This window comes from Mixophyes fleayi, chromosome 2 (genome assembly GCF_038048845.1).
Source record: "Mixophyes fleayi isolate aMixFle1 chromosome 2, aMixFle1.hap1, whole genome shotgun sequence".
Lineage (NCBI taxonomy): Eukaryota > Metazoa > Chordata > Amphibia > Anura > Limnodynastidae > Mixophyes > Mixophyes fleayi.
The window spans coordinates 18,322,293-18,592,877 of record NC_134403.1 but is presented as its reverse complement, the minus strand read 5'-3'; the positions used below and the strand labels follow the sequence as shown (position 1 = coordinate 18,592,877).

General features: G+C 42.7%; 2 protein-coding genes across 3 annotated transcripts; one reads left to right on the top strand and one right to left on the bottom strand.

Annotated features, from left to right (window-relative positions):
- The first annotated feature begins 32,713 nt into the window (after nt 1-32,713).
- GDPD4 (glycerophosphodiester phosphodiesterase domain containing 4) lies at nt 32,714-93,117 on the top strand. 2 transcript variants are annotated; one of them, XM_075198594.1, is made up of 17 exons: nt 32,714-32,999; nt 33,691-33,765; nt 55,727-55,936; nt 59,458-59,561; nt 59,957-60,050; nt 61,892-61,951; nt 62,978-63,076; nt 65,800-65,893; nt 67,645-67,790; nt 73,206-73,288; nt 78,140-78,290; nt 79,238-79,462; nt 79,878-80,035; nt 82,582-82,729; nt 83,507-83,589; nt 84,335-84,414; nt 88,752-93,117. In XM_075198594.1, exons 3-17 carry the CDS (start codon nt 55,754-55,756, stop codon nt 88,853-88,855), a joined length of 1,812 nt encoding a protein of 603 aa, XP_075054695.1. In that variant the 5' UTR covers nt 32,714-32,999; nt 33,691-33,765; nt 55,727-55,753; the 3' UTR covers nt 88,856-93,117. The 2 variants fall into 2 exon arrangements, with proteins under 2 accessions (XP_075054695.1, XP_075054694.1); XM_075198593.1 differs by lacking the exon at nt 33,691-33,765 and having other exon boundaries at nt 32,715-32,999.
- Nucleotides 93,118-94,998: 1,881 nt separating this feature from the next.
- Nucleotides 94,999-224,175, bottom strand: MYO7A (myosin VIIA). The gene is made up of 48 exons (XM_075198591.1): nt 223,948-224,175; nt 194,175-194,288; nt 191,656-191,808; nt 185,496-185,680; nt 183,940-184,061; nt 183,692-183,834; nt 182,685-182,798; nt 181,392-181,545; nt 180,707-180,783; nt 177,734-177,853; nt 176,622-176,764; nt 175,154-175,364; nt 173,226-173,361; nt 170,792-170,898; nt 152,026-152,163; nt 147,564-147,722; nt 146,367-146,459; nt 141,121-141,215; nt 139,664-139,748; nt 138,834-139,052; nt 138,306-138,413; nt 137,711-137,920; nt 137,202-137,405; nt 135,897-136,073; nt 134,309-134,398; nt 133,784-133,911; nt 132,261-132,387; nt 131,802-131,921; nt 129,582-129,755; nt 127,546-127,773; nt 120,159-120,329; nt 119,706-119,823; nt 117,897-118,023; nt 117,245-117,414; nt 114,875-115,065; nt 113,507-113,631; nt 111,057-111,214; nt 108,223-108,376; nt 107,479-107,634; nt 106,742-106,847; nt 105,857-105,970; nt 104,531-104,618; nt 102,171-102,277; nt 101,569-101,754; nt 99,142-99,258; nt 97,419-97,502; nt 96,310-96,429; nt 94,999-95,989 (listed from the first exon to the last, which is right to left on the bottom strand). Exons 1-48 carry the CDS (start codon nt 224,041-224,043, stop codon nt 95,900-95,902), a joined length of 6,612 nt encoding a protein of 2,203 aa, XP_075054692.1. The 5' UTR covers nt 224,044-224,175; the 3' UTR covers nt 94,999-95,899.
- Between the last annotated feature and the right edge of the window lie 46,410 nt (nt 224,176-270,585).

The following is a 270,585-nucleotide window of genomic DNA, read 5'->3' as shown; positions in this document are numbered from 1 at the left end:
TAGGGCAACCTATGACTGTATCGACCGAGACTATGATGGTTTTCAGACATTAGACATGCAGAAATTAATTGAAATGCAAGATTTGTGTTCCCTGCAGGAGAAGGCGGTCTGGAAGGCGAAGGGATGTGGTCAAGAGTCCTCAGGACTCTGGAGGATGGACAAGGTAAGCCTGTAGCTCCCCGAACATACTATCCAAGCCTGCTGAAGCAGCACACGGCCTGACTCACCTGGGTAAAGAAGGTATGTGCAAAACTGGTGAGAGCATACTGGTGTGCTCCCGGATTTTCCTCTCAAGCTGGTAAGAAAGCAATGTCATGTCTTACTTATTTGAGGAAAAATGTTGGGAAAACTATTCCAACTGAGCCATCCCACATCCCTCCTACAGACGGACCTTTCAGGTAATACAAATTGACTATATCCAATTACCACCGTGCAGGAATCTAAAGTATGTGTTAGTGTGTATTGATGTGTTTTCCGGTTGGGTAGAAGCATATCCGGCAGCCACTAATACTGCTGTGTTCACTGCAAAGAAATTGTACAAGACTTTGTGTGTAGGTTCGGTATCCCCTAGAATCATTGAAAGTGATAGGGGTACCCATTTTACTGGTGATGTCTTCCAAAATATGTGTAAACTCATGGGAATCAGTAGCAGACTTCACACCCCTTACCGACCACAAGCCAGTGGTAAGGTGGAGAGAGTAAACGGTACTATCAAGAACAAACTAGGTAAGATAATGGCTGGAAACTGGGTTGGCATGGCCTGAGGCTTTGCCGTTGGTCCTCCACAGCATTCGAACCACTCCTAGACCTCCTCTTAATCTGTCCCCCATTGAGATACTGTTCGGACGACAACCTCATTGATCGTGAGTCCACAAGACGACTTAAAGTGTAATAATGAAGTGACTGTACAATATCTTATAAGAATGAGTAGACAGCTGAAACAACAACAACAAAAACTAAAAATGCTGTCACCTGGTATGCCAGAGACGAACTGTCATGATGTTGAACCTGGAGACTATGTTATGATCCGCAATTTCTTACGTTCAGGTTGTTTAACAGACCGTTGGGAAGGCCCGTACCAAGTGCTGGTGACCAGTACCTACATCACTGAAGGTTGCAGAGAGAGGACACTTGGGTCCATTCCACCCACTGCAGGAGAGTCCATAATCCGGAGAAAGTGCAAGACAAGATTCAGACCGACGACATAGAACTGTCACTTGTGAGCCTCTTCCGGGAGACCTAAAGCCTGCAGTTGAGACACCTGAACCAGAGACGTTGCCTCAGAACTATCTTTCCAGCGATGGAGTGGCGGTTTTTGTTTTTCTTTTGTTCACAGGATTTCCTTGTTTTTACTTTTTCTAGGACATTCTATTTTTGTAAAGGAGGATGGAGGACGGAGGAGAGTTCTGGGAGTGATACGGATGAAATTGAGGACGAAGAAAAGTTAATAGGATATCCTGAGCAGCCATTATCAAACTTGGTCCAGGGGTTATGAAAAGGTCTGCTAGCTCAGGAACTCGGAGGCAGTGTGAGGGGCTATTGTCTGATGAGTATTGTATCTGCAAGTTCTGCAACTCCCTAGTTGAAGAGAAATGCATCCAACGATGCCATTCCCCCAGTACTCTGAATATAGGCGGGCATCCTTTGGAGGATTATCACTCCCTGGTGGGTAAGGTGCTAAACCAAACCGAGTGTTGGGTGTGCTCTCACGTGCCTCAAGGGCAGCATAACATAGGACTAGTGCCATTCCCTCTAAACATATCCGAAGTACTCGAATTAAGGGGTGGAGGCCCATAGAAGGGAGGTACAATAACACTAGGTCCCCTAGTCTAAACGCTTCGACAATACTCCATAGGCAGATCTTTGCTGTGCCTAAACATATCCCATGCAAAGCGCCTGGAGAATTGGGAGGCTGACCTATCAGATCAGACAATGGCTCGCCACACTCATTTTAGAGAGAGACTCACAAGGTCACTACTAGGGCAGGAATGCTGATGGAAGTCACAAGTTAGGGCGTATAACCAAACATAAGAAGGTATCCATTGGAAAAGTTTCTACAGATAAATGTGAAAATGTGATTAATGCCGACACATGTCTAGAGCAGATGGAGACACTAGGCATGGGTAGTTTTATCAAAACTCTGTGTGACATAATTCATGGGCATACCGTCCCTTATGTTCTCCCTGAGGATGTGTATTTTGTTTGTGGAAGAAAAGCTTATTCCTTGGGTGACTCCGAGTTCCAAGGGGCTTGTGTTTTCTAGCTAAACTGGTTCCTGAAATCATGACTATTACTCCATGAAGAAATGGTAGATATTCACAAGACTACATCACCACCATACATACACACACAGTATGAACACCGTGGCAAAAGAAATATGATTCCTGGTGAGGAACCCATAGCTACAAAATTGATTAGTGAAACTGCTGGTTTCCAAGTTATGGTTGCTCTAGATCTCACCAGGACCGCTCGGGGAACATTAAACTTTAAATATATCCAAGACCTAGCTAAATTAATAGATAATATCACGAGATGTATGATGACACTTTCAGGTATACTGGAAGGGAGCTACAAGCGTACAAGAAGGAGTTGGTGCAACATAGACTGGTACTAAATTATCTCACCTCTATTACTGGTGGGTACTGTGTGACACTGGCCACCCAGTTCGGTGTCAAATGTTGCACGTACATTACTAATAATACTGATGACCCTAAAGAGGTTATAGACCGGAAGATGGATGAAATTTTGCAGCTGAAATGGGAATTTCGAAAGAGCCATAATTCTTCGTTATATGAGGTCGGGGAAAAGGTGGCGGGTTGGTTCTCATGGTTGAACCCAGCAAAATGGTTCTCCGGTCTGGGGGAGTGGGTACAGGAAATGATTGCGAGTGTAGGTGAAGCTCCTTCTCCTTATACTGGTGTCATCTTAGCAATTGGTTTAGTTGTCAAATGTGTTCCTACTGTGTTGAAGTGTGGAAAACGGTCTCATAAGAGTAACACTGAGAAAGAGACTGAAAGGGTGGTACCAGATACCGAGATCATGGTCTGTGGAGAAGTACAATCCTGAACTTGAAACGGTGATTGGGTGATAGTTTATTACACTATCAAAGGGTGGAACTGTCGAAGTCAGTAAATTGGATAAAGTCATTTCAATTAAAGTCTAGCAAACTTGGTTGTCTTTGTTTGAAAAGATGCGTACGGTATGCATCGACGTACAAGGGCACGCTACGGCGTGAAAGGGCGTACGCATCCACTACACGTGGCAGCAACAGTAATTGGTCTTTTACCATACATTCGCACAAACACGCATACTTATAAAATAGTACACATTAATGGTAGTTACACTGTTTGGTTCACTCTGCGAGGGAATCGCAGAGTGCATACACAAGTTATGAATAATAGGGAATTATGAACTACTTAAGACTAAGGAATCCTGGCGGGAAGAGCAGAGCATACCCCCTGCAGAGATGACCCCCTCCTTTGGATTCCTTAGGATGAACCAGCCAATGATTGACGACCCCTTGGACATTCCTGAGACCCGGACCAATAGATGCAAGCCATACCATCTTCATTGTATTACTGTATTTGATTGTGTATATAAGCAGCAGCTTGTGATCCAGAGAGCAGACATCTTGTCCCCAGACTTCAGGATTGAATGACTGCACTGGATCCAGAGCGCCTGCGATAAGTAACGGCTGTATTTACTATTACTTCGCTTGAGCATATTTTTCCACTTATTGCGAATAAATCTTTGTGCTTTGGAAACACAAATCGAGGTTCAACAATCGTTATTGGTTAGCGACAATACGCACATAACAGTTGGCAGAGGCACTTCTTGAGCCTCGATGCAATAATGAAGCACGTGTTGCATTTGAAAACAAAGCAGATCTGTCATATATTTGGGTGTCAACAGCTGCAAAGGCATCAAAATAGCACATGAGGAGGCAGTCAAAAAGTTGCTGCCTTTTGCAACAACCTACCTTGGCGAACAAGGATTTTCGACTCTAACGAACATAAAAACAAAGCAGAGAAATCGATTGGACGCTGAAGACTGTATCCAAATAGCTCTGACATCAAAATACCCCAATACTGATGCTCTCGTATCAAAAATGAAGCAACATCATTTCTCCAAAACCTGAAGTTTTGAAGTTGAAGCTTTCAAAGAAATTTTGAATAGATTCAATAAAATTTTGAATTCCAATAATTAATAATATATGATTTCCTTCCTTTCAAATCAAGGGGGTAACGTCGGCGTATCTAAATATATTTGGGGGCAAAAGGTAAAAAAAGTTCCCTGACCCCTGCTGTAGAAGCACCCAACGTGATTGATCAAGGCATCTGAACCTGGTCTTCAATCACACACCAGCCCCTCATTACATTTGCGCTGGACAGGAGTGTGTCGATGCAACAGAGGTGTCATTAACCTTAAGCCACCTTCATATTCTAAATCAGGATTTATTTAACAAGCCATCTCTCCAGAATATCCCCCTTATCTCAAACTTTGCATAGAGGGATGACCGCTGCAAGATATATGAGGCTATGTATGAACCAGGATTGACAGACACAAAATTCCTATGTATGTTTGCATCACAGGTCACCTGCACATTCAGAGAGCGATCGTAGTGGCAGTTGATATTCACCTCTGCCCTGTGTATAAGTCCTCTCAGACCAATATGTGTACAATATATAGCACCAAGATATTAGGTAGTCCTGGGAGTGTCGAAGTCGTATAATTGGATGAACGAAAGTATATTGGTTGATATTGTTTTATTGGTCGATTGCACTCAGTATGCCACGGTACACGTGGCATATTGCGATCGCACGGTGAAATACGCACGTACACACACGCATTACAACATTTAGTTATTTATGTAATTCATATTCATATTGGTTCCGTTACACAGTCATTTATGAGCAGATAGTATTTAGTTTATTATCAGTTTATATAATATGATTATATGTACACTTCAGTGTTATTTAAGGTTCAGTTTATAAGAAGGGTGTCATGTCTAGTATCATATTAAACCCCTTTTCACCAGCAGCTGTCCGGTCCATTCAGTGAAGAGATCGCACATTGCATACTCTAGTTATTGATGTTAGGGAATAAACCTTTAATATGATACTGACCATAAAATGCTAATAGACTAATTGTAACTAGAGAGTCAGGCGGGAAGAACAGAGTTCATCCCCTGGAGAGATGACGCCCACCTTTGGATCCCTTAGATTGAACCAGCCTATGACCTGTTTACCCTGGACCCATCTGATGTCTGGACCTATAGAAGCAAGCCACGTCATCTCTATTGTTCACTCTGTAACACTGACTGTATATATAATCAAAGTTGCACCCCCACCAGTCTCAGTCTACTCTGATCACAGTATTCAAGGGTGAATTACTGTCCACTAGTCCCCGTGGTTAGCGCAGCGTAGCGCAACGGTATGTATGTATCTTTTGATATTGGCTGTACTGTACTGTATCTTAATATAACAATGTATTGAATTGTTAACTATTTACATCTGCTAAAATAAATAACTTTGTGCGTTGGAAATACAATACAATCGCTTGGGCAATGCTTATTTGGAAACGATAAAATTACTTTAATAGGAGCCTATAGAAAGATGCGTTTAAATTATGTGCCTCCTGGCTGGGGAAGCAAATATATGATTTAGAGCACTTAACACTTGAGAAAATGCCGGATATGTAAGGCTACAACTTGAGAACACACCGATGGAAATGAACCTGTGGCCATAAAGTTTAAAGCACAAAATGATTTGTGCAGCCCGGACACTGCACTGGAGTGTGATGTTAAAGGCCCCAAATCATTTCTCACATACTCATAAAATCGCTGGTGTTTTATGAGATGAACTTAAATAGGCAATTTGAAATGTGGTGCCGGCAAACCTATGATTTGCCAGTTGTATTACAGTGGTTTAGACGTCAGTAAATCTTGCATTATCAAAACCACCAAATAAATCACCAAACAGTGGTTTCACTAAACTGCACTTTAGCCTTGACCCCCTTGGTGGTTGTTTGGACTATATAAGTTCACCTGTTACTCCACTCTGGAGCTCTTGTCTATACTCTGGTATCCTGATACCCTGTACTCCTCAGATCCTGTACTCCTGATATCCTGTACTCCTGGTATCTAGTACTCCTGATATCCTCTACTCCTGGTACTTCTGGTATCTAGAACTCCTGATATCCTGTACTCCTTGTACTTCTGGTATCCAGAACTCATGATATCCTGTACTCCTGGTACTTCTGGTATCTAGAACTCCTGGTATCCAGTACTCCTGACATCCTGTACTCCTGATACTTCTGATATCCAGAACTCCTGGTATCCAGTACTCCTGATATCCTGTACTCCTGATACTACTGGTATCCTCAACTCCTGATATCCTGTACTCCTGATACTTCTGGTATCTAGAACTCCTGATATCCTGTACTCCTGGTACTTCTGGTATCTAGAACTCCTGATATCCATTACTCCTGATATCCTGTACTCCTGATACTTCTGGTATCCATAACTCCTGGTATCCAGTACACCTGATATCCTGTACTCCTGATACTTCTGGTATCTAGAACTCCTGATATCCTGTACTCCTGATACTTCTGGTATCCAGTACTCCTGGTATTTCTGGTATCCTGATACTTCTGGTATCCAGTACTCCTGATAATTCTGGTATCTAGAACTCCTGATATCCTGTACTCCTGGTACTTATGGTATCCAGAACTCCTGCTATCCTGTACTTCTGGTAATTCTGGTATCTAGAACTCCTTAAATCCTGTACTCCTGATACCTCTGGTATCCATAACTCCTGGTATCCAGTACTCCTGATATCCTGTACTCCAGATACTTATGGTATCTAGAACTCCTGATATCCTGTACTCCTGATACTTATGGTATCTAGAACTCCTGATATTCTGTACTCCTGATACTTCTGGTATCCAGTACTCCTGGTACTTCTGGTATCTAGAACTCCTGATATCCTGTACTCTTGGTACTTCTGGCATCCAGAACTTCTGATATCCTGTACTCCTGGTACTTTTGGTATTCATAACTCCTGGTATCCAGTACTCCTGATATCCTGTACTCCTGATACTTCTGGTATCCAGTACTCCTGATATCCTGTACTCCTGATACTTCTGGTATCCAGTACTCCTGATACTTCTGGTATCTAGAACTCCTGATATCCTGTACTCCTGGTACTTCTGGTATCTAGAACTCCTGATAGCCTGTACTCCTGGTACTTTTGGTATTCATAACTGCTGGTATCCAGTACTCCTGATATCCTGTACTCCTGATACTTCTGGTATCCAGTACTCCTGGTATCCAGTACTCCTGGTATCCAGTACTCCTGATATCCTGTACTCCTGATACTTCTGATATCCAGTACTCCTGATACTTCTGGTATCTAGAACTCCTGATATCCTGTACTCCTGATACTTCTGGTATCCATAACTCCTGGTATTTCTGGTATCCAGAACTCCTGATATCCTGTACTCCTGGTACTTCTGGTATCCAGTTCTCCTGGTATTTCTGGCATCCAGAACTCCTGATATCCTGTACTCCTGGTACTTCTGGTATCTAGAACTCCTGATATCCTGTACTCCTGGTGCTTCTGGTATCTAGAACTCCTGATATCCTATACTCCTGATACTTCTGGTATCCAGCACTCCTGATACTTCTGGTATCTAGAACTCCTGATATCCTGTACTCCTGGTACTTTTGGTATCTAGAACTCCTGATATCCTGTACTCCTGGTACTTCTGGTATTCAGAACTCCTGATATCCTGTACTCCTGGTACTTCTGGTATCCAGTACTCCTGGTATCCAGTACTCCTGATATCCTGTACTCCTGATACTTCTGGTATCTAGTACTCCTGATACTTCTGGTATCTAGAACTCCTGATATCCTATACTCCTGATACTTCTGGTATCCAGCACTCCTGATACTTCTGGTATCTAGAACTCCTGATATCCTGTACTCCTGGTACTTATGGTATCTAGAACTCCTGATATCCTGTACTCCTGATACTTATGGTATCTAGAACTCCTGATATTCTGTACTCCTGATACTTCTGGTATCCAGTACTCCTGGTACTTCTGGTATCTAGAACTCCTGATATCCTGTACTCTTGGTACTTCTGGCATCCAGAACTTCTGATATCCTGTACTCCTGGTACTTTTGGTATTCATAACTCCTGGTATCCAGTACTCCTGATATCCTGTACTCCTGATACTTCTGGTATCCAGTACTCCTGATATCCTGTACTCCTGATACTTCTGGTATCCAGTACTCCTGATACTTCTGGTATCTAGAACTCCTGATATCCTGTACTCCTGGTACTTCTGGTATCTAGAACTCCTGATAGCCTGTACTCCTGGTACTTTTGGTATTCATAACTGCTGGTATCCAGTACTCCTGATATCCTGTACTCCTGATACTTCTGGTATCCAGTACTCCTGGTATCCAGTACTCCTGGTATCCAGTACTCCTGATATCCTGTACTCCTGATACTTCTGATATCCAGTACTCCTGATACTTCTGGTATCTAGAACTCCTGATATCCTGTACTCCTGGTGCTTCTGGTATCTAGAACTCCTGATATCCTATACTCCTGATACTTCTGGTATCCAGCACTCCTGATACTTCTGGTATCTAGAACTCCTGATATCCTGTACTCCTGGTACTTATGGTATCTAGAACTCCTGATATCCTGTACTCCTGATACTTATGGTATCTAGAACTCCTGATATTCTGTACTCCTGATACTTCTGGTATCCAGTACTCCTGGTACTTCTGGTATCTAGAACTCCTGATATCCTGTACTCTTGGTACTTCTGGCATCCAGAACTTCTGATATCCTGTACTCCTGGTACTTTTGGTATTCATAACTCCTGGTATCCAGTACTCCTGATATCCTGTACTCCTGATACTTCTGGTATCCAGTACTCCTGATATCCTGTACTCCTGATACTTCTGGTATCCAGTACTCCTGATACTTCTGGTATCTAGAACTCCTGATATCCTGTACTCCTGGTACTTCTGGTATCTAGAACTCCTGATAGCCTGTACTCCTGGTACTTTTGGTATTCATAACTGCTGGTATCCAGTACTCCTGATATCCTGTACTCCTGATACTTCTGGTATCCAGTACTCCTGGTATCCAGTACTCCTGGTATCCAGTACTCCTGATATCCTGTACTCCTGATACTTCTGATATCCAGTACTCCTGATACTTCTGGTATCTAGAACTCCTGATATCCTGTACTCCTGATACTTCTGGTATCCATAACTCCTGGTATTTCTGGTATCCAGAACTCCTGATATCCTGTACTCCTGGTACTTCTGGTATCCAGTTCTCCTGGTATTTCTGGCATCCAGAACTCCTGATATCCTGTACTCCTGGTACTTCTGGTATCTAGAACTCCTGATATCCTGTACTCCTGGTGCTTCTGGTATCTAGAACTCCTGATATCCTATACTCCTGATACTTCTGGTATCCAGCACTCCTGATACTTCTGGTATCTAGAACTCCTGATATCCTGTACTCCTGGTACTTTTGGTATCTAGAACTCCTGATATCCTGTACTCCTGGTACTTCTGGTATTCAGAACTCCTGATATCCTGTACTCCTGGTACTTCTGGTATCCAGTACTCCTGGTATCCAGTACTCCTGATATCCTGTACTCCTGATACTTCTGGTATCTAGTACTCCTGATACTTCTGGTATCTAGAACTCCTGATATCCTGTACTCCTGGTATCCAGTACTCCTGATATCCTGTACTCCTGATACTTCTGATATCCAGTACTACTGATACTTCTGGTATCTAGAACTCCTGATATCCTGTACTCCTGATACTTCTGGTATCCATAACTCCTGGTATTTCTGGTATCCAGAACTCCTGATATCCTGTACTCCTGGTACTTCTGGTATCCAGTTCTCCTGGTATTTCTGGCATCCAGAACTCCTGATATCCTGTACTCCTGGTACTTCTGGTATCTAGAACTCCTGATATCCTGTACTCCTGGTGCTTCTGGTATCTAGAACTCCTGATATCCTATACTCCTGATACTTCTGGTATCCAGCACTCCTGATACTTCTGGTATCTAGAACTCCTGATATCCTGTACTCCTGGTACTTCTGGTATCTAGAACTCCTGATATCCTGTACTCCTGGTACTTCTGGTATTCAGAACTCCTGATATCCTGTACTCCTGGTACTTCTGGTATCCAGTACTCTTAGTATCCAGTACTCCTGATATCCTGTACTCCTGATACTTCTGGTATCTAGAACTCCTGATATCCTGTACTCCTGATACTTCTGGTATCCATAACTTCTGGTATCCAGTACTCCTGATATCCTGTACTCCTGATACTTCTGGTATCCAGTACTCCTGATACTTCTGGTATCTAGAACTCCTGATATTCTGTACTCCTGATACTTCTGGTATCCAGAACTCCTGATACTTCTGGTATCTAGAACTCCTGATATCCTGTACTCCTGGTACTTCTGGTATCTAGAACTCCTGATATCCTGTACTCCTGGTATCCAGTACTCCTGGTATTTCTGGTATCCAGAACTCCTGATATCCTGTACTCCTGGTATCTAGAACTCCTGATAGCCTGTACTCCTGGTACTTCTGGTATTCATAACTCCTGGTATCCAGTACTCCTGATATCCTGTACTCCTGATACTTCTGGTATCCAGTACTCCTGGTATCCAGTACTCCTGATATCCTGTACTCCTGATACTTCTGGTATCCAGTACTCCTGATACTTCTGGTATCCAGAACTCCTGATATCCTGTACTCCTGGTACTTCTGTTATCTAGAACTCCTGATATCCTGTACTCCTGATACTTCTGGTATCCAGTACTCCTGATACTTCTGGTATCTAGAACTCCTGATATCCTGTACTCCTGGTACTTCTGGTATCTAGAACTCCTGATATCCTGTACTCCTGGTACTTCTGGTATCCAGTACTCCTGGTATTTCTGGTATCCAGAACTCCTGATATCCTGTACTCCTGGTACTTCTGGTATCTAGAACTCCTGATAGCCTGTACTCCTGGTACTTCTGGTATTCATAACTCCTGGTATCCAGTACTCCTGATATCCTGTACTCCTGATACTTCTGGTATCCAGTACTCCTGGTATCCAGTACTCCTGATATCCTGTACTCCTGATACTTCTGGTATCCAGTACTCCTGATACTTCTGGTATCTAGAACTCCTGATATCCTGTACTCCTGGTACTTCTGGTATCTAGAACTCCTGATATCCTGTACTCCTGATACTTCTGGTATCCAGTACTCCTGGTATTTCTGGTATCCAGAACTCCTGATATCCTGTACTCCTGGTACTTATGGTATCTAGAACTCCTGATAGCCTGTACTCCTGGTACATCTGGTATTCATAACTCCTGGTATCCAGTACTCCTGATATCCTGTACCCCTGATACTTCTGGTATCCAGTACTCCTGGTATCCAGTACTCCTGATATCCTGTACTCCTGATACTTCTGGTATCCAGTACTCCCGATACTTCTGGTATCTAGAACTCCTGATATCCTGTACTCCTGATACTTCTGGTATTCATAACTCCTGGTATCCAGTACTCCTGATATCCTGTACCCCTGATATTTCTGGTATCCAGTACTCCTGGTATCCAGTACTCCTGATATCCTGTACTCCTGATACTTCTGGTATCCAGTACTCCTGGTATTTCTGGTATCCAGAACTCCTGATATCCTGTACTCCTGGTACTTCTGGTATCCAGTTCTCCTGGTATTTCTGGCATCCAGAACTCCTGATATCCTGTACTCCTGGTACTTCTGGTATCTCGAACTCCTGATATCCTGTACTCCTGGTACTTCTGGTATCTAGAACTCCTGATATCCTGTACTCCTGGTGCTTCTGGTATCTAGAACTCCTGATATCCTATACTCCTGATACTTCTGGTATCCAGTACTCCTGATACTTCTGGTATCTAGAACTCCTGATATCATGTACTCCTGGTACTTCTGGTATCTAGAACTCCTGATATCCTGTACTCCTGGTACTTCTGGTATCCAGAACTCCTGATATCCTGTACTCCTGGTACTTCTGTTATCTAGAACTCCTGATATCCTGTACTCCTGATACTTCTGGTATCCAGTACTCCTGATACTTCTGGTATCTAGAACTCCTGATATCCTGTACTCCTGGTACTTCTGGTATCTAGAACTCCTGATATCCTGTACTCCTGGTACTTCTGGTATCCAGTACTCCTGGTATTTCTGGTATCCAGAACTCCTGATATCCTGTACTCCTGGTATTTCTGGTATCTAGAACTCCTGATAGCCTGTACTCCTGGTACTTCTGGTATTCATAACTCCTGGTATCCAGTACTCCTGATATCCTGTACTCCTGATACTTCTGGTATCCAGTACTCCTGGTATCCAGTACTCCTGATATCCTGTACTCCTGATACTTCTGGTATCCAGTACTCCTGATACTTCTGGTATCTAGAACTCCTGATATCCTGTACTCCTGGTACTTCTGGTATCTAGAACTCCTGATATCCTGTACTCCTGATACTTCTGGTATCCAGTACTCCTGGTATTTCTGGTATCCAGAACTCCTGATATCCTGTACTCCTGGTACTTATGGTATCTAGAACTCCTGATAGCCTGTACTCCTGGTACTTCTGGTATTCATAACTCCTGGTATCCAGTACTCCTGATATCCTGTACCCCTGATACTTCTGGTATCCAGTACTCCTGGTATCCAGTACTCCTGATATCCTGTACTCCTGATACTTCTGGTATCCAGTACTCCCGATACTTCTGGTATCTAGAACTCCTGATATCCTGTACTCCTGATACTTCTGGTATTCATAACTCCTGGTATCCAGTACTCCTGATATCCTGTACCCCTGATACTTCTGGTATCCAGTACTCCTGGTATCCAGTACTCCTGATATCCTGTACTCCTGATACTTCTGGTATCCAGTACTCCTGGTATTTCTGGTATCCAGAACTCCTGATATCCTGTACTCCTGGTATCCAGTTCTCCTGGTATTTCTGGCATCCAGAACTCCTGGTACTTCTGGTATCTCGAGCTCCTGATATCCTGTACTCCTGGTACTTCTGGTATCTAGAACTCCTGATATCCTGTACTCCTGGTGCTTCTGGTATCTAGAACTCCTGATATCCTATACTCCTGATACTTCTGGTATCCAGTACTCCTGATACTTCTGGTATCTAGAACTCCTGATATCATGTACTCCTGGTACTTCTGGTATCTAGAACTCCTGATATCCTGTACTCCTGGTACTTCTGGTATCCAGAACTCCTGATATCCTGTACTCCTGGTACTTCTGGCATCAAGAACTCCGGATATCCTCCTAGTACTTCTGGCATCCAGAACTACTGATATCATGTACTTCTGGGATCCAGAACTCATGATATACAGAACTCCTGATATCCTGTACTCCTGGGATCCAGAACTTCTGATTGATGTGAATGAGTTATCTGTACAGCGCTGCGGAACCTGTGGCGCTATATAAATAAATGATGATGATGATGATGATATCCTGTACTCCTGGGATCCAGAACTTCTGATATCCTGTTCTCCTGGGATCCAGAACTCCTGGGATCCAGAACTCCTGGGATCCAACACTTTCTTATATCCAGAGCTCCTGATATTCTGTACTCCTTGAATCCAGAGCTCCTGATATCATGTACTCCTGGTATACAGAACTCCTGATATCCTGTACTCCTGGGATCCACAACTTCTGATATCCTGTACTCCTGGAACTTCTGATAACACGTATTTTTGTCACTTCTATTACTCTGCTAGTCCTGGAGTCTTTTTATAATTGAGTTCACCATTTGCTTGTCGCTATCACCAGACTCTGGCTGACTGTTTTGTGAGCACATCTTTAAATAAAAGCAACATCTCAAATCAGGGGTCTGTCAGCAATTTCCTTAATATGTAACAGGTTTCTGTGATTTCTGCCCTCATGTTAGTGGTTTGGGTTCATACTACAAATCCTGTGTATTGTGCTATTTATTTTATGGCTGTTACCTTTATATAAACATCCCAGAGTTTAGCTTATTGTGGAAGTTAAGGCTGTCTAGGGAGGTTCTAATGCTTTGGACTCTTGCTCCCTTGGCACATTCCATTGTGTTGTAAAATAATAATTGAATGATCTCAGGAATTCCATCATCTTTCCGATTTGTAGTTAGGAGGAACTGAGCTCTTACTGAGACTAACTGAAATGATACTGACGGTTAACATTGCCCACACTTTTGAGAATTTATGTGAGAAGTCTCTGCATTGTTTTCTCCTCTGTGTCACTTGCCAATCAAAGTCACCGTATGCTGGTGATTGGAAGGAGGAGCTGGGTCCCACCCGCTCTCTTCATTCACGTGGTAGGTAAGATCTTATTCAGGTGGTATTTAAACCCTGACATAGTCCACAAGTTCAGGCAATTGATTCCCCATTTTTTCAAATGTTCCATTCGAAGCTCAATGAGAAACCTCTGGTTGGCCTACCCTATAGCAAAGGCATTTTGGCTTGATGTTGACTCTCTGATCAATAGCATATTGGAATCTGATTCATTACACCCTATTTGAAGCTAAATGGACAGCTAATGATTTAAGCCAGCTCATGGTTAGAAGTCAGTTCTAAGAGGCGATGACACATGAGAAACTGGTGGGTTTCATGGAGAATGGTCACTTTTCTGTCTGGAATCCTTGGATACAGTGGAAGCCTGTGGTCTACAGGAGCAGAGACTGACTAACAATAGTATAACAATCCAGCATTTAATCTTGTTATTTCTGGGTGGCAGGGGGACGGGTGAGGGGATCGCTGCCTCACTTCAAAATTATTTTAGCTTCTGTTATTTTACCCTTTCGCAGTTCTCTGTCCCTTCTGCTTCGATGTACAGATTATTCTGTTAGAACACATGTCTAGGAGTGATGCAAGATGTTAGATGGACCATGAAATGAAAGCTGACGTACCTGCTGGATACTGTCGGAGGACAGTTTTGAACATAATAACACTCTGCTGCTTGGGACAAAGCTGAAAATGTGACAGGTACCGATGGTCACTGGTGTACATGGTTTGGATGTTGGGGAGTGTATAAACCGAGCACATACCCACTATTAATAGGAAAAGTATATATATATATATATATATATATATATATATATATATATATATATATATATATTAAACTGTTATATATAGATCAGTTTGTTTAAGTCAATCCATGTTAATCAAAAAGTTATCAGTGCTGTTTCATCCCAGTACAGTGGTCACTTTATTAGTTATACCTGTACACCTGCTGCTTAATGCAAATATCTAAACAGCCAATTATGAGGCCGAAACTCATTGCATAAAAGCATGCAAGCGTGGTCAGCATATCGTGAGTTCTGGATACCAGAACTACAGAATATTAGGAGCTCTGTATACCAGGGGTACAGGATATTAGGAGTTCTGGATACCAGGAGTACAGGATATTAGGAGTTCTGGATACCAGGAGTACAGGATATTAGGAGTTCTGGATACCAGGAGTACAGGATATTAGGAGTTCAGGATATCAGGAGTACAGGATATTAGGAGTTCTGTATACCAGGAGTACAGGATATTAGGAGTTCTGGATACCAGGAGTACAGGATATTAGGAGTTCTGGATACCAGGAGTACAGGATATTAGGAGTTCAGGATATCAGGAGTACAGGATATTAGGAGTTCTGGATACCAGGAGTACAGGATATTAGGAGTTCTGGATACCAGGAGTACAGGATATTAGGAGTTCTGGATACCAGGAGTACAGGATATTAGGAGTTCAGGATATCAGGAGTACAGGATATTAGGAGTTCTGGATACCAGGAGTACAGGATATTAGGAGTTCTGGATACCAGGAGTACAGGATATTAGGAGTTCAGGATACCAGGAGTACAGGATATTAGGAGTTCTGGATACCAGGAGTACAGGATATTAGGAGTTCAGGATACCAGGAGTACAGGATATTAGGAGTTCTGGATACCAGGAGTACAGGATATTAGGAGTTCTGGATACCAGGGGTACAGGATATTATGAGTTCTGGATACCAGGAGTACAGGATATTAGGAGTTCTGTATACCAGGAGTACAGGATATTAGGAGTTCTGGTGTCACGATGAGTGGTTTGACTATCTCCAAAACTGCTGATCTCCTGGGATTTTCATGCACAACAGTCTCTAGTGTTTACAGGGAATGGTAGCAAAATAAAAAAACATCCAGTGAGCGGCAGTTCTGTGGGTGAAAATGTCCTGTTAATGAGAGAGGGGTTCAGGAGGATGGCCAGATAACCATGTGCTACAACAGTGGTTTGCAGAAGAGCATCTCTGAACGCACAGCACGTCCGACCTTGAAGTGGATGGGCAGCAGAAGACCTCAACGAGATCCACTCCTGTCAGCTAAGCCCAGGAACAGAGGCTACAGTGGGCAAAAGATCACCCAAACCGAACAGAAGAAAAATGTTGTCTGGTCTGAAGAGCCTTCATTTTTTCTGTGAAATGCAGATGGTAGGGTCAGAATTTGGCGTAAACAACATGGATCCATACTACCTTGTGTCAACAGTGCAGGCAAGTGGTGTAACGGTGTGGCAAACATTAGGCCTCTTTATACCATCATTCACATGTCACAGCCTACCACAGTATTGTTGCTGTCCATGTGCATCCATTCATGGCCACAGTCTACCCTTCTTCTAATGACTACTTCCAGCAGGATAACGCACCATGTCACAAAACACGCGTCATCTGACGCTGCTTCCACCAACATGACAATGAGTTCAGTGTACTACAATGGCCTCCACAGTCACCAGATCTTGTATAGGATTTATCTATTCTTCTCTTTGAATATAATATTTCTATTCTTTATTAAAATATATTATGCATAGATACAGCCATTACTGGACGAAGCAGACATACGCCCAGGGTCTCAAATGCCAATTGACAATCTATATTTGATTAAGTCATTCTTTTATAGAAAAATGTTACTTATCATTACCAAAAACATTACCAAAAACATTACTTGTACTTTGACCTAGGTCAAAGCTGACATTCCATCATTAAAGTGACATTTTCTTGGAGGGGCCTTTTGGAAGGGTCTTTTTGACCTTATTTTGAGCAAACATGTTCTTGGCTTTGTCCGGTCATTGTGAAGTAAGGGAGATTTACAAGAAGTGTGTCTCTCGTCCTCTGTTGTGTAATATGTAAAATAAATGTCAGTACTTTTCCTCTTAACAGCACAGGCACATAAACTTAGATTAGTTCTGTATTAGTAAAATATATAAGTTTATATTTGATTTATATATATTTTGTTAATTATTACTTCGACAATCGCTAACTAGTAGAGCACCTTTAGTATGTGGTGGAACTGAACATGAATCCGATAGATCTGCAGCAACTGTGTGATATCATGTCACCATGGACCAGAATCTCTAACGCACGTTTCCAGTACTTTGTTGAATCCATGCCATAAAGTATTCAGGCTGATATGGGGGCAAAGGGTGATCCTACCCAGTACAAAGTATATATAGTTTTATATAAGTCATATTAACCTTCAAGCTATCAGAGCAAAGTTCTGTTTCATCCTTATCTTTTTTTTTTTTTTATAAACAGTTTTTATTGAGGTATACAATATCACATATACAATTGAATGCATTATGAAATAAATACATATTTTCACATTTTTTAAACAATTCAATAAGTCATTAACATCCCCTATCTCCTATTCTCAAATAATCCATCTTGCCTAGGACTTAACCATTAGAAGGTGGAGATAAGTCAATCGGAGGGTCCGCTGAGACCATTCTTAACCCGTACCACTCAGTATTGTGGAAGCTATTCCAAAGTTGTGTACGTATGATACGGGGTAAGAGAGTTAAAAAGCTCCCCCATGCGTCAAAGAACTGCTTTACTCTAACCTCTTTCTGCAAAGACGTCTCTCATCCTTATCTTTTATGCAGTTGTTGATGCCTTTTCTAGAAATGCTTCCACCAGGTAGTTAATATTTCTATTAGGAACTGTTACAGTATCTGCAGAAGAGCTCTCACAAGTTGCATCTTCGGACGAACTGCTCACTTATCTACAACATTAACACTGAGCCTAGGATACGGTGAGAACACAATCTGCAACGTCGAGAAAGAGACAAATCTAACCAAAGTTCAGCGCGATTGTGTCGTCATTATCCGTTGACTCGAAAGGTGAACATGAGCGTGCACTTGAGTGGAGATGCATACGCTGAAGAGTTTGAAAAAATTCTACTCGGTATGTGATAATGAAGCAAAAACCAAATGGGCTACATAATAATTTGAATCATAGGAGAGCTGATTATCCAATGTGTTCCCCGATATGCCCAAGTTGAACCAACTGTCCCAGGCATAGAATTGCAAAAGAGCCATTTTAACGCTAAAGAATGATGCCACTAAGTGAGCACCTGCTACATTATTTCCCTGGTAAGGAGATGCCACTCAGTGAAGACCCACATCATAGAAGCTACCATAATAACGGGCCTTGCCAAAGGGCAGGGCATGCCACGTATACCATGTATTCACAGAAACTATTCCTTTGAGTTAAAGCACCTGAGTTTCCCTTTTCCACCACCCTCTTAATTAATATCAACTTTTCTATCTTTCTCCTTAAATACTAATCCATCGATCCTCATTTATGTCCTAATAAGTCATGAGAGTAAGGTGACATTGGGACTGTATTTTCAAAGTCATATTTAATATTATTACCTTTATAACACTGCAATCACTCAGCAATCTTCGTTCACTTGTAAAAGGCGTTGGAGAGTGCTGACAAACCACACAACATCCGTTGAGCAGTACAAAAGCAGTTTTGGACCTGCTACACTTTGTGTAAGTGCGCCTATATGTACACCAATGCACATGGGTGTACCGGGCAAGAGGGAGGTGCTTGCGGACAAGCGGTAGTGTGCAGAGAACAGGAGTTGGGTAGAGTGAAACCAGAGGGATGCGCCGTCTTTTCCACTCCATGGAAGGACTTTTTGCACCAGATCACGATTGGCGGTCTTTGGGTCTTGCCCAATACTGTTAATGAGGCTCATTTTAGGCTATGCTACACTTTGATGGAACAGCGCATAACTGGGTGCAGGTAAAAAAAACAAAAACCTCAAACACACAAAATCGCCACATGCACTGAAGTATGTACCAATGACCCCTCACTCTCATGATTAATTAAATAGTAAAATGGGTCTAAACCGATGCGTCAGCCAAAGAGAGGAGGCTAGCCGTGCGAAACTTGATGTGCACTGGGTAGACCATCCAGACACACTAGATCATAACCAAGCTGTTTTTGCGGATTGCATCAAGTGCATTTTATAGATCATCTTAATTCTGTTGAGGAAAAAGGCTTCTGACTCCACCAGCTTAATCAGAAATGTCCACCTAAGGGTGGTCACTGACGGCCCTTTAACAAAAATACCAGTGACTACCACACCTAGACAATGGGTCATGTTCCTTGGCACAATTCTCAGGAAATTACTAACATATATACATGCTTTCGCCAGCATGATATCCTTAATAATGATCAGTATCTTGTAAACAACAAGAAGCAAAAGTTCTCAGAATAAGAATTTATCCTGAAAATTACAGAATGTCCAGCATACAGTACAAGAGAGTTAGCACTGTGCGGTTGTCCTACATATAGGTCAATAAGAGCAGATTTTAATACATAACAACTTTTAAACTTATAGGGCCTGATTCATTAAGGAAAGGAAATCAGAAAAAAGAGTAACTTTGCACTTTGGCAAAACCATGTTGCATTGGAGGGGGAGGTAAATTTAAAATGCGATGGCAGATTTATAGTTGGTGTAGGGCATGTCCTAGATCAACTTTAAATTTCAGTGTAAAAATTGAGCCCTCAAGTATTTGTGTGCTACATGACAAAACAGTCAGTATTTAACTTACGGGCAAAAATAATAAACTCATTTGCACCCCTTGCATTGTAACATGGTTTTGTCCAGGAGAAAAACTCATTTTTTTTGCCTTACTTTCCTTTATGAATCAGGCTCATACAGTGCAGCAATCACCATCTTATTGTAAGACACAATCACTGCTTTGGTCGGAGACGCAGAGACTTCCAGGTACATAATCTTCCTGGGGGCAGAACCCCTGATAAGGGGTATTGACCGTGAAAAATGGGGACATCAGGCTCATCTGGATAGACCAAACTTTTTTGCTTTCCCACGTACAAAATGTTTACATATATATATATCTCTTGTGGAAAAATAAAAGGACACAAGGCTCCTCCTAGTACAATACTATTGGGACAAGAAACTGTGATATTGCTGTTCATGATATCTGAAGTACTGTCCGTCAGCTAAGTGCTTGCTCCTATATGCTTTGATTTTCCTTCTTTCTCCAATTGATGGAGCTGAGATCTGTATGTGAAGTAGAGGATCATCATTACAGACGGACCATATATGATGATATACGCTGTATGCAATTCCATATATGCCATAAAAGATTCAGTCTATACAGGTTCAGGGGTGGGAGCCTGAGGAAGGACACCTGACCCCACGTGGAAAGATGACGCCCACCTCAAGGAACAATGACCAGAGGAATCAACTAATGGGGCGTCAAGTTCTTGGGAGGTCATGACCCATCGACCTATGGATGTGGAACTTAATACTGTATCTGTGTGATGTCACTGCTTTTTGTGACTGCACAGTGTAAAAATTGTTCATCTCTGGCCTGGGCTGTCAAGAGGAATTCAGGGCTCTGGTACAACAACTTCATTTGGCCCCCTTTATAGTTGAGCATGGGAAAAAAAATTGCGCTGACACAAAAGTAGCTGTAGGTGTCTTCATGCGATTGGGGGCGTGGCTATGCATCATTGGGGCGTGGCTAGCAGGAGAAAAACGCTAAGCCACCCTCCTACAGAAAAAAAAACCTGCATTGTTGTGCACTCCTGACTTTCAGGACATTTAGCACCATAGTGTAGTATATAAAAAATGCTGTGTGTATATAAAGAGTTAACAGTCTTGGACTGCCCTTTACATTGGGCAGAACAGTCGCCAAAAATTGGGATTGTAGCACTAGAATTAGAATATTTCACAGACTGTCCTGCTCTCTCCTACCTGTTCTTGTCACTTTCACCACCTGTGGCTGCTGGTTTCTTTAGTTGCAGCTTGTCTGGATCCTGGAATGTTGGGGGCCCTAAATGGCTACATTTAGAAAATTCCAACCAGCCCCAGCGTTAAATCAATAGCACCCACACATAATAATTAAGCCTTCCTCTAGCCCCAGCAATAAATTAATAGTAGTAACTGCGCCTGCCCCCCTTCTTCATCACACTGTACCATGCTGCTTCCCCCCCTTCTTCATCACACTGTGCCTCTCCCCCTTTTTCATCACACTGTGCCTTCCCCCCCTCCTTTTTCATCACACAGTGCCCCCTTTTCCATCACACCATGCCCCCCCTTTTCATCACACTGTAACCCCCCTTTTCATCACACTGTGCCTTCACCCCCCTCCCTTTTCATCACACATGCCCCCCCTATTTTCATCACAACATGCCCCCCCTTTTCATCACACTGTGCCCTCCCTTTTCATCCCACTGTACCTCCCTCTTTTCATCACACTGTGCCCCCCCCCTCCTTTTTTATCACACTGTGCCCCCTCTTTTCATCACACTGTGACCCCTCTTTTAATCACACTGAGCCTTTCTCTCCCCCCCTCCTTTTTCCTCACACTGTGCTTTTCTGCTTGCCTCCCCTTGCCTCCGTTCCTTTACTTGCCTCTGTGCTGGCTTCTTTCAACTCCTTTCTTTTCTTCTGTCTTCTTGCTGGATCCTCTCTGCGCCACTCCTCACTGAATGTCGGGCGTGTCTTGATGACATCACGCCCAACATTCAGTGTGAGCGGAGGAGGGAGGAGGGACGCTGGCGCCACGATCATGTGAGTATATGCTTTCCTTTTTTTTAACTAACCCCCCCACCCGCAACCCTCCCCCCGCAAAAGCAGAGAGGGCCCGGGTAATTAGTACCCCCCCCCCTCACCCTTTCGGCAGCCCTGTCTCTCGCTTTAGCAACCAAAGCGTTCTCATAGAAGCTTGTTGTCGGAGCTGACCGCACAGGCGTATGCATGTGATACTTTGCCCTGCATCTAAAACTTTTGTGCTTTAGAACCACAGTGATCGCATCAGAAAATCTTTATCTCATACGATACAATGGACATATCACCATATACGTTAAAAGAACTGACTTCATTATAACATTGATGATGATGATTCATTAGACAACACTCCAAGACTTTTAAAAAACTGTGGTATAAGCTCAGAAGAACTGTATCGTCAGTCACATTTCTTGTTATTTATATATATTTTTGTACAGTTTACTGTAAACTTCTTTATGTAATGATTTTTTTGCATTTAAAATGAGAGGTCGACTGCGATGAATACCCTGTGACTGAGCAGCTCTTTAACAGTCCTTCCCAATTCAGGCTCCAACAACAGTAAGGCTGGGTACACACTACAGAAATTTCAGACCACAACGATTGTACAAACGACTGGGGAAAAAAAAGTCCCGTTCAGCAGCCGATTCATGGGTGCACACTATACACATATTAAAAGATTTACCCTCAGATCTGAGATCAGAGGCAGCACAGTGGCGTAGTGGTTAGCACGTCTGCCTCACAGCATTGGGGGTCATGAGTTCAATTCCCGACCATGGCCTTATCTGTGTGGAGTTTGTATGTTCTCCCTGTGTCTGCGTGGGTTTCCTCCGGGTGCTCCGGTTTCCTCCCACACTCCAAAAACATACTGGTAGGTTAATTGGCTGCAATAAAAAATAAAAAAAAAATTGACCCTAGTCTCTCCCTCTCTGTCTGTCTGTGTGTGTGAGTGTGTGTCTATAGTAGGGAATTTAGACTGTGAGCTCCAATGGGGCAGGGACTGATGTGAATGAGTTCTCTGTACAGCGCTGCGGAATTAGTGGCGCTATATAAATAAATGATGATGATGATGATGATGATGATCTGTGCCCTTCATCTGTCATAACCATCAGCAGAAAAGATCATGACTCTAAAAACTCTATAGAGATCCTGATCTTAAGTGCATATGCACTGCAGGATTGGAACGACATTGGACCGACATTTAAAGTTCTGCTGAACAATCAAATGAAACGACGTTCGGTACTTTAAAACAACTGTCGATCACCGTCATCACTAATTTATATAGCGCCACTAATTCCACAGCGCTGTACAGAGAACTCACTCACATCAGTCCCTGCCCCATTGGAGCTTACACTCTAAATTGCCTAACATACACAGAGAGAGAGAGAAACTAGGGTCAATTTGATAGCAGCCAATAAACCTACCAGTATGTTTTTGGAATGTGGGAGGAAACCAGAGCACCTGGAGGAAACCCATGCAAACACGGGGAGAACATACAAACTCAACACAGATAAGGCCATGGTCTGGAATTGAACTCATGACCCCATTGCTGTGAGGCAGAAGTGCTAACCACTGAGCCACCGTGCTGATCATCGTTTAAGTATACACTCTAACGTGATATTGGCCCGAACGGTCATTTATCAAGTGATTGACCCAATGGTCGGCTGAAAACCTGTGGTATGTACCCAGCCTAACTCTAGTGAACAAGTTATCTTTCCCCAATGGTTTCTAAGATAATATGGGAAAGAGAGGTCAATTGAAGAGTTGAATATAATTCCTGTTCTATGTGTTATACAAACAGCAGTTGTCAATTTGTCTCTTTAAAGCACCTTCTGCTCTAATTTCGGTTCTATCCATCTAGTTTTGCGTGTAGTACAAAGAGTTAAAATAAAAATGTACTTACTTCACTGACTGCGCCAGGATCACCGACAGTTCTAACCATCCAAAGCTATAGTCCACTTTCTAATTGTCATACCTCCCAACATCAGAATTTTTGGAATTGGGTCAAAATTGCGCTTCCCTGACACCCTCAGGTTCAGTTATGTGGCGTTGGACACGGCCGCGCCGTGTCGCTACTGATCGACAGCCATCAGGACTGCATCGCCATAGTCTATAGACAGAGGAGAAAGAGGAAGGCAATGGGTGAATGGAGAGGTCCCAGTAAATTTGGTGTAAATGCTTTTTAAAAGTAAACAGTGTTCTGGGACATGGGGGCTCTAATTTTGTACAGTCACCTCTGTCTCTCATTGGCCCCCTCCCCTTTGTACGTCTCTCATTTTGTATTGTGTTTGTCCTTTATTTCTTCCCATTTGTTCTATGTATAAAATTAGTTATCTGCTCCAGTTTCATAGACCCCAGCTGTCTCCCTTTACCCCTTTTATCATATCTATAATATCATATTATAATCAGACTTTCTCCCTTACAATCTATTTTGCACGCAGCGGCTAGATTGATTTTCCTTGCAATCCGTTCTTCCTCTGCTGATCTGCTCTGCCAGTCTCTACATTGGCTGCCTGTTTTTTACCGCATTAAGTATAAAATTCTTCTACTAACATACGAGGCCGTCAACAAAACTGCACCAACACACATCTCCTCACTGGTCTCAAAATATTTCACCTCCGTTCTGCACAAGATCTGCGTCTCTCTTCCACTCTCATCACATCCTCCCATTCCCGGTTACAGGACATTTTTCGGGCTGCACCAGCATTGTGGAATTCCCTACCTCGCACCAGAAGAATTTCCTCTGGTCTATAAAACTTCAAGTGTTCTCTGAAAACCCACCTCTTCAGACAAGCTTATAATATTCCTCAACCACCATCTTAACCTCCCTAGGTTACCCTATTACCACCCTCTACACAGCTAACACAAGACAACAACCCTCTGACTAAGCACTTTTTACCTTTGCAATCTGGCTGGACCAATATGCAATATGTAGAACTTACCCTCATGTATCAGAGTCCCATTGCTCCATAGATTGTAAGCTTATGAGCAGGACCCTCTTACCTCTCTGACTGTCTGTATTACCCAGTATTGTTGTATTACTGTATTTGTTCCCAATTCTAAAGCGTTACGGAATTTCTGGGCTCTATATATAAAAATGATGATGATATCTATTTCTGCACGGTCTTCAACCAGTCGCCCCCATTATTGGCTTTTCCTCTTTCCCTGCAACTATTCCCACCCGTCCTTCTTCTTTCACTTCTATAAGGCCAATAGTATAGACTAAGCACAGGAAATATGGCACTGACGGAAGATTGCAAATTTAGCCACGGTGACCCCTTGCATGTTGTACCCTCGGTTGACCGCCCGCAACTCGATCGATTAGCAGTAGCGCTGTGAATCATCATATGTTTGCAAACGTGTGTAACTAGGTCCATTGTATTCAGAAATAAGAGGCCATATTAATGACTCATTTTAGAGGTTGCCAGCAGTACACTGAGAGCTGTGTGTTATTACAGGATATACATTCAGTATGGATTTAGCCGCAATAGTGCAAAATTATAGTTTTTGTTGAAATAAAGAAGAATCAGACATAAACAGCTACAAGGTTATACAATGAATCATTTGCATGTAGCCGGCACGGAGACCAAACTCATTGCGTTATGCTGCTGAACCAGACACCAAGGAGTGAAATTTAAAAATCAATTTCGCAATTGGAGAAAATCTCAGAAAGTAATATATTTTTCCAAACCACAAGCGGTGATTAATCACAGTATATATACAGTATAACACAGGTTGTCTGGTTTATGCTCCCTTGGATGTCAGAATAAACATCTTTTCCCGGGTTTAAGAATAACCAGAAAAATATGTTGGAAACAAAACAAACATAGTCATTGGTAATTATTATGTAACAGGTTCGTAACTTTAAACAGTCCAACAAGTTGTATGTATGGAATTTGTTCCCTGCTCAGTCTCATCAACTGTCCTGATTTAGGTGGGATAGTCCACAGGGAACTTCCCCTGTCGCCCCGACAGTCAGGACTGTTTGGAAGCATTGTGCCTAAATTTATTGATAATATATATATATATATATATATATATATATATATATATATATATAAAACCATAAAGTATTAGTATTAGAATATTAGATATATTAGATAATATTAGAATAACTGAAATGTCAGACTAGGGGGTAAATGTATGAATCTCCGGATTCTTCATCTCTGGCGTGTTCAGCCTCTTCAGCGCTTAAATTTAAAGCGGTGCTGCATTGTAAAGGGAAGTTTCCCTTTACAATGCAGCGCCGCTTTAAATTTAAGCGCTGAAGAGGCTATACACGCCGGAGATGAAGAATCCGGAGATTCATACATTTACCCCTAGATCTCTCAGTTTCACTAATAAAATAAATAAAAAAAATGTAAAAAAATTGATAAATAATATTAAAAAAATAAAAATAATCCTGAGGTGGCGATACATCTATCACGTCAATGGTTTTTAAACAGTCTTACCTATTCAAACACCCACCATAGGGACATTCGTTTTTTTTAAATATGCCCCTAAGGAAGGGTAGGGGGTTTGGCGTGATATGCCCTTCATCATCGGTATGCACACATTGGTTCTGATTGCTCTGTCCTCATTAGCACATCACTCATCTCCTGATATACTCTGTGCTGCTGGAGACCACGCTCCTTCCACTATATAACTCTCAGTCTGTGACTTCCTGCTGCCTCCATTCCTCTCCTCATATCATGTCACTGCCCCAGTCACATGCAGCCCTGTCTTCACTAACACATCACTCATCTCCTGATATACTCTGTGCTGCTGGGAGACCCTGCTCCTTCCACTATATAACTCTCAGTCTGTGGCGTCCTGCTGCCTCCATTCCCCTCCTCACATCATGTCACGGCCCCTGTCACATGCAGCCCCGTCCTCACTGACACATCACTCATCTCCTGATATACTCTGTGCTGCTGGGGACCCTGCTACTTCCACTATATAAGTCTGTCTGCGGCTTTCTGCTGCCTCCATTCCCCTCCTCACATCATATCACTGCCCCTGTCACATGCAGCCCTGTCCTCACTGACACATCACTCATCTGATATACTCTGTGCTGCTGGGAGTCCCTGCTCCTTCCACTATATAAGTCTGTCTGCGGCTTTCTGCTGCCTCCATTCCCCTCCTCACATCATATCACTGCCCCTGTCACATGCAGCCCTGTCCTCACTAACACATCACTCATCTCCTAATATACTCTGTACTGCTGGGGACCCTGCTCCTTCCACTATATAAGTCTGTCTGCGGCTTTCTGCTGCCTCCATTCCCCTCCTCACATCATATCACTGCCCCTGTCACATGCAGCCCTGTCCTCACTAACACATCACTCATCTCCTAATATACTCTGTACTGCTGGGGACCCTGCTCCTTCCACTATATAACTCTCAGTCTGTGGCTTCCTGCTACCTCTATTCCCCTCCTCACATCATGTCACTGCCCCTGTCACATGCAGCCCTGTCCTTACTAACACATCACTCACCTCCTGATATACTCTGTGCTGCTGTGGATCATGCACCTTCCACTATATAACTCTCAGTCTGTGGCTTCCTGCTGCCTCCATTCCCCTCCTCACATCATGTCACTGCCCCTGTCACATGCAGCCCTGTCCTCACTAACACTTCACTCATCTCCTGATATACTCTGTGCTGCTGGGAGACCCTGCTCCTTCCACTATATAACTCTCAGTCTGTGGCTTCCTGCTGCCTCCATTCCCCTCCTCACATCATGTCACTGCCCCTGTCACATGCAGCCCTGTCCTCACTGAAACTATCACATGAAAGGACAAGTCACTACCTCCCACAAGACAAGCTCACTCACAACCTAAAATACTCTGTTCCGCTGAGACCAATCGGATGATCTTATTGGCTACCCGTTGTTCTATCTCCATCCCCTTCAAAACTGCAGACACATGAACAGGCAAGATATACTACTGAATACTAAAATTTGCACTGACACTCATTAAAAGCTACTGCTGTGTTGAGGTTTAGTAATTACTGCCATATATATCATTTTTTACTGAGTGATAGAGTACGATTTAACTAATGTAAGAAATTCCACTGACAGTTGTCACAGAAACTCTCCTGCACAGCACCTATTTTTAGCAAAAAAAAAGCCCTGACGTACCCAGGCTGCAGAATCTAGTGACACATTAAAATCAGTGTAAAAATTCTGCTTTTCCTGAAATTCTATCCATAGACAACACATTTTGCAGAACTCAGAATTACGAATACATTGCGTATTGCAGTCCCATGTCCCATCCCTGTTATACAGCGAAACTCAATTGCTTGAAATGTCATTAATATCTACATAGAACCATACAATGTGATATTGGCGTAGAACTAACCAGTCCAGCTAGGCTGCCCATTGCAAAGCCTGTTTCACAGGTAATATTTATATGTTCTTTGCAGTGTTTGAATGTGGTGGTTTTATTTGCATTTGATTTTATTCTGCATGATTGGTCAACGGCACAATTTCATAGATGTTGTTCTGTATGAAAAAAATCATTCTGGGTCCTATTTATCAACCTATAATTAACGCACTGAAAAAGTAACGCAAGGCAATTTACTGATAGAGGACCGCAGCAGAAACCTCCGATATCTACCGCAGTTCCACCTTCTTCAATCGCAAAATCTCACTTCCCATTTCAATCCCCTAACCCCAGTAGCTAAATTATCTTAAGCTGGCGTTAGCCGTTGGGGACAGCATAACAGGAGGGGGGTCTTCGTATGTAATACCGACAGGCTTCCTGCTTCTCTCCATCGCATTCTGGCTGGTCATATCATCATCATCACCATTTATTTATATAGCGCCACTTATTCCTCAGCGCTGTACAGAGAACTCATTCACATCAGTCCCTGTCCCATTGGAGCTTACAGTCTAAATTCCCTAATATACTCACACAGAGACAGAGAGAGAGAGAGAGACTAGGGTCAATTTTGATAACAGCCAATTAACCTACCAGTATGTTTTTGGAGTGTGGGAGGAAACCGGAGCACCCGGAGGAAACCCTTGCAAACACATGAACCTGTAAGTACAGTGATCGCAAATGCAATCACTTTAATATAGATTATTGGCTGGCACAGGCTCCTGTCGGAGCCATTGTTCCAGCTAATCACTTTAAAAAAATTAACACGTTAATTCATTTCTTATCATTATGATAACAAATCAAAATGAAAGCGATTTGCGATTGGTCCTATATAGACCCCTTTGTTTCTATGAACTGCTGTCTATTATCACCTATGTGGTGGATGCAATTCACAGTCCCTGGTTTTTATTCCCTGGAATGGAGACTTGCACAGTACCTCTTCTCCTATTCTGCATTGTCTTATTTTCCCTGTGCAAACAATGGCACAGTACCACTTTTATTGTACCCTAGTTGCAATTCTCTGTGTGCAGCGATTACTGCGTAGCATTCTGTACACAGTGTATCACTCTCTCAGAGGGCACAGAATGTGTGACAGACACTGAAGCACCTGCAGTGTTTCTGCAAATTGAATTCAAATGTAGTCAATTATGCAAAGCCTTGAGCAAACAATGGAAATGCTGAATGCTTTAGTAAGCAGCATTTGATGTGTGAGCTGTCATTGTCATACATTGGTTTCTTTTGTAAGTAGAAGTGCGCTTATGTTTGCAGAGGGGTGGAAACATTTTAATAGGGGTACTATGCAAGAATATAGACCGCAGATCAAAGTCCATACTTCTACCACTTTATCACCAACCCTTTCATTAAATTAAATGTATCTGTTTTTCTCCTAAAATAATGTTCAGTTTGTCCGCAGTGATGGCTATCATTAACCATGAGAGTTGTGGGCACATTGGCGCTTTCCATATTAAATGTGGCAAGTCAGAAGCTCTCTATTATATTGTTCGTAGTGCATCGCGAAGGGGCCTAAGGGCAGGGGCGGACCTAGACTTTTTTTTAGGGGGGTGGGGGGTGATTTAGGCTTTGAGGCTGAGAAACAATATCATCTTCTTGCCTCTCAGCCGATATGCCTACATGTGGAAATGTAAAATGTAGACTTAACCTCATGTATCAAACTCCCATTGTCCCATAGATTGTAAGCTTGCGAGCAGCCTTCTCACCTCTTTGTCTGTTTTACCCAGTTTGTTTATTAGTTTATTATGTTTGTCCCCAATTGTAAAGCGCTACGGAATATGTTGGCTCTATATAAATAAATGATGATGATGATGATGTGTAGAGTATATGAAAAGTAAAGCACAAGGACAGGTGACCACTATCTCAGAGCCTGTGCAAAATTCAAGTCCTTTGGCCGAGTGGAAATTGCCAACGATTCATTCAACAACTGGACTTCCAAAAAGACCTTCTTGCTGTATTTCCCCTTTATCCGGCAATTGTTCTAGCTTTAACCGCTTTGACCGCTGCAGGATGGCTGCGGAGGTGAGGTGTGAGCAGGATGGCTGCGGAGGTGAGGTGTGAGCAGGATGGCTGCGGAGGTGAGGTGTGAGCAGGATGGCTGCGGAGGTGAGGTGTGAGCAGGATGGCTGCGGAGGTGAGGTGTGAGCAGGATGGCTGCGGAGGTGAGGTGTGAGCAGGATGGCTGCGGAGGTGAGGTGTGAGCAGGATGGCTGCGGAGGTGAGGTGTGAGCAGGATGGCTGCGGAGGTGAGGTGTGAGCAGGAGGGCTGCGGAGGTGAGGTGTGAGCAGGATGGCTGCGGAGGTGAGGTGTGAGCAGGATGGCTGCGGAGGTGAGGTGTGAGCAGGATGGCTGCGGAGGTGAGGTGTGAGCAGGATGGCTGCGGAGGTGAGGTGTGAGCAGGATGGCTGCGGAGGTGAGGTGTGAGCAGGATGGCTGCGGAGGTGAGGTGTGAGCAGGATGGCTGCGGAGGTGAGGTGTGAGCAGGATGGCTGCGGAGGTGAGGTGTGAGCAGGATGGCTGCGGAGGTGAGGTGTGAGCAGGATGGCTGCGGAGGTGAGGTGTGAGCAGGATGGCTGCGGAGGTGAGGTGTGAGCAGGATGGCTGCGGAGGTGAGGTGTGAGCAGGAGGGCCAGTAAGAAGCTGTCAATTTTTTTTGCCCGGGTATGTGGGTTGTGCCACGGAGCTCTGGTAAAAACAGCTGCACATAGCAGACCCCAGAGCTCCGGCTTCATTTTTCCTGCTACCTAGGAGCGCTGCAAAATATAGACATAGACCATGTTGATGACACGTTATGCTACACCGAAACTTAGGGGGCTATTTATTATCAAGCAGTGACAGGACTAGTTTACTATTGTTTATCGCAGCGATAGAAAACTTCCTGCAATTTACTTTTACATTTTCAGAAACCCGTTTTCGCTGGAGAAATGGGTTATCTCCCAATAATAAATAGACCCTTGAAGGGAGATTCAATTGGCGGCGATGTGGCACGCGCACATTGCAGACTTGTTTTCCTTCACACCTCTATGGGGCCAATTCAATTCAGCCACCTTAGTCTAGGAATAACGCGGTGCTAATTGTATTACCGTTAATACGGTGATTTTAACACAGATTTGTGCTTGCGGCCCCGAGGGCTGCAAGCTAATATCAGCATTGAAATTACCGTACTATCGGTAATACTGCGCACTTTTACCAGGGCCTGATTAAGCCTTCAGATCGTACCAGGCTTATAAGCCTTCCGCGACAGATTAAAATCCGGATTCCCTCACCTCCCCACCAATGTTTATGGTCCCGTGTTTTCGAAACTCAGCTCCATTTGGCTTTTTAAAAGGGTCATGACAATCTTTGCCACTCATATCACTTTCATTAAAATCAGAACTGTATAGCAGGGTGGAGGCAAGAGCTACTGAATGTGAAAAGGGGGAGAGGTTTCCACAAACGCCCCTGTCGCCTTCCTTGCATCTGCTACCTGCTTATCCTCAAGTGCCCGTCCTAGAGTGACTCATTGTCTTTACCATGGGAACACATCACGATTTAAACCTTACTAAATTTTCCGTTTAAATCTTCTTATTGCTTTGGAGAACAACTAATCTCTTATATTTTAAAATTAATCTCAATTTATACCTCTTCCAATTTTGCGCCCCCCAAAAGCCTTGCGCTCTAGGCTACCGCCTAGTCAGTCTATTGGAGAATCATGCCCTGACTTTTGCCGTAGCAACGGTAATAGTGCGCAGGCCGTGCCGAACTTGAATCGGCCCCTACGGGGCACGAGGAAAAATGAGCGGAGATTTCTGTCAGATCTCCGCCGCAAAGTGTCTTACGGACAATTCACGGCTAATTGAATCTCCCCCTTAGACATCATTGATAGAAGTTTAGGGTGGGGAGTCAGGGGATTGGAGCATTACGAACTCTCAAATCCAACCACTGGGTGACATTTCTGTGTAAAAATGAGTAGTGTCAGTAGGATGTCGCACTTTTACCGAGTTTTGAAGGGTGAAAATATTCTTTGATTTTCACTGTCCGTAAATATTCTGAGATTACCACCCTGCACCCCAAATAATAACGTTATTACCTCATAAACCTTGGGATGTATAGCTGCCAATCACAGTTATACTTTAAGGGGCATATTTACTAAACTGCGGGTTTGAAAAAGCGGAGATGTTGCCTGTAGCTACCAATCAGATTCTAGTTATCATTTATTAAGTACATTATACAAAATGACAGCTAGAATCTGATTGGTTGCTATAGGCAACATCTCCACTTTTTTCAAACCCGCAGTTTAGTACATACACCCCTAAGTCCCTCCTTGTGGTGGGGATGCAGATGTCCCTCCTCAGGATGTTCTGCAGCAGCTGTATAATGTGACAGCAGCAGGAAGGGTGGCAGACATGACTCAAATATAACCCCCCACCCCCAGGTCTGTTATAAATAGGTTGGAGGCATAGACTGGGAGGCTGTGAATTCTGCATCCATTGCCAGGGTCTGTGCACAGCACCTAAGAAAAGAGAGATTTCCTCATCCCCAGCCCCAGGCACCTCCCCCAGTGGGATGGACGTGTCTGCACCGATCTGTATTACCCTCTACAATTACTGCACATGCATCAGTCACTATCAGGGCTCCAGCAAGCAAAGGTCAGAGGACTGCAGCGCAAAGGATTGTCAGTTCCAGGGCACAGGTCAGGAATACTGTGTGGTGGGGGGAGGTGGGTGGGTGGGTGGCAATGATTGCACATCCCACCTCCCACTTGTGTTTCTGCTTCGTTTGTCCATCTCATTCTTTTAACCCCCTAATTGACTGCTTCACTGTTAACCCTTTAAAGATGTTCTGTGCTTTACATTGAGCTGTATATGGGGCTAATCCATTGTTTGACCAATTGCACGTTACAGCGCCCCCACGCGGCCATGTGTTGTAGACACAGCTAAGCCACTTGTGTGCATGGAGTGTACCCTGCTCACTTGCACTTTAAGGGGAGAGTGCTTGGCTCTTTTGGGTGCTGTGGGGTTAACCCCTTCTTAGGAGATTAACACCTTCCTTAGGAGTAGTTACATTTTTTCAGTATTAATGTTATTTTCACACCATGACCTGTCCATGGTAATGATACTCTCCCTCTTGTATGCCAGGGTCTGCCAACCTGTGGCTCTTGGGTCTGTGGCTGATTTGGAACTACAAGTCCCAGCTTGCCCTAACAGCCAGATGGGCTTGCAGTCTGTCCGCAGAAGCTGGAGTGCCAGAGGTTGACTGTCTCCGCTTTAACCTGTGGGAATTAAATATTAATCACAGGCATATGTCATAGATAGGCTTGGTAAATATATTTCGTAGACTTGTTTTTCAAGGACATTTTGGTAAAATATGTTTAAAATTTACAGGTTGCAAAAAGAAGCTGCCCCAGAATGAGTGAATGAATTTTTGCCTTGGGTCATGTTGACTGAGTCCACTTAATGGTAACAATCCCTCTCTTTCTTTCTCCTTCCTTACTCACAAAAGCATTTTCATGTCTACTGTGCAGAGTTGCATTGATAGTGTACCCCCAACTTTCCCTAAGTTTTAATATTTTGGGGTTCTTTTGTGAGCACAACTCAGTGCTACTTCTTGTTCTGTAATTTACTGAATATACTCCGAGTATTTTGGCTGGTGCTCAGGGCCTGAGAAATCTTATTCTATTCAAAATTAGTTTTGCAAATACAACATTAACATGAGATTGAGCTGTGCGGCCTTTCTGTATGTACAAATTGTTATTGGGGGAGGGGGGACTTGTGGTTCTTTTCTCTATTGCAATTATTTGGAGTATTAGGCTTGCTGTGTATATTGCTAGATAATTGAGAGTGGGTATTCTAGAATTATGAGTAATCAGTCACTAATACAAGTATGTGGCATGAGGGTGCGTGAATTAGCCACTAGCCGGTACCCATTGTAGTTTTGTTTAAGCATTGTGATCTGTATTTGACTCTCAGTATCTGTTGATGGTGGGCAGCACGGTGGCTCAGTGGTTAGCACTTCTGCCTCACAGCACTGGGTTCATGAGTTCAATTCCCGACCATGGCCTTATCTGTGTGGAGTTTGTATGTTCTCCCCGTGTTTGCGTGGGTTTCCTCCGGGTGCTCCGGTTTCCTCCCACACTCCAAAAACATACTGGTAGGTTAATTGGCTACTACTCTCTGTCTGTCTGTGTCTGTCTGTCTGTGTGTGTGTGTGTGTGTGTGTGTGTTAGGAAATTTAGACTGTAAGCTCCAATGGGGCAGGGACTGATGTGAATGAGTTCTCTGTACAGCGCTGCGGAATTAGTGGCGCTATATAAATAAATGGTGACGATGATGGTGATGATGCACAGCTTAGAAAGAATCTTTACCTTTCAATATCTCACAAACTAATAGAACATTTTGTAATGTGCTCTCATGAAACTAATGCTATCCATTCCCCAGAAGCATAGACCCTCTGCTCTTTCAGTCCACTCCTTACAAAAATAATCTTGCAATTCCACTATCCTATATAACCTTTAGAGATATAGCTACTAAACTGCAGAATTGAAAAAGTGGAGATGTTGCCTATAGCAACCAATCAGATCCTAGCTGTCATTTTGTAGAATGTACTAAATTAATGATAGCTAGAATCTGATTGGTTGCTATAGACAACATCTCCACTTTTTTTTTTTAAACCCACACTTTAGTAAATATACCCCTTCGTGTTAGACTGAACATTCAACTTAGCTTACTGTACACATTAAAAAATGCCACAAAAATACACAATATATATTACATTGCTTTTAGTTCAGAAACAAAACGGATTTTTGTTTCTGAACTAAAAGCAATGTGGGACAGGCGGGATTTGGGAACAAAAGTGGGAGATTTGCGTAGTGTAATAGTAGTGTCTGGTCTGTAAATGAAAATGGTGTTTGTACTTTATAAGGAAAAATGGATATCTGTCCGTATTGTGTCCGGGAGCACTTGTACCATGTTACATAATGATATAAACAGAGGCAACATTTTGAGTTAAATCGGTACTTTTTATTGGCTGAAAAGGCGCACTGTACAAAATCGTAAATATCACATCGAAGACCAAACTCCTATCACTGAATTAAACTTTCAGTTTTTCTCCTAAAATGCTGCTTTCTTTAGGATCACTGATGACTGTCTATATTACTTTTGTGTGTTTTGAAGTATTTTTTTTTTCTACATTTGGCAAAGTGGACACAGAAATGTGAACTTGTGCAAAAATCAAGTGCTAGTGTAAAAGACTGTGCACCCCCTTAGCACGGCAAGGAACGCTCCTAAAAAGCCCCCTCTATCTAATTTCAGAAATCTCCCAAAAACTAGGCCCACCGATACATAGAGATTGTTTTGCTTTTGTATAAATTATAATCCTTGATATAATTATCTTATCCGCTATATCCTCTGACTAAATAATGAGGATATCCTCTATGTCCTGTGAATGAATAATGCGCATATCTTCTATATCCCTGACTAAATAATGAGCATATCCTCTATGTCCCCCGACTAAATAATGAGCATATCTTCTATATCCCCTGACTAAATAATGAGCATATCCTCTATATCCCCTGATTACATAATGAGTATATCCTCTGACTAAATAATGAGTATATCCTCTATATCCCCTGACTAAATAATGAACATATCCTCTATATCCCCTGACTAAATAATGAACATATCCTCTATATCCCCTGACTAAATAATGAGCATATCCTCTATAACCCCGACTAAATAATGAGCATATCCTCTATATCCCCTGACTAAATAATGAGCATATCTTCTATATCCCCTGACTAAATAATGAGCATATCTTCTATATCCCCTGACTAAATAATGAGCATATCCTCTATGTCCTCTGACTAACTAATGAGCATATCTTCTATATCCCCTGATTACATAATGAGCATATCCTCTATATCCCCTGATTACATAATGAGTATATCCTCTGACTAAATAATGAGTATATCCTCTATATCCCCTGACTAAATAATGAACATATCCTCTATGTCCCCTGACTAAATAATGAGCATATCCTCTGTCCTCTGACTAAATAATGAGCATATCCTCTATATCCCAGATTACATAATGAGCATATCCTCTATATCCCTGACTAAATAATGAGCATATCCTCTATATCCCTGACTAAATAATGAGTATATTCTCTATATCCCCTGACTAAATAATGAACATATCCTCTATGTCCCCTGACTAAATAATGAGCATATCCTCTATGTCCTCTGACTAAATAATGAGCATATCCTCTATATCCCAGATTACATAATGAGCATATCCTCTATATCCCCTGATTACATAATGAGTATATCCTCTGACTAAATAATGAGCATATCCTCTATATCCCCCGACTAAATAATGAGCATATCCTCTATATCCCAGATTACATAATGAGCATATCCTCTATGTCCCCCGACTAAATAATGAGCATATCTTCTATATCCCCTGACTAAATAATGAGCATATCCTCTATATCCCCTGATTACATAATGAGTATATCCTCTGACTAAATAATGAGCATATCCTCTATGTCCTCTGACTAAATAATGAGCATATCCTCTATATCCCAGATTACATAATGAGCATATCCTCTATATCCCCTGACTAAATAATGAGTATATCCTCTATATCCCCTGACTAAATAATGAGCATATCCTCTGTGGCCCCTGAGCCAGCCCCTGGGTGACGTAGTCGGATAACAGTCAGCATTTCTTCCTCCTTTAGACTCGGTTTGTTATCTGTGTTGATCTTGCATATTTGTGAATTTACTCCAGGTGGTCGGCTTACTCCCAGTCTCCAGAGACATATTGGTAGGTTGATCGGCTTTTGAATAAAGGTGGCCTTTGTCTTTGTTCCACCAGTATTGGAAATAGATAGTGAGCTCAACTGGGACAGGGACTAATGTGTCTGAGGAAGTGTTTTTGATTGTATAGAACAATGTTTCTGATTGTGGAACATGTTGCATTATATAATGAACAGTATAGTAATATATATACATATATGTATATGTATTGAGCTCTGTAATACTTTAGACTTGAATAAAAATCATCACACAACTATAGAAAATTTGGTAGTTTTTGCATCTTTTTTACCTAGGGGGCAGTAGTGTTGGACATATCTGTAATGACCAAATATCTCTGGTTCCATTCACACCTCTGCTTAGACTGCTCTCTGTATAATGCTGAGTGTTTTGTAAGCCCGGGCAGCCTGAACACAAGTGATATTTTTTCAATATTTCTGCAGTATTATGTGTGTAAAGTGGGATTAAGGATTTAATATAATGTGCCAGGCGGTGTTGGGAAATCCCCCGGCTGCCAGTGCTCTGTGACAGGGGGTGGGGGGTAATTTCGGCTCCATGCTTCCTGAACATAATGGGCGTGGGTCCTGAGGTAGAGGACTACAGCAAAGTACTAGTGCGGAGGACAGGGAGTATATAACACATAATTTACTGTAGAAACCCCTTTTAAAGCACTTGGCAGCCACGTAGCCACAGAACACCTCAGCGATTTCACATATACTTATATTTGTACTGGGGGAATATTAACCCAGATATTACATTTAAATAAAGCATCTTCATTTACCTCTGAATCTTGATGACTTTCAAATGCAGATGGAACACAAATTAAAAGGAAAAAGATGTCTTGATCTGCAGAGTATTTCCCCTGCTCTTGTTAATAACAGGATTTATCTTTTATTGCTGGTGAACTTGTTAACTCCCCTTAGGGGAACATTATGGGTGGAAATGGCAGCGCGTTGAGTGACCCACTTTATGTAATTATTATGGATTTTCTGTGTGCCTAAGCCAGTTCAAAAGACAATTTACTGTACTTGATGGGATGAAATTATTGGCAAGATCTGGCTGATTAACAGATTCAGTCTCTGTATCCACATTCGCTCTGAGATACGTTATGTCATGGAAAAACTGTTTTGTTGTCCGAAGCAAACTATTGTACTAATAAGAGGGGGGCTCCACATGCATTTCTTATTGCTATAGTACTACATTATATACATACTGCGTGTGTAAGTATTAATATGTACTGGGTAGAACCCCCTTCTTTGTCCCCATAACAGTCTGAAGTCAATAAGGTGATGGAAACATCCCTTAGAGATTCTGGTCCATGTTGGCATCATGCAGATGCTGCAGAGTTGTTAGCTGCACGTTCATGCTGCAAATCTCCCGTTTTACGACATCCTAAAGGTGCTGTTTTGGACTGAGATTTGGGGACTGGGGAATCCATTGGAGTAGACTGACCTCATTGTCATGTTGGTGGAAGCAGCATGAGATGACGCGGGGCAGCACGGTGGCTCAGTGGTTATCACTACTCTCACAGCACTGGGGTCATGAGTTCAATTCCCGTCCATGGCCTTATCTGTGTGGAGTTTGTATGTTCTGCCCGTGTTTGCGTGGGTTTCCTCCGGGTGCTCCGGTTTCTTCCCACACTCCAAAAACATATTAGTAGGTTAATTGACTGCTATCAAAATTGACCCTAATCTATCTCTCTCTCTGTCTGTGTGTGTATATGTTAGGGAATTTAGACTGTAAGCTCCAATGGGGGCAGGGACTGATGTGAATGAGTTCTCTGTACAGCGCTGCGGAATCAGTGGCGCTATATAAATAAATGTTCATGATGATGATATGTGACATGGTGCGTTATCCTGTTGGACGTAGCCATCACCATTTATTTATATAGCGCCACTAATTCCACAGCGCTGTACAGAGAACACACTCACATCAGTCCCTGCCCCATTGGGGCTTACTGTCTAAATTCCCTAACATATACACACACACACACTAGGGTCAATTTGTCAGCAACCAATTAACCTACCAGTATGTTTTTGGAGTGTCGGAGGAAACCGGAGCACCCGGAGGAAACCCACGCAAACACTGGGAGAACATACAAACTCCTCACAGATAAGGCCATGGTCAGGAATGGATCTCATGACCCCAGTGCTGTGAGGCAGAAGTGCTAACCACTGAGCCACCATGCTGATCATCGTTTAAGTAGCCATTAGAAGATGAGTAGACTGTGGCCATAGGGGGATAGACATGGTCAGTATCAATTGGTATTAAGCGACCCAATGTGTGCTACTCCCCACACCGTTATATCACCATCACCAGCCTGCACCATTGACAAAAGTTTGTATAGATCTATGGTTTTATGTTTACGCCTAATTCTGGCCCTACTATCTGCAGGTCGCAGCAGAGATCCAGATTCTTCTGACCAGCGGATGTTTTTCCAATCTTCAACCTTACATTTCTGGTGAACCTGTGCCCACTGTATCCTCAGTTTTAGCTGGAACCCGGTGTGGTTCAACATTCTGTCCATTCAGAGATGCTCTACTGCATTACACTGATGTAACGCATGGATATTTGACTCGCACCACCCCGTCTGGCACCAATAACCATTCCAATTAGATCACATTACTTCCCCATTCTGGTGTTTCGTCTGAACAACAACTGAACCTCTTGACCGTGTCTGCATGCTTTTATGCACTGAGTAGCTGCCACATAATTGGCTGATTAGATAGTTGCATTAATGGCAGGTGTACAGGTATAATAGTCTAATAGTGATATAATTTGTTTCTTTTATTTAAATTTTAAATGGGGTGTAGTGGATGTTGGATGTCGGGTTAAGTGGTGGGCAAAAGTAGAATGGGGTAGGTAAATATTTGAAATCTTGTTCTGCATGCTTTGCATAGAAACTACTGCTCCCCCTAGTGCCGAGCTTGGTAACTACACAAATCTAAAATCTGATTAAACATGTGAACCTATTATCCTCATGTGACAGTTGTAGAGTTTCAAGCCTCTATCTGGTATGGACACAAGGTTTAACTTCTCAACGTGACATTTCCCTGTCACGCCTGAGGATCTGTCTGTACCCGGGCTGGGTTGTGTCTCTGGAACAGAACTGGTGACTGTGTAAAAAGGTGGGTGGCTTGATTAGGTTCCTTCGCATTAAGGAGAAGCAACTGGAGATCAGGAGACTAGAGGATATGAATGGCACTGGAGACTGGCAAGTAGTGAAGTATAGCAAGATGGTGTACAGATTCAGCAAAGGAGACCAGACTGAAACTGGATTGCTAGACTGGAACCGGAATGCTGGACCAGACTGGAACCGGACTGTTGGACCGGTTGGCTGAACCAGACTGGAACTGGATTCCTGGACTGGAGTGGGGCCAGATTGCAGACTGCATCTGAGCAGGAATAATTGGGAAGACTGCAGACTGCTGTGAACCAGTTTGGCGTCTGAAGAATCAACGTTCCACTGGCAACAGCTAGGGCTCCAGGAAGTCCCTTTATACGAACAGCCATCACCTGATTGCAGACTGCGGTTAGCTGAGCTAAAGCAGCACTCTGATTGGCTGAGGGAGAGCAGGTGACTGAAACCAAGATGGCAGCACCCATGTACTGGTTTTGGAGGGATCTTTGGAGTGGAGAGAAACTGGGCAGCATCTTGCAGAGAGATCTGAGACCAGCAGAGCTTGCGGATCACAGGGGCAGCTTAGAAAGACAGCAAAAGGGTTAAGTAACAGGACCTGGGAGCCTGGTGTGTGACATTCCCTCTCAAAGCCAGTGTCAACCCTGTCTGTGCTGATGATAATATTGTGTCCTTATTTATAAGCTCCATATGCATATTGTACTTTTCAAAGCCTGTCCAGCCTTTCACATTTATTTGCTCATCATTTGGACCCTCTGAAGCCTTCCTGCGTGTATCATGATACACTGTTCAATGTGGAAAACCATTTGAAAATTATATATATATATATATATATATATATATATATCTATATCAGTCTAGGAGACTTTCAAATAGTTCTGTTTCTAAACTTGAAAGACCTAACTATGTGTTGCCCCTGGGCAATACATCACGTAGTATTATCGCTTGGGTGGTTTCCAGTCAAAAGCAGTTGACTTCTCATGCCCCCAGCAGCTGTGTCACAATACAGAGATTCTATTGGTAAGCTGGTTACCTGCTCTTTGGACTTGGTTTTGACACTCCAACTCCTCCGAACTTTGCTTGGAATGTATTAAGTACTGCCCAGGATGTGGGTTTTGTTGAGCTCAGGATTTGGGATATGTTTTGCTCATACTGGAGAGGTAATGACCTTAAATATTGAATTCAAACTGGAAATGTTGGGCAGCATTGCTGTTATTCGTTGCAGTTTTATTTAGCTGTAGTTTTAAGCTTCTGAATAAAGAGTGATGCGTACCTTAAACTAGTGATGGGCAACAGGCTATCCCTGGGCCGCATACAGCCCTCTGGCACTAGCTCCATCCGGCTTTATTGTCAGATGTCTTTGTTATAGCTTGTAATACTTGTTAAAAACACCTGCTTATAGGTTATTACAGATAGGTGTCTTTTCCTTTGATTATATTGTTTTAACTTATTGCTGAGATTAAGGATAATGTGCCCTTTTGAAGGTTAGAGGGCTGCCAATTGGGCCCTTGAAGTATATCTGGTTGCCTATCACTCCCTTGAACAAACCATATTTTGGTTGGCCAGTCCAAATTTCCAGTGGCCATAGGGGGCAGGGTCTAAAGAATTGAGGTTTGTGGCAGCATCGACGTAGAGGTGTGGAACCGTTTCAGGAATGTTTGACTTCATATACGATACATCCACCATCTGATACTGTATGGAGATGCGGCATTATGTAATCCACATTAATAGCTAGCTAGTGGTAATACAGCTATTTATTGTTTGCAGCAAATGCGACAAGCTATTGAGACAGAGGAAGAAAAACTACAGAGATGACAGCTGCAGCATCACCACACAGGCAGAGTCATTGCACCAATAAAATAACAAATTGTATCAATGCAAAACAGCTATTTCCTCCTTAATGGAACCTTAATCAACCAACTTGTAAAAGAACAAAACAAACTTTGTTATGACCTACAAATGTTGCCGTTTTAACTACATTATGAGGCTAGCCTTAGGCTACGTCCAAAGAATCTTTTTTTTAAAATGTAATTTTATTTATTGTCAGCGTATTTACAGTGCTAGAACTAAGGGGGGTATTCAATTGTCAGCGAGTTGTTTTTTTTTTGACCGTTAAGTAATTTTAATGCTGCTTTTTTTTTTTTTATCATTTTCGAGCGGGTTAACTTTAACCGCAATCCAATTCTATTTTTAACGCTACATTTTTTTTCATCAAACGGTCCTCTCGCGCTCCAGTAGGTCTATTGAAAGTATAGGGTGTGCAAGAGGCAGCCGCGTTAAAAGCTATTCAATTGCTTTTTAATGTGGCGGGTAAAACAGGAAAATATGCTGTTTTATCTCGCACCTCCTTGGGGTGTATTAAAAATAGAAAAAACCTCTGAAAAGTATTTGAAAAGTATTTGAAATCATGTAAAAAATTGGAAAAAAAGTTAAACTTATGTTTATCACTAATGCCTAACTTGTGTAAGTTGATTTTCTTGTGAAAAAATAAATAATGAAATAAAAAATTAAAATAAATCACTAATTATATTTATGTATGTTTTTGGTACAAATATGAATGTAGTAATGTGTTTTGACATGGTATAGATGATTCTACGGTAAAAAATAGTTCAATTAAAAAATATGCTAAAGAAAGTCCTGTAATGTAGATATTATCAATGTGTAATGCAATCTAGTGTATGGAAATGTATGCAAAACCTTTTATTTGTGTTATACATGAATGCGCTAAAACTCCCCTTCACTCCCCTAAAATCTCAGAAACAAAATTTTTAACGCGCTGGGGCAGCGCTCCCTCTTTTTCAATTGAATTACACAAGTTTTCCCGCTGCGCTAACTCAAAACGGTCGCTATTGCCGGCATAAACCAGCGGGGGGAAAAAACTCACTAACAATTGAATACCCCCCTAAGTATTCCATTCAATGAAAAAATATTGAAGACAAAAAAGCCGATAAAGCAAAATGGAACACTATGTTCAAAGTAATAAGGCTGCAAAGTTCAAATTATGCTTTGTAATTGTACACCGAATTATATTTTAATGATAATACTAGTTTGAGGGAGATAAGTACCCATGGATAGAGCCAAGTGATAAGCTATGAAGGGAACTATTGTATTGTAACTATTGTACAGCTTAAATGATTATGTGGGAGTGGAATTAAAGTACCTAAAATGTGTTTATTTTGGTTTTCGCTTACAATTATACCTTCCTGCTAACAGACGATTGTTATTTTTTAAACAAATTGGTATCTTAAGGTGGGGTGCTAAATTCAGCCATAAAACCCTGCAGTTTTGTAAATAGCTTTGTATGTTAGTAGAAGTATTTCATATTTGATTCTTTAAAACGCAGGCAACCAATGTAGTGACGGACGAGGGCAGCAGCAGTACAAGAATGTGTTGCAAGGAGAATTAGTCTAGCTGCTAGGTGCTAAATAGATTATAGGGGTGAGAGTCTGGTTCGGGGGAAGACCGATAAGGAGGGAATTGCAATAGTCGATGCGGGAGAGGATGAGTGCATGTACTAAAGTTTTTGCAGTATATTGTGTGAGATATGTGCGTATTCTGGAAATGTTTTCTAGTTGTATGTAACAGGAGTTGGAGACAGACTGGATGTGAGCAGCACACAACAGTTCTGAGTCAAGGATGACACCTAGGCAGCGAGCTTGAAGGGTTTATATTTATAAATATTTCTATTGAGATATCGGTTATGTAACTTCTGTTGGTGGGTGGGTAGGAATATTATTAGCTCAGTTTTTGAAATATTGAGTTTGAGGTGGGGAGAAGACGTTTAAGATGAAATGACACGTTGACTTTCCATAATTCCAACACAGATGTAAGAGATCAGGAAAGGATAGATAAATTTGGGAATCATCCACATAGAGACGATACTATTAGTTTATCAAGAAAAGTTGTGGTACTCCAACTGATAGAGAAAGAGATGGATCTCGAGAAGCGAGCACTAAAGGAATGGTTTTATAAGTAGGATGAGAACCAGGATAGGACAGCGACTTGGAGACCTAGGGATCGTAGCGTCTGTATGAGAACAGATTGTTCTACGGTTTCAAATGCATCAGAGAGATCCAGAAGAATTAGAAGTAGGCATTGGCTTTTAGATCTAGACTTAGCAAATCATTGACCATCCTACTCTGCAGTCTCTGCACTTTTGGAAAATCCTGACTGAAGATGGTCCAATAGGGTGTGTGAGAGAAAGAAGCACGTAAGGCTTTGTACAAACCTCTCCTAAATTTGGAGAGGTATGGAAGTTGATAGATGGGTCGGTATCTGCTAGAGAGTTTGGGCCAGAATTTTCCTTTCTTCAGGATAGGAGTAATTACTGCATGCTTGAATAATGAGGGAAAGATACCAGTGGAGAGCGAGAGATTACAGATGTGGATAGGTAGTAGCAGGGCCGGTGCTAGGGTCCATGGTGCCTTTTTTACAAAATCGGCGCCCCCCCCCCCCCCCGCAAAAATCGGCACCCCCCCCTCACCCTGTCTTTCCTTACCTTGTCTCACCACCGCCGCCTCTCTTCTCCGTCTCCTCCCCTCCACTCACTGACACTAGTGAGTGGAGGGGAGGAGACGGAGCAGAGAGGCAGCGGTGGTGAGCAATAGCCTCCCCCCCCCCCTCCCCGTGCATCTGAATGCTGTGCGGCGGCCGTGACAGGTATGGTCAGCGGTCGCCGCACAGTTTTAAAGTAATTTACCATTCCTCCAGAGCCCGGCGCCCTAGGCAAGTGCCTAACCTTGCCTAATGGGAGCGCCGGGCCTGGGTAGTAGAGCAGGAAGATAAGAAGAGAGTAGATACTTCCTTCTCATTTGTGGGAACAAATGAAGAGAAGGGACCCAGGGTGCAGGAAAGGTATTGAGCAGGTTGTTGCTTGGGGAATAGTTTGATAAATTAAGAATGGTCTTGTATTTAGAGCTCCAAGTAGTATCCATTTATGAAATTTGATATTTTTAAGGTTATAATAATAAATAATTGTTTTGTTCATAAGAGCGGTACAGTGATTTGGATGTTATATTAGCATTGGTGGGCTTATTCCCAGCACTTTAGTGGGAGATACATTGTGATGGTATTATGATTAAGGGGAGTCACCTAGGACTTCCTCACAGTGTGATTTGTGAAATAAAATCCTGGGGGTGGCAGTTTTGGAATTCATGGTAATCAGGTGATGTAAATGGGGATTTAATCATTGGTAGATAGACCAGGTGGTCTTGAAGTAATTAATCCCGTGTCACACACACGTCCCACTGGCTCAAATGAGTCCTGTTTGTGACCAAAATAAACAGAGTGAGATTTCTGCAGCGGTAGTCATTAACACGGCGATGTAAAACCCAAAAACTTTTTTAACGACAGGAGAATAACGATGGGTATATGCCCGACAGTAATAAAATCACTACTTACTGCATATCAGACGTTAAGTTTTTCCGAAGGTTTAAATCACTGTCCACTGTAAAATCACACGATTTCTGGGGGTGTGGACGCTTGGTAGATTCAGAGTGCAGAGGCTAAAGCTGGGTACACACTCTTAAAAATTACCACAGAGGCGATTTCTGTACCGATTTTACCAACAACTGAAAGTCCTGTTGAGTTTGCCGATTCATGTGTACACACCTACACGATTTACCTTCAGATCTTCATCTTTCATAACCATCCGCTGAAAGGATCGTGACTCTGTACACTCTACAGATATCTGGTTACGCTGCTGGCCGTGAGTGCGTACACACTTCCACTTTTGCCCGACGTCGTTCCATCCATGATGGTAATTTTAAGGAATTTTAGAAAATTAAATGAAACAATACGATGTACTTTGGTAGGATAAAACATGATCGCTTGAGCGTACACATCATATCTGACCCAATACGTTGTTTATCACGTGAGCCGTACGATGATTGCATCGGTGTTAAGAACAGCTTGCTGGTGATCAGTTGATTATCAGAGAGAGGGAGAGGAGTGTCAAAGAAATAAGAGACTGAGCAAAGCTTGGAGAAAACAAGATCAAGGTTAGTATATATACTATAATATAAAAGCCTAGCGGCGTGTGTTAGTCTGTGTGTGAAAAAAAAACAACAAGCTGCAGCGCCACCTGCTGGGCGGAGTTATACACTGACCTACTAAATTCTTAGCATTATCTAATATATAAAAGTAAAAGCCTAGCGGCGTGTGTTAGTGTGTGTGGAAAAAACTATTTTCTCAGAAAGGGCTCATCCAATTGACCTGAAATTTGGTATACTGACATTATTTGACAAAAAAATTAGAATAGTGAAGTCAGTTAACTTCCATCACCCCCCCTTCCCCCCGTGGGAGGGGTAGTAAAGGCTAAATTTACGAGTTGAGGGGTCAAACTCATTTTCATGAGGTAATTTTACCTCATGAACACACATTAAAAAGGGCGCTTGCGTTGGGAAGTAACGCTTTTCAACTGAGGAGGCCTGGGCTAGGCCCAAATGCATGACAAGAACCTTTTTAAGACCTTAAGTAGCTTGATTTGACTAGAATGCATGAGTATCATGCATGGGTTAACTTGTGTGTGTGTGTGTGTGTGTATATATAGATATATATATATATATATATATATATATATATATATATATATATATATATATATATATATATATTATAGTTTTCAACAGGGAAATAGGGTATCGCGTTTTCCTGGGACCCGAGACAGACAGATCCATTCTAGTGATTGGATACTGGTAAGATATGTCAGTATATTTGCATGTTATATCGATCAGTAAGTGTTCACTCCAAGGTAACTGTATGGAATGTTTTCTCTGTGTCTACGAATGTTTCCTCCGAAGACTCTTCCCAACCTCCAGAAACAAACTGGTAGGTTATTGTTGATGTGTTCATGGGTTAGGAAACTTAGAGTGTAAGCTCCTCTGTGACATTCGCTGGAGGACGAAAGCAGTCTTTGTAAAGCGTTGCATAACATGTTGATGCTTTATAAATAAAGGATAATAATTCTGTTCGCATTCAACACGTGTGTGTGTGTGCTTAAGAAAAAGTAACCATAGAAAGAGCAGACTCTAATGACACCTCTAGAGATCACATTACAGCAATTAAGCAGAATAAAATAAAAGCATGCTGTCGCTGAGAAATAAACACAAAAGTAATCACCTTAAAAATATTTTAATATAATGTTAATGTATTAAAACAATAAAACATAATCATTGACCATCGTATACAGATCGATCTGATACCGCTACTACGAACATTTATGTTCTCAGAATTTGTGTTTTACAAAGAAACACTCCTGTTAGCGTAGAGTTCTGCAATAATAAAGAACATTGATATTGGACTATTCATATAGAAGGTTACATAAGCAACACGTTTACAGCTAACACAACCGTATTAGGAACACAACATAAATGGGCCAGATTCAACCAAAGAAGATCTTATTATCTTAATTGTTTAGGTTGTAAATGGATAGATACAGTTATGCGGAATAAGATCGCACTCAGAGTATATAATAGATGTCTGTCACCCTAGATCAAATAGATATAGAAAGTATTTGGTCACACAATGACCGCATTAAGAAGGTAATGTTATATGAATTCCTCCAAAAATTAATCGGTTGAAGATATTGGAGTCCCGATGATAATGCCGCTAGCAGGTGATAAGGAAATAGCTTCATCATCATCATCACCATTTATTTATATAGCGCCACTGATTCCGCAGCGCTGTACAGAGAACTCACTCACATCAGTCCCTGCCCCATTGGAGCTTACAGTCTAAATTCCCTAACACACACACACACACACACACACACAGACAGACAGAGAGACTAGGGTCAATTTTGATAGCAGTCAATTAACCTACCAGTATGTTTTTGGAGTGTGGGAGGAAACCGGAGCACCCGGAGGAAACCCATGCAAACACGGGGAGAACATACAAACTTCACACCGATCAGGCCATGATCGGGAATTGATCTCATGACCCCAGTGCTGTAAGGCAGAAGTGCTGACCACTAAGCCACCGTGCTGCTTCCAAACATGAATGTACATTAGTCCACCTCATATAGAAATTTCAATAATAATGCTACCGGACTTTAAATATTCCACTCTAATAGACAATATCCAACATGCCGTGTAATCCCTGCAGTAAAGTTATTGGATCATACTGTACAGCTTATAGGATCCACCGTCCTGGACAGTTTTAAACAAAAGTTCATTCATTGCAGTAAAAGTCTGTAGATCTCTAGGTAATATCCGTGGTCACTTGCTAAATACTGCACACTAGCTTGACGCGTTTCGTCATCTAGAATTGTGATTTCTTCAGAAGCATGAACCTGTGTTTGCATGTATGTATGTATGTATGTATGTATGTATGTATGTATATGGGTTTGTATGAACTCGTAATCAGAGCTTTTTAAAATACCCATGGTGCACTTGGCTGCATTCACTGCACAGTGAAGAATGCTAGAGGGCCGGTTATTATAGAGATGAATGATCGTTGTACATTAAGCCCTGGTTGCACCTGGAACGCGATATATCCTATTATTGGTGTGTGCTGCTCTTTAGAGAATGTACACACAGGCCAAACCTAGCTAGATGGAATGTATTCACTAAGATGCATTCAAAGGCCTTGTGTTTACAATGCGTTTAGTCAGCATTTCAATACATTGATTGTCCCTTTTGAACAAAATCGGTTCACGTGTTTGAGCCCACGGTGTTGACCTGCCTTTTGTGAAGTGTTTTAAGGATACTGATAGGGTTAACTTACCTGTTCCTATGGGGTCCAGTGAAGCCGTAATGACCCCTCTGATCCCCGTCAGGTCCATATGCGCGTGCGCGGACTTTAGCCAGGCACGAGCATTTCACTTGTAGCGTTCGCCTAGGGCATTAGGTGCTAATAGTAAAAATATTTTGTAGAATAGGGGGGTCTTTGCTCCCAGAGCAGCCCCAGCATAGTAAATACCGACAATACAAAGTTATCGCAACATTATGCTGCGATATATAATGTTACCTATCGAGGTGTACTCAGCATGATTAGTAAATAAACCCCTTATCATATCTAAAATCGGGGACAGCCCTGATTTTATGGGGCATATTCAATTGTTAGCGAGTTTCAAAGTTCGAGTGCGTTAAGTCATTTTTTTTGCTGTTTTTCCTTATTTTCGAGCGCGGAAACTTCTCCCGCAATTCTAACGCTCCAACCGTTTGTCAATGTTAAAGTATAGGCTGGATACGAACCCTCAGGGGAAAAAGCTATTCAATTGTTTTTTAACGCCGAGTGTGAAACAGGCAAATCTGCTGTTTTATCTCGCACCTCCTTGGTCTGCTCAAAGAAATTTTTTTTTTATTAAGTTAAGAAAAATATACATTAAACTGAAAAAATAGGTGTAAAAGTTCATAAAAATAACCTAAAAACTGAGAAGTACTTAAAAAAGTGTAATAATAATTAATAATGTTTGGAAAGTTCCCCCTTTAGAAAAAACCATTAGTGGTGCATGTATTTAAACTTTTTCATATCATTTTTTTTTAAGGGAGGGGGGGGGGGGGGGGGTGGTTGTGCCTGACCTCAGTCAGCTCTCGGTGAAAAGTAGCATGTTATTTAATTTTTTTTTAAAACAAAATCGTTTGCTCCCCACTCTATTTAGTCTTAGCCCTAGTGCTGGCAGGCTATTGATGTGTGAGTTAAAATCTTTGAAAAATTTGGCGTAGGGTTCCCCCTATTTAAATTTGAACCAGCACTAGGCAAACCAGCCGGGGTGATAGGCACTATAGAAGGGGGGGGGGGGGACACAGTTTGGGTCCCACGGCCATAATGACTACACACCCACAGACTGTTCAGCGCTGGCCTGGATTCCCTAGAGACTGTGGTCCGCTGAAAAATGTAAGCGGGCCACCCCCCTAGGGACACCCAGCCCAGTGCCGATAGCACTAGGGCTCTTCCTACTACCCCTGGGCTGTGGGTAGTAGGGTAATAAATGGGTATTTTGTATGAAAAAAATAAATAAATAAGTAAATGTTGATTTGTGGAACTACATGTCCCAGCCAGCCATGTTGGCCTAAATAGTGTGGGCATGCTGCTACTTGTCTAACTACAAGCACCAGCGTACCCATGGCACCCAGGGCATGTTTGCACTTGTACAACCACAAGTGCCAACATGCTCTTACACCCACGGCTGGCTGGGATCTGTAGTTCCACAAAGCAAAATGTTACATAAAAGCACAAAACCCTCATTCTAACCACAAATCTTTATTAAAAATAATAAAACCCCAAGAAATACAGTAAACACCCTCATGTACATCATAGATTTTTATTGAAAAAAACAAAAAATCAAAATACTCACCATGGACGAAATCCTCAGTTTTATGATGCTTTACCTACACACACTCATTTACGCAAAGTCCCAAAAATTATTTGTACCTTCGAAGAAATGTCCGGCTTGCCCACTGTCCCACAAATATTTGTACCTTACAAATGTCCATGCTTGGCCAGTGTTCAAGAAATGTTTGTAAATGGCAAAAAATTTACCTCCTTGTAAAATCTTTTAATCTGCTGTCCGGGGGGGGGCATTGTTGCTTGCAGTGTGGGGGCCCATTCTCTTGTGCAGTGCTGGGGCCCTTCTTGATTGCATTAATTTGCATTAATTTGTTATACTAAAATGACTGCCTTAACTACTCCTCATTTCAAACTCGCTAGGACCAATAATAGAGGGCAAGGGGGTGGATGCAATATTAAAAATTGAATTGAGCGTTATTTGTTTTAAAACGAGCGCTCAAACTGGAAAAAACAAGCGCGTTTTTTTTTTTCCGAGCGCGGGATTTTCACCCGTCTCGCTAACAATTGAATATGCCCCTATAAGTCTGTATTCATTATCCAAGTCATGAGAAACAACTTTTGCATTAAGATACTTATGGCTTGGAATAGCCCTGCCTCATTTTTTTGTGTCTTACTGGAGAGTAAAATAATTGCCCCCTCTTACCCCCCCAGGATCGCATTCCAGGGTTTTTGTTGATGATTTGTCCATCGGAGGCCTTTATACCTGTTGTTTTGTATGTATTTCTTTTTTGCACTTCATTTCGGAGAAAAAGATTATGCTTGCCTTCTCACCTGGAATGTCTGGGAGTTTTCTGAATTTTGGGGAGGCACTTCAGGACACATGTGGGGCTCACTGACGCGATTTGCATTGCAAAGCCCCGCCCCAAACAATGGTGAATCATGACAGGGGGAGGGGCTGTGGTGACACAATGGCTCCTCCTACACTCGCTAGCAGAGTCGTATTTTATCCTTGCCTCTGGGTGGGGGGCTTTATTAGAACACTTGCTAAGGCAATACATTAAAGTAATATACAGTAAGATGGAAATTGCCTGTATCTATTGCAATATGTTCACTACCTTTATCCGCACGACACTGGCGCGCTGTCTCCCTATTCAGCGCTGTTGTTAGAACGCTCAGTGTCCTCCTTCATCACCAGCCAAAAGATCCTGTTACATCGACATTGAACTCTGCCCATCTGGTATTAATAGAAAGCGTTTTCTGAAGCATTGGTACAAAGGCTTCCTGGTCATGTCCTAGTTCTAGAAAAAGAATTTATTCTAGAAAGTTACCTGAGATAAAATCTTCACTTTTTCCTTGAAGTAGAATTACTGTGATTTGAAGAAGATCTCTGCACTTCGTTATGAGTTGGATAATTGACCCCAAAGTCTAGGGGGGTGAGAAAGAAGGGAGAGACCAAAATGAAGACTGGGCAGTAGGAGAGTGGCCCCGGGGCCACATCTTACAGGGCTTATTTAGTGCACAGTCAGTGTATATGAACTCTGCACGCTTTTTATAGCTATTTACTAAACCTCACTGGTCAACACAAGCAGTTGTATAGATTTATCTGTGAGACTCAATGGGGATTCCCACCTTCAGATAACTTTCACTTATTTCACTTTATTGTATACAATGCAAAGAAAAAATAACAAAGCATAAAACAAATCATTATATCAAGCTGATATACTGTAGATTGTCTTATTAAGTTTCTTGGTCCTTCTTCATTCTGTGGCTGAAGGATACTGTGAGGTAAATTAGACATTCTGAAGAGGACCCTGGGATGTTTAACCAGCTTAACTAAATAAACTTTCAAATAAAATGAATAAAAATATAAAACTTCTAGAAAAGATATAAAAATAAATGGATATAAGGAACACAAATCAAACTACAACCAACGTAATGTACATCGGGTATCCGCACGCCCGCATTCGGTAAGGAGCCGATGTAAAGTTACGTCTCTTGTTGAATACGGGTCTAGGTCCGCTCTGCTCTAACAGACAATACACTGCCGGATACGTCCAATACATATGTGGACTATAAAGTCCCAAAAGAACGCACACGATTTTTTAATTTATTTAATTAATGTCACCTAAAAATAATATAGTCGTTAGTAACAAAACATTAAAAAGAAAAAAAAATGTATTTTCTATAAATTTCATTTAGCATTAATGTCTACTGTACATAAAATACATTTTTACAGTTGCTCCTGTTTGCAAACACATGTTCTAGCTGCATACACAGCCGTCATCACTAGTAATCGGCACTGAGACTAGACCTGTAGCTGGTGTAAGGGATACGGCTGATAAACATGTACCTAATAGATGCCCAAAGTTTGAATCGGACTCTGCTGTGTGCGCTGACCTTGGCTCGTCCTTACTGTACATTGACTGCAGGCATACACCCAGTCTCCTCCCTGTTCCACCCATGAAATCGTAGGCTGTACTAAGAGTCCTTTGCACTCTTAGATGAATTGGAAGTTACTATGTTCTCAGGCATATGGTCCGTTTCAGGCTACGCAAAATAAGCAACGTATGGCCATTTACACTACTTAATAATCAGGTGCCTGATTCATTAAGAATCTTAACTTGAGAAAAAACAGTCAGTATTTAACTTATGTGCAAAACAGAATACTAATTTGCACCCCTTGCATTGTACCATGGTTTTGTCCAGGAGACTGAAATAAGAAGTTGCTTAAGTTAAGATTCTTAATGAATCAGGCCCCTGGCCCTTAATCCTTAGCATGCTCAGTAGAGGAGGAATTGGGGGCGTCCTTTCCTTTAGTATCAGTTGCTTTGCGATGATCACTATTACTGTTAATATATTGGGCAGCACAGTGGCTCAGTGGTTAGCACTTCTGCCTCACAGCACTGGGGTCATGAGGTCTATTCCCGACCATGGCCTTATCTGTGTGGAGTTTGTATGTTCTCCCCGTGTTTACGTGGGTTTCCTCCGGGTGCTCCGGTTTCCTCCCACACTCCAAAAACATACTGGTAGGTTAATTGGCTGCTATCAAATGGACCTTGGTCTCTCCTTCTCTGTGTGTGTCTGTCTCTGTGTGTGTGTGTGTGTGTGTGTGTGTGTGTGTGTGTGTATATTAGGGAATTTAGACTGTAAGCTCCAATGGGGCAGGGACTGATGTGAATGAGTTCTCTGTACAGCGCTGCGGAATCAGTGGTGCTATATAAATAAATGATGATGATGATGAATATACGGTACAGTCTGGAGGATGGTGAGTCTGATTTACAGTGTTTGAAATCAGCCAATAGGAGAGCTTTGGTTTTTTTCCCAATTCCTACTCCAAGCAATTATGAATAAAATCACTAACCTTGTACCAAAACTTTATTCCTGGTATTCCAAGGATTGTGTGTGATGGGAGCCTGACGTGTGTTTTACATGTTGACCACATCCCCAATTCCCCCTCCGCCACGTGTCTGCGTTGAGACAGGGACATTTAGGGGTAAATGTATCAGATTCTAGCTATCATTTCTTTACTACATTCTAAAAGATGACAGCTAGAATCTGATTGGTTGCTATAGGCAACATCTCTACTTTTCAAACCCGCCAGAAAACTCTCAGGTTGATACATTTAACCCATAATCTCGATTAGTTAGTTATTCATAGGAATATACTGTAACCTGGCAGAACTGAGGGATTTTAATATGGACTCGAGTGATTCACCAAAGATTCTGAGTCATTTAAATATGGATATCCCCACGCCCCCTGGGCCTTTATCCAGGCAGCATTTACATCAGCATGAATGAGGTCTGTGTGTAAGGTAGCGTATTATATATGTATTTGATTTTACAAAATTAACTAGACACCAAAGTATCCTTCCTTTAATTGTTGTAAACTATATATATATATATATATAAATTTCCCGCTAGATCAAAAATATATTTAATGTCTACTATACCTTTTTGTTTTTACAATTTAAGATCGTAGCGTTCCCTAGGCCAGGGGTCAATGCTGGATTCTCTTATATCAGGATAAATCTAGATTGTTTAAAGTTTCTATCAGATCTTTTGATAATATAGATCCAGACTTTATAAATATTCTAATGGAACTGTCGTGGGATAAGAGATTTTGGGGAGTGCAACAGTGTGTCAAGTACATAGGGAACCCATAGAACTGCTCATCTTCCAAAATATTATTGTGAAATGGCCAATCTGAGATAAAAAAAGAGCTGGCCGTGTATAGGGACGTTATTTTAAGCAGTCCTATACTGCTGTGTGTTAAAGATAAGTTTTTTATTCTGGCTATCTGAGAATTTTTTTTTATTTTGCCAAAGGGTTTTGTTCATTTATAAACATTTAGTTTGGTTAAGCTCAGTGGTAGCATTTGAAGGTGGTGTGATAATCATCATGATCATCATCATCATCATTTATTTATATAGCGCCAACATATTCCGTAGTGCTTTACAATTGGGGACAAACATAGTAAATTAATAAACAAACTGGGTAAAACAGACAAAGAGGTGAGAAGGCTGCTCGCAAGCTTACAATCTATGGGATAATTTAAGGAACACTACACTCTTAACCCAAGAACGACGTGGCCAAGCAAAGTGGCGGCTTGTGCAGTATTTCCCAATTGGAGGGCTTTAAAAGTTGACGGTATGGTTAATGTACGCTTGTCGCCTACGCACACAAGGGACAGCCGTTTTGTGAGCCGATCCTGTATTCCTGACAATGCAGCCTGACACCAGCGACCGCACCGTTTAGGTGACCGGTGTTCTTTGAAAGTTGGTGTTTTACCTCTGAATGTCATTACTTTGTAGCATGATGCCCTCAGTGTACAGGGCCGCGGAATATGTTGGCGCTTTATAAGAGATATTAGTAAGCGGGAGGATGTCGGCAGTCTGGTTCGATTCAAAATAGTAGCTAAAATATTTTTCTCTTCCAAAAAAATGTATTCACATTCAGCGGTTTTTTAAAAATAAATAAATAAAGAAAATTGTGTTTTGAGCACCGAGGGGTATATTTACTAAACTGCGGGTTTGAAAAAGTGGAGATGTTGCCTATAGCAACCAATCAGATACTAGTCATTTTTGTAGAATGTATTAAATAAATGACAACTGGAATCTGGTTGGGGTCTAATAATTATGCTTCCAGGCTAACGGTAATATGCAAATATTCTATATAGATACTGTATATAAAGTGTTGTAGGCGCCCCACGGTGTTTGATGCTCTTGTGTTTGTCTGCAGACATGAGGACGATGTGAGGCGCCTCAGATGGGGACTTCATTCAAGAACCTCAGGAGGATACGTCTGGGGAAGCTGAAAATTGTGCGCAGGCGCCTCCTGCAGCGCTACGAGCATCAGCCGTTCATCTCCCTGTTGGCCGGTCTGTACAGCTGCAGATGGAAGCGGTACCAGCGCCAGAGGGCGGAGCCTGGGCAATGCTGCTGCGTGAGGGTAAGAGACACTCCTAGGCATTCTGAGGCACTAGTCGGCGCAAGTTACCCACGGGGCGTAATGCTTGGCGCAGGCTACCCGTGGAGGGTAATGCTGGACGCAGTCTACCCATAGACAGGGCCGCCAAGAGGATTTTCGGACCCCGGTACAGCAACTTCTTGGGGGCCTTTCCATATCCGGTTGGTGGCTCCTCCCACTATGCCTGTCCCCTTCCCCCCCCCCCCCCCCCCCCGCCCTCTTGGCACACCAGCTCATAGAGCAGCGATGGCTAACCTGTGACACTCCAGGTGTTGTGAAACTACAAGTCCCAGCATGCTTTGCCAGTAGATAACTAGCTGATAGCTGGCAGAGCATGCTGGGACTTGTAGTTTCACAACACCTGGAGTGTCACAGGTTAGCCATCACTGCCATAGAGGGTACTACTTTATGCCGAATACTAGCAGGTAATGGAAAAATAGTTTATATTTACAATAAACTAGTATTAACCAGTCAGGTCAAGATTTTGTTTGACCCTAGTGAAGAGGAACCCTGGCTTCCTATTAGTTCATGTGATTTAATGTTTGGGGTACATTTAAAATGGTTTTAATTGAACCTAATTGTTAAGGTTTACTAATGTATATTTGCCCTAATCTAACATTTCTCGGATAGAGCCCCCTGCATTATACAGCAGCCTAATATGTTGCTTCCTGGTTGTCATACACCTGAGCATTATACAATCCCCCAGCCTCCCCTTCGCCAACATCATCCCTGACATCAGGGAAACAGAACTGCCAGTGTACCCCCTTAGCGGGCAGCGCCGACTCCCTGACGTCTGCGGAATGATCCGAGAAGGAGGCGTCTCAATAGCAGTTTGAATTCCCAGTCTTCACGGATGACGTGAGGAGCGGAGGTTATAATGTGATTTTCTCTATTCTTCTACATGGATGTACAATTGGAGTTTATTGACTCAGTGTCTGTCCTTGAGTTTATTTTACTTTACAATGGAAACTGTTGGACTATTGTTGGCTCATTGAACACACAGATACTGCAAGATATACAGCATGGCGGTACTGACAGTCCTGAAACAGAGTGATAGACATGGGTTTATTTTCTTCTTGGTTTTATTTATTTCTTATAAACATTCAACTCCTGTTATCTGTACAAGATGACTGCTGGTAAATCATAATACTGAGTGTGCAAAATAAACTGAGTTTTATTACCCACAGATGACAAAATACTGGCTGATATGGGAATGGAACCCATTGGTTCCAATGAGCTTATCCCCACTAGTGTTTGCACTTGCAGTTGGGAGAATTTTCTTGGCGGTGCTGTACTTTGGATGTCACCTGCTGTGTTTATTTGCTTAATTGGGGGTGGATGAAGCATCTCCCCCCTACCATCTGAGTGCAATTGCAAGTGCTCATCAGCACCACAAAGCATTTGTCATGTGTGATCACTGGCGTGTAGCCTGTAGGAAAATATTTCATACTCCGTCCTTGCCAAAGCCCCAGCGCTCCTCTGTTTCGCTCACAGACCCAACCACTCACCCAGCGCTCCTCTGTTTCGCTCACAGATCCAACCACTCACCCATCGCTCCTCTGTTTCGCTCACAGATCCAACCACTCACCCATCGCTCCTCTGTTTCGCTCAAAGCCCCAACCACTCACCCAGCGCTCCTCTGTTTCGCTCACAGACCCTACCACTCACCCAGCGCTCCTCTGTTTCACTCACAGACCCAACCACTCACCCAGCGCTCCTCTGTTTCGCTCACAGACCCAACCACTCACCCAGCGCTCCTCTGTTTCGCTCACAGACCCAACCACTCCCCATCCATATTGCTGATGGAGGTACCTTCTTACGTAGCAAAATATATTGTTGCACCAGTTTTGTATATAGAAAGACTCTTACTCAATATTCAAATTGTATTTTATTAGAAACTTATTGGTGCTCTCGCAGAAACCCATATATGTACATTAATTATTGAATTATTGAGGTCCCACCCACCAGGTTAAACTAGATATGAAATTAAGAAGAAAGAACTGACTTTAACACGGTGCAATGACAGTCTTTAAGTTTCATCCTCCTGACTGATGATTATGAATCCCAACAGTTTTGTTAAAAAGTAACTTTTATTAATAAACTTTAAAATTGCATTGCTTAAAAACAGCAAAATAACAAGGTGAAATTGTGACTTAAAGTGATAATAAATTCTGCTCACTATATCTTATGGTCCCTCTGTCTGTAATTCCTACCGAATTCATTTTTCAGTGAGCTTAACTATTGTCAAACTCGTTGTATTTATGACTGCCATCTAGACCTTATTTCTTACAGTTCTCACTCTCGTAGCCGTGTGAAACAGACTTACCGTTTTTTTGGCGTGAGTTACAGTAAATTAAAACAACAATACTAGGCTAAAATGTTCCATTTATTTATATAATTCCTGGTGAGTTGGTTTATAGGTTGGTCTCACCCAGTTATTACGAGATGTTTCTTAGATAGATAGATAGAGATATATATATATATATATATATATATATATATATATATATATATATATATATATATATATATATATATATATATATATATATATATTTATAGTTTTACACAGCTCATTCTGTTGTAACAATATTAGATATTCTATGAAAATGAATACACTTTAGCTATAAGACTAAACTGTAACAGTTGGAACAAGCCTTAGTTGCAATCACTACCTCCAATATTTAATCGGACTCAATACAGAGATAGTTAATAACAGTCTTGCAGAAGCATATAGAGTGAATTGCTCACTCCCTATCGTTGCTCTACGAGTATTAGGGGCTAATTGGAGCTAGTTCACATTAAAAAAGTGACATAATACTTAATATCATCTTGCTCAAACCCTAGTCAAGTTGTTATTTCATAGGAATAAGTAGATTGAATATGGATCAGACATACTTCGCAAACCAGGAGGTAAATGTATCAACCTGAGTTTTCCAGCAGGTTTGAAAAACCAATCAGATTCTAGCTGTCATTTATTTAGTGCATTCTACAAAATGACAGCTAGAATCTGATTGGTTGCTATAGGCAACATCTCCACTTTTCAAACCTGCCGGAAAACTCTCAGCTTGATACATTTGCCCCCAGATGTTATTATCAGATGTTAATTTAGAGGGGAGGAGGGTGGGATAGAGGGTATAGGGAGCAGAAGTAATCACCAGTTACTACCTGTGGTGTAAACTTACTCACCTCTCTCACAGAATAATCTTTACTTTCAGTTTCCTGCACATAATACAAATAAGAGAAACCTTTGGAGCTTAGTGACACGTTAACCCTTAATGCGCTACAGGAATTGACCATCTTAAATCTTGTTTTCATCCGTGAGAAAGCGGAACAAAACAATCTGCAGATCATATTATTATCAATTGGGGAAGGGGGGTATTTATTTAGTGGAAATGAGTGGACATTGCCTTTAGTTTGACACCCCTACATTCTCAGTGGTGTAGAGCTATCGTTCCAGATAACGAGAGCAGGTTATGAGTCTCTCTCTTTGCACCTTTTAGAAGGAAGCCCTGTTCTTCGTCCTCCTGATCGGAGCTTTCTGCCTCTCGTTGGTCTTTTTGTATTTCTGGGGGGAAGCAAAGAATGACTACAATGACTTTGACTGGTAAGTACCCCCGTTAGATGTCAGCTGTGCCTAATGTTTTATATGAGTGATAACAAGCAGTGTTTGGTGTACAGCGTTAAGGAGACCTCATTTGTTTAGTACAACCGATTAGAAGCCTGATGGGCGTGGCCGTGATTAGCATGCTGGCCGGGGTGATTAGCATACTAGCCGATCACTTGGCATGCTGAAGGGCGGAGCTACAGGTTATTCAAAGCCTGCACTTGACAAAAGAGGTCATGCCCTCTTTAAATCTAAAAAATTAATTGATAAATGAATTTCTCCAGCCGAGTGAGAGATCTTACTACAGTATTACAGCTATGTCCATCCTTTTTTTTTTTAAACTGGTCCTGTAAGAGAGATAAACAAAATCACTTGTTCTCTGTTCGTTTTCCCAGGTACACCTACAGAAGTCTGGGATATTGGTTCCTGTGGTCTATATTAATCCTGGTGGTGGTGGCTGTTTTGTTTACATATATCGGAATATTAGTGGTAAGTCCGGGCTGGCTAGTCTAATATTTTTTATTTTCATGCAAGTAGAACAATCCATGTGGCTTGTTGGGCAGCACAGTGGCCTAGTGGTTAACACTTCTGCCTCACAGCGCTGGGGTCATGTGTTCAATTCCCGACCATGGCCTTATCTGTGTGTAGTGTGTATGTTCTCCCTGTGTTTGCGTGGGTTTTCTCCGGGTGCTCCGGTTTCCTCCCACACTCCAAAAACATACTGATAGGTTAATTGGCTGCTAACAAATTGACCCCAGTCTGTCTGTCTGTCTGTGTGTGTGTATGTTAGGGAATTTAGACTGTAAGCTCCAATGGGACAGGGACTGATGTGAGTGAGTTCTCTGTACAGCGCTGCGGAATTAGTGGCGCTATATAAACAAATGATGATGATGATAGATAAGTGTATTGTGACCAGGTAAAGGAGGGGGGTTATCACCATTGTAACTCCTAACAACCAGTTGTATATCTGCTTCCACTGTTCTAACTTGCACTGATTAAAGAACACAATTAAGTAAAGAAAAGATAATTTTTTTGCACAATTGCACCAAGAACAAGTAATAAGGTATTCGCTAGACATAAAGGCGCATTAAAAACAGTGTGAACCCCCAGCACAAATGCTATTTTGTGAAGTCACGCCTTTGCGCCCAATTACCCGTATTTACCGCAGTTATCTGTGGACCAAGATGGTGGAATCTGCAGGGCTGCAAACATCTGCAATGTCTGATGAGAGGGTTACGGCAGACTGGGGGTGTTCCACGCTAAGTGGAGTTTTGTTTTGCAGGAAACAATCTATTAAATGAGGTGGAGAGGGTGAATTTACATAGGACACATATGGACAACCTGTGGCTCTCTGGGGGTTGTGAAACTACACTAACCAGCATGCTTTGCCAGTCGATAGCCAGTCAATAGCTGACAGGGCATTTTGGTGTTTGTAGTTTCACCCACACAACCACAAGTCGTCCATTTTTTTGGGTTTTATCCCCCTCTCGGCACCTCTGAAGTGCTGGATATATTGTTTGAAGTTGAAAAATGAGCCACTTGTATTGATTATTAATATCAGTACAGGCTATAAGTCAGCTTTAGAGGCGGCGTTTCTCTCCCGCTGTCTGTAACGTTCCCAGAGCTATTCCTTCCATGTCTATCACAGTCGCCATAAACATTACAGCTCTGAACCTCTCCTCTCCTTGTCATCCATCTTCTTCCTAACTGGCCTTCAGCCAGGTAATAATACACAAATGGAAGTTATTCAATCAATGGATGGGGTGGGGTTGTCCAGAAAGGAACAAACACAGAGGAAAATCCCCCAGCACACTGCTATACAATACAGAAGTGGAAGTTGTCAATCAATTTATAGGTTCATGGTAGATGCCAGATATTATTGTTCTTCTAATTTACTTTTTATCTGTTTATGTGTGGATTTACATTATGGCTTAAATCCTTGCATGCAGTATACTCTACAGAAAAAAATACCTGACTGTCTGTCCTCTGTGTGGTGATGGGGCTACCTGGTATCATGTTGGGCTTATATGGTGGAAATATGGGAGTATTTTCCTGGCATGGTAAGATTACGCGTTGGCATTATATGGCACCATGCACTATTATACCACTACGCAGTAGTATAATAGGTTTCATGATGATCTTTATATCCGCCGCAGCCTCACAAAGGGCAGACGGCTTCTCTCTTTTGCGAGTTTTGAAATAATTGGCAACACTGATTTATTTCTGCATGATAATTACAATTTGTTTGCGTTTATGTATTATCTTATGCCTATGTATGCTGAAGGCTGTTTATTTTTAAAATATGATTTTTTTATTTATTTTGCTTTTAGGTGTTAGGAGTATGTTTGCTCTCAGAAGGTCAGCAATTATACCTTCACTGGAGCCACAAGGTACGATACATTACTGGTATAAGAAGTAGGAGGTCGTGATAATATCCATAGTGTACTTGTGCACATACTGAAAAAGTACTTAAGAAATATGTTTGAGTTAGAAGAATAAACCAAAACACAGTCTGTAGGTGTAATAGACAACTTGATACACTTCAGGGGCCGAATAGGGCGTTCGTGACTCTGTACACTCTACAGATATCTGCCTACACTGCTGCTCGTGAGTGCGTACACACTGCCACATTTGCCCGACATCGTTCCATCATTGATGGTGATTTTTAGGAAGTTTATAAAACCAAATCAACAGACGCGACGTGTGTTGGACAATAAAACATGGTTGTGAATACGCACACACTCTTGCACTATCTGAACAAATGGTCGTGCATTGTGTAATCTACACGATAATTGCATAGGTGTGTACCCAGCTTAAACGAAAATTTTAAGACAAAATTCACAAATGCCTGACTGTATTATAGTCTTGTTAACATTGTTTCAAAATCTATACGGCTGCCCTAAATTTATATGTAATGGAAATCTTTTTTTTATGTTAGCTATTTCATATGATCGTAGTCTTTACTGAAGTCAGGTCTGTCAGTCGGTCTTTTCTGTTAAAGTTATTTCACCTTAGGGGTCATCTATAAACTGGGGGGGAACAAATGCAGAAGTGTGTTGCATATTATTAGGATTGGGCACATTGCTGCGACAGGAGCGCATTCAGCCAGAAACACGCTGATCGCCCAGCACTATCCAACGGAAGGAGCAATTTTTTTGCTAATCCTGGCGTGTCCCCCATCTGGATAAAGTGTCCTACACATCCTGTCCTATCACTGTAACAATGGGTGCAGTCGCACAGACGTCGAGAGAGAGAAGAAACAAAAATTTATTTCGGTCGAGGGTCCATATTTTTCTTCGTTTGTAAATGACCCATAAGGAGTTTATTTTTTGACTCGTAAGTTAGTTTGTCCGTTTGTCGGTGTACAATTGTGTTGTGTTGTTGTCTCTCTGATTGACACCTCTTATCGCCGACAGGTGGGGACGCTGGTTATTCTTTTATTCTTTATCGCTGCTCTTGGAGTCCTGTCTAATTTATGGGGTGAAGAATGGGTGACCGTGCGCCTCTCATTTCAGGTATACACTGTGGCAGTAACGTAAAGAGGAATAAAGAGCATTCTCCTCCCAAATGTATTTTTGTACCTATATGTCAATGCACCTGTCGCCCAACCACAGCAGAGACGGCTAAACCGTTATTTATGACAATGCAGCCAATCAATTCGCTAGGAACAAATGACATCACAGAAGCACGCTTCACATTGTCCTCGTGGCTCAGTCACATCACTGGTTCAAAGCCAATGACTGGACGGAATGTTGTCCAATGTAAATATATATATGTGTGACTTCTCTTAGAGGTCTCTATGGATTGCTGCCGTGGTACACAAAAAGGGTATCACTAAACCTGAAACATATAGAGCAAGAAGGTATGTGTATCACTGGCACATGCCATCAATAAATAAAAGAGATATATTCAAAATAACATGATAAAAGTGGTCATAAGTTTGAAGATAATTCATGAAGTATGGGCAGCACGGTGGCTCAGTGTTTAGCACTTCTGCCCCACAGCACTGGGGTCATGAGTTCAATTCCCGACCATGGCCTTATCTGTGTGGAGATTGTACGTTCTCCCCGTGTTTGCGTGGGTTTCCTCCGGGTGCTCTGGTTTCCTCCCACACTCCAAAAACATACTGGTAGGTTAATTGGCTGCTATCAAATTGACCCTAGTCTGTGTGTCTGTCTGTCTGTGTGTGTATGTTAGGGAATTTAGACTGTAAGCTCCAATGGGGCAGGGACTGATGTGAGTGAGTTCTCTGTACAGCGCTGCGGAATTAGTGGCGCTATATAAATAAATGGTGATGATGATGAAGTAGAGTATGAAAGTTACCAAAAAAAAGTCACAAGTGTAGTCTTTATATTGTATCAAAGTCCATCAAGTAATGAAGTCTTTATATTCCAGCAGGGTACTTGAACTACCAACGACCCGCATCTCAGGTCTTTGTCAAGGATTACCTCGACAAGACAAGTGTATCACCGGCGCATAATATCAATAAATACAAAAGAATTACCTTGACAAAGACCCGAGACGCCGGGTTGAAACGCGTTGGGTTACAGCAGATCGTTGGTAGTTCAAGTACCCTGAAGGTCTAATCGGCAACAGAAAACTAGGCTGATTTCTCCATATGGGTCTGGTAAGACTGCATTAACTACCACCAAACAGAGAATTTTTTCACTAGAGTATTTCATTTGCTTTTATATTTAATAAATACTTGTTTTTAAGGTATTAGTCCAGATCTCATGCTTTATGTTTTTTACATGTACTGCGTTCCAAGCATGAGATCGTAGAGAGCATTTCAAACGGGTGATACTACTACAATTGATGGGACTTGACTGCTCTAGACTACATTCGGCTATTGAGTAAGGGCTCCTTAAAGGGGCGAGACACCTGTTATTTGCATGTTCCTTCTCTATTTGGGGACATTCCTCACGCGGTGTATTAACCATATATTACGATATAACCAGTCATCACGTAAAGGTTTTTTGGTATTAGAGTATGCCCATTATTTCTTGGCTGGTTACACTATTGTTTGTTTCTCTTTCTCTTTATGGTATTACGCCATTGAAGATGGCTAACCTAGGTTCACGTTTGTACAGGGCAGGTACCCATGTCAGCCAATCAGCAGATAGCTTTGATCAGTCTTACACAAGTATGTGATGTTGCCAGTTAGTGACGGTTACTGTACTGTGGGAATTGGCACCAATACGGTGTAACTTACCCATATCGTGTGTGGGTGCAGCAATAACACATATTTGTTACTTAGGGGACCACAAGCCAATCACTCAGACCTAATGAAGCTTTAGGCTTCTCTTCTTTGCGCCTACCTTTCCTTTCTCATCCAAGAGAGGTGGAAGATAGGAAAGTACCTCCTCTGCATTCATATGTCACCTATTATCAAAGGGATGGGACAGATAGCATGATGAGTAAGTGATAATATTTACGTGAATGTCCCGGTTCCAAGTGTTATGAGCTGGATCTAGTGACATTAGTGCTCCAGAGGGGCAATCTCTGCATACGGTACCCCTTTGGGTGACAGATTAAGGGGGTCCTATAGAAGGAGCTCTCACAAATCAGGTTAGCCAATTGGGAAATTGTCTTTGAACACCACTTATCAGAACGTTGAATTATCCCTTATTGTATGGTAATCAGTTGCGGGCTGTTTAAATCCTGACCTGCTACTAGGGTAAACTATTGGGGTATGTTCCACAGGTTGGGCTCTGAGTGATTCAGTTATTTAGGGGATATTTGGAGATTAGGACTGGGATATTGGATATGTAATAATGTAATGCGATATCCAGTAAATTAAAATACCTTTGTTGCCTATACTCAGTATTTTTATTTTGAGAATGCACTCGGGAATGTGACAATACTGAGGCACTTTGTGTCACTGGTACCTGGTGAACGGATAGTTGACCCTCTAATGAACATTGGTTCTGCTAACAGAATTGTTGGCCCTCACTTAGCTTAATGATGGGTAAACTTTAAATGATATTTTATTGCATGCTCTACCATTGTCTCCATAGAATAAATAAGCCCACACTCTGTTAATCCCATATTCTATATGGCACCAGGTGCATGGCAATATAAATGCCCTATATGTATCCAAAACAAAAAAGACAATTGTTGTCAGCGCTTATCCTCAGCACTGCATATCTGTGTGTAGCTAGCAATATGAAAACATGAGGTATCGGTTCATATTTTGATCAAAACATTTAAGCCTGCATCCCTTCTCCATGCATTGTAGGTGACCGCTCCGTATCTACACATTGGTGCTGTAGCGGCGATGACTCTGCTGTCCTGGCCGGTAATGCTGTATTTTGTCAGGATGGAAAACAAACGTAAGATGGTCTCTGTTGTATGTATGTATGTATGTACTATAATGTAATGTAGTCAGGGATCTTAACCCACACTCTAGTGACAGAATCCCTCAAGCTAGTTTTATTCAAAAGTCTTTCAACAGTTTTTTGAATGATACGATATTATATTATTTCTAAATGGACTTACCTAGACATCACCATTTCAGATATCCATATAAATCGGTCAGACACAACATTAAAACCACCTGCCTAATATTGTGTAGGTCCCCTCGTGCTGCCAAAACAGCTCTGACCTCTGAAGGTGTCCTGTGGTATCTGGCACCAAGACGTTAGCAGCAGATCCTTTATGTCCTGTAAGTTGTGAGGTGGGGCCTCCATAGCTCAGACTTGTTTTTCCAGCACATCCCACAGATGCTCGATCGTATTGAGATCTGGGGAATTTGGAGGCCAAGTCAACACCTTGATCTCTTTGTCATGATACTCAAACCATTTCTGAACAATGTTTGCAGTGTGGCAGGGCGCATTATCCTGCTAAAAGAGGCCTCTGCCATCAGGGAATACCGCTGCCATGAAGGGGTGTACTTGGTCTGTAAGAATGTTTAGGTAGATGGTATGTGTCAGAGTAACATCCACATGAATGCCAGGACCCAAGGTTTCCCAGTGGAACATTGCCCAGAGCACCACACTGCCTCCGGGGCTTGTTTTCTCCCATAGTGCCCAGGGGTCAGCATCAGCGCTCTGACCAGTCTGCGGCTACTCAGCCCCATACGCAGTAAGCTGCGATGCACAGTGTGTCTGACACCTTTCTATCAAAGTCGGCATTAACTTTTTCAGCAATTTGTGCTACAGTAGCTCTTCTGTAGGACTAGTTGGGCTAGCCTTCGCTCCCCACACACATCAAGGAGCCTTGGACGCCCATGACCGCTGGTTCATTGGTTGTCCTTTCTTGGACCACTTTTGTTAAGTACTAACCACTGCAAACCGTGATCACCCTGCCACTTCCGAGATGCTTTGACCCAGTCGTCATAATTTGGCTTTTATCAAAGTTGCTCAGATCCCTACACTTGCCCATTTTTACCTGCTACCAAGGCATCAACTTGAAGATTTGACTGTTCACTTGCTGCCTAATATATCCCACTGCCTGACAGGTGCCATTGTAGCGAGATAATCAATGTTATTCAGTGATAACATTGTGTGTAAGTGATTTTAATGTTGTGGCTGATCAGTGTATACTTATTTGTTTATAATGTATGTGTATCAAATATTGTCATTAGAGAAGCAAAAATGTACAGCCCCAAACCACGGACCCAAATTATGTCCAAATTCAAGTGCTATGTGGGCTACAGGTTGCTGTTTACCAGCTAGCCCCGGTGAGGCGGTGGTGTTTGGCACATCTGATCAGAGGAACGTCTTTATGATAAATTGGGCCATCCCCTTTACGGCCATTTTGTGGACTCAACAAATATTCCTCTCAGTGTCGCCAGTTCACTCACTAACCACCAACAACCTGAGGTAAACAGTGGAAGCAGCCATTTTGTGAGCTATTAATTACTAGGACTTAGTGGCCTCCATAAACTATTGGTGGTGTCGCTAATTCCTAGCGAATTGATATGTTGAACGTTGAGTCAGCTGACAAAATGGCCGACGCCACTCTGTGCGGTGTTCATTTTCTAAAACCATGGCATGAAATGTTTGCTTTAATTACAGTGCGGCCCTATATTGATTTATTGTTATTAGGGAAGTTGATGATGTTTATGTTTGCGTCACTGCAGTCTTTCAGGCGATAATTTTGGGCCCGTATCTCGCCCTGCTGCTCGTCCTGTATTTCATACCATTGGGAATGTACTCGCCGTGCATCAGAGAGGAAGGGACACTAGGAGCAAAACCGCTGCTGATTGGACATAGAGGATTGCCGACAGTAAGTGGCTGTACGCTGTAGCCTAATGTTTTTGTGTTTGTCTTTATGCCAATGATCCCCTGCAATGTGTTTGTGTGTTTCAATCATCTGAAGAAAAGGTTTTACATCACCGCCAGAATATTTGAAAACATTTTTTTGCCTCTAGTGCATGGTGAGAACTCCGGGAGACAAGCTTTGTCAACCTGTAGAACTATATTTCCCAGCATGCCCTGAGTGTAATTGTCCTTAAAATGCTGTCCAAATATCCTATTAAACTCAACACTATTTTTACCTCCAGTCTAGCACCACAAACTGTAAATCACGTACAAGTTAGTAGAATTTTTTGTTTTTCTTTTAAATACTCCAAAGACAGCACCGCTTTTGTAAAATATGTAGAATGGTCTTAAAATGAAAAAAATAAAATAAAATAAAAGACAAAAAAAATAAAAGGACACATTAAGCTTATTTTCTAGGCTCAACGCAACATTTTAAATGGTATTCTCTCAAAATATGTCACTTTATTTTTTTCCTTCGAAATGCACCTTTTAAAACAATGTTTTGTGTCACCAATGACCTAAAAATAAATAGAATAGCTTTTGCTTCAAGGCTTTTGAAATAACTTTTTCACTCAAACACTTAAGACACCCATCGATGGTATTTTAGCGACACTTTTTACATAAAGAACTAGTTTTGCGGTACTTTGAGAAAAAGCATCATTGATAAAATATGCAGCTAATTTTATCCTTTATAAATTCTGGCCTCCTTTTCCTGGGTAGGGCTATAAGTCATTAAGTTAGCAGGACAAAGTGTTTTATGACACGGATTGAGTTAAAAAAAACACTAATCAAACTTTAGAACTTTAGGGGAATAATTATCTTTTGTGGATTCTTACGATTATATTTTTTTAATATATTATTGTTGTGTAAATGTATTGTTGCAAGGTTAGGAAAAATGTGCTTGTATGTCTGTCGGTTTATCTTGGTATATCTTGTCAATCCCATTGGGCAAACTTGTCTTTTTTCGAGGCAGCTACAGCCATAGCATTAGTTGTTTGTTATCAAAATTGAGATTTCAGTCCATTTCCTGGTGTAGGAAATGTCCCCTGTACCACAATCATAATCAATGGTAGTGTTATTGAGGAGATAATGAAGATGCAGATTCCAGAATTCAAGGATTATGAGGTGTCAAGAATAGCCCCCTCTAGCTATTCCTAAATTTAATATCTTATCATATATTCACACAGTCAAACAATATATCACCTCTAATTTGTCAGGAAGCCTCTCCTCATCCTCTTTATCTGTCACAAACCGCACTTGTGACTTGGAAGCTTACTGTAAGGGAACACACAGGATTCCAGCCCAAATCTCACACTCACCTCTTTCTTTAAGGATACAGATTTACTGGTCCCTTTCCCAATTCAGACACCCGCTTCCACCCCTCTCCGCCAACTGCCACCAGCTACGTATAAGGCCCGTAGCAAAGCTATGACTTAATTATCCAATTGCGCACACTCTGTGCTCTGGTAGCTAAACAGTTAACACTTCACACTCTGGTTTCTAAAGAGTTAACCCAGCCAAGCAATCTCTTTCTTCTTAACAGGCAGTGAATTTGTTTTAGGGCAAAAAGGACGTCACTATCATCAATAAACTATTGACATACAAATAAAACATTGCATAACAGTTATAAAAACAAATGGGATGAAAGTACAGAGTATAATTCACGTATAATAATATGTAAGCCTGATAATTAGATTGATACCCAAGAGCTGACAATTTGTCCCTTCACAACACAGGTTTTTAAGCAAAATCAAATGGGACAGCATTCACAGGGGCAGTGTGGATGGTACTGTGGGGGCTGGAAATGTCCCCTGGGTGTCACCTAGGTTTTGTTCAAAACTATTCCTCAAGTTTTGACCTGTCCTTACTTTTCTCAGGTATATCCCAGAGACATAACTCTACTGTCAAAAAAACGGTCATAAACTCCTGCACATTTAAGTAACGAACATGATGGAATTCTAACAATATGACATACCTTTCCCAAGGACATGTGACTACAGCTGTTCCCTGTGCCGCTGGTACCTATAATTCATAACCCTGGTGTGGTTTTTGCTCCTCAGTATGGAGTGCCACACGGATTTCCCAAAATATGAAATATGAAGGCATTTTCTTTGAAGTTCATATTTCTATATACCTGTATAGAGAGCCTTTAGGTGTTGCCTTTGTCTACTAGGATCTCACCTAGGCCCATGGCTTTCCCTAATTTACACCTAGTGGTTATTTTGTTTTTACAATACCTATTGAAAGGAAGTCTCCTCTAATTAGGAAGTGGAATACATGATCAAAGACATTGGATGTCTGTGATCTGCATGTCTTAAAGTTGGTTTTCTAACAGAGGGTCTGCTCAGCCTACTTGCCTCCCACTGGGCTAATTGACCAACTGTTTTAAAAAAACGAAGCAAAACTTTTATCTGAGTGAAAATCACGTTAATTTCAATTTATCAATTTAATATTTTATTTATTCTCTCATCCTGACATGGGACAATACCATAAATAATGGAAAAGTTAATTGTTAGGTGCCTGGTTTCTGTTATGACTGTTACTGCTGTATGATTAAGAAATCAAATCTTTGGAGTAAGACCAGCTCCAAGATTTTAAAGGTCTTTTCTTTATATAAACTATGTACTCATTGTTTTTCAATTTTGTACGAGATTTGCTTCCACTTTTCTATACATCTGGTCGTAGAGTCTAAGTTCATTGTCTGTCTGGTGTGTACATGAATCACAGAAGTACGAAGATGTTAAGGTTCAATCTCACAGAGCACTGCTAAGTGTACAATGTTTTTCTTTGAGGTTAAAGCATGTAAGATTTTCACAATATAACTTCCTGCTTGGAGATGAGCGAAAATAGGTATTGATATCGAGAATTTAGTTGGGAGAGGATCATATTCAAGAGATCTGAGTGTGGATCACAATAAAATAATTGGTAGAGGAGACAAAGGCAATGATCAAACTTTGTCTGATAAATTGTAGAAGATTGTGTGTGTGTGATGGTTGGGAATATTACGTGAGTAAACTGTGTGTGTGTGTGATGGTTGGGAATATTAAGTGAGTACACTGTGTGTGTGTGTGATGGTTGGGAATGTTATGTGAGTACACTGTGTGTGTGTGTGTGTGTGTGATGGTTGGGAATATTACGTGAGTACACTGTGTGTGTGTGTGATGGTTGGGAATATTACGTGAGTACACTGTGTGTGTGTGATGGTTGGGAATGTTATGTGAGTACACTGTGTGTGTGTGTGTGATAGTTGGGAATATTACGTGAGTACACTGTGTGTGTGTGATGGTTGGGAATGTTATGTGAGTACACTGTGTGTGTGTGTGATGGTTGGGAATGTTACGTGAGTACACTGTGTGTGTGTGTGTGTGTGATGGTTGGGAATGTTATGTAAGTACACTCTGTGTGTGTGTGTGTGTGTGATGGTTGGGAATGTTACGTGAATACAGTGTGTGTGTGTGTGTGTGTGTGTGATGGTTGACAATAGTACGTGTGTACACTGTGTGTGTGATGGTTGGGAATATTACGTGAGTACACTGTGTGTGTGTGTGATGGTTGGGAATGTTACGTAAATACAGTGTGTGTGTGTGTGTGATGGTTGACAATAGTACGTGTGTACACTGTGTGTGTGATGGTTGGGAGTATTACGTGAGTACACTGTGTGTGTGTGATAGTTGACAATAGTATGTGAGTACACTTTGGTTGTTGAGAATGTTATGTGAGTACACTGTGTGTGTGTGTGATGGTTGGGAATGTTACGTGAATACAGTGTGTGTGTGTGTGTGTGTGTGTGTGTGATGGTTGACAATAGTACGTGTGTACACTGTGTGTGTGATAGTTGACAATAGTATGTGAGTACACTTTGGTTGTTGGGAATGTTATTTGAGTACATTGTGTGTGTGTGATGGTTGGGAATGTTATGTGTGTACACTATGGGCTAGATTTACTAAGCTGCGGGTTTGAAAAAGTGGTTGCTATAGGCAACATCCCCAATCAGATTATAGCTTTCATTTATTTAGTACCTTCTACAAAATGAAAGCTAGAATCTGATTGGTTGCTATAGGCAACATCCCCACTTTTTCAAACCCGCAACTTAGTAAATCTAGCCCTATGTATGTATGTGTGTGTGTGTGTGTGTGTGTGTGTGTGTGTGTGTGTGTGTGTGTGTGTGTGTGTGTGTGTGTGTGTGTGTTCTATGTAGATGTAAAATTGTATGGTGGAAATGTTGAAATTTATGCCAGCGAACTAGGTGTGACTGCAGTCTGATCAAAGACTGACATACCATAGGTATACCAGTCCCTTTGTCTTATCTAATGTTGGTTTTTTATGTAGATGAATGTGCGTTATATCTTCTATCTCATACCTTATACCATGTACTGAGCTTTCACTGACTCTGGCCCCGGAACGTTTTACCGGTTCTGTGTGATTCCAGCTTCCTGGCTCTGCCGTGCAGTCAGTTGCTGCCTATTGAGACTCGACCTGGGGGGGGGGGAGGGCTGCAAACTGTGGGTTCCCCAAAGCAAAGTCCGTCTTGCCGTCGACTGTAATAAATTTACATACAGAGATGACTGTTTTTTAAAATCACTAATATAGCAACATTATTCTACTGCAACATCCATTTAACGTTTCTCTTCAAATCATTCTGATAATCTAGAACCTACCTAATCTAATGTACAAAAGTGGCATTAATATACTGTATATATATATAAACTCTCATGTAAATATTCTTTATATAAACAGTGAGTTGTGATGCCATTACTTTGTGTATTGTCACTATTGTATATATTAGGAAAACCTGCGTATTAGATCTACGCCAATGTAAATGATTATAGATTTTGTGAGGGGTAACCTTGAGATTTGATATTGGAACAATACTTTTTGACCTCTGATACACTATATTTAAGGGGAAGTGTATGTATCTATATAATGGGGCAGCACAGTGGCTTAGTGGTTAGCACTTCTGCCTCACAGCACTGTGGTCAAGAGTTTGAATCCCGACCATGGCCTTATCTGTGTGGAGTTTGTATGTTCTCCCCGTGTTTGCGTGGGTTTCCTCCAGGTGCTCCGGTTTCCTCCCACACTCCAAAAACATACTGGTAGGTTAATTGGCTACTCTTAAAAATTGCCCTTAGTCTATCTCTGTGTGTGTGTGTGTCTGTGTGTGTATGTGTATATTAGGGAATTTAGATTGTAAGCTCCAATGGGGTAGGGACTGATGTGAATGAGTTCTCTGTACAGCGCTGCGGAATTAGTGGCGCTATATAAAGAAATAGATGATGATGATGATGATGATGATGATGATGTGCGTGTTCTAAATATTGTTTCATAAAATGTTGAGAATGATAAATTTATTTATATTTGTCTGTCTGCCCCCCCTCTACAGATGGCGCCAGAAAACACCAAGATGTCATTTGAAAAAACAATTGAGTATGACGGCGATGGCTTAGAAACAGATGTGACTATGAGGTTTGTTCATTTCCCCATAAATCTCCAATATCCTCTTCCCCTTAGTGCTGCCTGATATCCTTCCACGAGGACAATAAAATGAAGATTTTATCATACACCAAGAAAGCTCAGGGAGATTAATATGTCAGATCTCAGGGAGATCGGCCTTTCTGATGCCCAGTGTTTCAATCTCCAGATCTTTGGCATTGATTACACACGGTCTAGTGTTTATCTGCAAATGAACTGATGGGATTATGGCCAGTGATGAATGCAGATCCCAGATAGAGGAGATACTTCATTAGTGCATGACCCAGCTTCAGGATCACCGTGTGAAATAGGTTGGAGACTAGACAGATACAACCTAATAGCAAAATGTCTAACTGTCCCTGTTTTGGATCAAATTCTCCTGTCCCTCCAAACCCTCCAAACCTTTTATGTCTATAGATTTATATGGGTTGCCCCTCCGTTAACTGCAAAAGAAAAGCAGGTGAAAGTGCAAAGTGTACACAACTAGTACACACATGGATTGTATTACTATTATTTTTAATAAAATCATGTCCAAGGAAAGGATTTTCAATAAACGGTGGAAGTTATTGTTTATTAAAAATGTATCTAAATCAGTAAAAATTATAGCTGGTAGAATTAAGATCTGCAATACAGTTTTAGTTTATCGTTAAATGCAGAATTTTCATATTTTAATATTAGAAACACTTCTTGTACATAGCATAGATCTTCTTAGATAAATTGTCTTATTTCAAGATTAAAAGTATTGGATTCCTCTGTCCCATCTATTATTCTTGACAGTCATATATAACGCTTTTATAAATGTTATATTACAGTTGACCTATCGTGAGGTTTTGAAGATTCTTGAACACACTTAGAAACGTCCTATTTGCAGTGTAAAGTTTTTATTCTACCTACAATTCTGATAAAATTAGAGATGCTTGGGCTCGGTTTTCTGAAAAACTAACCCACCCGAACTTAGGGGATCCGAGTAGGCTCGTGAGCCGGCTCGGTACTTTGGCGCGTCCTTGGATCTGAATCGAGGCAAAACGTCATTGTTGCTTTGTCGGATCTCGCAGGTTTTGGATTCCATAAGTACCTCCCTCCCCAGGAGATCCAGTGCCATTGCTCACACAGAAACAGGGGTAGCAGTGTTCTTGTCACTCTCCAATCTCCAGTGACATTGCTCAGTGCCATTGCTCACACAGAAACAAGAGGGGTAGCAGTGTTCTTGTCACTCTCCAGTCTCCAGTGACATTGTTCAGTGCCATTGCTCACACAGAAACAGAGGTAGCAGTGTTCTTGTCACTCTCCAGTCTCCAGTGACATTCAGGGCCATCTTTTCCATTGGGCACGATGGGCAGCTGCCCGGGGGCCCCATGGGCAAGGGGGCCCCATAGGCACGGCTCTTAATGAGAATAAATAATCCTGCAAAAGAAAAAAACCTGCGAAAAAAACCTACAATGGTCACTGAGCAAGTACATCTATCTATCTCTATCTCTATATATCTATATCTGTATACATCTATATATCTATATCTAGGGGCCCCGGTGCACTGCTTTGCCCGGGGGCCCATAATGTTGTTAAGATGGCCCTGGTGACATTGCTCAGTGCTATTGCTCACACAGAAACAGGGGTAGCAGTGTTCTTGTCACTCTCCAGTCTCCAGTGACATTGCTCTGTGCCATTGCTCACACAGAAACAGGGGTAGCAGTGATCTTGTCAGTCTCCAGTCTCCAGTGACATTGCTCTGTGCCATTGCTCACACAGAAACAGGGGTAGTAGTGTTCTTGTTACTCTCCAGTGCCATTGCTCACACAGAAACAGGAGGGGTAGCAGTGTTCTTGTCACTTGACAAAAATGGACTGGAAATGACTGGAAATTAATGTTATTGAGGTTAATAATAATAATATTGGAACAACAAAAGAGCCAAATTATGTGATTTTAGCAAAAAAAAATAGGGATCCAAAACTAAAACACGTGAGGGCGGTTTTGCTAAAAACAAAACACAAAATTAATCCAGATCCAAAACCAAAACACGGGGGCCAGTGAACATCTCTAGATAAAATATGCTATAAAACGGTGCCCCTTGTACTTTTCTGGTACTTCATGAAATGCCCTTAGTATAATTTCAATTGGCATTGAAAGTCCTGTGACAGTAATCTTATGCGACCATTCTCAGCCAATCGGAAAGCTCTCTTGAGAATTGGAGAATGACTGTGCCCCTTCCAGTTTGTGTCTCCTCCTCCTTACTTTCAATAATAGTCATGAATATTTATACCTAGATGGCTAACCAGACTCTCCAACACGATCCCTTCCACCTGGTTCAAAATGTTCTGCTCCAGGAAAATTGCCCCTTAATTTACTATTTTCATTACCTGTGCTGAATGATTGATTGAGCAGGGTGTTTATTTTTTAAAAAATACTTCAACCCAGTTATCTGCAGTAACTAAATGGGCACTTTAAGAGCAGAGTATTTTGTACCAGATGGGAAATCTACTTTTACATGTTTGTGTGGAGTTAATCCATTGTATTTGTAGCTTTGTTCAGATATCTGTTTAATGCATTGTGAAGGTTAATTGTCCACTTCAATATCATGTTTTACAGTACTTCAGATACCTAAATGCTGGTGTTAAACTTTAACAGCAACTAACTAAAAATATATTTCCTGTTAAAAATCATTTTGCAAGCATGCTAACACTACTCAGACTTAAAATAGATCTTGTGCCTGAAATCAACACTTAAAGACTAAGACGTGACTGTTGCTGCCATTTGACAGACATCTTGTAAATATTTGATACTCTTTAGCAATACCTGTAACCATGGAAGCTTTAGACAATGATCGTTTCCATGGTTACATCTGTTAACAAGGAGTGTCAGATATTCACAACACACCTGTGATATGGCAGCAACAGCCAAGTCTAAAGGCCTGATTCAGTTTTCTTACTTAAGTTTTCTGGACAAATCCATTTTGCTATGCAAGGGGTGAAGATTAGTTTATTATTTTGCACATAAGGAAAATGCTGGCTGTTTTTTTCATGTAGTGTCCAAATACTTCCTAGCTTAATTGTATGTTGAAATTTAAAGTTGATCTAGGAAAAATAAGTCGGTATTTTCATTATGTGCAAAATAATAAACTAATATCCACCACTTGCATTGGTACATGGTTTTGTCCAGGAGAAACCTTAATTAAAAAAAATGAGTACGTTCCTTAATGAATCAGGCATATATGTATGTGGACTGCATTGGATCAAGAAACATATTATTTGATTTTTAGACTTAATAAAATGGCGAATTAGGTTTCTATTGACAAACGAAAAAAAAATCTTGGAGCCCTGCCTAGTATATCAAAAAGAGTAAAAATAAACACACACACGATTGTAAAATAAACTGTAATTAAATAAATCGCACCCCAAAACCATGTTCACCACTTTATTAAATATATAATTGCATCTTCCCCCTTTATTGATCCATCGTAGTCCAAATAGGGAAATAAGAATCTTCATTCTTGATGTATTCCAAAATGATTGGCTGATAGTAACTGAGACTTCTCTTCAATCCAATCCGTGTCCTGAGCTGACCGCTGATGATTGACTACCAACTATCTACTTAACCCCCATCTCCTCCCTTTGCTCGTCCTCCCTTCTCTCCTCTTGCCTCAACTGGCTCCTCTTGTGCCTGGTCTGTTTACCCTCCCTTAGGATGTAAGCTCGTATGAGCAGGACCCCCTCCCCTCCTGTCTCATACCTGTTCTTCCGCTCCGTCTTCACTGCATATGACTAGCCGGAGTTTCTGAAGTATTGGTACTTTTTGTTCGTTGTTCTGTATGGTTTCACCCTGTATAGTCTACTGTTAGTACTGTGTGCGGCGCTGCGGATACCTTGTGGCGCCTAACAAATAAATGATAATAATAATAGCAGTTAGGTGGAATCCCAGAGATCATTTGGTGGTGATGGCTCTTTTTTGGGGGAACTTTCACAGGATTTTATTTATTTAATTTCAATTTGTTTGATGAAGAAGGAAGATTTTTTTTAAAAAAAATATTTAATAGGAAGTGAATAAAGTTTTGGGGTGTCTTTTATTTAAAGTTTTTATATTAAAATCGTGTGTGTTATTTATTTATTGGAATGAATCCCCCGTCCACTATAATGGGGGGGGGACGGAGTGGCAAAGTTTCCACTCCATCGGTCCCAGTCTAGTTTATAAGCCCAGTGCCAGATTTTTGGGATGAGCCTTGGAGTTTTTCAGCATAGGGCTGGTAGCCTGTGAGGAGGGGTGAGGGTCGATGGTTTCAAGAACAAGTGGACACACTTTAAATTAGCGGAAGACTGAAAGGTATCATATAGAAAGTGGCATAGAGCCACGTAATAGTCTCCCAGCATAAGACACGTGGCTATTGTAACAACTTAGGTGCAGGATAATAAAAAAGTAAATAACAAAAACAGCCGCACATAGTAAATGGCAGAATAGGTGGACGGGCTGATTATTTTTCTGTCGTTAAATTAAAGTCCAAAACTTAAAAGCACCGTCATTCCCCACGTCTAGTCCTCCAACATTGCAGCCGGATAAATACGGTGTCCCAGGACTGTTCTGCTCTGTTGAGCTGCCCGGTTGACTTGCACAGAAATCTCTGTGGGTCCAGCCACCGACTAATCTAGATATCCATTATTGACCTGGGATTTCCAAGCCTTGGGGAACTCTGCAGCCTATTAGGAACATTTTAAAGGGAAAACAATGCAGATAGCTCATTGACCCAGTCCAAGGTACCCACTATGGGTCCGGCCCATGGGGGCAAGTGCCCCCCCGGCCCGGTCAGCCCCTGTTATTGGCCATGAATGACACTGACGCTAATATGTCCTTCTCTTCCAGTTTTGATGGCGTTCCCTTTCTCATGCACGACAGCACTTTGAAGAGAACAACTAATGTCCAGGAAGTCTTTCCCAACCTGACCAATATCAATGCCGCCATGTTTACCTGGGACATGCTGGAGACTCTTAATGCCGGGAAGTGGTTCACACAGGTATTTGTTTTTTATTGTCTTCTATTATATGGTGACATATAATTGTTAGATTGCCAGACTTGGAAAAAAAAAGATAGTGGTTATCAATCTGTTGGGCAGCGCGGTGGCTCAGTGGTTAGCACTTCTGCCTCACAGCACTGTGGTCATAGGTTCGATTCCCAACCATGGCCTTATCTGTGAGGAGTGTGTATGATCTCCCTGTGTTTGCGTGGGTTTCCTCCAGGTGCTCCGGTTTCCTCCTAAACTCCAAAAACATACTGGTAGGTTAATTGGCTGCTAACAAATTGATCCTAGTCTGTCTGTGTGTGAGTGTGTGTCTATATTAGGGAATTTAGACTGTAAGCCCCAATGGGGCAGGGACTGATGTGAATGAGTTCTCTGGACATTCTTAACATAACAGGAGGCACAATACAAGTATGAATTAGTAGGGTCATCATTATTTCTAGATCAGAGGGGCAAAAAATATTATTAATTATCTGACGGGGAAAGAGTATTTTATTAATAACTTAGTGTCCTAAATTTTATGTATGGTTACCTGTAAGGGGAAACATTATTATTATTATATTATTGGGGCACACTACTTGAGGGCCAATGGGACAATGATCATTTTGTTCTGGCGTGGCAACACTTGATATCTCCTGATTGTTGAACTACAAGTGACAGTGTGCACTTGTTCCCTACAAACGTACAATAAAGTGTTGAAATGTTGAATTATATTCTTTTTTTTTTCTGTAGTCACTGAAGTGGGGCAACCAATCAGATTCTAGATTTCATTTATCTATTACATTCTAGAACATGACACTTGGAACCTGATTGGTTGCTATGGGCAACACCTCCACTTTTCCATTTTAGAAGGTTTGATAAATCTACCTCGTTGTCTACACTAGAGTCGGACACTCTCTTTATTTAAAAAGAAGGTAAAATCCATTTAATTCTATATTTCCCAGAAGCCACCATTTTCCTACATGGGTTCTATGTCTGATGAAGATCAGCAAACGGCGGCCAATCAATCTATCTTCAAACTGAGTGACTTGCTAAGGTTGGCTCAGCGCGGCAATAAAACCGTGCTCTTTGACCTGTATCGCCCTCCTGTGGAACACCCATACCGGGACTCCTGGATTAACCGCACGCTAGAGGTCATCCTCAATGAAACCAATATTGATCCAAAACTGGTATGTAATATTACAACATTTTGTAATGATATAATGCTATTGATACAAATATGTCTTTTTGCAATTGTGGTGACTAAATAAAATCTAAACTGTAAAAAAAATATTTTGCAAATTATCCTTGCTGAATTCAAAGGGTAATTTTTTATTTGGTGCAAACAGCGGAATGTATTGTAACCCCTAGCAACCAACATTGTATTAGTATTATTGATCCATCAAGTTCAAATTAGTTGTCATGTGCATCGAAATTTCACAAATGCCCAATTTATTAAATGAATCTTCGCCATAAATGTAATATATGAATTGCAGATCGGATATGACAGTGATGAGATGATTGTGGTAAGATATAAACATCATCAGTCCTGAATTATTCTGTATGATAAACAGAGTTCATCTTCATTTCCTCTATCGCACGCAGATCTTCTGGCTGCCGAATGAGCAGAGGACCTACGTCGAGTCGGTCGCTCCGGGTTTTCAGCAGACGCTGGGTTTCAAAGCCAATGTGGACGATCTTGTCGCTTATCACATCGTGAAACTGAACCTGCCGTACAGTGAAATGTCTCAGCGGGATATCAGGTACATCCTAAATATAATGGAAAAGGACCATTTAATCAATATATCTTAAATATTATTTCATGGAATTCCATTGTTCATGTAAATTGAACATTTATTACTGTGTATTGAAGTACAAAAGGGTTTTTTTATGATTTCATTAGCATTTCATATATTTAATGTTTGCTACATTTCCCCCCCCCCAAATTTTGTAAATGAAGTTATAGAAAAGTCCATAATTACCAACTTTATATTCTTCTTTTCCGGGAGGCTGCGGGGGGAGGTGGGTGTGGCGGGGGGGACGGGACTCCAAAATGTGCGTCGTTTTGGACCCGCCCCCATGACGTAATGACGCAAACGCGCCATTTGACAGCGGGGCCAAACGCCGCGATTCACTGGGAATCGCAGCGTTTGGGAGCTAATTCTGCCCACTTGACTAGGAAGTGGGCACTTCCTAGTGGGGTGGGCAGATCCGGGAGATTGCCACACTCGCCCGTGAGAGTTGGCAAGTATGATTTAATTTGCGCAAATTAGCCTATTTATCTCCTGCACGCGTGCTTAGGATTCTGCTTTTGAGAATTGCCCCAGCTCCTAGATTTGCTGGCGTGCGGCTGCAAACACTGCGCACATGGTGTTAGAGTACGATTGCAGCGTTACTAACTCTTTTCAATATTGCCACTTATTACTCAAATATTTCTGTGCTGTTTTCAAATGTTTTCATAAACTGAAAGTGAAATCAGCAGCTACAATAAAACGGGGTTCATGGATTTTTAAACAGGAAAAGTGGAGGTGTTGCCCTTGACAACCAATCAGATTCTGTCTGTCATGTTCTAGAACAGAGGTGTCCCAAGTTCAGTCCTCAGGTGAGACAATTACTGACGCAGCCAAGTAGATTAACTCACCTGTGCATAATTGAAGAAATCCTGAAAACATGAACTGTTGGTAGCTCTTGAGGACTGAGTTTGAGCATCTCTGCCACAAACGGTCTCTCCGTGCATAAAATATCATTTATATCATTTTGTCCTGAAAAATAAAATCCTGTTTTTGCATGTGGGCCCACTGCTCTCCAAACGACTCCCCCAACACACTATTGGCTCGCCCTTCAGAGTTTTAAAGGGATAACGCAAATGGGATTCATTGAAGAGAGACCCCCACCGTTTCACTAGTCGGGGGGCAGGGAACGTTTCATCTATAAATATATAGTTTACAGAACATTCAGAATACTGAAGGATCCCTTTGTACTTTCCTATACCGGCCTGTTTTTAGATGCTAATTTTTAAGCGACTAATCATCTTTATGCCAGAAGACATTTGACGTTAAGCACAAAAGGATTATTGAAAGGTATATTTGAAAATCTGGACTCTGTAGCGTCAGCGACACAGTAAAGTTGCCTTCCGCCCTCTGCCATAGAATCCAGGCTCACAGCCCACTGTCGTGTCTAATAGACCCTATAAAGGCAGCAGTCGCCCACGTTCACCTGGCACTGAAGACCTTCAATTACTTGTGGTTTTGTGTGTGTGCAGCCGTTAGTTATGTAAGGCAGATGCTGGCTGTCATGTACAAATTGTAGAGTCTGTCTTCTGATACAGCCGGCTCCTAACACTCACTCTGAAAGGCAGAAATTACCAATCCCCCTGGAAACAGCTTTAGTGTGTTGGAGTCTGCCGCACAGCGACTGTTTGTGTTGATGATACGCTCCGGGCTCGTGCGCACTTGCCCTTACCCGACACCCGGAGTGTGTTTGCTCAGAGCTGTGGTTTAATTCAACTACACAAACCCTATGAGTGAAATGTTAATACTACACATGAGTGTAGGATGCATATAATTACAGCATTGTCTTACTAACTATAGTAAATGGTATGATTTCCGCATTCTCATGTCAGAACACGCTGCTTGTACAGATATTAGTTTCAGAGGTGTCAGTGGACTCTGCTCTTTCCGGGAGAGGGGCGTGATTGAAGGGCGTCATTTTGGCACCGCCCCCCGCAACGAAAAAGCTGTTTCATCACTGGTAGGAGAATGACACAATTCACAGCGAATCGCGTCATTTTGGGGGTGCCAGTAGCGAGATGCGTGAGATTTGCCAGCTCTCCCAGGAGTCCGTGAAACCGACCTGAATTTCGGGAGTCTCCCAGACATTCCGGGAGAGTTGGCAAGTATGGTTTAATGTATAATGTCATGTGCTATTATATTTGCAACGACTGTAGAAAACGTACGCTGCTCATGCAAGAAAGCTGCTTGTAAAGTTCTCAAATTTATATGCAAAAAATAAAAAAGTCATGTAATTGTCAGAACATATTTGAGACAAAGGCTGTAATTCATGGGGGAGGTGTTTCCTTGTGCACACCACACTTCCTGTCTGTCCTTCCTGCTGATGCACCACTGACCGTATCACATTTATTGTTATAAATAAAGAAATAAAATTAGAAACATCTTACGTGTCATGGTGGCATAAAAACTAATATATATATGTATATATATATATATATATATATATATATATATATATAATTACTTTCTAATTGTGTCTCTTTACCTGAACTCATTGGTTGTTTTTGTGTTAATTACAGGATGTATGCTGCTGCCAATATTACCACTAATCTGTACGTGGTCAGCGAGCCGTGGCTTTTCTCCCTGGCCTGGTGCTCGGGGGCCCATTCTGTCACCACAAACTCTGTGTACACACTAAAGAAGATGCAGAAGCCCATGTTTCTCCTGGTAATAGCTGTTTAACATCTATCAGATACGGGTTATCAGTGTGTACAATCCTACCATGCTCTGCACCAGGCCTGGCCAACCTGTGGCTCTCCAGGAATCGGGACACTACAAGCCCCAGCATGCTTTGCCACTTGATAGCCAGCCGATAGCTGTCGGGGCATGCTGGGACTTGTAGTTTCGCAACATCGGGAGAGCCACAGGTTGGCCTGGCCTGCTCTGTACAGACTTAGGACACTACAGCTCCCAGTAAAAAAAAAAATGGTATTAAATATCATCTTTCATAGTGTCTGACTAGTTCTAGCTTTTGTGCATTGTCTCCCCTGATACCAGTATTCCTGGTGCCTCCTTCTCACACCTCTCTGCTGCGTTACATTACAGACCTGCAGGGGCAAACACAGGATTTGTAGAGGGGGGTTTCCACACCACGCCGTAGGTGGGCGTGACCAGCATGCATGGGGGCGTGGCTATAATATTAGACGGTGCTTGGCTGCTCTCCAACTCTTCCTATCCCCATAATATACATGGGCAACGCTGCATGGACTACTGTTAGGTGCAGCTCTCCCTTCTCAAGCAGAGCTGTGTGAAGCTGGGGCAGGGTCCAGTCACCTCAATTATACAGTGCCCCAGGCTTGGAGGGGGGTTTCCAGGCACTGGGAAACCCCCCTCGGTTTGCCTATGAGCTGTGATTCCTCTGACCCATCCACCCAGTTCTATGGTCTTGTCACTGATCTGTGTCCCGTCACATCACACCTTCTCTCTCTCTGTATTGTGTTTCAGACTCCAGCTCAGTACAATTTAATGTGGATTCTCACAGATATCGTTTCTGCGCTGCTGATTGCAAACATCTTTGTTCTGCACTGGTGAGTCTGCCCGATCTGTAACCTAATGAAGACTGTTCGGTGCGTACGGAGGAAACATCTTGGCGGCTATTGCTGTGTGATAACAAAACGTTTGTTTTTTTTGCTATGGACCCTAAATTCAATTGGGTGATTATAATGTAAAGAACAACGAACACTTTATATGTATATAAGATTATCCAATAGGGCGACTAGGCTGAAGTCTAGGGAGCAAAGGCTGTTGGGGGAGCACACGTCTTTGGGAGTGCAAAATTGTAACAGGGTGAGGTATAAACTGAAATTCATTTTAAGAGAATAGTTGTTCTCCAAAGTAAAAAGAAAACATGAAAGATAAATGTAGTAAGATTTTCATCCCGACGTGTTTCCAAGGTAAAAGCTGAAGATAATGAAACATCCAAAGCTGGGTACTGAAAACACAGAGTTTCGGGGTGAGATGACGAAAATATAACGATGGCTGAAGTTCTCCTTTTACTTAGCTGATTTAAGAAATAAATGAGAGGGGAAACATGAGCAGAATATTATCGCATCATTGTTGGCTGACTTTGGATTGTATATTAGAATTATATGTATCAATTTCGCAGCCACATAGATGTTAACCTTTTGTTTGTTTGGTTTTAAAAATTAAAATAATCAGCCTTATTTATTAAACTGCAACATTACGACACTGATAAATATTTGATGTTCGTGGTGTAACTGTCTGAAGATTCTCTGTCTCGTTTTGGGGGTGACTGTTTCGTTTTGTTTTTAGGTGGAGAGAGAGGGGCTTTTCCTGTTGCCCAGAAAGTAACGAGGTTCCTGATAACGGGTTTTACGACACTTTTAAAACAGGTGAGTGACGCAGCTGCCAAGCCTAAGGCTGGGTACACACTGAAGAATGTTCCGACCGACCTGTTATCTCAAACGATTGTACCTACGACTGAAGGTCCGATCAGTCTGGCGATTCATCCATACACACTGACACGATTTACCTTCAGATCTGTGCTCTTCATCTGGTCCTCTGGTCTTCAGAGAATGACAGCACAATATTCATTTATTCACTATTGTCACACTGATTAAAACTGCCTTGTTATACCTATCCACATGTCCTAACGAATTTCGTTAGCTTCTGTGACTCTGAAACTAAACATTCTGTCTCAGAACACACAAATTAATTATTCCTTCTACAGCACTCTCTACATTTATTCACCAGGACATTCATCGCAAGTATCTGCTGAAAAGAGCCCGACTCTGTAAACTCTACGGAGATCGTCAGCATGAGTATACACACTACATGATCGTTATGTGATTGGTCGGAAAATATTGAACAGTACGAACAACCAAATGAGCCGACAGTCGACACTGGGATGACTTTCTACCATCGTGTCACTATACACTAACCTGACTTCCGACCGTATGTCGGCTGATTTGCTCGATTATTGCTCGATCCAGTGTGTACCCAGCCTAAGTCTAAACTGTCTCCTTTCTATTATACTTGTCACTCAGTTTTGTGGTGTAATTAAGGAAAACCCTAGTTTAATTACTAAAGGGGGAATAGAAGTAAACCTACTTATTGTATAAGTCCTTAATTAGACCAGATTTCTAATATGGGGTACCTGCTTATAAGAAAGACATAGAAAGTTTAACCAACCCCTGGCCCCCAATACATTATTTATCACAGTAGTGGGCTATGTAGCGGAAGATGACGTGAGCCGGTCACATGACGCCAACATCCTACCCAAGGACAGCTCTCCGGCTAGATACGCCCCACCGCTGCTAAGTCCCTGGCCGCAGGGCAGTGAATATCTCCTACCCCCTGTTAAAGAACTAAATAGGATTCAGAGACAGACTGCTTGAAGTCAAGAAATTAAAGGGTTTAATTATAAGTAAAGACAAGACAAATTGGGGTCAGGGATAACTTAATTAGTATTCTAGTATACAAAACATACGCATATGCCGAGTTCTTCTATTTTTGCAGATTTCCCTGTTTGTCCACCTAGCGCATTTGTACGTAGACCCCCTAAAAAATAAATCCGTGTCTACTGCATAGTGGAAAGAATAAAAACGACACTGACTATTTCATTGGTCCCTTTCCCATTGACCGCATAGGTCGACTCTTAGTTCCCACCATCTCCGAGGATGTGTAATAAAGTTTATCCCTTTTGCTGGGAGAAAAATTGTATCACAAAATCGTATTTGCACTGTGGGCCCATTTTTTTTTAGCAAGTTTTTAAATACCCCTCCCTGTGTTACAGCGGTCTTACACTCACTATGGAGCCCACAACATTTGGCAAACTCCATAGATTTAGCAGTTTTAACACTTTCACGCTTTCCTGTTACACACGACAGGATCATAATAAACTTGTACAGAAGCCAGGTTTGTAAAGTGACTATATTAAATGGTGCCAGCCAAGCTTGCAATCATTTTTAAGATTATGCCATCGTAAACGAATGCACCCTTAATTCATATTGCTCTGCTACCTTGTGGTTGAAATACAGCACTTACACATTTCTTTCTGGATAGTTTTGCCGCTTTTTGAAAGGGCTGACTGCCTTATTAGGGTCTGTTGTGCAAGATTAGAATAGCGGTAAGAGATTGGCTTTTAAATTCACTTGGTAAAGAGAGATGTGTCTGAAAGAGCGTTAGTAGGTTATTTCCAACACAAGGCAGCAGATCCATTTTTGGCATTAGAATCGATTCAGGTACATACATTTTAAAAAAGAATATTTACTGTGCATTCTGAATGTTCATTGGATAAATGATTGGGATTTATTATTTTGTATTGTATTACTTTATTGAATTGCCATGATCGTTTTAAAGGGGAGTTTAAACTAATTTATTTCATTATATGAGCTAGAATATTTCAGAAGGTTCTACCCTGCCCCAAATTTAATCTGGTAACCCTATTGTTTTTCTGTGAAGGCAGAATTAAAATGGTCCGCTAGGTAAATCCATAAATATATGACTTACACGTGCCACATGGTGTCGTTTAAGCTGTATGACTACACGCTAACACTGCAGGCATGTAACACACATGAGCTAACCCAACACAGGCCATTTACAAGGAGCAAATCAGCTTACGCGCTTTGCAGAATTGGCCCAGGTCCCGCACAGCAGCTAGAATTCCACCGAAGCGCATACGGTTGCAGGGCAAGATGGCGGCGTAGGTGACATTTGCACAAGCTGATGGGAGAAGTTGGGTGGAGTGAGGGCGTTCCTTTCAGAGCACTTTTACGGTGCTGTGCAAAATTAAGATTGTCATTTGTGGCGTTAAGAGTATCAAAATGAGATAGAGTTTTGAAGAGGGGTCATTTTTAGGGGCCTTCCTTGCTGAGTGGAGAGGACAGCTCCACACTCACGCTCAAAAAGACCGGCTCGGAGCTAGCAGTCATTTGGGCTTCCTCCTACATTTTTAGTGGAACCTGTTTAGATTTAAACAATTTTAAGATAAACTGAAAAGTTTTGTCCAATGAAAGGGCTGGTTCTAAAGTGATTGGAGGTTGATATGACCATAACACTTTTGCCCTGTGGCCTCTTCAGATATTTCCGCCTCTCCGCAATCCTAGGCGGACTTGTAGTTTGCGGAATTGTCTTCCTAGAATGAAAAGGTGGCGTGCGCGTAGGGGCGGAGCATCCAGACGCAGCGCTGCAAATCCAAAGCATTCTGGGCTTGGTATATGAGGACCTCCAACATCTGCAGGATTTCATAACGTGTTTGTGGATTTTCCCGGCTAATCCAGTTACCTTATGTAACAGTGCTGCTCTTAAGTGCCCATTGTAGTGGACCCTACCTATAGACTATATTCATATTTGTGGCGTTTTGTAGTCTTAAGTAAAATACTAGATTATGTTTTTGATTGGCATGACTTTAAATCTTAAGGACGTATATTTTCTTTTATAAAAGCCAGGGGACATGCCGCGTTAATATTTTCACTGGAAGGGGCAATCGGTGGCAGGCTGGCTATTAGCCGCTGTTCTTCGCCCTTAGCGCAGATCTGGTAGCGACACAGTAAATATTCAGTTTACTGCTGAGTGTCTGAAAGGAACTGTTCGCCTTGTACTGCTGTAATCACAGACCTGTCACAATCCAGTAAAACATTCTTTAGTGTTTATTTTTAACACCGATTGCAATGGACTTGAACTCTGCAGAAAAAAACAGGTTTCAATAGTCGTTCTTGAAGCAGCTAAACAGGAATTTCTGTATCTTGTACGGCATGCAGTGCGGTGTATATTTAAAGGGACAGTCATGGTAAGTTCTGAGGCAGATGGTAAAAAGATTGGACTGTTTTTTTTATTATAACAGGAGTACACGCCACCACGTATGGTAATGACATAAACGTGCTGCAAAGCTTACAATTAACAATCTCCTTGGTTGAGGCATTAAACGTAATATGGATGTAGTAATGTTGAGTCGCCTTCTAGTGGCGAGAAATGAGAATGCAGTTAGAAATAAAATAGAGGCTTGTGATCATTGTGGAATGTAGTCCCAAGGACCATGTGGTTCAGCCTCAAATGGTGGGATTTGTTTAGTTATCTAAGTAGGAAAAACATTTGGTTTCTGTCTCCAATGAAGTCTTTTGTCAGTCCTAGAAATGTACCATTGCTTTTTATGCTGTTTTATGGGTGAAATACAGCATCTAGTTACATTTTTTGCAGAACTATATAACAAAAGTAAAAAAAAAACTCTTCTAGTGGATAGGGAACAGATGTGGGATTAAACACACACACTACTATCTTTTCAAATTTACTTGATACATGTTTGTTGAAAACTCCAGCTCACAAGTCGGTAGGTTAGAAAAACTTCAATATATTTTTAATTTACTATCTGAAGTCAGCAGAACACTTATTAAAGTTCATTTGGACACCAATACTTTCAATTACCCCTAAGGGGTATATTTACTAAAATGCGGGTTTGAAAAAGCGGAGATGTTGCCTTTAGCAACCAATCAGATTCTAGCTGTCATTTTGTAATGTATACTAAACAAATGATAACTAGAATCTGATTGGTTGCTATAGGCAACATCTCCACTTTTTCAAAGCCTCAGTTTAGTAAATAGACCCCTAAGTGTTAAAAATGATATTCTATTTTCGCCAATGTGCCTGTGATAACCTCTTTAGATACATTGGTCTATTACTATTGAGGATTAAGTTATCATGGAACGCGCACTGACCTGTTTTTGTTCTACAGAGCTGGATATGTCGGTTTCTGAAGACAGCTATGGAAAGAGCATCCCCACCACCCCAAATCCAAGATCTAACGCTGAGCACATGGGTTCTGCAGAGATTGCCTGAGACAGAGATTGCCTGGATGTTTCCACTCACTGCGTCACTAGAGCCCGACCTGCGTCAAACGTTGTGCTGTCTCCTTACGTGGTCTCATTTCTACTGTGTTTGGAACCTGGAACGGAACGACAGACTCTCTTATTTAAAGCACGGTGCTCACACACAGTGGTAGCCGAACTAATGTTCTCAAGACTGCACCAATCAGCTAGCTAGGGACTCATGAAATCAGAGACGTGAGGCTCTTACTGGATGGACAAGCTACATTCTCCTAGGGATTGGCTCAGTGTGCACGTGCAATGGCTGCACATTAAGTGACGCTTTGCTGGCTGCTGTATTTTGACTGATGTGTTGAAATCTACGGTTAGGTTCCATCTTATTTCATTGGCTGTGAAGTTGCTATTTATTTTAAGGGGTGCAGTGACACGAAGGGGAAGATTTACTAAAACTTCCATATGAACCAGTCCGATTCTAGCTGTCATTTATCTAGAAAATGATAGAGTCTGATTGGTTGATTGGTTGCTGTGGGCAACACCTCCACTTTTCTTATTTAGAAGTTTTAGTAAATCTACCCATAAGGCCCAACCAGTCTGTTTACCATCATTGAACCCTGAAGATTTTATATACTGCCTTCCTCATATTCTCCTGAAGATATTTCCCACGACTCGAAAGTCCTGGACCTGTAACTCTAGTGTTGTAGTGTTAATTATCTCTGCTCCTTCTCACTCCGAAGCAGCCATATTAGATGTTGGCAACGCAGGCAGCTCGTACCCTGGTTCACACTGGTGGTCCATGATCTGAATTCAGCAGTGGTAATGGATGTCTGTGTTGGAGCAGGAGTAAGTTCACAACCCATAAGCAACAAGGGTGAGAAGACTTACACTCCACTCAAGTAATATGACAATTGTTTTATTCAATCAGTTCAATGCAAGAACGCCGTCCATTCCTTACTCATAGTCACCTTAGTCATGGGACTCTGAGTAAGAACCATGTAAGCTCCTGAACACATCAGGGGGTAAATGTATCAAGCTGAGAGTTTTCCGGCGGGTTTGAAAAACCAATCAAGATTCTAGCTGTCATTTACTTAGTACATTCTACAAAATGATAGCTAGAATCTGATTGGTTGCTATAGGCAACATCTCCACTTTTCAAACCCGCCGGAAAACTCTCAGCTTGATACATTTACCCCCAGGTGTCAATCTTCAAATTACTGGAGTGTTTCATAGCTCCAAGGCGCCGATCTACTCATAGAAGCTTCAAGTCACATCACCGTAGATTATATTTTCCTTGTAGGTGTCTTGAAAGCAGTCAATATTTCAACTTTGCTTTACATCGTTTCAGAAATAATGTCTCTATAGTGCTTCACATGCTGAGCAGGAAACTCCTATACTGATGAGCCCTAAAAAGAGGAAACAGTCTCTAGGGTGGGATTTTGTCTCAACTTAAAACTCTCCTCAACATTCTCCTTAACCATATTCATTGTTTGAGTGAAGCTACTTTCCTCAAGAATTATGCTATTCTCCTGTTGAGCCCAGAGGTGTATATTTCCGTACACATTTTGAGATGCGCACGCCTCCGCCTGGTTTGCAACAACACAGCGGTATGTGCAAGATACGCATCTAAGAGCCGTATGTGTTTTTCTGCAGGTCGGCATCATCCGCATTTACGTAAACACGTGCTGTACTCGGATTACTTAGAACGACGGTTCCCTTCCCCATAGCCGCCTCTCCAGCCGCAGGCGGGCATAGTTACCAGAATTGTGCAAGTCTACATCGGTGTCTCTATGCATGCTCCACTTTCTGGGCACTCTCAGAGTGACTTCATGCAGGATACGCTATGTAAATTGTCCTATTCTGCATCAGCCACCTTGAACCCTGATTCATTAAGGCGCAAAACGAACGTAAATTGCGTTTTTGTTTTGTTTTTAAAGACATGTAAATGTGGTATTCGCACGTCCGTATTCAACAAGTAGCAGATCTGAACAGATGTCTGTTAGAGCAGAGCGGACCTAGACCCGTATTCACTAACACACAATACATGGCAGGGTATGTCCAATACATATGTGGAATATAAAGTCACAACAGAAAAAAAAAGTATTCAATTATTGTCACCTGTTTATAATGTAGTCATTAATGACAGAACAAAAGTTTTTTTCTACCCTCCCACCCTACAATACCTTTAATAGGATGTTATTAATGTCTACTGTACATGAAATGTTTTTTTACAGTTGCTCCTGAATACAAACACATGTTCTAGCTGCACACACAGCCGTCATCACTAGTAATCAGCGCTTATACCAGAGCTGTATCTGGTGCAAGTGATACGACAGAAAATCACGTACCTGAGAGATGCCCAAAGCTTGAATCAGACGTTGCTGTCTGCACTCGAGCTTGGCACACCCTTACTGTACATTGACTATGGGCATACGCCCAGTCCCCTCCCCGTTCCACCTCTGAAATCATAGGCTGTACTAAGGGTCCTTGGCACTCGAAGATGAATTGAAAGTTGCTACGTTCTCTGCCTTTTAGAAATATAATACCAACGAGCTCAGTATGTATAGAAACTGTCATTTTGGAATCCTCTGAACTACTGTGGAGGTAAAAGCAGCTTCCACGCTTTGTAGATGAGTCTTTATATCCTTCATTTTCTAATTTAAAAAATGATTAGCAGATAATGAACAAAAATAGCTGCTGCTACCAGGGACTTGGTCCATATTCAGGACATTTCCTTTACAGTTTTGTAATGATACATAATTACAGGGATGACCTCGTCCTCAATCTCCTTCTCCTTCTAACAGGGATACTCTATATACTTGCAGTAGTGCAATCAAGGTGTTAAATAAAACTCCAAAAATATATGTTTTTCATACCAAGTAGAATCATAAGGAAAAAAATTGTATTTTAATGTTTATTAAACTTTTTATCATTACTAAGTTGAAAATGGAGCATTAGAAAAATTTTAAACTGTCCAATGTTTAAAAACCTACAATGAAAACATTTTATTTTTTATTCAATGCTATAAAGTGTCGTATTGTCTTTCACTAAATTCATCTGTTTTTAAAAATTGTTGTTATTTCTGTCATTGTTATTTTGCTCTGTTTCAACGTAAGGGTAGATTAAAAGTGGAGATGTTGCCCATAGCAACCAATCAGAATCTAGTTATTTATCTAGTACATTCTGAAAAGTGATAGCTAGAATCTGAATGGTTGCTATAGGCAACATCTCCACTTTTCCTCTGTAGAAGTTTTGATAAATCTTAATGTCCTTTTATAGAGGGCCCCCCTTTATTCTGGTTAAAAAATCTATTTTTGCCCCCTTAGTTTGGTGGTCTCAGCTTAAATACAAACTTTAATATTTTTGTACTTCCACTCTGTGTGCATATGTTACCATGTAAAACAAATCTGCTGTATATATATTTCAATTTGTCTGTTTAAATGATTAAGCAACCTGGCTGGCTTTGACTTGTGGTTCTACAAGCATCGTGCTGCCTAAACCAGCTTCAGAGAATATTTTATTTCGGTACTGGAGAAAGTTTGACGTATTTGTTTTTAATGTTATTTTTATGTAGAGGGGGGGTCGTGTACTGTAGCATAATAATGAATTTATGGGATGGTGTAGCCTACACCAACTGGATTTTTTGTTTGTTATTTGTAATCTATTTCACATGTTCTTATTTCCTTGCGTTCGGGTTAATTGTTTTTCTGTAGTTGAATGTTTACCCGTCAGCTTTTGGAACTGAAGAAGATGCTGCTTAGAGCAATAATATAATTTTATTGTACAATGTAGCCTGATGTCATTTTTAGACTGTCTGGTCTGTGACCTCATTCGCTGCTTGAATAAAAAAAAAAAAAAAAAAAAAAAAAAGGTTTTTGCGTAAAGAAAGTCTTTACAGGTCTTTTATTTGGGACATTCTCATGGTGTTAAATTTTTACCTACTTAGCGTCACTTCAATTTTGACTCTTCTTGCAAAATCTACTTCATACCAGAAACCTATTATCTATATTATATCTTAATCTGGTTTTACACAGTCAATTACCTAGCAGTTAAATTACAGTGAAAATAATGTCTGCATACATACTATGTAAGCCAAGGTTACTACTTCTAAATGGATCCACGAGCCACAAAGCTGACACTCAACTTAATTTGGATCCAAAGAGATATATACCCTACAATCTATTTTGCACGCAGCGGCTAGACTGATTTTCCTTACAAACCGTTATTCCTCTGCTGAGCCATTCTGTCAGTCTCTACATTGGCTGCCTGTATTTCAACGAATCCAATATAAAATTCTTCTACTAACATATAAGGCCATCAACAAAATTGCACCGACATACATTTCCTCACTGGTCTCGAAATACCTCCCTACTCGAACCCTCCATTCTGCACAAGATCTACGTCTCTCTCCTCCACTCTCATCACATCCTCCCATTCTCGGTTACAGGATTTTTTCCAGGCTGCACCCACTTTGTGGAATTCCCTCCCTCGGACAGTAAGACTTTCCTCTAGTCTTCAAACCTTCAAGCGTTCACTGAAAACCCACCTCTTCAGACAAGGTTATGATATTCCTCAACCATCATCTTAATCTCCCTAGATTACCCTATTACCACCCTCTACACAGCTAACACAAGACAACAACCCTCTGACCAACATTGGCACACACAGCCCACTCAATACTTTTACCTTTGCATTCTAGCTGGTCCATTGTGCAATATGATGTAGCACATGCCCTTGTGTTTCTAACTCCCATTGTCCTATAGATTGTAAGCTTTCGAGCAGGGTTCTCTTACCTCTCTGTCTGTATGTATTACCCAGTATTGTCTTATTAATGTTTGTTCCCAATTGTAAAGCGCTACGGAATTTGCTGGCGCTATATAAATAAATGTCGATGATGATATGATAGCAGTGGACTTGGGGTGGGGGGGGGTTGGTTATTAAAAATAATTATTCTATAATAAAATACATTTCCTTCCCACTAATAAGTGTTCTAAAACAAAATGGTTTCCCCCCTCTCGTTGGCTGCATTGAAGCACCCTACATGAAAGAACTATTATTATTCACAATCATATAAGTAAATATTTCCATACCTTGGTAGAACTCGAGATGTTTACTATTATATTTACACTTGCTGTGCATCTGAGAGTAAGGCAGCTTTCTTTGTACTTTGACTGGACTAACCCTGGGCAGACACGTATTGATTCTTGTTATTTGTGGAGAAATCAGCCGTTTGTTAGAAAACAATCACATTGATGTACTAACGAGGCGCGTGCATTATAAGCCCCTCGTTTTAATTCAATTTTTCATAAAAAAACAAGTGACGCTTCATACAAACTTCTGTATAATATGACAGATCAGAGAGACTCTTTCTTCTCTAATGGTTGCTCAGTGGCAAGATCTTTTCAATTACACTTCGACCCATCACTTTCGGCTGAAAAAGGACAGATCGATCAGCAATCAGATTGTCTTCACCGACTATCTATATTTAGCCGCGTTGGATAGTGTACCAATTTCTTATGAACACAATTAGATTGAATGACCTGATTGTATAGAGTGTGGCCAATTGTGACCACAGTTCTGATCAAGTTCTGAAACCTTCCACGTGTATATTTGACGGTTATTAGTCGCTCTTTTGTATAAGGCATTTTGTATTTGAGGTTTAGCCAGTGCTTTTTATTCTTTCTTACTTCTAACTGGTTGACATAATTGCTCATTCACTAAGCATTGCATTTAGGTCCAAAATTTGCAGTAAACCAAAGCACCCAATCGGAAACTGCCTTTTATTGTATAACTTTTGCACTGGAGAGATACAAGCTCACTGCTGATTGGTTGTCGTAGTTTTATGCAAGTTATTATCCTTTTATTTTTCCTTACTAATTTTGCAACTAAATGCAGTTTTTCTTAAGAGCCTCACAGATTCCAATATGTAGATTGTGTTAAAATTAGATTCGGATTAACAGCTAATAAAAATAGAAATCATGGGGTAAATGTATCAAGCTGAGAGTTTTCTGGCGGGTTTGAAAAACCAATCAGATTGTAGCTATCATTTATTTAGTACATTCTGCAAAATGATAGCTAGAATCTGATTGGTTGCTATAGGCAACATCTCCACTTTTCAAACCCGCCGGAAAACTCTCAGCTTGATACATTTACCCCCTGGTGTTTAAATTAGCTTGAAAAACAAGCAGTGGAAATGTATAAATACAATGAGAACAGATAATCTCATATCAAAGAAATGTATTGTAGCTTTATATCTGGGCCGCCTATCAATTCCAGTCCACAGTGCACCGGTGTTTGCCAAACCTGTTGTATTGACTCTCCAAAGTCTACAAGCAACTGGCCTCATAAATACTTTTAGAAATGAATACAATCCCTATGAAATAAGATCTGTGTAACACTATCCCCCCCAGATAGGTCTCGTGTATACATTATACGCACAAAACTTACACACCCCATTCTCTTTTCTCAATCATATTTTCTTCAAATTCCAAATTTTCAAAACACAAACGGTACATCACTTTAAGTTAAATAAATAAAATGTCTTGTTTAAATTTACTCTTAAATACTGTACGACCCTGATAGGACTCTGCAATTTGAAATATATTATAATCTGTTTTATAAAATCCATTTTGACGTGTTCTCCTTGTATGTTCCCGGGATGACCTCTTGCGGGCGGAACATGTATGAAGCGGGAGTTTGTCTTGTTCTGTGGCTCCACAAATCGGCTGGGTGCTAAATACTGCGCCTTTAAAATAAATATGTAACCTGTGCCTCTCTCGGTGGAGGGTCCTTGCAGAATATGAAAGTCTCCGCCAGTTTGATAAGTTCTGTTGGCCGTCGTGGCCCCGGTACCAGAGTCCGCCTTTCAGGACTTGAGTCACAGGTAGTCGTCTTCGCTGGACGGTGTATTGGAACCTTCCGTATCTGAATCGGATGAGATTGGAGATTCGGCCCTGTCCATGTTCCAGACCTGGGGAGAGAATGTCTTGCCCCAGCTGCAGGGGTACCCCACGGGCTTCAAACCGCGAATTAAGTCCACCGCAAGGCGCCAGCTCTCCTGAGTTCACTTGCTGCCTTTGGCCCCCCTCTGCTTGCTCATTGACGTCAGCATTTGGCTGATGTAAGAGGTCAACAGGTCGTCCATCTTGTATCCCTGGCGGAAATCGAGAGTGTTAAATTAATAACTTTAGATAACAATATCTTCCACAAATGACATGCTGGCTGCGAATCGCCTGGCTGCATCCATGGTCTAACCACTGTGGACTGTACGATGTTAGTCTTTATTATAACCTCCCAGCTGTTATTACAGTAGAACTCTAAACATAACTGACCCACTACATCCCTGACTCCGTATAGGAACAATAAGAGGACTATATCCAAAGCACATGGACTATGTCCTGAAACTAGCGAACCACAGTAATTGATATTACTTTTTACATCACAATTAACAATTAGTGTCCCGGGCTCGCTTACCAGAGAGGTCTCGCACAGCAACTTGCTGCCTCTCACCAGATTCCCGATAGTTATGTGGAAATACGTGTTCCCGCTGCTCCAGTTGGAGATCTTGGTGAAGGGGTGTGTGGCCAGGATATCCTGCAGGAGACAACACAACGTGAAGATTACCATAGGCAAACCGAGGGGTGGGGTTTCTTAGTGCCTGGAAACCCCCTCCAAGCCTGGGGCACTGTATACTTGAGGTGGCTGGACCCTGCCCCCGTTTCACATGACTCTGCTTGAAAAGGGAGAGCTGTGTGCACCTAACAGTAGTGCATGCAGCATTGCCCATGTATATTATGGGGATAGGAAGAGTTGGAGAGCAGCCAAGCACTGTCTAAAATTATAGCTACACCCCCATGCATGCTGGTCACGCCCACTGGTGGCGTGGTGTGGAAACCCCCTCTACAAATCCTGTGTTTGCCCCTGATTACGATATAATGTAACTCAATGTATCACCAGTTACTACATGTCTCGGATGTACTATTTTGCAGCCTTTTGTATAAAATCCCTCAGCCACCATTTTAACCTCCATAGGTTACCCTATTACCCCCCTTTTACACAATTCACACAAGATAACAACCCTCTGACCAACAACCCTACAGCCCACTAAGCACTTTTTACCTCTGCAATCTGGCTGGACCAATATGTAATACGTAGCTCTTACCCTCATGTATCAGAATCCCATTGTCCTATAGATTGTAAGCTTGCGAGCAGGGCCCTCTTACCTCTCTGTCTGTCTGTATTACTTAGTATTGTTTAATTACTGTGTTTGTTTCCAGTTGTAAAGCGCTACGGAATATGCTGGCGCTTTATAAATGATGACGATGTTTATCTGTGAGACTCAAAGCAGCTGAATCAGGAAGATCCCTTACAAACAAATCAGTGCAGGGTTATCAAATGACTGTTACCATGAAATTGTATTTTTGTAAGGGATAGTACAAAGGTGATTTGTTTATCTTTGCTCGGTCCCCAGATTGTATCTGTGCGGTGAAGGATATAGAGGACATTGTACGTTTCCCATGAAGTCTCTATCTCACGCTATCACATGATTACAGCGAAAGAGTACATTGAGGTATATACCGTACCTTTGTCTTGGGGTCTATCAAGCTGACGCCATGTTTGTTTATTGCAATCAGGAGAATTTCCGGGAAATGCGGCTCAGTGGTTTGCTGAAGAAGAGAAAGTAAAGAAATAGTTGTTATTTAAATCTATTATATCCCCTGTACCTCTACCCATTACCCCCGCTGCCTGAGTGTAATACTAAAATACTGTAACCCATTGAACCATCCTTTCATTAACCCTACTTTAGTCTTCTATCCTAATCATTTTACTAATGTTCTCTGCCAGTGTGCCTTCTATATCCTTCAGGATACAATGTAACATTCACTGTGGCTGCCAATCAGAATTGTCATCTTCTGTCTCAACGTAAGTTTCTGAACGGTTTTCCCTTGCGAGTGGCTGTTCCTATTGTACAGGTTTGTGGGGTATTCTGCTGCTTTATATATAAAGAATAACAATAACTACCATCCATGCATAAAGCCAATCTAATATATAAATGCTTAGTGGTGTCTGTGTGTGTGTGGAAAAAAAAAACCAAGTTGCAGCGCCACCTGCTGGGCAGAGTTATACACTGACCTACTAAATTCTTAGTGTGTGTGGGAAAAAAAAAAGGGCTGAAATTTGGTAGGGCTCAAACTCATTTCCGTGAGGTAATTTTACCTCATGAACACACATGTGTAGAGGCGTGTATTAGTGTGTGTGTGTGTGTGTGTGTGTGGAAAAAACTATTTTCTCAGAAAGGGCTCATCCAATTGACCTGAAATTTGGTATACCGACATTATTTGACAAAAAAATTAGATAAGACAAGTCAGTTAACTTCCATCATACCCCTTCCCCCCGTGGGAGGGGTAGTAAAGGCTAAATTTACGAGTTGAGGGGTCAAACTCATTTTCGTGAGGTCATTTTACCTCATGAACACACATTACAAAGGCCGCTTGCGTCGGGAAGTAACGCTCTTCCCCTGAGGAGGCCTGGGCTAGGCCCCAATGCATGACAAGAACCTTTTTAAGACCTTAAGTAGCTTGATTTGACTAGAATGCATGAGTATCATGCACAGGTTAACTTGTAATATATAAAATTGGTATCCATTGTGTGAATAATCATTGTGAATCATGTTAATACCCGTTTCTTCTAAAGCTAGTAAAAAATTGCTTATTTGCAAATTCGCCACACACAGTATAGTCACATTTTAGCCACATCGTTAAAGGCATAGTGGGGAGCCCAATACTTCCCAGTGGGAATATTATTATTATTATTACCATTTATTTATATAGCGCCACTAATTCCGCATCGCTGTACAGAGAACTTACTCACATCAGTCCCTGCCCCATTGGAGCTTACAGTCTAAATTCCTTAACACACACAGACTGACTAGGGTCAATTTTGATAGCAGCCAATTAACCTACAAGTATGTTTTTGGAGTGTGGGAGGAAACCGGAGCACCTGGAGGAAACCCACGCAAACACGGGGAGAACATACAAACTCCACACAGATAAGGCCATGGTCGGGAATTGAACTCATGACCTCAGTGCTGTAAGGCAGAAGTGCTAACCACTGAGCCACCATGCTGCCCATAACACCGATATGCCGATGTGAAGTCGGCCGATGAGAATTTTGAGCACACCCCATAAAAATCCTATTGGGCCACATTTGAAGCAACGTTTGGCCAATATGTATCTAGAATTATTCCTCTTTGATTGCGATAAAGAGAAGTCGTTCACAGAAAAGGTCACAAAAAGTTGGTCTTACCTTAACCTCGAAAAAAGCTGAACCGAACGTTGGCCACTTGAAGATGATCTTCAGAAAGGCAATTTTGGCGTCCTCCCGGCTCTTACCAGCGTGTTTGTTGAAATAGGCAATAATGGACTGCGGGAGGAAAAAAAGAAAACTGGTAATGAAACGCGTAGTAGCTTGAATGCGTCTTTTATCGCCATCTATATGTAAGTGCAATTTTAATTGTTACTATATGGTCTATTATAATGCTTGATCCACATGCAGTTTCCTTATCATCTACAAAACCTTCCAGCTCTATAATCAATGTACCTCATTCAGTGTGTTTGTGTAACCGGAGTGGACCAATTATTTGACCGCTCTCTCCTGGTGGCACCGATGTATATATTTGGACTACTATTGTCCTGATTGTCATCTACAATCGTAAGGGCAGGTCTGGATTTTTTGCCTTTACTGCAAGTCTCTGTCGGCAATTACAGAAACTTTCTAATTTCAAGTTTTATCGCTATCTGCTCATTGGTGAATACTGGAAGTTGACATTATAAATCAAAAGACTGTGTTCATTGGGCTAATTTTATTGCCAAGCTGCAAGATTGTTTTTCATTTATTTATTTTGTCTATCAACCACTATCCTGAGGGTGAATAAAAGAAGAATTTGCAAGAGAGGGGGAAGGAGGGTGGGGGGGGGATTTGTTGCCAGACAGAAGGAACAATAGTCAAGAGCAGAAACCTAGGAAGGAGGAGGGTTGATAAAGGCCTTCACTCCTCCAAATGTTTCAATGCTAAAGAGGCAGCTCTGGACTAAAAGCTGACATTTGGTCCTATAGGTTTGGGTAGACGCAGTGAAGCGCTCCAGGAACTTAGTGAGTAAATTCATTCTTAAGCATAAAAATCTAAGGACGTTTCTGAAATACCAAGAGCAAAAAATAGATGGCCGCTGTTTGAGGTGTAGAGGTCTCATTACTGGTGCAGTCGGATTGGTGTTGTTTGTAGTTTGATGGACTATATAAACTGCCAGATGTTAGATTGTATCTACACCTCTCCTATGTCCAATACATGGACATAGGACACAATTTCTGAACCGTGTCATCATGCCACAGATGGCGAAGCCAACCACGTCTTGTACTGGCTCAGCATCAGGGAGAATGCCAGACTCTTCAGGGAGTGAGGGAGATCACCCCTAGTTCAGGGAGTCTCCCTGACATTCCTCCGGGTGCTCCGGTTTCCTCCCACACTCCAAAAACATACTGGTAGGTTAATTGGCTGTTATTAAATTGACCCTAGTCTCTCTCTGTCTGTCTGTCTGTGTGTGTGTGTGTGTGTGTTAGGGAATTTAGACTGTAAGCCCCAATGGGGCAGGGACTGATGTGAGTGAGTTCTCTGTACAGCGCTGCGGAATTAGTGGCGCTACATAAATAACTGATGATGATGATGAAAAAGGAGCAAACAGCTGCGCTGCAGCACAAATTCTATATGGTGTTGCCATGCACTGTGATTTGCAGAAGTGTGTCTAGATTTCCAGCAAAGTTTGTAGCAAGATATTGGTCTTTATGTAGGAGCAGAAGGTGGCCCCAGAAAAAAAAAGATTTGGGTGTAATAAAGTATACTTGTAAAATACAGCACCTCTGCGTCTATACTGCAGAAACAGGATTTCATGCAATCAGATGAACAGACACAGTTTTAAAGGAGGTCCTGGCTTATGAGGAGCTACAAGGACATTTAATTTTTGCACTCTGAGTGGGCTTGGACCATGTCTCACCCTACACTGATTATGAGACACATCTTGCTCCCTCCAGTTGCACTTCATCCATCAGTGTCAGACATCCATAGTACAGAACACCTAACTCTTCTCTTAGAGGCCACTCCTTTTATCACAATATATATACTACACCAAACTAAAGGAGCCTTAAAGCCTCAAATACCAAACTACAATTCACTGGCTACAGGAACTGTAGAGGAACAAGCAAATTAGCAAAAAACACTAATATAGTTGTTGCCAAAAAAGGATGTTGGAAGCACTCACTACATCCAATAGAACGTTACCGATAGAAGTCCATAGAGCTCTACTGAGGGGCTATAGAGCTTTTAGAGCTCTTTATTTCAGCTGCAGAGAAGATGAGCATGCAGTTGAGGGATCCTAGATTCAGGACACAGGGAGGATTCTATTTGGGGCATGTTACATTAAGCAGCATTAAATATTGTAAGTTTGCAAGACCTGGTACCATGAACACACAAGATCAGTCCATCTTGGATCCCACCCTTAGATCATATCATCAGGAACATATAACAGCATTGCCTGTGCTAATCATACTACCCAGCTGCATTTGCTGATAAAAGAATCATTCAGGTGGATGTAGGAAGACCCTGTGACACAGCTATTTATTTTTATTTTATGGTGAATTAAGGGTAATGACCGAGAAGAGCAGACACTGGTCCCCTACTCACCCTCTTCCAGTCGTCTGGATTGACTTGCCGGATGAGATCTTGAGGAACCAGCTCCTTCAGCATTTTGGGGATGTTGGTGAAATAGGACTTGTCGTCTTCAAACTTGACCCTGTAGATGAGAGCGGCCAACTGCAGGACATCTTCCCGGGTGCACTTGTGGTAGCCACGTAAGTACTTTGGTAGCTCCTGTGACAATGATATTTGTGAACACAGAGGAAGGTCTCAATTAAACAAGGATTATAGCACAGTGTGAGTTATAATAGACTCCAACACAAGGGCTGGTCCTACTGAATCTGTGACTCCACGTAAGTTCTCATCTTCCTTTACTTACCTGATTATGCCACTACCTGGCTAGCGAAAAGGGTCCGTTGGATGACAACTTTACTGTCATCAGGTTGTGTTATTTTGTGGGTTTGCGTAGTATTTATATTCAGGCCTGCACACGCTCTATACATTTATAGACAAGGAGAACGTGGAGCTTGAGACCCCGGTGCTGTTTGTTTTTCAATGTTCTTTATTGCAGCCAATGCACAGACTCCGGTGTGGTTAACAGATACATGATACCAGCGCAGCGTTATATAAATACACAATACTAATAATACCTGATAGTAGTGGAAGATGGAATCAGCCATCGAGTCTTTTCCAGGAATGGTATTTGTCCACAATTTCTTCATAAAGAACACTTGATAGGTGAGAGAAGGCACAATTCCTGCAAATAATAAAGTGACATTATATATATAAAAAGAGAGAGAGAGAGAGAGAGACCTGCCTATTTACACAATTTATATATTTATATTGTTTTATGTAAGCAGGTTTTTTTTACAGATGTAATAAGTATTGTCATTCCACAGATGTATATAATACAGTCTGTATGGTCAGTGACGTTGCTGTTACATATATTCTATACACTGAACCAATATTTCGTGAGAACGCAGCCTATCGATTCACTGGGAACCTGTGACAGAACTATGGCAGGAGGTTAGACCAACCTGCAGCCAATCAGAGCATTGGTACCCTCACAGTGTCACGCTGTGGGAGATATCACAGATGTCACAGTTGGCGCTGGCTCACCTGAGGAGCATCTAAATGAGGGGCTGTTCTTTATCAGTGACTTACTGCAAGGAGGTGATGGACTTTCTAGAAGGAAATCCATAGATTGCGGCTTTCCGAGTTCAAGGGTCAAAAACCTGTGGTATAAGTGAACCTGATTATAGATAAAAGGAGAACCGAGGGGTGGGTGCGTGTCTAGGCAGAACGAGCGCGTGGTATGTGACACACAAGGTTAGACCAATCTGTGGCTAATCAGATCTCTGCCTCGGTAATGTTACTAGTTCCTAGTGAATTGATAGGCTGCATTCTCGTGAATTCTCACAAAATGGCCGCCTCCACGGCATATAGAAAACTGGTACACTTCAAATACAGCAAAACTTGGAGGACATTGTTATAGTTCGATAGAGTTTATATTCTACATCATGTTTAATTCCAGCAACAATTGATATGTTTAGACGATATGGCGATGACTCTGCAACAACAGCAGTCTGAGAGTTTCATGGTTTTCAAGACTTTTTCAAACTTTTACATAGTAACATAGTAACATAGTTGATGAGGTTGAAAACAGACACCAGTCCATCAAGTTCAACCTATTTTGGATCTCCTGCGATCCTGCACTTATATTTGAAATAGATCCAGAGTAAGCAACCGCCAATCTGTTTCAATTGTGAAAATCCCCCCAGACCCAATATTAGTCCTATTATTACCCTCTGTCCACTACTATCCTTCATTTTATTTAACGGTCGTATCCCTGGATACAGTTTTCCGCAAAAAATTTGTCTAACCCTTTCCTAAACATATCTATTGAATCTGCCATCACAACCTTCCCTGGCAGTGAATTCCATATCTTGACTGCCCTTACTGTAAAGAACCCCTTCCTTTGCTGGTTGTGAAATTTCCTCTCCTCTAACCTTAGGGGGTGACCACGTGTCCTGTGTATAGTCCTTGGGGTAAAAAGTTCCCATGAAAGTTCTCTGTATTGACCCTTAATGTATTTGTACATAGTAATCATATCTCCCCTTAGACACCTCTTTTCTAAAGTAAAAAGGCTAACCTTTCCTCATAACTTAATGACTCCATACCCGTTATCAATTTTGTCGCCCTTCTCTGAACCCTTTCTAGTTCCAAATTATCTTTTTTATAGAGTGGTGCCCAGAACTGTACTGCATATTCAAGATGAGGTCTTACCAACGATTTATACAGTGGCAAAATTACACTGTCTTCCCTTGCATCTATGCCCCTTTTTACGCATGCCAATACTTTGTTTGCCCTTGCAGCTGCTGCTTGACATTGAGCACTATTGCTGAGTCTACTGTCTACGAGCACTCCCAGATTCTTTTCCATTATAGATTCTCCTAAATTAATTCTATTTAATTTATAGATTGCATTTTTGTTTTTGATCCCTAAATGCATAATCTTACATTTATCTATGTTAAACCTCATATTCCATTTGGCCGCCCAATCCTCCAGTTTATATAAGTCCCTCTGTAGAGAAGCTACATCTTGCTCTGATTTTATTACCTTACAGAGTTTAGTGTCATTTGCAAAAATAGAAACTTTACTTTCTAAACTGTCACCAAGGTCATTAATAAATATATTAAAAAGAAGTGGTCCCAGCACGGAACCTTGAGGTACTCCATGTAAACTTTTGTTCCATTTATCACAACTCTCTGTTCCCTATTCTCCAACCAGTTTTTGATCCAAGTACAAATGTTGTTTCCCAGTTCTACAGGTCCAAACAACTATAAAAGTTTCTCTTGTAGGCCTTATCCAATAAGCGGATCATTGCTGTCATCGGTAAGGAGGGAGTTAATATGATGTAAAAAATAAATCTCATTGGACACTACCAGATAAGAACAGAACAGATTTTATCTTCTTAAACGTTTGCGTCATCCCGTTGGTCACTTCTTACCATCCTTGGACGGTCGGGCTTTCTTTATCCAGTCGGTCAGATGTCTGACAAAGTCAAAGAAGAAATCTCCTTCTGGGACACTTATAACCTGAAATATAATACATACAAAGCGTCGGACCAAGTCTACAGCTCTCAGTATAGACACAGCTGGCTCGCCTCCATTCTGGAACCAAACTTACTTTACCCGCGTTACGGTGAATCCGCCATCTAAATACAGTGAGGCTCATTGCACATCAGTGGGAGAGAGCAAATCCGCAACGCAAATTCTCTTTTGAAATATATTCTGGCTACTTTAGCGCTAATGTGCCTATTTCCCGGAAATCTGCATGGATATACAGGACTAAGGGCGCCATCTTCGGTGTGTAAAGGTGTTCACTTGACTATTGACGGAATTAGAGATTTGATAACATTTAATTTTTTAGGACAGAATTATTAAAATGAGGCAGCGTGATGGAGAAGGCGCATTTAGGAGGGACGGGTGGACGCATAGAATTGTTGTCCCCACAAAACAGAAAAGGGTTAGTAGTTTGCAACGTTTATTGTTTCCACCCTGAGCGCTTTCCAGACCAGTCCCACAAATGTTAGCGCCTCCCTCTTTACTGGGCGTGTCTACAAAGGGCGTGCACATGGGCTTTGCAGAAACTTACGTGCAATATAGAAGGTAATTTATTTGCAGTTCACAAATAAGCCTTAAAGCTGGCAATCATTTGTGGGCTGAACCAATATCTAGCACAGTGTTGGCTAACTTGTGACACTCCAGGTGTTGTGAAACTACAAGTCCCAGCATACCCTTCCAGCAATAAGCTGCTATATATTGGCAAAGCATGCTGGGACTTGTAGTTTCACAACACCTGGAGTGTCACAGGTTAGCCAACACTGACCTAGTCTATCAATTCCCTAGTTCCCAGTGACATCACTCTGTGCCTTATGCCTCAATTACTGGGAACTAGCGAATTGATCGGCTGCATGCACAAAAATGTTGATTTGGCCCATAAAATGGCTGCCTTCGCAGTAAGCTGGGTGTTGGGTGATTTCAAAATGTAAAGTGTATGTATACCAACTCACCATGGAGGCAGCCATTTTGTGAGCTGAAATAATATCCACTCTATGAATTCACTAGCAAATTTCGCCTCAGAAATGTTGCTCGTGAATCGATTGGCTGCACTCGCATGGATGTTGGTTCAGGCCACAAGATGGATGCCTCCACGGTAAGTAGTTGTGGCTATACTTTAACCTCTCCATTCACCAAGCCAAAGGGTTTACTCGCGCGCACACACACACACACATACCCTCATTTAGATACTACCACTGTATTTCCATTCTCACCTTATCGGAAATCTTCACAAACAGGCTGAAGCCTTCTGGGGATTTCAGAAGCAGCCGGTTAGCGATATCCAGGCAGAAATCTTTGGCTTTGGTGCTAGATTCCACTTCAAACGCCTGTAAGAAAAGAGCATTGAGTCCGTCCACCGTCACTCTCTGGGGCATGGGACAAGTTTTTATCTACCAGTGTCTTATAGAACCGAATACAAAGAGGAGATACAACAGCAGTCTGATTTCAAGAACACTAAAGTGAACCTTTGTAATGGGCTGAGGTGCTAGAAATGAATTAAAGTCTGCAATAAATAGGAGCTAAAAAAAGGTGAGTAACAAATAACCTTTCAGATGTTTCTCAGGTTTTGTTGCCATTTCTATTACAATTGTAGTTGTGTCTGTTAACATTTGTGATATGAATGTTCTAATGATTGATTGCAGGTTGTCTATCAATGTAAACATAATGCTCTGATTGCCTACAGGTTACTCTAGTCATGTGAGTGTTGTAGCGCTCTGATTGGCTATAGGTTTGTGTATCAATGTAAATCTAATGCTCTGATTGGTTTCAGGTTTGCCTATCGATGTAAACATAATGCTCTGATTGGCTACAGGTTAGTCTAGTCATGTGAGTGTTGTAACACTCTGATTGGCTACATGTTCTTCTATCAATGTACACATAATGCTCTGATTGGCTACAGGTTAGTCTAGTCATGTGAGTGTTGTAACGCTCTGATTGGCTACAGGTTCGTCTAGCTCTATGACTTCTAATCCTGTGATTGGCTACAGCTTGGTTTTACCACAATTCACTTAAAAGTTACCTGCACGCAGACAAAAACCAACAAACGCAGCCAAGTGAACTACACCTAAACATTATGTTACTTTCTCTCCATTCCTCACCTCGTCCATGTCATCAGGGAAGTACACTTTGTGGAAAATCTGGGTGGTTTTGTGTTGAATCGCCTCCACCTCAACCAAATGTGGCGGATACTTTCTGGAACCATTCCTGAACAAAATAAGAGAGGTTTCCTAAGCTAGAGGTTAGCGCCTGCCAAGATTTAGTTACTATAGTTGAAAAAATCTAATAAAATATCAATTACCAATATTAAATCAATAATCCCAAATGAGATATATATATAGATATATATCAGGCATTGCTATAAATTCCTATACTTAGCCCACACACAACATACCTGGCTTTAGAATTTTTTACAAATTTTACAAAATCCGACCAGCAACTGCCCAGGTAGAATACCAAACTTAGCTATGAAGTATGCGTGGTTACATTAGAAGTTTATAGCAAAGTATATTATTAATGCATTTGGGACATAAAAAAGAACTTCATTCTAAAATGCCTCTTTTTACTACAGTAATGAGAGTCAAACAGGGGGTGCATCCTTTGCCCCCTCTATGGTGGGTCACACTCTTGGCTTCCTCTACACCCCTTGGTTGTCATTAGACACTTCTTTCACCATCATCTTGTTTGCATCCGCATGGGGAAGGCATGTTCCCCAATACTCCAAGCTCTTTGGCCTTAACCTTACAAGAACTGTGACTGCAACTAGACCCTCACTATTGAGTGAAACCCTAAGAGCCATCGCTCTACCTGAACCATAGAGAACAGCGGATGAACTTACCGGAGGGCTCTCTGCAGCCTGTGCATACAATCCGCAGCCAGGGCGTGATGTTTGCGGGTCTGGATAAAGCGCTGGACGTGAGGGAGGAGCATGTTGCTGGGTGGGAAGAGGCCGGTGGTCAGCCACAGCAGCTCCCAACCCTTCTCCTCACTGTACCTGAAAACATTCATATAACAAGACCCTTACACCATGTACAAAGTACGGACAGGAGGAGAGATGATTTGCTGATCTATAAACAAGTAATTGTCTTTGTCAGAGTGACAAAATGAAAGTGAAAAGTAGAAATATGCAGGGGCATAAAGAGGGAGGGGGGCAGGTACAAATTATCGGTGCCTTGGCCTGCCTTAGTAGTGGGAGGAGCCACCAAACTGGTGTGGCCCCTCCCTGTTTTATGGCTATACAAGGGGCCCCAAGAAGTTGCTGTACTGTGTCCTGAAATGTCTCTTGTTGACCCTGCAAATATATCATCTTACTGACTACCACATCGTAACATGGTTTTGTCCAGGAGACTGAAATAAGAAGTTTCTCAAGTTAAGATCCTTAATGAATCAGGCTCTAGGTTCTTAAAAAAATCAGAAACAGTAATGCAAGTAATGCATTATTTTAGAGCAGATTAGTTCACTTATAATTAGTTACTCTCAATTCTATAGTTGATAAATATAAAGTGAACTAGTTTAATTGACAATGATTGGCACTTAAACCTCAGCCCCAGTGAACGTGACTCTATCGGCTGCGGAGACTCACTTGATATGGGTGTCCGTGAGCTGCTTCAGGATCTGACAGTAGATCTCGTCTTTCAGTGGTTCGGATCTTAAGGCACCTTCAAAGATCTGATCTGTCAGTTCGTTGATTGAACGCATACGTTTGGACGGGTAGTCTCCCATGTACTTTAATATAGGTGCACAGGACGAGTCAAGGAATGTAACATGAAATACGATTGTGACAATCTTTATATTGTTAATAATCTCTGTTGCTTTTCAAAGCTGTTATTTCCCACAGGAAGCTCTCAGAAGATATTATCTGCGCTTTTACCCAGGTCGATTGGGCAGTTCTTTCTTAGAGCATGAGATTAATCTCTTTTTAGTAGTAAAGTTTAAGTCACACTCTGGTTACTAAGCAAATAAATATATGCAGACAGGCAATAGTTCCATACAAGCACGGTGGCTCAGTGGTTAGCACTTCTGCCTCACAGCAGTGGGGTCATGAGTTCAATTCCCGTCCATGGCCTTATCTGTGTGGAGTTTGTATGTTCTCCCCGTGTTTGCGTGGGTTTCCTCCGGGTGCTCCAGTTTCCTCCCACAATCCAAAATCATACTGATAGGTTAATTGGCTGCTATCAAATTGACCATAGTCTGTGTGTGTTAGGGAATTTAGAATGTAAACTCCAATGGGGCAGGGACTGATGAGAATGAGTTCTCAGTACAGCTTTTGCGAATCAGTGACACTATAGGGTTTCCTCCGGGTGCTACGGTTTCCTCCCACACTCCAAAAACATACTGGTAGGTTAATTGGCTGCTATCAAAATTGATCCTAATCTCTCTCTCTCTCTCTCTCTCTCTGTGTTTGTCTGTCTGTGTGTATGTTAGGGAATTTAGACTGTAAGCTCCAATGGGGCAGGGACTGATGTGAATGAGTTCTCTGTACAGCGCTGCGGAATCAGTGGCGCTATATAAATAAATGGTGATGATGATTCTAGAGGCTGCCATGCTGGTTTGCACAGTTAAGTACTCCCCAAGCAATACAATGCAAAAGCCATTGAAAAATCTGCTGCGAGAAACTACATATTTATTACAATATTCCAAATAGAGTTTTCATCACTTGGCAATGACAGTCCTTGCATGAGCAGAACCAACGAAATAAATATGACTTATCCACTGCAGTCTGTTGCTTATATATTATTATTTGCATCATTTTCCACTTTTATTAATTGTTTGTGTGCTTGTCACAGACAATTTTTTTTTTTTTAAACTCTTTATTTGAAGAGGAAACAACAGGAACAGTACAGATAACATTTTGGACAGGAAAAATCTTAATAATCAAGGTGTTTCCTCTGAGTTTTATACTTTTATATCGGTGGGGGAAAGAGAAGGGAAGGGGGGGTGGGGGGTAGAAAGGCACAAATATTGTCAACAATATAGCTAATAAACCAATAGGCACGCAAACTTGGAACATTGCTAGGAAAAGCTAGGACACACAGTTACAATGACTGCACGAGAGAGGGGTAGCATACAGACATTACTCACCCTCCGCGCACCAAATCCAGACTGGGGGGTCCGGAGGCGGCCCAAGAGCTATGTTCCATCTGCAGGAGGAGGAGCCGTACTGGAAAGGCAGCTACGGCTTTCTAGAAAGTACCACGGGGCCCACACCTTATCAAAGTTATATGATTTATCATGAAGGTAGCACGTTATACTCTCCATGCTTGCGACATGTCCTATGTACGACCGTAACTCCTGCATAGAGGGAGCCCTAGGGTCTTTCCAGTGCTTTGCTATTAGGGATTTAGCGGCTGCTAGAAAATGGGAGATAAGCTTGTTAGAGGGCGCGCTCTCATCAGGTATAGGGCGAGAGAGAAGGAATAACCAGGGATCCTTACTTATCTGTTGTTCTGACACAGAGTTTATGAGTGTAAGAACCATGTTCCAGAAAGGAACTATGCGAGAGCAGGTCCACCATATGTGTAGCATCGTGCCTCTCTGGCCACATTCCCGCCAGCAGCTCGGAGTGGCCGTAGGAAACATTCGAGACAACTTATCAGGAGTATAGTACCATCTATAGTACACTTTATAGGCAGTTTCCTTAATTAATGTAGAGATAGAGCTCTTGGCATGTCACAGACAATTTTAAACATTTACCAACATTTAAAAGTGCTATAATATCGGGACAAAATACACCCTGCCCCCAATCAACCCAACCACCGCCTACTCAAGACCCGATAAGCTCAGCTTAGTTCTTGGTCTGCAAATTGGGACAGTCCCATCGAAAGCAGGACTATGTACGGGAGGTTTGTAATGTTGCTCCTAACCGGATATTAGTTGTCAATATTATCATCATGATCTATTTATATAGCGCCACTAATTCTGCAGCGCTGTACAGAAAACTCACTCACATCAGTCCCAGCTCCATTGAGGGTTACAGTCTAAACTCCCTAATCTACACACACACAGACAGACTAGGGTCAATTTGTTAGCAGTCAGTTAACCTACCAGTATGTTTTGGGAGGAGACCAGAGCACCCGGAGGAAACCCACGCAAACACGGGGAGAACATACAAACTCCACACAGATAAGGCCATGGTCGGGAATTGAACTCATGACCCCAGTGCTGTGAGGCAGAAGTGCTAACCACTGAGCCACCGTGCTGCTCATCAGGTTGCACCTTATAATGTTTTTATATAGAAAAGATCAACTTTAAATTGTTCTATATAGAGACCGAATAGATGGCTACAATTGGTGATATAATTAATTATAATTAACATTTAATTAGTAACTAATTTTACTTATCATAAATTAATAGGAATTATGAATATTAATTCCTATTAATAAGCTGGTTGGAAATGAGTTCCCTGAGAAAGGATATCGATAAAGGCCATGCAGGCTTCCTGCGACAGCTCGTCACTTAGTAAAACCTTCTTGAGCAGAGCTTGTTTGATGGGCTCTCGAGTGTAGCTCCACATCTTGTCTTTCCCTCGGTTCTTTGTGATCATCACACGGCTTAGAGTGTGCTTCGGAGGTGGTCTGCAGCGTAGGGGGAAAAAAACCTGAACCATGTACGCAGATCTTTCTAAGCTTATAAATATGTTATCATTTTATGACACGTACACAGTGTTTATCTTACTCATGTTTCTAAACCAAGGTATCTAAGAACCCAAGATGGAAATGATCTAAGATAATCTCTTCATCTTTCATTGTGAGAGGACAAGCTCACAACTGAGAACAAAACTTGTTTCCTACAACAACATCGTCTAACACAGATTCATAGTCTCAGTTACAAACTTGTTTCCTACAACATTGTCTAACACAGATTTATAGTCTCAGTTACAAACTTGTGTCCTACAACAACATTGTCTAACACAGATTCATAGTCTCAGTTACAAACTTGTATCCTACAACAACATCGTCTAACGCACATTCATAGTCTCTGTTACAAACTTGTGTCCTACAACAACATCTTCTAACACACATTCAAAGTCTCAGTTACAAACTTGTGTCCTACAACATCGTCTAACACAGATTCATAGTCTCAGTTACAAACTTGTGTCCTACAACATCGTCTAACACAGATTCATAGTCTCAGTTACAAACTTGTTTCCTACAACATCGTCTAACACAGATTCATAGTCTCAGTTACAAACTTGTGTCCTACAATACACTGGGTCTTACACAGATTCATAGTCTCAGACAATGTTGTTGTAGGAAACAAGTTTGTAACTAACACAGATTCATAGTCTCAGTTACATACTTGTTTCCTACAACAACATCGTCTAACACACATTCATAGTCTCCGTTACAAACTTGTGTCCTACAATAGACTGGGTCTAACACAGATTCATAGTCTCAGTTACAAACTTGTTTCCTACAACAACATCGTCTAACACACATTCAAAGTCTCAGTCACAAACTTGTGTCCTACAACAACATCGTCTAACACACATTCAAAGTCTCAGTTACAAACTTGTGTCCTACAACAACATCGTCTAACACAGATTCATAGTCTCAGGTACAAACTTGTGTCCTACAACATCGTCTAACACAGATTCATAGTCTCAGTTACAAACTTGTGTCCTACAACAACATTGTCTAACACAGATTCATAGTCTCAGTTACAAACTTGTTTCCTACAACAACATTGTCTAACACAGATTCATAGTCTCAGTTACAAACTTGTATCCTACAACAACATCATCTAACACACATTCATAGTCTCCATTACAAACTTGTGTCCTACAACAACATCGTCTAACACACATCCAAAGTCTTAGTTACAAACTTGTGTCCTACAACAACATCATCTAACACACATTCAAAGTCTCAGTTACAAACTTGTGTCCTACAACATCGTCTAACACAGATTCATAGTCTCAGTTACAAACTTGTATCCTACAACATCGTCTAACACAGATTCATAGTCTCAGTTACAAACTTGTATCCTACAACAACATCGTCTAACACAGATTCATAGTCTCAGTTACAAACTTGTATCCTACAACAACATCGTCTAACACAGATTCATAGTCTCAGTTACTAACCTGTGTCCTACAACAACTGCAACATGAATCTGAGTTAGACAATGTGATAGGACACAAGCTTGTAACTGAGATCATGAATACAAGTTAGACGATGTGGTAGGAAACAAGCTCCCAACTGAGAACATAAATCTGAGTTAAACCATGAGGTAGGATACAAGCTTGTAACTGAGACCATGATTCTGAGTTAGTTACAAACTTGTGTCCTACAACATCGGCTAACTAAGATTCATCTCAGTTACAAGTGTGTGTCCTACAACATTCAACATCCTTGTAGTTGTTGGAGGACACAACATGAATCTGACTTGGACAATGTGACAGGAATGAAGCTTGTAACTGAGAACATGAATATGAGTTACAATAAGATTGGACACAAACTCACAACTAAGAACATGAATCTGAGTTTTGCTGACCACAAACTCTGCACATTCTGTCAACAGGTTATGATGGTTGAATTAGGCCACACATTGGTGTCCTAATTGGGGGTGATCAGAAGGTTTGACACTCAATCCGAGAGGCTGTATGAGGGCAGAAGATGACTGCAGACAGGTCAACTACAGCATTTTCCAATACACTAGATAATGATCTGATAGTTTTTGATGTAATCATTATTGAAGATCAGTGTGTGGCGACACACACTGTAATATCAATGCAGGAAACAGATCTTGCCTGTACTATCACAGCACAAGGTCAGCATTAAACACCTTCATTGATCTAACTAAACAAAAACATTCCCGGTCTCTAGCACAGTATGGCTCTGTATTGAAATCCACCATGTTCTAACCTGAAGTAGTCGTAGGAAAAGTCCTCCAGTGTGTACGGCTTCACCTTCTCCTCATGTTCAGATGCGGCCATCTGGACCGTTCGTACTACATCCTGTTTCTGGTCTGGCGTCATTGTAACTAACGCCTGGTGGATGCCAAAGAGAAAACTTGCATGTAATGCAGTATTCACAGTGTGATCTAATTGTTCTCGTTGTATTTATACAAATAAACAACTCGGTCTAGATGATATAATCTGTTTATTTCACTTACTTACTATTACTTATTCTACCATTTTTAGATAGCGTCCTCTTGGTCTAGAATTTAACTTCAACTAAAATTCACTCCTTTCCGGAACTTTTATGTGTCTAGTATCTACAGTTTAGAGGAATTAAGAGGAAGGAATCATGACTGGAAACATTTATCTGAATCTTTCATGATTATTAAGACGCTGCTTCGTTTCTATAGCCCTTTAATGCATTCTATCCATATTATCAATATCTTTCTGAAGGCGACATCGCTGAAACTTAATCTCCGGGTCATGTTTATGTGACAGGTCACTGAATGTTCTGAGCAATGCCAGCAACCACCTACATCTGTACGATGAGCGAGACGGTGAGAGCACTCGTCATGTGACAGGAAATTAAAGGTTTCCTTTTTTCACGGATTAATTAATTGGATGTGTGTCCCGCTTTTAAGAATATCTGTCAGTTGTTTTACTGTCAATGCAATTGTGTTTATCAGGGCCTACTTAATGAAATGGTGCAATGTGGTGTAATTTACAGCAACCGACAGGGGGCATATTACTCAACCCCTAGGCCCCAAAGCAGAATTTGAGGGGGGGGAGGGGTTACATTACAGAGGTCCACTGTGCTCTTCTGAGCATGCATGGAAGTCAGTACATGCACTTTGGTCAGCACATGCACAGTGAACCAACTTTTTGGGATTTCAGTTTTGGATCTGGCAGAAGAAGTGTATAGCGAAGGTCTCCATAGTGGATGGACCACCATCGCCCTATGCAGTGGTGATGGTATGGTGCAACGGGGCCCCGGTGATAATGGGGCCCGCTGCACAGAGAACTAGCGACCTGTGGGCCCTGGTTTCCTCCTTCCCACTTCCCTGCACCGGGGCCCACAGTTCACTAGTTCCGCCTCTGACCCTATCGCAACCATATGTTCTGCTCCAGCGGTAGAAACCAATAAGATTGTACTTGTCATTTTTCAAGCACAGTTAAGAAAATGACAGCAAACATCTGATTGGTTGCTCTGGGGTACAGCACATTCCTGGCTAGTACTATGTCCGGAAATAAGGAGCTATTTTGTCAGTTAAATTATTATAACTAAGACTCATCAATGACAACACCCTACCATACATCGAACCCAGGAACCTACCACAATCTCCATGGGAGGTTTTGTGACCGTCGGCATGACGTACACGATCTCCGTTGGGAAATCTCCTTTCTGTTTGCTCCTTTCATTGTACCCGTGAGCCCAGCCGGCGTTCATTATAGTTTCACCCGTGTCCTGGTCCAGAAGGATCAGGTCTCCTTTCAGAAAACTGAGGAATCCGGAATTCTCTCCAGCTGCATTAACAGAATTTAAGAACAATTGACTAATACGAGAGATGACTTCATGTTAAGCCGAGCTTGGTGCCCTACGGCTCAATGCAAATTATAAACTAACATAATTTAACAATGACATTCTCACCTGATATCTTGCCGAGTTATATTGAGAATAAAATATCAACTCGATCAAACTGTACCTGTCACCTACACTCAGTGGAGGCGGACATTTGTGGACTGAGTTCATGAAGACGCAGCCAACCAGTTCACAAAAAAACGTTGCTCATTAATGCCGGTGATGTCATTTGTGAACAGAATTGCTGCGTAGGCAACAGGTGCTCTTTCATGCCATATTAGAGCTGCCCTGGTCAACTGTAAGTTCTGCTATTGTGAAGTGGAAACGTCAAGAAGCAACGACACCTCGCCTCTGAAGCGTTAGGCCAAACAACACACGCGAGTAGTGTGTATAACTTGTCTGTTCTTGATTGGAAGACTCTCTATAGAGTTCCATACCACCTCTGGAAGCAATGTCAGCGCCAGAACTCATTGTCAGAAGCTTCATGTATTGGGTTTCTGTGGACGAACAGCCACACACAAGCTTCAGATCACCATGCGCAATGTCAAGCATCGACTGGAGTGGTGTAAAGCACACCACCACTGGACTCTGGAGCAACGGAAATGTGTTCTCTGGAGTGATGAATCATGCTTCACCATCTGGCAGTATAATGGACGAATCTGGGAGTGGCTGATGCCAGGAGAACGCTTCCTAACCAAATGCATACTACCAACTGCACAATTTGGTGAAGGAGTAATGGTCTGGGGAAGTTTTTCATGGTTTAACCTGGAACCCTTAGTTCCAGTGAAGAGAAATCTTAATGCTACAGCATACAATGACATACTAGGTAATTATGTGATTCCAACTTTGTAGCAACAGTTTGAAAAAGGCCCTTTCCTGTTTCAGGATGACAGTCCCCCCATGCAGGAAGCGAACCAGCCTATAAACGGTTAGGTGTGGAAGAACTTGACTTGCCTGTTCTCAACCCCATTGAACGCCTTTGGGATGAATTTGAATACCGACTGCAAGCCAGGCCTTATAGTCCAACATCAGTGCCCGGTCTCACTTATGCCCTTGAGGCTGAATGAATGTGAATCCCCAAACCCATGTACCAAAATCTAGTGGAAAACCTTCCCAGAAGACTAGAGGCTGTTCTAGCATCACAGGGGGACCAACTCCATATTATTGCTCATCGTTTTGGAATGAGATGTTCAACAAGTACATATGGATGTGATGTTTGGGTGTCCGTATAGGTTTGGCCATGCAGTGTACATGGACCACAGACTAGCCCAGTGGTTCCCGAACTGTTCGCCTAGACTCCCTGGGATGCCTTGGAGATCTCACAGGGGTGCCTCGGCCAGGGCCAGTGGTAAGCAAGGCGGGGGACTACTTGGTAATTATTTTGGCTTAGGGGTGCCTTGAAAGATTTTTGGAGACCCTAAGGGTGCCTTGAACTGAAAAAGTTTGGAATCCACTGGACTAGGCGATTCTTAGAACTTCCACTGTGGACATTCAGAGACCCTTTATATGGACTATTGTCACAAGGTGGATGAATGACGGTCGTTTCACCTACAGATGTGCTTCATCCCACAATCTTCCATGTTAATGATACAGATAGCACCATGCACAATTCACAATCAAAGGTCTTAAAACATGTTTGAAAGTACGTTTACAGCCACTGAAATATCAACAATAGATACAACAGTTTAGGGAGAGAAATCACAGGGGGGACACGTGAGGAAACCTGGGGAGCAGGGAAATAACTTGCCAGATAAAACTCATGAAGCTTAACTGGAGTCCGAGACCACCTTAGATAACGCTTGAAATCATATTTCTAGAATCAGAAGCCTTTAGCCAATCAGATCACTGCAAAGTCCTCGCTTTGGCTACAAGTTGTTCTAAACTGGGGATTTGATAGATGTGCAGTAGATGATGAGCTAAAGTGATGTCACCCTAGTTAATAAACCTCAAGACCTAGGACCTTCAGAAGACTTCTCAGCTCACATTTATAAACCCTTTGATCAAGGCATTTAAAAACCCTTTACAAGGACCATATTGAATACATTCATCCAGGGCATTTAGTTCACCAGACTAACAGGCTAATAAAGTATTTGAAAATATGACTGTGTTCAGAACCAGCCTTACCGGGATTGGAGTTGTCTTGAAGAGCCACCACGTACTTGGACCTTTTTCTCAGTCCTTCCAGGAACGTCACCACCAGGTCTCGGATGTCCTCAGCATTGTTGGAGGTGAATGTGTACTCGTCTCCTTTAATGGTGGCCAGGGTAAAGCTCTGTCCCTGCAACTTACCACCTCTACAGAGGGCAGCATGGAACAGAGGGCAATGAGAGGAGATAAAGGGAGCACATTAGACATAGAGGGCCTGATTCATTGAGGAATATAAGTCCATTTACATGGCATATGTTGCATAGTTTTGCTCTGCACACTTGTGAAACAGATTTGCAACAAAGAACGCAATTCATGCTTGCTGGTAAATGACACATACAATTGCTTGGGATTTGAAGAACAGAATAGGGAGGGGAAGGGGAGGACTAACGTAGTCAATGTACAATAAGGGCGTGCCAAGGCTAAGCACACACAGCAACGTCCAATACCTATAATGTATTAGCCTTGCATGGAAGGTGAGGGGGGGCCAAGAGCGTATTAGCCCAGGACGTCCGGAACACTTCATCAGACCCTGAACGGAACCCTCGCTACTTATTGCAGAATCTGTTACCTCTCGCACAGTACAGAGAACCAGACTTATCACGTTCCTCTCCCGCTGTATCCTAGTTACCTGCTGCTGGACACAGCCATGATCTCTGGGAAGGACAGCTCGAGGAGAACCTGCTCCTGTTCATCCACAAAGTAGACCCCAGTCCAGTTTACAGCCACAATCACGTCGTTCTTGGGCAGACTTGGTCCTGAGTCAGGTAGAAGGTAGAGATGTTGTATTTATTCACTAATAGATTACAGCATTGCATATTATGCTTGATAACATAGAAACGTAGAATTTGACGGCAGATAAGAACCCCATGGCCCATCTTGTCTGTCTGTTTTTTAACCTATGGTAACCTCAAACTCTATTTGATCCCTTATTTTTTGTAAGGATATCCTTATGTCTATCCCAAGCATGTTTAAATTGCTCTATTGTATTATCCTCTACCACCTCTGATGGGAGGCTATTCTACTTATCCACTACCTTTTCTGTGAAGTAGTTTTCCTCACATTTCCTCTGAACCTAATTCCCCCAGTGTCAGTGCATGTCCTCATGTTCTAGTACTTCTCTTCCCCCCAGTGTCAGTACATGTCCTCATGTTCTAATACTTCTCTTCCCCTCAGTGTCAGTACATGTCCTCGTGTTCTAATACTTCTCTTCCCCCCAGTGTCAGTACATGTCCTCATGTTCTAATACTTCTCTTCCCCCCAGTGTCAGTACATGTCCTCATGTTCTAATACTTCTCTTCCCCCCAGTGTCAGTACATGTCCTCATGTTCTAATACGTCTCTTCCCTCCAGTGTCAGTACATGTCCTCGTGTTCTAATACTTCTCTTCCCTCCAGTGTCAGTACATGTCCTCGTGTTCTAATACTTCTCTTCCCTCCAGTGTCAGTACATGTCCTCGTGTTCTAATACTTCTCTTCCCCCCAGTGTCAGTACATGTCCTCGTGTTCTAATACTTCTCTTCCCCCCAGTGTCAGTACATGTCCTCGTGTTCTAATACTTCTCTTCCCTCCAGTGTCAGTACATGTCCTCGTGTTCTAATACTTCTCTTCCCTCCAGTGTCAGTACATGTCCTCGTGTTCTAATACGTCTCTTCCCTGCAGTGTCAGTACATGTCCTCGTGTTCTAATACTTCTCTTCCCTCCAGTATCAGTGCATGTCCTCGTGTTCTAATACTTCTCTTCCCTCCAGTGTCAGTGCATGTCCTCGTGTTCTAATACTTCTCTTCCCCCCAGTGTCAGTACATATCCTCGTGTTCTAATACTTCTCTTCTTTTGTAGAATGTTTCCCTCCTGCACCTTGGTATAACACTTGATATATATGAAAGTTTCTATCATGTCTCCCCTTTCCCTTCTTTTCTCCAAAATATTAAGATATTTTGGGGTAAGTTATGTGCTGTAGGCCATGCACCATTTTAGTTGCCCTTTTTTGTACAGTCTCGAATGTATTTATATCCTTCTGGAGATATGGCCTCCAGAACTGAACACAGTATTATAGATACCAATGACCTATACAGTGGCATTATTACTTATTGATTAATATATGTGTGACGAGCATGTCACGGTCATTGCATTGCAGCTACAAACAAACATTCTACCAATTAATACCGAAAGGGGATTATAGCAATAAACATGCAGCCATTTTGTGCTCAGAACCAATATTAAGTCTAGGGACTAGTGACATCACTGGAGCATAAGGCGTGATGTCACTAGTTCCTAGAGAACGGATAGGCTGCCTCCTCACGAATATATTATCTTTGCTCACAAAATGGCTGCCTCGACAGTGTCAGATTCCAAGAAAAGTCGGTAGAATGAACCAGAATCTAGAAATACATCTAGAAAATCTGTGACATTGACGACGCTTTCACATACATATGAATTTACCTGAGAACTTGAAGGCCTCGTAAAATCTAGAGAACAACAAAGGCCACTTAAATCGAGCGAAATCCACCACGTTCTCCTTTATCTTCTGAGCGTCCGATCGCCTTAGGGCGTATATACCCTAGAGGGTTAAAAGAAACATATTTAAATTGATCATTAAGATTCTTATATAGAGCTTTGAATCCTGAAATTACCTCATACAGTGATGTCTGGAACCATTACATAATCTGCATTCAAGGTACTGATCTCAGCAAAAATGGAGTCTGAGAAGAGCAGGGAACCAGGATGTAGAGACACCATATGGTTACTACAGCCCAGCTTCACTAATCATTCCCGGCTCCATTGTCTCCTTACAACCTCTAGTTACCAAATCCTACACAGTAAAATCTAGTAACGCCCCCAAAAAAGTAAAACCCCATTTTTTTACCCTAACGCCAGCTTCTCAGCCAACAATACCTTCTTGTGAGCCGCAATTATTAACTGAGCCCACTTTTCCACGTTTTTGGAGGGGGTGATCTCTCGGTCCGGGACGTAGGAAGGTATAAGATTTAACAATTGTTCCATGATCAGCTCTGAACCATAATCCACGTAATATTGCTGGGACGCCAGCTCCGCTAGGTCTTCCTCCTGGGGGATAAATAGAAATCTAGTGAATTAGTATAACGAGAGAGTGCAAATGGGATATAATTAGAGCTTAATTGCCTTACAGTGTATTTAATGATTTGCATTTTCACAGAGTCATCAAAATTCCACAAATGGTGATTAACACGACCCACAACTCAACAAGCAGCACTGAAAATGTCATAGTGACAACATTTAGTTAAAGTAGTTTTCCACATGCAGGATATAAGCGCTGAGGATATTGAGGAAACTTAAGCAGCTCCTATACCTGTTGTTGCTGAATTGCGTTAGCTGCTAAGAGCAAAAGTGATCATGTCTGCACCTATCTTTCCTGTTACCTTATTAAACAAACCAGTATACGGCCTGTATGATTTGATTCTCATGTCTAATTTCGCTGGACAACAGTCTGCCAGACACCGCTGGACTCTCTCGTTCCTGATTATGCAGGAGCCAGAGGAAAGTGATCTCTAGGGGTCCATGGAAGACCCGGGACAAGGGACCTCAGGTAAGTAACCGTTGGGGGCCAGGATTCACTTAGGATTTTCCATTCAAAGCAGAGTTTGTAGTTTTGGTTGGAATTATCCTTAAACCTGCATAAAACCTGCATAGAAAACTAAGTAGCAATAATAAGGAGTAACTGAGACCCGAAGAAAGAGCCGGCCAATCACATGAAAGGATATAAAAGATTCATATAATATGTTCTCCCAGGTAGCGTTTGGAAAATGCCCCTCAATGGTTTAGAGGTTTAGCCATATATTTAGGCAGAACCGTTTTAAGACTTAAGAGATTTAAGAAAGGAAAATCGGGACAAACTAAGCTTGGCTCGTTTTTTGCCTGAACTTACCCCAAACTGACCACACTCCACCAAGATCCACGCAGACATGCTCAATTGAGTATTTGAGTGACACACCCAGTTAGTGAAGAGCTATTCCCCACTCAGGGTCCAAAAAAATTGGAATATTGGGAGGTAACTAGTAGGGATGAGCGCACTCGGATTTATGAAATCCGAGCCCACCCGAACGTTGCGGATCCGAGTCGGATCCGAGACAGATCCGGGTATTGGCGCCAAATTCAAATGTGAAACTGAGGCTCTGACTCATAACCCCGTTGTCGGATCTAGCGATACTCGGATCCTATAAATTCTCCGCTAGTCGCCGCCATCTTCACTCGGGCATTGATCAGGGTAGAGGGAGGGTGTGTTAGGTGGTCCTCTGTCCTGGTAGATCTCGTGCTGTGCTGTTTAGTTCTGTGCTGTGCTGTTTAGTTCTGTGCTGTGCTGTGCTGTGCTGTGCTGTGCTGTGCTGTGTTCTGCAGTATCAGTCCAGTGGTGCTGTGTGCTGTGCTCTGTCCTTCTGAGGTCAGTGGTGCTGCTGGGTCCTGTGCTGTGTCCTGTTCAGTCCAGTGGTGCTGTGTCCTGTGCTCTGTGCTTCTAAGGGCATAGTTATTTCCCCAATATTCCCCTGTGTTTAAAAAAATAAAAAAAAGTTTTTTAAAAAAATACCAAAAACTACTTTAATTTTTTTTAATTACCACAAAATTTGCACAACCAATCCTGCAGTATAAGTCCATTGGTACTGCAATATTACCAAGTTCACACATTCAGCAGTAAAAGTCCAGTGGTACTGCAATATTACAAAGTTCACACATTCTGCAGTATCAGTCCAGTGGTGCTGTGTCCTGTGCTCTGTCCTGCTGAGTTCCGTAGTGCTGCTGGGTCCTGTGCCGTGTCCTGTTCAGTCCAGTGGTGCTGTGTCCTGTGCTCTGTGCTTCTAAGGGCATAGTTATTTCCCCACTATTCCCAAGTTTTTTAAAAATAAAAAAAAAGTAAAAAAAAATAAAAAATTTAAAAAAAAAAAAAATATATAATAATTATAACCAAATTTGCAAAACCAATCCAGCAGTATAAGTCCATTGGTACTGCAATATTACCAAGTTCACACATTCTGCAGTATCTTGTGCTACATATAATGGAGAGCAAAAATTTGGAGGATAAAGTAGGGAAAGATCAAGACCCACTTCCTCCTAATGCTGAACCTGCTGCCACTAGTCATGACATAGACGATGAAATGCCATCAACGTCGTCTGGCAAGCACGATGCCCAATCTCCTAGTACAGGGCATGTAAAATCCAAAAAGCCCAAGTTCTCAAAAAACAGCAAAAAAAGAAACTTAAAATCATCTGAGGAGAAACGTAAAGTTGGCAATATGCCAATTACGACAAGTAGTGGCAAGGAACGGCTTAGGCCCTGTCCCGTGTTCATGACTAGTGGTCCAGCTTCACCCAAGGATCTAAGCCCTCCTCCCCCCCCTACAAAAAATTTAAGAGAGTTATGCTGTCAGCAACAACAACAAAACAGCAAAGAACTCTGCCTTCTAAACAGATGACATCACAAATCCCCAAGGCGAGTCCAAGGGTGTTGTTGGTTGTGAACCCTGACCTTCCCATCACTGTACGGGAAGAGGTGACTCCATCCAGCATTTGCAGCACGCCCTCTGCATATGCTGGAAGGATCACCCACAGTCCAGTTACAGATTTGGCTAATGAAGGTGTGAATGTTGTACACTGGGAGGAGGATATTGATGTAGCTGGCGCTGAGGAGGATGTTGATGATTATGATGCAGACAGATACCAAATTGCATTTCTCAATTTCTATTTATATTCTAGATTATATAACGGCTGAAAAGTTTTCTGTTTTACTCCTAGTGGAGAGGGGATCTGATGCAGACAGATACCAAACTGCCTTTGTCCATTTCTTTGTATATTTGAATTGCTAGTTCTACAGTCTATGCAGGCTGCTTTATTTATATTCAACTACAAGTGTAGGGCGGGGGGGGCATAGATAGCCACCAAAGTAACGTGGTCCATTTAATTTCACTTTCTAGCTCCACAGTCTGTGCAGCCTGCTTTTTTTTATCTTCAAAGTATTTATATTTACAAGCCTTGCAATCTAAATTAACTAGAGGTAGTGACGTGGTAGAACTCCAAAAGGCAGTTTGGAAGCCCCTGTACAAACTGGCTTTATTTTACCTGAGTTGTCCCCCCTCCAGTGTGTACTCGGAAAGAGTTTTTAGTGCAGCGGGGAACCTGGTCAGTGAGCGGCGAAGGAGGTTGCTTCCTCACAACGTTGAAAAAATGATGTTTATAAAAATGAATAATCAATTCCTCAATGAAGTACAGCACTGCCCTCCAGATACTACAGAGGGACCTGTGGTTGTGGAGTCCAGCGGGGACGAATTGATAATGTGTGATGAGGAGGAAGTACACACTGTAGGGGGAGAGGAATCAGAGGTTGAGGATGAGGACGACATCTTGCCTCAGTAGAGCCTGTTTAGTCTGTACAGGGAGAGATGAATAGCTTTTTTGGTGTGGGGGCCCAAACAAACCAATCATTTCAGCCAAAGTTGTTTGGTAGGCCCTGTCGCTGAAATGATTGGTTTGTTAAAGTGTGCATGTCCTATTTCAACAACATAAGGGTGGGTGTGAGGGCCCAAGGACAATTCCATCTTGGAACTTTTTTTTTTGCATTATATGACCAATCAACAGTCGTTTGCCATGTTCAAAAAGTAAAACCAAATTTAAAAAAATTCAAGAAATTAAACCAAAAGTAAAATGCCGTGTCATAATTTAAAACAAGAGGTATTGACGTGCTCTAAAACTACTGTATTGTTGTTTATATTTTATAAACACTACACTTGAAAGCTTGAGTCTTTCAATAAAAAAGTAACTGTCCATTGCACGAATATTTGCAACAGGGACAATTTTAGGGTTAAGAAAGTCAACTAATAACACTTCGACGCTGTCTGTCTTTATAAACACTACACTTGGAAGTTGGAGGAGGTATTGTGGCCCCGGCACCAAATTTACTACCGGGGCCACTCCACTGTGCAGTCCATATTTAGGTGTATCAGATATTAAACAACGGTGACAGTTGATGCCCAATTTTTTAATTATATTGTGGCCTCGGTACCAAATTGTGTACCGGGGCCACCACACTACGCAGTCAAGATAGATAGATGCGTATCATAGATAAAGTACATTCAGTGGTGTGGGGCAAATTGAAAAATATTCAAAATGCACTGACATTATCAAAAACAAGAGGTTGTCACACGCTAAAACTCCAACATGTATATGATGGAGAGGATGGAGGAGCAGCCGTATGTGTAGTGTAATGCAGACCTGTTGAAGGTTTTTTATATATTTTATTGTGGTGCCCAGTGCCCACTCCTCTAGGCAGTCCAGGTACATTTATTGGTGCGATTCATAAAAGTTCAGGGTTTTTAATATATTGTGGTGACCCACTCCTCTACGCAGTCCAGGTACATTTATTGGTGCGAATCAAACAAGTTGATGGTTTTCTTATTATATATATTGTGGTGACCCACTCCTCTACGCAGTCCAGGTACATTTATTGGTGCGATTCATAAAAGTTCAGGGTTTTTAATATATTGTGGTGACCCACTCCTCTACGCAGTCCAGGTACATTTATTGGTGCGAATCATAAAAGTTCAGGGTTTTTAATATATTGTGGTGACCCACTCCTCTACGCAGTCCAGGTACATTTATTGGTGCGAATCAAACAAGTTGATGGTTTTCTTATTATATATATTGTGGTGACCCACTCCTCTACGCAGTCCAGGTACATTTATTGGTGCGATTCATAAAAGTTCAGGGTTTTTAATATATATTGTGGTGACCCACTCCTCTACGCAGTCCAGGTACATTTATTGGTGCGATTCATAAAAGTTCAGGGTTTTTAATATATTGTGGTGACCCACTCCTCTACGCAGTCCAGGTACATTTATTGGTGCGAATCAAACAAGTTGATGGTTTTCTTATTATATATATTGTGGTGACCCACTCCTCTACGCAGTCCAGGTACATTTATTGGTGCGATTCATAAAAGTTCAGGGTTTTTAATATATTGTGGTGACCCACTCCTCTACGCAGTCCAGGTACATTTATTGGTGCGATTCATAAAAGTTCAGGGTTTTTAATATATTGTGGTGACCCACTCCTCTACGCAGTCCAGGTACATTTATTGGTGCGAATCAAACAAGTTGATGGTTTTCTTATTATATATATTGTGGTGACCCACTCCTCTACGCAGTCCAGGTACATTTATTGGTGCGATTCATAAAAGTTCAGGGTTTTTAATATATTGTGGTGACCCACTCCTCTACGCAGTCCAGGTACATTTATTGGTGCGAATCATAAAAGTTCAGGGTTTTTAATATATTGTGGTGACCCACTACTCTACGCAGTCCAGGTACATTTATTGGTGCGATTCATAAAAGTTCAGGGTTTTTAATATATTGTTGTGACCCACTCCTCTACGCAGTCCAGGTACATTTATTGGTGCGAATCATAAAAGTTCAGGGTTTTTAATATATTGTGGTGACCCACTCCTCTACGCAGTCCAGGTACATTTATTGGTGCGATTCATAAAAGTTCAGGGTTTTTAATATATTGTGGTGACCCACTCCTCTACGCAGTCCAGGTACATTTATTGGTGCGATTCATAAAAGTTCAGGGTTTTTAATATATATTGTGGTGACCCACTCCTCTACGCAGTCCAGGTACATTTATTGGTGCGAATCATAAAAGTTCAGGGTTTTTAATATATTGTGGTGACCCACTCCTCTACGCAGTCCAGGTACATTTATTGGTGCGATTCATAAAAGTTCAGGGTTTTTAATATATTGTGGTGACCCACTCCTCTACGCAGTCCAGGTACATTTATTGGTGCGAATCATAAAAGTTCAGGGTTTTTAATATATTGTGGTGACCCACTCCTCTACGCAGTCCAGGTACATTTATTGGTGCGAATCATAAAAGTTCAGGGTTTTTAATATATTGTGGTGACCCACTCCTCTACGCAGTCCAGGTACATTTATTGGTGCGATTCATAAAAGTTCATGGTTTTTAATATATATTGTGGTGACCCACTCCTCTATACGCAGTCCAGGTACATTTATTGGTGCGAATCATAAAAGTTCAGGGTTTTTAATATATATTGTAGTGACCCACTCCTCTACGCAGTCCAGAAAGATACCTTGTTGCAACGTTTTGGACTAATAACTATATTGTGAGGTGTTCAGAATACACTGTAAATTAGTGGAAATGCTTGTTATTGAATGTTATTGAGGTTAATAATAGCCTAGGAGTGAAAATAAGCCCAAAAACTTGATTTTTAAACTTTTTATGTTTTTTTCCAAAAAAATCCGAATCCAAAACCTTAAATCCGAACCGAGACCTTTCGTCAAGTGTTTTGCGAGACAAATCCGAACCCCAAAAATAACGAAAATCCGGATCCAAAACACGAGACCTCAAAAGTCGCCGGTGCACATCCCTAGTAACTAGTAGGCCCTGATACTTTTTTTTTTTGCAAAACCGAGGGTTAGCTTGTAACCGTACATGACTATTTCATTTTCTATGTTTCTTTTAGTACAGATAATGGTATTTCAGAGTTTCTTACATATTAAGAATTTGGGATGGTAAGATGATAGATATTTTACACACAGCTAGGACTTAGGCTTGTTTTAAGGCTTTACAAAGCTTAGGTTTCAGACTAAAACCTGGGGTAGGATCACTTTTGGACACTGCACCCTTACCAAACACTGCCCAATCTGTATAGGAACTACCCGTTAGCTGAAGCCTAGAGCAGTAAGATCTAGTTCCCAGATCCAGGTAACAGGGTGTGATCCTGGGATGCCCCATGTTTGCTACATAGGAAGGGAGTAGGTATTAGAAAGGGGGTTGCCCAAAAGTTTACAATTCCTTTTGCCGCCATACAAGGGATATGGTTAAGACTATTAGGTTAAGCTTATTTATTTTTTAGTCTGATCCACATAACGATCACCTTGGTCAAAGAAATCTTGCTTGAAAAAGAGGTCTCCGATCCGATCTTTCATCTTTCTAGGACACCAGGGGGTAAATGTATCAAGCTGAGAGATTTCTGGCAGGTTTGAAAAGTGGAGATGTTGCCTATAGCAACCAATCAGATTCTAGCTAGCATGTTGTAGAATGTACTAAAGAAATGATAGCTAGAATCTGATTGGTTTTTTCAAACCTGCCGGAAAGCTTCATGTTGATACAATGTAAATGCTCCATCAATAATTTAGTATAATTAAAGCACAGAAGAAATGTATTAAGCTGTTCTCAGATTTCTTCTGTGCTGTAATATAATATAATTACTGCTCGTCTACGAGGGATGAGCGCTCACCTTGTCACATCTGTACTCCCCAAACTTCACCCCTCTGACAATCTGCTGATAGATGAGATTGGTGGCGACGTTGTCCTCGGTGGGATTGTGCCAGGGGGTGAAGATCTCTTTTCGGAAGAAGAGCCTCCAGGGAGCGTTCCTCTCCTGTGCCCCCTGCTCCTTGGCGTACTGCTCGCACTGAGACACGGCGTCCATCACATGGTCATTCCCGCTGCCCAGCGAGGACACCTGGCGGCAAGCGAATAAGACACACATGATAACAGATAGCAGCAGCTAGATGTTTTATCTAGTACGTACTCTATGTAAAGTAAAGTGATGACAACATGAGTTAGTGGAGTTTAATCACATGAAAAAATAAAGTGATTATAGATATGAGGCCTCATTTAGAGCTGCGTGTATCTTGTGTATCTACGCCTGTATTTTGAACCTTAAATCTAGCGTATAGATGTATCCAGAGAAAAGATGCGTCAATCATCACAGTCACCAACTCCAACACCTGTCCCCAGTTTATGTTGGTGCATAACTTCAAGACTCAAAATAAGACGCATGAAAGGGACATGCTTTATTTTCTGCCACTGCTGTGTGCCCAATGTGTCCTAGATGTGCTAGGAACTGCCGTGTGTTTGTGTCATTGCTCTGTCACTTACCATCCAGCCAGGTCTCTGCAGTATTTGTCCGAAAGTGTATGAAAATAATATTGTGATCTGTGAGGTGGTCAAAATTGACTGCAAATGACTTGAAATTAGTGTTATTGAGGTTAATAATAATAATGTAGGAACAAAAAAAGAGCAAAAGTATGTGATTTTAGCATATTTGTTTTTCTTAAAAATCCAAAACCAAAACACGAAGCTAATCCAGATCGAAAAACCAAAACCACTTCACTGGGGTCAGTGAGCATCTCTAGCGTTAACATACCTGTTCTGCCTCCTACAGTACAAGGGTCCGCATGCAGGGCCATCTTAACAACATTATGGGCCCCCGGGCAAAGCAGTGTATCGGGGACCCTACATATATAGATATATATATATATATATATAGATGTATAGAGATACAGATATAGATATAGATATATAGAGATAGAGATAGATAGATGTACTTGCTCAGAGCCCCTTGTAGGTTTTTTTTGCAGGTTTTTTCTTTTGCAGGATTATTTATTCTAATTAAGAGCCCTGCCTATGGGGCCCCCTTGCCTGTGGGACCCCCGGGCACCTGCCCATCGTGCCCAATGGAAAAGATGGCCCTGTCCGCATGTGCAAGATACACGCAACTCTAAATACGGATGCAAGTTGTCTGGATGCACAGCGAGACAGTTTAGCACCGCGCTGTAATTTTACAATCAGGAGAATGTATTTATATGTAACTTTAAATCAGGCGCAAACCTCTTACAAGTCAGGGTGATAAAAATGAGGCCATGAGAGATACAAGACACCATTCTCTATTAAATGTCATTATTATTATTGTTAATAGTCACTGAATTAGTAGTATTGGTGACATTTCAGGATGGCGTGATATTATCTGAAACCACTCTTTCTATAACATTCCTTCATACTATCTAATTCTAGAGGTATATTCAGATATAAATGTGGACTTCAAATGTGGATCTCATGACAACATAATGCCCAATGATATGTCACGGGTAGGTGAAACTGGTTTTTAGGGGCTGCAAATCAAGAAGTAGGTACGTAGGTTTTTAGTGGAAGTGATAGACAGAATAATACACTCCATGGACGGCATGGATGGTCCTCTGACCATCAAAAGACACCGCACGTTACCGCTGATCTCAGGCATCAGTTAAAACAAAACATTTAATAAAAGAAAAGACACCTATCTGCAATAACATATCAGCAGTTATTTTAATCAAGTGCCAGAAGAAGCGACAGCAAATAACCATCACTGCTTTAAGAAATCACAGGAGGATTTATCTAACTGATACTTATTTTTTCTTTCCCCCTAAACACAGTGGTCCCTGGTGTCTTCTCTGTTACATTCACATACGTAATATGTTAGTCATGTCTCCCAGTGAGACTACTCCGCACCTTATCAAACAGCGCTATATATAACGAGAACCCAAATCTATCCTTCAGGCTGATCTTGTCGGCCAGCGAGTTGCAGAGCTCCTTGGCGGTGGTGGCCGAGTCAGTGAGGAGAGTCTTGGTCGTCCCGTCCATAAAGGTCACCGGGAGCATGATGGGCTTCTTGGATTTGGTGGCCTTGTGAGAAGACGGAGAAACATAACGCATGTATGTAAACAACTGAGTCTGTATAACACTGGCTGTAACAGGAAGTCTTAGACATCAGTTATGGAAATGAACCAAGTATGCCCCTGAAGATAATATCTCGTTGCTGAGCTCTTACATCGATGGATCACTCCATGTATTAAAGCATAAATTGGCTGCACACATGTTTGCATGGAATGGACACAGTAGGGAGTTACAGTATCAGGAGCCAAACATTAGCGCGTTCCAGTTGCATACACAGTCGAGGCAGCATTTTGTGGAATGAACCAACATTCTATGAACCAGTAACGTCATGGAGACACAAGGCTCTCGGCTCCTAATAAACTGATACAATGAATCTCATGGCTTCACTAATGAATTGATCAGATGCATACTCATGAATATTGGCATAGTCGACAAAATGGCTGCCTTCATGTGATGGGTACAAAATGCTGCTGAATTCTGGAGGACAGATTGTCTGTCAAAAACAAATAATTTACACGATAAGTAGGTCTCATTTTTATTTTATACATGTTTTCAGTAACATATCTGGTTTATGAAAGCTTATTTCTCCGCTTAGCTACCTTTATGTTTAGATATCGACCATGGACTTATCTATGAGGAGCTTGTATGTTCTCCCCGTGTTTGCGTGGGTTTCCTCCAACACTTGCAAAAAACCTTTAATTGGTTGCTATCAAATTGACCCTAGTCTATGTGTCTGTGTGTGTCTGTAAGGGAATTTAGACTGTAAGCCCCAATGGGGCAGGGACTGATGTGAATGAGTTCTCTGTACAGCGCTGCAGAATTAGTGGCGCTATATAAATAAATGGTGATGATGATGATATTCTGATTGATCAACTAAGGTAACAAATATCATCCACAGACTAAACTTCGAGCAATACAGAATAATACAATACCTGCTTAACTTTATCAACAATAACACTTAAACAAACCATAACTCAAACATAACAATACCATTAAATGGGTTATTATTATGATTATTATTATTATTATTAATTTTTATTTATAGGGCGCCACTAGGTGTCCGCGGCGCCGTACAGGGACAAACAAAATTACAATACGAGGTGAGACAGCACAGTACAGTAAACAATAATCACAGTAACTCAGTGAGCTCAGGGCACAGCTAGAGAGGTGAGGGAGTGGAGAGGGGTAGGTCCGCCAACAGCGGCACCTAGGAAGGAGGGCACGGAAGAGAGGGAGACCCCCAGGGGAAAGAGGAGGGAGCGAGAGGGGATGGGGGAAGAGGGTCCTCGAGGAGGAAGGCTAGGTAGCTGGTGAGCAGAGTTAAAAGTGGTGAAGACAGGAGGAGAGAAGACAATGCTCAAAGGAGCGTACAATCTAAATGGTGGGGTAGACTGACAGAGAGACACGGGGGAGAGAAGGAGAGAAGAACGAACGGATGATAAGGATAGGGGAAGGGGAAGAAGCAGAAGATAAGTTAGGAAGTTAAGAGGGAGACTGGAAAGCTTTAAGAAAAAGGTGGGTTTTTAAAGCCCGTTTGAAACTGGACAGATTAGGGGAAGTTCTGATGGAGGTAGGGAGCTTGTTCCAGTGGAGGGGGGCAGTGCGGGCAAAGTCTTGGATACGTGCGTGGGAGGAGGTGATCAGGGGGGAAGAGATGCGACGGTCATTGGCCGATCGGAGAAGGCGGGATGGAGCATGAGTAGAGAGGAGGGTGGAGATGTAGGGTGCAGTGGAGTTGGCGAGGGCCTTGTATGTAAGAGTGAGGAGCTTGAACAGGATTCTGAAGGGAAAGGGGAGCCAGTGAAGGGATTGGTAGAGGGGGGAGACAGAAGAGGAGCGTCGAGAAAGGAAGATGAGCCTAGCGGCAGCGTTAACTACAGATCAAAGGGGAGCGAGGTGAGAGTGGAGGAGGCCAGTAAGGAGGAGGTTGCAGTAGTCCATGCGGGAGATGATCAGAGAGTGAATAAGACATTTAGTGGCATATTTTAAAACAATATTTCAATAGAATATCTGTTTGGCAAATAAACCATTATTTTTATTGCTGAAAAAATTTACCTGAAGCTCCAGCCAACTGGGAGGCTGAGTCCTGGTGCCATTCGCAAACGTCCTTCTCAACCTCTCTTCACAGTAAGGGGCATATCCCGGGGGGCCCCCACTAATAAAGTTTCTCAAGTACTGAAAGCCAAAGAAGTATTACAAGATATAGTCATTACTTACCAAGGTACAGTACAGCTATTTTATTGACATGAGCCTATCACCTAAGCACAGTGGAGGCAGCCATTTTGTGGAAGACTAAAAACTTGCAGCCTATCAAATTACACTGAGCTAGTGACATCACAGATTTATGCCTATCACTAGTGAACTGATAGGTAAATAATGGTCCATTTAACAAAAATAATGCCTCCTCAGTGAGTACACTTTAAATTAAAATTTTTAACCAATTTTCCATACATTGTAGTTTTATAATAGATTGTCTGTCTAAAAATGCAAATCTATCATAGGGTATAAACTCACCTTGACAAACTTCTCAGAAGGGGCGAAGCATCCCACACAGAGAGACATGAGGATCCAGCCACGGGCATGACTGCTTTTGGAGGGGTTCTGGGTAAGCTGTTTGGAAATTTGGCAGTAGATTTCATCCCTGCAGAATCAAGTATAAAGGCTTACATACAATAATGTATATATACTGTAGGTATCAGACTGGGTCTTCAAGAGGACGTCAACTCAAGATGGGAAGTTAATATTTTAACGCCTGTGTGTTTCTGGCACAAGATATACACAGCAGTGTTTAAGGCTGTTGTCACACAAGCTATAAAATGCTAGAGTTTTGCAGCTAGAAAAATGCAGCATATGTAACAGGAACCAGGAATCAATATTGAATTTAATGGCAGGGAAAATCAGAGTATAAACGCTGTATGTATGGAAGCTACAATCGCTTGAAGTGATACTACCCTAAATTTCTGCCCCAACATTGTACTGATGTTGTATAGCCGACAAATGTAATGCTGCTGAGAGATCAGAGCCTCTCTATCTGACATCACTCTGGAATATGAAGGGAGAGGAGATGTGGCGCACAGAAGCCCAAAACTTCATAAATCCAAATCAAGGTTTTATATGAGAGGAGTCCCGGAACAAAGACCAATCGTGAGTCTCCCTATTGTCACAACTGTACATAACAGTTACCACAGCCATATATACTGAGTAGAGGTACAGCTACTGTGCATTCAATTTAGCATACAGAACCATTGAAGCTGGATTGCGCATTGTGTTCAATGTTCAAAAACTGGGCCATTCTGTTGGCTAGTTTACAAAGCCGAACAAATTATTTTGACTGATATACAAAGCGAAGCTAATTTTGCTGGCTAGTATACAAAGCCAGAGTCGTTTTTTAGTTGGATAGCCCACCAAGCATAGCACATTCTGTTGAATAGTATTTAAAGCAAAAGTTGGCCAATATGCTAATCATAGCCTATTTCATAAACCAGAATACAACACAGGGCCTGTTCTGGAGGCAAGTATACAATAAAGATCCAATTGTGGTGGCTAGTATACAATACAATCGTCCCCAGTCTGGTGGACAGTATGCAATACAGATCCCATTTTGGTGGCAGGTATAGAAAGCACTCCTACTTCCATTCTGGTGTTGTTTTTATTTACGATAACCCTGCTTAAGCACTAATTATTGTGTCCTTAGAACAACAGCGGTCGTTCAGCTTTAAATTCTGATCCCATCTATGTCCTGAGGATGACACACAGAGAAACGCTGAGTAAAAACGGCCAGAGGTAACTGTTTACAAGTGCCTCTGTGGCGACCATCATTTATTCATACCAGTACGCTGACATCGATACCATCATCGCACAGGTGGCAGGCGGCCGTTGATTGACAGCACAGGTGGCCTGCGACAGCAGAAGTGCTGCTTAATTATTTATGGTTATGGACATTATAAATTAAAGAGACCCCAGTGCCTGCACCCTGGCTATTACATGGATTTGTTTGGGAGGTCAGCGCGAACTCAGCGTAGGCTAAAGGTTCTGACCGTAGCGCGGGTCTCAGGATGCCGTTCCCGATAATAAAGTGGAGTTTCTCCAGGTTTGACGTGGGGCGATCTTCCAGCATACTGTTTCCCCGTAGGGTGGACTCTCCGTCGTGAAGTCTTTTAGTCACCTGTACAAATGGCAAGAAAGGATTGAGTGGAAATAATAATACATTTTAGAGCTAATACTGCCCCCCTATACATACTTTCAGATTCGCTTGTGATACCGGAGACATTGGGAGCTCAAGATGAATTTCCAAGGTCATCAATTGGTAACTTTTCTCAACTAAATTCATTCAATCACGTTTACTAATTTGTGACACTTTTTTTTTTTGCTTTGAAGTAACTAGTAATGGATAAAATAATGTTCAGATCCCTGGATACATTAAACATTAAAGTGATTGACAGCTTCAGGACATCCCTTAGTTTTTTACGTAGTGTATCTTTTATCTATGCATAAGATTATTTTTTGACTGTATATATACGTTTTGAAACATAAAAAGTGACAGATTAGATTTATACACCGACCTCCTCTGTTAACTTTGACTTCTTCTTCAAAGTGAGCGAAACCAGCTTGTGCCGGACACTGTTCTTCTTCTGGCTGTCAATCAGCCCACTCTACACAGGACAGAAAAGACGGAGGGGATTCAGAACGTGGGTCTTCTTGTTTCTCTATTGCAGAGAAAACGAGCATAAAACGAGCGCAATTGCGTTTTGTTTTTTAACCATAAATCGAGCATACACAAGTCCAACGAAGAGCAAATCTAAAGATACGTCTGTTGTTGAAGGTTTAGGTGCGTTCTGCTCTAACAGACAATACACTGCAGGATCGTCCAATACGTATCTGGGATATAAAGTTCTAGCAGAACGCACAGGAAAAATTCAATCAATTCCACCTGTTACTAATATAGTCATTAATGACAAAACATTTTTTTTAAAAAAAAATATTTTTTTTCTCCATAAAATACATTCATCAGGATGTTATTAATGTCTCCTGTACATAAAATACATTGTTACAGTTGCTCCTGATTGCAAACACATGTTCTAGCTGTATACACAGCCGTCATCACTAGTAGTCAGCACTTACACCCGACCCAGGGGCAAATGCAGGATTTGTAGAGGGAGGTTTCCACACCACGCCGCCAGTGGGTGTGACCAGCATGCATGGGGGCGTGGCTATAATATTAGACAGTGCTTGGCTGCTCTTCAACTCTTTCTATCCCCATAATATACATGGGCAATGCTGCATGCACTACTGTTAGGTGCAGGCAGCTCTCCCTTTTCAAGCAGAGCCTTGTGAAGCGGGAACAGGGTCCAGTCACCTCAATTATACAGTGCCCCAGGCTTGGAGGGGGGTTTCCAGGCACTAGGAACCCACCTCCCCCCCCCCCTCTGTTTGCCTATGTGACCTGTAGCTGATGCAAGTGATATGACAGAAAATCATGTTCCTTAAAAATCCCAAAGCTTGAATCGGACGCTGCTGCGTGTGCTGAGCTTGGCTCTGTACATTGACTACATGCATACGCCCAGTCCCCTCCCTGTTCCGCCACTGAAATCATAGGCTGCCGGAAGTGTTTTTTGCGTTCGAAGTTGAATTGGATGTTGGTGAGTTCACTGGTGTATTGTCTGGTTCTGGGCAGGCGCAAACTACAGCATGCATCGGCACATACATGCCTTAATGATTCATTCCGGTTTTTTTGTCTATTGCAGGATCCCTATGCTTAAAATGTGTTATTTAGCAATGATCAAACCATATTCAAGATAATTCCATTAAATTGATTGCAGAGTTCTTATTTATGATAAACCATCAGCAGATATACAGTATAAAGAGGTGTTCTGTAAAATTCCTCAGGCTCCCTCAATAAATGATCCAGATTATTGGCAGAGAGTCAGGGCCAAGATTTAATAAGCTGCAGTTTTACCAAACCAGTTTTTATGCGACTTGATGTGCAGTTTCCAAACCGTGAAATGTATAAAAGGCAAAATCACATTTGAAATGACGCGGTTTAAAACCGCCATAGCTCAAACCGCGATGTCACATAAAAACGGTGCAATGTTTGAAGCGGCAGGTTGCCAGGCTGTGATTCCATATGCGCAGAGGTCAGCAGCGTCTTACCTCCCCTTCTCCCTGCAGTGCTTGGAGCTCTCTCTTATAGGTCTTCTTCCCCAGGGTCTCGTAGATCTTCGTCATTACCGGAATCTTCTCAGTGCCGTCACTCATGGCCGTGTGGTATTTTGGCTCTGGAAGGTCACCCATGAAACGGAGAATCGTAATCCAAACAGCAAGAGCAGCCTGAGGGGTCAGTTCATGAATATTAGCGGTTTGAAAATATACGTTTTTCTTGTTTTTATTTAAGATACGGAGCTGTGCAGTTAGTTACTCGATCACTTGAGTGTTTAGCGGGTGTTTATCACAGCTACCTACATTCACCACAAGCCAAGATAATATTGTCCCAAACATACTAAGACAGTTTATAATCACCAAAAAACAACAACAAACAAACAAAAAACTGGACTTATCAGTCCCAAGTGACAGAGCAGATTGAGTCTGTGTATTTCTGTAACATTTTGATGTATTTTATAGACTGTACTAGAACACAGTTTGAATATACCATAAATATCTGTCTATATTATATAAATGTTCAGCATACATCAAAAACACGTCTATTCAGTTTATGGGGTTTGGGAAAGGACATCTGGGGGTAAATGTATCAAGCTGAGAGTTTTCCGGCGGGTTTGAAAAACCAATCAGATTCTAGCTATCATTTATTTAGTACATTCTACAAAATGATAACTAGAATCTGATTGGTTGCTATAGGCAACATCTCCACTTTTCAAACCCGCCAGTAAACTCTCAGCTTGATACATTTGCCGCCTGGTGTGCTCGATGCATAAAGTATCGTTGCATTGGTACTAAGTCACGTCCCATATTGCGGTAAGTCTTCCAGTCTACTCTGCAAGTTGTTTATGGGGTTGTCGGGTGACCGACAATGTAATACATCTATATCCAGAGTGCACAGATTTTGAGTGAGCATCTATCAGGTTCTGTTCTATGTCTACTGTGGGTCAAAATCCATCTCAGGTCTTCCTACAAAAATAATAACAAACCCTCTTGAAGTGAACAAATATACATTTAGTCGGAAATCTTCCCAACTAAATGTTAATGAAGAAGGTCTATCATCCCCAATAACAACAGCAGCAAATTCTTGAAGCTATGGCAGCATTTGCCTTTCCAGTTTTTAATGCTCCATGTACCCAAATTGGTATAAATATGTGGACAGGATTTTTTTTATTTGGAATTCAGAGGAGTTCAATTTGAATAATACGGTGGAGAGTTTACACCATGACAGTTACATAAGATAAGAGTATGGAGAATGAAATTCAGACAGATCTTTTCATACTATATAATAGACCTACTTACCAGCTGGTCACCTTCATCTTCATGGTAGAGCAGGGGCTGCTTCAGGGGTCTCCGGATATAGGTGTTAGTGGTGGTCCCCTGGAAGTATGTGGCTGCAAACTTGGCAAATTTGTACTCTGAAAGGTCTTCTTCTTCCTCTTCTGGGAGCGGCGGAGTATCGTCCAGATCCTCCTCCTCCATTTGCCCCTGAGTTCGCTCCAGGTCCTGAACGATGAACATAACATGTTAGAGATGAATGAACCTAACGCGTTTCGATTCATAGATTGGTTGGGCAGTTTACTCCCACAATATTCACACCTTCTGTTTCTCAATATAAAACAATAACATGTGTCGTCCCAGCATTTAAAATAGTTCAAGCCTTGGGCCCTGTACTATATTTTGTGGTTAAGTCTCTACCATATCCGAATGTGCCCTCTTCCTCCCGACTAGCAGACTGATGTTAGTCCTTAAAGCCATCTGTATGGCATTCTCAACGGCTACAAAAGCCTTACGCAAATATCATATAGTACCTCAAAGCCCGTCGGTGCCTGTCCCTCCTGCCCTGGCAGTGACGCTGTGTTTCCGAGGAAGCCAAACATTTTGTCCACCATGTCCGAGTCATTCACTGGTTCATTCCTGGCCTTTTCCATCTTGTCCAGCAGCTCCTTCTTCCTCCAAACTTCCTCCTTCTCCCTCACCTCCCTCTCTGCGTCTTCACGGGCGAGCTGGGCCAGGCGTTCCTAAAGGTGAGGATAAGAAATGACAATCTGATCCAGATAAAACCAACACGGCCTATCCCTTGTGAAGAACCCAACAGTGTTGAGTCTACGAGAGCAAAGTCAGGACACTGTCATAAAGCTGTGATCAATGTCCTATTCCCTCCCGCAATCTAAGGTCTCATTGCACTGGGATAATAATCCGATTTGTTAACTCCTCCGTTGTACATGGACGCTGATCTGCACTATTTTGGTAAGATTTTCCATCAGCTAACCTTTTTAATTCCCATTTAGCTGAAGAAAACCAACCAAAACTGGACAGTACTGGTCGATGTACAAAGGAAGCCAATGTAACGAATCAGACATTATTGGAGGTCAAAAGTCGTCTGCATGGGGGCAAACACTTTACCTGGTGCTTCTTCTCTGCTTCCTGCTTGGCCTTCTTAGCACTCATCTCTTTCTTAAACCGCTGTTCTTCAGCAAGACGCATCTTCTCCGCCTCCAGACGCCGGTGATACTGATAGAGAGAGATGAAAATGTGAAACCGCCTCTGTGTTATACAAATTACGGACTATGTCTCTCCTGAGCCATGAATTTCCTACAATAAACTATTTTTGTTTCAAAATATCTCTGAATTCCATACACCCAAAATCCGTCAGAACGATTACATAGGTGGTACACTACAATAAAACTGCTTTGATCGTTTCAATGTCTTATTAACTCTGGCAAATGCAGGGTATTCAGTTCAGATGTCTTATTGGGTATCATTTCTTGATAGACGTACCAATGTGCAGAGATTTGAAAATAACACCCAACATCTTAAGAGTAAAATCTTAGGGTAGCGGAAATCAGAGCCCAGGGTAACCTTTTCTCCTCACTCCTGCTTAGACTGGTCAGTTACATGCTCGGCCTACCCCTGACCTGACATCTCTCGTACCTCTCCTTTAAGGCGCTTGTACAGTCGCCGTGCGATCATCCCCCTGGAATAGGCCTGAATGGTGTACACCGCCCATAGTCGATGCCTGAAAGCTTTTCGCACCAGATAACCTCGGCATTGCGCCTGGAAGTGGCTGATACGTTTGCGAGCAATATGGTACTGCTGGTGGAGCTTCCGGGAGCGGTACAGAGCCTGAAGTCGTAGAAAACCGATCCTCATCTGGTAAAAGAAAACACGAGGGATGCTGAGAGCGCCATAGCAAAATTTTATAGAAACTGGTGCACCCGTCGTCTACACACAGCGGAGGCAGCCATTTAACCAATTCACTATTTCACTTTAACACTTTAAGGTTATTCTAGATACATTTCTATAAGTATATACTTAAAATTCACCTGCTCACCATCTAATAATTCAGATTTCTACTTTTATTTTTTATAAATTGCCTTTTTTGAAAATATTATATCTGGTCTCTAATATCTTGTTAGCAAAGGGTTGCTGGGATGCTTGCTTTCCGACAAAGTTATGCATAAACCTGCAAACAATTACATTTATGGAGTGTAAATCCATCTTAAAGACAGCAGGTGTCACCGTTGCTACTGCCAAAAAGCTTTGAGCTTTTGAGTAACTGAAAGCATGGAGAGATATAGCAACACTGTCATGGACACACTAATGAAAGGTTCTAACAAACACTTTGCAGTTGGGCATCATAAGAAAATGAATAATTTAACCAAATTTTTGCTTTATTTGTATAATCAAAAAAAAAAAATACTTAAATAAACTAGTTTTATATTATGTGTATTTATTTGCACAAAGCAGGCAATCAGTCTTACCACGGTGTAGTTTCTCCTGCAGTTATGTCCTCTCCAGTATCTCTGGATCAGTAGAACAGATTTTCTGACTTTTAAGAAATTGGACCTAAGTCAATAGAAGTAATTGGATGACAAATGTGTATTTTTATTCATTTTGGTAGAATAACACATAAGAAAAAGTTACTTCCTACCTGGAAATAACAGCAACCCAATAAAAGCACAATATGATCTCAGGCATTTTCATCCAGTTTGTGTTTGGTTTAGGAAACATACATTTTTGACAGGAGGGAAAACTCACTACTTAATTTAAGTTGTGACTGCACAGAAAGTCGGAGGAAAATAACTGTGGACCAATATCAGACACTAATGCTAAAATGGTTTATATTCTATAGCTGAAAAACTATGGATTTCAACCCTGGAGGTAGATATACTAACCATTAAAGGAATAAATGTACACTTCCCTAATACAAATTTTTGCTGTAGTTTGAGTAAAGCTGGGTACACACCGATGCAATTATCGTGCAGAACACACAATTCACGACCGTTTGGAAGAGTGTCAACGCTCCCGCAAATCATGCTTTGTCATACCGAATCTGGTAATTTGGTTTTATACCTTCCTAAAAATCAGGATCACCAATGGAACGACGTCGGGAAAATGTGGAAGTGCGTTCGTCCTCACGACCGTCTGTCCAACACTTCTGCCGATAGATCCTTTGTATATCTGTAGATTGTGTCCCTATCTTTACAGCAGATGGTTATGATAGATGCAGATCACAGATCTGAAGGTAAATGGTGTAGGTGCGTACATATGAATCAGCTGCTCATTGGGACTTTCAGTTGTTAGTAAAATAGTTACAGAAAGCTCATCTGTAGTAAGATTGCAAAGGTGTGTACCCAGCTGAAGGGGTAGAACAGGCACCATGTGACTTACTGCCTCACGTAGAATGGTTAGGTCTATATTTAGGTGTCTATATCACTTTTGCTGAACTCTGAGCCCCATCTGCCACCAGGACATATCTCTCCTTCCCCAGGACCTCCACTCCTTATATAGTCAATGAAGGAGGAAGTTTGCATTGATAACTTATCACTCTCTTCGTCCACCTCTTTGGTGACGCTAGTGGGGAGTGCGCCGATGACAGAGCATGAGAGAGAAGCATCTCACTTCTTTACACCACCTCTACCCCAGCCGACAGACACTGCCGTGCCCCTAATGCCATCAATGCAAGAGGAAAGGCTTGTTCTATCACTGTGCTCTTCCTCCTGCAGCGACCATATCAGGAGCAGAGGAATGGAATCACTGGGGAGGAAGAGAAGACATGGAGGGGAACCGGAGGTGAGGAGGGAACCTCGTCTCTGCTGTCCTCACATTTATGCAGCCTGAGATCAGTATCTGACATAGCTTTACCATAGGAAGACCCCTGTGTCCAGAGAACCTCCATTGTTTACCATAACAATAATGACAACACCGTTAAGCTCACCTGTCTTTGAAGCCTCGCACCACTTTCTGGATGAGAATGACCTTGTCAGTAATGGCTTTATCTCTTTCAATTTCCAGCAGCATGTCATGGTGGTCCTGTGATACAAACAGAACGATATCAGCACCCAGGATGGAGAACGTGACAGCTGATGGAGAAATGCTGGTTCTTTCCCTCACACCTGTTCTCTACAACCTTTACAGCAGGTTCAGGTAATCTGTGCCTCTCCGCATGTGTAGGGCCGACAATAGACATAGGTTGCCTGCCTCTCATTATTGAGTTTTTCTGAACATTTTGGAGCAATTCTCTAAACAATTATTCTTAACAATCCTTAACATGAGTAACGGACACCTGTCATAACAAAGATACATTAATTTGCTGACACTCCCAGGGGTCACAATGACACTTGTCAATACCTACAGTCTCAACTTTAGTTGCAAACTAAATGTTAGGTATAAAAATGTTTACACCAATCTCACCAGGTTTGTCCTCAGTTTGTTGATTTTGGTATCAGATAGGAGCAGAATTTGCAACATTTTGCACATTCTAAGGGCAGTTTGGTTTCCTTTACATGAATTACATTAACTGCAGACATGGACAAAGTTATTATTCAGTGAAACAAGCTCCTTTCTGGTTAAGGCTAATTAATATGCATTAACTTACTCCCAGCATTGATGTAAAGCTATCTCTGCAGACAAAGCTGGGCGACATTCTTAGTATATAGAGGCGCTACAAAGGCAGCCGCTAGCTGTGAACAAATCCAGTTGTAGACTGAGCATGGTTGGTGTAGTCACATTGCTCCAACCATATCTGTGTACACGAAGAAGATCAAATGTAACTCTGATAGGCTAGGACATTGTTGTGCTGTGTGCGGGCCCCCTGAGCCTTTCCCTGTGGCCCCCAACTCCTCCCTGTTTTATTGTCATTTGTTTAATATGTAATTACAGATAGGTTTCTCTTTCTTTGATTGAATGGATTGGTTTATCTTATTAGTAAGATTAAGGGGTGGCGTACGGCTCTTTTGAAGATTAGAGTGTCACATCAGGGGGTAAATGTATCAAGCTGAGAGTTTTCCGGTGGGTTTGCGAAACCAATCAGATTCTAGCTATCATTTATTTAGTACATTCTACAAAATGACAGCTAGAATCTGATTGGTTGCTATAGGCAACATCTCCACTTTTCAAACCTGACGGAAAACTCTCAGCTTGATACATTTACCCCCCAGGTGTATTAGGTTGGCTATCACTGGGGTAGACAACCAGATAATTTGGTGATGGCAAAATATACCCCCTTTGGAAGCTAAAATGCTGCCACATCTCCATATCTGTATTTTAGACTATTTGTCCTGTCTTACTAGTACACAAGCACAAGTTTGGCTGTGAGTTTGTCGGTAAACACAAGTATATCTTACTGGGTAAAACCTTCATTGTCTTTACAGCAAGGACAATATATTTGGGTCATTACACGTACTAGGAGTTTAACCTCTGACTATTTTGCTGCTATCTGTGTTTATTAGTCTAAGATATTCATTGGGAGAGTACATGCAGTTGTACATTTCAATATCTATTCCATTTGATTTGATTAACCATTTGTTTTAAATAGTCTTATATGTTTTTACAAGTAATGCGATTGTAAAGGATGTGTTTCTAGAGAGTGCAACTTGGAAGAAAGGACGTTTTGCTATCTGATCCATCCCGAACCATTCCCTTTGATGCACTAATTACGTAATTATCAATATGAAACATGCACCTGAATTGTTTACAATTTCCTTATATCTTTAGAAGTTGCTGTATCTGATTGCTGAGTACAATATCATTATAGTGTTAGATTCCAAAGCCTCACATAGGTTTTCCTGCGCTGTACTTACAAGAAAGATAGAAGCTCCCCTCACGCAGGGGCGGAACTTTAGTGGTAGCAGGGAGGGTGAGTGCTACAAGGCCAGGCAGCGGAGGGGGCCGCCTCCGTAGCCCCTTGTCAAAGTCTGATGAAGGGGGATTGAGCCATAATCTGAACCCTCTGAGAACTACCGTAGTTGCTCTCTGTCTGCTTCCCAATGGTGCCCTTAAAAGGTGAGCGAATCGAGTGGCGCAGAGGGTGCATAACCAAGCAAAAGGCAGAGCAGCCAGTGGAAGATTAGGTGATGATGTTGACTTTTAAATGCAATACACCGGTATATGTAAAGACACTATATATTTTGGCAGGCTATCGCTTGTTGCTTTGTTTCGTAGCTCCGATTGCTAACTTTTGCATCTTGAAACTTAACCGTAAACTCATAGTTTTGGTGGCAGGGCAGATTGGGAAGGGTGTCGTTGGGTCTCTTGCAAAGATGATGGCCCCACTTCACCAACGGCACACTGCGTTATTACATTATATACATGGGAGTCCTTACTAAATTTTGCCATGAGACTCACTAAGGTCTAGTTATGCCCCCACCCTACATAGATAAGTGCAACATTTGCAGGTAGAAGATAAATGCCATTTATAAAAGCAGAAGACGTTCCCCATAATATCTGCATGTGCACAGTGCGCTGAGACCGACACAACCCGTCTCTATGATTGTGTTTATCCACATGTTGCTGTTATGGAATCATCCTCTCTATTTCCTGCTGGGGAACCTCCACTTCCTCCGACAGCTTCCTCTGGGAATGACAGCTGCAGGGTCCGATAAAAGACATTAGAGGGGTTTCTAAGCTGAATAGGATGTCATAAAAAGGTTTTCTATGAAGTTCATCGGGCCGGTCAGATGGGGAACGGGAAAGTGATGCTAAAATTGAGAATTTCTAAGAAAGAATCCTTCAAATTGTCTTCCGGAGTGAAGTCAGATTGATGGAGAATTTATTTCTAGGTCAAAGTTTAATGTGTGAAACACGTTATCCAGTTCTCTGTCTATTCTGATGTTTTAGGCTACAAACTATAAATAAATGTAGATATAAGAAGCAGGATAAGCTTGTGTGACTTTTGTAATGGAATTTACGATAATCCCATTTTCTCTATCCAGATTCACCTTTGTGTTTGGATTTAAAAGAATATGATACATTACACGTAGAACTGCACCTGCATTTGCTCATAAAGCACAATTAGGTTCACAGCCCAATAAAGCAGTGCGCCAAACCTCTTAGGCCACCCAATAGGGTTGGGTACTAAGTATCGGAGCTCATAACCCCGACACCGATTTGACAGACAAAATATGGCCGAATGTGAGTACTTTGAAATTAATAAAATGCAGACTTATCTGAATAATGACAAGAGAACTATCCGACTGTGTTCTCCAACATCCCGATCAGAAGTAATAACAGCGCTGCGTTTTTACGTCATTGAAAATTGCAACCACCATATTAGAAGTTTTAAAACTGCAATTCAGGCTGACGATCCCTAACCCTAACCCGATGCCTAACCCTAACCCAATCCCTAACTGTAACTCGATCCCTACCCTGATCCCTAACCGTAACCCTAACCCAATCCCTAACCCTAACCGTAACCCTAACCGTAACCCGATCCCTAACCCTAACCCGATCCCTAGCCGTAACCCTAACCCAATCCCTAAACCTAACCCGATCCCTAACCGTAACCTTAACCCGATCCCTAACAGTAACACTTACCTTACAAGCCAATCGGCATTTCCACCTTAAAAGTGGCAATAAAGCGGACACCATTTTCAATGACATAACAACGAAGTGTCGTTATTACTTCTGATCGGGATGTTGGAGAACACAGTAGAATAATTCTCTTGTCATTAAAGAGGTAAGTCTTGAATTTTTAAATGTTGGTGAAGTCACGTTCGGGCATATTTTGTCTATGAAGTCAGTGTTATCAGAACCGATAATATCATTACCACCGACCCAATAGGCTACCAGTTGACCCGTTATTTTGCACCACCAATAAAGATTATCTTGTTTTGAAAGAAGGCTTTTAACAGAGCCTTGACCCAGCATGAGTGCAGGTGATTGGTTAGTTCTACTCAGTATAGATCAGCACATGATCTACAGGTCTGCCAAAACCTGTTCACCGCTGTAAGTGCCAACGCAGCTAGCTTATTACCGAACAGCAGCTCAGCCCGGAAACTGCTAGGCAATCGGCTAAATCCACATATACCGGACTCCATGGGCTAGATTTACTAAACTGCGGGTTTGGAAAAGTGGAGATGTTGCCTATAGCAACCAATCAGATTCTAGCTGTCATTTATTTAGTACATTCTACAAAATGACAGCTAGAATCTGATTGGTTGCTATAGGCAACATCTCCACTTTTTCAAACCCGCAGTTTAGTAAAGTTACTTGTAGGCGTGATCTACAGGAGATGCTTCAAGTCATTTATTATACTGCTGCCTGGGAGGGGGGATAGAGTTAAAAAACAAAATAGAAAAAAGAAAAACATTGGATAAAGGTAGATCCTTTGTGTGTATCCTAAGGTTGACCAGTCCCCATGTAATAACATTGTCTGATTCACAAGTACATGAAAAACTACCAACCTCCCGGGTCAATGTTAACCCTTGATTCCCAATGAACTTTTTGATGAGAGCTAGAATCTGATTGGTTGCTATGGGCAACACCTCCGCTTTTCCTTTTTAGAAGTTTTGATACATTTATACCCATGACTGACGGCACTAAAAATGGGGATAACTTATCCATTTTAAATATATATTTTTAAATCCTCACACTTCCATAGATTGGGCCTTTGGGGTGGGTCCCTCCTCTTGGACCATCACTGTTTCTTATATTGAGCACTTACATACAGCACCGGCCACTGACGTTCAGAAAGCGTTAGGTCTCTCTGGAGCAGTAGTGATTCTACGGAGGCTGCTGATTGGAGGGGTGAGCGCTGGGGCGGGATTGTCTAACGTGAGTGGCAGAGGCTTTAATTAACTAAGAGCCCAGCTGTCAGTAATTACTAGAACCCTGCGGGTTCCTGGGGGTCTCAGGGTAAAGACCACAACAGCACTCCCCCTGTAAGCAAGGGAGGGGATATTTAAAGTGGAAACCGCCTTTGAGGAGCAAACCCTGGTTTTGTGAAAAGTGTTCTGAAACACGGGGGATGGAACGGTATCTACAATAAAATAATGTGTTAACTGTTCAAATGTTATATAGTACAAAGTTTGCACAAAAAGTCATTTTATTTATCGGAATTGTGAGGTCTCAGAAGTTGATCACGTCTCTAGTATATGAGACATGACAACAGTGTGCAGTTCTCTATCCCAACAATCAATACATAAACAAACCAACCATCAATTACCGCTTTATGGCATTCGGTACCTTTAAGAAGATCTTTGTTTTGCCGATCTGCCAATCGTCGTCCTTCCCCAGCACGCACTCCGCTATGCGCTGACACGTTCCGCGCAGGTCTCCCTGGAAACAAAATAAAAAGTGTCCAGAACATTTAAGGATACAGGATTGAGCCATAAACAGGTAACAATAGATGTCCTCTATTTATTTATAATGAAATTGGAGACCAATTATGAGCATGTTGTGTATCCAGCTACTTTGTTACCAGCTTTTAATTTAAATGTTACATTTCTTCTTTATTAGACATCTGGACTATAGAAGGAAACACAGTTTCGCAGTTTCAATCAGTTTATCGTATTGCGGACGTGTGTGGTTGTGTTTATGGCAGTAGGTAGATAACTGCCCCCTGCCCCAATCTTGTGTATACAGATGATGGCTGTCATATTCAGTACCCGTTATCAGTCCTGATTTTTCAGGACATTCACAATCCTTGGAGGATAAAATAAGTGTGATCTATCGGCAAAGGGTGTGGGTCTTGGCAGAAATGGGCGGGGTTTAGACAATTTTGGGTGTCGATTGCACGGGTTGGGGTGTGGCCTATTTTGTAACACATTTCCAATTGGAGATGTTGGCTGTCACATAGAGCTGGGCGGGGCTTCCATTGTTACTAAATAAGTATCTAAAACAGAGGACAATAATATTAAATTGCACCAACATAGCTGTGTGGCTGTTTGCAGACTATCAGTGGCCCAGAGCAACAGTCAATGGCATATTAAGGGGTTGAGTAGTAGAAGATACACTAAAGGCCAGCAGGTGGCGATGAAGAACCCTCCATTTCTAAGTGTATGCTGATTGCTGCAAGGTAGCTTATAGACCCTATGAAGGCAGGATTGATATATGCCCTACTAATGATTATATTATATGCAAGTAACTCATATATGCATATTGTAATTGACAACTGTAAGAATGGAACGGTGCCCAAATTCCATGTTTGTCCCTATAATATTTCCAAATAAAAAGGAATTTTTGGACATTTTTTTTCTAGGAATATTTAATTGATGAATGATAAATCGATTATTATATGTTAGAAGCAGTTTACTCCTAGACCTGACTTGGTGTACTGTTGTAGATGTACAAGATGCAGCATGCTTAGTCTTGTAGTTCCACAGTGGTCTGAGAGCCACACTCTGTATATCTGTCTTAGATTATTAGCAGAATATATAATACCTGTTTATACGCAGGCTTCACTCCCGGCATTAACACTCGATATCGATCCACAAACTCCACAAACGTGTAACGTATGGGGTATCCTGCCCTGCGGATTCGGATGGTCTCCATCATACCCGAGTACCTCAGCTGGCGAATACACAGCTCTCTGTCAAACAGCTGTCAACCAAGGAAAGCATTGATATTATTAACTCAAAGCATCTGTCTTGTTTCAGCTGTTCTTGTAATAGAACCTCCTATATGAAGCGTGAAACATCTGGGGTGTAGTGCAAAGTCCTAGATTTACACCATAAGGCACATTTTTAGGGAGCATGATGGCTGTGTAGGCGGAGTGAGGGTGTGCCTTGCACCAGTGTACAGGAGCAACGCAGAAACAAGATTTCTGGTAAGCAAAAGGGGTGGAGAGTACTCTTTTTAGGGGAGTTTATGTTGTTGAACTACAAGTAAATGCATGCCCAGCCAGATTCTGTTGGCTCTACAGCATAGGTGGGCCTTATGGCTCTCCATATGTTGTAGAACTACAACTTCCAGCATGCACTGCCAGCCTGCCAGGTTGTAATGAAGTGGGAGCAAACTGCTAGGAGGCCAAATAAGTAAATATAGTTATAACAGGGTCAGGATATCTCTTGCATGAAGAGATGGATTTTGAGAGAGTATGTAAACGCTTGGAGACTCTGGGTCTGATTCATTAAGGAAAGTAAGCAAAAAAATTAGTTTTCTCCTGGGCAAAACGATGTTACAATGCAAGGGGTGCACATTAGTTTATTATTTTGCACATAAGTTAAATACTGTCTGGTTTTTCATGTAGCACACAAATATTTGATAGCTTCATATTTTATACTGAAATTTAAAGTTGATCTAGCACATGCCCAACGCCAACTATAAATCTGTCCACACATTTTAAATTTAGATCCCCCTCCAATGCAACATGGTTTTGCCAAGGTGTAAAGTTGCTAATTGTTTTTGCTTTACTTTCGTTAATGAATCAGGTCCTCTGAGTGACGGATAATCATCATCATCATTTATTTTTATAGCGCCACTAATTCCGCAGCGCTGTACAGAGAACTCACTCACATCAGTCCCTGCCCCATTTGAGCTTACAGTCTAAATTCCCTAATACACAGAGAGAGAAAGGTCCCTAGGGTCAAATTGATAGCACCCAATTAACCTACCCAGGGGCAAACACAGGATTTGTAGAGGGGGGTTTCCACACCACGTGGCCAGTGGGCGTGACCATCATGCATGGGGGGCGTGGCTATAATATTAGACCGTGCTTGGCTGCTCTTCAACTCTTCCTATCCCCATAATATACATGGGCAATGCTGCGTGGACTACTGTTAGGTGCAGCTCTCCTTTTTCAAGCAGAGCCGTGTGAAGCGGGGGCAGGGTCCAGCCACCTCAATAATACAGTGCCCCAGGCTTGGAGGGGGGGTTCCAGGCACTAGGAAACCCCCACTCAGTTTGCCTATGCTACAAGTATGTTTTTTGGAGTGTGGGAGGAAACCGGAGCACCTGGAGGAAACCCACGCAGACACAGGGAGAACAAGCTCCACACAGATAAGACCATAGTCGGGAATTGAACTCATGACCCCAGTGCTGTGAGGCAGAAGTGCTAACCACTGAGCCACCGTGGGAAAGGTAACCTCCGAGGACAAGTGTAACCCCCACTAGTCACATATATTCTAAAGGAGAGAGTAACATACATGTTCTGTGCAGACACCCAAGGGGTTAACTGGTATAATGACTGTGTATTTAATACCGTGGTTAATAAGTCGCCTAGGACGACAGAACAGGATATCTTTTTTTATCCGGACCCACTACAGGCGCTACCAGTAAATCTGACCATTTCCACGGAGATAAGGAGACTTTCTGTATATAACATTTCCTCCACTTGGAAACATTTTCTTCTTCATCAACAGTTTGTCAACAATGTTACAATTCTGTCCTGAAGTCCTCACAGTTCTCAGCATAGATAGTGATTTCCTCCAGGGGGCCTTTAAACTGCTTCCTATTGCTATCAACACACTTTCATCCTCTATCACCGCACACTATTGTTACATATTGTACAGTTACTGGTATAATGTAGATATAGAACAGGATATGTCATTCACTCCTCTTTAGTCTTCTGTCACTTCGTCTCAATCTTCTTTGCTGCCAATTGGCAAAGAGTGGGGGATGTAGAACGTCTGTAGCCCAACGTAGCTGTCAACAATCTACCACACTGAACCTCCTGTCCACATATTGGTGTAATGTTTTATTCTCTAGCCATGGAGACATAGCGCTGACCCAGAGATTGCAGTGTCAGTGCGCCATTGTTCTAGGACCTCAAGTGTCAGTGTGCCATTGTTCTGGGACCCCAAGTGTCAGTGTGTCATTGTTCTGGGACCCCAAGTGTCAGTGTGCCATTGTTCTGGGGCCCCAAGTGTCAGTGTGTCATAGTTCTGGGACCCCAAGTGTCAGTATGTCATTGTTCTGGGATCCCAAGTGTCAGTATGTCATTGTTCTGGGACCCCAAGTGTCAGTGTGTCATTGTTCTGGGATCCCAAGTGTCAGTGTGTCATTGTTCTGGGACTCCATGTGTCAGTGTGTCATTGTTCTGTGATCCCAAGTGTCAGTGTGTCATTGTTCTGGGATCCCAAGTGTCAGTGTGTCATTGTTCTGGGATCCCAAGTGTCAGTGTGCCATTGTTCTGGGACCCCAAGTGTCAGTGTGTCATTGTTCTGGGACTCCATGTGTCAGTGTGTCATTGTTCTGGGATCCCAAGTGTCAGTGTGTCATTGTTCTGGGATCCCAAGTGTCAGTGTGTCATTGTTCTGGGACCCCAAGTGTCAGTGTGCCATTGTTCTGGGACCCCAAGTGTCAGTGTGTCATTGTTTTAGGACCCCAAGTGTCAGTGTGCCATTGTTCTGGGATCCCAAGTGTCAGTGTGCCATTGTTCTGGGACCCCAAGTGTCAGTGTGTCATTGTTTTAGGACCCCAAGTGTCAGTGTGCCATTGTTCTGGGACCCCAACTGTCAGTGTGCCATTGTTCTGGGACCCCAAGTGTCAGTGTGTCATTGTTCTGGGACCCCAAGTGTCAGTGTGCCATTGTTCTGGGATCCCAAGTGTCAGTGTGCCATTGTTCTGGGACCCCAACTATCAGTGTGTCATTGTTCTGCGATTCCAAGTATCAGTGTGTCATTGTTCTGGGATCCCAAGTGTCAGTGTGTCATTGTTCTAGGACCCCAGTGTCAGTGTGTCATTGCTCTGGGACCCCAAGTGTCAGTGTGCCATTGTTCTAGGACCCCAGTGTCAGTGTGTCATTGCTCTGGGATCCCAAGTGTCAGTGTGCCATTGTTCTAGGACCCCAGTGTCAGTGTGTCATTGTCCTGGGACCCCAAGTGTCAGTGTGTCATTGTTCTGGGACTCCAAGTGTCAGTGTGCCATTGTTCTAGGACCCCAGTGTCAGTGTGTCATTGTCCTCGGACCCCAAGTGTCAGTGTGTCATTGTTCTGGGACTCCAAGTGTCAGTGTGCCATTGTTCTAGGACCCCAGTGTCAGTGTGCCATTGTTCTAGGACCCCAGTGTCAGTGTGTCATTGCTCTGGGATCCCAAGTGTCAGTGTGCCATTGTTCTAGGACCCCAGTGTCAGTGTGTCATTGTCCTGGGACCCCAAGTGTCAGTGTGTCATTGTTCTGGGACTCCAAGTGTCAGTGTGTCATTGTCCTGGGACCCCAAGTGTCAGTATATCATTGTTCTAGGACCCCAAGTGTCAGTGTGCCATTGTTCTAGGACCCCAGTGTCAGTGTGTCATTGTCCTCGGACCCCAAGTGTCAGTGTGTCATTGTTCTGGGACCCCAAGTGTCAGTGTGCCATTGTTCTAGGACCCCAGTGTCAGTGTGTCATTGTCCTCGGACCCCAAGTGTCAGTGTGCCATTGTTCTAGGACCCCAGTGTCAGTGTGTCATTGTTCTAGGACCCCAGTGTCAGTGTGCCATTGCTCTGGGACCCCATAAGATGTAGTTCCTAATAGAATGTGCTGCATTTCTAAAAATCAACGTTTTGTTATTGCATGTGAGTATATAAGTAGCCAGCATTCAGCAGTGATGCCCCTGATCCACCCAGCTGCTACCATTGAATATGTAAAGTTCTGCACCCGTCCCACAGACGCTGCCACCATGACCCATTAATCCCCATTAAAAGTTGCAAAAAACACTTTTTAAAAAATGTGCATATAATGTATAATTATACTTTAGAATCTCTCACTGACCAAAGATCTGCTAAATCCAGAATTACGCAACCAGTGGCTCTTTAGTTGGCAAGCATTCTGGGATCTGTAGTTCCACAGTGATTTACAAACCTCCCGTTGTCCACCTCTTGTTTAACCCTTTCAATGCCAAGTATACCAGAGATGATCTGCCTATGACTGCACATATATGTAACATGCCAGTTACTGCGGACTAGAAGACCCCTCCCCTCCTTACCAGCGGTTTCTTGTACTCATTGGGCTTGATGCAGCGGACGAAGAAGGGCTGACACACGCTTAGTGTTCTCATGAGCAGATCCAGAGAGCGCTTGAACTGACTGCTCAAGGTGGGCGAGCGCTTCCTGGTCTCAGCCCCCTAAAACAAAAAAAATACATTGGAGTTGGAAGCGAACAGATCAGTGTCAGGAAATGAAAGGATGATAAGAGAACTAGAGCCTCTTCCTCCCCTCTGATGACACTGGGAGGAAAACACTGGGGGGAGACTGAGAGGTGCTAAACTGTAATACTGTATTATCCTCTGCACTGCCACTAACACAGAGATCACTGCTGGAGGGAGACTGAGAGGTGCTAAACTGTAATACTGTATTATCCTCTGCACTGCCGCTAACACAGAGATCACTGCTGGAGGGAGACTGAGAGGTGCTAAACTGTAATACTGTATTATCCTCTGCACTGCCACTAACACAGAGATCACTGCTGGGGGGAGACTGAGAGGTGCTAAACTGTAATACTGTATTATCCTCTGCACTGCCACTAACACAGAGATCACTGCTGGGGGGAGACTGAGAGGTGCTAAACTGTAATACTGTATTAACCTCTGCACTGCCACTAACACAGAGATCACTGCTGGAGGGAGACTGAGAGGTGCTAAACTGTAATACTGTATTATCCTCTGCACTGCCGCTAACACAGAGATCACTGCTGGAGGGAGACTGAGAGGTGCTAAACTGTAATACTGTATTATCCTCTGCACTGCCACTAACACAGAGATCACTGCTGGGGGGAGACTGAGAGGTGCTAAACTGTAATACTGTATTATCCTCTGCACTGCCACTAACACAGAGATCACTGCTGGAGGGAGACTGAGAGGTGCTAAACTGTAATACTGTATTATCCTCTGCACTGCCGCTAACACAGAGATCACTGCTGGGGGGAGGCTGAGAGGTGCTAAACTGTAATACTGTATTAACCTCTGCACTGCCACTAACACAGAGATCACTGCTGGAGGGAGACTGAGAGGTGCTAAACTGTAATACTGTATTATCCTCTGCACTGCCACTAACACAGAGATCACTGCTGGGGGGAGGCTGAGAGGTGCTAAACTGTAATACTGTATTATCCTCTGCACTGCCACTAACACAGGGATCACTGCTGGGGGGAGGCTGAGAGGTGCTAAACTGTAATACTGTATTATCCTCTGCACTGCCACTAACACAGAGATCACTGCTGGATGGAGGCTGAGAGGTGCTAAACTGTAATACTGTATTATCCTCTGCACTGCCACTAACACAGGGATCACTGCTGGGGGGAGGCTGAGAGGTGCTAAACTGTAATACTGTATTAACCTCTGCACTGCCGCTAACACAGGGATCACTGCTGGGGGGAGACTGAGAGGTGCTAAACTGTAATACTGTATTATCCTCTGCACTGCCACTAACACAGAGATCACTGCTGGGGGGAGGCTGAGAGGTGCTAAACTGTAATACTGTATTATCCTCTGCACTGCCGCTAACACAGAGATCACTGCTGGAGGGAGACTGAGAGGTGCTAAACTGTAATACTGTATTATCCTCTGCACTGCCACTAACACAGAGATCACTGCTGGGGGGAGACTGAGAGGTGCTAAACTGTAATACTGTATTATCCTCTGCACTGCCACTAACACAGAGATCACTGCTGGAGGGAGACTGAGAGGTGCTAAACTGTAATACTGTATTATCCTCTGCACTGCCGCTAACACAGAGATCACTGCTGGGGGGAGGCTGAGAGGTGCTAAACTGTAATACTGTATTATCCTCTGCACTGCCGCTAACACAGAGATCACTGCTGGGGGGAGGCTGAGAGGTGCTAAACTGTAATACTGTATTAACCTCTGCACTGCCACTAACACAGAGATCACTGCTGGAGGGAGACTGAGAGGTGCTAAACTGTAATACTGTATTATCCTCTGCACTGCCACTAACACAGAGATCACTGCTGGGGGGAGGCTGAGAGGTGCTAAACTGTAATACTGTATTATCCTCTGCACTGCTGCTAACACAGAGATCACTGCTGGGGGGAGGCTGAGAGGTGCTAAACTGTAATACTGTATTATCCTCTGCACTGCCGCTAACACAGGGATCACTGCTGGGGGGAGGCTGAGAGGTGCTAAACTGTAATACTGTATTATCCTCTGCACTGCTGCTAACACAGAGATCACTGCTGGGGGGAGGCTGAGAGGTGCTAAACTGTAATACTGTATTATCCTCTGCACTGCCGCTAACACAGGGATCACTGCTGGGGGGAGGCTGAGAGGTGCTAAACTGTAATACTGTATTATCCTCTGCACTGCCACTAACACAGAGATCACTGCTGGATGGAGGCTGAGAGGTGCTAAACTGTAATACTGTATTATCCTCTGCACTGCCACTAACACAGAGATCACTGCTGGGGGGAGGCTGAGAGGTGCTAAACTGTAATACTGTATTATCCTCTGCACTGCCACTAACACAGAGATCACTGCTGGGGGGAGGCTGAGAGGTGCTAAACTGTAATACTGTATTATCCTCTGCACTGCCACTAACACAGAGATCACTGCTGGATGGAGGCTGAGAGGTGCTAAACTGTAATACTGTATTATCCTCTGCACTGCCACTAACACAGAGATCACAGCTGGGGGGAGACTGAGAGGTGCTAAACTGTAATACTGTATTAACCTCTGCACTGCCACTAACACAGAGATCACTGCTGGGGGGAGGCTGAGAGGTGCTAAACTGTAATACTGTATTATCCTCTGCACTGCCACTAACACAGAGATCACTGCTGGGGGGAGGCTGAGAGGTGCTAAACTGTAATACTGTATTATCCTCTGCACTGCCACTAACACAGAGATCACAGCTGGGGGGAGACTGAGAGGTGCTAAACTGTAATACTGTATTAACCTCTGCACTGCCACTAACACAGAGATCACTGCTGGGGGGAGACTGAGAGGTGCTAAACTGTAATACTGTATTATCCTCTGCACTGCCACTAACACAGAGATCACAGCTGGGGGGAGACTGAGAGGTGCTAAACTGTAATACTGTATTATCCTCTGCACTGCCACTAACACAGAGATCACTGCTGGGGGGAGACTGAGAGGTGCTAAACTGTAATACTGTATTAACCTCTGCACTGCCACTAACACAGAGATCACTGCTGGGGGGAGACTGAGAGGTGCTAAACTGTAATGCTGTATTATCCTCTGCACTGCCACTAACACAGAGATCACTGCTGGGGGGAGGCTGAGAGGTGCTAAACTGTAATACTGTATTAACCTCTGCATTGCCGCTAACACAGGGATCACTGCTGGGGGGAGACTGAGAGGTGCTAAACTGTAATACTGTATTAACCTCTGCACTGCCACTAACACAGAGATCACTGCTGGAGGGAGACTGAGAGGTGCTAAACTGTAATACTGTATTATCCTCTGCACTGCCACTAACACAGAGATCACTGCTGGGGGGAGGCTGAGAGGTGCTAAACTGTAATACTGTATTAACCTCTGCATTGCCGCTAACACAGGGATCACTGCTGGGGGGAGACTGAGAGGTGCTAAACTGTAATACTGTATTAACCTCTGCACTGCCACTAACACAGAGATCACTGCTGGAGGGAGACTGAGAGGTGCTAAACTGTAATACTGTATTATCCTCTGCACTGCCACTAACACAGAGATCACTGCTGGAGGGAGGCTGAGAGGTGCTAAACTGTAATGCTGTATTATCCTCTGCACTGCCACTAACACAGAGATCACTGCTGGGGGGAGGCTGAGAGGTGCTAAACTTTAATACTGTATTAACCTCTGCATTGCCGCTAACACAGGGATCACTGCTGGAGGGAGGCTGAGAGGTGCTAAACTGTAATACTGTATTATCCTCTGCACTGCCACTAACACAGAGATCACTGCTGGAGGGAGCCTGAGAGGTGCTAAACTGTAATACTGTATTAACCTCAGCACTGCCACTAACACAGAGATCACTGCTGGGGGGAGGCTGAGAGGTGCTAAACTTTAATACTGTATTAACCTCTGCATTGCCGCTAACACAGGGATCACTGCTGGGGGGAGACTGAGAGGTGCTAAACTGTAATACTGTATTAACCTCTGCACTGCCACTAACACAGAGATCACTGCTGGAGGGAGACTGAGAGGTGCTAAACTGTAATACTGTATTAACCTCTGCACTGCCACTAACACAGGGATCACTGCTGGGGGGAGGCTGAGAGGTGCTAAACTGTAATACTGTATTAACCTCTGCATTGCCATTATCGCAGAGAACACACATCATCATCCTCAACATTTATTTATATAGCGCCAGCAAATTGATAGCGTTTCGTAGAAAGTGGCTGAGAGATTCTATACTACAATACTAATTTAACCTCTGCAGTGCTGCTGACTTCTCACACATTGTATAACCTTCTATTGACAATTGCACACACTGCACCACAATCACACCACATGCAGAGTGATAACATGGTCGAGTTAGCACAGCGAGGGGCTTGTAATCTGCTTTTTACCCTGGTCACCAACAGACAAAACATTTTCTGACAGTAAAAAAAATAGTGGTGAGTAAAAATCTAACATCCTACTTACATAAAAGCTACTATGCCAGCACAAAGCATGCTACCAATCCATTGATTGCAATTTCTGGGCCGACTTGTCCGCTAGATTTAACATTTAAACTTTAATCTAATCAGGTTTTTTTTATACATCTGTGTGTTTTGGCATGCGGTTTGTCAATATGGACCTATCCCTAATAGTATAATAGCCTTACTGGTAATTTATTGCTAAAAACACAAATAAACAGACATCACCACTGGAATTATTAGGGTGATTACAGGGACCTGGCAATACAAAGTTTTAGAATGTTACCACAGCAAACTTTAAAAAAAAAAAAAGTATGCAGTACCACTTGTGTCCACCAAGTGGTGATATCGAGCATGTCTATTTAAATATTACATTTATTTAAAAATTTTAGTTTGAAGACTTTGGGTAGAATTCAAATACACCTTACAGAACCCTAAATAATAAAGTTATGCAGACGTCCAAAATATGACATGACACCCAGAAAATTCCTATTAGGCCCTGTGATAAAAGGCTCTCACCCCAAACTCCCTCTCCACCTCCATTGCTTAAAGTCAAGAGAGAGATGACGACGTGGCTGAGTGCTACAGGTCCATCCATATCTATCTTATAAGGGCAGGAGCTGGCTGGTATGTTTAGCCCAGGAGACGAGACCCAGCTCAGCAGCCTGTTAGGGACATTTTAAAGGGAAAAAAAATGCAAGTAACCCAACCCAAGGTAGCACACTATGGGACCGGCCCAGCCAGCCCCTATATAGGTGTGAATCTGTGTGTGTCACACAGACACGCCCGAATATATACTGAGTTCTCACAGACACACCCAGATCCACACTAAGGTCACACAGACACACCGAATATATACTGAGTTCTCACAGACACACCCAGATCCACACTAAGGTCACACAGACACACCCAGATCCACACTAGGGTCACACAGACACACCCGGATTCACACTAAGTTCACACAGACACACCCGGATCCACACTAAGGTCACACAGACACACGCAGATCCACACTAAGGTCACAAAGACACACCCGGATTCACACTAAGATAACACAGACACACCCGGATCCACACTAAGTTCACTCAGAGACACCCAGATCCACACTAAGGTCACACAGACACACGCAGATCCACACTAAGGTCACACAGACACACCCGGATCCACACTAAGGTCACACAGACACACCCAGATCCACACTAAGGTCACACAGACACACCCAGATCCACACTAAGGTCACACAGACACACCCAGATCCACACTAAGATCACACAGACACACCTGATTCCACACTAAGGTCACACAGACACACCGAGATCCACACTAAGATCACACAGACACACCCGGATCCACACTAAGGTCACACAGACACACCCGGATCCACACTAAGTTCACTCAGAGACACCCGGATCCACACTAAGGTCACACAGACACACCCAGATCCACACTAAGGTCACACAGACACACCCGGATCCACATTAAGGTCACACAGACACACCTGATTCCACACTAAGGTCACACAGACACACCCAGATCCACACTAAGATCACACAAACGCACCTGATTCCACACTAAGGTCACACAGACACACCCAGATCCACACTAAGATCACACAGACACACCCGGATCCACACTAAGGTCACGCAGACACACCCGGATCCACACTAAGGTCACACAGATACACCCAGATCCACACTAAGGTCACACAGACACACCCAGATCCACACTAAGGTCACACAGACACACCCGGATCCACACTAGGGTTACACAGACACACCCAGATCCACACTAAGGTCACACAGCCACACTCGGATCCACACTAAGGTCACACAGACACACCCGGATCCACACTAAGTTCACTCAGAGACACCCAGATCCACACTAAGATCACACAGACACACCCAGATCCACACTAAGGTCACACAGACACACCCGGATCCACACTAGGGTCACACAGACACACCCGGATCCACACTAAAGACACACAGACACACACAGATCCACACTAAGGTCACACAGACACACCCAGATCCACACTAAGATCACACAGACACACCCGGATCCACACTAAGGTCACACAGACACACTCGGATCCACACTAAGGTCACACAGACACACCCGGATCCACACTAAGGTCACACAGACACACCCAGATCCACACTAAGGTCACACAGCCACACTCGGATCCACACTAAGGTCACACAGACACACCCGGATCCACACTAAGTTCACTCAGAGACACCCAGATCCACACTAAGGTCACACAGACACACCCGGATCCACACTAAGGTCACACAGCCACATCCATATCCACACTAAGGTCACACAGACACACCCAGATCCACACTAAGATCACACAGACACACCCGGATCCACACTAAGGTCACACAGACACACCCGGATCCACACTAAGTTCACTCAGAGACACCCGGATCCACACTAAGGTCACACAGACACACCCAGATCCACACTAAGGTCACACAGACACACCCGGATCCACACTAAGGTCACACAGACACACCTGATTCCACACTAAGGTCACACAGACACACCCAGATCCACACTAAGATCACACAAACGCACCTGATTCCACACTAAGGTCACACAGACACACCCAGATCCACACTAAGATCACACAGACACACCCGGATCCACACTAAGGTCACGCAGACACACCCAGATCCACACTAAGGTCACGCAGATACACCCAGATCCACACTAAGGTCACACAGACACACCCGGATCCACACTAGGGTTACACAGACACACCCGGATCCACACTAAGGTCACACAGACACACACAGATCCACACTAAGGTCACACAGACACACCCAGATCCACACTAAGATCACACAGACACACCCGGATCCACACTAAGGTCACACAGACACACCCGGATCCATACTAAGGTCACACAGATACACCCAGATCCACACTAAGGTCACACAGACACACCCAGATCCACACTAAGGTCACACAGACACACCCGGATCCACACTAGGGTTACACAGACACACCCAGATCCACACTAAGGTCACACAGCCACACTCGGATCCACACTAAGGTCACACAGACACACCCGGATCCACACTAAGTTCACTCAGAGACACCCAGATCCACACTAAGATCACACAGACACACCCAGATCCACACTAAGGTCACACAGACACACCCGGATCCACACTAGGGTCACACAGACACACCCGGATCCACACTAAAGTCACACAGACACACACAGATCCACACTAAGGTCACACAGACACACCCAGATCCACACTAAGATCACACAGACACACCCGGATCCACACTAAGGTCACACAGACACACCCGGATCCACACTAAGGTCACACAGACACACCCGAATCCACACTAAGGTCACACAGACACACCCAGATCCACACTAAGGTCACACAGCCACACTCGGATCCACACTAAGGTCACACAGACACACCCGGATCCACACTAAGTTCACTCAGAGACACCCAGATCCACACTAAGGTCACACAGACACACCCGGATCCACACTAAGGTCACACAGCCACATCCATATCCACACTAAGGTCACACAGACACACCCAGATCCACACTAAGATCACACAGACACACCCGGATCCACACTAAGGTCACACAGACACACCCGGATCCACACTAAGTTCACTCAGAGACACCCGGATCCACACTAAGGTCACACAGACACACCCAGATCCACACTAAGGTCACACAGACACACCCGGATCCACACTAAGGTCACACAGACACACCTGATTCCACACTAAGGTCACACAGACACACCCAGATCCACACTAAGATCACACAAACGCACCTGATTCCACACTAAGGTCACACAGACACACCCAGATCCACACTAAGATCACACAGACACACCCGGATCCACACTAAGGTCACGCAGACACACCCAGATCCACACTAAGGTCACGCAGATACACCCAGATCCACACTAAGGTCACGCAGATACACCCAGATCCACACTAAGGTCACACAGACACACCCAGATCCACACTAAGGTCACACAGACACACCCGGATCCACACTAGGGTTACACAGACACACCCGGATCCACACTAAGGTCACACAGACACACACAGATCCACACTAAGGTCACACAGACACACCCAGATCCACACTAAGATCACACAGACACACCCGGATCCACACTAAGGTCACACAGACACACCCGGATCCACACTAAGGTCACACAGACACACCCGGATCCACACTAAGGTCACACAGACACACCCAGATCCACACTAAGGTCACACAGCCACACTCGGATCCACACTAAGGTCACACAGACACACCCGGATCCACACTAAGTTCACTCAGAGACACCCAGATCCACACTAAGATCACACAGACACACCCAGATCCACACTAAGGTCACACAGACACACCCGGATCCACACTAGGGTCACACAGACACACCCGGATCCACACTAAAGTCACACAGACACACACAGATCCACACTAAGGTCACACAGACACACCCAGATCCACACTAAGATCACACAGACACACCCGGATCCACACTAAGGTCACACAGACACACCCGGATCCACACTAAGGTCACACAGACACAGCCGGATCCACACTAAGGTCACACAGACACACCCAGATCCACACTAAGGTCACACAGCCACACTCGGATCCACACTAAGGTCACACAGACACACCCGGATCCACACTAAGTTCACTCAGAGACACCCAGATCCACACTAAGGTCACACAGACACACCCGGATCCACACTAAGGTCACACAGCCACATCCATATCCACACTAAGGTCACACAGACACACCCAGATCCACACTAAGATCACACAGACACACCCGGACCCACACTAAGGTCACACAGACACACCCAGATCCACACTAAGATCACACAGACACAAACGGATCCACACTAAGGTCACACAGACACACCCAGATCCACACTAAGGTCACACAGATACACCCAGATCCACACTAAGGTCACACAGACACACCCAGATCCACACTAAGGTCACATAGACACACCCGGATCCACACTAAGGTCACACAGATACACCCAGATCCACACTAGGGTCACACAGACACCCTCGGATCCACACTAAGGTCACACAGACACACACAGATCCACAATAAGGTCACACAGACACACCCAGATCCACACTAAGATCACACAGACACACCCAGATCCACACTAAGATCACACAGACACACCCGGATCCACACTAAGGTCACACAGACACACTCGGATCCACACTAAGGTCACACAGACACACCCGGATCCACACTAAGGTCACACAGACACACCCAGATCCACACTAAGGTCACACAGCCACACTCGGATCCACACTAAGGTCACACAGACACACCCAGATCCACACTAAGATCACACAGACACACCCGGAGCCACACTAAGGTCACACAGACACACCCGGATCCACACTAAGGTCACACAGACACACCCAGATCCACACTAAGGTCACACAGACACACCCAGATCCACACTAAGATTACACAGACACACCCGGATCCACACTAAGATCACACAGACACACCCAGATCCACGCTAAGGTCACACAGACACACCCAGATCCACACTAAGGTCACACAGACACACCCATATCCACACTAAGGTCACACAGACACACCCAGATCCACATTAAGATCACACAGACACACCCGGACCCACACTAAGGTCACACAGACACACCCAGATCCACACTAAGGTCACACAGACACACCCAGATCCACACTAAGATTACACAGACACACCCGGATGCACACTAAGATCACACAGACACACCCAGATCCACGCTAAGGTCACACAGACACACCCAGATCCACACTAAGGTCACACAGACACACCCAGATCCACACTAAGATCACACAGACACACCTGATTCCACACTAAGGTCACACAGACACACCCAGATCCACACTAAGATCACACAGACACACCCGGATCCACACTAAGGTCACACAGACACACCCGGATCCACACTAAGTTCACTCAGAGACACCCGGATCCACACTAAGGTCACACAGACACACCCAGATCCACACTAAGGTCACACAGACACACCCGGATCCACACTAAGGTCACACAGACACACCTGATTCCACACTAAGGTCACACAGACACACCCAGATCCACACTAAGATCCCACAAACGCACCTGATTCCACACTAAGGTCACGCAGACACACCCAGATCCACACTAAGGTCACGCAGATACACCCAGATCCACACTAAGATTACACAGACACACCCGGATCCTCACTAAGGGCACACAGACACACCCAGATCCACACTAAGATCACACAGACACACCCGGATCCACACTAAGGTCACGCAGACACACCCAGATCCACACTAAGGTCACACAGATACACCCAGATCCACACTAAGGTCACACAGACACACCCAGATCCACACTAAGGTCACACAGACACACCCGGATCCACACTAGGGTCACACAGACACACCCGGATCCACACTAAGGTCACACAGACACACACAGATCCACACTAAGATCACACAGACACACCCAGATCCACACTAAGATCACACAGACACACCTGATTCCACACTAAGGTCACACAGACACACCCAGATCCACACTAAGATCACACAAACGCACCTGATTCCACACTAAGGTCACACAGACACACCCAGATCCACACTAAGATCACACAGACACACCCGGATCCACACTAAGGTCACGCAGACACACCCAGATCCACACTAAGGTCACACAGATACACCCAGATCCACACTAAGGTCACACAGACACACCCAGATCCACACTAAGGTCACACAGACACACCCGGATCCACACTAGGGTCACACAGACACACCCGGATCCACACTAAGGTCACACAGACACACACAGATCCACACTAAGTTCACACAGACACACCCAGATCCACACTAAGATCACACAGACACACCCGGATCCACACTAAGGTCACACAGACACACCCGGATCCACACTAAGGTCACACAGACACACCCGGATCCACACTAAGGTCACACAGACACACCCAGATCCACACTAAGGTCACACAGACACACCCAGATCCACACTAAGATCACACAGACACACCCGGATCCACACTAAGGTCACACAGACACACCCGGATCCACACTAAGGTCACACAGACACACCCGGATCCACACTAAGGTCACACAGACACACCCAGATCCACACTAAGGTCACACAGCCACATTCGGATCCACACTAAGGTCACACAGACACACCCGGATCCACACTAAGGTCACACAGACACACCCAGATCCACACTAAGGTCACACAGACACACCCGGATCCACACTAAGGTCACACAGCCACATCCATATCCACACTAAGGTCACACAGACACACCCAGATCCACACTAAGATCACACAGACACACCCGGACCCACACTAAGGTCACACAGACATACCCGGATCCACACTAAGATCACACAGACACACCCGGATCCACACTAAGGTCACACAGACACACCCAGATCCACACTAAGGTCACACAGATACACACAGATCCACACTAAGGTCAAACAGACACACCCAGATCCACACTAAGGTCACACAGACACACCCGGATCCACACTAAGGTCACACAGATACACCCAGATCCACACTAAGGTCACACAGACACACCCGGATCCACACTAAGGTCACACAGACACACCCGGATCCACACTAGGGTCACACAGACACACCCGGATCCACACTAAGGTCACACAGACACACACAGATCCACACTAAGGTCACACAGACACACCCAGATCCACACTAAGATCACACAGACACACCCGGATCCACACTAAGGTCACACAGACACACACAGATCCACACTAAGTTCACACAGACACACCCAGATCCACACTAAGATCACACAGACACACCCGGATCCACACTAAGGTCACACAGACACACCCGGATCCACACTAAGGTCACACAGACACACCCGGATCCACACTAAGGTCACACAGACACACCCAGATCCACACTAAGGTCACACAGACACACCCAGATCCACACTAAGATCACACAGACACACCCGGATCCACACTAAGGTCACACAGACACACCCGGATCCACACTAAGGTCACACAGACACACCCGGATCCACACTAAGGTCACACAGACACACCCAGATCCACACTAAGGTCACACAGCCACATTCGGATCCACACTAAGGTCACACAGACACACCCGGATCCACACTAAGGTCACACAGACACACCCAGATCCACACTAAGGTCACACAGACACACCCGGATCCACACTAAGGTCACACAGCCACATCCATATCCACACTAAGGTCACACAGACACACCCAGATCCACACTAAGATCACACAGACACACCCGGACCCACACTAAGGTCACACAGACATACCCGGATCCACACTAAGATCACACAGACACACCCGGATCCACACTAAGGTCACACAGACACACCCAGATCCACACTAAGGTCACACAGATACACACAGATCCACACTAAGGTCAAACAGACACACCCAGATCCACACTAAGGTCACACAGACACACCCGGATCCACACTAAGGTCACACAGATACACCCAGATCCACACTAAGGTCACACAGACACACCCGGATCCACACTAAGGTCACACAGACACACCCGGATCCACACTATGGTCACACAGACACACCCGGATCCACACTAAGGTCACACAGACACACACAGATCCACACTAAGGTCACACAGACACACCCAGATCCACACTAAGATCACACAGACACACCCGGATCCACACTAAGGTCACACAGACACACCCGGATCCACACTAAGGTCACACAGACACACCCGGATCCACACTAAGGTCACACAGACACACCCAGATCCACACTAAGGTCACACAGCCACACTCGGATCCACACTAAGGTCACACAGACACACCCGGATCCACACTAAGTTCACTCAGAGACACCCAGATCCACACTAAGATCACACAGACACACCCGGAGCCACACTAAGGTCACACAGACACACCCGGATCCACACTAAGGTCACACAGCCACATCCATATCCACAGTAAGGTCACACAGACACACCCAGATCCACACTAAGATCACACAGACACACCCGGACCCACACTAAGGTCACACAGACACACCCAGATCCACACTAAGGTCACACAGACACACTCAGATCCACACTAAGATTACACAGACACACCCGGATCCACACTAAGGTCACACAGACACACCCAGATCCACACTAAGATCACACAGACACACCCAGATCCACACTAAGATCACACAGACACACCCGGATCCACACTAAGGTCACACAGACACACCCGGATCCACACTAAGGTCACACAGATACACCCAGATCCACACTAAGGTCACACAGACACACCCGGATCCACACTAAGGTCACACAGACACACCCGGATCCACACTAGGGTCACACAGACACACCCGGATCCACACTAAGGTCACACAGACACACACAGATCCACACTAAGGTCACACAGACACACCCAGATCCACACTAAGATCACACAGACACACCCGGATCCACACTAAGGTCACACAGACACACCCGGATCCACACTAAGGTCACACAGACACACCCGGATCCACACTAAGGTCACACAGACACACCCAGATCCACACTAAGGTCACACAGCCACACTCGGATCCACACTAAGGTCACACAGACACACCCGGATCCACACTAAGTTCACTCAGAGACACCCAGATCCACACTAAGATCACACAGACACACCCGGAGCCACACTAAGGTCACACAGACACACCCGGATCCACACTAAGGTCACACAGCCACATCCATACCCACACTAAGGTCACACAGACACACCCAGATCCACACTAAGATCACACAGACACACCCGGACTCACACTAAGGTCACACAGACACACCCAGATCCACACTAAGGTCACACAGACACACCCAGATCCACACTAAGATTACACAGACACACCCGGATCCACACTAAGGTCACACAGACACACCCAGATCCACACTAAGATCACACAGACACACCCAGATCCACGCTAAGGTCACACAGACACACCCAGATCCACACTAAGATTACACAGACACACCCGGATCCTCACTAAGGGCACACAGACACACCCAGATCCACACTAAGGTCACATAGATACACCCAGATCCACACAGATACACCCAAATCCACACTTAGTTCACACAGACACACCAGATTCACAATTAATTCATATTTTTGAGTCTGGCATTTTGTGTGAATTTAGTGTGGATCCCGGTTCTATCCTCCTCTGTTCTATAAAGCTCTAAAGCTCTATGGGCATAGGCGAACGCAGGATTTAGAAGGGGGGGTTTCCGCCCCGCCGGGAAAAAAAAATTGAGCGAGAGAGAGAGCTTGCAGCAGCTCCATTTCAGCGAGTCTGAATTCTACAGCAGCCACGGCGCTGTCAAGAAGCATCCGCGGCAGTGCTGTATTATACTACAATACAGCACTGCTGCGGACGTTTCTTTGACAGCGCCACGGCTGCTGTGGAGTACCAATGGTCCCCAGAAACCCCCCCTGCGTGCGCCACTGATGGGAGCATTATGGAAGGCTTTGCGTGATTCTACGTTAGAGGCGGCTGTTGAGGGGATCCCTCCTATTTTATATGGGATATGTGGGGGGCCAATAAAGAAGAGACTATCCTCTAATAAAATATACATTCTAACATATTATTTCTAGTTTAAAACATAAGGATAGAAATAACATGGACACTGCAGACAGCTACGTTCTATGGTAACTTTCCCTCTAGTGAATGTGTCACACAGAAGTGTTCTCCATTGTCTGCAGAGCACCAGTTCCTCATCTGTATAGCTACAATTACTGGGCACCTTCAGACATAATGAAGATGACAATCTGTGAAGAGCGATGACTTTAAGATTGGTTATAAACAATTTTTCAAACGTTTTGATCTCCGGTGAGTAATGACTTAGCTCTGATAGATTATTATCTGGGTAATTGAATGAGTGGGATGGTAATTAATAGGTTTGATATGAATTGGTGGATGATTGTATCAGAATTATGGTGCAACCGGAACTGATTTATAAAAAGGCCTGAAGACCAAAAGCTGGTATTATATAACAGGTCATTATATATAAAGGGTCCCTGCACTTATTACATCAGAAATTCAGCCCTGGAAGTAATCAGTAAGTGAAGGTGGGACCAGATAAGTGAGTGGCTTATCCAGTAAATATGAGAGTAAATACAAATAGTGTTATAAAGTATATAAACTAAATAGACCTGGGAATGGCCTATTCAGTAGGTGAATTAGAAGAAGAAGCGGCTTAGCAAAAAAAGTAAGCCTGTAACCAGAAATGGGAGTGGCTTAGCAAGAAAGTGGGAGTGTCATAATAAGAGGGAGTGGCTTAGTAAATAATTTGGGTTCTAACCAGAAGAATGATTGTTTTACTAAGTAGGGATGTAACTAGAGCAGAGTGGTCGGGTTTATCTCTATGCCACATTTTCATTATAATCCCATTACTGTTGCAGAAGACTGAGAGCCCATGACCTGTACACATCACCCCCTCAGCTTGTTTCTCCGCACTGGACAACGTTTCCTCCATCTGCTTTACATCAGCGCTTCTGTATCAGTAATCCATAATACAGCAACTACTGGCAAACACAAGGCTCCATATATGTAACGTACCAATCTAAGGAAGCCCTAGAGGCTCAAATACCACACTGGAGATATCAGGTACAGAAGCTATAGAAGGGGGGGGGGGGGGGGGGGTAAGCAACAAAACCCAACTGTACGAGCTACATTCACTTGTATGAGACAGAGGAACTGGTGCTTCACAGGACACGTGACTGAGGGGGATCAGTTTAAACAACGGAGACCTTTGCTTTACCTTTGCAGGAGGGGTAGATGATTGGCCGAAAGCACTGCTGGGATAGCCACAGAGAAGCTACAGAGCGGAAGCACAGCAGAGAAGACAGGAGAGAGAGATACATGGAGACTGGTCAGTATGAGGATTAGCAGGACTGTAGTTACAAGCAGACAGCTGGTGGGCAGGCAGAGTGGGAGGGGCCTATTTAAAACACCTGTGCGCCAATCACCCTGTTACCTGCGTACCTGATAGGGCACCGTCACTGTGCCCAGGGGCGCTGAGAGGGGCTGGGAGTAGATACAAGGTACTGGGGCCCAGGACTATGTAGTGGGAGGAGCCACCAACCTGGTGTGGGCCCGCCCCTTCAGTGGCCATGGAAGGGGCCCCAAGAAGTTGCTGTTCCGGAGCCTAAAATTTCTCTTAGAGGCGCTGAATGTGCCCAGCAGAGTTACCCGCACATCAGACACACGGTGCCTCATACCTCACTGGGTTCTAGTGAAACCGATAGACGGCGTTCTCGTTAATATTGGTTCAGCTCACAAAATGGCTGCCTTAGCGGCATGTAGGTGACAGGTTTGGCTCCCAGAGGGGCCAGCAACGGGCCCTACTCAGTGTGCCCTATCCACCATGACCTCTGAAGATTAAATAGTTAAAAGTAGTAGAAATTTATATATATATATATATATATATATATATATATATATATATATATATATATAGGGAGTAAGGTGGGAAAATGCAATATTCCATTTTATCCTGGGCTTCTTCTTCCAGTTTGCCCCAATCACGCTTACCACAGCTTACTGTCAATGACTATACAGCTGCTGCTATGGGTCAAGAAGCTGAATAGGCAAAAGACATGGGGTGCGTTCAACTGGTAGTTCAGCTACTAGTAAGCTTTGTTACTAAGCCTTCTGCCCTTGTTAGTAGGTGAGCGGCTCAGATGTTATTCACTTGAATTATATTATCTTTTTGAAATTACACCATTTGCTTAGCGAACCAGACAATACCCAAATTTATGCAGAACAGATGGTGGGCCTGGTCCATCTCTGGACGTCAGTCCATCTGTGCGGTGTGTCTGGCGTGCTCTGCGCATGCGCCAGAACAGGACCAGCGGAAACAGCTGCAGGCAATTCATGTCTGAACGCAACTGACACTTGCGACTGCCTAAGACTTGAAGGGCGTAACGGGGGGAGGAAAGGGGCGGATGGACATAGGTAATGTACAGTAAGGGGCGTGCCGAGGGCGCGCCAACGCAGACACAGGCGATTAAAGTTCTGAGTTACTCTTAAGAGCGTCATTTGTTATGATACTGCTAAAAACAAAACAAATGAATTGTATATAGAGTACATATTAGGAACATCCTGATTTATGCATTTATTGTAAAAAAAAATGATATTTAAATAATTTAAAACACATATTTTTTATGATTGATCATAGTATGAGTTGTTAATTTATTTTATAACTTATTTTTTTGCATGTGTTCTCATGGGACTTTATATTGCACATGTATGTGCGTATCCTGTGTTCTACATACGGCAAGTACCGTATTTCCAGGGCACACTTAGACCCAGATTCAAACGGAAACGTATCTTGAGATCCGCTTGGACATACGCTCAAGTTGTGCGCAGGTTTCATCCAAACATGAATCAGGCCCATAATCTCTAAATGGCGCTGTTCTAGAATTAAGAGACCAAGGGGTAAATGTATCAATCTGCGGGTTCTTCAACACCCGCGTGTTCAGCCTCTTCCGCGATTAAATTTCAAGCGGCGCTGCATTGTAAAGAGAAGTTAACCCTTTACAATGCAGCGCCACTTGAAATTTAATTGCGGAAGAGGCTGAACACGCGGGTGTTGAAGAACCCGCATATTGATACATTTACCCCCAAATGGGGCATTTATCAGTGTAATTCTCTGTATATAAATACCACTATCCGCTTGTTCATATATTTGATCACGAATTCCTTCCTGTTTATCATATAGATACTTGAAGTCACCAAGGGTTTCTATGACCATATTAAAGCACGAGACCGGAGGCCGTTACATACAAGTCACAGAAATCTAAGGTGACTTCTAACAGCCATTATTATTTACGACATTAGATGAATTATTCCTTATAATACACAAGTTGTCCTAATGAGCGCTGAAGTGATGATATCAGAACACACCGATTATAAGCAATGACATCACAACTCAACACTTATACAGATATTTACAGGAGTTTATGTAAATATGAGCTTATATGACATATGATGTGTATTAGATTAGGAGTATTTACCATGGCCACGTCGGCCTGAAAGATCTGCTTGATGAATTTATTCTTAGAGGAGTGAACCAGTTGTATGATATCACCGTGGAGGGTGTCCCGGTTCTTCTCAAGGAACCCTGCAAGGAGAGCAGATCGAGTGAATGGAGACTGCGGTCAACACCTACTTGCTGATTAGCATACTAGATGGACTGATTAGCATACTAGATGGGCTAATTAGCATACAAGATGGGCTGATTAGCATACTAGATGGACTGATTAGTATACTAGATGGGCTGATTAGCATACTAGATGGACTGATTAGTATACTAGATGGGCTGATTAGCATACTAGATGGGCTGATTAGCCTACTAGATGGACTGATTAGTATACTAGATGGGCTGATTAGCATACTAGATGGACTGATTAGTATACTAGATGGGCTGATTAGCATACTAGATGGGCTGATTAGCATACTAGATGGACTGATTAGTATACTAGATGGGCTGATTAGCATACTAGATGGGCTGATTAGCATACTAGATGGACTGATTAGTATACTAGATGGGCTGATTAGCATACAAGATGAGCTGATTAGCATACTAGATTGGCTGATTAGCATACTATATATATATGCTGATTAGCATACTAGATGGGCTGATTAGCATACTAGATGGGCTGATTAGCATACTATATATATGCTGATTAGCATACTGGATGGGCTGATTAGCATACTAGATGGGATGATTAGCATACTAGATGGACTGATTAGCATACTAGATAGGCTGATTAGTATACTAGATAAGCTGATTAGTATACTAGATGGGCTGATTAGTATGCTAGATGGGCTGATTAGCATACTAGATGGGCTGATTAGCATACTACATGGGCTGATTAGCATATTAGATGGGCCGATTAGCATATTAGATAGGCTGATTAGCATACTAGATGAACTGATTAGCTGACTAGATGGGCTGATTAGCATACTAGATGGGACAATTAGCATACTAGATGGACTGATTAGCATACTAGATAGGCTGATTAGTATACTAGATAAGCTGATTAGTATACTAGATGGGCTGATTAGTATGCTAGATGGGCTGATTAGCATACTAGATGGGCTGATTAGCATACTACATGGGCTGATTAGCATATTAGATGGGCTGATTAGCATACTAGATGGGCTAATTAGCATACTAGATGGACTGATTAGCCTACTAGATGGACTGATTAGTATACTAGATGGGCTGATTAGCATACTAGATGGACTGATTAGTATACTAGATGGGCTGATTAGCATACTAGATGGGCTGATTAGCATACTAGATGGACTGATTAGTATACTAGATGGGCTGATTAGCATACTAGATGGGCTGATTAGCATACTAGATGGACTGATTAGTATACTAGATGGGCTGATTAGCATACAAGATGAGCTGATTAGCATACTAGATGGGCTGATTAGCATACTATATATATGCTGATTAGCATACTAGATGGGCTGATTAGCATACTAGATGGGCTGATTAGCATACTATATATATGCTGATTAGCATACTGGATGGGCTGATTAGCATACTAGATGGGATGATTAGCATACTAGATGGACTGATTAGCATACTAGATAGGCTGATTAGTATACTAGATAAGCTGATTAGTATACTAGATGGGCTGATTAGTATGCTAGATGGGCTGATTAGCATACTAGATGGGCTGATTAGCATACTACATGGGCTGATTAGCATATTAGATGGGCCGATTAGCATATTAGATAGGCTGATTAGCATACTAGATGAACTGATTAGCTGACTAGATGGGCTGATTAGCATACTAGATGGGACAATTAGCATACTAGATGGACTGATTAGCATACTAGATAGGCTGATTAGTATACTAGATAAGCTGATTAGTATACTAGATGGGCTGATTAGTATGCTAGATGGGCTGATTAGCATACTAGATGGGCTGATTAGCATACTACATGGGCTGATTAGCATATTAGATGGGCTGATTAGCATACTAGATGAGCTGGTTAGCATACTAGATGGGCTGATTAGCATACTAGATGGGCTGATAAGCATATTAGATTGGCTGATTAGCATACTAGATGAGCTGTTTAGCATACTAGATGGGCTGGTTAGCATACTAGATGGGCTGATTAGCATATTAGATGGGCTGATTAGTATACTAGATGGGCTGATTAGTCTACTAGTTGATGAACAGGTTGGACTCTTTCCTCAGGATCAACTGAGGTGAAGGGTTTTTATTTTTACAATTTAATCTTGTGTAGTTAATTAAACCCCCACTGTCCCTGGAGAACGGTCCTCTATAACTTTCGGTAGGAGAACTGCCCTTAAGTCCACCAAACCAATCACCCACACACAATGGAGGTGTTACATTTTGGATAGTCCGTAGACGTCCTCAGGACTTATATAAACCAGCTGCCTACATGGGGAGATTGTCTCACCTTTGGTTTCATAGTAGACGATGCCGGCAAAGTGACTGATCCCAAATTGCGTCTCGTAGTTATTTTTCGGCGGGATGTAAAAGGTGTTCAGCTTATGCTGGTTGTTCAGTTTATTCAGCATGGTGGTGTCTGTACCCTGGGGTATCACAAACACGTATTAGCAAGTCATTTAAAATAAAATAATAAGCATTGAATAAACATGCTTCTAACCTATCTACTTGAGCCTGAGATTTCAGCTGAGATGTATGAAATCCGTTTGAAAAGATAATAGTCTGATATCTGATATCCTCCTCCCTTCTCTATCCGCTGCAATGGAACTTAGCAAGCCGCCAAACTGGTAGATTTTTTTACATTGTTGAAACAGTTAAACATTAATTCTGCAAGAAAGGGCATTAAATTATTTAATTCTTTACACACAGGCACCGCACCGTCTGTGACTTTCCTGTGATAACGGACAAGCTCTCTTGCTCCTGCATAGCGCCCACAGTGAACGCTGTATTCACCCACCACAAGGCCAGGAACCAATCAGCATTGATATTGGCTCTGCCTCTGGGTTCCCTGGCTACACTGGGGCAGCATGGTGTCTTAGAGGTTAGCGCTTCTGCCTCACAGCACTGGGGTCATGAGTTCAATCCCGACCATGGCCTTATCTGTGAGGAGTTTGTATGTTCTCCCCGTGCTTGCATGTGTTTCCTCTGGGTGCTCCCGTTTCCTCCCACACTCCAAAAACATACTAGTAGGTTACTTGGCTGCTATCAAAATTGACCCTAGTCTATGTGTGTGTCTCTGTCTGTCTGTGTGTGTGTGTATGTTAGGGAATTTAGACTGTAAGTTCCAATGGGGCAGGGACTGATGTGAGTGAGTTCTCTGTACAGCTCTGCTGAATTAGTGGCGCTATATAAATAAATGCTGATGATGATGATGAATTAAGTCCATTTAGTTATAAAAAGTAAATGCACATTTACAAAAAGCTATGAATATTTCTACACAGCATTTTTTAAAGCTGAGGTGTCTCTTTTCTACAATTAGCTATAATTTATGTTCTTCATAATAATTTGCACAAACTGTAGTAAAAGACACAATATTAAAGAAGACCTTTCAGTTTTGTATTAAAACATTTTTCACATAGTAATATATGCTCCCTCTGCCTGTGAGAATAGCAGCACATACAGATGCCCAGACTCGGCTTGAGAGTCGGGCAGCGTGTTTCGGCATACCCACTCACAGATGGCAGTCACTCGCGAGGGGTAGAGGGTCTGTATGAAGGAAGTTGCTCTGTAGAAAGCATAACGCTGTACGATGCCCAACCCTCAAGCCGAGTTTAATTTATTTATAGTATATTATTACTATTATTATTATTATTATTATTATTATTATTATTATTATTAATAATAAGAAGTGTGTTAAGAGTTGTCTCTCATTTTCAGGTCTGTCCTGGGTAAGTCTGGGCATTTGTCCACAACACTCTGTTCTCTCATAGGGGGACGGACGAACTCTGGACGTTTCCACACAGATATAGCACAAAAGGCTGTACATGGAAAATGTTTTAACACAGAAGTGACAAGTGTACATTTTAAATAAAATTTAGCAATTTCCTGGCAGTGCCGTAACTACCGCCATACCCGCAATTTGCAGAGATGGTGACAGCATAAAACAGTGCACGCTGCCGTCACTAGACATCCCTGACTGTCAGTGGTATCATCATCATCAGCTATTTATATAGCGCCACTAATTCCACAGCGCTGTACAGAGAACTCACTCACATCAGTCCCTGCTCCATTGGAGCTTACAGTCTAAATTCCCTAACACACACACACACACAGACACACAGACTAGGGTCAATTTATATCAATTTACATGTGCGGAGGCGCATGACGCAGAGTTGAGTTCCCCCCTTATCCCGTTAGATCCTCAAACAGTGTTTTCACCTTTGGGAACTTGCTCTCCTCGTCTATGAGGGAGATGATGTTCATGGGTTTGATGGCGATCATGTCCAGGGCGTCCTGGTTGTCCGTGAACTCGATGTGCTGCCAGTTTATGTTTTCTAAGTTATATTCCTCCTGCTCCAGCTTAAACACGTGACGGACGAAGAATTGCTGCAGGTTCTCGTTGGCAAAGTTTATGCAAAGCTGCTCGAAGCTGCAACAGAGGAAGAGTTATTACATGACAGTGTAAGTGGCGGATTTATATAGTGCAGTTAGCCACGCCCCTATGATATCGCCTTAGGGATCGATGATCCCTATTTGCAGTGTTAGCTATGCTGCATTCTAGAACCACTGAATGCAGCTTAGACGGGTCATATAGGGAAATCTGCTGTGTTTAGGAGCCCAAATTCTGTTTCGAGACGGCGAAAACTCTTCCCCTCTTTAGTCAGTAGAGTTTTGTGTGGTCCCTCAGCAAGCCCCTATATACCATATAAGGTTAATTTACAAGGCACAAAATCTACATGTTGATGTGCATAAGGGCGCCTTTAAAGGCATTTCAAGGTTTACGCCCACTTCCCGTCCCCTTGGAACTGCCCAAAAAACTCTGTGCCTAAGTTTTCGGGTCGACCAATACACCTGAAGACTCTCATGGTGGAATGCGTGAAGCATCACATCAAAGTCCATCCTACTATCGTACTAACTGTCTTAGGACCAACCCTTTCTTTCATTGAAACATGTTTATTCCTTGTATACTGCTCAGGTTATCCTCGTTTATGTTTTATGTTAATTATCAGAGTGAGGAACATGACTTTTGTTACATGTTACTTTTATGTGCTTGAATGATAGGTTGCTGAAACTGCGCCTGGAAATGCACCCGTCTGTAATTGTGTAACTGCAAAGTGCAAAATGCGTCAGTTGATGAAAAATCCCTTTTTGCTGTGTGTTCAGTACAGGGAACACCCTCTAAATGCTCAATTATCTCAATAAACAAAGAAAAAAATCTCATTTTTGCACGTTGTGTGGAAAAGCAGAAGCTTACGCCCAATCCATAAACTCCCCCTTGCTCGTCCAACTCTACCTACCCCGATAGACATTTGGCCCGCACATCATGCTATTCCCCATAATAATGGACGCATTTGCACAAAAGAGGGCGCATGGTGTTCTATACCAGCGTTAGCGCTGCAAACTGTAAATATTGGGAGGCCCTTATATTGTATCATGGGGTCTGGGAGTATGGCATTATGTTCTGATCACGTCATGTACTGATGGAAATGAATCGTTCTTTAAACAGGGCATGCTGGAACTTGTAGTTCTATAACAGCTGGAGAGTCGCAAGCCTGCAGTACAATGTAATTATTCTGGAAGTCACGGAGAGGATTCCCCATCGCATGTGATGCCACCTCTCACTGCACTACTCTCCACGGAACTTAATACACAAATTAGAGTTCCGTAGCATTTGCTATTTAGTTACCTGTTTACAGTGAAGTTCTCAAAGCCAAATATATCCAACAGCCCGATGGATCTCCTGACCACCTTGGGCTCATGGGAGAGGGGTCTGTAAATAGCGGCATTGATCTTCTCAACGATCCACACAAACAGTCGTCCATATATTCCCTAAGGCATCAGAAACAACAAACCATGTACTTACTGGGGGGTCATTATCTTATGTTGTTCTGTACATGGTGCACTAAGTAAGAGCGCTAGAATGTACAGTATGTTGGTGAAAATAAAACCTCCATTGGTGATTTATCCTCCACTACTGAAGATTTTTTTCCCTATTCATTTGGTATCTCCAACAATAATTCACCATGAAACACAATTTGAAGTTGTATCAAATAAAAATTCAATAGAGTATTGTACCACTACCCTCTCCTTGGCACAAACAGGCATATCAGTGCAAATTTAACACTTGTGTGAAAGAAATAACTCACTGTTATATTAAAAAAAAAAGCTTTAAAAAATAAATTTAAATTTCCATATATGAAGCTGGAAGTTGGAAATACATAGTTCAGTCTTACTTTGATTTCCAACTATAGATTTGTTACAAAGTAAAGTATAAAGGGGTATTTACTCCCTCCTCTAATCCCAAGTGGTGCCCACACACGTTATATTGCTTCTCACAATGCGATGTATATTCAAAGAGGTCATACCATGATCACTAGATGTGTGTCAGACAAAAATCTTAAGTTTAATGCTCAGTACTAGAAACCAATCTGTCAAATTAATCAGATTTAGATTTTTCTGTATCAAATCATTCAATAAAAACATTGTTTGTAAAAACATCTTTCGATTCACAGAACTGAAGCATGCATGGATACCTGTAGAAAAAAGACTAAGAAGCTGATGATGTGGGCAAAAGAGTGAAATGGCAAAGCAAAGCAATCCTCAGAACACAGACTATGATGTAAGATAGAGACTCCCCACCCTGCTGGCTGGAGAACTGCAGTGTCAGCAAAGGAATCGGACAGATATCATGCTGTGTATAAACACATCAGTTATTTGAGGTTTATGGTTTAAGTCAGTAATACACAGAATTTCATACATAACAATGTCTAGTAATTAGTTTAATTGCTCTTTAACTACCTTAACAAAGGCGTCCCTCACATCCAGAGCCTGCTCCATGCTGAGAGGGGTGGACACGGTCTCCCCTCTGGTGATAATGGTTCGGCTTGTGAGGCAGTTCATCAGATCTTGGGGCTCCACCTATTAAAGGTAAAGGAGGGGACAATAAGGAGACAGTAGGAATACTAGGACAATAGCCCCCACCTCAGTCCTGCCAGCGAAGGTGGTCTCCGTGTGATTCATTAATATGATATAATTATCTAGACTGTAAAGGGTCATAAATCAACTGTGTATGTAAACTAGCTTGTAATAGATCTCACACTGCACACAAGTGAAAACGTCAATCTCAATTTGAACCTATTACGATGTTAAAAATCCTTTAGGCTCAGCCCCTTTCATTAATGTCCACTTTTCCATATTTGTCCTAAAACACTGTTTGGTTTTGCCTCATCTTTTTTTCAATGAATTATAAGACTGAGAGGACATTGTGACTGTATTTATTGCGTTTGTGTGTTTGACGCTCTGGTAAGGACTACATTGGGTGAAACGCACCTAGAGGTGCCCCTGTATTGTTCTTTTGGGTCATATGAGCCTAAAAATGTTATTTCCTTGTTATATTGGGTGAAATGGGCCTATAAATGTGAAATGTTCTTTCCTTGTTATATTGGGTGAAATGCACCTAAATTTGTTCTTTCCTTGTTATATTGGGTGAAATGCGCCTAGACATGTTCTTTACTTGTTATATTGGGTGAAATGCGCCTAAATGGTTCTTTCATTGTTATATTGGGTGAAATGCACCTAGACATGTTCTTTCCTTGTTATATTGTGTGAAATGCGCCTAGATTGTTCTTTCCTTGTTATATTGCGTGAAATGCACCTATATATATAACGACCGGGTTATATTGGGTGAAATGTGTTTAGTAATGTTCCTACCTTTTACGAAGTGTGCCTGGAACGTGCACAAGGTATCTAATTTTATATTTTTTATACTTTATTTCTAGCCCCTATGACAGCCTCATACCATATGTAGCGTGATATCACTGTACTCAGGAGAACCAGAAGATTCCTTTTTGGAGTAAATTTCTTTGCCTCCACTAACTGGGTAAATATGGAAAAATGCCTTTTTTTTGCAAATTGTACCCTTTGTCCTCAATATTATACACTTAAAATAAAAAATAATTCAAATAAAAAGCTAAATTTATCACAATGCTACAACACAAAAACCTTCTCTCTCCTGGGGAAGAAAAAAAACATTTTCCAGTGTACACCAATCAGATAAAAAAATATTCTCAGTTTAACTCAAAGGGGTTAAGGATATCATGGGTAATGTAACTGTCTACAGTACATTTTCACATGTATCACTTTATTTTCTACTCTACAGTAACTGGAATTCCTGGTGGTCTCTACTGTCTGATACTACTGTACTACGAATGTGTCACCTGCAGAATTGTAATACACCACTAGATGGCACTGTTAGCTGTGATTGTGAAATCTGTCTTGTTTTAAATGTCACTCCACCACTTATCTTACTGTTTTTAGCAACATCTTAACCCACAGACCACAAATGGCAATAAGCGACAATTAAAAATAAAATCAGCCTTATCGGGGTGGATAAATAGGCTCCTAAATCTTTACATGTTAAGCACTGCCCTGGGACCAGTTAAGTAAAATAATTTGCAAACTCCTCTGATCCAAATTGTATCTATTATCGAGGTTTAAAGTGGAGCATTCTCAAAGCACTAAAGCTGTTGCCAACTGCACAACAAGGACATTTTCTCATCAAGGCATGTTAACAGGAATCACAGGATTTTCCCCATAGAAAGCAGTGTGTCACTATGGGTCTCATTATAGCCTGGATTCACTTTTTGGCATGTTTGACACTCTATTTAGGCCAGGTGGGTGATCTTCAGGGTATCTGTTCTTTGGATACACATTGATAACCTATTGCATAATCAGAGGTTAAGAAAATAAAATATGAATTTGTGGCTTTGTAACCAATCTTCCTCTCCCACCGTTCCTCTTCCGCTGTGTCTCCCCCCTGCAATTGCTCCACAATGCCTCCAGAATAGAATTCAAATTTCTTAACCTCACTTATAAAGCCATCTTTCTTTAAAAACTACATCTCTGATCTTGTCAAGAAATACTCCCTTACTCGCCCACTCCATTCTGCAATGACCTTCACCTCTCCTCATCTCCTATAACCACCTCACACTCCTGCATTCGGAACTTCACCTGTGCTGCTCCTCACCTTTGGAACTCCCTGCCCCATCTGACCAGATTTGTCCCTAACCTCCAATCTTGCAGGTGCTCCCTCAAAACTACCCTTTTCACGATTGCCTACCAAGCCTATCCTAAGACAGCTCCCTCCTCAATCAGGTAAATTATGGTAATTATGTATCTTCCTAAAACATGAACCTAATATTGTCATGTTTCATGTACACATGTACAGGAAGTTATGACCTATTGATTGAATATATTATTATGTTTCTATGATGTTCCGAATAAAAGATATTTCATTCTAAGAATTCCTGTTGAGAAAGGTGCTTTGAATACAGATAGGAACAGAGTTATACTGTAAATGCAAATTAGCACAGACCTCTTCCAGTAAGGTCACAAGGAGAGCTGATGGGGAAAGGAGTGTGTTTAAAAACCATGGAAAATTGGCATCCATTCTCTTCATGAAGGTCAATATACTATTGAGGATATGATCTACATTTCTGATTCCTCTGGCAACAAGTATACAAAATTAGATTTTTTTTCTATTTCTATTTCTGTATTTCTCGTTTTTATTTTAAGAGACTCATTTACATAATTGTATATTACTGTGTGTCATTTTAGTAGATCTTTTTATACCTTAATCCTTGTGACATTTTTCGTGTTATTAAACTCCATTTATTAACATTCTGTCTTTGCATTCTTAAAGGAATTGCTTGCTAGATAGTATGATTATTATAAAAACCTACAATAAACATAAATTCGCCATGAGATACTCACCTCCAGTAGTGTCGCTGCTGTGGTTAAGGAGGTGGAATAAACCACTTCACAGGCATCCAAGTTATCGTACATGCGGGCTGCAAAAGTAATAAGCAATAATCTGTATTCATACTTTACGTGAGTATGGACGAAGCATTAAAGCCGACACGTCCACACACTGGAAGCAGCCATTTTGTTGGTGGAAGCAATATAGAGCGGCCTATCAGTTCATGAGGTAAAATTTTGATATGAAAAGGAACTAGGTCTCTTTATTAACAATTATATATAAAACCTGATTTTCACTTGTCTTTTAAGCATTTTCCTAAGTAGCTGAGCCTCTGTATAGGAACACACTCACTGCCTTTGAAAGTCAAGAGTGCGGCCATTTAGTGTTCACTTGGGATGAAGCCTCTAGTTTTGTACGTTTGTGGCCTCTGGCTCCCACCTCTGATTTTAATACATTTTGCTGAGTGTCTGAATAGTAAACTTTTCTTACATTATTGGCCTTAGGATTCCTCATTGAAGATTTTGCATGCTCCAAATCTTTGACCTGTATCTGCATCTGAGGGTGGTGTTACCAGAACCGGGAGTACCACCTCGATGCTTGATAAATAGGATGCCCGGGACAGGTTAATTAACTGGCAGCACAGTGTATATCTACTCTGCTTGTGTCACTGGCGGTAAATCATTAGCCGCGGTCTATTACCTTCATAGCGCAGGTTGCCCATATGCAATATGGCGGCCAGCAGTCGGGAGATCTCCCAGTTCTCGGTATCGGTAAACATCAGTACTTTCATGGCTGAGCGAATGTTGGCATATTCCTTGCTGTCATCTCTGCCGTCACAGGTCGTGCAGTTCCCCTGAAAGACAAATCATCCCGTATCTTAGAAATTGAATAGGGAAAGACTTGTCAATACTTTTATAATATTATACAGCGATACATTAATACATAGATGCATAACCTGGGGCCCGCATGGTTGTGTAAAAATCGATCTGCACATGCCCAGAAAGTGGCACAAGCAGACAGGGGGAGCTCAATCAAGGCCTGTTTATACCAACGCAGCTCTGGCAGCAGACAATATGATGTCTGTGCCGTACAACTGACCACAGACTGTCGCATTCTGTGATTCAAGCAGACCGGGGGCCACAAGTGGCCCTTTAGATGTTTACCAGTGTAACTCCTGACCAGGAGAATATTTATATCTAGTGAATGTTACATAGATGAGCCGGTGTGAGACATTCACGCAGATAAGGTATGATTGGCAGATGAAGCAGCCAATCGCTGATGAGTACACTGAGCTGTGAGAAAAATCTGCGCTGATGGTGATTGGGTGGACACTTAGCACAGTCATAGGGGTGCAGTGTACGTGTCATAACTAGATATGCTCACTGATGCCCGTGTGTACTGGTTTTGGTTTTGGATGTGGATTAGCTTTGCTTTTTGGTTTTGGTTTTGACAACACCGCCCTCGTGTGTTTTGGTTTTGGTTTTGCATTTTTTAGAAAAAATCCCAAAATATGCTAAAATCACATAATTTTGCTTTTTTTGTTCCTACATTATTATTAACCTCAATAACACTAATTTCAAGTCATTTGCAGTCAATTTTGACCACCTCACAGATCACAATATTATTTTCATACACTTCCGGACAAATACTGCAGCGACCTGGCTGGATGGTAAGCGCCAGAGCAATGACACAAACACACGGCAGTTCCTACCACATCTAGGACACATTCAAAACTCCTGAGATCCGACGATGTCACAATGATGTTTTGCCTCGTTTTCAATTCCGAGGGCGCGCAACAGTACCGAGCCAGCTCGACTCGGTACTCGGATCCCCTAAGTTCGGGTGTGTTCGGTTCTCGAGGAACCGAGCCTGAGCATCTCTAGTCATAACCCAGCTTTCCACTGCAAATTACATAGGTCACCACAGGGACCACAGGGAAGGAGTTAGGGCCACTTATGAAGTTTCCGATCACCAGTATAGACGGACACTCACCATACAGAGGTAGTTATAGTCGGCGGCTTGGCCGAGTCCTAATTTCTTCTTCTGCTCCGTGGACATCCCTTTCAGCATACAGTAGAACACGTGGTAATTCCGTTCATCCTGAGCCTGCGAAGCAATAACAATAATTATACAAAAATCCTAAGGGGATTCTATATTTTACATAGTACACTGTGGGGCAATAACATCTTAAAGTCTTTTTTTTTTAACTGAAAACTTTATTTCATTGATAATATTTACTTACACTTAACAAAATGGGCTGAACAATCTTTAAAAATATTGTAATAAATTAGAGCCTATGGATAATATCATAACCATTTTGGGGTCACAAAGGTTCTTCATCCAACCACAGGACCTCAATGGTGGTTATAAAACTGTAATCAATAGGTTGGTCTTAGAGCAAAGATGACAAGGGGTATAATTACTAAACTGCGGGTTTGAAACAGTGGAGGTGTTGCCTATAGCAACCAATCAGATTCTAGCTATCATTTATTTAGTACATTCTACAAAATGACAGCTAGAATCTGATTGGTTGCTATAGGCAACATCTCTACTTTTTCAAACCCGCAGTTTAGTAAATATACCACCAGGTGACTGTCATAGGTTGATTAATATTTAAGATAAGTAGAGTTTCAGTGGATAAAATAAATGTACTTATGATGCTGACACGTTCTGACAATGATTCCCAGCATTGACTCTTTGACTCATTTATTTTGTCGACCCACTACCATCAAACACGCGATTGGGCAGCAATACTTCCTGTGCATTTCTATGTTCATCTTTGAGTAAAATAATATGTGTAAAGTTACGTGGGAACACATAAACATATATTAATATTTAGTTTTTTTTTATATACGGACTAAATGATTATACCAGTATATAAAGGACATATAAATTGATGCTGGGTTTTATTATCAACTTTTACGTTATTTCAAACTTTAGACTTGTGTAGAATGTTGGCGCTTTATACAGATTAATGACACAGTATAATAATTCTGTACCTGTCTACAGACACGGGACTTCTCCAGCAGATACTGCTCGATCTTGGCCCCTTCGATGGCTCCTTTCTTGTTGAAATGTATGTCGATGTACTTTCCAAACCGGCTGGAATTGTCATTGCGAATGGTCTTGGCGTTGCCAAAAGCTGAACGGGTAAAGTGCAGGTCAACGCCAAAGACACTGGCAGCCATGATGTTTCAGATCACTAAAAATATTATATAGTAAAACTACTGGGGCAGAGTAGACTTACCCTCTAAGATAGGGTTGGCCTCCAGCACTTGCTGCTCTATCCAGGAGTGCTGCCCGCTGATTGCTGCCAGGAACTGCAGGATTAATTTGGTGCTTTCTGTCTTACCAGCGCCGGATTCACCACTGCAACAGATCGCAACATGTCAAACTGACTTCATTACACTGATGATCATTGCAAAATATAATAATACAGTGGATCTAGATGCAATACAATGACAGCAATTTTGTTAAAGCTCAGAGACATCTACTTATGCTTTCATCATCATCATCATCATCATCATCATTTCTCTATATAGCGCCAGCAAATTCCGTAGCGCTTTACAATTGGGAACAAACAATAATAAAACAATACTGGGTAATACATACAGACAGAGCGGTAAGAGAACCCTGCTCGGAAGTTTACAATCTATAGGACAATGGGAGTTTGAAACACAAGGGCATGTGCTACATCATATTGCACACTGGACCAGTTGGAATGCAAAGGTAAAAGTATTGAGTGGGCTGTATGGTCAGTCACACAGAAATGTTGATCAGAGGGTTGTTGTCTTGTGTTAGCTGTGTAAAGGGTTGTAATAGGGTAACCTAGGGAGATTAAGATGGTGGTTGAGGAATATTATAAGCTTGTCTGAAGAGGTGGGTTTTCAGAGAATGCTTGAAGGTTTGGAGGTTAGAGGAAAGTCTTACTGTGCGAGGGAGGGAATTCCACAACGTGGGTGCAGCCCGAAAAAAGTCCTGTGACCGAGAATGGGAGGATGTGATGAGAGTGGAGGAGAGACGCAGATCTTGCGCAGAACGGAGGTGTCGAGTTGGGAGATATTTCGAGACAAGTGAAGAAATGTATGTCGGTGCAATTTTTGTTGACGGCCTTGTATGTTAGTAGAAGAATTTTATATTGGATTCGTTGAAATACAGGCAGCCAATGTAGAGACTGACAGAATGGCTCAGCAGAGGAATAATGGTTAGTAAGGAAAATCAATCTAGCTGCTGCGTGCAAAATAGATTGTAGGGGTTCAGGTCTGACTTTGCTTTAGTGATAAACTGATGATGACATATCACTTCTGCAAACTCAGCCTTTGCTGCCATAATAAGCATTGAAAATTCCACAGTTATTGAAATGTCTTGGTCGTCTCTTCAGAACTGTGATAACGTCAAACAAGTAGAAAGACAAACCTGCTGTAAAGAAACACTTATTGGAGAATGTATTTAATCATTGTCAGTTCTCTTATCATGCAACAGTTATTAAAACAAGTTTGAGATGCAATTTCACTATCAGTTCTTGTCTGTCTTTTGCAGCTCAATATTAATTAAAATTGAAATGCAAAAAAAGAGATTATGATTATGTTTAGTGAAGACATTCTGCTGGGCTTTGTAGTGCACTAAGGTCTGCGTGTGATGTACTGAGCAGCTAAGAGCATCAGTATTTTACCAATTAAGAGCTGTATTTAAATCCCAACATTTAAATGGCTCGTGTGACATTACCCAAAGGTTATCATCCCATAGACCAGGCTGGTGATTTTTGGGGTGGGGTGGGGGGGGGGGGGGTGAGGGGAGACTCACCTAATAATACAGCACTGGTCCTTACTGTTTCGCTGCATGTTGAAGTAGCAGTTGTCGGCAATGGCGAAAATGTGCGGCGGCATCTCTCCGATCTTCTTGTTGGTGTACAGGCGGATCTGGTCCGGGGTGTAGATGGGGAGCAGCTGGTAAGGGTTCACTGCCACTAAGATGGACCCGGTGTATGTCTGTAACACAAGAATGTGGGCGAGTAAACCTGTTACAGTGACATCAGGTCATTCAGAGCGCGGGTCAGTAAATAGGAGTAATGTGGTTCCTTATATTTTAGTATCTTAACCTATAAAATGCGTTATGATTAAAGTAATGCTATTATATAATTATAGTAATGTTACAGGGATGTGTACAGTAATATTGCCATGTGGCATCTGCTGTCATTATATACTAACCTTTTCTGTCCTTTACCACTATATACTAACCTCTGCTGTCCTTTACCACTATATACTAACCTCTGCTGTCCCTTACCACTATATACTAACCTCTGCTGTCCTTTACCACTATATACTAACCTCTGCTGTCCTTTACCACTATATACTAACCACTGCTGTCCTTTACCACTATATACTAACCTCTGCTGTCCTTTACCACTATATACTAACCTCTGATGTCCTTTACCACTATATACTAACCTCTGCTGTCCTTTACCACTATATACTAACCTCTGCTGTCCTTTACCACTATATACTCACCTCTGCTGTCCCTTACCACTATATACTAACCTCTGCTGTCCCTTACCACTATATACTAACCACTGCTGTCCTTTACCACTATATACTAACCTCTGCTGTCCCTTACCACTATATACTAACCTCTGCTGTCCCTTACCACTATATACTAACCTCTGCTGTCCCTTACCACTATATACTAACCTCTGATGTCCTTTACCACTATATACTACTAACCTCTGCTGTCCTTTACAACTATATACTAACTTCTGCTGTCCCTTACCACTATATACTAACTTCTGCTGTCCCTTACCACTATATACTAACCTCTGCTGTCCCTTACCACTATATACTAACCTCTGCTGTCCTTTACAACTATATACTAACTTCTGCTGTCCCTTACCACTATATACTAACTTCTGCTGTCCCTTACCACTATATACTAACCTCTGCTGTCCCTTACCACTATATACTAACCTCTGCTGTCCTTTACCACTATATACTAACCTCTGCTGTCCTTTACCACTATATACTCACCTCTGCTGTCCTTTACCACTATATACTAACCTCTGCTGTCCTTTACCACTATATACTAACTTCTGCTGTCCCTTACCACCATATACTAACCTCTGCTGTCCTTTACCAGTATATACTAACCTCTGCTGTCCCTTAACACTATATATGCCAGCACATGCACGTACACTGCGTATACCACAATGCTGGGCTCACTGCAGTTACCCATATAGTATAAACATCATTCAACTTTTATTATCCATCATATACTCTGCAGTTACACAATAACGCACAGACATGATATAAAACGTATTTACAGCTCTAATACTCTTATACACCGTAACATAACATGCACATGAGAGGCTCACATGGATTATGTGTGTAATGCAGACACTTATTGTCAAGCAGATGTACAGCCATGTCACATGACAGCGAGCAGAGCACATGCTATAATGTCTCTGATATAGACGGGGGCGATGCCTGGACAGCTTTTAAAGCTCAATGTTCCCTGGGGCCTGAACCCTTAACCACTGAAACATCTGTCTGTTGTGGAACTACAAGTGCCAGCAGGCAATGTCAGACACAACAAGGTGCAGGTTGCCAAAATCTGGTTGATCATCCGTCAATTTTGACTTCCATGGTTATCTAACAGGACAATCCCTTACTATCCCACCTATCCCAATGTCATCTCCTGCCAATCGACAACCTGTACATGACTGTACCTTTGGTAGTTAAAAGGTAGAAGGCTGAGGTGCGATGCTTTGTAGAATGTGTGGAATTACCACATTGGTGTTATCTCTACACCGTATAGGTGTAATGACCAGGTTCGCTAAATAAGTAAAAACTATCACAAAATTGAAAAGTATGTTTATAATTTGGTCAGTGTTTTATAGTACACATGGTAAAAAGAATAACACCTGACTTTGCAATAAAGTCTCATCCTTAGTCTTTTGAATTCTGACTAAGCAGTTGCCAGTGGCTGACTTATAAATCTGAGACACCAACAACTGCCTGGTCAGCATTCTAAGGAAATATCCTCCAGCAACTGCCTAGTCAGCATTCTAAGGAAAGAAACTCCAGCAACTGCCTAGTCAGCATTCTAAGGAAAGAAACTCCAGCAACTGCCTAGTCAGCATTCTAAGGAAAGAAACTCCAGCAACTGCCTAGTCAGCATTCTAAAGAAAGATACTCCAGCAACTGCCTAGTCATCATTCTAAGGAAAGAAGCTCCAGCAACTGTCTAGTCAACATTCTAAGGAAGGAAACTCCAGCAACTGCCTAGTCAGCATTCTAAAGAAAGATACTCCAGCAACTGCCTAGTCAGCATTCTAAGGAAAGAAGCTCCAGTAACTGTCTAGTCAACATTCTAAGGAAGGAAACTTCAGCAACTGCCAAGTCAGTATTCTAAGGAAAGAAACTCCAGCAACTGTCTAGTCATCATTATAAGTAAGGAAACTCCAGCAACTGCCTAGTCAGCATTCTAAGGAAAAATACTGCAGCGCCTACCTAGTCAGCATTCTAAGGAAGGAAACTCTATTAACTGCCTGGTCAGCATTCTAAGGAAAGATACTGCAACGCCTACCTAGTCAACATTCTAAGGAAGGCAACTCCAGCAACTGCCTAGTCAGCATTTTAAGGAAAAATACTGCAGCACCTACCTAGTCAGCATTCTAAGGAAGGAAACTCCAGCAACTGCCTAGTCAGCATTCTAAGAAAGGAAACTCCAGCAACTGCCTAGTCAACATTCTAAGGAAGGAAACTCCATAGTCAGCATTCTAAGGATGGAAACTCCAGCAACTGCCAAGTCAGCATTCTAAGGAAGGAAACTCCAGCAACTGCCTAGTCAACATTCTAAGGAGGGAAACTCCAGCAAATGCCTAGTCAGCATTCTAAGGAAGGAAACTCCATAGTCAGCATTCTAAGGATGGAAACTCCAGCAACTGCCAAGTCAGCATTCTAAGGAAGGAAACTCCAGCAACTGCCTAGTAAGCATTCGAAGGAAGCAAACTCCAGCAAATGCCTAGTCAGCATTCTAAGGAAGGAAACTCCAGCTACTGCCTTGTCAGCATTTTAAGGAAAGAAACTCCAGCAACTGCCTAGTTAGCATTCTAAGGAAAGGTTCCTTGTGTGTGCGGAGTATAGGAGCTTATAGCAAAGTCTAATGAATATTCATTTATATTTGTGATATTAATTAAAGATCAATTAAAGATCAAATTGGAAAATGTATGTAATTGTTGTTATAAATATATTATTCATTTTTTCAACTTTGTGTTAGTTTACTTGAAAGATGAGATTTGTCCAAATAGCTCGTAAAATGTATGTAATTTCATTCTGACCCTGTCATTATTTATTGGTTTAAAGATTTCTCATTCTCTTTCTGATTTTTTATTGAGCTGTTTTCTGATGGGAAAACATTTACCACAGAACAGTAAGGGGGACCTGATGCCTACGCACAGTGGAGGGGGACATTTCTTGGGCTGAATCAGTATTCATTAGAATGCATTTTTTCAATTAAACATTTTGCTTTGAGCGAAGTTCAGTCAAGTGGGGTCGAGTGACCGGTGTATAGAAGGTCACAATGTGTCTTTTATTTTATCTCAGCGAACTTGAGTTGACCGGAGATTATCACTGATGGCAATGGCTGCTGGGAAAGGGAACAAAATGGCGGATGGTGCAGTAACCCCAGGAGGGATGGTTGAAATGAACAGCCCAGCACTGGGACAATAGACTGATGGTTACAATGAGACATACTTACCCTTCCTCCACAGTTAGTCTTAGGGAAGAAAAATGTATAATATATAACATAAGATATAATATACATAACTATATGAAGGTGGAAAGTTTAAGAAGAGAAATGACTGATAATAAAGAATAATTAGCATTAATCACTGGGAAAGTCCGTCCTTCTTGCTGCACCTGGGCCCGGTCAGAGATCTTGCGTTGTTTGAGGCAAATTAGGACAAGGACTAATATCAATAGTTAAACACATCACTGATTAATAAATAATGACTTTATTAAGTATAAATTCTTATACCTGAAAATAACTGAATATATTTACAGGTATTTTCCACTTTCCTCATACAACTTTTACTAAATACTTTCTTTTTCCTTTCTATCTTCCGTCTGTGCGTTTCAGCCCTGTATTTATATCATCAGGTGAAGCTATTTGGGTTTCTTGTCCGGGATAACATTGTCACCAATGCAGAGAGCACAGCAAAGTAGTAACCCCGGGGCAAAGAATATAAACAACACTACTGATTATATAAATGTAGGACTGAAAAGCACAGACGGTGGCAGAAAGCAATATGCAAGACAATACATTTATCTTGGAGTGGACAATTTAGCCTCTCCATAATTTTGTTTTTCTCATACATGCTCTTTTGAAAAAAAATTAACAATAGTAAACTTGATAAAAATATTTTAAAAAATGAGTATGGAATTTAATACTAATTTAACAATTCACTGTAGTTCTCCACCATCAGAGTGTGATGTGTGAAGTCTGAGAGGAAATAACTGACACGTTACTGTTTGCTACTTGACGTTTTGACCTATATAATAACTACTGCATTGGCCATTATCTAAGCTGCATGAGATTGGTGGTTTGCAGTTTCTTATGGAGGCAGAGAATACTCCATCACATGAAACCACAAGCCCCAGCATGCTTTGCCAGTATATAGCCAGCTGATAGCTGGCAGAGCATGCTGGGACATGTAGTTTCACAACACCTGGAGAGCCACAGGTTGGCGGGACACAGCGTGATAATGAAACGCTGACACCTGCGTATACCCCCAGCATCGCCGTATATCTGCATAAGTAATATAAGGTCACACACCATAGTTGCTCCTGAAACCCATCTGCTTTCCTTATCATCAATAATTCAGAGCGAATGTTAGGGTTAATTCTGCTCAAACAATGACAGCAGGAACAACACTTCAACCAGTCTATTAAATCTTAATGCAGATAGTGTGCAGCTAAACAATGCACTGAAGCTGGGGCCGGGGATGTCTATCGGTCATAATTATCTGTCTCATATCAGTCACTGGTAACTGTGTGACACAATCACCGGATAAAAAGCTAACTTCTGTACATGGCGCACGGTTACTGTTGCTAGGTCGGCCATGTAAACCCCAACACCTAAAATAAATATCCCCATTAGATGGCTTCACTGCAATTAGTTCAGAAGCAGCCCACGCATTTTGAATCTGTAAGCATGTACTTAGGTTAGAGTGCGCCTGTTGTCATGACACAATGCAGGCGGCCATTTTGTGACCGAACCGATATTCATATCAAGTCATAAAAAGCCAATGACTCCGGGAGAGTAGGCAACTATGCGTTAAATAAAAGCAGCTACTGAATCTCTAGAGACTGAAGTGTCTTTTACATTTCTGTCTCCATTACTGAAGTCATGTTGTCTCACCTGTCAGTCTATGATTAAATCTTGGTCTCCATGAAAATGGCCACCTCCATAGGCATCAATACATGGACATAGGACACAATTTGTGAACAGTGGCATCATGCCACAGATGGCGAAGCCAACCACGTCTTGTACTGGCTCAGCATCAGGGAGAATGCCAGACTCTTCAGGGAGTGAGGGAGATCACCCCTATTTCAGGGAGTCTCCCTGACATTCAGGGAGAGTTGGCAAGTATGAATGATACTGGCCCACTCTCTCGGAATGTTCAAGAGACTCCCCAATTCAAGGTAGGTCTCCCAAACTCCCGGGGAGACCAGGCTGATCTCCTGCATCCTGCCCATTTTTTAGTGTAGTGGACAGGATGGGAGCCCCCATGACGTGAGGCGCGGTGAATCGCACCAAAGTGACGCAATAGGCCGCGCCCCGCCCCCCTCCTGTCTCACACTTCAGCTCCTCTCCGTAATCTCCCGGAGGGAAAGAGTAAAAAGTTGGTAAATGTATATGTAATACCAGCAGCCACGACACATGTGTCATCACAGGACCACACGACTCACATATATGAGGTGTTCTCGGTATCTGATGAGCAGGTTACGAAGGATCCCGGCCTCATTGAGATCTCCCAGGCGGATCATGTCTTCCACTCCGTGGATGGAGGTTGGGTGCATCGGTTTAATATTTGTTGCATTTTGGGGGGAAATCCAGTTTTCCTGTGGAAATTAGGCAATAAAGTCATATTATCGTAGAGGGACAAATAGACACGATTTGTAAATGTCCATATCAATGGGCCCCTCCATCTGGTGATAAGGCTGATTTATTTGTGCGCCACTTAATGCAGCCTTAAAAAGCAATCAACTCACACATGCGCTGTGGATCTCTAAGCCCAGATTTGGTCTTTCAGTTCCAGTAATAAAAAAATTATGAAATAAAAATTATAATGTTTTTATAAAAAAAAAGAAAAAAAAAAAAAGTAATTTTTTTTAAAGCCTTTAAACATTAAAAAAATGAATAAAGTGTTTATTAATGATTTTAATTGGTACAAGTAGTTCTGCATTACTAAATTTACGCCTATGCGAGGGTGAATCTGACCGCCAGTAGGGTTTTCCGCTGACGACAGCTGTGTTAAGCAAACAAAAAAAGTCTATTTTATGCACTTTCTTGATGTCACAGGCTACAGGCCTGTATTATTGCAGCTTAATAAATGTGCCTTGGTAACTAACGATGTGGAACAGACTTTCACAGAAATACACAAGCACACAGCAGCATGCAGTCAGCAACATCTGAACAGACGTCTATATTTATTGAGGGGAGGCTAGTTACACACAATTGTGTTAAACACAATCAGCGCCGAACAGCATTCTCTACCTGCCTGTCTCTGCCGATGGGAACATGTATATATTGTGGTGTCGCAGGCAACCCTCAACTGCTATTAGTGAAAAAGGGGACGGGGCACTAAATCTAGGTCCTTCCCTGCGCTAAGTTGATGGTAAATAAGAAAAAGAGTTTGTGGAGGAGAGGGGGGGATTTCACTGGGGCTCCCAAATCAGTCCCGGCTTGATAAATAGCAGCAGTGCATATTGACTTGACACCACTATAACCCTGTCACTGTGTGTACTGTGGGGTATGAAGGGTACACAGTGCATCTCCCTCTCAAGCCCTGGCTAGCTGATGGGCATGGGTGTAAATGTCCAGGGGGGTCCCTGCACATGCAGGTGTTTCTTTGTAGTTAGTGGGACACAGGTGATGTCACTGTGGTGCAGTGCAATAAAGGTCACAATAATTTGGGCGTCAGACCATCTCTATCACAAACTGAACTCTTTATTTACACTCCTCTTCCTAAACCACGAAAATCAGCAATCAGGTTGCAGCAATAAAGAAATATATATATATACAGCTCCGTACTCTTTCCAGCACAGTTCTTAATGAGCAATATGAATATGGTTGCAAATATATCTCATTACTCCTCCTGCACAGTTTGTTATCTAGATGTAATATAACATAGTTCACATGTTTCTTACACTCCAGTACTCCATACTTCACTGCAGTTCACCCCTCCTCTGGAAGGGCACTCACATGGATGCTAACAGGCAGGCAGCTTCTCCTCAATGCTGTTCTGACACACACTGTGTAACTTCATTATTTCTCCTTTGGGCTCAGACACTTCTCTCTGTGTACACACAGCCCCTGGCTCTGACACTTATCTCTGTGTACTCTCAGCCCCTGGCTCTGACACTTCTCTGTGTGTACACACAACCTCTGGCTCTGACACTTTTCTCAGTGTACTCTCAGCCCATGGCTCTAACACTTCTCTGTGTATGCACAGCCACTGGCTCTGACACTTCTCTCTGTGTACTCTCAGCCGCTGCCTCTGACACTTCAGCTACCATGCCTCTTGTAGCAAACCTCCCTCCAGGGTCTCTTCCATGCAAAATGTCCCTCCTCTCTCTTGGGGATCTCTTTAGTGATATGGGGTTCTCCCCCTCTCTGAGATTAGCGACTCCTCCCCTCTGTATATGCAGCCACACTGCTGGCTTTATCACAGTACATACGAGGTTTTCTGGGACAGTAGTTCCACAACTAGTCACAGTTAAGCCAGAATCACAGTGTAGCTCATCTCCAACACATATGCAGCTCCTACATCCTATAGTGTATGCATGCTGCCACTTGCACCATTTCTTCCCCCTTCTCTCTAGGGGTCTCTGCTCTGGGGACTCTCCCCCTATTCAGGCACACAGTACTTGCTCTTGCGCAGTCACCGCATTCACACTGCCAGGTAATGCCGGGGGGAGCCTACTCCCCACCCTCCCAAGTCCCCGAGCTACTAAATCACATCTCTTCTCCCCGTTTCCTCTGTATATCTGTCTACTTCCCCCTTTCTACAGCCCATTCTTCTTCTCAGTCGCTTGTGTCACTTTTCAGAATCACTTAACTCGCCCTTTTGGTGACCCCTCCTGTATTCACTGGGGTCCAGGGTTTACAAAAACACCACTAGGGGGCGTTACAACACACAAACTTACTAAATAGACCCCCAAACAAGCTTATGCTATCGCAGTTGGTCTTTAACATAGATACGTACATTTCCTTCGTCGTCCAAGACCTGGATCTGACCAGAGTCACACAGCTTAACCACAGCTCCGACCGGAACGTCAAACTCACGACCCGTCTTGAGGTCCAGCCAGACATAATCGCCCTGTAACAAAGCACAAAAACAATCACTGGCTCAGTGTACCCGTGTGACCCAGTGAGGTCCAACGCCTCTAGTAATATGATTATCGTTTACTTATAAGGAGCCACATAGAGTCCGCAGCGCCGTACAGAGAGTGGGTCACCGCTAACGTACAATGAAAGTCTATCTTTTTCCTTTAAAAAAAACAAACAAACATGATATAACTGTTTCTAATTCACAGGGAAAGTCCCAGGTTTTAAAGATGTGTCGCTGGAATGTCCATATGATTCAATGTTGATCAATTGTAAAATATAATTTCTCTTGTTATGTATATAAGTTAAAATTCTCATTATCCGTTTTTATTCTCTGGTATTTACAAGTCAATATTTACTGGAAAGGAGCGTTTATGGCTATACCTCAGGCTGGCGCCTTGCGGTTCTTTTCTCTGCCGCCATTTTCACAATTCTAATTTAAACCGAATAACAGCTATCACCTTTTTTGCACCATAACCAAGTTTTAGGGGGGTATTCAATTGTCAGCCAGTTGTTTTTTTGACCGTGTTAAGTAATTTTAACGCAGTTTTTTATCATTTTCCAGCGGGTTAACTTTACCTGCAATTCATTTCCATTTTTAACGCTACGTTTTTTTTTATCAAGCGGTCCTCTCGCGCTCCAGTAGGTCTATTGAAAGTATAGGGTGTGCGAGAGGCAGATGCGTTAAAAGCTATTCAATTGTTTTTTAATGCGGCGGGTAATACAGGCCAATATACTGTTTTATCTCGCACCTCCTTGGGGTGTGTTAAAAATAAAAAACCTCTGAAAAGTATTTGAAATCATGTAAAAATGTTGAAAAAAAGTTAAACTTATGTTTATCACTAATGCCTAACTTGTGTAGGTTGATTTTCTAGTGAAAAAATATTGAAATAAAAAATAAATAAAAAAAATCACTAATTAATTAGATTTCTGTATGTTTTTGGTACAAATATGAATGTAGTAATGTGTTTTGACATGATATAGATGATTGTATGGTAAAAAGTAGTTCAATAAAAAAATATGCTAAAAGAAAGTACTGTAATGTAGATATTATCAATGTGTAATGCAATCTAATGTATGGAAATGTATGCAAAACCTTTTTTTTTGTGTTATACATGACCGCGTTAAAACTCCCCTTCACTCCCCTAAAATCTCGCAAACACAATTTTTAACGCGCGGGGGCAGCGTTACCTCTTTTTTAATTGAATTGCACAAGTTTTCCCGCTGGGCTATCTCAAAACGGTCGCTATTGCCGGCAAAAACCTGAGGGAGATTTTTTTTTTTTTTTTTAAAACAACGGGAAAAATGAAATCTTGTTAACAATTGAATACCCCCCTTAGTTTATTTCTGTTATTAATGGTGTATATGGTTATTAGAGACGGGGAGAACATCAACCGTTTGGTGGATTATAGGTAAATAGGAGTTTGATACATGAGTGTAATTGCACAGACTGCATATTGTTCCAGTCAGGTTGCAATAGGAAGAGGTCCTTGGTGTGGCTGCGTCATCCAGTCACTCAGCAATGTTGGTTTGTGGGTCAGTAGGTTGTTTGAATACAGAAAGAGAATAAATGTAAGTTTTGGGTGAACTGTGTAAAGTGACGGTAATCAGGTAGAATATTGTATTTAGGTTAAGAGGGTGGATCAGGAACTTGAGAAGCTCCCTGAAGAGGTGGGGAGGGAATTCCACAGAGTGGTTGCAGCCCAAAAAAGTCCTGTAACTAGGAATGGGTTTAGGAAACGAGTGGGGAAGAGCAAAAGACAAAGAAAGTCTGATTAGGGGAAGATCAGTAAGTAGAGAATTGCAATAGTCAATGCGGGAGATGATAAGTGCATGAATTAAAGATTTTGCAGTGTCTTGTGTGAGACATGTGTGTATTCTGGAAATGTTTCTCTGATGAATGTAACAGGGTTTGGATATAGATTGGGTTTGGAAAACAAATGACAGCTCAGAGTCAAGGATGACACCTAGGCAGCAAACGTCAGAGGTTTCATTTCTTGTTGTCCACAGAAAAAGATATATCAGGTAGGCAGCTTTTGTTGATTGGTGGAAAGACTGAGGTTGAGATGGGAAGAGTGAGAGATATTCAGTAATGCAGTCAACATAGAGGGCGAGATATTCTGAGGCGATACAGAGAATATTTATCATTTACATCAGTCCCTGCCCCATCGGAGATTGCAATCTAAATTTCCTGACACACACACACGCACACACACACACACACACACGCACACACACACACACACACACACACACACACATTTTATTCAGCAGTCAATTAACCTAGCAGTAAGTCTTTGGAGTGTGGAAGGAATCGAAGTCATGACCCCAGCTCTGTGAGACAGCAATGCTAACCACAGTCCTGCCCCACGTGTGCCTAGATGAACCTGGATTGAAGACTCCCTGTAGGCTGATGGAAAGCTACCATATCACTTATTATTTGTGGATTGTAACTCAGAAACCCTGTAAGTCCCAAACAGTCATCGGCTTTATCAAGCTTCGTGTTTACATTGTGGTAATGATTTTAGTGTTGTCTTTATTCCAATGCTGAACATCGGAGCTCTAAATACTGAGCGCTCTTCTGGTAATTGTGAGGTTTGGCACGAAGAGGGAAAAGAAATATCACTGTAAGGAAAGACAGACCACTCCAGCAATCTGTATAAATAATTAATCCTGTGGATTCTAAAAGGCATAGTGTCATCTAAAGAGACTATCGGATACAACAGGTATCCGACACAATGTGGCAGAAAAACTTTAGCAAGATGTTATGTCCACAGGGACAGCTCAGCTGTTATGTGCCCTTAATCATAGCTTCCAATCCCTGTTTAACAGCTCTGTGCGCCAGGAAATATTCTGATACAATTGATTTCAATGGAGCTACATTTCCCAGTAGTGTTTTGCCCGTTGAGCTAAATCGCTATCAGCAGCAACTGCCAAAGAAATGCTGGAGGACAATTGCTGGAGTGACATCCTCCAATAACATTTAATGGATGCCTATAGGAACATATTTAAAAGTTTTTACTTTCATAATCTTGTCAGGGAATTCGCCAGTGTGACGCTACACTTATGGGATATTACGGTAGACCGTTAGACCGTCATTAAAGTTTTATTGATGTTACAGCCCTGGAGTTGTCCGTTGCACATTATATGCAAAACCAATGTTGGGATATAGATGTACAATACTAGCTGTGTAAGGTCCTGTAGGATCACATGACATTGCTTATAGGTTACCGCCACAAAACGTCTCAGCATGACAACCAGAGGGTCAGCTACAAGTTGTAGTAACATATAGTGCTGATGACATGCAGTAAAACACTGGTGTAACTTAGGATTCTAAATGGATTACATTAAAATAGCTTTTATTCACTAGAGGATTTAATCACCGCATGCAAACATGGCGGACCAGTGCAAGACTGTAAATCATACTTGCCAACTTGGGAGATCAGTCCTCTGGGAGATCTCCAAAGTTCTCCGTGTCTTGGTGGCTTAGCCACGCTAATCGCATCATTAGGCCCCGCCCACTGGTATACAATACCAATTTGGGCCTATTACAGCAGGGGACGGGGTCAGGATGATGCAATTAGCCCCGCCCTTCACCAACGAAGTGGGCAGGATTCGGGAGGCTGCCTTGCTCTCCCGGGAGAAAAATTTGGAGTCTCCCGGACATTCTGGGAGAGTAGGCAACTATGCTGTAAATACGCCTTTACCCTAACCTCACCTACCTTGTGTGTGGAAGAAAGAGTAAGACCTACCTCTCAGCATTATACTTATCTGTATCAGGAAACTGTGAGCAGAGGGGGCAAGGCCGTGTCTTGACCCAAAGGGGTATAAACCCCTGGTATGGACGGCCACTTCCTTACTGGACGTTGAAAACTGAAGGGTGACTAATAAATGTCCAATGTCTTCCGATTTACCCCTCTCATGGCAGGAACCACAGCCTCATAACATCCTTTGAAGGCAGTAAATACCCCTGTGTATGGGCACAGTGGGCCAGAGGGGCAATAAGAAGGTGATTAGGAACAGGGGCATTTGGGTCCCCCAAAAAACAGACCCGACCCCTTAAAAAGGGCCATGAGATGGTTAAGGTGAACGACAGAGATTGGGGTTAGGAAACACCTGTTTAAATGGAAACAGCGCCACCTACATTTGCAAAAATTCCAAAAAACATTCTTGGCAAAGCAATCTAGCTTTACCCACAATGCACTACACACTGTAAAGTTCTTTATGCCGTAAGAAATGTAACAATTGGCATCACACCGTGTTGTGATTTAAGGAACATTTCACAGCTATACTATGACCGAAATAAGATACTTTACTAGGGTGGCTCGTTCCCCTAGCTGAAGCCCAGGGCTGCTACACGCAGACATTTTACCAGGGCTCTGTCGGCAAATTAAAAAAAATCATCTTTAGCGTCACCGCTTGATAAATAGGGGCTTTAATCATTTGAGTTCTAAATCAGTTCCAATCCCTTCCTAATTGGATTCATTACATTTGACCAACAAATGAGGCCGGTAAGACGGACTCATCATCTTTGTGTAGAATATGTTGGAGTTTCAGAAGCATATAAGGTGTTTCTCTTTTATTTAGGTGTGAAAGTAAATCAAATTTAAATGTGTTAAAGGTCCTTTCATTATATTAATGTTAGTGGTCCTTCAATGTGTGAGCACTGTGTCTCAGGAATTGTTTACTAAATTATATTGAATGAATGACTATACCATGTAAACTCCCTCTGAGATCCCAACAGTCCTTAAATAAAAAAGTATACATCACTTCACCTCTGTAGAGCATAATTGGCTACTTTCCGGGCATGTCTCAAAAAATCAGGAGTCTCCCTGACTCCCGGGAGAGCAGGGCAACCTCCTGAATCTTCCCCACTTCGTTGGCGAAGTGGATGGGGGTGTGGCTAATTGCATCCTTCTGGCCCCACTCCCTGCTATAATAGGCTGAAATTGGTATTGTATAACGGGCGGCGGTGCCAGGATGACGCTATTAGCGAGACCACTCCCCCAAGATGAGGCCAACTATGTAGATCTTCCGGAGGGGTGATCTCCAAAGTTGACAAGTATGATGTAGAGTAAGAACTGGGGTAGAGCTTTACAGGCCTGTAGTTGTCCAGTGCTGCCCATCGTGAGACTGGAGGTTTAATGGTATTTCCTAAGGATTTATGACTTTTACTGGTAGATTTATCAAACCTCCTAAAAATGAAAAGTGGAGATGTTGCCCATAGCAACCAATCACATTCCAGCTCTCATGTTATAGAATGCACTAGATAAATGATAGCTGGAATCTGATTGGTTGCTATGGGCAACAACACCTCTAATTATTTTTTAGAAGGTTTACTAAATACACCCCTTAGAAGCTGCAGAGTGCGACAACTGTACAAGTGACTACAATTCAACTGTTTGTAGGGGCATCATAATAGGGGGTGTAGCAGCTATGGGGCCCAAATGTGAGGAGAGCCCAGCAATGTTGTCTCACCCCTCCCCCCAACTCCAAGGCCCCTGTTTCCCCCTGAGTTCTCTGCTGTGCTTTTAAAAGAGCAGAGGCCTCTTCTTCAAATTGGTGTAAAATTTGGTCACATTTATCTGACGTTAGGGCCTCTAACTTGTTTGCGGTATGATCGTCGTTTTTGGGTCTTTCTACTCAGTTTGACTCCCACAAAGCCTCAAATTGTATTAGTTCACAGCTAAATAAATGTTAACACAAACTATAAAATATTGATTGAGTATAAATGGCTGCGGTCTAGAATATTTTCTTTTGATTTTGTTTTTTTATTTGAGCTGTCAATATTACTTTCAAGAATCTATCATAAATTTTAAAAGTTTACAGCAGATTCCTCTACTCTGGGGACACCCCACTACTGCTGGTCCAGAAACACCATTTTTAGGAAGCACAAAATTGAGAAGCTACAAGTCCATTGACAAATAGGCCAGCAAGTGTGGCCCCAAAACATGCCATAGAGTAATCCACCCTGAGCTCCCAGCATGACCATTTTCATTTATCCAAAATTATTTCACAATTGAATTGTATCAATGACGAAATCATCATCACCATTTATTTATATAGCGCCACTAATTCCGCAGCGCTGTACAGAGAACTCACTCACATCAGTCCCTGCCCCATTGGAGCTTACAGTCTAAATTCCCTAACATACACACACAGACAGACAGACACATAGACTAGGGTCAATTTGATAGCAGACAATTAACCCACCAGTATGTTTCTGGAGTGTGGGAGGAAACCAGAGCACCCGGAGGAAACCCACGCAAACACGGGGAGAACGTACAATCTCCACACAGATAAGGCCATGGTCGGGAATCGAACTCATTACCCCAGTGCTGAGAGACAGAAGTTCTAACCACTGAGCCACCGTGCTGCCCAATGTGATCAAAAATATTCAATATTACTCAACATAGATTTCTGCAGAGGCAAAACAGCAGTACGTTATTAACATCAATATTTGTTTATGCTTTCACTGGACCTATATAGGTACTTAACATTGCCCTGGTCTTGCTCTCAGGATCACATTAAACCTTATTGTTCTGGTAATAATGGTACAGTAGCATAGACTACGTCTCACCGGTAGAAGAGTGCTCGGTTTCACAGCCTGGTTAATGTTACGTAGTAGGGCCCACTTGCCCTGGTCTTTCTCCAAGACTTCCTCCACTCCTCTCCTTTGGTACATCCCGACGGTCGCAATCAACGTTTAAATACAACAAGGCAATTATCCAAAGGGAATTGTGACCTTGCTAACCTATACGGTATAATTCATTATAATCTCCACCTGTAGCCCACGCAAGGTAGAGTTTACGCTTCATAGAGGGGGAATCATGGTGAATTCAAAAACAAGAGGAAATAGGATCCTTTCCTGAGAAAAAATCGTGATTCATTCTCGGGAGTCTCGAAGAATCAATGTATCAATCCTGTGTATCAACATTAACGAACATCGATGCATAAATGTTGTTGTTTCACAGACAAGCGGAGCTTCTCTTTCTACCATCGGACTCCGAACTGCTGAGCTCTGCCACCGATCCTGGCTGCATGCTGGTGAACTCTGATCAGTCCTCTTGTAGGAGAATTTGTACTTATTAATCTGCAGATGGATCCACTCGTAGGTAACACATGGCTTTTGATTAACTTAATACCTTAACAACCAGAGAGGCGAAGCACTAAGGGAACCCAAAACCAAGACCCACCTCTACACATAAACAGATAACCTACTACCATAGCAACCGGATTTTAAATAATTTATTGATTTGTCACCTTCTTTAAGCAGTCTGTGCTCCTTAGAGTATTAATGCTTGCTGGAGCCTTATGTGAATCAATTTCTGAGGAATGCTGGAAAAGCTGACAGGTTCAATTTAAGGAAACGCTGGTGCATGCAAAATATTTGCTAGACATCAAAGGGAAAAGGAGGAAAATCAGAGTATATTATTTGAACAGTTTATGATGTCTGTGAAATATTCCTAGAAACATTAAAGATCGCATTCACAAAAAGAGAAGAATGTTAATTTTAAGCTTGAAAAAGTATTATTAATTTTCTGTGCACAGATTAATAAAGAAATTAACTTGGCATGATTAACAACAAAAGTAGACTTATTAGAACAAAAATATATAGTTGTATGTTCAAGTTACTGCATGAAGTCTCATAATGATGGTATTAAAGTTTATTTTTCATTTGTGAATATGGCAATAAAGAATGTCTTCAAAAATAAATCATCACCAGCTATTTATATAGCGCCACTAATTTCGCAGCGCTGTACAGAGAACTCACATCAGTCCCTGCCCCATTGGAATGTAAATTCCCTAACACACACACACACACATACACACACACACACACACACACACACATACTTTACTTTCTTGCAAGTAAATTACTATTAGTTAGTGAGTCAGTATTATTAGATTTTTACAGTTCTGGATAGTGATATGTAATAGGGATCTATAAGTAGATACTAAATTTATAAAGATTTTTTGAATTGCAACTATTAAGATACTTCTGTATCTAAGTTGAAAGATAATGGTAAACAGCAACTACGGAGGAGAAATAGCTGTATTCCAACCCTCTCTTTTGTATTCTATTTATAATGATAGAATGGACATATTTAGAATATATTATATCAATCGCCGGAATTCTCCCTCCCCGTCTTTAATTAATGGGTCAAATTTTTAATTGTCTAACCCAATAGGAATGAACATATGTCTAATTGGTTCCTGGGATTTTAAAAACCCAACTCAAACTGACAGTCGGCTTGTCTAGAGAAAGCTTACCAGTGAAACGCGCGTTGGCGTTAGTGCTGTGTGTGCTAATAACTATTAACTTTAATATGATTTAATTTAGAAGAATACCTATTAGATAGCTATCCAAACTATTACTGTCCAATTCCGAGTTAGGTTCTGGAAGGTAACTAGTAATTCATTCCCGTCACTGCAAGTAATTTATTTGGCTGCATTTTACAACCAACAAACAGATTGATATATTCCAAGCTGAATGCTAGATACCAAGAATTATATTTGTTTTCGTATGGAGATACCTTTCCCCGAGGGACTATATATATATATATAAAGATTAAATAGAAATCTGTCATTGAAAAGGACAAATATCTGTATTAATATGACAATTTAAAATAATAAATTTACATGGTAATAGCTATCTGGAATACTTATTGAAGTATTATACTAAGTAACCTATCGGGTATTCCAGTTTAGAAAGTGGGGACATGAATTCATAAATACCACCTTCTATATAACTAATAGATTAATCACCATACACAGCACTTTTTTAATCACTTTATTACACTTCACTTTATATTTCGCTGCTTTTTTAATAATACCTTATTTAACAATAAAAGTTACGTTTTAATTAATGTTGTGGTTTAATGTATAAAGGAAATATATTAAATATATAAAGCACATAGTGCACCATTAGATCATTGTCTACTTATACCCAAATTCAAATAGAAACATATGTTGGGATCCGCTTCTATTTGAATACATGCATACAAGGTATGTTTATTTTATAAACATTGTGTTCAAAGATGAACTAGATAGATAGATAGATAGATAGATAGATAGATAGATAATGGGGCATATTCAATTGTCTGGGTTACTCTCTAAAGCAACGCGGCGTTAAAACGATTACCGTTATTACGGTAATTCTAATCCGGATTTCACGAAAGGGAGCTGCGAGCTGAAAGCCAGCGTTAAATGTGCTGTAATAATGGTAATTACACGCACTATTACCATAACAACGGTAATAGTGCTCAAGCCACATTACTTTTGCGAGTAATGCGGACAGTTGAATATGCCCCAATATGTGGGAGTCTCTCCACTGTGGCTTCAGGTCCCCGGCAGCAGTGATTCGATTGTGATTCACTGTCTGTTCCTTGTTAGGCGGGACAGGGAGCAAGTCATAGCTCCCCATCCAGCCATTAAAATTTTTGGCACCACATGGCGTGGCGCGCCAGGGGCTAATTAAGACGCTGCGCGCTGCCATTTTCTCAGTTCTTCGCAGAGACTGAAGAGAGAGGACATCGTGGGACGTCATACTGGAAGAGAGAAGCAGCCTAGCCAGACAACGGAGAGCAGCTGCAGGGGGCCCTTGTATCGGCTGAGAGCTACCCTGCTAAGAAGAAGTTGGGGAATTGGTCCCAAAGACTCCAGGTACATCCACGGCTGAACATTAAGGACAGCGGCGGGATGAAGAAGAGTGGGGAAGACACCAGAATACAGCCGGATCCAGGTAGGGCCCCTGTGGGCACCCCCTTTACTGGGCTCCTGCCGCACCTCAGTCACTGCACACCCTCTGTGGGCACAAGCACGTTAGGACTCCAAAATACCCTCAGGATTCCCAAAGTGCCCTCAGCCCCCCCAAGAGTCAGCAAGAGACAGGCCCCAGTTTCCTGAGGCAGCAAGAGACAGGCCCCAGTAGCCTGAGGCAGCAAGTGACAGGCCCCAGTAGCCTGAGGCAGCAACAGACAGGCCCCAGTAGCCTGAGGCAGCAACAGACAGGCCCCAGTAGCCTGAGGCAGCAACAGACAGGCCCCAGTATCCTGAGGCAACAAGAGACAGGCCCCAGTAGCCTGAGGCAGCAAGTGACAGGCCCCAGTAGCCTGAGGCAGCAACAGATAGGCCCCAGTAGCCTGAGGCAGCAACAGACAGGCCCCAGTAGTCTGAGGCAGCAACAGACAGGCCCCAGTAGCCTGAGGCAGCAACAGACAGGCCCCAGTATCCTGAGGCAACAAGAGACAGGCCCCAGTAGCCTGAGGCAGCAAGTGACAGGCCCCAGTAGCCTGAGGCAGCAACAGATAGGCCCCAGTAGCCTGAGGCAGCAACAGACAGGCCCCAGTAGCCTGAGGCAGCAACAGACAGGCCCCAGTAGCCTGAGGCAGCAACAGACAGGCCCCAGTATCCTGAGGCAACAAGAGACAGGCCCCAGTAGCCTGAGGCAGCAAGTGACAGGCCCCAGTAGCCTGAGGCAGCAACAGATAGGCCCCAGTAGCCTGAGGCAGCAACAGACAGGCCTCAATAGCCTAAGGCAGCAAGAGACAGGCCCCAGGAGCCTGAGGCAACAAGAGACAGGCCCCAGCAGCCTGAAGCAGTAACAGACAGGCTCTAGTAGCCTGAGGCAGCAAGAGACAGGCCCCAGTATCCTGAGGCACCAAGAGACAGGCCCCAGTAGCCTGAGGCAGCAAGAGACAGGCCCCAGTAGCTTGAGGCAGCAAGAGACAGGTCCTAGTAGCCTGAGGCAGCAAGAGACAGGCCCCTGGCCTGAGCCCCAAACCATAGAAACAGGATTAGCCTTTGATTTTACTCAGGCTAGGGAGTGGGTAGTAGCATTGAAGGACATTTTCCACTGATCAAGACCGGGTCGGTCTGTTTTCCAGGAGTGAAGTGATCATTTGTGTGGTGATCACGTTGCTGTCGTGATTTGAGTAATTGGGCTCCTGTAATTGCTCCCCCTTAGCCGAAGTCCCAGTTCAGCCCTAGCGCCTTGAAGTGTTCTCCACACCCGGGAAATAGGTGACAGGGCAACCGAGCTGGCAGTATAGCACAGTCCTAGTTTGAGTTCCAGAGGTCCAGGCTAGTGGTTCCAATCTGGGGTGAGCGGATTTGAGTTCTAGCAGCTATGGTTGGTGGTTCCACGTCCGTGCTGTGTGTTCCATGAAACGTGGAGTGGGTTGCCCAGAGTTCCGGCAGTGGCCACTCACGGTTCCAGGCAAGTTGCCCCTGCTTAGCATCATGCTGTTCCAGACTGGCCCCTGAGGTGAACACTTCCTAGTTGGGGGAGGATATCTTCCCCTGTAAATCCCTGGATTGAGGGTCACCGTTAAGAAGAGGGGAGGGAAACACTAAGAGCTAGCCTGAAATTCTCCCTATAGGGTCCAAGAGTCAGGCCCCCATCAAAGGTAGGCTCCTGGTACACCCTTTTCTCGTCCACGTAGAGTGTGTTACCTAATGGAACTGTGTGGGGAAAGTCATGTACAACACTTAGTACTAGTGAGTTGTAAGTGTAGCGGTACCAGGTCACATAGACTGTTCATAGGACCAGGGACTGTCTGTTGTGTTGAAGTTAGTCTAGGTGTGGGTGGTACATGTCCGGCTGAAGGTAGAGCTGTGGGAGGACTGTGTTCTTACTGCCCGGTTCTAACAGGCGCTAAAACACTGGGCGTGGACGATTGTCAGGAGAAGAGAGTGAGTCCCGATGGGTATCACCATCCGGTGCGTGTCTTCTTCTTGGCAAGAGCCCTCGCCAGTATGGTAGTGAGTAGGATACTCCGGAAGGATCTGTGCTCGTCCCGAGTATCCGCAGCCCCGTGCCCAGGCCGAGTAATTCGAGGGAACGGCAAGTGGGGTAAAGGGAGTCACCCCCTCGTACACCCCTCTCCGTTTACTTGTATCCTTGCCTGCCCTTAATTGTGTTACTCTCCTCCCTAGGCTGTTCTATTGAGAAGTTGTACGCCGAGGGTGACTGGCGGAGATCTCTGGGAAATAGCATCCGGAGTGTGTCATAGTTGTACCTCGGGATCAGATAGGGACCTGTGGATGGAGCAAAGGGAATTGCGGTTTGTGTGGCCCAATGCCCTGGGCACCCCCTGATAGATAGATAGATAGATAGATAGACAGATCATACATGTACAGTTTTAAAAAAACAAAAAAAATCACACTTATGCATAAAATTAGAAGAAAGCAGGTTCTAAATTCACACACAGAAGCTATTTATAATAAGGGCAGTAACCATATGCCACATGTAATGTTATATTTCTCTATAAATGTAACCGATATACCTCTCACTCACATCTTTGTATCACTTTCTGTTAATTCCTCTTTTTACACTCTTGACCAATATTTAGCCTCTGTTATCTCCTGCATCAATTAATAAAATGTAAAACCTTATTTTATTTTAGTTTTAACGCTATTATCGGCACCATCTATATCTGTTCCCACAACTTGGGGACAGCTGTGAAGCTTGTCCTTGTTGTTTGTATTCTCCAGGGGGACAAGTCCTAGGAGCCCTCTGAATAATTAATTAATAAATACAGAATGACCTCATGCGTTAAGGCTGAGGCTGTAATATATTCACATGAATACAGGTACAGGGCTTCCACATCACAAAGCTTCAGAAATAACATATATATAATAATTTCTGGAACATTTTAATGTGCACTGAGCATGGCCAGAAACGGATTGTATGGCAGAAAACGCAAGTGGATGCAATTCATCTTCTAGCGCAAAGGACAGTTACGGCAGCCTACGATTTCAGGGGCGGTACGGACACGGGACTGGGCATATGCACATAGCCAATGAACAGTAAGGGCGTGCCAAGCTCAGCGCACGCAGCAGTATTTGATTCAAGCTTTGAGCATCTCTCAGGTACGTGTTTTTCAGTCCTATGACTTGCCCTAGCTACAGGTCAGGTGTAAGTGCTAATTAGTAGTGATGATTGCTGTGTGAGCATGCCACGACATGTGTTTGTAATCAGGAGCAACTGTAAAAATGCAGTTAATACATTAAGACATCCTGATATATCATACTTACCTACTTGGAGGCCTCCAGGAGTTGCCGGAAAGGGAGTTTGGTGGTAAGGCGGGAGGGTTGGGGCACGGCCACAAGGGCAGGTCCAAAAAGACGCCATTCACCACAATTCGCGTCATTTTGGCTGCTGAATTGCAGGATGCGAGAGACTTGTCTGCACTCCAGTGAGTTCGGGAGACCTACCCGGAATTCAGGAGTCTCCCGGACATTAAAGGAGAGCGGGCAAGTATGTGATAAATGTATTTTATCGAAAATGTTCTTTTTGTTTTTTTTTAAATTAATGACTGCATTATTAACAGATGACAATAATTGAATAAATGTTTTTTTCGGTGCGTTTGAGATTTTATATTCCACATATATATATTGTACGTATTCTGCAATATTTTGTGTCTGTCTCAATATGGCAAGTTCCGCACATGCAGAGCGCACCTAGACCCGTATTCAACAAGAGACGCTTCTTCAGAACCGCTTGTAGTTGTGTGTGTGTCCCAATTATGTGCATTTTCCAACAAACGCACAATACATTCGTTTCGCTGCCTTAATGGAGCAGGCCCAAGATTTTCTACCGCAAGGTAAAAAAAACAATGCAAGAAAAATTAAATTGAAATAACAAAATACCTATTAAATATCTAACAACACCAGGAACCTGTCATAACAGAAGATTTTTATTCAAGCTGTTGAATTGATGAATATTATTTCACCACAGACTTCCAGCTCACAGCAGGACGTCACTCTCAGCTGTTTGCAAAAAAAATCAGGAGACAATTGCTGAGCAAAATACTGATCAAACATGAAAATCCCAATAGTGGCAATAACTGATCCAGAGAGGACGTTAGTACAATGAACAACGATGGAACTTCATCTGTGAAATGTAACAACCCACACCGACATGGTAAACATTAACTATATTAAAATATAACGAGATTCCTGGCACGTAACTCTTAGACTTTGCTTCGGGTATTTTGTATGTTTTCAGAGAGTACTGGTTAAACGTGAAATACAAAAAACTCCAGTGCGCTCATATAGTCTTCATTGCGCACTAAGGGGCAGATTCAGTAAGGAAAGGAAAGAAAAAAAAAGAGTAATTTTGCACCTCGACAAAACCATGTTGCATTGGAGGAGGGGGGGGGGTTTAAGATGTGTGGACAGATTTATAGTTGGGGTACAGCATGTCCTAGACCAACTTTACATTACACTGTAAAAATAAAGCTACCAAGTATCTGTGTGCTACATGAAAAAACAACCAGTATTTATCTTATGCGCAAAATAATAAACTAATATGCACCCCTTGCATTGTAACATGGTTTTGTCCAGGAGAAAAGGCCAAGGACAATTTCATATTGCACCATTTTTCTTTTCTGCCACTGCTGTGTGCCAATGTGTCCTAGATGTGGTAGGAACTGCCGTGTGTTTGTGTCATTGCTCTGTCGCTTACCATCCAGCCAGGTCGCTGCAGTATTTGTCCGGAAGTGTATGAAAATAATATTGTGATCTGTGAGGTGGTCAAAATTGACTGCAAATGACTTGAAATTAGTGTTATTGAGGTTAATAATAATGTAGGAACAAACAAAGAGCAAAAATATGTGATTTCAGCATATTTTAGGATTTATTTATTTATTTATTTTTCCTTAAAAAATCCAAAACCAAAACCAAAACACACGAGGGCGGTTTTGCCAAAACCAAAACACAAAGCTAATCCAGATCCAAAACCAAAACCAGTTCACGGGGGTCAGTGAGCATCTCTAATCTCAATGCATACATCCAGCGCCTCCTGTGTTAAATATAGGTGAACCAGGTCTTGACAAATTGTTGGTAAGAGATTTAGCAGGTGCCTAAAGTGCATTCCCATAGAACTCCAATGCATGTTAATTAGAGATGCTGAAATAGAAATAATAGGGCTGGCAGGCTTGGTCTTCTAAATCTGCAGTCTTTGTTTGAAAGTGTATGAAAATAATATTATGACCTGTGAGGTGGTCAAAATTTACTGCAAATGACTTGAAATTAGTGTTATTGAGGTTAATAATAATGTAGGGGGAGAAAATGCAAACATATGTGATATTAGCAAAAAAAAAAGGGGATTTTAGAAAAAAAATCAAGATCCAAAACCAAAACCAAAACACACAAGGGCGGTTTTGCCAAAACCAAAACACGAAGTTAATCCAAATCCAAAACCAAAACCAAAGCCAAAACCAGAACACAGGGGTCAGTGAACATCTCTAATTTTAATACACATTTAATGCTTCTGAATGCAGAATTGCTTGTCAGGTAGTGTGTACATTTGTCTTACATTATTATTACATTTATTTTGTTCAGCGTCATAATGGACCTGATTCATCAAGGACATTAAGTAAGAAATTGAGTAAGTTTTCTGGACAAAACCATGTTACAATGCAAGGGGTGCAAACAGGCGCGGGCTGGGAGAGGCGTGGCCGGGGGGCACACAGGCGGCCGCATCACGTGAAAAGGGATCCCCTGTCATGTGATGCGGCCGCCTGTGCGCTGACACGGCCGCATCTGATGTCATCAGATGCGGCTGCGGGGGAAAGCATAGTATTTTGCAGCCGGGGGGCGGGCGGCCGGCCTTCCCCCCGGCCCTAATAGCGGCCTGACCGAGCGGCCCGGTGGGGCGATGCCCCCCTGCCCCCCGGGCCAGCCCGCCCCTGGGTGCAAATTAGTTTATTATTTTGCACATAAGTTAAATACTGGATGTTTTTACATGTAACACACACATACTTGATAGCTTATTTGTACACTGAAATTTAAAGTTGATCTAGGAAAAAGAAGCCAGTATTTAACTTATGTGCAAAATAAAAAAAACTCATTTGCACCCCTTGCATTGTAACATGGTTTTGTCCAGGAGAAAAATTAAGTAAAAAAAAATGAGTACTTTCCTTAATGGATCAGGCCCAATGTGTTTAATGCACGTTGAAAAAAGTATGTGGTCTTATTAATTGCTGTTTTGTTATCAAACTGTACCTTTTCTCATGACACTATGCAAAATTTCGAATCTAGCCCGAATCTGCTTCATTTTTCCCTTTCTATTACACAGACATATATGATAAAACAATGTGGATTATATATATACTGTTAATAATAGACAGCGGTGTATGTTCCAGGTGAAATTGATCCCAAACTGAGCTGTATTTAAGCTCTTTAGGGATGTTTAATGCTTCCTCCAAGCCTTAGACTATGGGGTATATTTACTAAACTGCGGTTTGAAAATATGGAGATGTTGCCCAGAGAAACCAATCAGATTCTAGCTATCATTAATTTAGTACATTCTACAAATTGACAGCTAGGATCTGATTGGTTGCTATAGGCAACATCTCCACTATTTCAAACCCGCAGTTTAGTAAATATACCCCTATGTCTCATTTACAGCTTGAGAATAAATGATGGTTCTGTATAGAGAAAGATGTATAGTCATTCAAGGTGGTATTCAAGCTCAGTTTGTGAGTAAGAGCACACTCCCATAGTATAACATGACAGATCCAAAGAAGTTAGTTAGAAACCAAATTGTGAATTGAAGTGGTAAGAACACCGGCTCCCTTCTGTAGTGACTCCTTATCGAAGTCTACCCCGCCAGGTGGCCACCTAATACGGACAATTGCAACGCCAATCTTTATTGTTGTTTATTTTATTTTTTGTTCATGTATTATATGAATTTTATATGACTGTTCGAGTTAAATGCTCTTTTATTTTCTCCTACCCTTATTATTATAGCGACTATTATGTTAGCTGCTATAAGTTATTTATATTATTGTTATTTTTGGGGCTTAATTCTGCGCTGTTCACTTGAGGTTTTTTTCATGAGGTAAAATAAATGCAGACATGAAAGCAAAGGGTATGGAGGAACCTGATCATTAGAGAGCTTAAATTCAAAGTGGAAGAGGGCACAGCTGAAATAAAAGGAGAGATTGTGGCTCAAAGTGGAGATTGGGACAGTTGTGATGAGTTTGTGCAGTATAGGTGGGAGTAGGATAGGTGTGAGGGTGTATCAGTGTGAGTAGTATAGGTGGGAGTAGGGTAGGTGTGAGGGTGTACCAGTGTGAGTAGTATAGGTGGGAGTAGGGTAGGTGTGAGGGTGTACCAGTGTGAGTAGTATAGGTGGGAGTAGGGTAGGTGTGAGGGTGTATCAGTGTGAGTAGTATAGGTGGCAGTAGGGTAGGTGTGAGGGTGTATCAGTGTGAGTAGTATAGGTGGGAGTAGGGTAGGTGTGAGGGTGTATCAGTGTGAGTAGTATAGGTGGGAGTAGGGTAGGTGTGAGGGTGTATTAGTGTGAGCAGTGTAGGTTGGAGTAGAGTAGGTGTGAGGGTGTACTAGTGTGAGTAGTATAGGTGGGAGTAGGATAGGTGTGAGGGTGTATTAGTGTGAGTAGGTGAGGGTAGGAGGTGTAGGGTAGGAGTGAGGGTGTATCAGTGTGAGTATTATAAGTGTGAGAAGGGTAGGTGTGAGGGTGTATCAGTGTGTGTAGTATAGGTGGGAGTAGGGTAGGTGTGAGGGTGTACTAGTGTGAGTAGTATAGGTGGGAGTAGGGTAGGTGTGAGGGTGTATCAGTGTGAGTAGTATAGGTGGGAGTAGGGTAGGTGTGAGGGTGTATCAGTGTGAGTTGTATAGGTATGAATAGGGTAGGTGTGAGGTTGTATTAGTGTGAGCAGTGTAGGTTGGAGTAGAGTAGGTGTAAGGGTGCATTAGTGTGGGTAGCACAGGTGGGAGAAGGGTAGGTGTGAGGGTACATTAGTGTGAGCAGTGTAGGTTGGAGTAGGGTAGGTGTGAGGGTACATTAGTGTGAGTAGTATAGGTTCGTATAGGGTAGATGTGAGGGTGTAGCAGTGTGAGTATTATAAGTGTGAGTAGAGTAGGTGTAAGGGTGCAGTAGTTTGAGTAGTATAGGTAGGAGTAGGGTAGGTGTGAGGGTGAATTAGTGTGAGTTGAATAGTTTGGAATAGGGTGAGCTCTCAGTTTTCAGAGAGCGTGTGAAGATGTAACACATATATCAGTACATACATGTACATATATCAGTAAAAAAAAAAAATAGATTTGATTCGCTGATATTTAGATGAAGTAAAACAAGAGCGAGTGACCAAACATTCAGAGTGTTCAAGGTTCAGCGGAAGTTTGGTGAAACACACATGGGGTTTGCTGACTTCTCCGGAGGTTATACTAAACAAGTATTTAATTGGGAAAGTATAGCATGCACAGATAGCAAACATTCAACAAGCAGTATAATATAGCAGAACGGTGGCTCAGTGGTTAGCACTTCTGCCTCACAGCACTGGGGTCATGAGTTTGATTCCTGAACATGGCCTTATCTGTGTGGAGTTTGTATGTTCTCCCTGTGTCTGCGTGGGTTTCGTCCCACACTCCAAAAACATACTAGTAGGCTAATTGGCTGCTATCAAATTGCCCATAGTCTGTGTGTGATAGGAAATTTAGACTGTAAGCTCCATTGGGGCAGGGACCGGTGTAAGTTCTCTGTACAGCGCTGCGGAATAAGAGGTGTTATATAAATAGCTGATGATATCTGATGCTTTAATAAAAATTTCAATTTAGCCTTAAATATATATACACTTGACCTCCTGGTTTGATTCCTCTACTTTAGATGGTAAGCTCTTTTGAGCAGTGTTCTGATTCCTATTGTCTTGTGTATATATCTTAATGCTCTAATCAGAGTTTCAGATATAGTATAATTCCTCCTCATATGTTTTTCTTATGAGTGTTTCCATGCTCCATTCTAATTATGGGAAACTTGAGTTATGCCCAAAAGTTTGGTTAGAGGTTTAATTAAAGTCACAATGATGCACCAGCGCCACCTAGAGACTTAAATCGGCAATTTTATAAAATCAACCCAGTACTGAAGAAGAATTATATCTATATTCAGTGCTTTTTTTGGAGGAAAAAAGGTGTCGGAACTCACATCACGTAGTCAATCACTGTACACACATGCAAACACGTCAGTTGTGCAATGAAACATAACAGTCGCCGCCCGCAGTCAGCACTCAGTGCGCGACCACACGTCCAATCACAACCTGAGCAGCGCCACAAGTCGAGCAGGCCATCACAACCAGCGCAGACGAGGCAGGCATGCATCGGACTCGACACACAAGCAGCCCGCATGCACCATTTTAATGCATTTGCCGCCCACCTGCTGCGCTTGACAGGGCGATTCAAGTCCACGTGGTCCAAACATCAAATGTTCAAAAGATACTTTTAAAACTTGGAAAATCCGTTGAAAAAAGGTGTCGAATCTCAGTTCCAGTGAGTTCTATGACAAACAAAGCACTGCATACACACATACATATGAAAGTAAATATGCCAAAAAAATGTATTACCTTCACATAAAATTGTTAATAGATACATATTATATGGAGTTTTAAAATAAGTGTTTTCAGTTCTGACTTTAGTTCCGCTTTAAAGTGACTCTATCCCTATATTTTTTATTTCCCGTGCATTTGGCTGCTCTTAGAGCTCACTATTCAGGAGAGGTGCCATTCTTTCCCTTCTGCTGCTCATATTTGCTCTGATTCCTCCCACAATCCCTCCTGTCAATCTTATTGAAGTGTGACAAGGAGGTAGGAAATCTGACATGAGTAGGAGTGATTAATGGAAACGCTGCTGAAAGAAACATACAAGGTTCCAAACAACATAGATTTGGTGGCGTACATTTTTCCAACAGTGTAAATGTGAAAGGCTAAATGCTGACATGTGCATTGTGTAGACAGATCGACTATGTCGTCAGCGTGATTGGGTAGATAGATTAGAGAAATGGTCAAGAATGCGGCAACTACAGTTCAATACCAACTAAAAACAAAATCATGTACTTTCTAAAATACGATGGCTGAATATAGTATTGATAAGACAAACATGGAGATTCTGAGGAGATAAGGGCTTAGGATTTATTATGTGGGTGACTTAAATTTAGGCAATCAATGTAACAAAGCAATGAGGAATTTGGATGATAGAGAGAGGAATTAGTATCAGACAGAGCGAGGAGGTGATACCACAATGAGAATACTGGTGGGTTTCCTCCGGGTGCTCCGGTTTCCTCCCACACTCCAAAAATATACTAGTAGGCTAATTGGCTGCTATTAAAAAATTGACCCTAGTCTCTCTCTCTCTCCCTGTCTGTCTGTCTGTGTGTGTGTATGTTAGGGAATAAAGACTGTAAGCTCCAATGGGGCAGGGACAGATGTGAATGAGTTCTCTGTACAGCGCTGCGGAATCAGTGGCGCTATATAAATAAATGGTGATGATGATGATGATGATACTGTCAAGTTCTGGAGGTCGTATCTCCAGAAGGTGAATAAATTAGAAAATACTAAAATGGTTCATGATCAACTCCTCAAAACTTACCAGAAAAGGCTAACGGACGTCACTATATACAGCTTGGAGTAAATAAGTGGAATATCTTTCCGAAAGAGGTGGTACCGGCTAAGGGAACTTTAAACATGGGATAGACATACGGCTGCTGCAACGTGGTTAGCATTGCTGTCTCACAGCCCTGGGGTCATGGGTGCGATTCTGACCATGGCCTTATCTGTGTGGAGTTTGTATGTTCTCCACGTGTTTGCGTGGGTTTCCTCCGGGTGCTCCGGTTTCCTCCCACACACCAAACACATACTGGTAGGTTAATTGGCTTCTTGACAAAAATGAACTCTAGTGTGTGTGTGTGTGTGTGTGTGTGTGTGTGTGGTACGGAATATAGATTGTCAGCTCCCGCGGGGACTGATGTGAATGATGCCATATATATTGTAAAGCGATGCGTAATCTGTAGGCGTTATATAAAAAAAAAAAATAAACCTGTTAATTAGTAAATAATCTGGGAAACAAAACCTAAGCGTCAAATAGCATCTCAGATACTTAGGAATACAGATGGGCCGTGTGTTTCTGTGTATCTATAAATGTTTCACAATACAATGACATAGTCCAGTGACAAGGAAAGAGCTATGTGTCATCATTAGGGGAGGAAAGGTCAGATATATGACAGAATGCAGACAAAGAGGTGGCAGGTTGCTTGTAGCCGGCACAGAGGGATAACGTAAAACTATGTCTAGCAAATACATTCCCTGTGTAAGTCAAAATAAAAATACAAATATAAACGTACAGCCCCTTAAAGCAGCTGCCTTGGGACTTGTTTTGTGCCGGAGGCAGCAACCGACCCGCATGCTGTAATTGCTCACAAGACCCCAGACATTATCTGATGCTGCCGAATTTAACGCTGAGATTGAGGTAATTTGATTAAGTGTCTGCTCTGAGTTTGGAAGTCGGGTCACAAATGTCAGCGCTGGTACAAAACCGCTCACTGGAAACCCATTGTCTTAATTGTATCAATAAATTGTTCCTGAACGTTCCGACGCCCTGAGCTTGTGGGGACCATCAAAATGTCATCTGTTCCAAAAATACTACACCTAACGGACAGTCCACGCTGTCTGCAATCTATATGCTAATGTGATCTTTCAGAAGGTTGACGAAGCAAAGTGAACACTGAGTTTTATCTTTTGGGAGAGGGGGGGGTTAAAGTTCCACTTTAAGGCTCTCCTGTTGTCTGCATACAGAGGAAGCGGCCATATTGTCAGAGGAACCAATATTGATCAGCTTATCGATTCACTAGGAACCAGGGACATTGCTGAGGTCTTGGAAAAATCGTTCAACAGTTTTATGAAAATTTACTGACAGCCATCAATTTTTACTGACATATTATTCATGTAATCTGTAAATGTATTAACAAAAATGAAATGATCAACAAATTAGAAAGAGCATCTCGGAAACTAGAAATGAGAGGTTTGCACTGAAGGGTAGATGTATAAAACCTTCTTAAAAAAGTGGAAGTGTTGCCCATAGCAACCAATCAGATTCTACCTATCATTTCCTAGAATGCACTAGATAAATGACAGCTAGAATCTGTTTGGTTGCTATGGGCAACATCTCCACTTTTAATTTTTTAGAAGGTTTGCTCTATCTACCCCTCAGTCTCAAACCAGTGGTATAGAAAGGGCCGGTGCCAGGTTTCACAGCACCCTGGGCAAAACTTCAGCCTACCGCCCCTGCTCGCCCCAAAACCATCTTCTCAGCCACTCACACACACACTTGACTTTTGAAAATAAATGAATACAAATTCTGCATTTATTGTTTAGGAACAAACACAGGATTTGTAGAGAGGAGTTTCCACTCCATGCCACCAGGGTGGGCAGGACCATCACGTAAGGGGAGTTGCTATAATTTTATATAGTGCTAGGCTGCTCTACAACCCCTTCCTATGCTCAAATAGACAGGCAATGCTGCGTACACTACTATTAGGTGCATGCAGTTTACCCTTCACTAGCAGAGCAGTGTGAAGTAGGACAAACCTCCCAACTGTCCTTGCAGGGGGTACAAAGTCCTGACTGAGCGAAACAAGCAAACCCAAAATCAGGACTGCCCCACCAGAATCAGGACTGTTGGCAGACTGTCCTGCTTTCTCCTTCCTGTTCTTGAAGCTTTCCTTACCTGCAGCTGCTGGTGGCTTAAACTCAAATGCTGCTTGTCTGGATCCTGGAATGTTGATGCCCTGTTTGGAATAAAGGATAGGTACATGAATTATGGAAAGTTTAGCAAGGAGAGAACCCTCTGGGCCTCCCTCCCCCAAATCAAGAGCACCCAAGTTTAATAATTAGGCCTCCCTCCCTGCAAGCAGCACAGACCTTAAATTAATATAATTCCCATTTAATAAATAGACCTATTTCTCCAAACAGCCCTGACATTAAATTAATAAAATTTCCATTTAATAATAAACTTAATTCCCTCCTATGAGCTCCAACATTAAATTAATAGTTTTCACATTTAATAAATAGCCCCTTTTCTCTTCAAACTCTGCCTGCTCCCATTCAATTAATAGCCCTCAAATCATCCCAGTACTATAAATTTATAGTCCCACATTAAATAGGCACCACCATGACAACACTTTTATATTAAATACCCCCAAATAAATAGCCCCTACTCACAAATTAATAGTTCCCACCCACCATTAAATGATTAACCCCGTGCAATGTGGAAAAACATAATACCTAATTTATCATTATTTTCATCATTAAATAGCAATGTAATGTATAATTGCATACAGTAAGTACTTAAATAAAATGTCAGAAGCACTCACTAAGCCATTAAATATTGCAGAAATGCAAAACTTGTTTTATAACATGCAACTATATTTTGTTTTGAGCAGCATCACCCTACTATTAAATTAACAGCCCAGACCTTTTACCCAAAACATTAATAGCCCTCCCTCTCTCCTCCCTGACACTTACCTTCTTCCATATGGATGTCAGCAGGTAAGAGTATCCACGCCTGTTTGATCCTGCACCCCACCATAGTTTATCTTTGCCTCATCGGGGGGCGGAGCTTATCGGATGTAAGGGGCGGAGCTTATTGGATGGAAGGGGCGGAGCTTATTGGGTTGTGAGAGTGCTGCTGAGACTCTCGATAAATGTGAATGTCAGCCTGACATTGTAATTATGGCTGAAACTAACACAACTGTGCGGCGGCCGGCAGCTTTAGATGTTACTTTAGAGCAGCGGCTGCTGCCTGCATAGAGATCAATGCCTGCTCAATGCAGGGCCATCTTAACAACATTATGGGCCCCCGGGCAAAGCAGTGCACCGGGGCCCCTAGATATAGATTTAGATATATAGATGTATACAGATACAGATATAGATATAGATATATAGATATATAGAGATAGAGATAGATAGATGTACTTGCTCAGTGACCCTTGTAGGTTTTTTTTGTAGGTTTTTTCTTTTGCAGGATTATTTATTCTCATTAAGAGCCGTGCCTATAGGGCCCCCTTGCCCGTGGGGCCCCCGGGCAGCTGCCCATCGTGCCCAATGGAAAAGATGGCCCTGGCTCAATGTCCGATGGCGCCCCCGCAAGGCCTGGGTATAGAGCATGTGATATGTAGGCTAATCATGTCAGTGAGATATCATTTTTTCACTGATCAATAATATTATTTACTGACAGTAAACTTACTGACATGATAAACTCCCATTTAAAATAAAACAATATGCATGTCACTCCCAAACTCCACATAACAGCTGAACATCCACATTGTTCAGAACAGTCGGTTATGTGTGATTGGGGAAGAATCCATTTGGGTTTGATAAACGTAAAAATTATGATAAATTGTACTAATCCATCATACATTAAAGCACCATGTCCAGCATACTAAAGCCCAGTGTCCATCATCTACAGCACAGAATGTCCAGCGTAATTCACACTTTAATGTCAATCATATACAGCCCAGATTATCTACCATATTATACCGTGCAATCAATGTCCATCAAATATAGTCTGCAAAATCCAGCAAACAACATGGTTCAATGTTCACCATAAGTAGCCAATAATATCCAGCATATAATACAGCCCAGGGTCCCTCATATACACACTGGAGATAGGACTATAATGCTTGAGCAGGTGAACGTTGAACAGGATACAGACAGTAAGCACCGGGGTTGTGTGCAGTGTTTGTACTTCTGAGCTCTATTGTGTGCCTATTCCAATATTTGGGATTCTCTCTGACCCCCTTTTGGCAATTAACTTTCAAGTATCCAGTGTTTAATATTACTGGAAACCCAATCAGTATTCCGAAAACAGGACAGTTCCACAACTTTCCAAGTGCATTAAGAGAGGTACAATACTACCCAGAGCATTCCACATACAACCCCATGTTCACCACCTATAGAGGCCTAGATTAGAGATGCTTGGGCTCGGTGCTCCGAGAATGGAGCCCACCCGAATTTCGCGAATCCGAGTACCGACCCTAGACAGCTCAGTACTTTCGCGTGCCCTCGGAAGTGAAAACTAGGCCAAAAGTCATTGTTGCGTCATCGGATCTCGCAAGTTTTGGATTCTATAAGTACTGCCCTCCACGGAGATCCGGCGCCATTTTACAGATAGACACAGAAGGGGTACCAGGGTTGTTGGCAGTCTCCAGTGCAGTTGGGCAGTGTCATTCTCTCTCTTGTATATCTGTCACTAGAATGCTCAATGTATTCTATATCAGTCACCAGAATTCTCTGTGTATTGTATATAGAGATGGTCACTGACCCCCGTGTTTTGGTTTTGTATTCGGTTTTGGATCTGGATTACCTTCGTGTTTTGGTTTTGGTTTTGCAAAACCGCCCTTGCGTGTTTTGGTTTTGGGTTTGATCTTGTTTGGTTTTGTTTTGCTATTTTTGAAAAAAATAAAACATTTTGGGTCTAAAATAACCTAATTTAGTGCTCCACCAGTTTCTTAGATAAGTGAGGTAATTCTAAAGCTAATAAATTATGAAAAAAAACAGTTTAATCCCTGGTAGGCCGTCCTTAATTCGAACACTTGTCTGCAAATTATACAGACAAACCTGATTGTCTACCTCCTCCATCTTTGATTATTGGCAATGTAGCCATCGTCTTTGGGTGTATACTACACCCTCCACTTGTAGTTGAATATTAAAAAAAGCAGCCTGCACAGACTGTGGAACTAGAAAGTAAAATTAAATGGACCACAGTAGTTTGTTGGCTATCTATGTCCTCCCCCGCCCTCCACTTGTAGTTCAATATAAACAAAGCAGCCTGCACAGACTGTGGAACTAGAAATTCGAATATACAAAGAAATGGACAAAGGCAGTTTGGTATCTGTCTGCATCAGATCCCCTCTCCACTAGGAGTAAAAATAGAAATCTATTCAGCCGTTATATAATCTAGAATATAAATAGAAATTGAGAAAGGCAATTTGGTATCTGTCTGCATCATAATCATCAACATCCTCATTAGCGCCCTCGTCGCCTCCACAAATCTCCCCCTCATCCTCTTCTATTTCCAAAGTAGCATCCTCAATTTGTGTATCACTGGCTACACTCGGGCTGTTTAGGTACACATCAGCAGAACTGCTGAAAGGGCCCTTCTTTATGGGTACACTAACAGAATGCTCACAATTAGACATCCCACTGGTGGATGGACTCTCCACAGGGATTGGTGTCATTTGTGAATCAGAGCAAACATTATCCTCTAATGCCTTACTGTTATCTTGCAGCTCGGCTTTGATATGTAACAGTAGTTGGGCTCCACTTGTAGGCTCGGTAACTTTTTGGGATCTGCCGCTAATAGCCAAAGGTGAAGGCCTCATTCTCTCTTTGCCACTGCGTGTGTAGAATGGCATGTTGGCAATTTTTTTTTATCGGCACTTAACTTTTGCTCAGTAACACTTCTTTTTCGCTTCAACACAGTAAAAAAAAAAATTTGTTTTTGTTTTTTGGACTGATTTCGAAACACTGTGTAGTTTGACATCGCCTTGCCCAGATGACGTACTGGGAACACTACTACAGGACTGGTGACAGAACCTGGTTGCTCATTCTGCTCATATGTGGACTGCTTTGAATCCATTCTGAGCCCAAAGCACTTGTGCTGACAGATAGTAATTTTCACAGCCAGAAATATTTATGCACAATTATGGGGGACACCCCAAAAGCACTGGGGAGTGCTAAAAAGTATTTGGTAGATACTGCTGACAGATAGTAATTTTCACTGCCAGAAATATTTATGCACAATTATGGGGGACACCCCAAAAGTACTGGGGAGTGTCAAATATTGAAAAAAAAAAACCTCCTCTATCCTCCTCTCTTCTCTAGCGATTTTTGATAGCTCAATTGGAATAAGAATATTGTATTCTCTGTCCCTGCTCTAATCAGCCTGTGTCTACACCCTGCTCTCTCCCTCTGTCAAATGGCGATGGATTGCTGTGGAGGCGGGTATTTATAATCTTGAAGTATCGCGAGATCCGAGCCCCGAGATCCGACGACGTCACGGTGACGTTCGGCCTCGATTTGGATTTGGAGCGGGTGGGAGAGTACCGAGCTACTCGGCTCGGATAGGCGATATTCGGATGGATTCGGTTCTCGGGGAACCGGACCCGCCCATCTCTAATTGTATATCTGTCACTAGAATGCTCTGTCTATGGTATATCTGTCACTAGAATATTCTCTCTGTTGTATATCTGTCACTAAAAAGTTATCTATATTGTATATCTGTCACCAGAATGCTCTGTGTATTGTATATCAGTCACTAGAATGTTCTCTGTATTGTACATTTGTCATTAGAATGTTCTCTCTATTTTATAGAGGTCACTAGAATGTTCTCTGTATTGTATAAAGGTCACTAGAATGTTCTCTCTATTTTATAGAGGTCACTAGAATGTTCTCTGTATTGTACCTTTGTCATTAGAATGTTCTCTCTATTTTATAGAGGTCACTAGAATGTTCTCTGTATTGTATAGAGGTCACTAGAATGTTCTCTCTATTTTATAGAGGTCACTAGAATGTTCTCTGTATTGTATAGAGGTCACTAGAATGTCCTCTGTATTGTATAGAGGTCACTAGAATGTCCTCTGTATTGTTGTGTCTGATTATCGTTCTTTGAAATAACAATTTTCCATGTAATTTATTGGCTGTGTTAAACACCCGCACTAAACAAACCACACCCATAATATTTTGGTAACACCCATTTTCCATTTCAGCGCACCGCTAGAAATGCCTGAGTTGGCTATTTGTATTTGCCCCAGGTCAGAAATTGCCCCCTCTCCCCATGCTCTAATGCATTTTGAATATATAAATGAAATTAGGCGTTTGGAAATATAATTAGATATATCATATATTATTTTGTAGAGGAAAGGCTGCAATTACATTGTGGCAGTTTTTACAATCTTTGAAGGGGTATGTGCCATTTATAACATAAACATCTTTTTTTCTGCAATCCTTACTTGTCTATCCAACAAGAAAAAATGCGGTTACATTACATTACATTTTCATATTAAACCCTATAATAACATAATTTGTTATAAAGAAAACACCAATTAAAAAACTGTAACTTGAAGTGAGGAATGAGTTAGAAGAATATCTCCTATATGTATCAGATTCCTTGAATCCTAACCAACTAAACCAGGCAGATGTAAACTGCTATCTGCTCCAGTGCTGATAGAGTAATGTCCTATAAAAGTCAGTTAAACCAATCATTAATTTGGGGGGAGAGGGAAATTTGCATTTGACTAGGATGATATCTTTTCCTGCATTGTTAAAATATCTCATAAGGAACTTTTGTATCGAGAGAGGAATATTAGTCATGTTTAACATGACTAATATTTCAGGACCAACTAGCACTGTCTCCCAGTATCTGTTTGATATATTTACTAAATCTTTCCAAAAGGAGTTTATAGTTTAGGACAGTCCCACCAAATATGGCAGTAATCTCCTGCCGCTAACTCGCAACTCCAGAACTTCTCCGGTATCCAGGGAACATTTTGCTTAAGACACTAAGGGCTAGATTTACTAAGCTGCGGGTTTGAAAAGTGGGGATGTTGCCTATAGCAACCAATCAGATTCTAGCTTTCATTTATTTTGTACCTTCTACAAAATTACAGCTAGAATCTGGTTGCCATAGGCAACATCCCCACTTTTTCAAACCCGCAGTTTAGTAAATCTAGCCCTAAGGCTGAGTACACCCTATACAAAATTTCTCCCGATACGATATCCTTAACGTTTTTACCAACGACAATAAAATTAAAAAAATAATTAAAAGTCCCGATCAGCAGCCGATTCCTGTGTACACACTATACACGTTTTACATGATTTACCGTCAGATCTGTGCTCTTCATCTGTCATAACCATCGGCTGAAAAGATGGTGACTCTGCTCACTCCATAGAGATCTATGGACACTGCCGGTCCTGAGTGTGTACACACTGCAGGATTGGAACAACATCGTTCCATCATTGATTGAGATTTTTAGTTTAAGATTCAAACAAAACGATACAATGAGCTTTGGAACGATAATCGTTCATCGTTGCAGAGTACACACTAATGCGATATCTGGCCGAACGCTCGTTTATAATGTGCTTGGTAATGCGATAATCAGTTGAAAACCCTGCAGTGTATGTCTAGTCTAAAGCTAGGTGCACACTACACGGTTTTTGTCCAATAATCGGCTCAATCAGTCGACATACGACCACTCGTTCAAAAGTTGGGTCAGTGTGTGCAGTGACACGATGGTCGAAAGTCTGCCCAAATTGACGATTGTCGCCTCATTTGGTTTGTCGTACCGTTTAATAATTTCGTTCCAATCTCATTTCCGCTGTGTAGTGTGTATAAACTTCCGACCGATCCACAACAGTGAGTACGAAATTACAGTCATTGCTCACGATAACATAGCTGTAAAAAGTCGTTAAAGGGACGTCCGCTCTTCCCTTTATCGTCCTAAACAAGGCTAGTGTGTATGCAGTCCATGGACCGAGTGATCGAATCATCGATCACATGTAAAATCGCTCGGCATAAAAAGTTGGTTGTAATTTCTGTAGTGTGTACCCAGCTTAACTCTATGAACCAGGAGTTAGTTCAAAAATATTTTCTGCCAAAAATCATTAATAGGGGAACATGTTACCTCTTTTAAACACCATCTACAATCCTTAAACAAACCATTAACAAACATTTGTAATAAATACATGATGTTGACATGACAGAGGAGCATAAGTTACATTACACAGGTTATAGCCAACCTGTTCTATTCTTGTGCTTTCTATTCCAGGACACAGAGATAACGATGACCTCATTACCTGTCTGAGAGTCGTACAGGAGTCTACGCCCAATATAACATTCCATGCGTGCTTCTGTGACCCGTTGTGTACACACCCCTGTGATCCTGCAGCCATGGGAACTGGACGAGGTAACTCTGCGGTAATATATTATATTATCCACGTACAACAGCAGCAACTCCTCACTCTTCGATGGTTACATAGTCCCAATCACAGCATCGCTAGCACTGAACTTATAAATCACAACTAAACTTCAAGGACAATACATAATTGCTGACATAGTTTACTGGTGACACAAGCCTCATTAGGCTGCCACCATAGAGCACCCAGGCTGGGCCCATTCTCATTGTTTACCAAAAAGGAGGTGCCAAGACCAATTTGTCTGTGAATGTCGGAGATAACTTGGCTCAGTCCTGCCTTTCAGTATTTGCTTTTCTATAGATGCAGAGAGTGGAACGTTTCGCCCTGTGTGACTGCGGCGCGCTGTTTACTTTTTAAAGGATAGATTGGTTCAGAATTATTTACCATCCAGACCTGCTGAGTGTGACAGTGATGGATAATGTACCAGCGGAATGTGGCCACTTATAGACAAATGTTGTGTTTTCATAGATCCTGATACAAAGGGTTCCAAAGTTCTGTTCAGCTGGGACGTAACATGAAAAGTGACGCACACAGGCATAAAACTGGTACAAACTGTATGGTAAATAAACAGTACTTAGTAAAGTAGCAGCCACAAAGAAAAGAGAACTATTGCAAATTTATAGGTCGATATCTGCAACCATTTTCCAACCACATTTTTACATACATGCCCATTAATGTTAAAGCTTTTCAGGTCACAAAGACTGTGATATCAGTCTGCAAGATTACAGCAAATGTGGTCAGCATAAGAAATCGATTGGCCGTGGTTTTCAGCCGATTATCGGCCAATCACATGATAAACGACCGTTCGGCCTGATATTGCATTAGTGTGTACGCTCCCAAGATCAACGATTATGGTTCCAAATCTCATTGTATCATATTTGATTTGTTTTTAGAATTGGACTAAAAATCTCTGCAAACAATGGAACGATGACGGGCAAATTCTTTAAACGCTTAATCTAACCTTAATGTGCTGCATGGAGAATCTGCTGTTCACTGCAACCCGACACCATGTAACAAAACAGTTTTTAACATTATCATTTCCAGACCACTCAGATTAGATGGACATGAGTTATGGAATGGCATTGACTGCATCTGTTTTGTGCAACGCTATAAGAATTGGAGCACACAAGCCTGTCTCACATAACAATAGGACAGATTAATTTATTTCCAAATTTTGTGCCAAGGATTATAGAATGTAGATACTGGAAGCCTGGATTTCTGGGACACTCTCATTATCAGAATTCCCAATATTCTATTAGTTGAGGAGGAAGAAAAGAACATTTTGGCTGATACCGCTCCTTCTATCTGTTATTATTCTATGTGCACAGTACAACTTCTTTTGTTCTGTAAACTGGGTGTAATTCCTATGATTGTGTATGTACAGACAAGTGCACAGTACAATTTCTCTTGTCCTGTACCCTGGGTGTTATCAACATGAAGTGGTGGATCATAGGCAAACCGAGGGGGGTTTCCTAGTGCCTGGAAACTCCACTCCAAGCCTGGGGCACTGTATAATTGAAGTGTCTGGACCTTGCTTCTGCTTCACACAGCTCTACTAGAAAAAGGACCTAACAGTGCACACAGCATTGCCCATGTATATTATGGGGATAGCAAGAGTTGGAGAGCAGCCAAACACTGTCTAAAATTATAGCCACGCCCCCATGCATGCTGGTCACGCCCACTGGTGGCGTGGTGTGGAAACCCCCCTCTACAAATCCTGCATTTGCCCATGTACACTGGGTATAACGTATACGAATTAAACCGTCCAGTAGCAACGTGTTCCTGAAGATGTTCTACAGATGCAGTTATAAGAATATAACAATCCATCAGTGACAGAACAAAGTGTAACTTCTAAATTTAGAGCATTTTTTTTTAGTGCTAAATGTCAGATTCGGTCAGAGGCCTCTTGGGCAAAGGTTAAAGTCCCTGTTTTATTGTATTGTCTATTGCAAGGAGCCGGCAATAAAAAATGAAAATGACAAACGTACCTGCCGTAGAATGACCATCTTGCCAATTTATTCAGAGACATCAAGCAGCGGTTGTCTGGGGAGGAAGGAGAACAAATAATTTTTACTAGAAGGCAGAGGCTCCGTGGCGTTGTTTCAATACTACAACAATTGCAGAGTGCGTGATATTGGTCACATGGGGTTATATAACCAGGCCACTAATGACATTAACTTAACACAGCTCAACAACACATGCTAATCTGTTAATGGATGGAGAGCTAAGTTCTCATTGATGAATTAGACAAGCCACTCGCCCTTTACTGCTCTCCAGAGTGTTTTCTTCATTGACCGGTGACATTATATACAATCTGCAATACGAGGTATAGATGGTGGCTCAGTGGTTAGCACTTCTGCCTTACAACACTGGGGTCATGAGTTCAATTCCCGACCATGGCCTTATATGTGAGGATTTTGTATGTTCTCCCCGTGTTTGCGTGGGTTTCCTCCGGGTGCTCCTGTTTCCTCCCACACTCCAAAAATAACATACTAGTAGGTTAAGTGGCTGCTAACAAATTGACCCTAGTCTGTGTGTGTATGTTAGGGAATTTAGACTGTAAGCCCCAATGGGGCAGGGACTGATGTGAGTAAGTTCTCTGTACAGCGCTGCAGAATTAGTGGTGCTATATAAATAAATGGTGATGATGGTGATCAGGGCCGGACTGGCCATCTAGCACTTCTGGCAAATGCCAGAAGGGCCGATGGCTGGATGGGCCGGCCCGACTCCTCACGTCTTCTTGGTGGCTGGTTCCTCCCCAGGAACCAGCCACCTCTGCTGTGCGCTCCTCAGCTCCCTCCCCCGTTATGCTGTGCACTGGTGAGTTTCCTGGGTATTTTTTTAATTTTTTTTTATTGAAGACGGGGGAGGGGGGTGCCCGCGATTTTCGGGGGGGGGGGGCGTGCATGCCCTCATTCTCGCGCGGGGTGGGGGGGGTCAAGAGTATGGAAGAGCCATGGGTGCTGGGAAAGGGGGTGAGATAGCCAGGGGGTGCTGGGAGAGGGGGTGAGAGCCAGGGGGTGCTGGGAAAGGGGGTGAGATAGCCAGGGGGTGCTGGGAGAGGGGGTGAGAGCCAGGGGGTGCTGGGAAAGGGGGTGAGATAGCCAGGGGGTGCTGGGAGAGGGGGTGATAGCCAGGGGGTGCTGGGAGAGGGGGTGAGAGCCAGGGGGTTCTGGGAAAGGGGGTGATAGCCAGGGGGTGCTGGGAGAGGGGGTGAGAGCCAGGGGGTGCTGGGAGAGGGGATGAGAGCCAGGGGGTGCTGGGAGAGGGGGTGAGAGCCAGGGGGTGCTGGGAAAGGGGGTGAGATAGCCAGGGGGTGCTGGGAGAGGGGGTGATAGCCAGGGGGTGCTGGGAGAGGGGGTGAGAGCCAGGGGGTGCTGGGAAAGGGGGTGAGATAGCCAGGGGGTGCTGGGAGAGGGGGTGAGAGCCAGGGGGTGCTGGGAAAGGGGGTGAAATAGCCAGGGGGTGCTGGGAGAGGGGGTGAGAGCCAGGGGGTGCTGGGAGAGGGGGTGAGAGACATGGGGTGCTGGGAAAGGGGGTGAGATAGCCAGGGGGTGCTGGGAGAGGGGGTGAGAGCCAGGGGGTGCTGGGAAAGGGGGTGAGATAGCCAGGGGGTACTGGGAGAGGGGGTGAGATAGCCAGGGGGTACTGGGAGAGGGGGTGAGAGCCATGGGGTGCTGGGAGAGGGGGTGAGAGCCAGGGGGTGCTGGGAGAGGGGGTGAGAGCCAGGGGGTGCTGGGAAAGGGGGTGAGATAGCCAGGGGGTGCTGGGAAAGGGGGTGAGATAGCCATTGGGTGCTGGGAGAGGGGGTGAGAGCCCTGGGGTGCTGGTAAAGGGGGTGAGATAGCCAGGGGGTGCTGGGAGAGGGGGTGAGAGCCAGGGGGTGCTGGGAGAGGGGGTGAGAGCCATGGGGTGCTGGGAAAGGGGGTGAGATAGCCAGGGGGTGCTGGGAAAGAGGGTGAGATAGCCAGGGGGTGCTGGGAGAGGGGGTGAGAGCCGAAGGGGGTGCTGGGAAAGGGGGTGAGAGAGCCGAAGGGGAAGAGGTGCTGTGAGAGGGGTGAGAGAGCCAGGGGGTGCTAGAAGGGGTGAGAGAGCCAGGGGGTGCTGGGAGAGGGGGTGAGAGCCAGGGGGTGCTGGGAGAGGGGGTGAGAGAGCCGAAGGGGGTGCTGGGAAAGGGGGTGAGAGAGCCAAAGGGGAAGAAGGGGTGAGAGAGCCAGGGGGTGCTGGGAGAGGGGGTGAGAGAGCCAAAGGGGAAGGGGGTTCTGGGAGAGGGGGTGAGAGAGCCAAAGGGGAAGGGGGTGCTGGGAGAGGGGGTGAGAGAGCCAAAGGGGAAGGGGGTGCTGGGAGAGGGGGTGAGAGAGCCAAAGGGGAAGCATGCTGGGAGAGAGGGTGAGAGAGCCGAAGGGGGTGCTGGGAAAGGGGGTGAGAGAGCCAAAGGGGAAGAAGGGGTGAGAGAGCCAGGGGGTGCTGGGAGAGGGGGTGAGAGAGCCAAAGGGGAAGGGGGTTCTGGGAGAGGGGGTGAGAGAGCCAAAGGGGAAGGGGGTGCTGGGAGAGGGGGTGAGAGAGCCAAAGGGGAAGGGGGTGCTGGGAGAGGGGGTGAGAGAGCCGAAGGGGGTGCTGGGAAAGGGGGTGAGAGAGCCAAAGGGGAAGAAGGGGTGAGAGAGCCAGGGGGTGCTGGGAGAGGGGGTGAGAGAGCCAAAGGGGAAGGGGGTTCTGGGAGAGGGGGTGAGAGAGCCAAAGGGGAAGGGGGTTCTGGGAGAGGGGGTGAGAGAGCCAAAGGGGAAGGGGGTGCTGGGAGAGGGGGTAAGAGAGCCAAAGGGGAAGGGGCGCTGGGAGAGGGGGTGAGAGAGCCAGGGGGAAGGGGCGGTGGGAGAGGGGTGAGAGAGCCGGGGGGTAGAGGGTGCAGGAAGACGTGTGAGAGAGCCAGGGGAGTAGGTGGTACAGGAAGATGTGTGAGAGCCAGCGGAGAAAGGAGAGAGGGACAAAGGAGAAGATGGTGCAGGGGCATAGGTAAAAAGAAAGTGTAAAGGGAGAGACATCTAAAGAATTCGAATGTCGGGGATGCAGCTATCATAAAACACAAGTAATAATGAAGAATGGAAATGCACAGAGGGGACAAGTGTTAAAAAAAATAAAAAATCAAGCCTTCTTACTCCATTCACTTATATTTTCTATACCCCCACTCCTAAATTTCTGCTTGGACCACTGCCCTCTATTCCTGCTCCCGACTGCGTGTGTGAGCTGACAGCTGCTGATCCCTCCTTGCCCAGCGCCCAGTAGGAGAACAGAACACAGGATGCCATAATCAGGTAAGTTCATATATTTTCTCGTGTGCAATATGTTTTTAACCATCCTTTCTTGAACTGGGGACACTACAGCGTATCCAATAATGTTTAACACTATGTATTGCTCATTATTGCGCTGTAATGTTTTTTGCATATTTATCTGTACAGAGATTTTTAATTAAGAGGAAAAAACATTGCTTGTCATAAATTTTATCTGTATTTGTGTCAATATTTTGTTTGCATTGTAAATGATGTATTAAGCTGCTCTTGGGACTCACACTCAGTATCTGATATGCTGTACCAATTTTTATTTGTGAATGAGTTTTTGTCTGAGCTTTACTAATGATTTTGGGGCACTACTATGGCATAATGTTATTTGGGGTCACTACCATGAACTACCCCTGCTCCTGCTACTGAACTCTGGACCCACGGACCACCCCTGCTGGTACCGGCTCTCTGTAGCCCTCCACTGCTACTCTTACCCCTGTTCCATTTCAATCTACCGCAGTGTCTCTTAACCTTTATCGTATTTTTACCAAACTGTATATTATTTTTGCCCCTGTCTCTCTGTTCCACTCTGTGTTTTATTCCATTGTTCTACTCTGCTCTGCTGTTCTTATCTACCTATCTACTGTTTTGACTTGCCTTCTACCTACTACTTATCTACCACCTCACCATTTACTGTTTTTCCTTATGCTATACGTTACATATTTACTGTTTTACTTTTGACTGTTTACTTATATACTGGTTTTCATATTTACTGTTACACATTTCAGATCTACTATTTACATATTGACTGTTTTACACTGATTTCTGTTTTACATATTTACTATGCCGCCCCGCTCATTTCCCATACCCATCCTCTCCCCTCACCACCTTCATAGGCCCGCCTCCCACCGCCCTGCCTCTCACTGTCCCATCTCTCACCATCCCCCTCGCTCCATCAACCCTGACAACCTCATCCACATCTCCCCACTTTCCTCCCTCCCCTTCTCATGTGCCCTCTGGAACTCCAGGTCCGTCTGCAACAAACTCTCCTCCATCCATGACCTCTTTCTCTCCAAGTCTCTTAACCTTCTCGCTATCGCTGAAACCTGGCTCACCTCTTCTGACACCGTCTCACCTGCAGCTCTCTCCTATGGGGGCCTCTCCTTCACCCACTCCACCAGGCCGGATGGGCGTCAGGGTGGCGGAGTGGGCCTCCTCCTATCCCCTAACTGCACTTTCAAGGTCATCCCCACTGAAACTTCCCTCTTTTTCTCCTCCTTTGAAGTACACTCCATCCGTCTATTTTCCCCCATCCACCTCCGCATCTCTGTCATCTACCGTCCCCCCGGCCCCACCTCCCTTTTCCTGGACAACTTCTCTGCCTGGCTCCCACACTACCTTTCCTCCGACCTCCCCTCCATCATACTTGGTGACTTTAACATCCCCATTGATAACTCCTCTGACCCTGCCACCATCAAACTTCTCGCCATTTCCAGCTCCCTAGGCCTCACTCAGTGGACCTCCTCCCCCACCCACTGTCTTGGTCACTCCCTGGACCTTGTCTTCTCTCATCTCTGCGATCTCACTGAATTCTCCAACTCTCCCTTCCGACTCTCTGACCACCATCTCCTCTACTTCACTCTGTCCTCCTCCCCTGCTCCCACCTCGTCTAAAGCTACCTTCACTAGGCGCAACCTTGAGGCTATCGACCCCATCTCCTTCTCCTCCTCTCTTGATACTCTCCTATCACCGCTTCCTTCCCTGGTCTGCCCTGACCAGGCATCCTCTCTCTACAACCTCTCCCTCTCACTACTGCCCTAGACGCTGTTGCCCCAGCCTCTTCTATCCGCCAGCGCCGCCTCATTCCCCAACCCTGGCACTCCAAACTCACCCGCTTCCTCCAAAGGTGCTCTCGCACTGCTGAACGCCTCTGGAGGAAATCTCGCTCCCTGGCCGACTTCCTTCACTTCAAATTTATACTCACCATATTCTGCTCTGCCCTCTCCCTGGCTAAACAATCCTTCTTCAAGTCCCTGATTTCCTCTCAGTCCTCCAATCCCTGCCGCCTCTTTGCCACCTTCAACTCCCTCCTCTCTCCCCCTCCCCCTCCTGTCCCGCCTTCCCTCTCCGCTTCTGACTTCGCCACTTTTTTCTCTTCTAAAATTGAGACCATCTGACTGAACATTTCCTCATCCCATCCCTCTCCCGCCCCCCTCATCCCTTCTCTCTCCAACAACCTACTCTGGTGCTCCTTCTGCCCCACTTCGGGTGATGAAGTTCGCTCACTCATTCTTTCCTCTCCACCCTCCACCTGTCCTCTCGACCCTATCCCCTCTAACCTCCTTCGCTCTCTCTCTCTCCCACTGCCTGCTCTTACCTTGCTCACCTTTTCAACCTATCACTCTCCTCTGGTGTAGTCCCCTCTTCATTTAAACACGCTCTTATCTCTCCCATCCTCAAAAAACCTAATCTTGACCCCACCTCTCTTGCAAACTATCGCCCTATCTCACTTCTCCCCTTTGCCTCCAAATTACTTGAGAGGATTGTCTGTTGCCGTCTCACTAGACACCTCTCGGACAATTCCCTCCTCGACCCTCTCCAATCCGGTTACCGCCCCCTCCACTCCTACGAAACTGCCCTGGCCAAAGTTACTAATGATCTACTTTTAGCCAAATCTAAGGGTCACTTCTCCCTGCTCATCCTCCTTGACCTCTCTGCGGCCTTCGACACCGTGGACCACCGCCTCCTGCTACAAACACTTTTCTCTCTTGGCCTCTCTGGATCTGTCCTTGCCTGGTTCACCTCATATCTCGCTAACCGCTCCTTCTCAGTATCCACGTCTGGCTCCTCTTCCACCCCCTTCCCTCAACCTGTTGGCATCCCTCAGGGCTCTGTTCTTGGCCCTCTACTCTTTTCGCTCTACACCTCCTCCCTGGGGGCTCTCATCTCCTCATTCGGACTTCAGTATCACCTTTACGCTTTCGACATCCAACTCTACATCTCCTCGCCTGATCTCTCCTCCTCCCTCCTCTCTCGTGTATCTGACTGCCTCTCTGCCATTTCCTCCTGGATGTCATCGCGTTTTCTCAAAATTAACATCTCCAAAACTGAACTGATTGTCTTTCCTCCCCCTAGACTCCCCGCCCACCACATCCTCTCTATCACTGTTAACAATACCACCATCTCCTCTGTCACCCAACTCCGCTGCCTGGGCGTTACCCTCGACTCCTCTCTCTCCTTTGCCCCCCACATCCAATCCCTCGCCCAAGCCTGTCGCTACCAGCTACGCAACATTGCCCGTATCCGGCCCTTCCTCTCCCAGGATGCCACCAAAACTATCATCCACGCACTCATCATCTCCCGCCTTGATTATTGCAACCTCCTTCTTACCGGCCTCCCCCATTCCCATCTCACCCCCCTCCGCTCTATACTCAATGCGGCTGCAAGACTCATCTTCCTTTCTCGCCGCTCCTCGTCTGCCTCCCCTCTCTGCCTTGCCCTACACTGGCTCCCCATTCCTTACAGAATCCTTTTCAAACTCCTGACCGTCACTTACAAAGCTCTCTCTCAGTCTACTGCTCCCTATATCTCTAACCTCCTCTCCATTCACACCCCTGCCCGCTGCCTGCGCTCGGCCAATGACCGTCGCCTCTCCTCCACTCTGATCACCTCTTCCCACTCCAGAATCCAAGACTTCTCCCGTGCTGCCCCCCTTCACTGGAACGACCTCCCTCGTTCCATCCGTCTTTCTCCCAATCTGTCCTCCTTCAAGAGGGCACTCAAAACTTACCTGTTCCTAAAGGCTTACCAACCTTCCACCTAACCTCTCCTCCACCTGTTCTTCCCCTCTCTCCTCCCGCCCCCCTGTTCTATCCCCACTTACTTCAACTTGCTCCCTGTGTGCCTGAGATCTGTCTACCCTCCCTTAGGATGTAAGCTCATTTGAGCAGGGCCCTCTTCCCTCTGTTCTCCATACCTGCTCTTCTGCTCCGTCTTTACTGCATTAGCCTGCCTGGAGTCTCTGAAGTTTTGGTATTTTTTGTTAACCGTTTATAATGTGTCACCTTGTTTAGTCTACTGTTTGTGCTGTGTACGGCGCTGCGGAACTCTTGTGGCGCCTAATAAATAAAGGATAATAATAATAATAATAATAATAATAATATGATTTGGAGGCACTGTTGTGACATAATATGATTTGTGGGCACTACTGTATGGTATATGTTTTGGGGGCACTACTATGCCATAATATGATTTGTGGGCACTTCTGCATGACCAAATATGAATTGAGGGTAATACTATGTGGCATAATATGACCTTGGGGCACTACAATGTGGCATAATATGAACTGGGCACACTACGGTGTGGCATCATATGAACTTCTGCCAAAGGCAAGTCTTTCATTGTTGAATATGATGGGAGCCCAAAGAAGTTGCTGTATCGGGGCCCAAAATTCCTCGTCAGCCCTGCCTGTGAGTCAAGGGAGTAGACGTCTCCAGGTAAATAATCTAAATGTTTCCTATCTAATCAAACTGATGGATCATGATAGGTCACATCAAATTATTTCTCACCCACCTCCTCTATCCCCCTTAATTTATATACTGTGTTATTTAAAATGAATAGAAAAGACGCATATCCAATTACTGTAGTAAAACAAAAATATTTTTCTCTGATATTTTGCTGTAGATGGAAATACTTTTAATGCGGCCGTGTGGGTTCAACTAATCATTCAATAGTTATGTTTTTTTTAGATATATGTTAGTTTTATTTCATGTGGAATGATTCATGAAAATTCTGCCATTACTATTTAATTGAGGGAAAAGGGTACCTGTTACCTATATGTGTGTGTAAGTACTCTGTTTGTTGTTGCTATTTTGTGGGAGATTTGAAAAAAGCAAAACATTGTTTCCTACAGTGGCGTCTGTATAATTGGTGGTATTGCTGTAGCATGGGGTGGCGTGCTGGTGGCAATGTTGTAGTGTGTTTGGTGCTTAGTATTGCTAATAAGTAGGAGAGGGTATTGCTATAATGTGGGGGGTGATGCCGGTTGCTGTAATGTAGGGGGTGATGCTGGACGCTGTAATGTGGGGGATAATGCTGGACGCTGTAATGTGGGGGGTGATGCTGGACGCTGTAATGTGGGGGGTGATGCTGGACGCTGTAATGTGGGGGGTGATGCCGGTTGCTGTAATGTGGGGGGTGATGCTGGATGCTGTAATGTGGGGGGTGATGCTGGACGCTGTAATGTGGGGGGTGATGCTGGACGCTGTAATGTGGGGGATAATGCTGGACGCTGTAATGTGGGGGGTGATGCTGGACGCTGTAATGTGGGGGGTGATGCTGGACGCTGTAATGTGGGGGGTGATGCCAGTTGCTGTAATGTGGGGGGTGATGCTGGATGCTGTAATGTGGGGGGTGATGCTGGACGCTGTAATGTGGGGGGTGATGCCGGTTGCTGTAATGTGGGGGGGTGATGCTGGACGCTGTAATGTGGGGGGTGATGCCGGTTGCTGTAATGTGGGGGGTGATGCTGGAAGCTGTAATGTGGGGGGTGATGCTGGACGCTGTAATGTGGGGGGTGATGCTGGACGTTGTAATGTGGGGGTGATTGATGTAGTATGAGTGTGTGTGGGGGGTTATTTATTGCTGTAATTTGGGTACTAATAAATAATGTATTGTCATGGTATTTATTGATGTAATTGGGGTGCTAGTAATGTAATGTTGAGGGTCATTAGGAGAAATAAATACCCCCCCCCCCCACACACACACTCATACTACATCATGTTGTACTGCACCAGCATCAGTGTGCAACAATATAGTGCATGGAGCCCACAACACGTGGGCCTGTGTGATTTAAATGCCAGGGCTGATTTTTAGTCCCAGTCCGGCCTTGACTGCACATATTCATTGGACGTGTCCTGCAGTGTATTGTCTGAGCAGAGCGGACCTAGACCCTGAGTTTGCACCTCAGTAAACCTCTGCCAGCCCCAGATGTGCAGCTTTTGCTGTTTTGTTGGTTCCTAACAAAGTGCTAACAGAATAAGCTGAGCCTCAGGCTGGACTGTACTATGCAGAATGAAACCAACGAGATTTTAGCGCACTCGTCTTTCAACCACGGTATAATATGAAGCTAACAACCTTCACAGTTTTTGCAACACATACAAGGACAATTAATTAAAATGTTGCCGTTATCAGACTTTGAACTCAAATATTTCAGATTGCAGTAAGCAACAATCACTAGACCAGTGACGGACACCTGGTACACTTCAGGGGCCACATCTCAGTAATATATTAAAACAAAACATTTAAACAAAGAAAGAGAAAATATCTGACACATATGACAAACAGCCGAGAGGCACCCCCAATGCATGCTGGTTACAGACCTTAAATCTTGTTTTTACCATCAAACCTGCCTACGATCCCAGTTTTCACAGATTGTCCCAATCTTTCAGCCACCTACGGCGGCTTTGCCTCACCTGTAATTGATGTGGTTTGGGTAGATCAGGGAATGGACTTAAGGTGTCACGATTTTTCAATTGGGAATGTTGCCAGGAACGACGAATCACAGGAGCGGGTGTGGGATTTTGGAACAGGATTCTAAATGTAAAATTTATAGCCGAACGGGGACAAACCTGATTTTCATGGACACTACACACAAGTATACATGATTCCTGGAACAGTATAGTCTACAAACAACATTCTACAATAAATATATCCTTTGAATCACACCATCTGGTGGTCATAAGTGGTACTGCAGTTTATTGACATTAGCAGATTTTGGACCCTATTTCCATCATATGTATATAGATCAATGTTTCCCCGTCCCCCATTATCAAGCCAGCATCTGCAAATTAGCAATATGATATGTCTGCGCATCCCCATACAGATCTAAAGTAGAAAGACGTCACAGGACAGATGAAGACACTGTATTTTCCCAGCTGAGCGTTCAGCCTTAACGTATGTCCCCTTTATTAGTTTCACCAACCTTATTAATATATTATTGAAACCTTTCATAGTCGTGCAGATATCACGTCTCTGTCCTGTGTACGTACTGTATGGAGAATAGAGAGGTTTGTTTTTGTCGGATACAGTTACACTATATTCGGAGCTATTCTATAAGAATGTGACACTTCATAAAGATTTCATTACATTGCATGCTCCATGTGCATGAATAGACCATACAAGCCTGCTCAGCCGAGCATAGAAGTGGGAATTAGCGGCATCGTTTCTGCTGAGACCCTCTGAGAATCAACAGTTTTATTTCTAAGGGTTCAAATGAGCAGAGAACTGAACCATCTATTTTTTTGATTTGTTGCAGGAGCAACAAAATTCCTATTCGTGTGAAACTGCAGAAAAAAAGCAAAACAGCAAGAAAAACGTAAAAAAAAGAAAAAGAGTCGAAAATAATTAAAGCGAAGGCATAACACTTTTGTGCCCAGACCTAGGGAGCGAGGCTTTAGAGGGGGTGCAAATATTTTGGAGGCCCAAAATTGTGACAGGGAGAGGTACAAGCTGAAATTAATTTTAAAATATAAGCGAATAGTTGTTCTCTGAAGTGAAAAGAAAACATGAAAGATAAACGTATTAAGGTTTTAATCTTGACGTATTCCCATGGTAAAGGCTGAAGACAATGAGACATCCTTGGGTGGGTGCCTGAGTATAAGCGAGTAGGAGAGACAAGGATGGCGACAGGCGGAGGTATGACAGGCCCCTCCCCCTTCACGTCTTCACCCTCCGTTCATGTCTCCATTCCGCTATACAGCTCTGATTTTAATGAAAACAAAATGAGTGACCCTTTTAAAAAGCAAATAGGTGAGGAAGTGAAGGAAGCCGAATTTTATGGCGCTACGAGCGTATTAGCCTGGGGCACCCTGAACCCTTAATCAGGCCCTACCGAGACCCAACAGAAGCATGATTGAAGATTGAGTATCACTCAGGATGGTGGCACACAAGCGTCCACCCAGCTCCAGTACCGCTCATGCCCAGTCGTACAGAGCCTTTCTACAGCTCACAATATTATAACCAGCGCTTGACGCGCTGCGTGTGAAGGGCTCGGCCCACATATCAGGCCGGATGCTGAGTTGGATGCATGTTGGCCAGAACTTACACTCATAAAATTCGGCCGTCGTATCCTGGGATTCCAATATTAGTGGTTTGATGATCCCACCTCCTAAATATGTCTTGCTGCTCAGACACATCATTAAATCAATCACATCATGGTAAGTAGCGCCTCATGGAAGGTCCTGGCAGACAAGACCTGTGTAGTCGGGTTCTAAGTAAGGCATGTCCTGTGCAGGTAGGTCCTGGTAGGTGGGATTTGGTCCTGTGTGGGCAGGTCTATGCTAGGTGGGACCTGAGTAGGTATGTCCTGTCTAGGCAAGTCATTGGTAGCTGGGACCTGAGTAGGTGTGTCTTGTGTGGGCAGGTCCTCAGTAGTCGGGACCTGAGTAGGTTTGTCCTGTGTAAGCAGGTCCTAGTAGGCGGGACTTGAGTAGATGTGTCCTGTGTGGGCAGGTCCTCAGTAGGCGTGTCCTGTGTGGGTAGGTCTTGTGTAGTTGGGACCTGAGTAGGTGTGTCCTGTGTGAGCAGGTCCTGGTGGGCGGGACTTGAGTAGGCGTGTCCTGTGACAGTGCTCAGAGTAGAATACTGCCCAATTTCATATAGAAAGTGAATGTACAACCAGACACAGTGCCACAGGACATACATTGAATCCCTTATCTGAACCTTATCACTTTCACATACATCAATAAATGTCTCTGAGCTATATAATTATTGCACTTAAACAACCTATTTTACTGTTATTGTAAAGAATGGGCATATTCTGTTACCATATTGCTGTCCCTCCATGTCAGCGGAAGGCACCTAGTAAGGAGCTAAACACCCCTTAAACCCTGACGCCCTAGACGACCGCCGAGATTCACCCAGTTAATGCGCTGGCCGTGTACACAGCGCACCCGCCCACATGTGTGAGCACGCCCAGAGACAGAAAAGTTAATGATGCCACATAGGGATCTGTCGGTGCCTGAGCTGACCCAGAACACGTGTAAGAGCGGACTACAAACCACGCAGCGACTAGAGCAGGTCTGGAGGATGACTGAGGCTGAGGCTCCAGCTGAGCCGTCATTTATACCTCCAGGCCCACCAGCCGTTCCGGCAAATGTTACAGTAGCCAGAGTGTCAGTAGGGGCCTGGCTACAGTCAAAGTCAATTAATTTCTGTCATTACAAGATCTTGTTAATAAAAACAACAAAAAACACTTTGGCTACAGTTTAGGGATACGTTTCAGTAACGCAGGTCGGCGGATGAGCACCAGGTGTATCTCATATAAGTTTTCCCCAGAGATCTGGGCACAGTGTTCAGTGATGATGTATCAGTCAGGTTATACAACACTTACTACCGCTGAGGACCTGCAATCAGCCCTGCCCTGCGGTCATTCAAGCACATCCTGGGTTCAGTTTCATATGATTGTATTCGGTGGAGGGTGGAGAATTGTTTCCAAGTGAATCACCGATGGGTTTTTATTTAACACCCGCACTGTTCCTAAAGCTTTCATCATTACTCTATCATGTCTTCTTATATTGTAGAACCTTGCCCATGGCCAGCCAAATCCACCAATGAAAAGGAGAGGAAAATGTGCTCCTCTCTCCGTCAACGACATTGTGAACCGCTAGGTCGTGGCCATGTCTGCAAAACTAGACGCAAATGTCACTTTGAACCGCGGGTCAACGGTCAACGGACCCGTTGTACGATCATGGAATGTAAGTATGAACTTTACCGTACCAAGATTAGGGTTAGGATTAGGGTACTTACATGATTGTACGCCGGGTCCGTTGCCACTTTAAATATTCAAGTCGCGGTTCAAAGTGACGTCATTTAAAATTCTCGGGGTCTCCTCACATCGGAACTGGGCTGAGTCAGTGTAAACGTAAGTCACTGTTTTTAACACGTCGCTGTCTTTACATTCGGATTACTTAGGCCGCTGTAAACACTGTCTGTGTTTACAGCATCGTTAACACCTACTACATCCGGGTGTCCGGACTCTGCTAAATAGTGCAGATGGTTTGACTCCCAACTTGGGGAGCCTTGAAGTTAAAAAACAAGACATTCAACATAAAAAATGGAACTCAGTTGGTAAATCATACAGAAGGAGAAGGCACAAGACGAAATTACTATGAATTATTTATTGTTAACAAAAGTGTTCAACACAAACATTTGTGAAATTTCTTTGGAGAGAATTGCTTCATAAAATGATATGTGTTGATTTTATCTTGCTTTTGTACAATTAGTACGTGTACGTTGTTTTCGTCAAGATATGTATTCGCAACAGCAAGATGGCACGTACAGATAACAGTTGATACTGAGGTGATTAGTCCACCTAAACATTTTAATAAAGAGGGTTTGAAGGTTCCCGGAATAATATACTGAAAACTTGGTATGCCTATGGGGCTCCTATGCTCGTGGGGCCCCTGGGCAACTGCCCAGCGTGTCCCATGCGTTAAGACAGCTCTGCTCCCAAGGGAGGAACGTCCACAGTTAGAGATCCACTGGTTGCCTACCTCTGCTCAGAGGAACTTTGTGTTTTGGGATCAGACCATGTGTGGTCTTGTGGTCTCACAAGGGAGTGCTGGAACGTGGTGAGAGGTTGATGTGTAGGGGGACCACTCCCCCCCAGTCACATGGCAGAGATTAAGCTCTAGACGTTGCATGGTTCATTTCTTGAGTTGTTCCCGTGTGTTGGGAGCAAAGTCACCCCCCTCACTTCATCCTGTCACTTTAGGTTTTCTAGCTGGAAAAGTGGAATGCTCTAATATAGAGTAGAGTGTATAATAATTTTTTGAGACATAACGGCCATAATAATTTATTGGATCATAATATACTATATGTAAGCCACAACATCAAACCAAAAATAACTTTAGTATTTTGTATAACAACTAAAATTAACATGTAAAACGTAAAAATAGCACAGAACTCAAATAAAGCACCTACAGTGGTTGGACAAGGAATTAGGAATTTTTAAACTTTTGTGTATTTTTAAGATTTGTACCTCTAAAAATAGTGAATATATAGTAAATACGGTCCATAAAAAAAGCATGTAATAAGAGGTTTTGCTTCAACATTCCGGCAGGAACGCACGTGGAATTGGGCGCGCACTGCTAAATTTTCACCTCCGAGTGTAAGAAGAATTAAGAGGAAGTTGAAGTTAGTAGAACCCAGTAGCACCAACAAAGCGTTCTAACTGCAAAAGCAGCCATAAAACTACGCACAGACCGGACAGACTGCTCAAGAAAATTGCAACTGAGAACCCGAAAATTGACAGCCAAACATGTGATGATGTGGACGGAAGCAGGAGTCAACGTTTCTTTAAAAACTGTTCGGAGTCGCCTTGCAGAGTTTGGGGGTAAAGCTTGTCAACCAGTCAAGAACCAAAGCGGATACCGGCAATGAGGAAACAACACCTAGAATGGGCCATTATTTTATCAAAATTGTGTAAGAAACTAAAAGATTCCTATTTCGTTGTCCAGCCACTATATTTACTGTAATTAAACAAACCCTAAGTCACCAGAACATCCAACATGACCCCTTCCACCAGGTACAAGAGTCTCTGAACCTGGACTTCACACATCCATTATGACTGCGGTCACCTTAGCGGTAACTTTTATTAGGTATATATAACATAGATTGAAATTACCTGCAAGTATTAAAATAATCCAAAGAGACTTCTTTAGAAATCACACAGGAATAATAAGCAATATCTAAAGGATACAACATTGTACTGAATTATATAATGGTATCGTTATAGTTATTGCTTCTAATCTCTCCAGTGTGGCAAGGTGTGATATAAAAGTTAATGACTCGGGCCCTAAGTGTTTTCTGGAAGCAGTTACAGTAATTGCTCCTAACAACCGACAACAGCATAAGAATGTACCTATATTTCTCAAAGGAATAACATCAAACAAAAAATACCCCTTGTAATTAGAGATGTTCACTGACCCCCGTGTTCTGGTTTTGGTTTTGGATCTGGATTAACTTTGTGTTTTGGTTTTGGAACCCGTTTTTTTTTTTCTAAAATCCCATTTTTTTTGCTAACATTACATATTTTTGCTTTTTTATCCCCCTACTTTATTATTAACCTCAATAACACTAATTTCAAGTCATTTGCAGTCAATTTTCACCACCTCACAGGTCACAATATTATTTTCATACACTTTCAAACAAAGACTGCAGATTTAGAAGACCAAGACTGTCAGACCTATTATTTCTATTTCAGCAATGACAATTATCAATGGAACAATGGAGCTCTCCTGAATGTTACTGGAGACTTTGAAGAACACTGCTACCCCTCCTCTTTCTATTCTACCTATGACACTGCCCAACTGCACTAGAGACTGCCAAGAACTGTGCTACCCCTTCTGTGTCCCTCTGTGAAATGAAGCTGGATCGCCGTGGAGGGCGGTACTTATAGAATCTAAAGCTTGTGAGATCCGATATCCGACGACGTAACAATGACGTTTTGCCTCGTTTTCAATTCCGAGGGCGCGCAAAAGTACCGAGCCGGCTCGGTACTGGGATCTGCTAAGTTCGGGTGTGTTCGGTTCTCGGGGAACCGAACCTGAGCATGGGCTAAGTCACTAAGGAAGAGACAGGATTCGGGAGGTTGCCCAGCTCTCCCGGGAGTACGGACGTTTTGGGAGAGTAGGCAACTATGGGTTTTTGGTTGGATCATGGGCGTCGTTTATTTTGCCCAACTATTGTTTTTTTAAACATTGATAGGTATGTCTGTCTGCCACGCCCACAATCTGTCCCACCTTGCCCTCATATTACTGTAGCCACACCCACACGCCCCTTTTACCTGCAGGAAATCCTGACCATCCCTCCTAACTTTAATGAACTATTTAAGCATTTAGATTATCATCTGCCACCAACAAATTTCATTACTGCCTGAACCAAACAATATACATCTATTTTTTAGGGGCCCTTAGCGGCACACGGATTACCGTGTGCCGTGATCTAGGTTAGCCCCCCTCTGCTGCTGTGTAGTTCCATCGCTAGAGCTGTATTTATCCGTTCACATTGCAGACAAATTCACAAATCGGTTATTTACCAAACTGAACAGAAAGGTGGTGGAGGGGGACGGGGGATTGCCCCCAAGTGTTTGACGCAGCTGTACAAAATACAGGCTCCACAGGTGTGAAAGAATGTCCGGCCTCATAATAACATCATTTTATTTTACTAAACAATCTTAAAAATTTACTGTGCGAGGGAAACACGACTGATAAGCAGGTTTACGAGCTACGGAAGATCCAAAGCAAACTTCAACACATCATTTTACTGAGACCTTTACTGTCAGCTATATTGGTGTTCTCAGGGCCGTAACAAGGGTGGTGGCAGTGGTGGGATCGCCCAGCGTGCCAGCCAGTGTTCTCTCCTGCCCAGGGCTCTAAAATATCTAGTTATGGCTCTGGGTGTTCTACACCAGGGATATAAATATCTGGTAGACAATGGAAAATCTTCAAACTTCCCCTTAAATGTATTTGTCTTATGGCAGTTATTACTGCAACTCATTAGAAAACATAAACATAACCTTTATAGCCTTCCTTCATGCACAGAGTTCCCATAAAACAAAAAGGAAAAATAGGGGATATATCTGGTGTCATAAACCATCGTGACCATGGGTGTCGCTGATTGGCTGTGAGCAGGGAGCCCTAGTGCTCCTCGTTCCCAGCACATCAATGACCTTTGAGCAATAGCCTGGTGAGTGCCACAGGGGCATGCCCTGTGGTACCTGCTGCTTGTATATGAGGTAAGAGGGGGCAGTGACAGGGGCGAGAATGAATTACAGTGGAAGGAAAGGTGGTGGGTTACAGGGGGAAGAGAAATTAATTATGGGCGAGGACCAATTACAATGAAAAGGGGGGAATGAATTACAGGAGGAGCGAGGATGAATTACAGGGGGAGGGGGAATGAATTACAGAAGGTGGGAGAATAACTTACAAGAGGTGGGAGAATAAATTACAGGGGGGTGCAGGCAGCGCAATGACTTAGTGGTTAGCACTTCTGCCTTACAGCACTGGGGTCATAAGTTCAATTCCCAACCATGGCCTTATCTGTGAGGAGCTTGTATGTTCTCCCCCTGTTTGCGTGGGTTTCCTCCAGGTGCTCCGGTTTCCTCCCACACTACTAAAACATACTAGTAGGTTAATTGGCTGCTAACAAATTGACCCTGGTCTGTGTGTGTGTGTTAGGGAATTTAGACTGTAAGCTCCAATGGGGCAGAGACTGATGTGAGTGAGTTCTCTGTACAGCGCTGCGGAATTAGTGGCGCTATATAAATAAATGGTGATGATGATGATGATGATGGAGAGAGAATTAATTTCAGGAGAAGGGAGAATGAAGAATGAACATCTGTCTCACAGCACTGGGGTCATGAGTTCAATTCCCAACCATGGCCTTATCTGTGTGGAGTTTGTATGTTCTCCCCGTATTTGCATGGGTTTCCTCCGGGTGCTCCGGTTTCCTCCCACACTCTAAAAACATACTGATTGGTTAATTGGCTGTTATTAAATTGACTCTAGTCTGTCTGTGTGTGTGTGTGTGTGTGTGTGTCTATATTAGGGAATTTAGACTGTAAGCTCCAATGGGGCAGGGACTGATGTGAGTGAGTTCTCTGTACAGCGCTGCGGAATTAGTGGCGCTATATAAATAAATGGTGATGATGATGAGGAATCACAGGAGATGGGAGAATGAATTGCAGGGGGAGCGAGGATACATGACATGGGGAAGAGAATGATAAACAGGGCAGATGAATTACAGGAGAAGGTTGTGGGCACGAAATCATCATCATCACCATTTATTTAGAAATTATTACAGGTGAGGTAATGGGAGAATGAGCTTATATGGGAGGGTGGATTGAAATGTATAACGGGAGTGGTAGTGGGGCTAATGAGTTACAGTATATATGTGTTGAGGAATTACAGAGAGAACACATTGCAATAGATGGAAGGATAATACATCACAGGGGGGAAGAAGAGGAATAAGTTATGGACAATGTCTTTTAAAAACCACCAAACTCCACATACACAATATATTGCCCTGATTATCCACTGCAGCTCAATTAAAAAAAAGTAACATCCTTACTCTAACACAGACAGATAAAGTCACATCCTACATAAGTCAAAAAGCTGAAATATCAGTCATTTAAGCATGGTATGAATCCCCCAATCCACACAGCACATTTCTGCAGAGAAAGGCTGCAAGATTGTCACTCACACTTGGCTGTTAGAGCACCACTCTACAAAGATGTCATTTTGCTTTATACAAAATAAAATGAATGAATATCTCAATATAGCTATATCACCCACAGAGCTGGTTCCTCTAGCCAGCGATGTGACAGAAGTGGTATGTTTGTAAAGTCTTCCTGTTGGGGCCCGAGGGGTCTCTGGCCGTTGTGGCAAAGCACACGCTGGGACCCCCACAAACACTGGACAGATGAGGATACATAATCCTGGAGAAACAAGTGATTTCACCCTCTGCTGGTTCCCAGATTGTGACTGTCCTACACTCTGGGGGGGGGGGGGGGGGGTGGAGATGGTAAATGTTTTAAGAGTTCACGTTGTCTTTTGCCGGTTCAGGAGGGCAGAGTGTAATACAGTACAGCACTCTGAATGAATTCAGGTTACAGCTCAGTTATTAAATGACCCTAGAGAGATGCAATTACAAGGGATTAAAAGACACTTAACCTGTCAGCAAGATAGTCCTGTTAGCAAAACACCAAGGTTACCAGTGATGAGTGCGGTCTGGGGGCCCCCAACACTGACAAACAAAATAATGAAATATATTCTGCCCCTCATTTATATCAAAACATCTACAATGAGTAAATACTGTGAACTTGGGACCTGGAAAACTCTATAAGTGCTCAATGGAATTGGAGAATCCGAGCAAATGCTCTCATTGCCCAATCCTAGTTGGATGGGATTTTCAGGAATTAGATTTATTATAACCCAATCTACACTATTGTCTGTCAAACAATTCATGCAGCACCAAGAATATATTATACGTTATAAGAATATACCTTTCCCCTTTTTTATCCTAAAAACACAACAAACTGGAACACTTAAAGCAATGGTGCAACAGTACAGATGTGCTGCAAGTCATAGCGACCAATCAGATACTGCCAATCCATCAATATAGCACAAATCAGACAAATAAAACGTAACGTCTGATTGCTGCTGGGTTATAGATTATTTCTGCAGTTTTCGCCTGGGTATTATTTACACCTATACTTTATCTCAGACCTATTAGTGGCCATTTATAAAGATAATTTTGCACTGGCAGCTGAATGAAAAAAGTTACTGTACGCTGTAGGACAGTGTTGGCTAACCTGTGACACTCCAGGTGTTGTGAAACTACAAGTCCCAGCATGCTTTGCCAATATATATCAGCTTATTGCTGTAAGTGTATGCTGGGACTTGTAGTTTCACAACACCTGGTGTGTCACAGGTTAGCCAACACTGCTGTAGGAGAATGACAAGATCTGACTGGATGTTAGAGGTCCTAGATAATAATGTACTTTTGTGCATGTTAAATATTCATTGTCAGTAAATATTACCGTCTAGAAAATAAAATTAGATGTTAAGATTTATATCTAAGAGGCAAAAAAATAGGGATTTTATTGTGCAGTTTACCAATACTGAAAAGCAGGGACATTTCCACAGTCAAATCTTTAAAACCTGGTACTCTCCCTAAAAATTAGGACCCCTTGACAACAATGCTCTTAACTCTCTATTTGCCAGAAACTGACCGGGCATGCTGTGACTTGTAGTTCCACAATGGTTTGTGTACTATTGCCTAACACAGCTGTAATCTCCCATTCCCTGTCCTTATATATATGCCTATAGTATTTGTTGTTATCATTTTTGAATAGCTCCCATTTCTGAAGCTTCGCACAGTCTGTGATTGACATAAACAATGACTGAACAATTCTGATCCATAACAATAGAACTCTAATAACTGCCAAGATTACAAAGACATTTTTTCAGAATGCAAAATGTGCTTTGCACACTTGTAACGACAATCCATACAGTGCATATATAAAAAGTCAGCATAACACGCATAGAAATAATTATTTAATAATAATAAAAAATAATTAATATAAAAAATTATTCCCCTGGCACTCAGCTGCTAAAGCCATGTGGGAAAGTTGAGCCAGTTTGGTGAACCCAACTTCTGAATGAAAGAAATCCTTGTTACACTTTAGAAACACAAGGTAGCAACTCCTCTGTCCGTGCTGAAAATACCAGCCCAAGCCTAAGGAGATTAAGCAAATCCTTAGAGAATGGAAACAAGACAAAGCACAGAGTCCTGAGTGTACTCACCAATCACAGCCCATGGAACCTTGCGCAGAAACCCAGGTGAGCGGACAGGTGTCTATCAGTATCCAAGGTCTGAGAAATCACTGGCTCCTGTGCTAGCTCCCACTGGCCTCGTTACCTGTGTGCACAGATACCTGAGCTGACACTGCGACTAGCAGGCTGTCCATTCATGTCCACTGATCCTTCTTATACAGAGGAGGAGATTACAGGGCAGGAGGTCTGATCTGTTGCTGACATCAGGGACAGGGAGGAGCAGAGCATTGTAGATGATAGTTACTTGGCATGTACAGGACGAGGGAATCCAGCAGTCTGGTGTTGGACAGCAGCCTACGTGAAGAATGACAATAACCCTGACAGAGCCAATAATAAATCAATAAAAGTAACACAATGCAGGCAGAGGAGGACAGTAAAGCTGGGTACACACCTATGTAATCTTAATTCAGATGCAATTTCTGTAACGATTTCACTGACGACAAAGACCCGATGAGCAGCCGATTTCTCTGTACACACCTACACGATTTACCTTCAGATCTGTGATCTTCATCTCTCATAACCATCTGCTGAAAAGATTGTGACTCTGTACAGATATCTGCCTATGATGCTGGCCGTGAGTGCGTACACACCCACATTTGCCTGACGTCATTCCATCGCTGATCGTGATTATTTAGGAAGTTTATACAACCAAATCAAACGATACGATGCCCTTTGGTACAATAAGACAGGATTGTGGGCACACACGCACTAATGCAATATCCAGACAGCCATGAATTGTGTGATCTGAACGATAACTATATAGGTGTGTACCCAACTTATGTGGCATTTCTAAAGGGTAAAGAGGTAGCAGGAAAATAAGTGGATTTAGTAGATCAAGATTACTTCTATTAGGCTGTTATTGTTTTATTTCAATAATTTTTTCACAGTTAGATAATGCATTGTTACAATGTGCAATTAGATAACAGGTGTGATACTCTATACAGAGGAGCCGCTGAAGAATGGGTATTATGCCAGCTTGCGTCGTGCATCTTGCATGAAATTTTTGCTTCATTCTTGGCACTTGCTTCTGACCAGGTAGCGTTGTAACGTTCTCAGATTACAGCGAGGGAATGTTTGCAAGGACATGTTTGCACAATTGCGAACAGAGGCAGGTCGTACCAGTCGCATATGCGCCTGTCCAAGCCATATTGCATAAAAAAAAAAAAAAATCTCCCGCAGGTTTTTGACGGCATTAGCGACTGTTTTGAGTTAGCGCAGCGGGAAAACTGGTGCAATTCAATTGAAAAAGAGGAAACGCTGCCCCTGCGTGTTAAACATTGTGTTTGCGAGTTTTTAGCGGAGTGAAGGGGAGTTTTAACGCAGTCATGTATAAGTTGGTTAGACTTATCCAACTTGTTTTGCATACATTTCCATACATTAGATTGCATTACACATCGATAATGTCTACATTACAGTACTTTCTTTAGCTTATTTTTTTTATTTAACTAATTTTTACCATACAATCATCTATACCATGTCAAAACACATTACTACATTCATATTTGTACAAAAACATACATACATATAATTAATTAGTGATTTTTTTATTTTATTTTTTTATTTCATTATTTTTTTTACAAGAAAATCAACTTACACAAAGGGTAAAGGCATTAGTGATAAACATAAATTTAACTTTTTTCCACATTATTACATGATTTCAAATACTTTTCAGAGGTTTTTTATTTTTTACATAGCCCAAGGAGGTGCGAGATAAAACAGCATATTTGCCTGTTTTACCCGCCGCGTTAAAAAAAACAATTGAATAGCTGTTAAAGCGGCTGCCTCTCGCACACCCTATACTTTCAATAGACCTTCTACTGGAGCGTGAGAGGACCGTTTCATAAAAAAAAACGTAGCGTTAAAAATGGAATTGAATCGCGGGTAAAGTTAACCCGCTCGAACATGATAAAAAACAGCGTTAAACAGCACGGTCTTAAAAAAAAAACGGTCAATCGAATACCTCCCAAATAATGACACAAACTCACAGGATACATTCAATACTTTATTGATACAATGTAACTGCTACCTAAGGATACCATTCCACTCACAGACACACTGGCCCCACCTAGGGGTTGACAAGAGTATTTTAATTAACACATTTTCTTTCTATACACACACTTTATCTATATTTTGGGATAGTTATAGTCTATGACAAATACATTTTACTGAAATAATTAATAAAGGTATAAACCAGGGATTTTTAAGACAACTGAAAACTATTCTTGTCTCTTTTGGACTAGAGTGCCTTCTTATATACCCAATTCTAGTCTTCTTATTTGCAGGTGGTCAAGGTGAAAATAGCGGATGATGACGGTGGCTGACAATAGTCAACCGCTTGTGATTGGCTGTTTTTCACCAGGAAGTTGTTTCTCCTGTACTAGTTTTATTGATGCCTAATAGCAAATACGGGATTTTCAAACAAAACAAATGGTTACAAACAGTATAGGCATTAAAAGCAAACTATACATTTTTTCATTTTCACTTTTTTGGGGGGTTTCAGCAAAACATTAAAGAATAAGTGACCCTGCATAGAGATAGATATATCTGCCTATTTGCAATAATGAACTCTGTTTGCTTGCCTGAGAAATATCAGCATTGTGCTGGCTGCAGACACAGAGATGTTAGTGGCAGTGGTAACAGATTTGCCCAATATCTGCATGTGTGTGGCCACAACATGGATAGCCTGTCTGTGATCAGATTGACAGGCATCATTTTCAGGCACGTGTGTAAACCAGGTCTAGAGACGAACAACCTAAGCAACCAGATCTGTCCAATTTGGCATCTGCTTGGGTGGCTGAATTGTAAACCGATATCACTTGGAGCTTAGAGCATGCTTTATCATCATCATCATCAGCATTTATTTATATAGCGCCACTAATTCCGCAGCGCTGTATAGAGAACTCACTCACATCAGTCCCTGCCCCATTGGAGCTTACAGTCTAAATACCTTAACACACACACAGACACAGACAGAGAGACTAGGGTCAATTTGTTAGCAGCCAATTAACCTACCAGTATGTTTTTAGAGTGTGGGAGGAAACTGGAGCACCTGGAGGAAACCAACACAAACACAGGGAGAACATACAAACTCCTCACAGATAAGGCCATGGTTGGGAATTGAACTCATGGCCCCAGTGCTGTAAGGTGGAAGTGCTAACCACTACACCACGTGTTGCCCATACAGACAGCAGTTCTGGTGGCCACTTAGGTAGTTTTAGACCATATTGGTTACAAATTGCTGTGTGTATGGGCATCATCACAATCGTCATCTGGGAAGTGCAGTGAGACAATGACTGTGGCTTGACCCAAGCATCGTATGGCCAGATCTTTCTATGGGAACCGTTAGACTCAAATGCAACTATGCACTGGGATTGCTGGTCCAAATACATCATAAAAATGGTAGAATCACTGCCCTGGTTTCCTCTAACTCACCATACTCCAATAACTAAATACATTACTAGCATAGATTCAACTCTTCGGTGAAGACAAAGATTATTGCCTCCTTGATCATTCTGAAAATTCACTATACATTCTACATGTAATTCAATCAACTCCAAATCTGACATAATTTTTTAGACCACACTTAATATTTATAAATATCTGTCAGATCTATATAGGCAATAAATATATTACCAAACCTTTATTGGCAGAAACCTATTTTCAGGGCATTTGTGCTGTTATATGTAATAGATGTCAGCGGCGTTAGTGGTAGATGTTAAACCACAAGAAGCTTTTAGACTTAACCAACTTGTTGATTTTATTTCAGACATAGTTGTAACAGATGATATATACAGCTTCTCACAGTTGATACTGACTGTGACAGACAGGCAGTATGACAAGCTTATGAAGTTAATGTACTTAAAGCTATTATAGTACATTAATATGCAGGGCCCTCTTACCTCTCTGCCTGTCTGTATTACCCAGTATTGTTTTATTACTGTGTTTGTTCCCAATTGTAAAGCGCTTTGGAATTTGCTGACGCTTTAAAAATAAATGTTGATGATGATGATGATAAAGACGATGATGATGATGATTATATCAGGTGGTAATAAGCTTATATTGTGGGCCATGTCAGAGAACAGGTCGCTCATATATATTCTGTGCCTCCGCTCACTTTATATATCTATATATAAGTTTTACACAAAAGGGTGCAGCTACAGTTATATACACTATACGGACAGAAGTATTTGGCCACACCTGAGAATTATTGAATCGCGGTGTTTCAATCAGACCCGTTGCCGGAGGTGTATAAAGCCAAGCACCTCGCCACGCAGGCTACAGTTGCAAACATTTGTGATACAAAAGAGAAGAACAAGCGGCAGCGCTGGTTAATCTTATAACAACATATTTAATATGATCTGAATATATAAAATAATCATAAACACTCAGCTCACAAGTTCAGCACCTAAAAATACAGTTAAAATATTGGAATGAAAGAAGCAACTACAGCTATAGAAACCCATTGTCCACACGTGTCATAGAATTGAGGACTATATCCAATATTTACAGAATATGTTGGCGCTATATAAATAAATGATGATGATGATGATGATGATTTATCCTCCAGGCAAAAAGTCAATGTGAGCCAACCCACATAGTTACGACCTGTGAAGCAGGAGCAAACGCAGGATTTGCAGAGGGGGGTTTCCACTCCACGCCGCCAGTGGGTGTGACCAGCATGTGTGGGGGCGTGCCCATAATTTTAGAGAATACTTGGCTGCTCTTCAACTCTCCTTATCCCCATAACATACATGGGCATGCTGCGTGCACTACTGTTAGGTGCACGCAGCTCTCTCTTTTCGAGCAGAGCCGTGTGAAGCCGGGGCCACCTCAATTATACAGTGCCCCGGGCTTGGAGGGAGGTTTCCAGGCACTAGGAAACCCCCCTCGGTTTGCCTATGTGAAGGGGTTGAGTCCAGCAGTAATAAGCTGTAAGAATAGAGTCTAAGCACACTACGTATGTCAAAGGTCTCCTTTTTAGCAGACATCCGTGGTACCGTACAGGGACCAGTAGTCGCTCCTGGTATGCTTCTTGGCTCTTGGAGCGGGGTAGAAGGGTGGGGGGACGGGTGGGGTGGTTGGGGTAGGGGTAGAATGTCCTGGGTTTAGTGCAGCTGTTGTCGTGTAGTGCAAAGAAAACTCGGAACTCCAACGTTGCTTTGGTGTCTCAGCCAATAAAAAAACATGTATACACGAAAAACTGACGCATTTCTCCACCCCTTCTATGGAACCCCTTCTCTGATGAAAGCGCCCATAGAAGGGGCAAAGAAATGTGTCAGCGGACTACGGCGCGCACGTACGCACCCTCCTTTCCTTTTTACATATATAGATGTGTTTTTATTGGCTGAGAGACCAAAGCAACATTGGAGTACCGAGTTTTCTTTGCACTACACGGCAACAGCGGCACTTAGAAACCTTATCATCGCTAAATCAACCGCTGATGGCAAAATTTGCTATCCATAGCCACTATAGACAGTGTGGCAAATCCAGTCACCTCTGATTTAAGCTGCTTTGCCTTTTTATTATACCTAATGAATGTATTTAGTTATTTGTCAAAATCAGTGTCAGGAGTGGAATTAGCAGTAGTTATAGGGGAGGTGGACATTAGTGTTAGGTACCTCTGGTGAGAAAATGGTGTACAGAATATATGGGACCTTGTTTAACTCTCTTCATAGCCTGATATAAAACAGCGTTGTCTCTTTATAATCACAGTAAGTTGATCATTTTTTACTGCCACCTCTTTATCATAAGACCTTATTTATGGTTATATAGTTTATGATGGATTGTATGTACTATAAATATAAGATTGGTTTTGTAGTGTTAGTCTTATTTTGGCCACGCACAGTGGGTTCCCTTAGATATGGTCCATACAGACCAGCAACATTTCAGCCAGAAGAACGAAATCACTGGGTGGAGACTTACTAAAATGGAAAAGTGGAGGTGTTGCCCATAGCAACCAATCAGAATCTAGCTATCATTTTCTAGCATGTACTAGATAAATGATAGCTGGAGTCTGATTGGTTGCTATGGCCAACAGCTTCAATTTTCCTTTTTAAAAGCTTTAGTAAATCTTCTGGTCACATGTTCTATTGCGCTAGATATATTCATATTTGCTCACAATACTGACCCCAGTGCGCTCACTAGCAGGCAGTATCCAAAAAAACAACAGCTGTGCCTCCACTGCTCCCCGCCGCAAGCGCATCTGTGAGTGCGTAAGGGGAACCTAGAGGTTCTATTCCCATTCTATGACTTTTGAAGCCAGTTGCTATGGGGCCTACAAGTTCATGTAAGAGTAACCTGTTTAAATGTCCATTGGCGGGACCGTCTCACCCGGAAATTTGAGCAATGTATTACACTAGCGAGTTGGAGGTAGACTTTAACATAAAAGTAATTAACAGCAGCAGTCTTGGGGTGGAGCTCACCATGACAGGAATAGTGTTGCACACTACCATATATAATGAAGGGGTCCATTACATATCTGCAAACAGGAACAGACACTTGCAACCGTACCTGTCAACAAGTACCCACAAATTAAATTTTTGAAAGGGGTGTGGTCTCATCCATTAGGCGTTATTTGGGCAGATTGGGGTGGAGCCTATTTTGTCCTGATTTTCCAATCGGCAGCCATGCACATACCATGCCATAGATAGATACCAGCAGTGCTTTTTTTGTAAGAAAAAAGGTGCCGGAACTCACATCACGTAGTCAATCACTGTACACACCCCCACACGCACGTCAGTTGTGTAACGAATCATAACGGTCGCCGCCCGCAGTAAGCACTCAGTGCGCGACCACACAACCAATCACAAGCTGAGCAGCGCCACAAGCCAAGCAGCGCCAATACAACCAGCGCGGACGATGTACGTATCCATCAGACTCAACACACAAGCAGCCCGCATGCACCGTTTTAATGATTTTGCCGCCGACCTGCTACGCTCGACAGGGTGATTCAAGTCCACGTGGTCCAAACATCAAATGTTCAAAAGTTACTTTTAAAACTTGGAAAATCCATTGAAAAAAGGTGCCGGAACTCAGTTCCAGTCTGTTCTATGACAAAAAAAGCCCTGCATACCACTATATAGAGCACAGCTTCAGCCTTCAGATCAGGCAGTGAGAGCAATTAGTAGAGGGTTTTAGTAAAGTCTAATGACTCAGACAGAATCATTAGTGCACTGATAATTACAAAGTCATATTTTGTAACACATGATTAGAATTAAGAACTGCAGCAAGCCTAACTTGTGACCTGATTATCGCTCTAATCAAGAAAAAAAACATTTTTTTTCTGCTTGGTTGAAAAAAGATCAACATTCTGCTAATATTATCTGTGTGCTTGACAAATTGAAGTTAATTAGGAAAAATACATTGTCACCAATATTGGACTACAGTGTGTTTGCTTTAAAGCTACACTACCACCAGCCACATATGATTTGTTAACCCGCTGATTCCCCTACCCTCAGTCATGGGGCTCTTCCATGGAACCTGTTTTTCTGGGCTCAATTTTATTGGCCACTTAAAAATGGCGGCAGAAGGGGGGTGAGCGGAAGGACCAATCAGAAGCTGTAATTTCTTTGTTGCAGCTTCTGATTCGTCGTTTCACCCCGTCCTCAGGACATGACCCCAATTTTTGGCCGGGCTTTGAAAAGGACTCAGTTAAAATGGCTCCACACAGCAGCCCCCAGGCTTCAGCTAGGGGTAGGGAGAATGATAGTTAGATTTTACCAGCAGCTTTACAGGGAAATTCCAAGTTAGGGTATTGTTAGTTTTTAACTGTATGTAGTTATGTGGGGTGATTTCACTTTGCAATAAAATAAAATAAAACACACATTTCTTTTTCTCTCAGCTCTGACAGAGACAACTTATGATTTTTGTTGTGAATCCGTTTGTGACACCTGCGGCGTTTGTAAGAAATACATATAAAAACAATATGAATAAAATCCGGGTTCCTGTGGCTGATATACACTGAGTACTCAAAGCAGTAGCCCATTGTTTACGGACAAAGAAGGCAGCCATTTTGTGAATAGAACCAACTATCCTGAGAATACAGACTGTCAATTCTCTAACAACCAATGGCATCACCAAGGCACCAACTGATAAATATTCCAGATGATTAACTAATGTTCATGAGATACTGATTCCTAGTGATTTGATTGGCTGCATTATCATGAATGGTCTGTCTACAAAATGGCTGCTCTACCTCACATAGGTGGCAGGTGTTTTTTACACCCCCATTTATTTCCCTATAATAAGGGAATAATAATCTGAGCTGAAATAATTAATGTTTAAAAACAGGGTAATAAGTGGGAAAATTAGGAGCAGCCAATCTAGCACCAGGTAGAAGTGGATATGTTGGAGGGTGTGGGGAATATTCGTTCGGCACACAAAATGGCTGCCTTCTTTGTCCATAGGCAATAGGCTACTTTAACCCTTTAAGGGTAATGTTATTTTAAACCTTAACTGATTTAATGCTCAGATTAAATTTGATGTGTAGGAGGTATAAGAGGTGCACTGGTTAATTATAATTCCCTTTAATAATAAGTTGGACTCTTAACACTTAGATGACTCTCTCCTACTGTCTGCTCCCACCTTGCCCACAGAATCAACTTATCCCTCTCCACTGGTATCGTTCATCCTTCCAAACTGCTAAATGTTCACCAATCTTACTAAAACCTACACCACCCCGTCCAGCTACAACCCCATCTCTCTCCTCCCCTTTGCTTCTAAACTGCTCGAACGGCTTGTCCACAACTGTCTGACTAGCTACCTCTACGACAACTCCCTTCTCGAACCTCTCCAATCAGGGTTCTACTCCCTCCATTACACAGAAACTGTCCTGACCAAAGTAACTAACAATCTTCTATCTGTCAAATCCAAAGGCCGCTACTCCCTACTTATCCTCTTGGACCTATCTGCAGCTTACGATACAGTTGAACACCCTGTCCTGCTGCACACCCTTCACACCATTGGCCTTTCGGACACTGTCCTCTGCTGGTTCACCTGCTATCTCTCTGACCTCTCCTTCTCTGTTTCTACCTCAGGCTCCTCATCCCCACCTTCCCCTCTTAGTGTGGGAGTCCCTCAGGGCTCTGTCCTTGACCCTCTCCTCCTTTCTCTGTACATGTCTTCATTGGATGAACTTATCAGTTCCTTCAGCCTCCAGTACCACCTCTATGCCAATAACACCAAAATCTACATCTCATCTCCTGACCTCTCCCCTTCCTTCCTTTGTGTTCTGCTGCCTCTCTGCCATCAGCTTGGATGTCCCATTGTTTCCTTAAACTTAACATGGCCAAATCTAAACTAATAGTCTTCCCTCCCTCAAGAGTTTTCTCCCCTCTCATTACCTTCATGACTATTGGTAATACCAACATCTCCTCTTTTACTCAAGTCCACTGCCTGGGTGTCACCCTTGACTCCCCCCTCTCCTTCACCCTTCATATCCAATCCCTCGCCCAATCCTACTGCTTTCATCTACGCACCCAGGTTCTGGAGGGCGCCACAAAATAAAAATTACTTTTAAACTGTGCTGCGACCGCTGACCATACCTTCCACGGCCGCCGCACAACTTCCGATAAATCCACGGGGAGGGGGGAAGGGGCTATGGATCACCACCGCCGCCTCTCTGCTCCGTCTCCTCCCCTCCACTCACTGACTGTCGGGCGTGACATCATCATCACGGCCCGACGGTGTCAGTGAGTGGAAGGGAGGAGAAGGAGCAGAGAGGAGCAGCTTTATGGCGGCAAGTAAAGGTAAGGAAAGACGTGGGGAGGGGGGGGGCGCGGATTGTTAAAGTGTGCCTTGGGGGGGGGGCGCGGTTGTGAAAGTGTGCCTAGGGCGTCAAGGACCCTAGCACCGGCCCTGTGCACACCATAGCTCACATTCATCCCTTCCTCTCTTTTGATGCCACCAAAACTCTCATCTATTTTCTTATCATTTCCCGCCTTGACTACTGCAAATTCCTTACTGGCCTCATCCGCTCCCGTCTCACTCTTCTCCAGTCCATACTTAACACTGCTGTGTGACTAATCCTCCTCTCTCTGTCAAACAATTCACTGGCTCCCCCTCCACCATAGAATCCTCTTCAAACTCCTCTCCCTCACCTACAAAGCACTCTCTAACTCCACTGCTTCTTATGTGTCCAACCTCACCTCCATTCATACTCCCTCTCACCCTCTACGGTCAGTCAACAACCGCCCCCTCACCTCTCATCTGGTTACCACGTCTCACTTCCGCATTCAAGATTTCTCCCATACTGCCCCCCTACTCTGGAATGATCTGACTTATTCTATCGGGCTTTCCCCTAGCCTGTAAATTTTCAAACGATCCCTTAAAAACCCACCTGTTCAGAAAGCCTTCTCTTCTTCTGCCTTACTTTCTGATTCCCATCGTCAACCCGCCTCTTCATGATCCTTCTTTGTTATTCATAGTCCACTCACCCTGTCTACCCTCTTTGTGTTTCCTGTTTAGTCTGCCCCTTCCCTTTAGATTGTGAGCTCCCAGGAACAGGGCCCTCTTATCCTTGTTTCTTCCTCCTCATGTCACCTCTGCCTTCGGCACCCCAGCCTCATTCTCATGCCTCAGCACTAAGCCCCTGTCCTTGGGTCTCCTCATGTCTCCTGCCTTTGCCTCTCCACCTCTGATCCTATTTGCTACACCCACACACCTGGGCAGAGGTTCAGCCTTGGTGTGCACCTCACCCCTCATCCTTCCCCTCTCTAGTCTCTAAAGTATTCTGGTCTTCACTCATATCTCTCTCCTCAGCTAGGTCGATAATTTAATTGCACTTTGCTTTGTTTTTGCCCTGTATGCCGGGTACTGTCTCATCCTTTGCTCTCTGTACGCCGCTGCAGACCTATTGTGGCGCTTTATAAGTAAAAGATGATAAATAATAATAAATATTTACATTTCATGAGCCTGTTTGGCCAATCTCTCTGGAGCTAGCTAGTATCTTGCTCTGTGTTGTTAACCTTGCATAGTTTAATGCAGTGATGGGCAACTCTATTCTGTGGCCCTCCAATAATATTGGGGAAGACGGCTAGGGGGGCGCAGGTGAAGTCTCAAAGTGCCACCTATTGCCGGTCACTGGTTTAGTGTCATCGATAAACAATGAAACTTTGATTTGCTAACCTTTGTCATTTGTGCTTCAACTAATTCTATAGCTGCTGATAGACACCACCCCAAGTCCTAGTACAGTCACCTCTCATAATCCATTTAAATAATTTATCCATATCTAAAGTCAGGCTCACAGATCTATAATTTCCTAGTTTAGATTTCTATTCCCTTTTTAAAGATTGTTACTACCCCTGCTTTCCACCAAACTTGTGACACTGCCCTGGTTATGAGGGAGTGTATAAATGTGAAAAGTAGTGGTCTATCAAAGTACTGAACTTAGTTCCTTTAGCACACTGGGGTGGGTGCCATCCGGACCAAGTGCTTTATCTGTCGTAATCTTTTTTTTAATGCATAACTGCACCTCCTCTTGTGTTAGGCAAGTAACATTGAGACAAGTACTACTGTAATCCTGTTACTTTTCATCACTTGTGAATAGAGGTGAAAAATATATTTAAAGAAAAAAAAATCAGCTTCCTCTTTCTCTTTTACAGTTATTGTATTTCCATTTAGTGGAGCAATAATATTAGTTCTGTTTTTCTTCCTGTTAATTTGCTGGAGAGGCAGTTAAGTATTCGATGTGCTGTCTTTAGTCATCCGCTGTTTATCTTACACTTTTGCTGAACTGACTTCCTTTTTACATATTTTGCTACATTCCTTGTACTTCCATAAAAGATCATTTGTTGCCAGACTATATGTACCTGCAACAGTATTTAGAAATTTCACCCTTGTTCTCTGTGCTTGTATTTAAAAGTCCACCCTCCTGGTTTACAAGCTTCAATGCTTCTCTGAGCAGATTAAACTTTGCCCTTTGAAAATGAATAGTTTTTGTAGTTTACTTATACAATATGTTATTGAAACTCCAGTCAAAAGTCACAATGTTGTGATCATTATTCCCTCAATGTCAGCACGGTGGCTTAATGGTTAGCACTTCTCACAGCACTGGGGTCATGAGTTTGATTCCTGGCAATGGCCTTATCTGTCAGGAGTTTGTATATTCTCCCTGTGTTTGTGTGGGTTTTCTCCGGGTGCTCCGTTTTCCTCCCACACCCCAAAAACATACTGATAGGTTAATTGGCTGCTATCAAAATTGACCCTAGTCTGTCTGTGCGTATGTTAGCGAATTTAGACTGTAAACTCCAATGGGTCAGGGACTGATGTGAGTGAGTTCTCTGTACAGCGCCGCGGAATTTGTGGCGCTATATAAATAACTGATGATGATATTACGGAGCCCTACAAAGATTCCCCTCTAATTAGTTCTCCTATCACTTTCGGGAAGTAGTCATTTAAAATAAATAAAAATCCTTTCCCAGAACCCGTGGTTTCATGGTCACAATTAATACTGGTTTCCTTTTTCTATACCCATAAAGACTCTACATTGTCATTATCATCACAGAAATCCTTTCGTTGGGCAGATCTTAAACATGTTATTACATATTATAGACCAACCCGTTCAGTAATCAATATAGTAGATTTCAGTGCAATGAAAATAGTTGCAGCTTTCTTGTCTGGGAAATGTTAATTTCATAACTCATTGCTCGGAAAGGTCCAACCAACTTTCTACTATTTTCCATGACCACCAAGTGACACAGTTTAATTGCTGTCCATGAATATTTCATTATACTGAGACATAGAGCACAAAGGCAGCTCACACCGCATGGAAATATGAATCATTATTATACAAGACATTTTACCATTGTTGTTCCTTTAAGGTAAAGAACCAGATGTCAGAGGCCAACAATTGCAGCCTCGGAATATACCCACGTCTACAATACCAGGCGCACAATTACGGGGGTTTACCAGCTGCCCGGAAGTCCCCCTCCAGCCAGGACTCTCCCAGGCTGGTCCCCTTACGTTCCGCCCTGGGCGGGCAGCATGTCATTGTACAGGAGGTAGAAGACAGAAGCCTCTGGGGTGGTGTTTGCTAACCTGTGACACTCCAGGTGTTGTGAAACTACAAGTCCCAGCATACCCTTCCAGCTATAAGCTGCTATATATTGGCTGAGCATGCTGGGACTTGTAGTTTCACAACACCTGGAGTGTCAAAGGTTAGCCAACATAACACTGGTATGGAGTGTACAGATCCAAATGGAATAAGGCGAGTACTTATTGTAATAATGGTGAAGGTTGGTAGCAACCATTTAATAGTGGGTGGCAATTATTAATTTATTGGTGGGGACGACAATTTATTTCATAGTGAGGACTATCTAATTTAATAGTGGGTCATAGTAATAACTATGAATTAAGATGGTGTGATGACATTATTTAATGAATACTAGGGTGGTTTGGGGCTTATTCATTTAAGGTGTTACTGATTCTAGGGAGAAGGAACACTATTAATAATCAATACCAATTATATAATATTGGGGCAATTTGAGCGTGTGTGTGGGGCGGTAGGTTTAATTATTAAATGTGGAAACTAATTATAGAATATTGCAGCTGTTTTTTTGGGGTGGGTGGGGAGGGTAGGTGCATTTATTGCATGTGGATACCATTAATTTAATGTCAGGGCACTGTAGGGGGAATTAGGTCTATCAATTTTGAATGCTATTAATTTAATGTCAGAGCTGGTATGGAGGAAATAGGGTCTATTTATTGAATATGAATACTGTTAATTTCATGTTGGACTGGTTTCAGGAAGGGAGGCCTAAATGGGCTCACTCACTGCTAGACTTCCTATATTTTATGTATCACCCTTTTCACCAAACAGGGATTCAACATTCCAGGATCCAGACAAGCAGCAACTGAACGTAAGAGAGCAGCAGCCGCAGATAGTGAACAGTAAAACAGGTAGGAGAGAGCAGCACTGTCTGCTAACTATCCTGATTCTGTTGGGACAGTCCTGATTTTGTGTTACTATCCCGCTCAGTCAGGACTTTGTCCCAACTGACACGATAATTGGGATGTATGTCCTGCTTCACACTGTACTGCTTACTAAGGGCAAGCAACATGCACTACAGTTAGATACAGGCAGATCGTCCTTAATAATCAGAATATGTGAAGCAGGCAGGACATCCATACATTTTTATCATCATTTAATTTATAGAAAGATTTCTAAAAAACAGAAAATCATTTTGCACCAATTACAGCACAAGAAGTCCAGGCAATCTGTGTCAGTCCTGATCTGTAAAAGCTAGCCTAGCTATGGGGCCAATTGCATTCCTGCCCTGTAGCTAGTTTCCTGTTGTCCATTTTATATTTAAGTCAAGTAACCTTTGTGTAATACAGCCACACATTGTACGGTGCGCTAGTGTAGCCAGCTTACTGTTCTGATTGGCTACAAGTTGAACTAGTCCTACAAATGTTCTAATGCTTCAATTGGTCGAGTCTTGTGACCTGTCCTATGTACTGATTGGCTACAGGTTGAACTAGTCCTGCAGATGTTCTAATGCTTTGACACACGGAAATTACTGTGACAGAACAGACGCCCACACCTCAACCAAACCTCCATCCATTACAAATGTTATTTCATTGCATGCTGCAATCTGACGAATTTCAATAACTTTACTCTTGTGAATGAAGCCAGTTTAGTACGACAGAACATACCGGACAGCATTACAGTGCTAGCGATGGCAACTACCTGGGAGAATGTCTCATAAAGAATAGTATTCCAAAAATAAGGTGATTTCACCATTGGATAAATATAACAAAATAAATAAGGCATCACTATTAAAAAACAACTATTTAAGATTCTAAATTATTTTTTAATGGAAGTAAATAGGAAACACATACTTTCATTTCAATTATATTTTTCTTATATTTCAAAAGCAATACTTTTGGGTAAAATGCCAGTGCTCTCCTAGCTCCATCTTGTGGTCAACTGTACAATATGCACACCAATATGGTCTGTTATTTAAATATCAATAGATCAGGTTTGTATTTTGTTATGGTCATAGTTAGGGCTTATGACAGATCATTCTAAAATATGAAATCTGTCACTGATTGACAAACTGGGATGTAGCTAATAGACTCCGCATCTCTTCAGTACAGTTATCAGCTCACATGTTAGATCAAAATTTATGACTGTTCAAACTGAATTCAGAGCACATTTCAAATAAGAAATATCCAAATCAAAGCAGTCTCTGTAGGTATGTATAATCACGGCAAAGAGGTATGTCAAATATGTTTAATGATCAATAGTAAATATATAGAAATTATGTATTGGCACAAATAATCAATATTTTATAGTGTTGATTCATTTCTACACGTAGGTAAATTTATGCTCTGTTCCTGCAAGTTAAAATTATAATTCTGCGATGTTCAAGAGGAAACTTATGGTCAATAGATGAATTTACAGCTATTCCTGAATAGACTATTATTCAAACAGAGGTCTGAAGTTCCCCCATATTAGCACACACACAGCCCGCTCCTAGTTACCTCCCAGGTAGGATGGCTGAGCGGATCCCTAACCTGCCATCTATGTAAAAATATGGTTAGATTTTGAAACCCCATAATTAATAACACTATCAGAAACATATTGAGACAGCAATATACCTAAATTCATTCCCACAAGAACATTTGTAATCATATTGTCAGATACCCCTACGTTTCGCGATCCCCTCCCGGAATCCCAATCTAGGTAGACCTGAGCCATGGAAAGTGCTGGGTGAATGCTTCCCACCATGGTATAAAGTCTTACCAAGAATGACATCCTCTGACACCACCATTTCTGGATGCACAAGCATAAGATTAAGTTACCTTGTCACCTACAGTGACTGCTAGCAGCTGTCCTTTGGTCACTCTCTGGGTACAGCAACACAGGACCGCTAGGGAAAAAGAAGTCAATACCTCCATTCTGGAGATACTTTTTCTAACAGGTGCTACTGATGAGCCCCACCTGGGTGCAAACAAAGCACTGGCAGGTGTCTCTCAAATCTGGCATTGCCCCTACCGTTCTAGCAAAAGCAGCAGCTGAATTTGCAGAGGGGCACAGGGGTGCTCCTCCAAACCCCTGCAAAAAAAGTATCCAGATCCCCATCTTTTATCAAAACAGCGAAGTGCTCTATACGGGATCAGATAACACGGGCTTCTCTGGCTGCTGAAAGGCTGGAGAGCGCATGGCAGACTCCATCCAGCTGGTACCTTTCTACAGCCTCAGCGGCTTCTCTTTCTGCCGGCAGCTTTGCCTGTCACTCTGCGCAGCGTTCTGCAGCCTCTCTCATTGCTGCACGCTCTGCAGCCTCGCTTTCTGCTGAAACTGCTATCAGGTACAGTTATAACCGATCAATTTTTGTTGCTATGTCCATGGGCCCCTGATATTTTGAAGCGGTTTGTAAATATGTGTCCGTAGTTGGACTTTTCAGTCCTCAGAAAGCAACAGTCCAGCACCCTTGTACAATTTACACGGCCAAACCATTCTTGAAGCGGGGCTGTGCTCTCCATCTTGGCTACAATCGTCATGCAGGAGAGATAGTACAGTTGATCTTCATCTTTAACCAATGCTTGGAAACCCTCACTCCTCACAATGTGCAACAAGTAAATCCTTTGTTTAAAGTTTTAATGTAGCAGCTGCCATCTTAACACGCCTTGTACCAAATTAATGAGATTGAGAATGAAAAACACAAAGGGAGGGTGATTGCACTCTATGGGGGGATTCACTTCAGCACGGTGCGCCGCTGAAACGGTCCACATAATCATATCAAGGCGATGTTGAGGTTGAAGCCCCCTCTCATTTTTTCTTGCTTCTCAGAGAAAAATAAGCAGAATTCTTTACTGTAATAGGCTAGCTGTCTTGGGAAGATGTAGAAACAAGGGTCTATATCCCAAAACAGTTAGCCTCCAGGAAAATGACAATATTTGATAACAGGTAGCAAGTGAACTTATAAACCTGGTCTCCAGCTCAGATAACTAGAAGAAGGCTGTGTGTATACTAATTGGGGGGGGACTTTACAACTTGGCGTGAATCATTATTTATTCAGGAATAACCAGAACTACTTATATAGAAATAAGTTTCCACTCGAACATCACAGAATTAGAATCTTACCTTTAAGGAACAAAGCTAAAATTACATACAAGTATAAATGAAACATCACTATAAAATGTTGATTATTTGGTTCAATACTTAATTTCTATATATTTGCTATTAAACTGGTCTCTAAACTTTTGATTGTACACAACTACAGAGATTCACAGATATGCATTACAGAAAATATTCCTTTCATGTGCGAGTCTACCTGTTAAAACCATTTATAGTCAGAGACACAATTTATTTTTATTTTTTTACTGAAACATTCCGAGTTTCTGTTTCTCAGCCATGTGAGATGGTAGAATTAGGAACGGATGGTTTGGAGTCAAGGAAAGGAAATTTCTGTGAACGGATAGCTGGTTATAGAGGAGTAATCCATCATTCATCTTGTACTTGAAGTCAGGTCCCCGTCAGTGATTGTAGGAGAACTGGAGAAGTATCACACACTTAAATAACAAATCATTTGGACTGGACCAATATGCGTAATGAGTAATTTTGCGTCACAGCCAACAGAACATTCAGAAAAGGACACAATGTAGGAGAGATACATTTAATATAAAGGTTTCTCCTTAAGACATTTTAATGATTATAAAGTGCTAAATTTGCAAACATACAAAACAAAAAGTAGTAAAAATAGAAAAGGTAACAAAATTGTCAACACAATATAAACTCCCACCAACCCAAATCAAGATAAAAACATACATAGAATGCGAACATCAAAAAACAATTAAAATCAAGTTATCAAATTGGCAACTGATATTTTCACGGATGAGCAGAATCTTAAGACGTAACAAGGGGTGTTTATGAGGTATGTGCAGAAACGGCGGCGATGCATGCGTTTGCTTTCAAAACTGTACTAGGAAAATGACAGTGAGAATGGATTGGCTGCATCAGCAATCACCACGTTTTCGGCACAGTTTCCTTTGGTACAATTCCATAAACATCACCCGATGACAAAAAAAGAAAAAACATTGAAAAGTTATTTGGCATTTAGAACCCTGTGTACAAGCAGTTAATCCTTGTGAACTTTGCCAAGATCGCTTCATTCTCTTTCAGACACACACTGAAAGATTTACAGACTTTTCTGTCAGTTGTCTGCCTGCCTGCCAGACTTGATTTCAGCTTTTTGTCCTAATCACTATAGGTTTTATATATGTCCCAGAATGTCAAGCATGTACATTCTTTAGTTTGTCACAATGAAGCACTTTTTATTTTGCTTGCTTTTTTGCAATGTACACTGACCCATAAGCATCTTTTAACTATTGTGATAAAAAGCGACTTCTAAGTAAATCAGTTCTGAAGATTCTTGGGCCGTATTTAATTCGTCGGACAACGTTATATCCAAATATCCTGTATCTGCCTTGCCGCCCTCCTGTAGCAACACTACACTGTGCTCTAAGCTCCACCCCATCCATTAGCCACACCTCCTCTTTACTAGTCTTTCCACAATGCAGAATATAGACACTATCCATCCCCATCCCTGCTCTATATAGAAAATTATGGGGGACCTGACACCCCTCTAACATGAAGGAGACTTTTGGTACAGTTCATCCCCTGACAGCCATTTCTAAGCCCATCCAGTCTTTTTTATTTAGCTATAATACAGAGGTTATACTTTTGGGGAAACATACATTGTAACATTCAAATAGACATTCTTTTATCAGTTTAACATATGTTAATAATAAAAGACATCCAAAGGCTTAATATATCCCCACATACAATTTGCTCTTCTTTGATTTTTAAATAAAAAAAGGCAGATTAGATACGTCACAAATCTTCCCCCACATGCGACTAAAAATGTCAGCGCACACAGCGATTTTGGTGGACAATTAAACCGTTCAGCCCTAATTAGAAACTAATTGTAGGCTCAGTAATCACTAAGCAACTACTGATCCTAATCAATATATGGAACATGCGATCGGACAATGGCCATCGTCTCCTCACACTAGTAGTTCTCCCCCATAGGACCCCGCCATTTGGACAAAGTGCCAAACCGCTGGATCTGTCTGAAGCCAAATAGATAGGAAACAAATATCTGCATTCTCTTATTGATTTGATGGGTTGGGTCTGTCTGTAAGGGGACCTTAATATTGAGCGCACACAGCAATTAAGATGAGCAAACCGCATTGGTGTGTATGTGTCTAAAGACAACCAATCTGATCTGACCAATTTTGTGAGAGACAATCTGATCTCTTGGCAGATACAAAAAAATCTATACTAACCGATCAAAATAAGTCAAATAATGTGGTCAGCGGATCTGATCTCTTGCAATCCCGCACACAAACAACAATATTCATATATGTTGACACTTTTACACAATCAAATTGTTATGTACACCTTTCATATGTGCTGTGGGCAGTCACACAAGGCTTTGGCATGCAATTACAAATATACACATGACGCGAGAGTGACTAGCTATGATTCATGCATGTGGTCACACCGCAGACAGACTGACCAATCTTCAGCTGATCCTACAACAACTTAATTCAGAAAATAAACTCTCTATGCAGTCTCACAGGAGGCTTAGAGGATCATCCCATGGGCACGGTATCTAAATTTTTTGCATTTTAATGGAAATAAGGAATCTGTAGACTGTTCAGTCTACAATATAGGTTTCTAAATATCGTTAAAGGAAATGGAAGCAATGTGCACGTGACTGGGGAAATGATGAATACTACTACTGATACAATTTCCCTGTAATTCTTATTTTTGGCTTTAAAAACACAGTATGACAAGCTGCATGCACGTGACTGCATACTAACATCGCTATAGGTACACAATATTATAAGTTTTTTCTCTGAAATACATAGGCCACAGGCAAAAGTTTGGAATGTTTCCAGGATGTCCAGAAGACTCCTTTGTCTTCCAAAGGCACCTGAGTGGATCGCCGACCGGTAATTACGGCACCGCGAGGTCCCGGGAAGGGTTAGATTCCGACGAGGCTGTTGCTGGTGAATAGAACCAGCTGAATGGAGCCGGAAACCTGAGGGCTGCTCTTGTTGCTCTTGTCTTGGAGCGGGAGGCTGTGCTGGGTCTGCTGGTTATTCGGGTCGCCTGCGAGGACCACCTGACCCATGAATTCATCTTTCACCACGTTGTGATTCCACACCTGAGATTAACAAAATAAAACGACTTAGATAGTTCCAATTTTATGTTTTGTCTGTAATAGGATAAAGTAAAACAAATAAAATCATCCCAAAAGAGCTAGAAACAAACACAGGACAACAGAATTATAAAAAAAGACAATATAAAATAAATCAATGTCAGCTGTAGGGACGGAATAGTAAATATTTTGCTTACAAACGCCAGAGACAACGTTACACCCAAATGATCATTATTTTTCCTGGCAGAAATGCCTTTATTAGGCCTCATATGGACTAAATACACAGGGCCTGCCTTAGAGCGGAATACAAGCATGAGTGTAACTTGTGAATGAGAGAGTTGTATGTGTATGTAACGCCGTATGTAGCTGTGTCCGGGTCTGAATGAGGAGCGGATGCGTGCGTTGGACAACAGACGCCCCTCAGCAGGGCCTGATCAACCACTAGGCTGATCAGGCTGCAGCCTGGAACGCTGAGTCCTGAAGGGGCGCAGCGCGGAACACTGACAAGCTGTTGGTTTGTTTTTTTTGTTTTTTTTTTCTTCAAGTGCCTCTAATGGGGCCGCCCCTGGCCTCAAGGGGGCGGTCCCGCATGTTCCTGTGCCCAATCACGCAGCTAACAGCATCCAACACTGTTAGCTGCCCTATCAGTGTATTGCTTAGTGTGGTCACGTGAGATCTCACATCTCACGTGACCACACTAATCCCACAGAGCGCGCCTGCAGCTAACAGCGTCGGATGCTGTTAGCTGCGTGTGAAGATGACAGAAGCGCCGGCGTCTGGTCAGAGGAGAACAGAAGACAGCAAGGTAAGTGCTTGTTAAATGTCAGTGGGGTGACACATCGGATGTGGAGGGGGGGGGGGGGATGACTGGGGGGGGATCTTATAAATTGGATATGGGGGGATTAATGATCTGCTAGTATGGATTGGATAGGGGGGATTAATGGAGTGAAAATGGGGGAGGTAATGAACTGGCTAGAGGGGGGCTTATGAATTGGATGGGGGAGTTAATGAAATGGCTAGAGGGGGGGATTAATGAAGTGAAAATGGGGATTAATGAACTGGCTAGAGGGGGGGGGCTTATGAATTGGATACAGGGGGCATATGAATTGGATGGGGGAGTTAATGAACTGGCTAGAGGGGGGGATTAATGAAGTGAAAATGGGGATTAATGAACTGGCTAGAGGGGGGGGGGGGGCTTATGAATTGGATAGAGGGGCATATCAATTGGATGGGGGGTGTTAATGAAATTGCTAGAGGGAGGTGATTAATGAAGTGAAAATGGGGAGGTAATGAACTGGCTAGAGGGGGGGTTAATGAATTGGATAGGGGAGATTAATGAAAAAGCAATGGGGAGGTAATGAACTAGCTACGGGGGGGGGGGGGGGTTAGTGAATTGGATAGGGTGGGGTCATAAACTGTCTGGTGCGGGTTGATAATAATGACAGGGGGGATGAATTGGTGGGGAGGGTGATGAAATAGCTTGTAGAGGGCAGGATCTCTGTATTGTGTGGCGGTGATGTTGATGCTGACTGTGGTTTCAGCGGTCACTAGAATACTAAATACTAGATAGACAGGGCTGGTAGATGTTACTATAGGAGTGTAAATAATTTTCATATATTTTATTGTCTGTCTGTACTAGGGGGTTGTTTTGTATCATTCAGGGTCTGTTAAAATTTTGCACTATAATACAATTTTTGCAATATTTTATGCAATTTTTTTTTAAATACAGGACTCCCAAGTTTCCAGAAGCCAACGGACAACACTCCAAGAACATGCTAAAGAGAACACCAGGTAGTCTACACTGCAAGATCAGGTAAGAGAGGAAGTGCATAATGAAGTGTGTTTTATGTATTAATGTTTTACAATTTTATTTACAGATATATATCTATATATACAAAAATTTTATTTACACACACATTGGGGGGGGGGGGAACTAGTGTAGTAGCCTGGGGCGGCTGTGACCCTTAATCAGGCCCTGCCCCTCAGACACTTACATCCAACACCCGAACATGTACAAAAACCTTTTATTTTATAGGTTATGAATGCAATTGCTATGAAGCATAATTTAAACTTGAATAACCTAGTTAATAACCCAGGGCCTGATTCATTAAGGATCTTAACTTGAGAAACTTCTTATTTCAGTCTCCTGGACAAAAACCATGTTACAATGCAAGGGGTGCAAATTAGTATTCTGTTTTGCACATAAGTTAAATACTGACTGATATTAAGATCCTTAATGAATCAGGCCCCTAGTTAATATAGTAGGGACAACTTCCCAACACACGTTAAAAATAATATATATTTTTTTATCTTTGCTACAACACGCTCAGCAAATCCTAATCTACTAAAGTCCCAATAGTCTGTGAATCATTCACAAACCTCTAAGCAGTTCACTAGTACAAATGTTCATCATCTTCATCCGCTACTTACACCTGTCCTCAACGACCCACAAATAAAACTGCTCTTACAGCCATATCTGCGACTACGCGCCAGCCTGAATCTGTACGCCATTGCTCGAACACGTCCTGACTGTACATTGCCTATATTACAACACAACTTTCCCTCCCCAGTCACGTCTCTTCAGGTGTGCGAGGGCGTAAGCGCTGAAACGTCGCAGGTCTGAGAAGCCGCGGTTGCGCAGTCACTTTTTGAGCATGCGCAGTGTTATGCTACACAAACGGGCATACATCTTACTCTGAATCAGACATATAAGGTCTATTAAGGAAGAGTGAGATCTTTGTTGTCAGTATTTATTAGCAATAGATTCATTTTCATTACTTAGAGTTAGTCGTCATATGTACTTTGTTGATTTTAAACTCTAAAGTATTAAAATGAAAACTCCACCCATGAGAAAAAATTTAAGGGTTAAATTTGCAAACTAGACAAAAACAAATGTTCTGTTTCGTAAATATAACCCCTATATTCCGCCCCCTCCACACTGCTGTGTCACCTTGCAGACACCATAGTCTTTAAAAAGAGCCCCCCACCCACAGAATCTGCACGTGATCTAATGCACTGTATTACACACTGTACATAGAACACGTTTCTGTGATCAGTGAACCTGGCTCGATCACATACGCTGGGAAAACGGGTAAAAAGTGTGAAAAAGTCTTGAATCATTTTCCACGTGCTTTTGACGTCTTGTACGTTCACCAATACAATCTACATCGGTTAGTGCTGTTCCACGTATTAAACCTTCAAATGCACCGTTAATATTTGGTGGGACTGGGCACATGATAAACTATCATTATTATTTTTAATGAGGTATCAGGGGGGCGTTTGTGGCTGAAAAGCAGTAGATATGTGTGAACGAGCCTGTAAAGCTAGACTTCTCTGTTAGACCGACTGTGATGACAACACCCCACCACTAGAGGGCCCCTATGTCTCATATATAAATCCATGTGTTTACAACACTTTGCCACCAGTGTTTTGTAGCAGAGGGCCAAGAAAACATTGGTTTGGGGGGAGGGGAGGCAATGTTCCGTTTAGATCAAATATGATTGGACAAGAAGGAAAAATGTGTCCACTAAAGACCCCAATCACCACGTGCAGTCTGAGATACTCATCGTGAATGCAGCCGGACGTTCTACGGCCCAACTAAGGACACCACTAAAACGTGTCCGTCTGCATTGTGTGGACAGTTATCTCATAGTAACAGAGTTGATGAGGTTG

Bases quoted from the DNA above. Each gene is read 5' to 3' on its own strand.
- GDPD4 (XM_075198594.1), top strand. From the start codon at position 55,754: ATGGGGACTTCATTCAAGAACCTCAGGAGGATACGTCTGGGGAAGCTG. The intron at 82,730-83,506 runs GTAATAGCTGTT...ATTGTGTTTCAG, and splicing joins AGAAGCCCATGTTTCTCCTG to ACTCCAGCTCAGTACAATTT. The intron at 84,415-88,751 runs GTGAGTGACGCA...TTTGTTCTACAG, and splicing joins TTACGACACTTTTAAAACAG to AGCTGGATATGTCGGTTTCT.
- MYO7A (XM_075198591.1), bottom strand. From the start codon at position 224,043: ATGGCTGCAGGATCACAGGGGTGTGTACACAACGGGTCACAGAAGCAC. The intron at 170,899-173,225 runs GTGAGACAATCT...CTCTCCTTGCAG, and splicing joins CGTCTACTATGAAACCAAAG to GGTTCCTTGAGAAGAACCGG. The intron at 99,259-101,568 runs GTGAGTAGGGGA...TTCCTCCCGCAG, and splicing joins ATCCAGACGACTGGAAGAGG to TCCATTATTGCCTATTTCAA.